Source organism: Oncorhynchus mykiss, chromosome 3, assembly GCF_057628025.1.
Source record: "Oncorhynchus mykiss isolate SJ-2025 chromosome 3, ASM5762802v1, whole genome shotgun sequence".
Taxonomy (NCBI): domain Eukaryota; kingdom Metazoa; phylum Chordata; class Actinopteri; order Salmoniformes; family Salmonidae; genus Oncorhynchus; species Oncorhynchus mykiss.
Genome location: NC_143024.1, coordinates 38,119,708 through 38,398,340, shown reverse-complemented (window position 1 = coordinate 38,398,340; position 278,633 = coordinate 38,119,708). Strand labels below are relative to the sequence as shown.

Here is a 278,633-nt window from a genome sequence, read left to right as displayed (position 1 = left end):
AATGAGAGAAGGGTCTTTATCGGGAATCAATGAAATAAGGCCCTGTTTCATAGTGGAGACCATTTCCCCATTTTTTATGCAATCTTGAAACATATTGAAAATGGGGTCTTCTCGTAACTCCCAAAACTGTCTATAGAATTCAACTGACAGGCCATCAGGGCCAGGTGATTTCCCATTTTTCATTGAATTCAGAGCCTCTCTAATTTCTTCAATTGACACAGGTGAATCGCAAACTGAGTGGAAATCATCCTCAATTACAGGGACATAATTATGAATGTGGCAAATGTAGCTTTCACAACCATCTTCCTGAAATTGAGAGCTGTTGAGGTTTTCATAAAAGGAATTGACAAATTATGATATTGTAATGGGATCTTTGCATAAAACATCATTAGTTTTGAGTGCAGTTATACATTTTCTTTTGTAGTTTCTCTTTTCAAGTGCAAAAAAGTAACTAGTGTTTTCCCCCCCCTCTTCAATCCATTTTACTCTTGACCTTACAAAGGCGCCCTTTGCCAGATCCATGTAAAGCTGTTCTAATTCTAGTTGTCAAGAATTGAACATAGACTCCTCTTCTTCAGATAGATGATCTTTCTTTAGAAAACTGTCAAGCTTGCTCATCTCCTTTTCTCTAAGGTTCTTTAATTGCATCAGCTCTTTGGAGCGTTTAATGGCTACCACTCTGACTTTATATTTGTCACGTAAATCTAGAACAGATTTATTCCTAACTTCCCCTTTTTTGTTACAATTTGTTATAGATGTAGATCATCAGTTGGCTCCCATTTCTGATCATCACTTGATTTACCTGAATTTACAAGATACAAAAAAATCAAAAGGTACTCAAGGATATTGGAAATTAAACAACACATGTCTTCAAGATACTACTCTCATTGAAAACATCAAATCATTAGCTAAAGATATATTTTTTGCAAGAAAACTGTGACTTGGGTCATGGAAGTAGATGGGAACTTTACCAGTATCATAGCATATGAAATATGAGTTATAGTGTAATCAATGTGTAATAAATACATACAAAATGATTTAATGCGTCCAATTATTATGTGACGTGCATCATTTTCAGGTCCTGATTGGTCAACAAGCTTATTTAGTGTTATTTAGTGTTATTTGTTATTTGACGTGTATCTTTTTTGACACGCCAAGACCGAAACGGTGTTCCATACCACAGTTGCAAATATTATCAAGTGAAATGGTTTTAAAAATGCTTTGAGTGATGTCGCTTCTGCAAACAATGAGGGGTGGTGTGGGAGGAATAACTGTTACATACTGTATTAATTTAGTCATACTAATACATGGAGATATAGAATGTATTTGGGGTGTATTTTCCTTACTGTTTTGGGTATGAGAGAACAGATAACACACTATATAGATAAACTGAGCGGGTCACATTCTCTGTTGTTTACTTTATTTATTTGTTGTTTGGAACCAAAGAAAGATGGCTTTGCTTGAGGCGGGACAGACTTGTAAAATAAAGAGAGTGATCAAACATCATCTTAGAGCTCATATTGTCATTAAGTAATAACAGTGGTAAGTTGCAGAAAGATTGAAGAAAGATTGAAGAAAGATTGCAGGATTCTGACTGGCAGCTTCATTAAATAGTACCCGCAAAACACCAGTCTCAACATCAACGGTGAAGAGGCGACTCCGAGATGATGGCCTTCTAGGCAGAGTTCCTCTGTCCAGTGTCTGTGTTATTTTGCCCATCTTAATCTTTTCTTTTTATTGGCCAGTCTGAGATATGGCTTTTTCTTTGCAACTCTGCCTAAAAGGCCAGCATCCCGGAGTCGCCTCTTCACTGTTGATGTTGAGACTGTTTTTTTGCCGGTACTATTTAAGGAAGCTGCCAGTGAGGCCCTGGCCTTGGTGAGGATCCTCAAACCCATGATGGCCTCCACCATGCAGGCCACCAGGGGAACAGGGATGTCTGACACCTCGCCAGAGAGCAAGGTGGCCGCCCAGACCAGGGTCTTCAAGGCTTCCCTCTCCTGGGGTACCAGGGCTGGGGAGAGATTGGGTAAGGCCAGGAGGAGGGCATGGGCCTGGATCTCTGGGAGGTCCCTCCATCTCCTCCAGGAGGCCTGGGAAGTCAAGTTTCTTCAGACAGGAGGGCCTCACTGGGAACACCTTAAGCCGGATACGGCTAATCAGGAGGTTTTCCACAGCATCCTTGATGTCCGACAGCTTTTAACACTTAGAATAAAATAATTCTAAGTGTTAGGTAAACAAACACACAATCTTAGATCCAACTAACTGTCTGGTCTACAGTACTAATGCATACTTCCTCATATGCCTTACCTTTGACCTGGATGGAAAACCTGAGGACAGACCTTAGTAGGGAAATACATCTTCATTATTAATAGCAGATACTGTATATCCTCAATACAAGTGAAGTATGCTGACTATGTCTGTTAGATCTATATACAGGCTCTGTACTGTGAGTGGAACATTCTAACATTCTTAATACAGTATGAGTCCATGATGCTCACACTGACAAGTGGCAGGTGATGTAATATGTAAATTAACAGTTTTATTTTATTTTAGTGCACACAATATCGTGTGAATGTGTAATAACCGTTGATCTTAGCGCCACCCATTGAATTGTATTGACGACTATGATGGTATCAATTCAAACATATAAAAACATGACTAGAGCTTTCATTGTCTGTGAGTACGTAGTACAACTATTGAACATTAGGAAAACACATTATTACAAAAAAACAAATTCCCTCTCTGGACATTAATATTTGACTCCTGAGCAAGGAGGATGTAAACGAGTAGGCAACGTTATTGCCTCTAAACCAATCAGCAAAAGTTGTAATTCCTTTCCCAGTTTGGTGTATTTATGTATTCAAATTTCTGTTTGACTTCCATGATAATGCTTTCATTTACTCTATTGATACTTAGTCTGAAGTGAGTTTTCAAACAGGGCCTCATGCCCGATATCTGCAAAAGTATCACTTCTCTAAAACAGGGGTTCTCAACTGGTTTTGCCTGGGACGCAAATGGAGTCACGACCCAACATTATATACTGTTGATGACTCCATTTTGTAATGTTGTATTGCAGCTGCCTTCTCGGGCAGGCTTCACTTGCAAAATAGACTCCATCTCACGGTCTACTCTTATGGCATTAAATAAAGTCATTACACCGCCATATTAACTGAGAAAACATTAATTATAAATTCAAGACAATAAGCCATTTTAATTAGGCGACCAGTTCAGGAGTGGGGTGTAATAAATGACCACTCAGAACATGACATCATAACCAGTCCAATAATGTTAATGAACAGTAACACATACCCTCTTTTAAAATGCATTGAACTGGTTAAAAACTTTAAAAACTTTAAAGTTGTGAAACTATTCACATTGTAATGGATGATTAAGATTTCCTAATGATTGCTGTTTTTTCAAATGTAATGTGAATGTCAGTATTAATTAACAATAACAATTAACACAGTGAACAATAACTAATTAATCTGTTTATTTATTGTGTGTGTCTTTGCATGAGCAAATAGTTTGATAAGTTTATTGAAGTCTGGGGTGTTGATCAGATTATGAATCCCTAAATCAGCATTAGGAAACATGTCAATACTCCCGTTCGAAACATGATTTGCCCAACCGGTAAGCTTCATCTTGAAGGCATCCATTACATCCCTCTGTACAAATCGATTGTGCCCCCTCCATTGCATTGACACATTGAGAGAATTCAGATGATCAAAAATATACACCAGGTAGGCAACCTGTGCGAGCCATTCCTCACAATCGAAATGTTCGGCCAGAGGTGACTTCTTTTCCGAAAGACATGTCCTGGATTCTGCTCATGGTGTCATTGGATAGGGGTATGGTTTTACGTTTGTTGGCGGCTGACTCTCCCAAGATTTCAGTGCACATATCAATCGCAGCAGGGAGTATGAGATCCTCTGCGCTGGCGTGGGCTTTTTTGCATTTAGAAATGCGGTGGGCCACAAGGTATGATGCGCGAAGTGCCTTTTCTTGTACTGTGCATACGATCTTCAATTAAACTTGTGAGGCCTCTAGATATTGACACCTCAAGAACGTTATTGTATTGATCAGTGAGTGTGTGCAGCGCGAAAACCCACCAAGTCCGAACGCAGCTTGTCATTTCACCACTGCGACTCGCTTTCACTTATGGGACGTGCTCCAAGTCAGCAACAATAAGAGGCCGTATCCTTTCAAAATAAACGTTTTGGTGTGGAGGTTACCTTTCAAAATATTTTTTTATTTAAGTCCCACGACCCCTAAAATCCTGCCCCGGCGACCCCCCAGTTGAGAATCCCTGCTATAAAACACAACAACTTCAAAAGAAACAACCCCCACAAGAACACAACCAGACTTTCAGTGTGAAAGGGACTTGAACAGTGTTCGTTTCCTGCTCCTGTAACCCACACCACACACTTGGGTTTTATGTTCTGTGTCAAATCAAATCACATTTTATTGGTCACATACACATGGTTAGCAGATGTCATTGTGAGTGTAGTGAAATGCTTGTGCTTCTAGTTCCAACAGTGCAGCAGTATCTAACAAGTAATATCTATCAATTCCACAACAGATACACAAAAATCTAAGTAAAGGAATGAAATAAGAATATATACATATAAATATATGGATGAGCAATAAGAGAGTGGCATAGGTAAGATGCACCAGATAGTATAGAATACAGTATATACTGTAATGAAACAGGTCTTGAACCCTTGACCTGCCGGGGCGGCAGGGTGGCCTAGTGGTTAGAGTGTTGGACTAGTAACCGGAAGGTTGCAAGTTCAAACCCCCCAAGCTGACAAAGTACAAATCTGTCGTTCTGCCCCTGAACAGGCCGTCATTGAAAATAAGAATTTGTTCTTAACTGACTTGCCTGGTTAAATAAAGGTAAAATAACAAAAATTTAAAAAAACCTTCTAGCCTGAAGTTCAGCGCGCTATTGACTGTGCCCCAAAAGCATGCTCGAGGGGCCAGAGTCGATATCCGCGCTTATAAACCCAGGGTCGTTACAATACATATGAGATGAGTAGTGCAAGAAATGTAAACATTATTAAAGTGGCATTATTAAAGTGACTAGTGTTCCATTTGTGCTATGTTCCATAGCAGCTTCTCGGTGCTAGTGCTGGCTGTTTAACAGTCTGATGGCCTTGAGATAGAAACTGTTTTTCAGTCTCTCGGTCCTGACCTCACCTTCTTCACCCCGAATCATAGCGGGGTGAACAGGCAGTTGCTAGGTTGGTTGTTCTCCTTGATGATCTTTTTGACCTTCCTGTGTCCTGGGGGGCAGGTAGTTTGCCCCCGGTGATGCGTTGTCAAAACCGCACCACCCTGCGGTTGTGGGCAGTGCAGTTGCTGTACCAAGTGGTTATACAGCCCGACAGGATGCTCTCAATTGTAAAAGTTTGTGAGGGTTTTAGGTCAAAATGTTCAGCGGAAACAAAGGAAACCATGCGAGAAACCTCTGCGGACATCTGAGAGTTTCAGGGTTAATTGTAAACATCTGCGTTCCAATCAGAGCCTGTTGTTCTGTCTTCACTTACACCAGCAGATGGTTGAGATCACCTTAAATCAGTTTCCTTTTCTGATAAATGAGTATTATGATAAAAACTCAAACTGAGAAAGGGTTAAGAAGTATGTAGGATTGTAAGTAATGTGGCTTTGCAGTTGTCATGTTTAATGGATTGTCTCCATCTAGTGGGGTTGTTGGTAGGATATGATCTCGAACCATAGAGATAGATGGAGGACTCTAGCGCCCAAAATCCTTTTTTAGCATGGGCAGAGCCGTTGAGGACTTTCACCATTTTGAAGTTGTTAACTGGGAGGGACTTCCTATTGGTTAAAGAAGGATCACATGATTCCATCTGGGTCATCAAGAGGGATCAGCCAATGAATTATACCTGTGAGCAAACATTCCCTACCTGTTACGTCCGTCGTTAGAAGAATGAGACCAAAGCTCAGCGTGGAAAGAGTTCATGATTTTTAATAATGAACTCCGACAAATAACAAAATACAAAAACAAACATAAAGTTTGGCAGGCTCCACAGCAACTATGCAAAATCATGATCCCACAAACTAGGGTGGAAAACAGGCTGCCTAAGTATGATTCCCAATCAGAGACAACGATAGACAGCTGCCTCTGATTGTGAACCATACCCGGCCAACAAAGGCATAGAAAACTAGAATGCCCACCCAAATCACACCCTGACCTAACCAAATAGAGAAATAAAAAGGCTCTGTCTAAGGTCAGGGCATGACAGTACTCCCCCCCCCCCCCCCCCCCCCCCCCTGCCGACCGTCGCTGGAGGCTCTGGACTGCCGACCGTCGCTGGAGGCTCTGGACTGCAGACCGTTGCTGGAGGCTCTGGACGACAGACCATCCCTGGAGTCTCTGGACTGCGGACCGTCGCTGGAGACACTGGACTGCAGACCGTCTCTGGAGGCTCCAGGCCATGGATCATCACTAGAAGCTTCGTGCCATGGATGATCACTGGAGGCTTCGTGCCATGGATCCTCTCTGGAGGCTTCGAGCCATGGATCATCACTGGAGGCTTTGTGCCATGGATCATCACTGGAGGCTTCTGGCCATGGATCATCACTGCAGGCTTCGGGCCCTGGATCATCACTGGAGGCCTGGTGCGTGGAGCCGGCACAGGATATACTGGGCCGTGGAGACGTACCGGAGGTCTGGAGCACAGAGCTGGAACAACCCGTCCTGGCTGGATGCTCACTTTAGCCCGGCAAGTGCGGGGTGCTGGCACAGGACGCACTGGGCTGTGAAGGCACACTGGAGGCATAGTGCGTAGAGCCGGCGCAGGATATACTGGGCCGTGAAGGACTACTGGAGGTCTGGAGCGTAGACCTGGCACAACTCATCCTGGCTGGATGCTCACCCTAGCCCAGCAACTACGGGGCGTTGGCACAGGACGCACTGGGCTGTGAAGGCGCACTGGAGACACGGTGCAAAGAACCGGCACCAATTGTACCGGAACGGTGACACACACCCCAGGGCGAGTGCGAGGAGGAGACACAGGACGCACCGGACTGGGGAGGTGCACCGGAGGCCAGATGCGTGAAACCGGTGTCCATGACACCGGACTGGTGTCACGCTCCTCAGCACACCCGCTCTGCAGTGCTCTCAACGCCAGCACCTCTCTCCGGAATATTGCGTCGAGCTCCTCCCACGACACCCTGACTGGCTCTGGTTCACCCCTCGGCTCCGCCAACCACTCCGTGTGCCCCCCCACCAAAATATTTGGGGGCTGCCTCTCGTGCTTGCATCGTGTCCTTGATTCCTGGTCTCGTCGCCATTCCTCTCTCACTGCCTCCGCCTGCTTCCATGGCAGGGTCTTGTCCCCTGCCGTTACCTCCTCCCAGGTCCAGGATGTCCTCCACTCCTGGGCACGCTGCTTGGTCACTTGGTGGTGGGATCTTCTGTTACGTCCGTCGTTAGAAGAATGAGACCAAAGCGCAGCGTGGAAAGTGTTCATGATTTTTAATAATGAACTCCGACAAATAACAAAATACAAAAACGAACGTAAAGTTCTGCAGGCTCCACAGCAACTATGCAAAATCATGATCCCACAAACTAGGGTGGAAAACAGGCTGCCTAAGTTTGATTCCCAATCAGAGACAACGATAGACAGCTGCCTCTGATTGGGAACCATACCCGGCCAACAAAGAAATAGAAAACTAGAATGCTCACCCAAATCGCACCCTGACCTAACGAAATAAAAAGGCTCTCTAAGGTCAGGGCATGACACTAACTGCATGTGGGAGTATATCGCCAACCTTGGCTTTATACCTGTTCATATAACACACTCTTGGTGGCAGTATGCACCCTTTCATTTTGCTTGCCAACTCATAGAAGTTGGAAGAAGAAAATTGACTACTTCAAAATGGAGATGGCCTCAATGGCGCTGTTCTTGCTCTCACGGACGCCCTAATGGGACAGATATAATGATGCGAAATCTATCTGAGTCTGTGTCGAACAGATGCATGTTCAAAAGTAAACGTAGAATAAATGGTGAATGAACTGAAATAGATCTATAATAAGCATTTCTTCATTTTGAAGAAGAAAAAAAATCTTCTGATGAAAATGTGTTTTTTCCTTTATTTAACTAGGCAAGTCAGTTAAGAACTAATTCTTATTTTCAATGACGGCCTAGGAACAGTGGCTTAACTGCCTTGTTCAGGGGCAGAACAACAGATTTTGACCTTGTCATCTCGGGGATTCAATCTTGCAACCTTTTGGTTACCAGTCCAATGCTCTAAATACTAGGCTACCTGCCAGGGATGTCCAATTGGTGGTGCCCCCCCACCCCCCCTTTTGTAGGACCACAGATCAATTTCCAAATACCCAAAAATATACAATAATAATATTTGTGGGGAGGGGAACTCAGTCGATGTCTCAACTTACTGTTGAGGTGCATTTTCGAAATGTGGTTCTGTATCAGCAGTTTTTCTCTTGTTATGTCATTCAATGACAGTCACTAAACTAGACCATGTCAGCCAAAGATCTTTTCAATTGGTTAGTTAGTCTAGCGGCCAGCTAACTAAACTTGTCACAATCATGGTCGAATTACCAACCGAGGGGTCTCCATTGATTTTGTTAGTCACTCTCACTCAGATATCATATTAAAAACTGCAAACCTTTTTCTACACCCTATTGTAAAATGTGTAGATTTGCAGCAAACTTGTTTTAAAACTGCAACATTTTCTCTATGACCCATGGCAAAATGTGTAGTTGCAGGAAATTACCTCTAAAACCTACATTTTTTCTCTCCGCTGTCAAGAGGGGAGACCTAAAATGTTGTGCTCGCAAGGTTTAGGGAAACAACATTTTGCTTAGGGCTCCCAAAAGGATAGGTCCGGCTCTGACTACATGTGTGTGTATGGATGTGGGTATACAGACCCGTGAGCCACTGCGGCCCCCCGTGATGAGTTCAGATTTATTGCGGCCTCCACCCCCATCAAAGTTGCCCATCCCTTATTTATACCACTGACAGCCTAAAATTACTCTTGAACGAAATTTGTGGAGATGGTAAGTTGGAAATAGCAACAACAAAAAATACACCATTAAACATTATTTGAACAGATTTTGGAGAACAACAACTGAAAATACCCAAAACCATGAAATGAGGTAGTACCTCCATATAAAACAATTCTGCAATAATGCACACTTATAAATAGAAAAATATTCTCATAGATGGGATAGCTCTTTATACTACTTTTTTTGTGTGTTTTTCGCTAATTTGGCAAAATATTCAAGTTCAAATCCACGAGCTGATAAGGTACAAATCTATCGTTCTGCCCCTGAACAGACTGTTCCTAGGCCGTCATTGAAAATAAGAATTTGTTCTTAACTGACGTGCCTAGTTAAATAAAATAAGAAATAGAAATCCAAATATGAAAGGAAAGAGGGGAAAAACAAGAAATGGTTTGACCTCTACTTTACAAACCACATCTTTGTCAGTCCTTTCACCTGGTGACAAAACAGAATCATTACAAAAGTAAAATGACACTTCCTTGAAAAACATTGCAAAAACATTATCAACATTTGCTTCTACAGTATGTACAACTAGGAAGTATTCTTATTGAAAATGTACAACCACCTTGCACGTACAGTACCAGCTGACACAGGGCTGTAAAATAAAGAATTTACCAAAACTACGAACTACAGTAGTTTCAGTTATTATACAACGTCTCTGTATCATAAAACATTCAAACTGGATTCCGCACATGAGGAAACAACACCAACACTACTAACTACAGTAGTTTCAGTTGAACAAAAGTCTCAGTATCATCATAAAACTTTCAATCTGGATTCAGAAAATGATATAAGAACCCATAGCTGTATAATACTGTATGCCATCCCCCTCATTTCTAGTGAAAATTGCTGTGTCACTCAACACCCATAACAGCCTTGACGTTGGAGTAAAGCTCTGTATCCTCATATGTCTCTACTGCTGGCTTACTGTTCTCTTTCTCCTTATTCTTCCCCATCATCTCCTTCCCGTCTAACCCCTCCTCCATCACTCCACTGCCATCTCCTCCATCTTCTTCTCCCTCTTTCTTCTTCTCGCGTTTGATTTCAGTGTAGTTTGACTCTGTGGTAGTGGTCTTCTTCTCTGCCTCCTCAGGAGTCTTCTTCTTCAGCAGAGGGAGTAGTTGATACTGGCGTAGTCCACATTATTTGGTTCTTCCCTTGTGTCAGATTTTCCCGTGGCTCCACTGGTCTGCGGCCCTCTGATTTCTGCTCCCTCCCTCAGCACCACCTGCACAGCCTGTCCTTCATTTGTCTATGGAGTACATTATAAAAATAACTGTGTTAGGAGTCTTTTGTTAGCTTGGTGGTCCCAGATCTGTTTATGCTGTCCTATCAATTCCTATTGGCATGTCAATGCTAACTAAATGTTTGCAGAGCTGAATAAAGAAAGAAACTGGTACTGCACCTGTTGGTCTTCACATGCCACCATCTCCAGGTTCATGAAAGGGCTTTTGGAGTCTGAGTCCTTTGGGATCATCTCTTTTTCTCTTAGGAAAATATTATGAATTAAATTTCACAATAACTATATTTTGGAGGGGTTAGCTGGCACGTCCATTACAATATGGTGCAAGGCTTCGCGCTTTTGACAATATATCTGATTCTCATGATAATAAATATGAATTTCTAAAGACAATCTGAAATTGATTTTAAAACAACACCCAGTTAACACTACAGTTAACACTGTACGTCAGTAATAGAATGCATGTACCTGTAATGCCACAGGGTGTAGTGGAGGAAGGAGTCAGACGCAGGAGACAGATAGTTCAGAGTAGGCTACTTCTTTATACACCGACCAGGTGAAAACAGACGTCACTCAAAACAAATGCCCCAAAACACAGGGGAACTAAACAGTCCCAAAAAACAGCTCACGTACACGAACAATCGTGACATACATGCGTGTACAAAGAGTACACACAAAACAATCCCGCACCTCATAACTCACCACTACTGTAAATACAGAGAACTAACTGAAATGTATCTAAAAAAAACAACAACATATTACTGTAATAGCCATTATGCCTTCTTGGTCTTCAGCTCAGTTTCCCATGACGTGTTTAACCAGATCTAATAAACTCCTCAAAAAAAGAAACATCATCTCACTGTCAACTGCATTTATTTTCAGCAAACTATATTTGTATGAATATGACAAGATTCAACAACTGAGACATAAACTGAACAAGTTCCACAGACATGTGACTAACATAAATGGAATAATGTGTCCCTGAACAAAAAGGGGGTCAAAATCAAAAGTAACAGTCAGCATCTGGTGTGGCCACCAGCTGCATTAAGTACTGCAGTGCATCTCCTCCTCATGGACTGCAACAGATTAGCCAGATCTTGCTGTGAGATGTTACCCCACTCTTCCCCCAAGGCACCTGCAAGTTCCGAAACATTTCTGGGGGGAATGTCCCTATCCCTCACCCTCCGATCCAACAGGTCCCAGACGTGCTCAATGGGATAGAGATCTGGGCTCTTTGCTGGCCATGGCAGATCACTAACATTCCTGTCTTGCAGGAAATCACGCACAGAACGAGCAGTATGGCTGGTGGCATTGTCACGCTGGAGGGTCATGTCAGGATGAGCCTGCAGGAAGGGTACCACATGAGGGAGGAGGATGTCTTCCCTGTAACGCACAGGGTTGAGATTGCCTGCAATGACAACCAGCTCAGTCTGATGACGCTGTGACGCACCAACCCAGACCATGACGGACCCTCCACCTCCAAATCGATCCCACTCCAGAGAACAGGCCTCGGTGTAACGCTCATTCCTTCGACAATAAATGCGAATCCAACCATCACCCCTGGTGAGATAAAACCGCGACTCGTCAGTGAAGAGCACTTTTTGCCAGTCTTGTCTGGCCCAGCGACGGTGGGTTTGTGCCCATAGGCGACTTTGTTGCCGGTGATGTCTGGTGAGGACCTGCTTTACAACATGCCAACAAGCCCTCAGTCCAGCCTCTCTCAGCCTATTGCAGACACTGCTGAAGGGATTGTGCGTTCCTGGTGTAATTCGGGCAGTTGTTGTTGCCATCTTGTACTTGTCCCGCAGGTGTGATGTTCGGATGTACCGATCCTGTGCAGGTGTTGTTACACGTGGTCTGCCACCACGAGGACAATCAGCTGTCCATCCTGTCTCCCTGTAGTGCTGTCTTAGGCGTCTCACAGTACGGACATCGCAATTTATTGCCCTGTCCACATCTGCAGTCCTCATGCCTCCTTGCAGCATGCCTATGGCACGTTCACGCAGATGAGCAGGGACCCTGGGCATCTTTCTTTTGGTGTTTTTCAGAGTCAGTAGAAAGGCCTCTTTAGTGTCCTAAGTTTTCATAACTGTGACCTTAATTGTCTACTGTCTGTAAGCTGTTAGTGTCTTAACGATCGTTCCACAGGTGCATGTTCTTTAATTGTTTATGGTTCATTGAACAAGCATGGGAAACAGTGTTTAAACCCTTTGCAATGAAGATCTGTGAAGTTATTTGGATTTTTTCGAATTATCATTGAAAGACAGGGTCTTGAAAAAGGGACGTTTCTTTTTTGCCTAGTTTAGCCTCACTGAGGTGACCACAGCTTTTACAATACTGTGGGCCACAGTTAAATTCCTCTTCACACTTTAAGACTGTGTTTAAGTGGCCCCATCCTTACTATATTTATCCTAAATACTTACATTTGAACGATAATCCCTCAAATATGTGTTGCTGCTGTTAGAAAAAATAGTATGTTCTGATCAGAACAGGCCTCATACCTCAACGTGGACATTTATTGTGGTAAATATGGCGAAGTTAACTGGATATTCCTTGTCTTTGGATGTTCTAAATGTCTGATGGACTAGTGACTAAATCTTTAAATGTCTTCCAAACAGTGGCTGAAAACCCAAATTAAATCCAAATTAAACCCCAAAATACAGTGCCTTGCGAAAGTATTCGGACCCCTGGAACTTTGCGACCTTTTGCCACATTTCAGGCTTCAAACATAAAGATATAAAACTGTATTTTTTTGTGGAGAATCAACAACAAGTGGGACACAATCATGAAGTGGAACGACATTTATTGGATATTTCAAACTTTTTTAACAAATCAAAAACTGAAAAATTGGGCGTGCAAAATTATTCAGCCCCCTTAAGTTAATACTTTGTAGCGCCACCTTTTGCTGCGATTACAGCTGTAAGTTGCTTGGGGTATGTCTCTATCAGTTTTGCACATCGAGAGACTGACATTTTTTCCCATTCCTCCTTGCAAAACAGCTCGAGCTCAGTGAGGTTGGATGGAGAGCATTTGTGAACAGCAGTTTTCAGTTCTTTCCACAGATTCTCGATTGGATTCAGGTCTGGACTTTGACTTGGCCATTCTAACACCTGGATATGTTTATTTTTGAACCATTCCATTGTAGATTTTGCTTTATGTTTTGGATCATTGTCTTGTTGGAAGACAAATCTCCGTCCCAGTCTCAGGTCTTTTGCAGACTCCATCAGGTTTTCTTCCAGAATGGTCCTGTATTTGGCTCCATCCATCTTCCCATCAATTTTAACCATCTTCCCTGTCCCTGCTGAAGAAAAGCAGGCCCAAACCATGATGCTGCCACCACCATGTTTGACAGTGGGGATGGTGTGTTCAGCTGTGTTGCTTTTACGCAAACATAACGTGTTGCATTGTTGCCAAAAAGTTCAATTTTGGTTTCATCTGACCAGAGCACCTTCTTCCACATGTTTGGTGTGTCTCCCAGGTGGCTTGTGGCAAACTTTACATGACACTTTTTATGGATATCTTTAAGAAATGGCTTTCTTCTTGCCACTCTTCCATAAAGGCCAGATCTGTGCAATATACGACTGATTGTTGTCCTATGGACAGAGTCTCCCACCTCAGCTGTAGATCTCTGCAGTTCATCCAGAGTGATCATGGGCCTCTTGGCTGCATCTCTGATCAGTCTTCTCCTTGTATGAGCTGAAAGTTTAGAGGGACGGCCAGGTCTTGGTAGATTTGCAGTGGTCTGATACTCCTTCCATTTCAATATTATCGCTTGCACAGTGCTCCTTGGGATGTTTAAAGCTTGGGAAATCTTTTTGTATCCAAATCCGGCTTTAAACTTCTTCACAACAGTATCTCGGACCTGCCTGGTGTGTTCCTTGTTCTTCATGATGCTCTCTGCGCTTTTAACGGACCTCTGAGACTATCACAGTGCAGGTGCATTTATACGGGGACTTGATTACACACAGGTGGATTGTATTTATCATCATTGGTCATTTAGGTCAACATTGGATCATTCAGAGATCCTCACTGAACTTCTGGAGAGAGTTTGCTGCACTGAAAGTAAAGGGGCTGAATAATTTTGCACGCCCAATTTGTCAGTTTTTGATTTATTAAAAAAGTTTTAAATATCCAATAAATGTCATTCCACTTCATGATTGTGTCCCACTTGTTGTTGATTCTTCACAAAAAAATACAGTTTTTTTATCTTTATGTTTGAAGCCTGAAATGTGGCAAAAGGTCGCAAAGTTCAAGGGGGCCGAATACTTTCGCAAGGCACTGTAAATGAAGAGTACAACAGTAAATGTGGCAAGATTGTAATCTGTATTCTCAACACATCTCCAAAACAGTAATACTAATATTAGGGCAAAAAAGTATTTAGTCAGCCATCAATTGTGCAAGTTCTCCCACTTAAAAAGATGAGAGAGGCCTGTAATTTTCATCATAGGTACACTTCAACTATGACAGACAAAATGAGAAAAAAATGAATTTATTTGCAAATTATGGTGGAAAATAAGTATTTGGTAATCTACAAACAAGCAATATTTCTGGCTCTCACAGACCTGTAACTTATTCTTTAAGAGACTCCTCTGTCATCCACTCGTTACCTGTATTAATGGCACCTGTTTGAACTTGTTATCAGTATAAAAGACACCTGTCCACAACCTCAAACAGTCACACTCCAAACTCCACTATGGCCAAGACCAAAGAGCTGTCAAAGGACACCAGAAACAAAATTGTAGACCTGCACCAGGCTGGGAAGACTGAATCTGCAATAGGTAAGCAGCTTGGTTTGAAGAAATCAATTGTGGGAGCAATTATTAGAAAATGGAAGACATACAAGACCACTGATAATCTCCCTCGATCTGGGGCTCCACGCAAGATCTCACCCTGTGGGGTCAAAATGATCACAAGAACGGTGAGCAAAAATCCCAGAACCATATGGGGGGACCTAGTGAATGACCTGCAGAGAGCTGGGACCAAAGTAACAAAGCCTACCATCAGTAACACACTACGCCGCCAGGGACTCAAATCCTGCAGTGCCAGACGTGTCCCCCTGCTTAAGCCAGTACATGTCCAGGCCCATCTGAAGTTTGCTAGAGAGCATTTGGATGATCCAGAAGAAGATTGGGAGAATGTCATATGGTCAGATGAAACCAAAATATAACTTTTTGGTAAAAACTCAACTCGTCGTGTTTGGAGGACAAAGAATGCTGAGTTGCATCCAAAGAACACAATACCTACTGTGAAGCATGGGGGTGGAAACATCATGCTTTGAGGCTGTTTTTCTGCAAAGGGACCAGGACGACTGATCCGTGTAAAGGAAAGAATGAATGGGGCCATGTATCGTGAGATTTTGAGTGAAAACCTCCTTCCATCAGCAAGGGCATTGAAGATGAAATGTGGCTGGGTCTTTCAGCGTGACAATGATCCCAAACACACCGCCCGGGTAATGAAGGAGTGGCTTCGTAAGAAGCATTTCAAGGTCCTGGAGTGGCCTAGCCAGTCTCCAGATCTCAACCCCATAGAAAATCGTTGGAGGGAGTTGAAAGTCTGTGTTGCCCAGCAACAGCCCAAAACATCAATGCTCTAGAGGAGATCTGCATGGAGGAATGGGCCAAAATACCAGCAACAGTGTGTGAAAACCTTGTGAAGACTTACAGAAAACGTTTGACCTCTGTCATTGCCAACAAAGGGTATATAACAAAGTATTGAGATAAACTTTTGTTATTGACCAAATACTTATTTTGTGATTTTCTGGATTTTTTTCTCATTTTGTGTGTCATAGTTAAAGTGTAGCTATGATGAAAATTACAGGCCTCTCTCATCTTTTTAAGTGGGAGAACTTGCACAATTGGAGGCTGACTAAATACTTTTTTGCCCCACTGTATATATATATAGTCGTGGCCGAAAATATAGGCACCCTTGCACTTTTTTAAAATAATGCCCCATTTCTTCCAGAAAAATGTTGAAATCATATGTATGTCTTCAGTGTGCAGTTGAACAAAACAAAAAAATCTATATAATTTGCTATGTCTTAGCTCATTCCACAAAGAAATCCTTAAATGGCCCGGACAATATTATTGGCACCTTCTTGAAGTAGTTAGAAATAATTTGATTTCATGCAGGTGATTCTCATTTACTTTGGAATTGAACTCACCTGCGGTGAGTTGAAGGTGCCTGCAGTATAAAAATCACATATTCAACCAGTTTGAATAGTGTCACTGTGTGTACCGCAATGAGCATGGACAAAAGAAAGAAAACCAAAGAATTATCTGAGGAGGTCAGACTCAAGATTATAGCCAACCATGGACAATCTCAAAGCTACAAGTCCATCTCCAGAGACTTTGATGTTCCTGCTTCCACCGTACGTAATGTTATCAAGAAGTTTAAAACTTCTCTAGTCTAGGTGGGACGGTAGCTTAACTTCTTGTTAATCCAGTCGTGGTGTCAGATTTCAAAAAGGCTTTAAGGCGAAAGCAAACCATGCGATTATCTGAGGACAGCGCCCAGCATACAAATGCATAACAATCATTTTCAAATAGGCAGGTGGTGACACAAAAGTCAGAAATAATTACATAACTCATGCCTTACCTTTGAAGAGCTTCTTCTGTAGGCACTCCAATATGTCCCAGAAACATCACAAATGGTCCTTTTGTTCTATAAACTCCTTTTTTATATCCCCAAAATGTCAATTTATTTGGCGCGTTTGATTCAGAAAAACACCGGTTCCAACTCGCCCAACATGACTACAAATGATCTAATAATTTACCTGTAAACTTTGTCCAAACATTTCAAACAACTTTCCTAATCCATCCTTAGGTATCCTAATACGTAAATAATCGATACAATTTAAGTGGAGTGAGCTACAGGTCACTAGCGGATAAAATCAAAGTGGAGTGAGCTACAGGTGGCGCGCACCAAACAAAAAATAAAACTTGGCTTGACTCTCATTCTGAATAACCGTACTTCTTCATTTCTCAAAGGAAATACATCAACCAATTTCTAAAGACTGTTGACATCTAGTGGAAGCCATAGGAACTGCAACCAAGTGCCTCATAAATCTAGTTACCCATAGAAAACCAATTGATAACACAGTCTACTCAACAAATGAAAAAATCCTGGATGGTTTGTCCTCGGGGTTTCGCCTGCCAAACAAGGTGTGTCATACTCACAGACATAATTTTAACAGTTTTAGAAACTGTACAGTGTTTTCTATCCAAATCTATATTTGCGTCTATTATATGCATATCCTAGCTTCTGGGCCTGAGTAGCAGGAAGTTTACTTTGGGCACATTTTTCATCCGGATGTCAAAATACCGCCCCCTATCCCAAAGAAGGACCATGCCACTGCAGCCAACCTCACTGGACGTGGCCACCAAAGAAAAATGTATGTAAGTTTTCAGCGAAGGATTGTTCGATTGGTGGAGAAAGCACCTTGGTCAACTGCCACACACATTCAAGCTGACCTTCAGACACAAGGTACGACAGTTTCAACTCGCACCATCCGTAGCCAACTCAATGAAACAGGGTTATATGGCAGGAGACCCAGGAAGACCCCACTGCTGAGAGAAAGACATAAGAGAGCCCGACTGCAATTTGCCAAAACACACCTGAACATGCCAAAATCCTTCTGGGATAATGTCCTGTGAACAGATGAGACCAAATTAGAGCTTTTTGGTAAAGCACCCAGGAATGGTTCAAGACAAAACGCTGGACTGTTCTGAAGTGGCCAGCAATGAATCCAGATCTAAATCCCATTGAACACTTGTGGAGAGATCTGAAAACAACAGTGAGGAGAGGGCACCCTTCTAATCTGGGAGAACTGGAGCAGTTTGCACAAGAGGATTGGGCTAAACTGCCAGTACAGAGGTGCTCATTGATGGTTATAGGAAGCACTTGATTGCAGTTATTTTGACCAAAGGCTGTGCTACCAAATATCAAGTCGAGGGTGTCAATAATTTTGTTACTGCCATTTGTATATTTTCTGATTTAAATCAATATATTGTGTTCTGAATCAAAAACAAAGGTTCTGTAATATTAACAGTGAAATAAAGAACTGTGGAGACCAAATACTTTATTCAATTTCAACTTATTTTTAGGGAAAATTGTGAATTACTTGAAAAAAGTGCAAGGATGCCAATATTTTGGCCACGACAGTATATATTATTTCATACAGTTTCTCCATTACTTAACTAACAGTTAATCTCATGCCACCTCTTCATTGTTTACAGTAACTACATCACACATATTTTTTTTACCACAATATGGAATGGAAATATATATATATATTGAAGTCAGAGAATTGGCAGGTGAAGGAATCTACAGCAGTGCACAAAGTGCAATGAGCAAATGTACAATTTCAGGATGATAGTGCAGAGTGCAAAGAATCATTATATCTCCATGTTTGATTCACATAGTCTCTCTAAAGTAAACATTTTAAAAAGTATGTGATTTAAAAAAAACGTATAATACTTGTGCTTTTCCATGAAATACATAATCATTTTTATTATAAAAAATTGTGCTTAATAACTTGTTCATTTTATGCATACAAATCAGAAACTTTACTAATATGATAAGTGTGAATTATTTTACATGAAAATGATCTCAGTCTACTGAAAACTCTCAGCATAAGCTTAGGAGTGGGGGGGGGGGGGGGGGTGCTCAATCATCTTGGACGCCTGGCAATGACCTCATACTCTTCCTGAGACGTGTATTTTTTATCCAATGAGATGTAGGCACTCTCCTCTTCTTTTGGTTTCACATTCTTACCTTGCATCCTTTAAGAACCACAATAAAAAACCAAGTGGTAGGGTTAAGTTACTTCTAGCACTCAGAGAAAGTAAATCTAGGCCTATAGTAAGCATCTTATCAGACATTGTCTGGGCTTATAATAGGTACTTTGAGAAATAAAGTGTCCTGTACACGTTAAAAAAATACATCTATGAACCAGATGTGAAATACATTGGCAGAAAATAAGAAGTATAACTATCCTCATTTTGTCTCTATTGTGCTATAAGTGAAAAGGATCCTACCGTATGTAAGCATTTGTAGACAGGTAGATGAGAAGGGCTACAGTCACACTGAGAGACATACCAGCTATGGTCCAGGGGAGAACTGCAGTCCCACATCCTTCAGAAAGATCGACAATTTATGAAGAGAGAAAGAGTGTCATTAGAGCAGTCTAGACCTATTGCAATAACCACACCATAGGCGGAAATCCCAGGGGGGACGGGGAACACCCCCACCCTGGGAAATATTTTTCCCTCCCAATATATCACTGTAAACATAACTATGTAATTTCAATCATATTAATAATACGCAATGAAAGCACTTGTGCTGATTATAGACAATTAATAGTGCGTTTTTAAGTTTCAAAAGATTGCGACCACCCAGCAGTGGCACATGATGCAGGTCTGTCGTTGGTGGCTGACCTCCAGTAAGTAGGTCAAACAAAGGATATGTTAGACACTTCTTTACTACCACTCAATACAAGAAAACACGTGTATAACCGTCACCAGTCTTCTTTTTCGCTGCATTAAAGTACAGGTCACTCTTTATGTTGAGCTAGCACCTATTGCATTTATGCATTTAGTCAGTTTACTCCAAGGTTGGCACACAGGTGCTTCGTAGTCCCCAACGGCATTTTAGCTTTTACAACGAGACCATTAAAGATATTTAAGACAATGGTAGAAGAGAGTGTAGTTCTGTTCAGTTTGGAGTTCAGTTTATCGCTAACCTTATCACAGGGCCTTCGAAGCACTACAGCTGCATGCTGATCTTGGAATAAATGCATAAATGCAATAGGTGCTAGCTCAACATAAAGAGTGACCTGTACTTTAATGCAGCGAAAAAGAAGACTGGTGACGGTTATACACGTGTTTTCTTGTATTGAGTGGTAGTAAAGAAATGTCTAAATGTACAGAACATCCTCAATATTGCAAACATTGGGTGGGAATGGGAAGCTCTGACTCTCTAACCAAGTAACTTGACATACATATTTACCTCTTTGCTTTTCTTGGCTCTTATTTTGTGTGACCTGCAGCTTCTCTCTCACTACACCCACCACATTGCTGCTGACACACTCCACAGTGGTGTTGTTGTGGTTTCCAACAGGCAGACTGATGGTGCTGTTCACTGAGGAACCCAACACTGATGTAGTGGGGCTGCACCTCTCTGTGTTGAGCTCCAGCAGTGGCCACACTATGAGGGGTGAGGGAACCCCCTGACTGACACACAGACAGGTCATGACCTCTGCCTGGTCCACACACCCAGAGCCAGGAAGAATCACAGGAAGGTCTGGAAAAAGACAGTGAAGAGAGAGATATCAGTGATAGATTGATGCTAAAAACATGCCAGAGTAATTCAAGATCATAAAATATGACATGAGTTTGTATATTACAGTCAAGTTAGTACTTACACATCACAGTGACAACAGTGGAAGCTGTCATAGTCCTGTTGAGGTGTTGAACTGTACACACATACTCCCCAGCATGTTCTCTTGTCACATTGCAGATGGTGAGAGTGGCATTTTCAGTGTAATTCTGAAGTGGGGCACTTGCCCCGTTCTTACTCCAAGTGATATCAGATGGAGGGTAACTGTCAACTCTGCATGTCAGATCCAGGGTACCATCCTCCTTCACCATTTCATTTCCAGTTATTTGGGGGTCTTTCACATCTTTAAGTGCAAAGAGTTTCTAATTGTACAGATGTATTTTCAAACATACACTAAATTCAGACTATGTTGGTTGAGGGACTAATAACAATGGATCATGATTAAAAAGGGGAAAAGTCAAAGCCATGACATAACTGCAGGTGGAGTCTTCATACTGTATCATTTGCTTATTATCAAGGTTATTCTTAGGTTTCAAAGATTCTCTGGAACAAGGTGTTTAATGTCAAATGTAGGATAGGTGGTACTCACATGTCATATTCAAAGTTACTGTCTCTTCAATTTGATATTTTTTCTGGAAGGTTACTTGACACGTAACCATCATGTTGTGGTGTTCAGCTGAGGGGGTAAAGGTCAACGTTGAGAAGTGGGTTGTCGTCACAGTGGTCAGGTCCTCTCTCTCCTGTATGGTGATGTTGTCTCTGAGCTCAATGATGTTGTCTCCTGTTCCTCTCCCTGTCCATGTGATGTTAGGAGGAGTTCCAGAGCACATCCCCGGGGCGATGCAGGTCAGAGTAGCTGGTTCTCCCTCTGTCAGAGGAGGAGTCAACACTGAGGGCTTCTGGGTCAGAGCTGGAGGCAGGAAATACAAACACAGAAGTGAGTTTTACATCTGTGTACAAAACAGCAGTGACACATAATCAGCCGTAGGAGAGCAGCATGCATGTGATGACTCTGAATGGGAGTTTTCCCAGTAATGTCTTCTTATGATAGGACTTTATAATAAGGGAGACCTGAGGGGGAACTTGGCAAGTCTGTACTGTATACAATTAACTACAATAATAGGTTGTCACTGTAACTGGTAATAATAGTCATAGTACCGCTCACTGTGATGCTCACTTTCTTCGAGTATGTATATGAACTTGGAAGTCTGAATTGATACTCTCCAGCATCAGTCTCTCTGATGTCGTTGATGATCACACTACAGTTCTTCTTTGTCAGATCAGTCTCCAGTAGAGACACTCTCTGTTTAATACCCTCCTGAGCTTTAGAGGGAGTATTGGAGTGGAACATTGTGTTTTTATCCTTATCACATTTGCCCTTTGTAGGGCACTTGAACCACATTGCAGCGGTAGGCTTTATGTTATCAGGGTGAGTGAAAGTACATGAAATAACAGCACATAGTCCCTTCTCTGCTGTTATTTCTGCTGGACTGAAGGTGATGGTCCAGGGTGATGCTGTTGTTGGCCAGTTCACATGGAGGGAAATGAATACAGTCATGAGTAATACAGAAAGCACTTGGATACTACTTCACTTGTTCATAAACATTTTTTTAATGAGATAGTGTCTACTGAGATATTTGCCATATCACAACTACTACCACATCTACTAATGATTATCACATTAACATTAGTTGTGATAAAAGGGACCTTACTATCGCATGTGGCTCTCTCTGTCAGAGAGAGAAGTAGAGCTGCCGAGATGAGGACCCACATCCTGCTTACACTGCCTTGATGAATCAATCACAGTACCGGGGTCTCTTTCCTCTTTCTCTTCTTGTCACTGTCTCTGTCTGTGTCTTCTGGTCTGGAGCACAAGTGTGAAATAGAATATGAAATGGTGTTGTGATAATAACAACATATAGCAATACACATCCGATATTAACGTTTCATTACATCTTTATGAGTGCTACAGTGTCATTCATAACAACCGTCTTTGTATGTTTATTCAACTGAGAAGTATTTTGCTGTAATGCCTAGAGAGTATGTCAAAGAAAAATGTACGGTCACAGTTCCTATGAGGGCCTTCTTCATAATGCATTCCAAGCATATTTATAACTCCTTATGAGTGACTCCCTATAAAACATTATAATGCCCAACATAAGCTTATATGACTGCGCCAAAATACATTTAACAGCATTTATAAATCTTTATGAATAAGCTACAGTTGAAGTCGGAAGTTGACACACACTTAGGTTGGAGTCATTAAAACTCGTTTTTCAACCACTCCACAAATGTATTGTTAACCAACTATAGTTTTGGCTGTGGATGTATTTTCAGGGCTACCTTCAAACTCAGTGCCTCTTTGCTTGACATCATGGGAAAATCAAAAGAAATCAGCCAAGACCTCCAAAAGTCTGGTTCATCCTTGGGAGCAATTTCCAAACGCCTGAAGATACCACCTTCATCTGTACAAACAATAGTACGTAAGTATAAACACCATGGGACCACGCAGCCGTCACACCGCTCAGGAAGGATATACGTTTTGTCTCCAAGAGATGAATGTACTTTGGTGCAAAAAGTGCAAATCAATCCCAGAACCACAGCAAATGAGCTTGTGAAGATGCTGGAGGAAACAGGTACAAAAGTATCTATATCCACAGTAAAACGAGTCCTATATCGACATAACCTGAAAGGCTGCTGCTGCTCCAAGGAAGAAGCCACTGCTCCAAAACTGCCATAAAAGTTTGCAGTTTGCAACTGCACATGGGGACAAAGATCGTACTTTTGGATAAATGTCTTCTAGTCTGATGAAACAAAAATAGAACTGTTTGGCCATAATGACCATCGTTATCTTTGGAGGGAAAGGGGGAGGCTTGCAAGCTGAAGAACATCATCCCAAGCGTGAAGCACGGGGGTGGCAGCATCATGTTGTGGGGGTGCTTTGCTGCTGGAGGGACTGGTGCACTTCACAAAATAGATGGCATCATGAGGTAGGAAAATTATGTGGTTGAAGCAACATCTCAAGACATCAGTCAGGAAGTTAAAGCTTGGTCGCAAACAGGGCTTCTAAACGAACAATGACCCCAAGCATACTTCCAACGTTGTGGCAAAATGGCTTAAGGACAACAAAGTCAATGTATTGGAGTGGCCATCACAAAGCCCTGACCTCAATCCTATTGAAAATGTGTGGGCAGAACTGAAAAAGCGTGTGCGAGCATGGAGGCCTTCAAACCTGACTCAGTTACATCAGCTCAGTCAGGAGAAATGGGCCAAAATTCACCCAACTTATTGTGGGAAGCTTGTGGAAGGCTACCCAAAATGTTTGACCCAAGTTAAACCATTTAAAGGCCATGCTACCAAATACTAATTCAGTGTATGTAAACTTCTGACCCACTGGGAATGTGATGAAAGAAATAAAAGCCAAAATAAATCATTCTCTCTGCTATTATTCTGATATTTCACATTCTTAAAATAAAGTGGTGATCCTAACTGACTTAAGACAGGGAATATTTACTATGATTAAATGTCAGGAATTGTGAAAAACTGAGTTTAAATGTATTTGGCTAAGGTGTATGTAAACGTCCGACTTCAACTGTATATAAAGCCTTATGAAGCAATGTGATGTAATGCCCTAAATGATTCATAGAAAATTACCATTACATTAAGTAGTCATAATCAAGTTTTAACAGTCATTCAATGTAACAAAACAAAAATATATAATGGTTGAATAGCTTGTCTTTCGATCCATGCAGAAAGTTAGACTGAATCAGCACATTACCTCTCTGTGTGCTCTCTCCTCCTGTTGATCAGGAGCCCTGTGTCTCTCTGATGGGTGTGAACTGTCACTTCATGTCCCCATTCTGTTACTCTCTCTAACTTGGTGCTGCAATCCAGGAAGTCCCTCTATACTGTATACCGCCCAGCCATACTGTATATAGACCATAATCAACCAACCCATCAAACCAACTTGGTTGACATTTAAGTCATTAAGCAGACATTCTTAACCAGAGAAACTTACAGTAGTGAGTCAATGCATTTTTGTACTTTTTCCTGTATTGGTCCGCCGTGGGAATCAAACCCACAACCCAGGCTTTGCAAGCACCGTACTCAAACAACTGAGCCACAGACTGCGATCCCAACACACACTGCAATACCCATGCCTTTTATATTTACATGCAGTTTTATTTACCATAAGAAAGATTTATACAAGAAAATGTGTACATATTTAAAGATTGGCTGTTTGTAACAAGTACATGTGAATAATATTTCAAATGCCTTGCATTGGATAGAGATACACTTGCAATATCCTCTATCTTTTTTAACCCTCTGTGGTCTGATGGATGAAGTCATTTCCCCAATACGCAAGATCTGCTGAGAAAAGGGTACTTACCTTTATATGAGTTAAAAACACATTCGCTGACATATTCTTCATTAACTCACAAGCATGCTGAATGCATTTATCATGAGCGACAGGTAGCCTACAGTTTAAAAGCGTTGAGACAGTAACTGAAAAGTTGCTAGTTTGATTAACCAAGCATCCAAAGTGGAAAAATCTGCGAAATAGGGTTTAATGTAGAAGACAGATTTTGGTTGAATGCATTCAGTTCCGCAACTGACTATGTATTCCGTTCATTATTAACATTAGAGGCTACTGGTTTGTACTCAATATACACTGCATGACCGGTTTGGGCCGTCCCCAAACTGTTTCCACAAAGTTGGATGCACAGAATCATCTAGAATGTCATTGAATGCTGTATCGTTAAGCTTTCACTTCACTGGAGCTAAGGGGCATGGCCCGCACCATGAAAACAGCCCGAGGCCATTATTTGTCCTCCACCAAACTTTACAGTAGGCACAATGCATTGGGGAAGGTAGCATTCTACTGGCATCTGCCAAACCCAGATATGTCCGTCGGACTACCAGATGGTGAAGCATGATTCATCACTCCAAATAAAGCGTTTCCTCTGCTTCAGAATCCAATGGTGGCGTGCTTTACGCATTGCGCATGGGGATTTTAGGCTTGTGTGCGGCTGCTTGGCCATGGAAACCCATTTCATGAAGCTCCCGATGAACAGTTATTGTGCTGACGCTGCTTCCAGAGGCAGTTTGGAATTCGGTAGTGAGTGTTGCATCTGAGGACAGACAATTATTAGGCGCTACACGCCTACCAATTTGCGGCTGAGCCATTGTTGCTCCTAGACATTTCCGCTTCACAATAACAGTACGTATAGTTGACATGGCAGCTCTAGCAGGGCAGAAATTTGACGAACTGACTTGTTGTAAATATGACACCCTATGATGGTGTCACGTTGAAAGTCACTCAGCTCTTCAGTAAGGCCATTCTGCTGCCAATGTTTGTCTATGGAGACAAACATAGACAAACATGACTGTGTGTTCAATTTTTCCATTTGTCAGAAACAGGTGTGGCTGAAATAGCTGAATCCACTAATTTGAAGGGGTTTCGACATACTTTTGAAAAAATAGTGTATTTTGTGATGATTTTATAGCTTATTCAAAATCAGCAGCAAATTAGATTGTTTTTCTTCCACAATCATTCACTTATACATTTATATCAGAACCACATTTGAGGAGTGATGATTCCTCTTTCACAGTTGCATTATTTTTTAAACGTTAAAAAAAATATTTGACCATTACTGCAATTCCTCTAAAAACAATATTACCGTAAAAGCCATTATGCCTTCTTGGTCTTCAACTCGGTTTCCCATTACATTTTTATTGTATTTTAACCAGACATGTTAGTGCATCTTCACAGAGTTTGACCAACCCTTACAACACTCTGTGGGCCCTAGTTTAGTTCCTCTTCACACTTTGAGACTGAGTGCTAAAGTTTTGCTATATTTGTTAGGTGGGGTTTAACTTCTCCTAAATACTTCCGTTTAAACTCTACACCATGTTCCCTGAAATATATGTGTTTCTGCTGTTGAAAAAGGGCGTAAAGTACAGGTCTCCTGAGCAGGCCTCATGCTGCAGCAGGGACAGTATAGCAAACTGTCTTTACAATACCTGCTATCGTGACTTTTATAAGGGATTCTAGATATGGCTTCATTTGGGCTCAATTCTGGTGGCATGAGCCTCAACCTGTTGGCTACTCCTGCAAATGCCTTCCAAAGTCTCTCATCAGTATGCACCAAACTACAGATACTCACACAGTTGGTACCTAAACTAAAAGCCTTGTAGAGTTATTCTAGCCATTGTAAGTCATAGTCAAACTGAATGGAATTTAAATGAAATTTAGGGTAAACCTAAAGTGTGTTAACAACTAAGTAAAACATACTCAACTGATGCATTTGGCACAATCGTTGTGACCAAACGGGGGTTTTCTGCACAAATATAATTACATAAGCGTTGGAAGCCTGCAGTGGTTGTTTGAACTCTTTATTGTATCACCAAAATATCAGCTATCACAACCATGGTGTCAAATGCGTCGTACATCAGTTGTACAACCTAAGTGTGTATGGGGCCCAAAGATATCTGTTGAGTCAGATATTAGTGAACTATTAGTAAAGATCAACCAGCAGCATAAAGTATAGTTGTATATGGTCTACCAATGACTTTTGGTTTGAATTTGGTTGTTTTTGTAATACATTGAGATGCACTAAAAATGCATTCCCAGGATAAAACTGACCAATGTGAACCATATGCACAGTTATTTTCATCTGAAATATGAACTGCCCTCATGCATTAGTTCAAAGACTAAACAAACAAGTATACCAAGGCCCTGAATGTTAATGCAGTATTTTAGGTTACTATGCTGACTTTAGTATATTCTACAACTGTTTCGAATTGTACTGACATTAACACAGTGTTGTACTGTGCAACAGTTTATATTGTTTCAACACAAAATTAGGTTGTGAAAAGGGGGAACTAAAGATAGATACTGACTCGACTCTGGCCTCTACAGATATTTTTACATTTCCCGCAGCCAGAAATGACAGAAAATATTTAGATATCTCCACCGAACAAAGAGAGCTAAGTGAGACAGACAGAGGGCTGGTACACAGTAGGGAGTGGTAAGTTGATTTATAACAATATAAACAAGTCATTAAGCCAGCATATTATGAAGTGATGAATCATTTGTGCATTTGGTTAGCTGTTGAGGGAAATAAATTGTATACTCTCTATTACAGCATAGATTTGTATCTCATAAATCCTGATTTCTTATGTCTTGTGATAAAAGAAGATGCTGGTTGAGATCTGCACCGTGGCTATCTGCTGGGTCATAACAGCAAGTTGTAGTCAGTGCATAGGTACAGTATAATGCTCTATGACTTGACAAAAGAGTATAGTAACATGTTTTGGAATAAGATTACTCTCTTTGTCAGCTTTGGCGAGTCAATTGTTAAATGTATTACTATACTGGACATTTTTAGAGCCTCGTGAGACAGGTACAAACTTCTCCATCACAGTGACCCAAGACGTTACAGTAGAGGCTGGACGGTGCATTCCTATATCATGTAAATTCACGTACCCAGGCAACATTACTGAATACGTACGAAGAGTCTGGTTCAAAGGAGATGCACTTACGCCTGTATTTGAAAAAGATGCAGAGGTGTGCGGTGTTGTTTGGCAGTCCCTGAGAGGTCCTGAAAGGTCTTGCAGCTTTTTCCTCGAAGACCAACAAGAAGGAGAAAGCGAGTATAGATTCAAGTTAACATGGGGAGGTGATCAAATGTATGTCTTTCCTGAGAGGGTACGAGTCTCAGTGTCTGGTACGTCAGAATCTATGTCAACAATATACTACTTTCCTTCTCTTAAATCACACTACAGATTATAATGAGTATTACTGTATTGGTCTTTGCCTGATGAAAATATCACCTTATGTGTCCAAGTGAGAATAAATGTAGCCTACACACTCTGAATTCTAATCATGTTCAATTCCAGCGTATTTTGTCACTGATTCAGAACCTCCAAATGATAATAATCGTGTTCTTCACATCACAGCACAATCTGAATTAAAATGCTTGAAAAATGAATTGTCAAAGTGATCAAACTTTGCCAAATTCTGTTTAGCTCTAACCCAGAAGAAGCCCACTGTGGAGACACCCCCTCTCACAGAGGGAGAGAGGGCCACACTGACCTGCAAAGTATATTCACTCAAACTAAATGACCTCTGCCCGCAAAGACTGGAAGAAGATTTTGTTGGAATAGTCTGGAGAGGGACAGAGAACTTAGGCATATATTTTGGGATAATGAAGCCATCAACAGCAGAAAATACATTCAGTGTGAATAAGTTGTATTTCACTCCTAAATCCGAACATCACAACATCAACCTCACATGTATGGGCATCTACAAGAAGGCCAACATTACTGTGGAGAAAACGGTGACTTTAACAGTAAAATGTACATTCACCTTTCAGAGCATTCCCTCATTATCAAAATACATTACAGTACTTACTCTTCAAGTCTCTGTTAGGTAAACAAGTATTTATTTGTCTTCCCTAGACCGTCCCAAGTTCCTGAATGGCTCGGTGTGTGTGGTCCAGGCAGAGGTCCTGACCTGTGTGTGTGTCAGTCAGGGGGTTCCCTTACCAGTGATTGCTTGGCCAATGTTAGGGGTCTATATTAGTTACAGTGTCATCGTCTCCAGGAGTGCCCAAACCGTGAACAGCACCATCACCATGTCTGCCTCAGAATACAAGAACAGCAGCATGGAGTGTGTCAGCAGAAATGTAATTGGCCAGACCGAGATGGAATTCCCCGTACTACACCAAGCTGAAGGGAGCCTGACACGTAAGTTCTTCAGTTGAACATTCTATGTATGTATAGGACTAGTGTTACATTTTACAATTTGAGTGAAGATGAATCACTAATTCATTTCTGCTCAAATTCAGCTCAAATCACACCGACAAGGACGATGACATTTTCATCGTGCAAAAGTTGTGTCAAGTGCAAAATTCACCATTCATCTCATTATAATGTGGCAATGTGTTAATTTTGAACTTTTCTTCAACAATGTTTGTAATAAATAGGTGACTACTCATTATATGCTGTTTATACTCAGTTTATGCAGAGTTGAAAAAACTATAGTTTCATGATCACCTCTTTATAAAGCACATTGTTTCATGGTTCGGGCTAGGCCCTTTAGTTCCAGTGAAGGGAAATCTTAACGCTACAGCATACAATGACATTCTAGACGATTCTGTGCTTCCAACTTTGTTGCACGTTTGGGGAAGGCCCTTTCCTGTTTCAGCATGACAATGCCCCAGTGCACAAATCGAAGTCCATACAGAAATGATTTGTTGAGATCGGTGTGGAAGAACTTGACTGGCCTGCACTGAGCCCTGACCTCAACCCCATCGAACATCTTTGGGATGAATTGGAACACCGATTGCGAACCAAGCCTAATCACCCAACACCTCACTAATCGTCTTGTGGCTGAATGGAAGTATGTCCCTTCAGCAATGTTCCAACATGTAGTGGAAAGCCTTCCCAGAAGTGGAGGCTGTTGTGGAGGCTATCATAGCAGCAAATGGGGGACCAACTCCATTTTAAAGCCCATGATTTTGGAATGAGATGTTTGACGAGCAGGTGTCCACTTACTTCTGGTAATGTAGTGTATGTCAGATACTACATTTCCATCCACAGTTTTTATGATAGTAAAGTCATACCGGATTTTTTAAAAAGTATGACATCTGTGATGGAAACAGGAAGTTTCGATACAATTTTATAAATGCAGACAGATCATTTGTTCGTTCGACATGGTGGGATATCTATGCGAGAAATGGCAGTGGAAACGCCTTTATCCGCAAATATTGAAATAACCACCATAATATCGAAGTATAAAGTTGGACTCAAGCACTGATATGGTGTGTGGTCCTCCACTACGATTCAGGAAACCATGCAGTTTATTAGGCTACAAATGAAATCAATGATGAACTTCACAGGGTGGTGCACGGTTATCCTGATTCTACTTTGAAATAAATATCGAAGGTCTTATTCTAATGACATGATCGTTGCTTGACTGCCTTTTGACGAAGATAAATATTCTCGCTCCTGTCCATGATAATTTCATCATGTAGACTAGCCAACCAGCACAGCCTTCCCACACTGTATATGTGAGCTGTTAGTCTTTATGCATGTGCCAAAATCAGATTAGGCACATTTGCTATTTACCGCAACAGTTTTTTTGACAAAACTATCGCTAAAGTTATTAGGTAAATGACAACTTAAGTGAAAAACAACATTTTGTCTGGACTGCGTCATCACACACTGATTATATCTGAAACAAGTTCGTTTGCACATTTGATTCTGCATGAACATCTGTCGCCAATTGGATGGAAACCTAACTAGTGGGGTAAAGAGTAAAAAGTAGAATAGTGTTGGATCAATTAAACAAAGTGTTTTTGTACCAATGAATTTGTATCACTTCCCATAGATATCCCTGGGTCAGAGAAGAGGGATGTTGCAGTCTTTCCCTGGATAATCGTTGGCTTGTCCCTCAGCCTTAATGTGGCCCTCCTTGTCTATCTGACCAGCGCTTGTAAATGGTAAGAAAACATTACAATACCACAGTTTCATACATGAGGACATACGACATAAATTCAGGTGGCATAAAATGCTTATCATTGTTATACTGAGCTTTGGCGCGCTATGTTCAGAAATCCACAGGCTCGAGCGGTCACGACATCGCAGACAAAAATTCCAAATAGTATCCGTAATGTTCGTAGAAACATATCAAACGTTTTTTATAATCAATCTTCAGGTTGTTTTTACAATATATAATCGATAATATATCAACCGGGACTGTAGCTTCTTCAATAGGAGAGAGAGAGAAAATGGCTGCTCCAAGCTGTTGCGCATGCTGCTGGCACTCAGCCATCCCCTTACACGATGTGATCTTTCTCGCTCATTTTCCAAGCCTGAAACTATCTCTAAAAACTGTTCACACCATGGGGATGCCATGGGAAAAGGAATCTGGTTGATATCCCTTTAAATGGAGCGAAGGCAAGCTATGGAACAGAGAACTTTCAGGAAAAACGGGTTGGATTTTCCTCAGGTTTTCGCCTGAAATATCAGTTCTGTTATACTCACAGACATTATTTTGATGGTTTTGGAAACTTTAGAGTGTTTTCTTTCCTAATCTGACAATTATATGCACATTCTAGATTATTGGCCTGAGAAATAGGCAGTTTCATTTGGGTATGTTTTTCATCCAAACATCAAAATACTGCCCCCTACACTCAAGAGGTTTAAATGGACCGCCCTAGCCCGTAAATTCGTCACTCGTTCATTCCAAGATCACTGCCACCGGTAGCTTGTGGGTGCTTTATATGCACAACTGTCAATTATGATTGCATGTGTACTTACATTAACTATATAATCATTAATATACACCTACTGTACTAAGCTAGCAAATTAATTAGCTACCTTACATTAGCCTGCCTAGTTACTTCTGAAGAAGGAAACATTTTTATTTCTGCAATTTCCAAAAGCTAACCAAACAAAAACATGATTACTTTTATGAGACGTGTTTGTTCATTAGTAGCACAATTTCTAACTTATTTACATGAGTTTTACTTACACTTGTATGTTGACTCCATATTGATGTTGAGGTTCTAAGTTTTGGCTGACTTTTCTTATCGGATGTACAATCATTGCGATTTGAGTTATGGGGCGTTTCAGGCTCCGAAGTGAACATAATTGTACACTCGCAAACTCCATTAAAAACGAGGGCTGAGGGGCTTACGTTGCAAACTTCCCTTGGCTAATCATTTGGACCGATGACAAATATGGCCGCAGGGGCTGAGGGTTTAGGGGCCGAGGGCTATCTATCTCCCTTGAGTTTGAAACGCTACCCACCTCTCCAACAGGTTTATGTATGTGTGTCTTTCAGGGGTTGGGTTAAAAGAGGTTGGACCTTGTGTGCAACTGACCATTAAAGAGATCTTATTCTTAAATAACAGGTTGCAACATATCGTACAGTAGATGTTTCCTTTATGTTATTATTTTCAGTTCTGCACAAATTGACCCTAAAATCATCTCAGAGAACAATGTTTTTGTGACTTAAATAGCAAAAAGGGTGGACAGAAGAGAGCTAAAGAAGAAGATAGTACCTACATCTCATTGGACAAGGCAGACGTGTCTCCTGAATATGACATCATCTCCCCGAATCCCCATTGATCCTCTGCTTGTGATAAACTTCTACTTTATTTTAGCGTTTGGTTCTGAGACTTGATTTTGCTCTTTTATTTAAATTTCAATTATTTTCTATTGCTATACTTTTGTTGCTGTTGCTTGAGCCCTGAAAACATTTTGACGTGAATAATGTCTCAGGATTTATGCACAAAAAAATAACTAAATTGTAACAGTTTTTCTGTAAAAGCACATACGGAAGCTACAAGTTCGTGATATCTTCCTCATGTTCAACTATGTTAATCAAAATGGTATGCAGATAATCAAGGTACCACAGTATAGAACGCCGTTTGGGTCTTTCCGTGTCAAAAAAGATACACATCAAATAACACTATTTGACACATTGAATAAGCTTATAATTTGACATGTCAAATAAAACAGTTTAATTGTAGAATGTTGTGTTGGACCGCAACGTCTGGGCTAGCAGCTAGCTTTAGCTTAGTCCCTAGCAAGAGGTTGCCACATGTTGTTCGCCTGTTGAAATTGAACTTCAGTTCACGACAAGAAATAGCTAGCCAGCTCCTAAACCCTGGTGCCCAAAGTTAACGTTATATACTGCCAGCTAGCTTCATGATGCTCGACCAGACCGGGTTATGTGTTGTGAAGCTAGCCACAATAAGGAGTAGGCATAATAGTGGAATTTGCGATTTGACTTCAAAATAAAATTCCTCTTTGACAGTGATGCAGAAGGTAACAACTGGTGGAATCATGCCATATTTAGATTAGATCATGTTAAACAAGGTTGGAATGTGAAGCAATGAAATGGGGTATCAGCCTACTCGGTGACACCCACAGAACACGACTGTGAAGAGTTTACTCAAATATTAGCGCTGTAGCTCTTATTGCGGGACTGTGACTGTGAAATCGCCTCCCCAGTCAGCCTATTGTGTGTATTGACATTCATATTGTACTGTACAGCTTTACCTAAGGATTGGGGATCAATGAAATAGGGTATCAGTCTACTCAATACCCAATATATTTTTTCACAACGTCCTCCTCAGAGTTATCAGACTCCAAAACATCCACACAGTATTGTTTTTCCTCTGGAATAGTGTTCAATACACATAGCTTGACAATAAATGTGTCTCAGTTCAGTTGTTTCAGAGTCCAGCAATAAGAGCTACAGTACGACAATAATGTTCTCTGGGTGTCCTGAGTAGACTGAGACCCCATGTCATTGATCCACAATCTACAGGTAAAGCTGTACTGTGAAATAAGTATATATTTTAAAAGTTTTAATTCACTTTTATTTAACCGGGTAGGCCAGTTGAGAACAAGTTCTCGTTTACAACTGCGACCTGGCCAAGATAAAGCAAAGCAGTGCGACAAAAACAACAACAGAGAGTTACACATAAACAAACGCACAGTCAATAACACAAAATATATAAAAATAGAAAAAGTTATGTACAGTGTGTGCAAATGTAAAAAGAATTATACAAATATATATGAAATATATATGAAGAAAACTGATATATACAAGGGACGGGACAAGACAATCAAAACAGACATCCCCACTGCTACACCACATTGGTTTAGTATGCTCCCAATGCAATTCTAAAGCATAATCCATCCAGTGTGATTTCAACAGATTTTTGTCAAATTAACAAATTATTGTATTTGGTTGATTTTATATAACAGCATTCCAACCTCTTTTGGCATCATCTATTCAATTATGGCATAATTCTACTATTTGTATTAATTTGCATCACTGTCAATGACATACTTTTATTTTGAAGGTTAACCGCAAAATCCACTATTGTGGCTCATTCTTATTGTGGCTAGCTTCACATAGATGGGCCGACCACCATTAATCAAATAAGAACTGTCTTATAAATTAGGGTTATTTTAGATGATGACACCTAGCTATATAGTTAGCTAGCTACTATAGCTACAGAAAACAGATTATTTCGTTTTGCTATGTTTTTGGGGAAGAACATTGTTTGCATCCATAAGCTAGCTAACTTTTTTTATGACCAGCACTGTAGGTGCGCAGAGAAAACTTTACCAGCATCTTTTATATTATTTTGTATAAAATATATTTTTTATTCATAATACAAAAATCAACTTACATTGCTACATCAAACATACATCAAACAAGAAAATACTCAAACATACAAAAAATCTATAAAATAATACAAAAAATAAACAATTTTAGTGCAATTGTATTAACTCTGAAAATATCTTATTATAATGATTCAGGAATATGTTATTCTTGTTGTTATTCACTAGGGTTAATGTTTTAATAAGATAATTTAATTCAATCAGAAAAATGTGTAATTTTGGTATAGAATTTTGGAATTTTTGTTTGTGTATAAAGTATTTGGCAAAAATAATAAAAAAATTAACAATCATTTCAGTGGTTTTGTTATCATTGCAATAGTAACATATTATATCTTTCATGTTAAAAACATAGGCAGTGTTCATAATGGTAAATAAGTATTTTGCAAGGTTTTCCATAAATTCTAACACAAATTTACATTCAAAGAACAAGTGAGACAGATTCTCACCTTCTTTTTCACAGAAAACGCAGATATCATCAATAGCTAGCTATACATTTGGACATCATAGAATTACATGGATATATCTTATGTAAAATTTTGAAATGCACTTCCTTTACTTTGTTTGGTAAACAGTATTTGTAAGGCCTTAACCATGGATTTTTCCAAACAATGTCAGGAATAAGCATGTTCCAGAAAAACCTTCCTCTCGGTGTAAGTTGGTTTTGTGAATGAAGAATTTGTCTTATACATTTATTTGAACACGATCCCTCAAGAAAGCCCACGCCTTCCAATCTGAGTTCTGGATAAACTTTGTGATCATTCCTAAAATGAAGATGAGTTTTCATAAGTGTAATTAGACCACTGGGAACAGCTTTGATCACAGAAATGAACTCTCTGAAAGGTATTGGAAACTCTTTCAATGTTATAAATTGTTCATATGTGAGAATATTACCCTTGTTGTCTAAAACATCAAGAACAAAGTCAATATTCCTCTCATGCCAGCTGGGGTAGAACAATGACTTATTCCTTACAGTTATGTCTGAATTATTCCACAAAAGAGCTTTATGTGGGGAAAGATTGTACAGGAAACATATTTTCCAGGCCATTAAAGCTTGTTGGTGAAATTTAGCCAAATTTAGCAGGTAATCTTTCAGGAATAGAATTACATTGCAGTAAAAATTGAAGACCTCCAATTTATTAAACACATTATTTGGAATGAAATACCATATTGAATCAGTATTGATCAAACATGTTTTCAACCAGTTTATCTTGAAAGTGTTATTTACGTCAACAAAATCCAACACTTCTAGACCGCCTTCAGCTCTTTTGTTTGAAAGGACAGATTTTTTTAGTTCGTGAGACTTATTTTTCCAGATGAAGTCAAGAAAGGTCTTATTAATCTCTTTATAAGTAGCTGGATTTACACATAACAATAATGAGGGGTACACAAAACGAGACAGTCCCTCTGCCTTGGACAGAAGTACTCTCCCAAGTATAGAAACATCTCTTTGTAGCCAATTATTAAATATATTTTTAGTTCAAATTCAAATGTTGTCTGACTAAGTGGTTTTTTGACAGATGAATTCCTAAATATTTAACAGGAATATATCATTTACAGGAATATTTTCTCTTTCTTTATCACCCGAGTCAAATAAACATAAGATTTCACATTTAGAAACATTCAGCATTAATCCTGATGCAATAGAAAATGCAGTTATAGCATTAAGGGCATGGGCGACCTGGTCTTTGTCTCTTAAGAAAATAATAGTATCATCAGCCAGTTCGGAGATTTTGATTTCTTTGTTAAAAATGGTTAAGCCATACAAATTTGCATTATTCAGAATATCTAGAGATAGAAGTTCCACAACCAAAATGAATAAAAATGGCAAAATTGGGCATCCCTGTCGTGCACTTCTGTTGATACTGAATCTTTTGGAAGTATTAAGGTTTAGTAGCACAGAACTATTTATATATTTGTATAAATAGTTATGTGCTACTAAATCCAAAAAGTTTAAGAGACCAAAAGAGAAATTCATGTTCAATTGTGTCAAAGGCTTTACAGAAGTCCAGAAATAAGACAACCGCATCTGAGTCAATTGCATCTGAATAATCTATAAGGTCCAAGACTAAACGAATGTTAGAGTTTATCTGACGGCCCTTCATAAATCCTGTTTGGGTCTCATTTATAATGGTATCTATTCTATGTCAATGAGAGAAGGGTCTTTATCGGGAATCAATGAAATAAGGCCCTGTTTCATAGTGGATACCATTTCCCCATTTTTTATGCAATCTTGAAACATATTGAAAATTGGGTCTTCTCGTAAATCCCAAAACTGTCTATAGAATTCAACTGACAGGCCATCAGGGCCAGGTGATTTCCCATTTTTCATTGAATTCAGAGCCTCTCTAATTTCTTCAATTGACACAGGTGAATCGCAAACTGAGTGGAAATCATCCTCAATTACAGGGACATAATTATGAATGTGGCAAATGTAGCTTTCACAACCATCTTCCTGAAATTGAGAGCTGTTGAGGTTTTCATAAAAGGAATTGACAAATGATGATATTGTAATGGGATCTTTGCATAAAACATCATTAGTTTTGAGTGCAGTTATACATTTTCTTTTGTAGTTTCTCTTTTCAAGTGCAAAAAAGTAACTAGTGTTTTTCCCCCCCTCTTCAATCCATTTTACTCTTGACCTTACAAAGGCGCCCTTTGCCAGATCCATGTAAAGCTGTTCTAATTCTAGTTGTCAAGAATTGAACATAGACTCCTCTTCTTCAGATAGATGATCTTTCTTTAGAAAACTGTCAAGCTTGCTCATCTCCTTTTCTCTAAGGTTCTTTAATTGCATCAGCTCTTTGGAGCGTTTAATGGCTACCACTCTGACTTTATATTTGTCACGTAAATCTAGAACAGATTTATTCCTAACTTCCCCTTTTTTGTTACAATTTGTTATAGATGTAGATCATCAGTTGGCTCCCATTTCTGATCATCACTTGATTTACCTGAATTTACAAGATACAAAAAAATCAAAAGGTACTCGAGGATATTGGAAATGAAACAACACACTTCTTCAAGATACTACTCTCATTGAAAACATCAAATCATTAGCTAAAGATATATTTTTTGCAAGAAAACTGTGACTTGGGTCATGGAAGTAGATGGGAACTTTACCAGTATCATAGCATATGAAATATGAGTTATAGTGTAATCAATGTGTAATAAATACATACAAAATGATTTAATGCGTCCAATTATTATGTGACGTGCATCATTTTCAGGTCCTGATTGGTCAACAAGCTTATTTAGTGTTATTTAGTGTTATTTGTTATTTGACGTGTATCTTTTTTGACACGCCAAGACCCAAACGGTGTTCCATACCACAGTTGCAAATATTATCAAGTGAAATGGTTTTAAAAATGCTTTGAGTGATGTCGCTTCTGCAAACAATGAGGGGTGGTGTGGGAGGAATAACTGTTACATACTGTATTAATTTAGTCATACTAATACATGGAGATATAGAATGTATTTGGGGTGTATTTTCCTTACTGTTTTGGGTATGAGAGAACAGATAACACACTATATAGATAAACTGAGCGGGTCACATTCTCTGTTGTTTACTTTATTTATTTGTTGTTTGGAACCAAAGAAAGATGGCTTTGCTTGAGGCGGGACAGACTTGTAAAATAAAGAGAGTGATCAAACATCATCTTAGAGCTCATATTGTCATTAAGTAATAACAGTGGTAAGTTGCAGAAAGATTGAAGAAAGATTGAAGAAAGATTGCAGGATTCTGACTGGCAGCTTCATTAAATAGTACCCGCAAAACACCAGTCTCAACATCAACGGTGAAGAGGCGACTCCGAGATGATGGCCTTCTAGGCAGAGTTCCTCTGTCCAGTGTCTGTGTTATTTTGCCCATCTTAATCTTTTCTTTTTATTGGCCAGTCTGAGATATGACTTTTTCTTTGCAACTCTGCCTAAAAGGCCAGCATCCCGGAGTCGCCTCTTCACTGTTGATGTTGAGACTGTTTTTTTGCCGGTACTATTTAAGGAAGCTGCCAGTGAGGCCCTGGCCTTGGTGAGGATCCTCAAACCCATGATGGCCTCCACCATGCAGGCCACCAGGGGAACAGGGATGTCTGACACCTCGCCAGAGAGCAAGGTGGCCGCCCAGACCAGGGTCTTCAAGGCTTCCCTCTTCTGGGGTACCAGGGCTGGGGAGAGAGTGGGTAAGGCCAAGAGGAGTGCGTGGGCCTGGATCTCCGGGAGGTCCCTCCATCTCCTCCAGGAGGCCTGGGAAGTCAAGTTTCTTCAGACAGGAGGGCCTCACTGGGAACACCTTAAGCCGGATACGGCTAATCAGGAGGTTTTCCACAGCATCCTTGATGTCCGACAGCTTTTAACACTTAGAATAAAATAATTCTAAGTGTTAGGTAAACAAACACACAATCTTAGATCCAACTAACTGTCTGGTCTACAGTACTAATGCATACTTCCTCATATGCCTTACCTTTGACCTGGATGGAAAACCTGAGGACAGACCTTAGTAGGGAAATACATCTTCATTATTAATAGCAGATACTGTATATCCTCAATACAAGTGAAGTATGCTGACTATGTCTGTTAGATCTATATACAGGCTCTGTACTGTGAGTGGAACATTCTAACATTCTTAATACAGTATGAGTCCATGATGCTCACACTGACAAGTGGCAGGTGATGTAATATGTAAATTAACAGTTTTATTTTATTTTAGTGCACACAATATCGTGTGAATGTGTAATAACCGTTGATCTTAGCGCCACCCATTGAATTGTATTGACGACTATGATGGTATCAATTCAAACATATAAAAACATGACTAGAGCTTTCATTGTCTGTGAGTACGTAGTACAACTATTGAACATTAGGAAAACACATTATTACAAAAAAACAAATTCCCTCTCTGGACATTAATATTTGACTCCTGAGCAAGGAGGATGTAAACGAGTAGGCAACGTTATTGCCTCTAAACCAATCAGCAAAAGTTGTAATTCCTTTCCCAGTTTGGTGTATTTATGTATTCAAATTTCTGTTTGACTTCCATGATAATGCTTTCATTTACTCTATTGATACTTAGTCTGAAGTGAGTTTTCAAACAGGGCCTCATGCCCGATATCTGCAAAAGTATCACTTCTCTAAAACAGGGGTTCTCAACTGGTTTTGCCTGGGACGCAAATGGAGTCACGACCCAACATTATATACTGTTGATGACTCCATTTTGTAATGTTGTATTGCAGCTGCCTTCTCGGGCAGGCTTCACTTGCAAAATAGACTCCATCTCACGGTCTACTCTTATGGCATTAAATAAAGTCATTACACCGCCATATTAACTGAGAAAACATTAATTATAAATTCAAGACAATAAGCCATTTTAATTAGGCGACCAGTTCAGGAGTGGGGTGTAATAAATGACCACTCAGAACATGACATCATAACCAGTCCAATAATGTTAATGAACAGTAACACATACCCTCTTTTAAAATGTATTGAACTGGTTAAAAACTTTAAAAACTTTAAAGTTGTGAAACTATTCACATTGTAATGGATGATTAAGATTTCCTAATGATTGCTGTTTTTTCAAATGTAATGTGAATGTCAGTATTAATTAACAATAACAATTAACACAGTGAACAATAACTAATTAATCTGTTTATTTATTGTGTGTGTCTTTGCATGAGCAAATAGTTTGATAAGTTTATTGAAGTCTGGGGTGTTGATCAGATTATGAATCCCTAAATCAGCATTAGGAAACATGTCAATACTCCCGTTCGAAACATGATTTGCCCAACCGGTAAGCTTCATCTTGAAGGCATCCATTACATCCCTCTGTACAAATCGATTGTGCCCCCTCCATTGCATTGACACATTGAGAGAATTCAGATGATCAAAAATATACACCAGGTAGGCAACCTGTGCGAGCCATTCCTCACAATCGAAATGTTCGGCCAGAGGTGACTTCTTTTCCGAAAGACATGTCCTGGATTCTGCTCATGGTGTCATTGGATAGGGGTATGGTTTTACGTTTGTTGGCGGCTGACTCTCCCAAGATTTCAGTGCACATATCAATCGCAGCAGGGAGTATGAGATCCTCTGCGCTGGCGTGGGCTTTTTTGCATTTAGAAATGCGGTGGGCCACAAGGTATGATGCGCGAAGTGCCTTTTCTTGTACTGTGCATACGATCTTCAATTAAACTTGTGAGGCCTCTAGATATTGACACCTCAAGAACGTTATTGTATTGATCAGTGAGTGTGTGCAGCGCGAAAACCCACCAAGTCCGAACGCAGCTTGTCATTTCACCACTGCGACTCGCTTTCACTTATGGGACGTGCTCCAAGTCAGCAACAATAAGAGGCCGTATCCTTTCAAAATAAACGTTTTGGTGTGGAGGTTACCTTTCAAAATATTTTTTTATTTAAGTCCCACGACCCCTAAAATCCTGCCCCGGCGACCCCCCAGTTGAGAATCCCTGCTATAAAACACAACAACTTCAAAAGAAACAACCCCCACAAGAACACAACCAGACTTTCAGTGTGAAAGGGACTTGAACAGTGTTCGTTTCCTGCTCCTGTAACCCACACCACACACTTGGGTTTTATGTTCTGTGTCAAATCAAATCACATTTTATTGGTCACATACACATGGTTAGCAGATGTCATTGTGAGTGTAGTGAAATGCTTGTGCTTCTAGTTCCAACAGTGCAGCAGTATCTAACAAGTAATATCTATCAATTCCACAACAGATACACAAAAATCTAAGTAAAGGAATGAAATAAGAATATATACATATAAATATATGGATGAGCAATAAGAGAGTGGCATAGGTAAGATGCACCAGATAGTATAGAATACAGTATATACTGTAATGAAACAGGTCTTGAACCCTTGACCTGCCGGGGCGGCAGGGTGGCCTAGTGGTTAGAGCGTTGGACTAGTAACCGGAAGGTTGCAAGTTCAAACCCCCCAAGCTGACAAAGTACAAATCTGTCGTTCTGCCCCTGAACAGGCAGTTCCTAGGCCGTCATTGAAAATAAGAATTTGTTCTTAACTGACTTGCCTGGTTAAATAAAGGTAAAATAACAAAAATAAAAAAAAACCTTCTAGCCCGAAGTTCAGCGCGCTATTGACTGTGCCCCAAAAGCATGCTCGAGGGGCCAGAGTCGATATCCGCGCTTATAAACCCAGGGTCGTTACAATACATATGAGATGGGTAGTGCAAGAAATGTAAACATTATTAAAGTGGCATTATTAAAGTGACTAGTGTTCCATTTGTGCTATGTTCCATAGCAGCTTCTCGGTGCTAGTGCTGGCTGTTTAACAGTCTGATGGCCTTGAGATAGAAACTGTTTTTCAGTCTCTCGGTCCCAGCTTTGATACACCTGCCCTGACCTCACCTTCTTCACCCCGAATCATAGCGGGGTAAACAGGCAGTTGCTAGGTTGGTTGTTGTCCTTGATGATCTTTTTGACCTTCCTGTGTCCTGGGGGGCAGGTAGTTTGCCCCCGGTGATGCGTTGTCAAAACCGCACCACCCTGCGGTTGTGGGCAGTGCAGTTGCTGTACCAAGTGGTTATACAGCCCGACAGGACGCTCTCAATTGTAAAAGTTTGTGAGGGTTTTAGGTCAAAATGTTCAGCGGAAACAAAGGAAACCATGCGAGAAACCCCTGCGGACATCTGAGAGTTTCAGGGTTAATTGTAAACATCTGCGTTCCAATCAGAGCCTGTTGTTCTGTCTTCACTTACACCAGCAGATGGTTGAGATCACCTTAAATCAGTTTCCTTTTCTGATAAATGAGTATTATGATAAAAACTCAAACTGAGAAAGGGTTAAGAAGTATGTAGGATTGTAAGTAATGTGGCTTTGCAGTTGTCATGTTTAATGGATTGTCTCCATCTAGTGGGGTTGTTGGTAGGATATGATCTCGAACCATAGAGATAGATGGAGGACTCTAGCGCCCAAAATCCGGTTTTAGCATGGGCAGAGCCGTTGAGGACTTTCACCATTTTGAAGTTGTTAACTGGGAGGGACTTCCTATTGGTTAAAGAAGGATCACATGATTCCATCTGGGTCATCAAGAGGGATCAGCCAATGAATTATACCTGTGAGCAAACATTCCCTACCTGTTACGTCCGTCGTTAGAAGAATGAGACCAAAGCTCAGCGTGGAAAGAGTTCATGATTTTTAATAATGAACTCCGACAAATAACAAAATACAAAAACGAACGTAAAGTTCTGCAGGCTCCACAGCAACTATGCAAAATCATGATCCCACAAACTAGGGTGGAAAACAGGCTGCCTAAGTTTGATTCAATCAGAGACAACGATAGACAGCTGCCTCTGATTGTGAACCATACCCGGCCAACAAAGGCATAGAAAACTAGAATGCCCACCCAAATCACACCCTGACCTAACCCTGACCTAACCAAATAGAGAAATAAAAAGGCTCTGTCTAAGGTCAGGGCATGACAGTACTCCCCCCCCCCCCCCCCCCCCCCCCCTGCCGACCGTCGCTGGAGGCTCTGGACTGCCGACCGTCGCTGGAGGCTCTGGACTGCAGACCGTTGCTGGAGGCTCTGGACGACAGACCATCCCTGGAGTCTCTGGACTGCGGACCGTCGCTGGAGACACTGGACTGCAGACCGTCTCTGGAGGCTCCAGGCCATGGATCATCACTAGAGGCTTCGTGCCATGGATGATCACTGGAGGCTTCGTGCCATGGATCCTCTCTGGAGGCTTCGAGCCATGGATCATCACTGGAGGCTTTGTGCCATGGATCATCACTGGAGGCTTCGGGCCATGGATCATCACTGCAGGCTTCGGGCCCTGGATCATCACTGGAGGCCTGGTGCGTGGAGCCGGCACAGGATATACTGGGCCGTGGAGACGTACCGGAGGTCTGGAGCACAGAGCTGGAACAACCCGTCCTGGCTGGATGCTCACTTTAGCCCGGCAAGTGCGGGGTGCTGGCACAGGACGCACTGGGCTGTGAAGGCACACTGGAGGCATAGTGCGTAGAGCCGGCGCAGGATATACTGGGCCGTGAAGGACTACTGGAGGTCTGGAGCGTAGAGCTGGCACAACTCATCCTGGCTGGATGCTCACCCTAGCCCAGCAACTACGGGGCGTTGGCACAGGACGCACTGGGCTGTGAAGGCGCACTGGAGACACGGTGCAAAGAACCGGCACCAATTGTACCGGAACGGTGACACACACCCCAGGGCGAGTGCGAGGAGGGGACACAGGACGCAACGGACTGGGGAGGTGCACCGGAGGCCAGATGCGTGAAACCGGTGTCCATGACACCGGACTGGTGTCACGCTCCTCAGCACACCCGCTCTGCAGTGCTCTCAACGCCAGCACCTCTCTCCGGAATATTGCGTTGAGCTCCTCCCACGACACCCTGACTGGCTCTGGTTCACCCCTCGGCTCCGCCAACCACTCCGTGTGCCCCCCCACCAAAATATTTGGGGGCTGCCTCTCGTGCTTGCATCGTGTCCTTGATTCCTGGTCTCGTCGCCATTCCTCTCTCGCTGCCTCCGCCTGCTTCCATGGCAGGGTCTTGTCCCCTGCCGTTACCTCCTCCCAGGTCCAGGATGTCCTCCACTCCTGGGCACGCTGCTTGGTCACTTGGTGGTGGGATCTTCTGTTACGTCCGTCGTTAGAAGAATGAGACCAAAGCGCAGCGTGGAAAGTGTTCATGATTTTTAATAATGAACTCCGACAAATAACAAAATACAAAAACGAACGTAAAGTTCTGCAGGCTCCACAGCAACTATGCAAAATCATGATCCCACAAACTAGAGTGGAAAACAGGCTGCCTAAGTATGATTCAATCAGAGACAACGATAGACAGCTGCCTCTGATTGGGAACCATACCCGGCCAACAAAGAAATAGAAAACTAGAATGCTCACCCAAATCGCACCCTGACCTAACGAAATAAAAAGGCTCTCTAAGGTCAGGGCATGACACTAACTGCATGTGGGAGTATATCGCCAACCTTGGCTTTATACCTGTTCATATAACACACTCTTGGTGGCAGTATGCACCCTTTCATTTTGCTTGCCAACTCATAGAAGTTGGAAGAAGAAAATTGACTACTTCAAAATGGAGATGGCCTCAATGGCGCTGTTCTTGCTCTCACGGACGCCCTAATGGGACAGATATAATGATGCGAAATCTATCTGAGTCTGTGTCGAACAGATGCATGTTCAAAAGTAAACGTAGAATAAATGGTGAATGAACTGAAATAGATCTATAATAAGCATTTCTTCATTTTGAAGAAGAAAAAAAATCTTCTGATGAAAATGTGTTTTTTCCTTTATTTAACTAGGCAAGTCAGTTAAGAACTAATTGTTATTTTCAATGACGGCCTAGGAACAGTGGCTTAACTGCCTTGTTCAGGGGCAGAACAACAGATTTTGACCTTGTCATCTCGGGGATTCAATCTTGCAACCTTTTGGTTACCAGTCCAATGCTCTAAATACTAGGCTACCTGCCAGGGATGTCCAATTGGTGGTGCCCCCCCCCCCCCCCTTTTGTAGGACCACAGATCAATTTCCAAATACCAAAAAATATACAATAATAATATTTGTGGGGAGGGGAACTCAGTCGAGGTCTCAACTTACTGTTGAGGTGCATTTTCGAAATGTGGTTCTCTATCAGCAGTTTTTCTCTTGTTATGTCATTCAATGACAGTCACTAAACTAGACCATGTCAGCCAAAGATCTTTTCAATTGGTTAGTTAGTCTAGCGGCCAGCTAACTAAACTTGTCACAATCATGGTCGAATTACCAACCGAGGGGTCTCCATTGATTTTGTTAGTCACTCTCACTCAGATATCATATTAAAAACTGCAAACCTTTTTCTACACCCTATTGTAAAATGTGTAGATTTGCAGCAAACTTGTTTTAAAACTGCAACATTTTCTCTATGACCCATGGCAAAATGTGTAGTTGCAGGAAATTACCTCTAAAACCTACATTTTTTCTCTCCGCTGTCAAGAGGGGAGACCTAAAATGTTGTGCTCGCAAGGTTTAGGGAAACAACATTTTGCTTAGGGCTCCCAAAAGGATAGGTCCGGCTCTGACTACATGTGTGTGTATGGATGTGGGTATACAGACCCGTGAGCCACTGCGGCCCCCCGTGATGAGTTCAGATTTATTGTGGCCTCCACCCCCATCAAAGTTGCCCATCCCTTATTTATACCACTGACAGCCTAAAATTACTCTTGAACGAAATTTGTGGAGATGGTAAGTTGGAAATAGCAACAACAAAAAATACACCATTAAACATTATTTGAACAGATTTTGGAGAACAACAACTGAAAATACCCAAAACCATGAAATGAGGTAGTGCCTCCATATAAAACAATTCTGCAATAATGCACACTTATAAATAGAAAAATATTCTCATAGATGGGATAGCTCTTTATACTACTTTTTTTGTGTGTTTTTCGCTAATTTGGCAAAATATTCAAGTTCAAATCCACGAGCTGATAAGGTACAAATCTATCGTTCTGCCCCTGAACAGACTGTTCCTAGGCCGTCATTGAAAATAAGAATTTGTTCTTAACTGACGTGCCTAGTTAAATAAAATAAGAAATAGAAATCCAAATATGAAAGGAAAGAGGGGAAAAACAAGAAATGGTTTGACCTCTACTTTACAAACCACATCTTTGTCAGTCCTTTCACCTGGTGACAAAACAGAATCATTACAAAAGTAAAATGACACTTCCTTGAAAAACATTGCAAAAACATTATCAACATTTGCTTCTACAGTATGTACAACTAGGAAGTATTCTTATTGAAAATGTACAACCACCTTGCACGTACAGTACCAGCTGACACAGGGCTGTAAAATAAAGAATTTACCAAAACTACGAACTACAGTAGTTTCAGTTATTATACAACGTCTCTGTATCATAAAACATTCAAACTGGATTCCGCACATGAGGAAACAACACCAACACTACTAACTACAGTAGTTTCAGTTGAACAAAAGTCTCAGTATCATCATAAAACTTTCAATCTGGATTCAGAAAATGATATAAGAACCCATAGCTGTATAATACTGTATGCCATCCCCCTCATTTCTAGTGAAAATTGCTGTGTCACTCAACACCCATAACAGCCTTGACGTTGGAGTAAAGCTCTGTATCCTCATATGTCTCTACTGCTGGCTTACTGTTCTCTTTCTCCTTATTCTTCCCCATCATCTCCTTCCCGTCTAACCCCTCCTCCATCACTCCACTGCCATCTCCTCCATCTTCTTCTCCCTCTTTCTTCTTCTCGCGTTTGATTTCAGTGTAGTTTGACTCTGTGGTAGTGGTCTTCTTCTCTGCCTCCTCAGGAGTCTTCTTCTTCAGCAGAGGGAGTAGTTGATACTGGCGTAGTCCACATTATTTGGTTCTTCCCTTGTGTCAGATTTTCCCGTGGCTCCACTGGTCTGCGGCCCTCTGATTTCTGCTCCCTCCCTCAGCACCACCTGCACAGCCTGTCCTTCATTTGTCTATGGAGTACATTATAAAAATAACTGTGTTAGGAGTCTTTTGTTAGCTTGGTGGTCCCAGATCTGTTTATGCTGTCCTATCAATTCCTATTGGCATGTCAATGCTAACTAAATGTTTGCAGAGCTGAATAAAGAAAGAAACTGGTACTGCACCTGTTGGTCTTCACATGCCACCATCTCCAGGTTCATGAAAGGGCTTTTGGAGTCTGAGTCCTTTGGGATCATCTCTTTTTCTCTTAGGAAAATATTATGAATTAAATTTCACAATAACTATATTTTGGAGGGGTTAGCTGGCACGTCCATTACAATATGGTGCAAGGCTTCGCGCTTTTGACAATATATCTGATTCTCATGATAATAAATATGAATTTCTAAAGACAATCTGAAATTGATTTTAAAACAACACCCAGTTAACACTACAGTTAACACTGTACGTCAGTAATAGAATGCATGTACCTGTAATGCCACAGGGTGTAGTGGAGGAAGGAGTTAGACGCAGGAGACAGATAGTTCAGAGTAGGCTACTTCTTTATACACCGACCAGGTGAAAACAGACGTCACTCAAAACAAATGCCCCAAAACACAGGGGAACTAAACAGTCCCAAAAAACAGCTCACGTACACGAACAATCGTGACATACATGCGTGTACAAAGAGTACACACAAAACAATCCCGCACACCCAGCAGGCGGACCGGCTGGCTAATAAAGCCCAACTAATAAACCTAATTAACAACAGGTGTAACTAATAAACAGACAAGGAGGGGGAGGAAAAGGTCAGTGGCAGCTAGTAGGCCGGTGACGACGACCGCCGAGCACCACCCAAACGGGAAGAAGAGGTGTAACTGGGAGGCGATGGAAATCCCTCAACATTGACGGATCCAAAATGTCCCCCACCGGTACCCAGCACCTCTCCTCCGGACCGTACCCCTCCCAGTCCACGAGGTACTGCAGGTCCCTCACCCGGCGTCTCGAGTCCAGAATGGCCCATATCGTGTCTGCCGGGGACCCCTCGATGTCCAGAGGGGGAGGAGGGACCTCCGGCACCTCACCGTCTTGCAGGGGACCAGCTACCACCGGCCTGAGGAGAGACACATGAAACGAGGGGTTAATACGATAATAGGAAGGGAGTTGTAATCGATAACACACCTCGTTTATTCTCTTCAGGACTTTGAAGGGCCCTACACACTGCGGCGCCAGTTTCTGGCAGGGCAAGCGGAGGGATAGGTTTCGGTTCGAGAGCCAGACCCTGTCCCCTGGTACAAACACGGGGGCCTCACTGCGGTGGCGGTCAGCACTCCTCTTCTGCCGTCCACTGGCTTGATGGAGGGATTCCTGGACGGCACTCCAGGTCTCCTTGGAGCGTTGCACCTACTCATCGCAGGAGCCTCGGTCTAACTCGGATGCCACGGTGCCAGGACCGGCTGGTACCCCAACACGCACTGAAATGGTGACATGTTGGTAGAGGAGTGGCGTAGTGAGTTCTTGGCCATTTCAGCCCAGGGGATGTATCTGGCAATACAACCGCAGAAACCTACCCACCTCCTGGTTCACTTTCTCCACCTGCCCAATACTCTCGGGGTGATAACCGGAGGTCAGGCTGACCGAGACCCCCAGATGCTCCATGAACGCCCTCCATGCCCGGGACATGAACTGGGGACCCCGATCAGAGACGATGTCCTCCGGCACTCCGTAGTGCCGGGAGACGTGGGTGAATAATGCCTCCGTAGTCTGTAGGGCTGTAGGGAGACCGGGCAACGGGAGGAGACGGCAGGACTTAGAGAACCGATCCACAATCACCAAAACCATAGTGTTCCCCTGAGACGGGGGGAGATCGGTCAGACAATCTACGGATAGGTGAGACCATGGCCGTTGTGGAACGGGGAGGGGTTGTAACTTCCCTCTAGGAAGATGCCTAGGAGCCTTACTCTGGGAGCACACCAAACAGGAAGAGACATAAACCCTAACGTCCCAAGCCAAGGTGAGCCACCAATACTTCTCCCGGAGGCCCCCCCACTGTCCTCTCCACCCCAGGGTGACCCGAGGAGGGTAGGGTGTGAGCCCACCGAATCAGTTGGTCCCGGACACCAAGCGGCACGTACTTCCACCCAGCCGGACACTGAGGAGGGGCGGGCTCCGCCCGTAACGCCCACTCGATGTACGAGTCCACCTCCCATACCACTGGTGCCATCAGCCTCGAGGCGGAAAGGATGGGAGTAGGCTTGGTGGACCGATCCTCCGTGTCGTAAAGGCGGGACAGTGCGTCAGCCTTTACTTTCTCTGAGCCCGGTCTATATGACAGAGTAAACCAGAATCGGGTGAAGAACATGGCCTACCTTGCCTGATGTGGGTTCATTCTCCTAGATCCCCGAATATACTCCAGATTCTGGTGGTCGGTCCAGATGAGAAAGGGGTGCTTAGCCCCCTCAAGCCAGTGTCTCCACACTTTCAGAGCCCTGACCACCGCTAACAACTCCCGGTCCCCCACATCATAGTTACGCTCCGCTGGACTGAGCTTCCTCGAAAAGAAAGTGCAGGGGCGGAGTGATAGCACGGCACCCACCCCAGCCTCGGACGCGTCCACCTCCAATCTGAATGCTAGAGAGGAGTCCGGGTGCGCCAACACGGGTGCATCCGTGAACATCGTCTTCAACCTATTGAAGGCTCTGTCCGCCTCTGCTGATCACCGCAAACGCACCGGGCACCCCTTCAGCAGTGAGGTAATAGGAGCCGCTACCTGACCAACCGGTAGTAATTGGCAAAACACCAAAAACGTTGCACCTCCTTTACCATGGTCGGAGTCGGCCAATTACGCACGGCCATAATGCGGTCACACTCCATCCCCACCCCCGAGGTGGAAATAACCCAGGAAGGAGACGGCTCGTTTGGAGAACACACACTTCTCAGCCTTGACGTATAGGTCATGCTCCAGCAGTCTACCAAGCACCTTGCGCAACAGAGACACATGCGCGGCGCGGGTGGCAGAATAGATCAGAATGTCATATAAACAACCACGCCCTGCCCGTGCAGGTCCCTGAGAATCTCGTCTACAAAGGATTGAAAGACGGCTGGAGCATTCTTTAACCCATACGGCATGACGAGGTACTCATAGTGGCCCGATGTGGTACTAAACATGGTTGTCCACTCATCTCCATCCCGAATACGCACCAGACTATCCGCGCTCCTGAGATCCAGTTTTGTGAAGAACTGTGCTCCGTGAAATGATTCCACCGCTGTAGCGATGAGAGGTAGTGGATAACTAAACCCCACTGTGATGGCGTTTAGACCTCTATAATCAATACACGGACGCAAACCTCCCTCCTTTTTCTTCACAAAAAAGAAACTCGAGGAGACGTGTGAGAAGGAGGGCCGAATGTACCCCTGTCTCAGAGACTCCGTGACATATGTCTCCATAGCCAACATCTCCTCCTGGGACAATGGGTACACGTGACTCTTGGGAAGCGCAGCGTTTACCTGGAGGTCTATCACACAATCCCCTCCCGGTCGATGAGGTGGTAATTTATTTGCTTTCTTTTTACTGAAAGCGATTGCCAAATCAGCATATTCGGGGGGGATGCGCACCGTGGAACCCTGGTCTGGACTCTCCACCGACGTGGCACCGATGGAACAGACACCTTCCAGAACACTCCTCTGATCAACACATCTATACAACTATTAAATAATGATAATAATGATAATATCTACACATCCCAATGCCAGCTGTGTAAGGAGAATACATAGTCATTCATAACATCTGACGTGAACGTTTCATGACATGTTTCTGATTGTTTCAACCTTCTTAGCACATTTCTTTCACTTTAATTTAATGCATGGAGATAAGATGTCAAAGTCCTAGTAATGCTTTTTTTTTACCCTAGTTGTCTGGAATTGATTTAGAAACCACATAATAACAGAGTAGTTACATACTTTTTAGTTAAGTCATGGAGATACATTGTAACAAACAAGAAACTACCAATTGTTTATACCAAGGATCAAGGAGTTACTGGTTTTGTTATATAATTTCAAGTAATGTCCAGAGAGTTGCCAATTTTTCCATAGTATTTTAACAGTTTTTTGAGCCATGCAGAGAATTAGACTGAATCAGTACATTACCTCTCTTTCAGTGTTTTCTTTCTTGCTGTTGACTGTGAGCCCTGTGTGAGTCTCTGATGTGTGTGAACTGTCACTTCCTGTCCCCAGTCTGTTACTCCCCCCTCGAATTTGGTATTGATGAATTTCAGTGTCATTTTGTGTAGTTAGTTGTAATGGAAATGCATACAGTCATAGATCAACATAACTTACCACTACTGTAAATACAGAGAACTAACTGAAATGTATCTAAAAAAAAACAACATATTACTGTAATATCCATTATGCCTTCTTGGTCTTCAGCTCAGTTTCCCATGACGTGTTTAACCAGATCTAATAAACTCCTCAAAAAAAGAAACATCATCTCACTGTCAACTGCATTTATTTTCAGCAAACTATATTTGTATGAATATGACAAGATTCAACAACTGAGACATAAACTGAACAAGTTCCACAGACATGTGACTAACATAAATGGAATAATGTGTCCCTGAACAAAAAGGGGGTCAAAATCAAAAGTAACAGTCAGCATCTGGTGTGGCCACCAGCTGCATTAAGTACTGCAGTGCATCTCCTCCTCATGGACTGCAACAGATTAGCCAGATCTTGCTGTGAGATGTTACCCCACTCTTCCCCCAAGGCACCTGCAAGTTCCGAAACATTTCTGGGGGGAATGTCCCTATCCCTCACCCTCCGATCCAACAGGTCCCAGACGTGCTCAATGGGATAGAGATCTGGGCTCTTTGCTGGCCATGGCAGATCACTGACATTCCTGTCTTGCAGGAAATCACGCACAGAACGAGCAGTATGGCTGGTGGCATTGTCACGCTGGAGGGTCATGTCAGGATGAGCCTGCAGGAAGGGTACCACATGAGGGAGGAGGATGTCTTCCCTGTAACGCACAGGGTTGAGATTGCCTGCAATGACAACCAGCTCAGTCTGATGACGCTGTGACGCACCACCCCAGACCATGACGGACCCTCCACCTCCAAATCGATCCCACTCCAGAGAACAGGCCTCGGTGTAACGCTCATTCCTTCGACAATAAATGCGAATCCAACCATCACCCCTGGTGAGATAAAACCGCGACTCGTCAGTGAAGAGCACTTTTTGCCAGTCTTGTCTGGCCCAGCGACGGTGGGTTTGTGCCCATAGGCAACTTTGTTGCCGGTGATGTCTGGTGAGGACCTGCTTTACAACATGCCAACAAGCCCTCAGTCCAGCCTCTCTCAGCCTATTGCAGACACTGCTGAAGGGATTGTGCGTTCCTGGTGTAATTCGGGCAGTTGTTGTTGCCATCTTGTACTTGTCCCGCAGGTGTGATGTTCGGATGTACCGATCCTGTGCAGGTGTTGTTACACGTGGTCTGCCACCACGAGGACAATCAGCTGTCCATCCTGTCTCCCTGTAGCGCTGTCTTAGGCGTCTCACAGTACGGACATCGCAATTTATTGCCCTGTCCACATCTGCAGTCCTCATGCCTCCTTGCAGCATGCCTATGGCACGTTCACGCAGATGAGCAGGGACCCTGGGCATCTTTCTTTTGGTGTTTTTCAGAGTCAGTAGAAAGGCCTCTTTAGTGTCCTAAGTTTTCATAACTGTGACCTTAATTGTCTACTGTCTGTAAGCTGTTAGTGTCTTAACGATCGTTCCACAGGTGCATGTTCTTTAATTGTTTATGGTTCATTGAACAAGCATGGGAAACAGTGTTTAAACCCTTTGCAATGAAGATCTGTGAAGTTATTTGGATTTTTTCGAATTATCATTGAAAGACAGGGTCCTGAAAAAGGGACGTTTCTTTTTTTGCTGAGTTTAGCCTCACTGAGGTGACCACAGCTTTTACAATACTGTGGGCCACAGTTAAATTCCTCTTCACACTTTAAGACTGTGTTTAAGTGGCCCCATCCTTACTATATTTATCCTAAATACTTACATTTGAACGATAATCCCTCAAATATGTGTTGCTGCTGTTAGAAAAAATAGTATGTTCTGATCAGAACAGGCCTCATACCTCAACGTGGACATTTATTGTGGTAAATATGACAAAGTTAACTGGATATTCCTTGTCTTTGGATGTTCTAAATGTCTGATGGACTGGTGACTAAATCTTTAAATGTCTTCCAAACAGTGGCTGAAAACCCAAATTAAATCCAAATTAAACCCCAAAGTAAATGAAGAGTACAACAGTAAATGTGGCAAGATTGTAATCTGTATTCTCAACACATCTCCAAAACAGTAATACTAATTTTAGGGCAAAAAAGTATTTAGTCAGCCATCAATTGTGCAAGTTCTCCCACTTAAAAAGATGAGAGAGGCCTGTAATTTTCATCATAGGTACACTTCAACTATGACAGACAAAATGAGAAAAAAATGAATTTATTTGCAAATTATGGTGGAAAATAAGTATTTGGTAATCTACAAACAAGCAATATTTCTGGCTCTCACAGACCTGTAACTTCTTCTTTAAGAGACTCCTCTGTCATCCACTCGTTACCTGTATTAATGGCACCTGTTTGAACTTGTTATCAGTATAAAAGACACCTGTCCACAACCTCAAACAATCACACTCCAAACTCCACTATGGCCAAGACCAAAGAGCTGTCAAAGGACACCAGAAACAAAATTGTAGACCTGCACCAGGCTGGGAAGACTGAATCTGCAATAGGTAAGCAGCTTGGTTTGAAGAAATCAATTGTGGGAGCAATTATTAGAAAATGGAAGACATACAAGACCACTGATAATCTCCCTCGATCTGGGGCTCCACGCAAGATCTCACCCCGTGGGGTCAAAATGATCACAAGAACGGTGAGCAAAAATCCCAGAACCATATGGGGGGACCTAGTGAATGACCTGCAGAGAGCTGGGACCAAAGTAACAAAGCCTACCATCAGTAACACACTACGCCGCCAGGGACTCAAATCCTGCAGTGCCAGACGTGTCCCCCTGCTTAAGCCAGTACATGTCCAGGCCCATCTGAAGTTTGCTAGAGAGCATTTGGATGATCCAGAAGAAGATTGGGAGAATGTCATATGGTCAGATGAAACCAAAATATAACTTTTTGGTAAAAACTCAACTCGTCGTGTTTGGAGGACAAAGAATGCTGAGTTGCATCCAAAGAACACAATACCTACTGTGAAGCATGGGGGTGGAAACATCATGCTTTGAGGCTGTTTTTCTGCAAAGGGACCAGGACGACTGATCCGTGTAAAGGAAAGAATGAATGGGGCCATGTATCGTGAGATTTTGCGTGACAACCTCCTTCCATCAGAAGGGCATTGAAGATGAAACGTGGCTGGGTCTTTCAGCGTGACAATGATCCCAAACACACCGCCCGGGTAATGAAGGAGTGGCTTCGTAAGAAGCATTTCAAGGTCCTGGAGTGGCCTAGCCAGTCTCCAGATCTCAACCCCATAGAAAATCGTTGGAGGGAGTTGAAAGTCTGTGTTGCCCAGCAACAGCCCAAAACATCAATGCTCTAGAGGAGATCTGCATGGAGGAATGGGCCAAAATACCAGCAACAGTGTGTGAAAACCTTGTGAAGACTTACAGAAAACGTTTGACCTCTGTCATTGCCAACAAAGGGTATATAACAAAGTATTGAGATAAACTTTTGTTATTGACCAAATACTTATTTTGTGATTTTCTGGATTTTTTTTCTCATTTTGTGTGTCATAGTTAAAGTGTAGCTATGATGAAAATTACAGGCCTCTCTCATCTTTTTAAGTGGGAGAACTTGCACAATTGGAGGCTGACTAAATACTTTTTTGCCCCACTGTATATATATATATAGTCGTGGCCAAAAATATAGGCACCCTTGCACTTTTTTAAAATAATGCCCCATTTCTTCCAGAAAAATGTTGAAATCATATGTATGTCTTCAGTGTGCAGTTGAACAAAACAAAAAAATCTATATAATTTGCTATGTCTTAGCTCATTCCACAAAGAAATCCTTAAATGGCCCGGACAATATTATTGGCACCTTCTTGAAGTAGTTAGAAATAATTAGATTTCAAGCAGGTGATTCTCATTTACTTTGGAATTGAACTCACCTGCGGTGAGTTGAAGGTGCCTGCAGTATAAAAATCACGTATTCAACCAGTTTGAATAGTGTCACTGTGTGTACCGCAATGAGCATGGACAAAAGAAAGAAAACCAAAGAATTATCTGAGGAGGTCAGACTCAAGATTATAGCCAACCATGGACAATCTCAAGGCTACAAGTCCATCTCCAGAGACTTTGATGTTCCTGCTTCCACCATACGTAATGTTATCAAGAAGTTTAAAACTTCTCTAGTCTAGGTGGGACGGTAGCTTAACTTCTTGTTAATCCAGTCGTGGTGTCAGATTTCAAAAAGGCTTTAAGGCGAAAGCAAACCATGCGATTATCTGAGGACAGCGCCCAGCATACAAATGCATAACAATCATTTTAAAATAGGCAGGTGGTGACACAAAAGTCAGAAATAATTACATAACTCATGCCTTACCTTTGAAGAGCTTCTTCTGTAGGCACTCCAATATGTCCCAGAAACATCACAAATGGTCCTTTTGTTCTATAAACTCCTTTTTTATATCCCCAAAATGTCAATTTATTTGGCGCGTTTGATTCAGAAAAACACCGGTTCCAACTCGCCCAACATGACTACAAATGATCTAATAAGTTACCTGTAAACTTTGTCCAAACATTTCAAACAACTTTCCTAATCCATCCTTAGGTATCCTAATACGTAAATAATCGATACAATTTAAGTGGAGTGAGCTACAGGTCACTAGCGGATAAAATCAAAGTGGAGTGAGCTACAGGTGGCGCGCATCAAACAAAAAATAAAACTTGGCTTGACTCTCATTCTGAATAACCGTACTTCTTCATTTCTCAAAGGAAATACATCAACCAATTTCTAAAGACTGTTGACATCTAGTGGAAGCCATAGGAACTGCAACCAAGTGCCTCATAAATCTAGTTACCCATAGAAAACCAATTGATAACACAGTCTACTCAACAAATTAAAAAATCCTGGATGGTTTGTCCTCGGGGTTTCGCCTGCCAAACAAGGTCTGTTATACTCACAGACATAATTTTAACCGTTTTAGAAACTGTACAGTGTTTTCTATCCAAATCTATATTTGCGTCTATTATATGCATATCCTAGCTTCTGGGCCTGAGTAGCAGGGAGTTTACTTTGGGCACATTTTTCATCCGGATGTCAAAATACCACCCCCTATCCCAAAGAAGGACCATGCCAATGCAGGCAACCTTACTGGACGTGGCCACCAAAGAAAAATGTATGTAAGTTTTCAGCGAAGGATTGTTCGATTGGTGGAGAAAGCACCTTGGTCAACTGCCACACACATTCAAGCTGACCTTCAGACACAAGGTACGACAGTTTCAACTCGCACCATCCGTAGCCAACTCAATGAAACAGGGTTATATGGCAGGAGACCCAGGAAGACCCCACTGCTGAGAGAAAGACATAAGAGAGCCCGACTGCAATTTGCCAAAACACACCTGAACATGCCAAAATCCTTCTGGGATAATGTCCTGTGAACAGATGAGACCAAATTAGAGCTTTTTGGTAAAGCACCCAGGAATGGTTCAAGACAAAACGCTGGACTGTTCTGAAGTGGCCAGCAATGAATCCAGATCTAAATCCCATTGAATACTTGTGGAGAGATCTGAAAACAACAGTGAGGAGAGGGCACCCTTCTAATCTGGGAGAACTGGAGCAGTTTGCACAAGAGGATTGGGCTAAACTGCCAGTACAGAGGTGCTCATTGATGGTTATAGGAAGCACTTGATTGCAGTTATTTTGACCAAAGGCTGTGCTACCAAATATCAAGTCGAGGGTGTCAATAATTTTGTTACTGCCATTTGAATATTTTCTGATTTAAATCAATATATTGTGTTCTGAATCAAAAACAAAGGTTCTGTAATATTAACAGTGAAATAAAGAACTGTGGAGACCAAATACTTTATTCAATTTCAACTTATTTTTAGGGAAAATTGTGAGTTACTTGGAAAAAAGTGCAAGGATGCCAATATTTTGGCCACGACAGTATATATTATTTCATACAGTTTCTCCATTACTTAACTAACAGTTAATCTCATGCCACCTCTTCATTGTTTACAGTAACTACATCACACATATTTTTTTTACCACAATATGGAATGGAAATATATATATATATATATATATATATATATATATATATATATTGAAGTCAGAGAATTGGCAGGTGAAGGAATCTACAGCAATGCACAAAGTGCAATGAGCAAATGTACAATTTCAGGATGAAAGTGCAGAGTGCAAAGAATCACTATATCTCCATGTTTGATTCACATAGTCTCTCTAAAGTAAAACATTTAAAAAGTATGTGATTTAAAAAAAACGTATAATACTTGTGCTTTTCCATGAAATACATAATCATTTTTATTATAAAAAATTGTGCTTAATAACTTGTTCATTTTATGCATACAAATCAGAAACTTTACTAAGATGATAAGTGTGAATTATTTTACATGAAAATGATCTCAGTCTACTGAAAACTCTCAGCATAATCTTAGGAGTGGGGGGGGGGGGGGGGGGGGGGGTGCTCAATCATCTTGGACGCCTGGCAATGACCTCATACTCTTCCTGAGACGTGTATTTTTTTTTATCCAATGAGATGTAGGCACTCTCTTCTTCTTTTGGTTTCACATTCTTACCTTGCATCCTTTAAGAACCACAATAAAAACCAAGTGGTAGGGTTAAGTTACTTCTAGCACTCAGAGAAAGTAAATCTAGGCCTATAGTAAGCATCTTATCAGACAGTGTCTGGGCTTATAATAGGTACTTTGAGAAATAAAGTGTCCTGTACACGTTAAAAAAATACATCTATGAACCAGATGTGAAATACATTGGCAGAAAATAAGAAGTATAACTATCCTCATTTTGTCTCTATTGTGCTATAAGTGAAAAGGATCCTACCGTATGTAAGCATTTGTAGACAGGTAGATGAGAAGGGCTACAGTCACACTGAGAGACATACCAGCTATGGTCCAGGGGAGAACTGCATTCCCACATCCTTCAGAAAGATCAACAATTTATGAAGAGAGAAAGAGTGTCATTAGAGCAGTCTAGACCTATTGCAATAACCACACCATAGGTGGAAATCCCAGGGGGGACGGGGAACACCCCCACCCTGGGAAATATTTTTCCCTCCCAATATATCACTGTAAACATAACTATGTAATTTCAATCATATTAATAATACGCAATGAAAGCACTTGTGCTGATTATAGACAATTAATAGTGCGTTTTTAAGTTTCAAAAGATTGCGACCACCCAGCAGTGGCACATGATGCAGGTCTGTTGTTGGTGGCTGACCTCCAGTAAGTAGGTCAAACAAAGGATATGTTAGACACTTCTTTACTACCACTCAATACAAGAAAACACGTGTATAACCGTCACCAGTTATCTTTTTCGCTGCATTAAAGTACAGGTCACTCTTTATGTTGAGCTAGCACCTATTGCATTTATGCATTTATTCCAAGATCAGCATGCAGCTGTAGTGCTTCGAAGGCCCTGTGATAAGGTTAGCGATAAACTGAACTCCAAACTGAACAGAACTACACTCTCTTCTACCATTGTCTTAAATATCTTTAATGGTCTCGTTGTAAAAGCTAAAATGTCGTTGGGGACTACGAAGCACCTGTGTTCCAACCTTGGAGTAAACTGACATGAGCAAAGATTATAGCAAACACCACATAAATGTAATTGGTGCTCGCTAGCTCTGCAAATTCAGCTATTGTGAGAAGCCAGCCAATATAAAACTAAAACATATACTATATTAAAATTACAAAAAGTTGTTGTGTAAATGGTGAACTCATACAGCTGTCAACCCTTGTCACTGCAATCCGTTTTACATTTGCTAGCTGACTAGCAAGCTACCTGGTAGATTAAAGCTCCTTATAGAATGATAGAAGATAGATGATAGAAGCCCATCTCCTACTGTAAATAACCTGCACACTGTATGTGTGTGTGTGTGTGTGGCCAGCCAGCTATATAGTGACATCAGCAGGAGTCAGTAATAGATCATCAGTAATAGAATGTACCTTTCACATTTCCCATTCAAACACAGGAAGATACAACAGATGGTGGCTGAGAGGGCTGCACCAACCACAAATGCAGTAATCAGTTTTAGGTCCGACAGCAAAGCTATAATGCCTTCCAATTCCTTCTCTAAAAAGAGAACAACAACTCTGAATGAGAAGTGGCTCACATTCCTTCATATCCTCTGGAAGAAAATATTAATTTCCCTAAGCCTAAATGTACAGAACATCCTCAATGCTATAATCTTTGCTCACGTCAGTTTACTCCAAGGTTGGCACACAGGTGCTTCGTAGTCCCCAACGGCATTTTAGCTTTTACAACGAGACCATTAAAGATATTTAAGACAATGGTAGAAGAGAGTGTAGTTCTGTTCAGTTTGGAGTTCAGTTTATCGCTAACCTTATCACAGGGCCTTCGAAGCACTACAGCTGCATGCTGATCTTGGAATAAATGCATAAATGCAATAGGTGCTAGCTCAACATAAAGAGTGACCTGTACTTTAATGCAGCGAAAAAGAAGACTGGTGACGGTTATACACGTGTTTTCTTGTATTGAGTGGTAGTAAAGAAATGTCTAAATGTACAGAACATCCTCAATATTGCAAACATTGGGTGGGAATGGGAAGCTGTGACTCTCTAACCAAGTAACTTGACATACATATTTACCTCTTTGCTTTTCTTGGCTCTTATTTTGTGTGACCTGCAGCTTCTCTCTCACTACACCCACCACATTGCTGCTGACACACTCCACAGTGGTGTTGTTGTGGTTTCCAACAGGCAGACTGATGGTGCTGTTCACTGAGGAACCCAAAACTGATGTAGTGGGGCTGCACCTCTCTGTGTTGAGCTCCAGCAGTGGCCACACTATGAGGGGTGAGGGAACCCCCTGACTGACACACACACAGGTCATGACCTCTGCCTGGTCCACACACCCAGAGCCAGGAAGAATCACAGGAAGGTCTGGAAAAAGACAGTGAAGAGAGAGATATCAGTGATAGATTGATGCTAAAAACATGCCAGAGTAATTCCAGATCATAAAATATGACATGAGTTTGTATATTACAGTCAAGTTAGTACTTACACATCACAGTGACAACAGTGGAAGCTGTCATAGTCCTGTTGAGGTGTTGAACTGTACACACATACTCCCCAGCATGTTCTCTTGTCACATTGGAGATGGTGAGAGTGGCATTTTCAGTGTAATTCTGAAGTGGGGCACTTGTCCCGTTCTTACTCCAAGTGATGTCAGATGGAGGGTAACTGTCAACTCTGCAGGTCAGATCCAGGGTACCATCCTCCTTCACCATTTCATTTCCAGTTATTTGGGGGTCTTTCACATCTTTAAGTGCAAAGAGTTTCTAATTGTACAGATGTATTTTTAAACATACACTAAATTCAGACTATGTTGGTTGAGGGACTAATAACAATGGATCATGATTAAAAAGGGGAAAAGTCAAAGCCATGACATACAGTGCCTTGCGAAAGTATTCGGCCCCCTTGAACTTTGCGACCTTTTGCCACATTTCAGGCTTCAAACATAAAGATATAAAACTGTATTTTTTTGTGAAGAATCAACAACAAGTGGGACACAATCATGAAGTGGAACGACATTTATTGGATATTTCAAACTTTTTTAACAAATCAAAAACTGAAAAATTGGGCGTGCAAAATTATTCAGCCCCTTTACTTTCAGTGCAGCAAACTCTCTCCAGAAGTTCAGTGAGGATCTCTGAATGATCCAATGTTGACCTAAATGACTAATGATGATAAATACAATCCACCTGTGTGTAATCAAGTCTCCGTATAAATGCACCTGCACTGTGATAGTCTCAGAGGTCCGTTAAAAGCGCAGAGGGCATCATGAAGAACAAGGAACACACCAGGCAGGTCCGAGATACTGTTGTGAAGAAGTTTAAAGCCGGATTTGGATACAAAAAGATTTCCCAAGCTTTAAACATCCCAAGGAGCACTGTGCAAGCGATAATATTGAAATGGAAGGAGTATCAGACCACTGCAAATCTACCAAGACCTGGCCGTCCCTCTAAACTTTCAGCTCATACAAGGAGAAGACTGATCAGAGATGCAGCCAAGAGGCCCGTGATCACTCTGGATGAACTGCAGAGATCTACAGCTGAGGTGGGAGACTCTGTCCATAGGACAACAATAAGTCGTATATTGCACAAATCTGGCCTTTATGGAAGAGTGGCAAGAAGAAAGCCATTTCTTAAAGATATCCATAAAAACTGTCGTTTAAAGTTTGCCACAAGCCACCTGGGAGACACACCAAACATGTGGAAGAAGGTGCTCTGGTCAGATGAAACCAAAATTGAACTTTTTGGCAACAATGCAAAACGTTATGTTTGGCGTAAAAGCAACACAGCTGAACACACCATCCCCACTGTCAAACATGGTGGTGGCAGCATCATGGTTTGGGCCTGCTTTTCTTCAGCAGGGACAGGGAAGATGGTTAAAATTGATGGGAAGATGGATGGAGCCAAATACAGGACCATTCTGGAAGAAAACCTGATGGAGTCTGCAAAAGACCTGAGACTGGGACAGAGATTTGTCTTCCAACAAGACAATGATCCAAAACATAAAGCAAAATCTACAATGGAATGGTTCAAAAATAAACATATCCAGGTGTTAGAATGGCCAAGTCAAAGTCCAGACCTGAATCCAATCGAGAATCTGTGGAAAGAACTGAAAACTGCTGTTCAAATGCTCTCCATCCAACCTCACTTGGCTCGAGCTGTTTTGCAAGGAGGAATGGGAAAAAATGTCACTCTCGATGTGCAAAACTGATAGAGACATACCCCAAGCGACTTACAGCTGTAATCGCAGCAAAAGGTGGCGCTACAAAGTATTAACTTAAGGGGGCTGAATAATTTTGCACGCCCAATTTTTCAGTTTGTGATTTGTTAAAAAAGTTTGAAATATCCAATAAATGTCATTCCACTTCATGATTGTGTCCCACTTGTTGTTGATTCTTCACAAAAAAATACAGTTTTATATCTTTATGTTTGAAGCCTGAAATGTGGCAAAAGTTCAAGGGGGCCGAATACTTTCGCAAGGCACTGTAACTGCAGGTGGAGCCTTCATACTGTATCATTTGCTTATTATCAAGGTTATTCTTAGGTTTCAAAGATTCTCTGGAACAAGGTGTTTAATGTCAAATGTAGGATAGGTGGTACTCACATGTCACATTCAAAGTTACTGTCTCTTCAATTTGATATTTTTTCTGGAAGGTTACTTGACACGTAACCATCATGTTGTGGTGTTCAGCTGAGGGGGTAAAGGTCAACGTTGAGAAGTGGGTTGTCGTCACAGTGGTCAGGTCCTCTCTCTCCTGTATGGTGGTGTTGTCTCTGAGCTCAGTGATGTTGTCTCCTGTTCCTCTCCATGTCCATGTGATGTTAGGAGGAGTTCCAGAGCACATCCCCGGGGCGATGCAGGTCAGAGTAGCTGGTTCTCCCTCTGTCAGAGGAGGAGTCAACACTGAGGGCTTCTGGGTCAGAGCTGGAGGCAGGAAATACAAACACAGAAGTGAGTTTTACATCTGTGTACAGCAGTGACACAATCAGCCGTAGGAGAGCAGCATGCATGTGATGACTCTGAATGGGAGTTTTCCCAGTAATGTCTTCTTATGATAGGACTTTATAATAAGGGAGACCTGAGGGGGAACTTGGCAAGTCTGTACTGTATACAATTAACTACAATAATAGGTTGTCACTGTAACTGGTAATAATAGTCATAGTACCGCTCACTGTGATGCTCACTTTCTTCGAGTATGTATATGAACTTGGAAGTCTGAATTGATACTCTCCAGCATCATTCTTTCTGATGTCGTTGATGATCACACTACAGTTCTTCTTTGTCAGATCAGTCTCCAGTAGAGATACTCTCTGTTTATAACCCTTCTGAGCTTTAGAGTGAGTTTCAGAGTGGAAAATTATGTTTTTATCCTCATCACATCTGTCACTTTCAGGGCACTTGAACCATACTGCAGCGGTAGGCTTGATGTTATCAGAGTGAGTGAAAGTACATGAAATAACAGCACATAGTCCCTTCTCTGCTGTTATTTCTGCTGGACTGAAGGTGATGGTCCAGGGTGATGCTGTTGGCGGTGCTGCCAGTTCTGATGGAGGGAAATGAATACAGTCATGAGTAATACAGAAAGCACTTGGATACTACTTCACTTGTTCGTAAACATGTTTTATGAGATAGTGTCTACTGAGATATTTGCCATACCACTACTCCTACCACATCTACTAATGATTATCACATTAACATTAGTTGTGATAAAAGGGACCTTACTACCGCATGTGGCTCTCTCTGTCAGAGAGAGAAGTAGAGCTGCCGAGATGAGGACCCACATCCTGCTTCCACTGCCTTGATGAATCAATCACAGTACCGGGGTCTCTTTCCTCTTTCTCTTCTTGTCACTGTCTCTGTCTGTGTCTTCTGGTCTGGAGCACAAGTGTGAAATAGAATATGAAATGGTGTTGTGATAATAACAACATATAGCAATACACATCCGATATTAACGTTTCATTACATCTTTATGAGTGCTACAGTGTCATTCATAACAACCGTCTTAGCATGTTTATTCAACTAAGAGGTATTTTGCTGTAATGCCTAGAGAGTATGTCAAAGAAAAATGTATGGTCACAGTTCCTATGAGCACCTTCTTCATAATGCATTCCAAGCACATTTATAACTCCTTATGAGTGACTCCCTATAAAACATTATAATGCCCAACATAAGCTTATATGACTGCTCCAAAATATATTTAACTGCATTTATAAATCTTTATGAATAAGCTACAGTTGAAGCCGGAAGTTTACACACACTTAGGTTGGAGTCATTAAAACTCGTTTTTCAACCACTCCACAAATGTATTGTTAACAAACTATAGTTTTGGCAAGTCGGTTAGGAGATCTACTTTGTGCATGACACAAGTAGTCTTTCCAACAACTGTTTACAGACAGATTATTTCACTTGCTTTACCGTATCACAATTCCACCGGGGCAGCGCTTACATACACTAAGTTGACTGGGCCTTTAAACAGCTTGGAAAAGTCCAGAAAATGATGTCATGGCTTTAGAAGCTTCTGATAGGCTGATTGATATCATTTGAGTCAATTGGAGGTGTACCTGTAGATGTATTTTCAGGGCTACCTTCAAACTCAGTGCCTCTTTGCTTGACATCATGGGAAAATCAAAAGAAATCAGCCAAGACCTCCAAAAGTCTGGTTCATCCTTGTGAGCAATTTCCAAACGCCTGAAGATACCACCTTCATCTGTACAAACAATAGTATAAACACCATGGGACCACGCAGCCGTCACACCGCTCAGGAAGGATATACGTTTTGTCTCCAAGAGATGAATGTACTTTGGTGCAAAAAGTGCAAATCAATCCCAGGACCACAGCAAATGAGCTTGTGAAGATGCTGGAGGAAACAGGTACAAAAGTATCTATATCCACAGTAAAACGAGTCCTATATCGACATAACCTGAAAGGCTGCCGCTGCTCCAAGGAAGAAGCCACTGCTCCAAAACTGCCATAAAAATTTGCAGTTTGCAACTGCACATGGGGACAAAGATTGTACTTTTGGATAAATGTCTTCTAGTCTGATGAAACAAAAATAGAACTGTTTGGCCATAATGACCATCGTTATCTTTGGAGGGAAAGGGGGAGGCTTGCAAGCTGAAGAACATCATCCCAAGCGTGAAGCACGGGGGTGGCAGCATCATGTTGTGGGGGTGCTTTGCTGCAGGAGGGACTGGTGCACTTCACAAAATAGATGGCATCATGAGGTAGGAAAATTATGTGGTTATGTTGAAGCAACATCTCAAGACATCAGTCAGGAAGTTAAAGCTTGGTCGCAAACAGGGCTTCTAAACGAACAATGACCCCAAGCATACTTCCAACGTTGTGGCAAAATGGCTTAAGGACAACAAAGTCAATGTATTGGAGTGACCATCACAAACCCCTGACCTCAATCCTATTGAAAATGTGTGGGCAGAACTGAAAAAGCATGTGCGAGCATGGAGGCCTTCAAACCTGACTCAGTTACATCAGCTCAGTCAGGAGAAATGGGCCAAAATTCACCCAACTTATTGTGGGAAGCTTGTGGAAGGCTACCCAAAATGTTTGACCCAAGTTAAACCATTTAAAGGCCATGCTACCAAATACTAATTCAGTGTATGTAAACTTCTGACCCACTGGGAATGTGATGAAAGAAATAAAAGCCAAAATAAATCATTCTCTCTGCTATTATTCTGATATTTCACATTCTTAAAATAAAGTGGTGATCCTAACTGACTTAAGACAGGGAATATTTACTATGATTAAATGTCAGGAATTGTGAAAAACTGAGTTTAAATGTATTTGGCTAAGGTGTATGTAAACTTCCGACTTCAACTCTATATAAAGCCTTATGAAGCAATGTGATGTAATGCCCTAAATGATTCATAGAAAATTACCATTACATTAAGTAGTCATAATCAAGTTTTAACAGTCATTCAATGTAACAAAACAAAAATATATAATGGTTGAATAGCTTGTCTTTCGATCCATGCAGAAAGTTAGACTGAATCAGCACATTACCTCTCTGTGTGCTCTCTCCTCCTGTTGATCAGGAGCCCTGTGTCTCTCTGATGGGTGTGAACTGTCACTTCATGTCCCCATTCTGTTACTCTCTCTAACTTGGTGCTGCAATCCAGGAAGTCCCTCTATACTGTATACCGCCCAGCCATACTGTATATAGACCATAATCAACCAACCCATCAAACCAACTTGGTTGACATTTAAGTCATTAAGCAGACATTCTTAACCAGAGAAACTTACAGTAGTGAGTCAATGCATTTTTGTACTTTTTCCTGTATTGGTCCGCCGTAGGAATCAAACCCACAACCCAGGCTTTGCAAGCACCGTACTCAAACAACTGAGCCACAGACTGCAATCCCAACACACACTGCAATACCCATGCCTTTTGTATTTACATGCAGTTTTATTTACCATAAGAAAGATTTATACAAGAAAATGTGTACATATTTAAAGATTGGCTGTTTGTAACAAGTACATGTGAATAATATTTCAAATGCCTTGCATTGGATAGAGATACACTTGCAATATCCTCTATCTTTTTTTAAACCCCTCTGTGGTCTGATGGATGAAGTCATTTCCCCAATACGCAAGATCTGCTGAGAAAAGGGTACTTACCTTTATATGAGTTAAAAACACATTCGCTGACATATTCTTCATTAACTCACAAGCATGCTGAATGCATTTATCATGAGCGACAGGTAGCCTACAGTTTAAAAGCGTTGAGACAGTAACTGAAAAGTTGCTAGTTTGATTAACCAAGCATCCAAAGTGGAAAAATCTGCGAAATAGGGTTTAATGTAGAAGACAGATTTTGGTTGAATGCATTCAGTTCCGCAACTGACTATGTATTCCGTTCATTATTAACATTAGAGGCTACTGGTTTGTACTCAATATACACTGCATGACCGGTTTGGGCCGTCCCCAAACTGTTTCCACAAAGTTGGATGCACAGAATCATCTAGAATGTCATTGAATGCTGTAGCGTTAAGCTTTCACTTCACTGGAGCTAAGGGGCATGGCCCGCACCATGAAAACAGCCCGAGGCCATTATTTGTCCTCCACCAAACTTTACAGTAGGCACAATGCATTGGGGAAGGTAGCATTCTACTGGCATCTGCCAAACCCAGATATGTCCATCGGACTACCAGATGGTGAAGCATGATTCATCACTCCAAATAAAGCGTTTCCTCTGCTTCAGAGTCCAATGGAGGCGAGCTTTACGCCACTCCAGCCGACTCTTGGCATTGCGCATGGGGATTTTAGGCTTGTGTGCGGCTGCTTGGCCATGGAAACCCATTTCATGAAGCTCCCGATGAACAGTTCTTGTGCTGACGCTGCTTCCAGAGGCAGTTTGGAACTCGGTAGTGAGTGTTGCATCTGAGGACAGACAATTATTAGGCGCTACACGCCTACCAATTTGCGGCTGAGCCATTGTTGCTCCTAGACATTTCCGCTTCACAATAACAGTACGTATAGTTGACATGGCAGCTCTAGCAGGGCAGAAATTTGACGAACTGACTTGTTGGAAATATGACACCCGATGATGGTGTCACGTTGAAAGTCACTCAGCTCTTCAGTAAGGCCATTCTGCTGCCAATGTTTGTCTATGGAGACAAACATAGACAAACATGACTGTGTGTTCAATTTTTCCATTTGTCAGAAACAGGTGTGGCTGAAATAGCTGAATCCACTAATTTGAAGGGGTTTCGACATACTTTTGAAAAAATAGTGTATTTTGTGATGATTTTATAGCTTATTCAAAATCAGCAGCAAATTAGATAGTTTTTCTTCCACAATCATTCACTTATACATTTATATCAGAACCACATTTGAAGAGTGATGATTCCTCTTTCACAGTTGCATTATTTTTTAAACGTTAAAAAAAATATTTGACCATTACTGCAATTCCTCTAAAAACAATATTACCGTAAAAGCCATTATGCCTTCTTGGTCTTCAACTCGGTTTCCCATTACATTTTTATTGTATTTTAACCAGACATGTTAGTGCATCTTCACAGAGTTTGACCAACCCTTACAACACTCTGTGGGCCCTAGTTTAGTTCCTCTTCACACTTTGAGACTGAGTTAAAGTGCTAAAGTTTTGCTATATTTGTTAGGTGGGGTTTAACTTCTCCTAAATACTTCCGTTTAAACTCTACACCATGTTCCCTGAAATATATGTGTTTCTGCTGTTGAAAAAGGGCGTAAAGTACAGGTCTCCTGAGCAGGCCTCATGCTGCAGCAGGGACAGTATAGCAAACTGTCTTTACAATACCTGCTATCGTGACTTTTATAAGGGATTCTAGATATGGCTTCATTTGGGCTCAATTCTGGTGGCATGAGCCTCAACCTGTTGGCTACTCCTGCAAATGCCTTCCAAAGTCTCTCATCAGTATGCACCAAACTACAGATACTCACACAGTTGGTACCTAAACTAAAAGCCTTGTAGAGTTATTCTAGCCATTGTAAGTCATAGTCAAACTGAATGGAATTTAAATGAAATTTAGGGTAAACCTAAAGTGTGTTAACAACTAAGTAAAACATACTCAACTGATGCATTTGGCACAATCGTTGTGATAAAACGGGGGTTTTCTGCACAAATATAATTACATAAGCGTTGGAAGCCTGCAGTGGTTGTTTGAACTCTTTATTGTATCACCAAAATATCAGCTATCACAACCATGGTGTCAAATGCGTCGTACATCATTTGTACAACCTAAGTGTGTATGGGGCCCAAAGATATCTGTTGAGTCAGATATTAGTGAACTATTAGTAAAGATCAACCAGCAGCATAAAGTATAGTTGTATATGGTCTACCAATGACTTTTGGTTTGAATTTGGTTGTTTTTGTAATACATTGAGATGCACTAAAAATGCATTCCCAGGATAAAACTGACCAATGTGAACCATATGCAGTTATTTTCATCTGAAATATGAACTGCCCTCATGCATTAGTTCAAAGACTAAACAAACAAGTATACCAAGGCCCTGAATGTTAATGCAATATTTTAGGTTACTATGCTGACTTTAGTATATTCTACAACTGTTTCGAATTGTACTGACATTAACACAGTGTTGTACTGTGCAACAGTTTATATTGTTTCAACACAAAATTAGGTTGTGAAAAGGGGGAACTAAAGATAGATACTGACTCGACTCTGGCCTCTACAGATATTTTTACATTTCCCGCAGCCAGAAATGACAGAAAATATTTAGATATCTCCACCGAACAAAGAGAGCTAAGTGAGACAGACAGAGGGCTGGTACACAGTAGGGAGTGGTAAGTTGATTTATAACAATATAAACAAGTCATTAAGTCAGCATATTATGAAGTGATGAATCATTTGTGCATTTGGTTAGCTGTTGAGGGAAATAAATTGTATACTCTCTATTACAGCATAGATTTGTATCTCATAAATCCTGATTTCTTATGTCTTGTGATAAAAGAAGATGCTGGTTGAGATCTGCACCGTGGCTATCTGCTGGGTCATAACAGCAAGTTGTAGTCAGTGCATAGGTACAGTATAATGCTCTATACTTGACAAAAGAGTATAGTAACATGTTTTGGATTAAGATTACTCTCTTTGTAAGCTTTGGCGAGTCAATTGTTAAATGTATTACTATACTGGACATTTTTAGAGCCTCGTGAGACAGGTACAAACTTCTCCATCACAGTGACCCAAGACGTTACAGTAGAGGCTGGACGGTGCATTCCTATATCATGTAAATTCACGTACCCAGGCAACATTACTGAATACGTACGAAGAGTCTGGTTCAAAGGAGATGCACTTACGCCTGTATTTGAAAAAGATGCAGAGGTGTGCGGTGTTGTTTGGCAGTCCCTGAGAGGTCCTGAAAGGTCTTGCAGCTTTTTCCTCGAAGACCAACAAGAAGGAGAAAGCGAGTATAGATTCAAGTTAACATGGGGAGGTGATCAAATGTATGTCTTTCCTGAGAGGGTACGAGTCTCAGTGTCTGGTACGTAAGAAACTATGTCAACAATATACTACTTTCCTTCTCTTAAATCACACTACAGATTATAATGAGTATTACTGTATTGGTCTTTGCCTGATGAAAATATCACCTTATGTGTCCAAGTGAGAATAAATGTAGCCTACACACTCTGAATTCTAATCATGTTCAATTCCAACATATTTTGTCACTGATTCAGAACCTCCAAATGATAATAATCGTGTTCTTCACATCACAGCATAATCGGAATTAAAATGCTTGAAAAATGAATGGTCAAAGTGATCAAACTTTGCCAAATTCTGTTTAGCTCTAACCCAGAAGAAGCCCACTGTGGAGACACCCCCTCTCACAGAGGGAGAGAGGGCCACACTGACCTGCAAAAGTATATTCACTCAAACTAAATGACCTCTGCCCGCAAAGACTAGAATAAGATTTTGTTGGAATAGACTGGAGAGGGACAGAGAACTTAGGCATGTATTTTGGGATAATGGAGCCATCAACAGCAGAAAATACATTCAGTGTGAATAAGTTGTATTTCACTCCTAAATCCGAACATCACAACATCAACCTCACATGTATGGGCATCTACAAGAAGGCCAACATTACTCTGGAGAAAACGGTGACTTTAACAGTAAAATGTACATTCACCTTTCAGAGCATTACCTCATTATCAAAATACATTGCAGTACTTACTCTTCAAGTCTCTGTTAGGTAAACAAGTATTTATTTGTCTTCCCTAGACCGTCCCAAGTTCCTGAATGGCTCGGTGTGTGTGGTCCAGGCAGAGGTCCTGACCTGTGTGTGTGTCAGTCAGGGGGTTCCCTTACCAGTGATTGCTTGGCCAATGTTAGGGGTCTATATTAATTACAGTGTCATCGTCTCCAGGAGTGCCCAAACCGTGAACAGCACCATCACCATGTCTGCCTCAGAATACAAGAACAGCAGCATGGAGTGTGTCAGCAGAAATGTAATTGGCCAGACCGAGATGGAATTCCCCGTACTACACCAAGCTGAAGGGAGCCTGACACATAAGTTCTTCAGTTGAACATTCTATGTATGTATAGGACTAGTGTTACATTTTACAATTTGAGTGAAGATGAATCACCAATTCATTTCTGCTCAAATTCAGCTCAAATCACACCGACAAAGACGTTGTGTCAAGTGCAAAATTCACCATTCATCTCATTATAATGTGGCAATGTGTTAATTTTGAACTTTTCTTCAACAATGTTTGTAATAAATAGGTGACTACTCAGTATATGCTGTTTATACTCAGTTTATGCAGAGTTGAAAAAACTATAGTTTCATGATCACCTCTTTATAAAGCACATTGTTTCATGGTTCGGGCTAGGCCCTTTAGTTCCAGTGAAGGGAAATCTTAACGCTACAGCATACAATGACATTCTAGACGATTCTGTGCTTCCAACTTTGTTGCAAGTTTGGAGAAAGGCCCTTTCCTGTTTCAGCATGCCCCAGTGCACAAAGTGAAGTCCATACAGAAATGATTTGTTGAGATCGGTGTGGAAGATGTTCCAACATGTAGTGGAAAGCCTTCCCATAAGTGCAGGCTGTTGTGGAGGCTATCATAGCAGCAAATGGGGGACCAACTCCATATTAAAGCCCATGATTTTGGAATGAGATGTTTGACGAGCAGGTGTCCACTTACTTCTGGTAATGTAGTGTATGTCAGATACCACATTTCCATCCACAATTTTTATGATAGTAAAGTCATACCGGATTAAAAAAAAGTATGACATCTGTGATGGAAACAGGAAGATTCGATACAATTTTATAAATGCAGACAGATCATTTGTTCGTTCGACATGGTGGGATATCTATGCGAGAAATGGCAGTGGAAACGCCTTTATGCGCAAATATTAAAATAACCACCATAATATCGAAGTATAAACTTGGACTGAAGCAATGATATGGTGTGTGGTCCTCCACTACGATTCAGGAAACCATGCAGTTTATTAGGCTACAAATGAAATCAATGATGAACTTCACAGGGTGGTGCACGGTTATCCTGATTCTACTTTGAAATAAATATCGAGGGTCTTATTCTAATGACATGATCGTTGCTTGACTGCCTTTTGACGAAGAGAAATATTCTCGCTCCTATCCATGATAATTTCATCATGTAGACTAGCCAACCAGCACAGCCTTCCCGCACTGTATATGTGAGCTGTTAGTCTTTATGCCTGTGCCAAAATCAGATTAGGCACATTTGCTATTTACCGCAACAGTTTGTGACAAAACTATCGCTAAAGTTATTAGGTAAATGACAACTTAAGTGAAAAACAACATTTTGTCTGGACTGCGTCATCACACACTGATTATATCCGAAACAAGTTTGTTTGCACATTTGATTCTGCATGAACATCTGTCGCCAATTGGATGGAAACCTAACTAGTGGGGTAAAGAGTAAAAAGTAGAATAGTGTTGGATCAATTAAACAAAGTGTTTTTGTACCAATGAATTTGTATCACTTCCCATAGATATCCCTGGGTCAGAGAAGAGGGATGTTGCAGTCTTTCCCTGGATAATCGTTGGCTTGTCCCTCAGCCTTAATGTGGCACTCCTTGTCTATCTGACCAGCGCTTGTAAATGGTAAGAAAACATTACAATCCCACTGTTTCGTACATGAGGACATACGGCATAAATTCAGGTGGCATAAAATGCTTATCATTGTTATACTGAGCTTTTTTTTAATCAAAAAGTTAAGCAAGGTACGACTGTCTGAGCGAGGTAAATTCAGCGTTGGAAAATGTACCCAAATCTCATACTTAAGTAAAAGTAAAGATACCTTCATAGAAAATGACTCAAGTAAAGTACTACTTGAGTAAAAGTCTAAAAGTATTTGGTTTTAAATATACTTAAGTGTCAAAAGTAAAAGCCCTCTCGAGTGGCGCAGTGGTCTAAGGCACTGCATCGCAGTATTAGTTGTGCCACTAGAGATTCTGCGTTCAAGCGCAGGCTCTGGCACAGCTGGCTGTGACCGGGAGACCCATGGGGCGGCGCACAACTGGGCCAGCGTCGTAGGGGTTAGGGGTTTGGCCGGCAGGGATGTCCTTGTCCCAACATGCACTAGTGATTCCTTTGGTGGACCAGGTGCAGTGCACGCTGACACAGTAGCCAGGTGTACAGTGTTTCCTCTGACACATTGGTGCGGCTGGCTTCCGGGTTAAGTTGGCATTGTGTCAAGAAGCAGTGCAGCTTGTTTGGGTTATGTTTTGGAGGATGCATGGTTCTCGACCTTCACCTGAGTCTGTACTTGGAGTTGCAGCGATGAGACAAGACTGTAACTACCAATTGGATAGCTCAAAAAAGGGTTCAAAAATATATATTTAAAGTACAAACACATCTAAATTCATTATATTAAGCAAACCAGGCCGCACAATTGTATTGTTTTCTTTATTTACGGATAGCCAGGGTCACACTCCAACATTCAGACATAATTTACAAACAAAGCATTTGTGTTTTAGTGAGTCCGCCAGATCAGTGACAGTAGGGATGACCAGAGATGTTCTCTTGATAAGTGTGCGAATTTGACAATTTTCTGTCCTGCTAAGCATTCAAAATGTAACTAGTCCTTTTGGGGGTCAGGGAAAATGTATGGAGTAAAAGTACATAATTTCCTTTAGGAATGTAGTGAAGTAAAAGTAAAAGTCGTCAAAAATATGAACACTAAAGTAAAGTACAGTTACCCCCAAAAAGTACTTAAGTAGTACTTTAAAGTATTTTTTTACTTAAGTGCTCTAGACCACTGGGTAAATTATAATCAAGGAAAACGTTTTAGCTCTGTTTGGCTAACTGAAAGTTGCAACTAGAGAACGCCTAACCTCTCTAACCGCCTAGCGGAGAGTTGCCAGTTCTAATGCCTGGTCCGATGGGAAACGTCTGGTGGAAAGTCAACTAGCAACCGGAGGGTTGCTGGTATCAAATCCTTGATTCTATTGCCTGCGGTTGTGCCCTTGAAAATCGCCACAAAACAACAGCTCCCCAAAACAACAGCCCCCGTACAGTTCCAGCTAAGCAGACTAACGTTATATAGCTAATTAATTTGCTAGCTATCATACAGTAGGCGTATATTAATAATGATATATTTAATATAAGTAGACATGCACTCGTAATTGACTGTAGTGCATATACATTAAAGCACCCACAAGCTACCGGTGGCTGAAAACACAATCATCGAGGGACGAACGAGTGACAAATTTCCGGCCAAGGGTGGTCCATTTAAAAATCATCCCTTCATCCCTCGCCCCTTTCCCTGCAAGTGTATACTCGTCAGACGTCATAATACGTCATTAGAAGTGTCCACTTAATTTGAAGGCTGAGAGGATAGGATTTGTCTTTTAAGTGTTCGGACTACAGGCCTTATCCCCTCAGCCCTCCAATTACACTTACAGGGAAAGGGGCGAGGAAGGAAGGAATGATTCTTAAAAACTTCATGATGCACCCATCCCATTAGCGGAATCATTTTTGTCAACATCCGCTGAATTTCAGAGCTCCAAATTCAAATGAAATTACTAAAAATATAAAATGTTCATGAAATGACAAGTGCAATATAGCAAAACACAGCTTAGCTTGTTGTTAATCCACCTGGCATGTCAGTTTTCAATAAAGCTTTTCGGCGAAAGCATACCAAGCTTTTATGTAAGGACATCTCTCTCAGTAGACAAAATATTGCAAACAGCTAGCAGCCAAGGTCGCAAAAGTCAGAAAAGCAATAAATGAAATCATTTACCTTTGATGATCTTCGGATGTTTGCACTCACGAGACTCCCAGTTACACAATAAATGTTCCTTTTGTTCCATAAAGATTATCTTTATATCCAAAATACCTCCATTTGGTGGCGCGCTATGTTCAGAAATCCACAGGCTCGAGCGGTCACGACATCGCAGACAAAAATTCCAAATAGTATCCGTAATGTTCGTAGAAACATATCAAACGTTTTTTATAATCAATCTTCAGGTTGTTTTTACAATATATAATCGATAATATATCAACCGGGACTGTAGCTTCTTCAATAGGAGAGAGAGAGAAAATGGCTGCTCCAAGCTGTTGCGCATGCTGCTGGCACTCAGCCATCCCCTTACGCGATGTGATCTTTCTCGCTCATTTTCCAAGCCTAAAACTATCTCTAAAAACTGTTCACACCATGGGGATGCCATGGGAAAGGGAATCTGGTTGATATCCCTTTAAATGGAGCGAAGGCAAGCTATGGAACAGAGAACTTTCAGGAAAAACAACACTTCCGGGTTGGATTTTCCTCAGGTTTTCGCCTGAAATATCAGTTCTGTTATACTCACAGACATTATTTTGATGGTTTTGGAAACTTTAGAGTGTTTTCTATCCTAATCTGACAATTATATACACATTCTAGATTCTTGGCCTGAGAAATAGGCAGTTTCATTTGGGTATGTTTTTCATCCAAACATCAAAATACTGCCCCCTACACTCAAGAGGTTTAAATGGACCGCCCTAGCCCGTAAATTCGTCACTCGTTCATTCCAAGATCACTGCCACCGGTAGCTTGTGGGTGCTTTATATGCACAACTGTCAATTATGATTGCATGTGTACTTACATTAACTATATAATCATTAATATACACCTACTGTACTAAGCTAGCAAATTAATTAGCTACCTTACATTAGCCTGCCTAGTTACTGAAGAAGGAAAAAAATGTATTTCTGCAATTTCCAAAAGCTAACCAAACAAAAACATGATTACTTTTATGAGACGTGTTTGTTCATTAGTAGCACAATTTCTAACTTATTTACATGAGTTTTACTTACACTTGTATGTTGACTCCATATTGATGTTGAGGTTCTAAGTTTTGGCTGACTTTTCTTATCGGATGTACAATCATTGCGATTTGAGTTATGGGGCGTTTCAGGCTCCGAAGTGAACATAATTGTACACTCGCAAACTTCCCTTGGCTAATCATTTGGACCGATGACAAATATGGCCGCAGGGGCTGAGGGTTTAGGGGCCGAGGGCTATCTATCTCCCTTGAGTTTGAAACGCTACCCACCTCTCCAACAGGTTTATGTATGTGTGTCTTTCAGGGGTTGGGTTAAAAGAGGTTGGACCTTGTGTGCAACTGCCCATTAAAGAGATCTTAATCTTAAATAACAGGTTGCAACATATTGTACAGTAGATGTTTCCTTTATGTTATTATTTTCAGTTCTGCACAAATTGACCCTAAAATCATCTCAGAGAACAATGTTTTTGTGACTTAAATAGCAAAAAGGGTGGACAGAAGAGAGCTAAAGAAGAAGATAGTACCTACATCTCATTGGACAAGGCAGACGTGTCTCCTGAATATGACATCATCTCCCCGAATCCCCATTGATCCTCTGCTTGTGATAAACTTCTACTTTATTTTAGCGTTTGGTTTTGGCTTGATTTTGCTCTTTTATTTCAATTTCAATTATTTTCTATTGCTATACTTTTTTTGTTGTTGCTTGAGCCCTGAAAACATTTTGACGTGAATGAATTCAACCTATTTTCTGAATAATGTCTCAAGATTTATGCACAAAAAAATAACTAAATTGTAAGAGTTTTTCTGTAAAAGCACATACGGAAGCTACAAGTTCGTGTTATCTTCCACATGTTCAACTATGTTAATCAAAATGGTATGTAGATAATCAAGGTACCACAGTATGGAACGCCGTTTGGGTATTTCCGTGTCAAAAAAGATACACATCAAATAACACTATTTGACACATTGAATAAGCTTTTAATTTGACATGTCAAATAAAACAGTTTAATTGTAGAATGTTGTGTTGGACCGCAACTTCTGGGCTAGCAGCTAGCTTTAGCTTAGTCCCTAGCAAGAGCCACATGTTGTTCGCCCGTTGAAATTGAACTTCAGTTCATGACAAGAAATAGCTAGCCAGCTCCTAAACCCTGGTGCCCAAAGTAAACGTTATATATTGCCAGCTAGCTTCATGAGGCTCGACCAGACCGGGTTATGTGTTGTGAAGCTAGCCACAATAAGGAGTAGGCATAATAGTGGAATTTGCGATTTGACTTCAAAATAAAAGTTCCTCTTTGAAAGTGATGCAGAAGGTAACAACTGGTGGAATCATGCCATATTACCATGTTATTAAACAAGGTTGGAATGTGAAGCAATGAAATGGGGTATCAGTCTACTCGGTGACACCCACAGAACACGACTGTGAAGAGTTTACTCAAATATTAGCGTCGTAGCTCTTATTGCGGGACTGTGACTGTGTGAAATCGCCACCCAAGTCAGCCTATTGTGTGTATTGACATTCATATTGTACTGTACAGCTTTACCTAAGGATTGGGGATCAATGAAATAGGGTATCAGTCTACTCAATACCCAATATATTTTTTCACAACGTCCTCCTCAGAGTTATCAGACTCCAAAACATCCACACAGTATTGTTTTTCCTCTGGAATAGTGTTCAATACACATAGGTTGACAATAAATGTGTCTCAGTTCAGTTGTTTCAGAGTCCAGCAATAAGAGCTACAGTACGACAATAATGTTCTCTGGGTGTCCTGAGTAGACTGAGACCCCATGTCATTGATCCACAATCTATAGGTAAAGCTGTACTGTGAAATAAGTATATATTTTAAGTTTTAATTCACTTTTATTTAACCGGGTATGCCAGTTGAGAACAAGTTCTCATTTACAACTGCGACCTGGCCAAGATGAAGCAAAGCAGTGCGACAAAAACAACAACAGAGAGTTACACATAAACAAACGCACAGTCAATAACACAAAAGAAAGAAAAATAGAAAAAGTTATTTACAGTGTGTGCAAATGTAAAAATAATTATACAAATATATATGAAATATATATGAAGAAAACTGATATATACAAGGGACGAGACAAGACAATCAAAACAGACATCCCCACTGCTAAGCCACCTTGGTTTAGTATGCCCCCAATGCAATTCTAAAGTATAATCCATCCAGTGTGATTTTAACAGATTTTTGTCAAATTAACAAATTATTGTCTTTTGTTGATTTTATATAATAGCATTCCAACCTCTTTTGGCATCATATATTCAATTATGGCATAATTCTACTATTTGTATTAATTTGCATCACTGTCAATGACATACATTTATTTTGAAGGCTAACCGCAAAATCCACTATTGTGGCTAATTCTTATTGTGGCTAGCTTCACATAGATGGGCCCGACCACCATTAATCAAATAAGGACTGTCTTATAAATTAGGGTTATTTTAGATGATGACACCTAGCTATATAGTTAGCTAGCTACTATAGCTACAGAAAACAGATTATTTCGTTTTGCTATGTTTTTGGGGAAGAACATTGTTTGCATCCATGAGCTAGCTAGCTTTTTTTATGACCAGCACTGTAGGCGCGCAGAGACAACTTTACCAGCATCTTTTATATTATTTTGTGTAAAATATATGTTTTATTCATAATACAAAAATCAACTTACATTGCTACATTAAACATACATCAAACAAGAAAATACTCAAACATACAAAACATCTATTAAAATAATAAAAAAAATAAACATTTTTAGTGCAATTGTATTAACTCTGAAAATATCTTATTATAATGATTCAGGAATATGTTATTCTTGTTGTTATTCACTAGGGTTAATGTTTTAATAAGATAATTTAATTCAATCAGAAAAATTTGTAATTTTGGTATAGAATTTTGGAATTTTTGTTTGTGTATAAAGTATTTGGCAAAAATAATTTAAAAAATAACAATCATTTCAGTGGTCTTGTTATCATTGCAATAGTAACATATTATATCTTTCATGTCAAAAACATAGGCAGTGATCATAATGGTAAATAAGTATTTTGCAAGGTTTTCCATAAATTCTAACACAAATTTACATTCAAAGAACAAGTGAGACAGATTCTAATCTTCTTTTTCACAGAAAATGCATATATCATCAATTGGACATCATAGAATTACATGGATATATCTTATGTAAAATTTTGAAGTGCACTTCCTTTACTTTGTTTGGTATACAGTATTTGTAAGGCCTTAACCATGGATTTTTCCAAACAATGTCAGGAATAAGCATGTTCCAGAAAAACCTTCCTCTCGGTGTAAGTTGGTTTTGTGAATTAAGAATTTGTCTTATATATTTATTAGAACACGATCCCTCAAGAAAGCCCACGCTTTCCAATCTGAGTTCTGGATAAACTTTGTGATCATTTCTACAATGAAGATGAGTTTTCATAAGTGTAGTTAGACCACTGGGAACAGCTTTGATCACAGAAATGAACTCTCTGAAAGGTATTGGAAACTCTTTGAATGTTATAAATTGTTCATATGTGAGAATATTACCCTTGTTGTCTAAAACATCAGGAACAAAGTCAATATTCCTCTCATGCCAGCTGTGGTAGAACAATGACTTATTCCTTACAGTTATGTCTGAATTATTCCACAAAAGAGCTTTATGTGGGGAAAAATTGTGCAGGAAACATATTTTCCAGGCCATTAAAGCATGTTAGTGAAACCTAGCCAATTTAGCAGGTAATCTTTCAGGAATAGAATTACATTGCAGTAAAAATTGAAGACCTCCCAAATTATTAAACACATTATTTGGAATGAAATACCATATTGAATCAGTATTGATCAAACATGTTTTCAACCAGTTTATCTTGAAAGTGTTATTTACGTCAACAAAATCCAACACTTCTAGACCGCCTTCAGCTCTTTTGTTTGAAAGGACAGATTTTTTTAGTCCGTGAGACTTATTTTTCCAGATGAAGTCAAGAAAGGTCTTATTAATCTCTTTATAAGTAGCTGGATTTACACATACAAATAATGAGGGGTACACAAAACGAGACAGTCCCTCTGCCTTGGACAGAAGTACTCTCCCAAGTATAGAAAGATCTCTTTGTAGCCAATAATTAAATATATTTTTAGTTCAAATTCAAATGTTGTCTGACTAAGTGGTTTTTTGACAGATGTATTCCTAAATATTTAACAGGAATATATCATTTACAGGAATATTTTCTCTTTCTTTATCACCCGAGTCAAATAAACATAAGATTTCACATTTAGAAACATTCAGCATTAATCCTGATGCAATAGAAAATGCAGTTATAGTATTAAGGGCATGGGCGACCTGGTCTTTGTCTCTTAAGAAAATAGTAGTATCATCAGCCAGTTCGGAGATTTTGATTTCTTTGTTAAAAATGGTTAAGCCATACAAATTTGCATTATTCAGAATATCTAGAGATAGAAGTTCCACAACCAAAATGAATAAAAATGGCAAAATTGGGCATCCCTGTCGTACACTTCTGTTGATACTGAATCTTTTGGAAGTATTAGGGTTTAGTAGCACAGAACTATTTATATCTTTGTAAAACATGCAAATTACTTTAATACAATTTTCACCAAATCCAAAAGGTTTAAGAGACCTAAAAAGAAATTCATGTTCAATTGTGTCAAAGGTTTTACAGAAGTCCAAAAATAGGACAACCGCATCTGAGTCAATTGCATCTGAATAATCTATAAGGTCCAAGACTAAACGAATGTTAGAGCTTATGTGACGGCCCTTCATAAATCCTGTTTGAGTCTCATTTATAATGGTATCTATTCTATGTCAATGAGAGAAGGGTCTTTATCGGGAATCAATGAAATAAGGCCCTGTTTCATAGTGGAGACCATTTCCCCATTTTTTTATGCAATCTTGAAACATATTGAAAATTGGGTCTTCTCGTAAATCCCAAAACTGTCTATAGAATTCAACTGACAGGCCATCAGGGCCAGGTGATTTCCCATTTTTCATTGAATTCAGAGCCTCTCTAATTTCTTCAATTGACACAGGTGAATCGCAAACTGAGTGGAAATCATCCTCAATTACAGGGACATAATTATGAATGTGGCAAATGTAGCTTTCACAACCATCTTCCTGAAATTGAGAGCTGTTAAGGTTTTCATAAAAGGAATTGACAAATGATGATATTGTAATGGGATCTTTGCATAAAACATCATTAGTTTTGAGTGCAGTTATACGTTTTCTTTTGTAGTTTCTCTTTTCAAGTGCAAAAAAGTAACTAGTGTTTTTCCCCCTCTTCAATCCATTTTACTCTTGACCAGATCCGTGTAAAGCTGTTCTAATTCTAGTTGTAAAGAATTGAACATACCCTCCTCTTCTTCAGATAGATGATCTTTCTTTAGAAAACTGTCAAGCTTGCTCATCTCCTTTTCTCTAAGGTTCTTTAATTGCATCAGCTCTTTGGAGCGTTTAATGGCTACCACTCTGACTTTATATTTGTCACGTAAATCTAGAACAGATTTATTCCTAACTTCCCCTTTTTTGTTACAATTTGTTATAGATGTAGATCATCAGTTGGCTCCCATTTCTGATCATCACTTGATTTACCTGAATTTACAAGATACAAAAAAATCAAAAGGTACTCGAGGATATTGGAAATGAAACAACACACTTCTTCAAGATACTACTCTCATTGAAAACATCAAATCATTAGCTAAAGATATATTTTTTGCAAGAAAACTGTGACTTGGGTCATGGAAGTAGATGGGAACTTTACCAGTATCATAGCATATGAAATATGAGTTATAGTGTAATCAATGTGTAATAAATACATACAAAATGATTTAATGCGTCCAATTATTATGTGACGTGCATCATTTTCAGGTCCTGATTGGTCAACAAGCTTATTTAGTGTTATTTAGTGTTATTTGTTATTTGACGTGTATCTTTTTTGACACGCCAAGACCCAAACGGTGTTCCATACCACAGTTGCAAATATTATCAAGTGAAATGGTTTTAAAAATGCTTTGAGTGATGTCGCTTCTGCAAACAATGAGGGGTGGTGTGGGAGGAATAACTGTTACATACTGTATTAATTTAGTCATACTAATACATGGAGATATAGAATGTATTTGGGGTGTATTTTCCTTACTGTTTTGGGTATGAGAGAACAGATAACACACTATATAGATAAACTGAGCGGGTCACATTCTCTGTTGTTTACTTTATTTATTTGTTGTTTGGAACCAAAGAAAGATGGCTTTGCTTGAGGCGGGACAGACTTGTAAAATAAAGAGAGTGATCAAACATCATCTTAGAGCTCATATTGTCATTAAGTAATAACAGTGGTAAGTTGCAGAAAGATTGAAGAAAGATTGAAGAAAGATTGCAGGATTCTGACTGGCAGCTTCATTAAATAGTACCCGCAAAACACCAGTCTCAACATCAACGGTGAAGAGGCGACTCCGAGATGATGGCCTTCTAGGCAGAGTTCCTCTGTCCAGTGTCTGTGTTATTTTGCCCATCTTAATCTTTTCTTTTTATTGGCCAGTCTGAGATATGACTTTTTCTTTGCAACTCTGCCTAAAAGGCCAGCATCCCGGAGTCGCCTCTTCACTGTTGATGTTGAGACTGTTTTTTTGCCGGTACTATTTAAGGAAGCTGCCAGTGAGGCCCTGGCCTTGGTGAGGATCCTCAAACCCATGATGGCCTCCACCATGCAGGCCACCAGGGGAACAGGGATGTCTGACACCTCGCCAGAGAGCAAGGTGGCCGCCCAGACCAGGGTCTTCAAGGCTTCCCTCTTCTGGGGTACCAGGGCTGGGGAGAGAGTGGGTAAGGCCAAGAGGAGTGCGTGGGCCTGGATCTCCGGGAGGTCCCTCCATCTCCTCCAGGAGGCCTGGGAAGTCAAGTTTCTTCAGACAGGAGGGCCTCACTGGGAACACCTTAAGCCGGATACGGCTAATCAGGAGGTTTTCCACAGCATCCTTGATGTCCGACAGCTTTTAACACTTAGAATAAAATAATTCTAAGTGTTAGGTAAACAAACACACAATCTTAGATCCAACTAACTGTCTGGTCTACAGTACTAATGCATACTTCCTCATATGCCTTACCTTTGACCTGGATGGAAAACCTGAGGACAGACCTTAGTAGGGAAATACATCTTCATTATTAATAGCAGATACTGTATATCCTCAATACAAGTGAAGTATGCTGACTATGTCTGTTAGATCTATATACAGGCTCTGTACTGTGAGTGGAACATTCTAACATTCTTAATACAGTATGAGTCCATGATGCTCACACTGACAAGTGGCAGGTGATGTAATATGTAAATTAACAGTTTTATTTTATTTTAGTGCACACAATATCGTGTGAATGTGTAATAACCGTTGATCTTAGCGCCACCCATTGAATTGTATTGACGACTATGATGGTATCAATTCAAACATATAAAAACATGACTAGAGCTTTCATTGTCTGTGAGTACGTAGTACAACCATTGAACATTAGGAAAACACATTATTACAAAAAAACAAATTCCCTCTCTGGACATTAATATTTCACTCCTGAGCAAGGAGGATGTAAACGAGTAGGCAACGTTATTGCCTCTAAACCAATCAGCAAAAGTTGTAATTCCTTTCCCAGTTTGGTGTATTTATGTATTCAAATTTCTGTTTGACTTCCATGATAATGCTTTCATTTACTCTATTGATACTTAGTCTGAAGTGAGTTTTCAAACAGGGCCTCATGCCCGATATCTGCAAAAGTATCACTTCTCTAAAACAGGGGTTCTCAACTGGTTTTGCCTGGGACGCAAATGGAGTCACGACCCAACATTATATACTGTTGATGACTCCATTTTGTAATGTTGTATTGCAGCTGCCTTCTCGGGCAGGCTTCACTTGCAAAATAGACTCCATCTCACGGTCTACTCTTATGGCATTAAATAAAGTCATTACACCGCCATATTAACTGAGAAAACATTAATTATAAATTCAAGACAATAAGCCATTTTAATTAGGCGACCAGTTCAGGAGTGGGGTGTAATAAATGACCACTCAGAACATGACATCATAACCAGTCCAATAATGTTAATGAACAGTAACACATACCCTCTTTTAAAATGTATTGAACTGGTTAAAAACTTTAAAAACTTTAAAGTTGTGAAACTATTCACATTGTAATGGATGATTAAGATTTCCTAATGATTGCTGTTTTTTCAAATGTAATGTGAATGTCAGTATTAATTAACAATAACAATTAACACAGTGAACAATAACTAATTAATCTGTTTATTTATTGTGTGTGTCTTTGCATGCGCAAATAGTTTGATAAGTTTATTGAAGTCTGGGGTGTTGATCAGATTATGAATCCCTAAATCAGCATTAGGAAACATGTCAATACTCCCGTTCGAAACATGATTTGCCCAACCGGTAAGCTTCATCTTGAAGGCATCCATTACATCCCTCTGTACAAATCGATTGTGCCCCCTCCATTGCATTGACACATTGAGAGAATTCAGATGATCAAAAATATACACCAGGTAGGCAACCTGTGCGAGCCATTCCTCACAATCGAAATGTTCGGCCAGAGGTGACTTCTTTTCCGAAAGACATGTCCTGGATTCTGCTCATGGTGTCATTGGATAGGGGTATGGTTTTACGTTTGTTGGCGGCTGACTCTCCCAAGATTTCAGTGCACATATCAATCGCAGCAGGGAGTATGAGATCCTCTGCGCTGGCGTGGGCTTTTTTGCATTTAGAAATGCGGTGGGCCACAAGGTATGATGCGCGAAGTGCCTTTTCTTGTACTGTGCATACGATCTTCAATTAAACTTGTGAGGCCTCTAGATATTGACACCTCAAGAACGTTATTGTATTGATCAGTGAGTGTGGGCAGCGCGAAAACCCACCAAGTCCGAACGCAGCTTGTCATTTCACCACTGCGACTCGCTTTCACTTATGGGACGTGCTCCAAGTCAGCAACAACAATAAGAGGCCGTATCCTTTCAAAATAAACGTTTTGGTGTGGAGGTTACCTTTCAAAATATTTTTTTATTTAAGTCCCACGACCCCTAAAATCCTGCCCCGGCGACCCCCCAGTTGAGAATCCCTGCTATAAAACACAACAACTTCAAAAGAAACAACCCCCACAAGAACACAACCAGACTTTCAGTGTGAAAGGGACTTGAACAGTGTTCGTTTCCTGCTCCTGTAACCCACACCACACACTTGGGTTTTATGTTCTGTGTCAAATCAAATCACATTTTATTGGTCACATACACATGGTTAGCAGATGTCATTGTGAGTGTAGTGAAATGCTTGTGCTTCTAGTTCCAACAGTGCAGCAGTATCTAACAAGTAATATCTATCAATTCCACAACAGATACACAAAAATCTAAGTAAAGGAATGAAATAAGAATATATACATATAAATATATGGATGAGCAATAAGAGAGTGGCATAGGTAAGATGCACCAGATAGTATAGAATACAGTATATACTGTAATGAAACAGGTCTTGAACCCTTGACCTGCCGGGGCGGCAGGGTGGCCTAATGGTTAGAGCGTTGGACTAGTAACCGGAAGGTTGCAAGTTCAAACCCCCCAAGCTGACAAAGTACAAATCTGTCGTTCTGCCCCTGAACAGGCAGTTCCTAGGCCGTCATTGAAAATAAGAATTTGTTCTTAACTGACTTGCCTGGTTAAATAAAGGTAAAATAACAAAAATAAAAAAAAACCTTCTAGCCCGAAGTTCAGTGCGCTATTGACTGTGCCCCAAAAGCATGCTCGAGGGGCCAGAGTCGATATCCGCGCTTATAAACCCAGGGTCGTTACAATACATATGAGATGGGTAGTGCAAGAAATGTAAACATTATTAAAGTGGCATTATTAAAGTGACTAGTGTTCCATTTGTGCTATGTTCCATAGCAGCTTCTCGGTGCTAGTGCTGGCTGTTTAACAGTCTGATGGCCTTGAGATAGAAACTGTTTTTCAGTCTCTCGGTCCCTGCCCTGACCTCACCTTCTTCACCCCGAATCATAGCGGGGTGAACAGGCAGTTGCTAGGTGTTGTCCTTGATGATCTTTTTGACCTTCCTGTGTCCTGGGGGGCAGGTAGTTTGCCCCCGGTGATGCGTTGTCAAAACCGCACCACCCTGCGGTTGTGGGCAGTGCAGTTGCTGTACCAAGTGGTTATACAGCCCGACAGGATGCTCTCAATTGTAAAAGTTTGTGAGGGTTTTAGGTCAAAATGTTCAGCGGAAACAAAGGAAACCATGCGAGAAACCTCTGCGGACATCTGAGAGTTTCAGGGTTAATTGTAAACATCTGCGTTCCAATCAGAGCCTGTTGTTCTGTCTTCACTTACACCAGCAGATGGTTGAGATCACCTTAAATCAGTTTCCTTTTCTGATAAATGAGTATTATGATAAAAACTCAAACTGAGAAAGGGTTAAGAAGTATGTAGGATTGTAAGTAATGTGGCTTTGCAGTTGTCATGTTTAATGGATTGTCTCCATCTAGTGGGGTTGTTGGTAGGATATGATCTCGAACCATAGAGATAGATGGAGGACTCTAGCGCCCAAAATCCGGTTTTAGCATGGGCAGAGCCGTTGAGGACTTTCACCATTTTGAAGTTGTTAACTGGGAGGGACTTCCTATTGGTTAAAGAAGGATCACATGATTCCATCTGGGTCATCAAGAGGGATCAGCCAATGAATTATACCTGTGAGCAAACATTCCCTACCTGTTACGTCCGTCGTTAGAAGAATGAGACCAAAGCTCAGCGTGGAAAGAGTTCATGATTTTTAATAATGAACTCCGACAAATAACAAAATACAAAAACAAACATAAAGTTTGGCAGGCTCCACAGCAACTATGCAAAATCATGATCCCACAAACTAGGGTGGAAAACAGGCTGCCTAAGTTTTGATTCAATCAGAGACAACGATAGACAGCTGCCTCTGATTGTGAACCATACCCGGCCAACAAAGGCATAGAAAACTAGAATGCCCACCCAAATCACACCCTGACCTAACCCTGACCTAACCAAATAGAGAAATAAAAAGGCTCTGTCTAAGGTCAGGGCATGACAGTACTCCCCCCCCCCCCCCCCCCCCCCCCCCCCCCCCCCCCGCCGACCGTCGCTGGAGGCTCTGGACTGCCGACCGTCGCTGGAGGCTCTGGACTGCAGACCGTTGCTGGAGGCTCTGGACGACAGACCATCCCTGGAGTCTCTGGACTGCGGACCGTCGCTGGAGACACTGGACTGCAGACCGTCTCTGGAGGCTCCAGGCCATGGATCATCACTAGAGGCTTCGTGCCATGGATGATCACTGGAGGCTTCGTGCCATGGATCCTCTCTGGAGGCTTCGAGCCATGGATCATCACTGGAGGCTTTGTGCCATGGATCATCACTGGAGGCTTCGGGCCATGGATCATCACTGCAGGCTTCGGGCCCTGGATCATCACTGGAGGCCTGGTGCGTGGAGCCGGCACAGGATATACTGGGCCGTGGAGACGTACCGGAGGTCTGGAGCACAGAGCTGGAACAACCCGTCCTGGCTGGATGCTCACTTTAGCCCGGCAAGTGCGGGGTGCTGGCACAGGACGCACTGGGCTGTGAAGGCACACTGGAGGCATAGTGCGTAGAGCCGGCGCAGGATATACTGGGCCGTGAAGGACTACTGGAGGTCTGGAGCGTAGAGCTGGCACAACTCATCCTGGCTGGATGCTCACCCTAGCCCAGCAACTACGGGGCGTTGGCACAGGACGCACTGGGCTGTGAAGGCGCACTGGAGACACGGTGCAAAGAACCGGCACCAATTGTACCGGAACGGTGACACACACCCCAGGGCGAGTGCGAGGAGGAGACACAGGACGCACCGGACTGGGGAGGTGCACCGGAGGCCAGATGCGTGAAACCGGTGTCCATGACACCGGACTGGTGTCACGCTCCTCAGCACACCCGCTCTGCAGTGCTCTCAACGCCAGCACCTCTCTCCGGAATATTGCGTCGAGCTCCTCCCACGACACCCTGACTGGCTCTGGTTCACCCCTCGGCTCCGCCAACCACTCCGTGTGCCCCCCCACCAAAATATTTGGGGGCTGCCTCTCGTGCTTGCATCGTGTCCTTGATTCCTGGTCTCGTCGCCATTCCTCTCTCGCTGCCTCCGCCTGCTTCCATGGCAGGGTCTTGTCCCCTGCCGTTACCTCCTCCCAGGTCCAGGATGTCCTCCACTCCTGGGCACGCTGCTTGGTCACTTGGTGGTGGGATCTTCTGTTACGTCCGTCGTTAGAAGAATGAGACCAAAGCGCAGCGTGGAAAGTGTTCATGATTTTTAATAATGAACTCCGACAAACTACAAAATACAAAAACGAACGTAAAGTTCTGCAGGCTCCACAGCAACTATGCAAAATCATGATCCCACAAACTAGAGTGGAAAACAGGCTGCCTAAGTATGATTCCCAATCAGAGACAACGATAGACAGCTGCCTCTGATTGGGAACCATACCCGGCCAACAAAGAAATAGAAAACTAGAATGCTCACCAAAATCGCACCCTGACCTAACCAAATAACGAAATAAAAAGGCTCTCTAAGGTCAGGGCATGACACTAACTGCATGTGGGAGTATATCGCCAACCTTGGCTTTATACCTGTTCATATAACACACTCTTGGTGGCAGTATGCACCCTTTCATTTTGCTTGCCAACTCATAGAAGTTGGAAGAAGAAAATTTACTACTTCAAAATGGAGATGGCATCAATGGCGCTGTTCTTGCTCTCACGGACGCCCTAATGGGACAGATATAATGATGCGAAATCTATCTGAGTCTGTGTCGAACAGATGCATGTTCAAAAGTAAACGTAGAATAAATGGTGAATGAACTGAAATAGATCTATAATAAGCATTTCTTCATTTTGAAGAAGAAAAAAAATCTTCTGATGAAAATGTGTTTTTTCCTTTATTTAACTAGGCAAGTCAGTTAAGAACTAATTCTTATTTTCAATGACGGCCTAGGAACAGTGGCTTAACTGCCTTGTTCAGGGGCAGAACAACAGATTTTGACCTTGTCATCTCGGGGATTCAATCTTGCAACCTTTTGGTTACCAGTCCAATGCTCTAAATACTAGGCTACCTGTCAGGGACGTCCAATTGGTGGTGCCCCCCCCCCCCCCCCCCCTTTTGTAGGACCACAGATCAATTTCCAAATACCAAAAAATATACAATAATAATATTTGTGGGGAGGGGAACTCAGTCGAGGTCTCAACTTGCTGTTGAGGTGCATTTTCGAAATGTGGTTCTGTATCAGCAGTTTTTCTCTTGTTATGTCATTCAATGACAGTCACTAAACTAGACCATGTCAGCCAAAGATCTTTTCAATTGGTTAGTTAGTCTAGCAGCCAGCTAACTAAACTTGTCACAATCATGGTCGAATTACCAACCGAGGGGTCTCCATTGATTTTGTTAGTCACTCTCACTCAGATATCATATTAAAAACTGCAAACCTTTTTCTCCACCCTATTGTAAAATCTGTAGATTTGCAGCAAACTTGCTTTAAAACTGCAACATTTTCTCTATGACCCATGGCAAAATGTGTAGTTGCAGGAAATTACCTCTAAAACCTACATTTTTTCTCTCCGCTGTCAAGAGGGGAGACCTAAAATGTTGTGCTCGCAAGATGGGGGAAACAACATTTTACTTAGGGCTCCCAAAAGGATAGGTCCGGCTCTGACTACATGTGTGTGTATGGGTGTGAGTATGCAGACCCGTGAGCCACTGCGGCCCCCCGTGATGCGTTCATATTTATTGCGGCCTCCACCCCCATCAAAGTTGCCCGTCCCTGATTTATACCACTGATAGCCTAAAATTACTCTTGAACTAAATTTGTGGAGATGGTAGGTTGGAAATAGCAACAACAAAAAATACACCATTAAACATTATTTGAACAGATTTTGGAGAACAACAACTGAAAATACACAAAACCATGAAATGAGGTAGTGCCTCCATATAAAACAATTCTGCAATAATGCACACTTATAAATAGAAAAATATTCTCATAGATGGGATAGCTGACAATGTCATAAAAACGATATGCATGAGGATGATTCCGGATGGCCAGATATCTAGCATCGTAGGTGGCACGTTCCAGCATGTTTTATGTTGTTCTTGATACTATTTTTTTTGCTAATTTGTCAAGAAATTGAAAGCCAGCTACCAACAACTGCAACAATGTATTTGAGAGACAAAAACTACTCATTGTGCAAATGTCACGTCCTGACCTTAGTTCCTATTGTATGTTTCTATTTTAGGTTGGTCAGGGCGTGAGTTGGGGTGGGCATTCGATGTTTTTGTTCTATGTTTGGTATTTCTATGTGTTTGGCCTGGTATGGTTCCCAATCAGAGGCAGCTGTCAATCAATGTCTCTAATTGAGAACCATACTTAGGTAGCCTGTTTTCCCACTCTTGTTTGTGAGTGGTTATTTTATGGATAGTGTTTGTTGCACCTGTCAGAACTGTTTAGTTTCTTCCATTCACTTCGTTATTTTGTTTTTGTGTGTTCATTTAAGAAATTAACATGGACACTTACCACGCCGAGCATTGGTCTGAAATGTCATACTCGTCATCAGACGACGAAGAGATCCGTTACAGAACTACCCACCACCAACGGACCAAGCAGCGTGGGGAGGAGCAGCAGCGCTATCTGGAGAAATGGACATGGGAGGAGATACTGGAAGGCAAGGGACCCTGGGCACAGGCTGGGGAGTATCGCCATCCACAGGAGGAACTGGAGGCTGCTAAGGCTGAGCGGAAACACTACGAGGAGTTGGTACGGCTGGCAAGAAAGCCCGAGAGGCAGCCCGAGGGAGGAGGAACACGGGGAGTGTGGCAGAGTCAGGAGTCAGACCTAAGCCAACTGTAAGGAGCCAAAGATGGAACCAGAGCCGGTCAGGGTGGAATTGGAGGTGAGCGAAGGGAGCGAAGCAGAGAGTGAAGGAGTTAATGGGGAGATTGGAGGAGAGAGTAATGAGGAAGTTGTTGTGTTGGTGCATGAGGCACGACATCCGCCCGACGGAGCGTGTCCAGGATTTGATGTCACCTGAGTCAGCTCTCCATACTCGTCCTGAGGTGCGTGCTAGCCGTCTGGTGAAGACTGTGCCAGACCCACACACCAGGCCTCCTGTGCGCCTCCCTAGCCCTGCACATCCTGTGCCAGCTTGGCGCTACAGCTCTCCAAGCCGTGCTTACCGTGGCGGGCGTCGTACTGGTCAGGCACCGTGTTATGCGGTGGAGCGCACGGTGTCCCCAGTACACGTTCTTAGCCCGGTGCGCTACATCCCAGCTCCCCGCATCTGCCGGGCTACCTCCAGCTCTGACCCAGAAGTCCTCAGTGTTGACTCCTCCTCTGACAGAGGGAGAACCAGCTACTCTGACCTGCATCGCCCCGGGGATGTGCTCTGGAACTCCTCCTAACATCACATGGACATGGAGAGGAACAGGAGACAACATCACTGAGCTCAGAGACAACACCACCATACAGATAAGAGAGGACCTGGCCATGGGACAACAACCCACTTCTCAACGTTGACCTTTACCCCTCAGCTGAACACCACAACATGATGGTTACGTGTCAAGTAACCTTCCAGAAAAAATATCAAATTGAAGAGACAGTAACTTTGAATGTGACATGTGAGTACCGCTTATCCTACTACTTCACTAGAGATGAGTGAACAGGCACACTTTATTCAGGCAGACGAAAAACACCCGGACGCAACTGCGTCACAACACTCTGGAACAAGGAACAAAGTGATAGCGCAAAAATACACAAAATGGCACAAATAACCAACCCACGGGTTATAACAATACCCGGCGCAAAACCAGCCTGAAGAGACACACACGTAACAAAAAAACAATACCACACACAGACATGGGAGGAACAGAGGATAATAGACACGTAGAGTAATGAGGGGATGTAAACCAGGTGTGCGGGAAAACAAGACAAAACAAATGGAAAGGTGGAGCGGCGATGGCTAGAAGACCGGTGACGTCGACCGCCGAACGCCTCCCGAACAAGGAGAGGGACCGACTTCGGCGGGAGTCTTGACACTTCATAATAAGGGAGACTTGAGGGGGAACTTGGCAATTGTGAACTGTATACAATTAATTACAATAATAGGTTGTCACTGTAACTGGTAATAATAGTCATAGTACAGCTCCCTGTGATTTTCACTTTCTTCAAGTATGTATATGAACTTGGAAGTCTGAATTGATACTCTCCAGCATCATTCTCTCTGATGTCGTTGATGATCACACTACAGTTCTTCTTTGTCAGATCAGTCTCCAGTAGAGACACTCTGTTTAATACCCTCCTGAGCTTGAGAGGGTTCTTTGGAGTGGAACATTATATTTTCATCCTTATCACATCTGTCACTTGTAGTGCACTTGAACCATACTGCAGCGGTAGGCTTGATGTTATCAGGGTGAGTGATAGTACATGAAATAACAGCACATAGTCCCTTCTCTGCTGTTATTTCTGCTGGACTGAAGGTGATGGTCCAGGATGATGCTGTTGGTGGTGCTGCCAGTTCTGATGGAGTGAAATGAATACAGTCATGAGTAATACAGAAAGCACATCACTTGTTCCTAACATTTTTCAATTGCGACTTCCGGCGAGCGTTTACAGTGAACACTGAGGCTGTACCCTTACAGTTTTAGACAGTAGCCAATAGGCTTTTGTGACTATTTGAGCATATTGTTGGCACACCAATAAAATCAATGGAGCAAGTCCAAAAACATTTTTACATGGAAATAGCTTTTGATTTCTATTATATAGCCTACAGTAGCCTATATGTGGTGTCCAGGCCTACATTGCATGATACCTTTAAAGAAGTTTCTACATTATGAAGGGCTTGACATTAATTCATGATTTTTTACTTGGTCTGAAACTCCATGGACCAAATAGGTGACTGTAAATTGCATTGTATTGTGTTGTATGATGCAAGAAACCACTTTACAAAATAAAAATAATAATTATTACCATAAGAAAATTAGACAATGTAGGCTACCCCTCTGCCTATTTGCATATTCAAGATTGTCTCAAAATACAACACTGCCCCTTTAATTAAGACTTAAGCTTTTAACCTGACTGGCTTTTCAAAGACAGCTTGAAATGTAGCCGACAGATTTTGTGCTCTTGTAGGAAGCAGTAACTCCCCATTGCTGACCTATACTTCTCTATAACTGGGCTAATAAATTGCTAACTAGCGAAACATATCATCAAATGTGCACACACGTGGCTCTGATCTTTTCTGAAAAGCGCATTCATTCGCTGCTGATTGAAAGACCGCTCGTGGGCTACCCAGACAATATAACTCTACTCCGTTGCGCTCTGGCTCTGCCTACAACAAAATCACAGTCTCAATCTTGCAGTTAGATTTGTTTTCGTTTGTTGCATTGAAAAGGGGTTGATATAATGTTGATTCGATCACAGAAAAAAACGTTGATTTATATAGTACAAACTAATGGAGCGAACTCGGTGAAGTTCAACCTCTTGCCTCTCTGCGTGCAACTTTGTGCCCAGCCTTACTGTACTGTAAATATACCATAATCAACCCAAATCCATCAGTGTATTTGAAGAATCATCAGATGACCTGAACGTAATATCTGGCTATATTGAATCCTATGTTTATTTGGTGATCCCCCAAAAACATGTAAGACATTTCCTAACAACAAAGCATGGGTGACCAAAGAATTGAAAGTGGTGTTTAACAAGAAGAAACGGGTTTGCCTCTGGGAATCCACTCGAAAGAAAAGACCAACAGAGAGCTGAACAAATAAATAAAAAATGTGAGATGCCAGTACAAGGATAAGGTGCAACAGATAATGTCACAGGGAGGCTCTCGGTCTGCCTGGATGGTCATTCAGAATATGGCAAACACCCCTTCAAAGGGAGGTGCCCTGTCTTGAAACAGCAGTGTCTTCTGCTCTCTTCCAGCGGTACCTGGATACATTGGTCCAGGCAGAGGTCCTGACCTGTTTGTGTGTCAGTCAGGCAGGGGGTTCCCTTACCAGTGATTGCTTGGCCAATGTTAGGGGTCTATTTTAGTTACAGTGTCATCGTCTCCAGGAGTGCCCAAACCGTGAACAGCACCATCACCATGTCTGCCTCAGAATACAAGAACAGCAGTGTGGAGTGTGTCAGCAGAAATGTAATTGGCCAGACCGAGATGGAATTCCCCACACTACACCAAGCTGAAGGGAGCCTGACACGTAAGTTCTTCAGTTGAACATTCTATGTATGTATAGGACTAGTGTTACATTTTACAATTTGAGTGAAGAAGAATCACCAATTCAAGTCTGCTCAAATTCAGCTCAAATCACAGACATCGAGAACAACATTGTCATAGAACAAAAGTGCAAAATTCACCATTAATCTCATTATAATCTGGCAATGTCTCAGCTCCTGCTTTTCCTAAGTTTCTATTTTTCTCACCCTCCTGGTATTGACCCTTACCTGTCCTGACTGAGCCCGCCTGCCTGACCACTCTGCCTGCCCCCCTATACCTTTGTCTCTACTCTGGATTACCGACCTCTGCCTGCCTTGACCTGTCGTTTGCCTGCCCCTGTTGCTGTAATAAACATTGTTACTTCCACAGTCTGCATGTGGGTCTTATCTGAAGCATGACAGTACAAACTGGCCATGACTGACCCAGCAGACTTGGACCAGCTCCGCAACGCCATCTCCTCCCAAGGAGCCACCATTGGTAGGCACGAGGAGTTGCTTCGCGGTCTGATGGAAGTGTTCCAGGCCGTGGTCGAACGTCATGATCTAGCATTGGACGCATTGCAGGAGCAATTCCGTAGGTTGCCTACTAGGCAGCCTACCATGATGATAACCTCCCAGCCCCAGCTGGTAGCAGCGCCGTCACCCCGGTTCCCTGGGAACCCTGCTTACCTCCCTCGGAGCACTACGATGGAGATTCCAGAACCTGCCGGGCTTTTCTCTTCCAGTTCTCCCTCGTTTTCGAGCTGCAGCCTTCTTCGTGCTCCTCGGACCAGCTGATTTCCGGGAGTGTATTCGCCTGGGCCACGGTGGTGTGGGAGCAACAATCTGTCATCTGCCTCAGTCGGAAGGGATTCGTGATAGAGGTGAAACAAATTTTTGAGCCCCTCACCCAGACTGCTGTCCTGTACATTTGCCTCTTCTCTGGATTACCAACCTCTGCCTGACCTGACCCTGAGCCTGCCTGCAGTCCTGTACATTCATCCCGCTACTCTGGATTATCGACCCCTGCCTGACCTGAACTTGAGCCTGCCTGCCGTCCTGTACCTTCGTCACGCTACTCTGGATTATCGACCCCTGCCTGCCTTGACCTGTCATTTGCCTGCCCCTGTTGTAATAAACATTGTTACTTCAACACAGTCTGCATTTGGGTCTTACCTGAAGTGTGACAATTATGAAGTTCATCGTATTTTTTGTACTTATTTTCCACTTTGAAAATGTCACCTGAAGTGCGAAAAGACAATTGATCAAGAAAAAGTATATCAGTAAACACATTTCCATCCAACGTTTTTTACTAGTAAAGCCATAACGTATAAAAGAAAATCATGACATCTGTGATGAAAACAGGAAGTTTCGGTATAATTTTATAAAAGGTAAAACTACAATCCCACAGTTTCACACATGGCATAAGGTTGGGGCGGCAGCGTAGCCTAGTGGTTAGAGCTTTGGACTAGTAACCGAAAGGTTGCAAAATCGAATCCCTGAGCTGACAAGGTCTGTCGTTCTGCTCCTGAACAAGGCAGTTAACCCACTGTTCCTAGGCCGTCATTGAAAGTAAGAATTTGTTTTTAACTGACTTGCCTAGTTTAAATAAAGGTAAAATAAAATTATTATCATTGTTATATTAATCTTTTTTTATCAATAAATTATGCAAAGTAGGACTGTCTGAGCAAGATAAATGATACTCAAGGAAATCCTTTTAGCTCTGTTATGGTATCTGAAATTTGCAACTAGAGACCGTAGCCTACCAGTTAGAGAGACGAGCCAGCAACCGGAGGGTTACCAGTTCCAATTCCGCGTCCGATGGGAAAACAGGAGGGTTTCTGGTATAAAATTCTAGATGCCATTGCCTGCCATTGTGCCCTTGAACAACCCTCCACAACAACAGCTCCCCGGGCACCAAGTCACAGGTTACTGTTTTTTGGCATGAATCTCATTCTGGAGGCAGCTCTGCAGAGTGGTCAATAGCTGACACAGCCCCAAAGTCATAACATCTGATGTTAAACCTAATTAACCCTTGCCTTAACCACACAGCTAAACCTAATGCCTAACCTTAAATGACATTTTCCATTGCTTTACGTTTTTTGGTGTGTGTGGAAGCGCAGAAACCATTTTTATGTGAATGAATTAAAACCTTTTTCTGAGTTAATGTCTCTGGTTTTATGCAACAACAAAAAAAAGCAACATTTTAACCAAATTATGTTGTATTTTAAGTAAAAGCACATAAGGAAGCTACAAGTTTTTGTTATCTTCCTCATGTTCAACTATGTTAATAAAGATGTTATGTCGATAATCAAGGTAACACATTTGCACATATTATCAAGTGAAATGGTTGAAAGAAAAGCTTTGTGTGATGTCGCTTCTGCAAACAATGAGGGCTGGTGTGGGAGGAATAACTGGTACATACTGTATTAATAAAGTCATACTAATACATGGAGATATAGAATGTATTTGGGGTGTATTTTCCTTACTGTTTTGGGTATGAGAGAACAGATAACACACTATATAGATAAACTGAGTGGGTCACATTCTCTGTTGTTTACTTTATTTATTTGTTGTTTGGACCCAAAGAAAGATGGCTTTGCTTGAGGCGGGACAGACTTGTAAAATAAAGAGAGTGATCAAACATCATCATAGAGCTCATATTGTCATTAAGTGAAAACTGTGGTAATTTGCAGAAGGATTGCAGAATTCTGATCGGAATTATTGTGTCAAAAATATAAAAAAAAAAAATCATCACAATAACAATAATGAATACCACAAAGTAAAGAAAGTACAAATCTGCTTTCCAACACACTATGTGACAAACAAATTAGATAAGACATGAACAGCGCTTCTCCATTTTGTTTCCAGGTTTAGAAAGAAATTAACCCCCCCATGTGGCGTTCAAGAGAACTGACGACAGTAAGTGTTACTAAACTGATGTCCATATTGGCATGTCTCAACGTTGGGTAACACATCTTGAGCACTCTGACATTACTTCTAGTGACTAAACCATGTCAGAACAATTACATAAAATATGTTATTAACAGTCATGACAGCTGACATAAGCTTGACAGCTGACTTGACACCTTCATGGCACAAATCTTTGCTTCAGTCAGCTTATTGGCTTAGGATACCGCTAGCCAACTAATTTACATAAATATCCATTTGTGTCATGACAGTGTAAAGGGTTGTCAGTATTTTGACATCAGTTTTCACGACCGAAAATGACATGTGTTATGTTATGACAGCGTTATGTCACCCTTATGACAGCGTTATGTCACCCTTATGACAGAGAAGTCAGTTAAAGTGTTACCAAACCTGTATCCGACTTGCCTGTGTAAATCATTGTTGTAATACTGAGCATGTACTGTACATACCGTAGTATTTTTACACATATGGCTGACAGCATAATAGTCATGCAGGGTATTTATTTACATAATGTATACTGGTATCTTTTTACCCATCCATATGCAGCTTATTAATATTGTATTAACAGTCATTGTTATCAAGTGATGCCATTAGTGAGCTTGGGGATTACATTACATGAGTTGATCACGTATATTTGAACAGCACAACCAACTGGTATATCAGCTTTAATGTTGTGCCACTCAAACGCCTCATCTGATACAACCGTATAGGATTAGGCTTCGATTTCACAATTCACAACCATTGAAGAAGACATTTTGGGAGAAGCGGTCTCCGGTAAAGTGATACTTTGAAACACTGTGATCAGTGTTCGCTGATCTTTCAGCACTGTTTGCACACACACACACACACATTGTCTCAACGAGATACATTTTGGCCTGCTGTGCAAGTGCTACCGTGGAGTCATGTATGCCAGATTGATCCAAAAAATGTATTCTGACCCATTGGTTCCCATTTAAGGATAAGTTAACACTTATCCTTAGCAAAACAGAGAAATCGTCCAAAAATGCTATAATTAAATCATGGGCAACAGCATAAACAGAACATTCTGTGTTAGCCCGGCACAGTTCCCGAAGAGCAAACCACAATTCAACCAGTGCTTATAATGCATAAGAACTAAAAAATCAGCCCACTTTCTTGGACGAACAGAACCTTGTGTTCAAGGCTGGACAAACCTCTAAGAGTATCCATCTTCTCTCTTTATATAAAATCAAATAAATATTCATTTCTCATCATCATCAAAAAGCCACTGAGTCACAGCACACATCACTATTGAACTATATGTGGGAGCAGAATATGTGAGATGAAGATGACTGGCTTCAGTTGGATATGTATCAGGCCTGACGTTTGTTGAACACTGGTCAGTGTTGACAACCACTGGATCAGGAAGAGAGAAGAGATCCTTCATTTCCTCCAGGTCCAGGGTCAGAAATAGAGATAAGAAAGTAAAAAGCACAAAATACACCCCTTTCCCAGACACTTCGACTGGCAGCGGACACAGTGGAGAAGGACTATAATGGACAGATCTAGATAGTTAGCCTGGTATCCAAGCTGATTGCGTTGCCTTTCACAGGAAAACTGGTGAGCGCAGCGTTCAATCTGGTTTAACCAGGCTAGCTATAAGTATGATATAGGGTGACATACAGAAGGGGAGCCCCAGAAAATGTGTTACTGTGTCCCAAGCTTGATAGCAATGCCAACAATTAATGGTATAGAGATGGGAATAGCAACATTGAATCTAGATGATACAGTACAGTAACTAAAACATTGTACCTGTTATGAGGAAATGTTGTGACTATGACCAGTAGGGTAAGAGCTGGGAGACCGAGAGCTGCTGATAATACAAAGATCTTTTTACATTGTCCACTGGGCCGTGTTCCGACCTTGCAAGTAGCTACCAGCAGTCCTGGGTGGCGAGATGTCACTGGGGCTCCCCCTGGAGGCTTGGGGGTCAACTAACGGGGGCATCATTTGAAATGAGTCAGGGACGGGGGGAGACGATGGGGGATCTCGGTGTGATGGTGAAGGGTGGTGATGGTGTCCACGGGGGAGGGGGGAAGACGTTTGAAGAGGGGGTGAATGACGTGAGGAAGGGGGCGACAACATGGCTGCCACTGTGTCCCGCGGTGACGATGGGTCAGGGAAGGATCGCGATTCATTTGGCCTTGATCTCGGTGTAGTCGCTGCCGTCATCCCCCCTCCCTGAGGTCCCCCCATCCCTGGAGCGCCCCCCCAGAAACTCCAGGGCGGCATAGTTCAGCTCTTGCCTCTCCAGGTCTGCCATAGAGCCCACAGGTTGATAATCCCCGTCTTCTCCCTGTTGAAGGTATGGAAAGAGAGAAGGCCCATTCAGACTCACAGGTTATACCTGCGCAGTGCCACCAAAGCCATTGACACCTCAGAACATAGAGTGTATAAAGGAATAACATGACAGACATTGAAAGAGGAGAAAGGAGGGTTAGTGGTTATTGGTGAGCAGAGGCGTAAGACAAGGAGATTGAGGCGGTTTAGCATTTCCTGTTAGTATCGAGGCAGCCATGCAACAACAGTCGTGGAAATGAAAGGAGATACAGCGCATGGAAGCGGATCTCAGACAGCAGACGAATATGGGCCAGATCTGGTTGTTTGGTGACACATACAGTATAGCTCAGTTTTGGCACCACAATGCGTCATATGGCCCAAATATGGTCCGAATGTAGGAGCTGCGAACTGGGGGAGGGTTGGCACTTTGCTTATGGGCCATCTCTGGCTTGATTTAAGTGGCCCTAACAACATCCCATAGTTATTGGGCTACTTTTGGTCAGAATGTGGGCCACATCCACCTTGCCGGGCAAGGTCTGGACATTTCATGCTACAGATCCACTTCAGGACCGTAACACCAAGTGGTGAACTCGGCCAAACGGTAAATCATAATATTTTAGATTATGGCCGAATTTGGGCCATCGTATAATTTTGCTGTCTGGGGTGTGTGAGGGATGCTGTCTACCACTGAGACTTGGAGTTGGGGTTGGGGCGGGGTTGTTCAGGAACCTTACCGTGCTCTCCTCTAGAATGGAGTTAAACTTTGAGCCCAGAAGCTCTGTCTTAAGCTGTGCAAGAGTTAGGAAAGAGAAAAAGAGACAGAAGAACGCAGAGAAGCGATGAAGCAGAAAACAGTGGTTTGGAAAGGTTTTGGTCGCAGCTACCCCAGTGGTACTGGGACTGATAGCTACAGTGGTACTGGGATTCTCAGGCTAGGCCAGTAGTTGGCTGGGGAAGTTTACATTTTCTCTTTAACATGAGAAGTTTGAGTATCTCCACGGAATTAACCTTACTGTACATCAAAAATGGGACATGATTTGAACGAGTATAGTATCAGTATCAGCAACGGGTAAGCTATCATGTTCCCGTCTAAGACAGATCTGAGAATGGTCATTATCTCCATTATTGTCATCATCATCAACATGTCTCACCACTTTCTTCCTCAAACATTGTTTGTCCTTCTTGACTGTGCTGTAGTACAATGCTGGGTTCTCCAGTTTAGAGACCAGGTCCTGCCCAGGGTTGCCATTCTCTCTGGGGGGTGGAGTCACAAGATCAGACTCGGTCTCATGGCCACTAACTAACTCAGGGTGACACTCCAAGCCTGGGCATCCATTTTAAAACAAGGGCCTGTTTCCCAACATAGTTAATGATCTACAGGCCTATGGTTCATGGTTGTGGTCGACGTTCATGGTTGTGGTTAATGTTTCATGGGTTTAGTAGCGGTTGAGCCGACACCCTCTCTTAGAGCGACTTCCTGTAAAAGCTTTTGTCTGAATGTGATGTATAGCTAGCTATAATGCTGAAGCACCTTAGTTAAGTAGGCTACCATGGCTGTATTTTTAGCATAGCAGGTCAAGGGTACAAAGCAGTATCAAAGCAGGGAATTGAGCCTGCAAACTTTAGGCTACAGTTAGTCTGGCTTGCTAACCCGCTAACTCGCTCTGGCGTTAGCATAACTAATGACCATGATTCTCACGTGCGTCCATCGATCAATCATTCACTCATGAATACACACAGAGGTGTTTTAGAATGGATGGCTAGGCTGAAGTGTTTCCTTATCGTCAATTCAAACAGGAAATGACCACCTGTAACTCGCATCGACCCCTGTCACAGTTAGTGGAAGGGTGGATACTCACTTCTTGTTGTTATGGCCCACATATCTCACTGCTGCGATGATGAAGGCGATGACAGCCACTCCACCGATGGTGCCAACGATCACTGCCATCATGTACTTCTCTAACGTCGGACAAGAACATCATATTGAAGACAGTGTAGAAACAGAAAATACTGTTTAACTAGGTCATGGTACTGTAACTTATTTACTTCGAGATAATTCCATTTCAATATCAATCCAATGGGGTAGCCAGTTGGTGGTCTTACTTATACAGTCAATCTACATATCATATACATGTGCTACACATCGCATTTCAATTCAATCTCTCATGTATGCTTGGCTATACAATTGTTTGCCTTTTAATGGTATGCAGTTCTGTGTTTAACCATGAACCTGAACTTGTGTACTCACTCTCCTGCTGTAGCTCCAGATGAAAGCTCTCCGACCCGTACGTGTTGCTAATGCTGCAGTGCACATTGACAGCACCGTTGCCCAGGCGCTCGCCCTTCTCCCGTAGTTTGATCATGCCCGTGGACGTGTGGCCGTCCGTGTGCGTGTAGTAGTTGTAGCGGCCGTCCGTGTCGTTGACGGTGATGTTCTTGTCGGGGAGGTAGAACTCGATGATGGGAGCAGGGTTACCCGTAGCCATGCAAACACACTGGACTCCCTCCCTCACCACTGTGCACTTGGACTCGTCCAGAAGGACTGGGGCGTCTGAAGAGAGGGTGGAGGTAGGGCTATGACTGACATGTAGAGTGGGATGGGATGGTGTAGCGTAGTGTAATGTAGTGTGGTACAATACGGTGTGATATGATACCACATGTTATGATACATCATGACATGATGACCCACTCACATTCCACAGTGATGTTGAGGGAGCTGCTGGCTCGTCCGTGTTCGTTCTCTGCCAGGCAGCGGTACTGTCCGTCTCCCTGAGGGGTGAGCTTCAGAAGCTCCAGCACAGACACCTCTGCGGCCGTGATGGTGCCCACCAGCTCCCCGTCCTTCAGCCAGGTGAGGGTGGGCGTGGGATTGCCTTGTGTGCTACATTGCAGGGAGATGGAGGAACCTTCCAAAATGGTCAGGGAGCCATTTACCACTGGCTCACTGGGAGGGTCTGCAAGGAGTATAGAGAGGTGATGAAAGGTAGAGTTAAATGAGGAGAAAGAAAGGAGTTGAACAAAGGAGTCAGTTACAGAGGATGAAATGTTGTGCTGTGTATCAACAAGAACAGGAAGCTATGGGCCAGGTTTATCACATAACTAATACATTGTTATATATATTGCGCATTACTACTTCACAGGAGACACATTTGAATTTTTTTAAATATTTTTTTAATTCATAAAAATAAGTTTTGGGGCAGAAATGCCTTCTGAATTATGTGCACTTTCATGTGCCTTAATATCAAACTTGTATGCCATCTGTAAATATGAATATAATTGTTAAATTACGAGCCTAGTTGGTTTAGCCACAGAAAAAGAGGGAACTAGCCATGATTGGCTGAGATAATGGATGGGCTGGACAGGCTGAGATAATGGATGGGCTGGACATGCCGAGAGATGAGTTCGGACTGGTCTGCCATGTATGCTTCTGTCTATAATGAGTTGCTCAGTATGTCTAGGTCATCCTTTCTAACACAGATTTTTCTGAAAGATAGTTCTCCACTTTCTGGAGGACCGAGTTTTGAAATCAGTGGAATTCCCTGTGGAAGCAGAGCATGATAGCTAAGGAGATGGAGAAAATGTAAGCGTTTTATAGCAAATGTGGAGGCAGTCAAAAAGAAAACACGGAAGTCTGCTGTATAAAACACATGTCTCCGGATTACATCTTCATAATTAAGGGCAACCATGTCATCCGTGACAGAGGGAGAAGCGTTCATCCATGTACTGTAAGAGAGTATAGCTAGCTATATTTTCAGATATTATACATTTCTAATTTTGTCAGAAAGTCGTTTTCATTACAAGTTAAAGCGTACCGTTAGCTAGCTAGTTAACGTTAGCTGGCTGGCTCGCTAGCAAATATTACGTGTATGATCTGTGTAGTAATATTATTCGTATCGCAGAGCCATTTGCTAGTAAAGCTACCTGTAGATTCATGTAGGGTACTAATGCTATGAGTTGGGATAATGGTTCATTGTTTAGCCAGATAGCTAGTTATCTACATGTCTAAACAAAAGACTCCACTATGCAATTAGCCATTTCACTGTACAGTTTACACTGTGCATGTGACAAATAAACTTTTTTATTGTATTTGTTATAGTGTGTGTTTACCATAGACTGTAATGTGAAGAACAGCATGACCTGCCCCAAAATCAAATTAGGATATAATGTTAGGCCAACGAGACAGTGTCCAAGTTAAAAAATTAAACCATAAGCTATTTTCTGTAATTAGCGAACCATTAACTTGTACATAATAATCTTGTTGTGAGTTTATTTTCCTGTAATGATTAACTGTATACAGGCATGTTGATAGAAGTAGTATAAACCAGCCTATAGTCTTAAAATCTTTGGTTGTTTAGTACATGACCATACTCACTGTTTAGCACATGGCCTCACATGTGAATCCTTACAGAGATGGGTGAGGCTATGTCTTAAGAGGGTGTGAACAATGCTGAATGGGTGTAGACAAAGAAGAGCTCTACAGTAGGTCTGCCAAAACATTCAAGTGCCATTTTCTTAAAAGTGGGGTTACAAGTTAATCAACTTTCAAAGCAGAATTAGTTTGGCATTGTTCCTCAACTTTAATGTTTGATATACCATTTTCTAGTCTCTACTTTTATCCAATGTAAAAAAAAACACTGTTTCAAATTTGACTAAATAAGACCGAATCGAGCCGGTCGGTCACATATGTCACCGCAAGTGACAGAAACTAAAATGTCAGCTTGGTTGACATACTGTATAACTACAATGATTAAATGTAACTATTTTTGATTATTCCACAAACACCATGTTGCACAATGACACTCACACAAGACGGCCAGGTACATGGACGTGTTCATGACGCCGTAGCCGTTATCCCCCACACAGGTGTAGATACCCTCCTGAGAGGGGGTTAAGTCCTCCAGGGAGAGCGAAGCATTGGAGGCTGTGTCCCACAGCTGCTCCTGGTCCCCAAATAGCCAGGAGATCCTGGGAGGAGGGTTACTGTCCACCTCGCAGTGCAGCGTTACCGAGCTGCCCTCCATCACCTCCGCGGACACGTTCACCCACACCGAGCGAGGGGCATCTGGGGTGAGAGGAAGGGGAAGGTGGGGTTAGACTTGTAAAAGTGACAAGTGTATTACCTGGTTAAACCAGACCCAACACTGCGCTCATCATGGTTTCAAAGAAAAACAAAGGTGAAACGTAAAAAAACAGGTTCTGGATGCCAGGCTAACATACCCAATGCGTACCATGTCGCAATCATGCAATACATTGCTAAATCAAGTTGTTATCCTTCTACTGTAGATGGAGAATAATGGGTGACTGTCGATACTGACAATGGTTCTGCAACGGTCAGTTGGTCACTTACACTTGACGTCCAGAGAGATGAGTCTCTCGTAGACCAGGGTGGTGTTGGGGTAGGAGACCCTGCAGCCCAGCAGCTGACCGTTGTGCATGGGCCTGGGGGTGAAGGTGAGCGTGCTGGACAGCACGGCTGTGTTGCTCTCTGCCACGTAGTCTGAGGTATACTCAGGTTCAGGCAGGTAGTCTGTGTACATCCATTGGATCTCTGGGCTATTCTCTGGACAGTTGTCTGGAGCATAGCAGGTCAACTCCAGATTCTCGTCAGCGACTATCTCCTCAGGGATGTCAATGTTCGGCTGGTCTGGGGGACAGAGAGGACATAAGTGAACAAGTGAAAATTCACCAATTCACAATATTTACCTATTCTCGTTAAAACTACAATAATTATAATCACAGCTAGTGCAATCCTAGCCTGGTCCCAGATCTATTTGTGCTTGCCATCTCCTACTGTCAGTGTCCACAGTAGTGGACAAGACAGCACAACATATATGGTACCAGGCTAGGGCAAACCAGCCCATAAATGTGACACATTCAATTATAAACATGGCCTCTCAGGGTCTCTCAGCAGGCTTACCCAGCACCTTGAGCTCAGAGAAGTCTGGGTAAGTGTAGATGTTGGCACCGCCCAGGTCGGCACGGAAGTAGTACCTCCCTGAGTGCTCTGTACCAATATTACTGATGAGCAGAGTGCAGTTCCTCTGGTGCAGGTCCCCGATGAGCTTGGTACGCCCTTGGTAACTTTCATGTACGATATCTGTGCGCGTCTTGAACACCACAGGTGGGAAGAGCTGGGGGTAGGGCTGGCCAAAGTACCAGATTCCGTGGATGCCGTAGTGCAGACGGATACCGGACGGGTACATGAATGTGCAGGGGATGACCACGCAGGAGTTGGTCATGGCCGAGATGTCCCTGGGTATCCATACGTTCCACTGGCCACTGACATCTGAGGGAGGGAAGGAGGGATATGGGACTAAGATTGGAAATGGGAATATTGAGAGCGAAACTGTATACTGTATTAATGAACAATAAATCTACAATACATCTAGAGTTTCAAATGGAATCACTGAGAAAAGATGAACAGAGAGACAAAGAGAGAGAGAGAGAGAGAGAGAGAGAGAGAGAGAGAGAGAGAGAGAACAGAGGATGATATCATGATGTTATCCCTGCTTGAGACGGTAAGAGCAGAGACCCTATGTGGAGGAAGCATATGTCTCACTCTCACCACTGGCACCACTGTTCAAGTGAGAGGGACTAGGTTGAGCCAAGATGGACACCAGCCAGCCATCACAAAGCAATGGAACAGTAGGCTGATTCGCTGCTGCCATGTGTGCCAGTTGGACCCTGTGACAACGCTGTACCCTTTTGTTTTAGTGTTGTTTGCTGTAAGTTTGACACACTCTAAAAAGTCAACTGTCAATCAGTTTCACATTGCAATTGCATATCTAGAATCCTGGATTATCTTAGCATTACATCTGTAGTCTTCAAGGGAATTTATCGTCTTAGTTATTGTGATGTAATCGAGTAGTTATTCACACTGACAAGAGGGAATGAGAAACACACAGGTTTTACCTTTGATGATTAGCAACAGCGGCAGAAGCAGCTCCAAACACCACATGGTGTCTATTTAACCCTGAACCGGAGGCCTCTGCAACAGACATCGGACCTCAATTACACATCCACAACTTCAACCTTTACCATTCTGTTCTGGACCAATGGAGCCCAATGCTATGTGATATATATTGAATATAATATTATAGTGACATATAAGTATGTGGTGACATGTAGCTGCAATGGTTAAATGTCATTTTTTGTTTGTTTACATATTCTTACAAGCCTATGTCGCTTTTATCTCGGGTAACAATGACATATGTCAACATGATTGTGTGTAAAAAGACAGTAGACATTACTGACTATTACCTTGAATTGCTCAATGGGCGAAAAGTAGCCAAGACAGAAAATATCTGATTCCTCAGCTTGGTGGTCGCAGTAGTAGTAGTAGTAATGTTCACTAGAGGGTGCCCAATCACACCCAGACACCTCAACAGCCCTCTCCCTTAACTTCTCTGTAAAAAAAAAAAAAAAGTGACATCAGCATCAGGCGATGACATCAGCCCTGCTGCCTTAGATGGACAGCAGGCTCTTCACTGGCACTGGCACATAGACATGGTGACGCACACTCTCTGAGTGCTAGTGGAGTCACTCATTAGGCTATTCATACGTAAGTCCCAGGTCTTCGACGGACAGTCACTGTTGGGCCCTGTTCAGAACCACGACTCACTACCCTAGTCCCTAGGCCCTTATCCGTTACATTACATCATGGCGTCAACCATCATCATTTGGTCCGTTGGTTGTTTGGACCCTTTACTCTGTATCTACCAGTCTGTGTCTCCCCCTGCATGTCATCCATGATGCTATGGAGGCAATGACTTGTCTTTGGCCCCCCTCCGAGCAGCCGGTGGCTGCAGATGGTGGGCCTAAGAGTGGATTGTGTTGGAGAGCTCCATGATTAACACATCACTACGTCCCCAGACAGTCTATAGGCTGGTAAGCTGTGTTGCTACGGAAAATAAGGGCAAATTCTGTTGGTTTTAGGCAGTTTGGCCACAACAGCGAGAGGTTATTCTGGGCTGAGGGACACGGACATCCCATTCTCAAACATGAGATTGTACGCACACAAACAGCCTGCTCGTGCGCATTTCCAAACTGTGTCGTAACACTTATACACACAGACATACACATTTCAAATCCAAAGTAAAAAATACGGTCCCACATACAGATCACTTCAAAAGTTGACTTGGACCCCTTTAAACCAAACCATGAGGCTCTAGGTCAGGGCAATCATAGCCAATGCCAGTAAAATATTTCTTAAACATTGCGCCAATCTGCATTAGACAAAAACCCAAGAGAAGGGACTGTGTCTGAGCTGAGAGTCAATGCATCAGCAATGGCGGGATGAACAGAATAGCCCGGAGAGCAGGGCACTAACACCACCAGCAACAACAACGAGAGCCATTGATTGACAGACAAACGGCCAGCACAGAGACCAGCCACAGACCACTTGCCTCATACCAGCTTCAGCACCAGGCTCCGGCTCCCTCTCGGTTCCTCCCCTCGGTTCTGTCGGTTCTACGTTCTCCCCGGGCGTGTGGTTCCCTTGTGTGTCTCCGCAGGTTGTAAAATCCTGTCTGCCGGGTTCTATGGATTCTAGGACAGGGGATGGGGAGAGAAAGAGGGACAGAGGCAGAGAGAGAGAGAAAGACAGGGAAAGAGGGAAAGAGAGTGACTGTGTGAGCTGCAGGCTGCGGTGAATGTGTGTGGTGGGTAGTTTTGAATATGAATTCAAACATTTCTCTGCCTTTTCCTAGACCCACTCCACGCATTCCTGTCCTCTACCGCCCTCTCTGCTGTGGCCAGTCTGTCTCAGACCATGGACCAGGCCTTTGACTCTCACAACCAGGTCAAAGTAACCCTGCTAGCATTAGATAACTTCCCCGCTAGAACCTACTGTATCCACAAAGAGCCAGTGACCTCAGGGTGAAGTTGAGTCATAATACCACTATGACTAGTGACTATGACAAGAGGAGCATGGCTGGGTGTATACCCATACAGATGAGAATATTCTCCATTTCCAAACAGTTCCATTGGAATCATACATCCCCTCAGCTAGGGGCTTTAGTTATTGTACGGTGCCCTCGTTGACTACCGTTTGCAGCCAAAATGAGTAAAAAAAATGTTTTGTTTTTTTAACTAAGCCAAAAGATGCTAACCTGGGATTTTGATCTAGAAATGAACAACGACGGTTCTTATTTTATTACTTAAAAATAAGTATATTGGTGTTGTAAAATGTTTTGGGCATTCCCTTGGAACACACCAAATATTTTCCCACATAAGGTATGTTTGTGAATGTGGGATGACAACAGGGTCCAGCAAGCAACTAGGAGGACCCCCTACTTTACATATCAACGCAACAAAGAATACTTCTATTTCATAGTGGAGCGGTTGTTACAGTTTAAGTGGCGTGAGTCACTGTCTCCAAGAGCCATTAAGCCATAGGCCAAATGATGACATCCACCAAGCCATGGATGTTTTCAAGGGAATCCCAACACAAACACAATTGAGGACGGGCTGAGTAGGCCTGGGTGGGGGAGGTTGGTAGAGTCAGAGTGAATACCTCATTCACAGACTGGAGCCTGTACAAACGAATGTGCAGCATGCCACAGACCCCTACACACACGTGCAGCACACGGCGTGCCAACACACTTCGCACAGTGGCCCTTACGGCGCCACGACAGCTATGTGACCTTCCTCCCTGCCCCCTCCTCTCTCCTCCCCCATCCTCCTCCACTCTCTGTCGTTCCGTTGGGACAAAGCAGTGTTTCCCTGCGCCATGGTCATTTTTTGTGTGTGCCTGTGCCTGTGCGTGCGCCTGTGTGTGTATGTACGTGTCCACATGGGGAGGGTTCCTCCTAAGAGCTGAGAGTGTATGCATGCTCATCTGCTAATCTGACCACTATCGCACTGTCATTGTTGGCACTGTTGGCACGGCAACATTTTCCAAACTGCTATACTTTAGTTAATGGTATTGAGACAAAAATAACACGTTGATGAAATCATTTTATAAAGTTGTTTCTTATTCATGATTGTCGGGTTCTGTGTGTTATACAGTTATAACAACATTACACTGCTACAGGTCACAGTTCTGTATTGTGATACACACTGTAGTTGAAATGTACAGCGTAAGCAATGACCTTAGTGTGGACCTTCACTCTAGAAACATTCACATTGTATAAATGACTGCAACACAAATTCCCCTTTAGGAGTCTATGGGAGAATCTCAATTGGCTTTGCTCGCCTCCTGCATCCTCTCCTCTGTCCAGGGAATCTGGAAACAAATGTCCTTGTATGAAATGAGACTCTCCTTCTCCACTCAAGCATCAGCAGGCAAATTACGTTTCTAGAGGTGGAATCCCAAAATAAATGTGTAAAGTGATTAAAAAAAAAAAAAATGTAGCTAGTTGTGCAAGACGTTTTAATGGTCAAATAATAAGTAGTGTATCATTTTTAAATGTGTGCATGCTTTTCTCATTCAAGAAAACAACAGCTGATTCAAAGGAGGTGTGGCCTAACGGCGCTAGCCGCCGCTAGGATGCTCTTGTGGACACTCCTTCGTTCGCCAACTAACGAATTGACGCTGTCCTCAACCTCTCGACCACTTATCGGTTTCCGGGTCACAGAGGAGAGGAGGACGGGGGAGTCGAGGAGAGGATGTACTTTTGCTCAATTGAGAATCTCCCTAGGCGTACACTCGATCACTCCTCCTGTTCTTTATAACGTTTCACATAGCCTGTGGGGGCTGGATTATCCCAGCGCCAACACAGGTAGTTAATAGACAGAATAATCACAGGCATCCTTATACCTATAATTTAATTCTATCAATTATTATTCAAAGATAATATCACAGTGTACACTGTGCATATGCCCTAGTGTAGACTATTTCCATGACGAATAGTGCAACAATGAGACTATCGACACAGAATCAGTAGGGCAGAAACAGGCCATGACACCTTGCCATATTACCATGACTCACATTCCAAATGATCAACCAACAACAAATGGCCCCACTGTCCTCAAGAGAATGAGCCAGCTTAGCCAAGATAATTTGTATTCTTAATATCATATACTTTATGTATGTGAGTGCTCGCTGGTGGCTCATAGGAATAAAGGAAACACTGTACGTGGAACACTGCCCATTGTGAGGCAGAAACTGGAGGAATTCTCCGGAACAGGTCAGCTCACAGCTTGCATTGCTGTTTGACTGTGACGAGCGCTGGTCCACAAACTCTGGCCCCCACTAAAATACTCCAAGGAGCAGATGGTCTTAAAGCCCTTTCCCCCCTCCCACACACACAGCACTCGGAGCTGCCTGTGAGAAGCCCACCCCTCCACAATCACTCCATATGACACATTCTGTGTGAGGTAGAGTGCTGCTTATAAGGCCACAATTACAAACTGTAAATTGATGACAAAATGCAGGTGTGACATGTACAGTGCCTGTACAGTTCCTACGTGTGCATGTACAGTAACAGTCAAAAGTTTGGACACACCTACTCATTCAAGGTTTTGCTATTTTCTACTTTGTAGAATAATAGTGAAAAAATCAAAACTATGAAATAATACATATGGAATCATGTAGTAACCAAAAAAGTGTTAAACAAATCTAAATATATTTTATATTTGAGATTCTTCAAATAGCCACCCTTTGCCTTGATGACAGCTTTGCACACTCTTGGCAATCGCTCAACCAGCTTCATGAATGCATGTCAATTAACATGTGTGCCTTCTTAAAAGTTCATTTGTGGAATTTCTTTCCTTCTTAACGTGTTTGAGACAATCAGTTGTGTTGTGACAAGGTAGAGGTGGTATACAGAAGATATCCCTATTTGGTAAAATACCAAGTCCATATTATGGCAAGAACAGCTCAATTAAGCAAAGAGGTCAGTCATTCTGGAAAATTTCAAGAACTTAAAAAGTTTCTTCAAGTGCAGTCGCAAAAACCATAAAGTGCTATGATGAAACTGGCTCTCATGAGGACCACCACTCAGAAATTGCAGCCCAAATAAATGCTTCACAGAGTTCAAGTACCAGACACATCTCAACATCAACTGTTCAGAGGAGACTGCGTGAATCAGGCCTTCATGGTCGTATTTCTACAAAGAAACCACTACTAAAGGACACCAACAAGAAGAAGAGACTTGCTTGGGACAAGAAACACGAGCAATGGACATTAGAAAATATGTCCTATGGTCTGAGTTCAAAATTGAGATTTTTGGTTCCAACTTCCGTGCCTTTGTGAGACGCAGAGTAGGTGGGGGTGCTTTGCTGGTGACACTTTCTGTGATTTCTTTAGAATTCAAGGCACACTTAACCAGCATGGCTACCACAGTATTCTGCAGTGATATGCCATCCCATCTGGTTTGCGCTTCGTGGGGCTATCATTTGTTTTTCAACAGGACAATGACCCAAAACACACCTCCAGGCTGTGTAAGGGCTATTTGACCAAGAAGGAGAGTAATGGAGTGCTGCATCAGATGACCTGGCCTCCACAATTACCCGACCTCAACCCACTGGAGATGGTTTGGGATGAGTTGGACCGCAGAGTGAAAGAAAAGCGGCCAAGCTGGTTGAGAGAATGCCAAGAGGCAAACGGTGGCTAAGAAGAATCTCACATTTGTTTGGTTACTACATGATTCCATATGTGTTATTTCATAGTGTTGATGTCTTCACTATTATTCTACAATTCTGAAAATAGTAAAAAATAGACAAAAACCCTTGAATGAGTAGGTGTGTCCAAACTTTGGACTGGTACTGTATGTGTGCATCCAGGCATTTATTTTCTGAGTGCATTTGTGTGTGTGTGTATGCACTTGCATGCATTCAAGAGTGTATTTGTGTGGGTCTATCCTAATGTGTGTATCCTCTACCTGGCAGCCGTGTGTCTCTGGACCAGTATCCAGTACAGTGCCTCCCAATGCAGTCCCAGCACAGTGGACAGATGGTGAACCACAGGCCTCCTCTCTCTCTCTCTTCCACCCTGCCCAGTAGGGGGCGGCACACAGAGCAGTCACCTGCATAGCCCTAAAGGCAGGAGGCCAAGACCTACAGCGGAAAGATTTGTATCGCCATTTTCAATCCTCCCACAAACCTCCTCAATGTCCGAATCCCTTGCCTTCGCATAACCTTCTATGCTGGCATTATTTCCTTTTGTACCACATATAGATTGAAGGTGTGTGTTGGTTTATTCCTCCCTATAAAGTACTTTCGCATCAGTGGTCACGCAGGAGAAGAGCCAGAGAAAGGAACCTATTTCTTAAGACTATTTAGCCACAATGGTGCACATGAAGAAATACATCTCTTAATATAGTTTCTGTAAAAAGCTTTTGTATGTGTTCAGCACACAAGGACATTATGGCACAATAAGCTCAAAACAGTCCGTCCGAATTTGGAATCTTCATTTACTGTAGTATCTGCTTTCAGATTTCTAAATAATTGTGGTGAGACACTGGCAAAAGCTCTGGTAAAAGCAGGAACTGTTCATTTCTCTGTGGTACTCGGAGGATAATCTGTCCTGTGATTATTGCATGGCTTTCACTAGCCCCCACTCACGCGCACACGCACGCACACACACACAATACTCAATCACAAGATCACTCACTTGCTCATTTGCCACTTCACTTACCCACTCACATTAGAATCACGTTGAAATATGTATTTTATATTTTTGTTTACTGCAAATGAAAATCAAGAAGAGAAGCATTCTCGTTTTACTCGATGTCTTACCAATTTCGCGTCATGCCGCTGATTGCCGCTGTCATGCCGCTATTGGATTTCAGTTGAAAAACAACTGAAATCCAATACATTTGCTATATCACTGTATTATTGAGGACACATTGAACCCTTATACAGACACTGCTCCTCATACCTTCAATATTACTGTAGAACAGCAAGAGTCGTTCAGGTGTAACAACTCATCCAAAGTCAACACCTAGACCAGTGGTTCCCAAGCGTTTATGAACAGCGGCACACCTTGATGGGATAAACATTTCGGCAGAACACCTAACATTAACCTATTAACTTATAATGTATTAATGCATAGTTCCTTACTCATTATGATTCATTTGAGTGTAGGCTACCCCTTTAAGAGCATCCAGGAATCCACGCCCCCCCCCCAAAAAATAACAAATGTGCTCAGGTAGTTTTGAACGGTTTGAGCTAGAGAGGAGCGGTTTTCTGCATTGTAAAGGTTCATCCACGGACACAAAGCCATGATCGGTTTGTTTCTATGGCAGTGGCTGTGGTACAGCTTAGCCTAATCAGACTTGCCTGTGCTAATGGTTCTTGTAGGCAAAGTAAAATTATACAAATGACTTTGCTCTTGATGCCAACCTGAGCATATTGGACTTGAAAAACAACGGTACAGATATAACCATGTGCCAATGTCAATATATTATTAATGTATTGTCAATGTTTTATCTGAGCGCACTGGTGCTCCCAAGTCAAAATTCCATGTGCATTCCACAGGTCAGGTCACCTTTATAAGTAAGGGATCAAAACAATTCAGCACACCGGTTGAAAACCACTGATCTAGACATCTCTAACAAAATGTACGACACACAGAGAGGCCAAAAACCACTGAGCAACCAAGTCAATAGCCTCCATCAATTGAAGTAAATAATCAATCTTGGCCATAAAACCAACTAACTCCGACTATCTCCATGGACCAACTGACTCCAACTATCTCCATGGACCAATTAACTCCAACTAATTCCATGAAAAGGATATTGTCCAGAGCTTTTACTCACCTGTGCAGTCAGGTGAGTGTCACAGGCGTTTCTCTCCCTCTCTTGGGCTTCTAGCCTCAGCGCCAACAAGCCTGTCCCCAACAACAAGCACACGTACTACTATAAGCTAACCGTCACGCCACCACTCGCGCTGCCATGAAGAGACCTCTCGCTCCTCTCTGTACCATGCCCCATCAAGAAGGGGGGGGGTAAACTGCCCACCCTCCTCCTCTCCCATATGGAAATCAGTCTCCTCAGTGTACCAGCATTGTTCAGTGCCTTTGCCTCGAGGCCCAGCCATTCATAAATGCACACCCCGCACCGCCCTGGCCACAATGACCTCCACTGTTCCCACTCATCCCAACAGACGTGGGTGAGGCTTTGAGCTCCAAGACCCTTTCCATCCAACACGGCCATTCGTTTAACATTGGATGGGTCCGAGCATATTCGTTTGTTTTGGATTGATGGAGTGCCACATCCTTGTTTGAGGTCACTACTATGCCAAAGGGGAATGGGAGAGGGGACGGGGAGAAAGGGGACAAACAGGGTAAAGAGATGGGAATTAAAATAACAATGTCATTGTATGGAAATGTTAGTTGTTGTGTGGTAGAAGACCTCTCAGAGGCTAATACAGTATATGCCACTCATGTCCAAATGTAATCTATAGACCGATTTCAACTATAGCTACAGTACTTGTAGCTGCCACCTAACCTGGCCAAAAGAGGGCTTGACCGATACATTTTCCACCACAATCTTCTAAACGGCTGGATATTGAGAATAATGAAAGTCACTAAACTTGACCATACTGAACTGGTGTTTGAGGGCACAATGAGGAGCATGTGACCTCAAATCGCATCACTTCCTGCGTGACCAGCTCATAAACCATGGACGCATGGTCAAAAACTACTTTACAGGTCTCAAGGGGCCCTATCCTTCCCTCCAGCCCAATTTTCTATGACCTTGTCCAAGATTGAAGGTTGACAACTCAAATGTACTATATAAGAAGGAAGGGCAATATATTTACCGAACAAAAATATAAACGCAACATGTAAAGTGTTGGTCCCATGTTCCATGAGCTGAAATAAAAGATTTGCCAAGACATTCCATCCACCTGACAGGTGTAGCATATCAAGAATCTGATGAAACAACATGATCATTACACAGGTGTACCTTGTGCTGGTGACAATAAAAGGCCACTCTAAAATGTGCGGTTTTGTCAGACAACACAATGCCACAGATGTCTCAAGTTTTGGGGGAGAGTGCAATTGGCATGTTGACTGCAGGAATGTCCATTAGAGCTGTTGCCAGAGAATTTAATGTTCATTTCTCTACCATAAGTCACCTCCAACATCGTTTTAGAGAATCTGGTAGTATGTCCAACCGGCCTCACAACCTCAGACCACGTGTAACCTCGCTGGATTGTCTGAGACCAGCCCCCCGGACAACTGATGAAACTCAGCATTTACAGTATGTCTGTAATAAAGCCTTTTTGTGGGGAAAAACACAGGTCCTGGCTCCCCAGTGGGTGTACCTATGCCCTCCCAGGCCCACCCATGGCTGCGCCCCTGCTAGACCTGTGAAATGTATTTATTTAAATTGACTGATTTCCTTATATGAACTGTAACTCAGTAAAAAAAATATGAAATTGTTGTATATTCATATTTTTGTTCAGTATATTTACAAAATGTATTTCATGACACAAACAATTATAACAATAACAATATTAAGGATGATATGACCACTTAAATTAAGATATTGAACAAATCTAATGGGGCAAGTTCAGGTGGCACAGTCTCGATCTGAAAATGTTTGCTTCCATTTGGAGCCTTCTGAACATGACCCATTGACTAGAGTGACTGTAATTGCAGTATGAGAACATTCACATGTGTTTTTAGGGCCAGAGGAAAGGTCTAAATATGGTTAAATGCTGAAAAACAATGATATGCACATGGCATATGTCCATATCCAGATAATAATACTGCAATATTATTATGATATTGCGATATACACTGAGTGTATACAACATTAGGCACACTTTCCTAATATTGAGTTGCACACAGTTTTGCCTTCAGAACAGCCTCAATTTGTCGGGGAATAGACTCTACAAGGTGTCGAAAGCGTTCCACAGGGATGCTGGCCCATGTTGACTCCAATACCTCACACAGTTGTGTCAACTTGGCTGATGTCCTTTGGGTGGTGGGACCATTTTTGATACACACAAACTGTTGAGTGTGAAAAACCCAGCAGCGTTTCAGTTCTTGACACAAACCGGTGCGCCCGGCACCCTACTACCATACTCCATTCAAAAGCACTTACGTTTTTGTCTTGGCCATTCACACTCTAAATTGCACGCATACACAACTCAGTTGTCTCAAGGTTTTAAAATCCTTCTTTAAGGTTAACCTGTCTCCTCCCCTTCATCTATACTGGTTAAAGTGGATCTAACAATTGACATCAATAAGGGATCATAGCTTTCTCCTTGATTCACCTGGTCAGTCTATGTCATGGAGAGAGCAGGTGTTCCTAATGTTTTTCAGACTCAGTACACACTCTGTATTGCTCAGGCCTTTATTAGAAAATAGAGCATGATAACACAATGTTGAGGCGAGCTGCTCCCTGTGCCTCTTGACTTAACCTCTCTCCACCCAAGACTCCTCCACCCCCCCCCCCCCCCCCCTGACACAGTAGCCATTGTCTCCCAGATCCTGCTGGGAGAAAAGAACAGCACAGCTCGAGCCTGACACCGCACAACACTGGGAAGTCGATGTGCACAGATAATTGTCTTTTAATCACAACAATCCCCTTTTCTCTCTGCTCTCACTCCTCTCTCTCTCTCTCTTGTTGTATTTTTCTCTCTTCTGGTGGCATTAGCTAATTCAACCCATTGCCCTTCTTGTTCTACGATTTCTCACATTAGTCTTCCATTGTTTGGTCATGGCAGCATTCAAGTGAATCATGTTTCTTCTTCTGCTTCTTCTAGTTCACTGTCATCACCACCACCATCATCACCCACTACCATCGCCAAATACACACTTACTCACTTACTCTCTCTCTCTCACACTCACACACACACGCACGCACACACTTACTCTCTCTCTCACGCGCACACACACACACTTACTCTTACATACATGCACACACCATCCCCTATTTTTAGTGTATGATGTAGGCGTGTTTAGGGGGTTTTGGGCTCTTGTTGGACAGAGATGGCCAGGCCAGAGTGAGAGGGTGAGAGAGCAGAGCACACACTGAGAAAGGATCCACACCTACCCATCCACCTTTGGTGGACAGGAGAGATGCATGGTTGTCATTTGTGACCTCCCAAGTGGAGCAGCAGTCTAGCGGTGCTCAAGGCGTCACTAAAGACCCCGGTTCGATCCTGGACTGTATCACAGACGGCCGTGATCGTAAGTCCCATAGGGTGGCACACAATTGGCCCAGCGTCGTCCGGGTTAGGGGAGGGCTATACAATTAGCCTGTCATTGTAAATAAGAATTGCCTAGTTAAAAAAAGGTTAAATAAAAGAAAATGTGACTTATTGGTACGCTTAGAAACAGGGTGTCAGTAGAGACATCAATCAATCAATCAAATGTATTTATAAAGCCCTTTTTACATCAGCAGATGTCACAAAGTGCTATACAGAAACCCAGCCTAAAACCCGAAACAGCAAGCAATGCAGACGTAGAAGCACGGTGGCTAGGAAAAACTTCTTAGAAAGGCAGGATCCTAGGAAGAAACGTAGAGAGGAACCAGGCTCTGAAGGGTGGCCAGTCCTCTTCTGGCTGTGCCCGGGTGGAGATTATAACAGTACAACAGTCAAATACCTAAGCTCTTAGGGTACTACTCTCACTGATATATATATATATATATTTTTAAAGAAACGTAAACTCATTATTTTCTCTCTCATTGATTAACATTCATCATCATCATCTGATGATACTAGCTTGCTATCTTGGTACATTCCAGACCTGGGTTCAAATACTATTTGAAATCAAGTACTTTATCTGGTGCTTTATTGAAGTTGCCTGGCTTAATGGATCAATAGAATAATCAAAACAATATATGCCATCTGGCACTTTATGCAGGCTTTATGCAGGCTAGAGCAAACTCTCAAAGTATTTGAAAGATTTCAAATAGTATTTGAACCCAGGTCTGGAAACTTCTGCTACATTCTACCATCATTGAAGTCTCATGACATTATGATGACATAGAATGATAATGTTGTCATTACGTCCATCTGTTCCAGCCATTGTTGGGTCCAAAGAAATCAGGTCACTAGATTATTGGATGTGTCTGTCACTACTGGCTTGTGTCCCTGTGGAACGGAGGATTTGCTCCCCAAACTGTGCCCCACTTGGCCTCATACCCAATTCTGGCTCTATCTTGGGAACTAAGTCAACTATACTGAGATATAATACCAAGATCATCTGAATTGGTTTAAACTGGTTGTCCCTATACTAAGATACAATGCCAAGATCAACTGAATTGAATTTGTTTAAACTGGTTGTCCCAATGGACCCTTCTCCCGAGGCACCTCATCTTATTTTCTAAAAGCTCAAATGGGATCACCCTCTCGAATAAGAAGAGAATAAGTGTACAACACTTTGACGGGATATGAAACAGCACTCTACCTGTCACGCCCTGACCATAGTTTACTTTGTATTTTCTATGTTTTGATTGGTCAGGGTGTGATCTGAGTGGGCATTCTATGTTACATGTCTAGTTTGTCTAGTTCTATGTTCGGCCTGATATGGTTCTCAATCAGAGGCAGGTGTTCGTCATTGTCTCTGATTGGGAACCATATTTAGGTAGCCTGGGTTTCACTGTGTGTTTGTGGGTGATTGTTCCTGTCTATGTGTTTTCACCAGATAGGCTGTTTAGGTTTTCGTTACGTTCATCACGTTCTTTATTTTGTAGTGTTTGTATTGATTCGTGTTTTACGTTTGTTCGTTAAAACATGGATCGTAAACCACACGCTGCATTTTGGTCCGACTCTCCTTCTCACGAAGAAAACCGTTACAGAATCACCCACCACAAAAGGACCAAGCAGCGTGTCAACAGGCAGGAGCAGCGCGAGGAGACGCGCAATAAGGATTTCTGGACATGGGAGGAAATCCTCGACGGGAGAGGACCCTGGGCTAAACCAGGGGAGTGTAGCCGCACTAAGGTGCAGCGGGAGAAGAAACAACAGGAACAGCCCAAGGAGGAGTACAGTATGGAGTATACTACTTGGGAGGAGATCGACAGGTGGGCGGCCGACCCAGGGAGAGTGCCGGAGCCCGCCTGGGATTCGCTGGAGCAGTGCGAGGAAGGTTACCGTAGAATGGAGGCGGTGAAAGCAGAGAGGCGCTGGTATGAGAAGGCAGCTCGGCGACGCGGATGGAAGCTTGAGAGGCAGGCCCAAAAATTTCTTGGGGGGGGGCTAACAGGGAGTATGGCTATGCCAGGTAGGAGACCTGGGCAGACTCCCTGTGCTTACCGGGGGGCTAGAGAGACCGGACAGGCACCGTGTTATGCAGTGGTGCGCACGGTGTCTCCAGTGCGGGTGCATAGCCCGGTGCGGTATATTCCAGCTCCGCGTGTCTGCCGGGCTAGATTGAGCGTCGAGCCTAATGCCATGAAGCCGGCTCTACGCAGCTGGTCCCCAGTGCGTCTCCTTGGGCCGGTTTACATGGCACCAGCCTTGCGCTCGGTGTCTCCGGTTCGCCTGCATAGTCCAGTGCGGGCTATTCCACCTCGCCGCACTGGCAGGGCGACCGTGAGCATTCAACCAGGTAAGGTTGGGCAGGCTCGGTGCTCAAGAGCTCCAGTGCGCCTGCACGGTCCGGTTTTTCCAGTACCACCTCCACACCCCAGCCCTCTGGTAGCAGCTCCCCGCACCAGGCTTCCTGTGCGTGTCCTCGGCCCAGTACCACCAGTGCCAGCACCACGCATCAGGCCTACAGTGCGCCTCGCCTGTCCAGCGCTGTCGGAGCCCTCCTCCTCTCCAGCGTTGTCGGAGTCTCCCGCCTGTTTAGCGCTGTTAGAGCCTTCCTTCTCTACAGCGCTGCCGGAGTCTCCCGCCTGTTCAGAACTGCCAGTTTGCATAGAGCTGCCAGTTAGCATAGAGCTGCCAGTTAGCATAGAGCTGCCAGTCTGCAAGGAGCTGCCAGTCTGCAAGGAGCTGCCAGTCTGCAAGGAGCTGCCAGTCTGCAAGGAGCTGCCAGTCTGCAAGGAGCTGCCAGTCTGCAAGGAGCTGCCAGTCTGCATAGAGCTGCCAGTCTGCATGGAGCTGCCAGTCTGCAAGGAGCCGCCAGAGCTGCCTGTCTGCAGGATGCCGCCAAAGCTGCCAGTCTGCAAGGAGCCGCCAGAGCTGCCAGTCTGCAAGGAGCCGCCAGAGCTGCCAGTTAGCATGGAGCAGCCAGGGCCGCCAGTCAGTATGGAGCAGCCAGGGCCGCCAGTCAGTATGGAGCAGCCAGGGCCGCCAGTCAGCATGGAGCAGCCAGGGCCGCCAGTCAGCATGGAGCAGCCAGGGCCGCCAGTCAGCATGGAGCAGCCAGGGCCGCCAGTCAGCATGGAGCAGCCAGTCAGCATGGAGCAGCCAGGGCCGCCAGTCAGCATGGAGCAGCCAGGGCCGCCAGTCAGCATGGAGCAGCCAGGGCCGCCAGTCAGCATGGAGCAGCCAGGGCCGCCAGTCAGCATGGAGCAGCCAGGGCCGCCAGTCAGCATGGAGCAGCCAGGGCCGCCAGTCAGCATGGAGCAGCCAGGGCCGCCAGTCAGCATGGAGCAGCCAGGGCCGCCAGTCAGCATGGAGCAGCCAGTCAGCATGGAGCAGCCAGTCAGCATGGAGCAGCCAGAGCAGCCAGTCAGCATGGAGCAGCCAGAGCTGCCAGTCAGCATGGAGCAGCCAGTCAGCATGGAGCAGCCAGAGCTGCCAGTCAGCATGGAGCAGCCAGTCAGCATGGAGCAGCCAGAGCTGCCAGTCATCATGGAGCAGCCAGTCAGCATGGAGCAGCCAGAGCTGCCAGTCGACCAGACTCTCCCAGATCTGCCAGTCGACCAGACTCTTCCAGATCTGCCAGTCGACCAGACTCTTCCAGATCTGCCAGTCGTCCAGACTCTTCCAGATCTGCCAGTCGTCCAGACTCTTCCAGATCTGCCAGTCGTCCAGACTCTTCCAGATCTGCCAGTCGTCCAGACTCTTCCAGATCTGCCAGTCGTCCAGACTCTTCCAGATCTGCCAGTCGTCCAGACTCTTCCAGATCTGCCAGTCGTCCAGACTCTTCCAGATCTGCCAGTCGTCCAGACTCTTCCAGATCTGCCAGTCGTCCAGACTCTTCCAGATCTGCCAGTCGACCAGACTCTTCCAGATCTGCCAGTCGACCAGACTCTTCCAGATCTGCCAGTCGACCAGACTCTTCCAGATCTGCCAGTCGACCAGACTCTTCCAGATCTGCCAGTCGACCAGACTCTTCCAGATCTGCCAGTCGACCAGACTCTTCCAGATCTGCCAGTCGACCAGACTCTTCCAGATCTGCCAGTCGACCAGACTCTTCCAGATCTGCCAGTCGACCAGACTCTTCCAGATCTGCCAGTCGACCAGACTCTTCCAGATCTGCCAGTCGACCAGACTCTTCCAGATCTGCCAGTCGACCAGACTCTTCCAGATCTGCCAGTCGACCAGACTCTTCCAGATCTGCCAGTCGACCAGACTCTTCCAGATCTGCCAGTCGACCAGACTCTTCCAGATCTGCCAGTCGACCAGACTCTTCCAGATCTGCCAGTCGACCAGACTCTTCCAGATCCGCCAGTCGACCAGACTCTTCCAGATCCGCCAGTCGACCAGACTCTTCCAGATCCGCCAGTCGACCAGACTCTTCCAGATCCGCCAGTCGACCAGATTCTCCCAGATCCGCCAGTCGACCAGATTCTCCCAGATCCGCCAGTCGACCAGATTCTCCCAGATCCGCCAGTCGACCAGATTCTCCCAGATCCGCCAGTCGACCAGATTCTCCCAGATCCGCCAGTCGACCAGATTCTCCCAGATCCGCCAGTCGACCAGATTCTCCCAGATCCGCCAGTCGACCAGATTCTCCCAGATCCGCCAGTCGACCAGATTCTCCCAGATCCGCCAGTCGACCAGATCCGCCAGTCGACCAGATCCGCCAGTCGACCAGATCCGCCAGTCGACCAGATTCTTCCAGATCCGCCAGTCGACCAGATTCTTCCAGATCTGCTAGTCGACCAGGATCTGCTGAAACCGCCAGCCGACCAGGATCTGCTGAAACCGCCAGCCAGCCAGGTTCTGGTAGTTTCTACTACCTGCCTGGGCTTCTTCTCAGTGCTGAGCTTCTTCTCAGTGCTGAGCTTCCTCTCAGTGCTGAGCTACCCATCTGTCCCGAGTTACCTCTGTCCCGAGCTGTCCCTCTGTCCCATGTTATCATTGTGGTGGGTAACCTATTTAGGGACGTTTAGGAGGGGGATTAAAACTGTCATGGAGTGGGGTCCACGTCCAGCGCCAGAGCCGCCACCGCGGACAGATGCCCACCCAGACCCTCCCCTATAGGTTCAGGTTTTGCGGCCGGAGTCCGCACCTTGGGGGGGGGGGGGTACTGTCACGCCCTGACCATAGTTTACTTTGTATTTTCTATGTTTTGATTGGTCAGGGTGTGATCTGAGTGGGCATTCTATGTTACATGTCTAGTTTGTCTAGTTCTATGTTCGGCCTGATATGGTTCTCAATCAGAGGCAGGTGTTCGTCATTGTCTCTGATTGGGAACCATATTTAGGTAGCCTGGGTTTCACTGTGTTTGTGGGTGATTGTTCCTGTCTATGTGTTTTCACCAGATAGGCTGTTTAGGTTTTCGTTACGTTCATCACGTTCTTTATTTTGTAGTGTTTGTATTGATTCGTGTTTTACGTTTGTTCATTAAAACATGGATCGCAATCTACATGCTGCATTTTGGTCCGACTCTCCTTCTCACGAAGAAAACCATTACACTACCCATCTAGCTATCCTAGTTGTTCTGTTACAATGTTGCGTATAGACCCAAGACAACATACTGTACATTACTGTGGCATTAATGAATTGGTGTGAGTCATGCTGTTGTTTTCGGCCTTAAAAAAAGACCACGGATGAGGAGAGAAACTCTGTTGCTATATCAAGGCTTCTAAAGCCGTACTGGTCCCAAACCTCCACAGCTTTCACACGAAAACAACTCTTATGTTATAAAAGGTCACCAACTCACTCTCACAATGCCACACTCCCCCTGTCACCAAAGCCTGAATGTGGCTGCCAACAACCAGGTGCTAACACGTTTGAAAGACACGAGGCTGAACTCACAAACCACACCTTGTGAACTGGTTTGTGATAACCAATGAATTGTAATGGTACCCTGATACAGAGCATGCAATACAGTGAGGTATTAAAGGCAAACAATGGAATACAATGGAAGCATTTCAGCAGACTATCAAATAAAGTAGTGTTACGCAACAAGACCAATATTGCTCTCAATAGGTATTACAGCCCTGAACAGACTGATGCAATTAAAAATAGTAATCAAAAGTCAAGTAACATAATTGCAATAAAATCAAGATGAGTAATCTAAAGCTAAAATGAAACATAAGAACACAAGTCCCATACATGTGGTATGACTCTTACCTCATCAGTTGATATGCACCCAGTGAAGAGCTCTAATGCCCAGCAGATAGGAACCAGCAAGTCCTCCTCTCCTATGGCATCTGCCTTCTCTCCTACTCCCTCCCGCTCTCATTTTCTCCTTCTCTCTCTCTCGCTCTCTCCATTGTTAAATCAATCAAAGAAAACAAAGGGAAAACACAATTCTGTATCAGTTGTATTACTTTTAATATGTATTCATACCCTTAGAATAAATATGTCAAACATAAATCACTGTCTTTATATAGGCAACAACATTTAATTGTAGTGCCAGGCAGGTTGTAGTGAGTGAATAACATTGATTTAAAGATAGTTGGGCCCTCTTTGTGGAACATTTCAATATAAAGCTCGGCTTTCAGCCAATCAGCATAAAGGGATCGAACCACACGGTTTGTAATTATCTATATAACTCTTAGTTTGCATATTTGCTTTCATATCATTAGATCTATCCAAAAACAGGGTGACACAGGAAAATCTGGTGTGCTGGCAGAGTTGATGTACCAAGCAGGTGGCAGCTGGGCTCTTACCTGGTACAGTACCAATCCTCATGACTTGCCATAGCAAAATTTGTCAACAATTAAATTCCTGAACACATTTCAATAACAGGTATAAACAAAGGCCACCATTCAGTCAGACCCAGTGTTACAGCACATCCATCACGTCTACATATTGGCAGACATTGAACATGGAGATTGAACAAGCAATGTGAAAGGCCTTTAGAGTAAAATCTATGGAAATAGGAAAGAAAGCATGGTTATGATGTTCATGTGGTGAAAATAGTAGATACCCATAAAGACAAAAACAAATACTGAAATACTAGTGTGCCTTCTGTATGTTATACAGCATTCCCTAAATGATACTCCCTCAGCGAACAGCTCTTCTTCATGCCACAGAAACAAGACAGTGACATCCGGTGGTACCTCCTAGAACAGCATGTCAGAGCCTATTATAGAATTTTCACCCGGTTTCCAATTGACGTCAACGCATGACTTAGTGACTATTTGACTTAAGTAGAAGTTTGCCCCATAGACTGTATTTTTATATAGAAAAAAACCCTGAGCATTTTGAAAAAGCTTTATTGTAAAATTACGCTTGTTGTAAATCACAGTCAACACAGTACGGACAGTGGGTATGACAAGTAGACTGTACAACAATGGAGTAAGTACATTTTTCATAGCAATAATAAAATAAAAAAATTAAATGAACAAATATAATCTGCCTATGGCTGACATTATTCATGACAAATATCATTGTTGGACAGACAGTTAAAACTAATCCAAAACTCCAAATACGATGATAAACAATGTAAAAATAACATGGCTATTATTTGATTTTAGTCATTTAGTAGAGGCTCTTATCCAGAGCAATTAGGGTTAAGTGCCTTGCTCAAGGGCACATCGGCAGATTTTTTACTTAGTTGGCTCGGCGATTTGAACCAGCGACCTTTTGGTTAGTGGCCCAACGCTCTTAACCGCTAGGCTACCTCCCGCCCTAATAAAATCTATTCCATTTTAAATGTACAGCATGATCTCATTTTCATTTAAAAAATCCATGACTTCTCACAGTAAATAATTAAAAGTTCAAATTAATACTTGCTTTATAATCTTAAAGCTCCGGATTACTCACATTAACTGTAAGATGAAAATGAATGGTTAAAAAGAGTGAATGAAAACCATTTTTGGTTTACTTTGGCTATTGCAATTCCAGTGTAGGCTACTTTAATTAAGCCTTGGTATGTTCAACCACACACTACACTTAGTGCTTCAGTTAGAGCTATTCTGTACATTAAAAATAATTGAGAGGACATAAGGCTGACAATGTTTTCAGTAAATATGAAGCACACAATTACTAAATTACCCCCAATATGGTCATTTGTACATAAATATCCAGCACCAAATTTTGATATCTGAGTTTAGGTATTGAAAATAAAATCACGGTACCAAGTTTGCAACATTAGTACTATTGACATAGACGACTAGTAATTGTGTTACGGGACAGATCAGTTACGCTGGGGGATACTAAACGTCTCACACCACCAGGCTCTCCCGACTCACGGCTCCATTCTGAAAAGAAAAGAAAGAGAGTTGAAACAAACAGAATGAGTTGGCCTAGTACTGTACTATAAGCATTACTGTCAGTCTAGAGACAACAAGCATACATATGAGAAAAACATGCTGAAACATACCACCACAATTCTGGCAAAACTAGGATCTGGATATATATTTTCTTCTGCTAAATATGATTATACCATTTTTTGTAACTAGCATTAAAAGGGATACTTCAGGATTTTGGAGCCCTTTCTACTTCCCAAGAGTCAGAGGAACTCGCTGTAGCCTCTACGAATCCGAGAGTGGAACTCTTCTCTCGTCTCTAACATATAGGCTCCCTTTTTGTGAAAAGTCCCTTCACAAGTCAGAATGCTGAATAAACTTAATTTGAACATACTTTACTTAATCTGACACAAAATATCCAGAGTATTGTTATTAACCTGACTTTCAGCATTGCTGGTCTGTATATCGGTTTGTAGTTTCAATAAAGATGCAATTTGCACGCTACTTGCACAATATGTCAACAATGGCCAATCTTAACCGAAGTACAGACCGAAAGTTGTCGCAGGCAATCAGCTGGCAAATTTCAGAAGCACTTCCAGCTGATTGTGATGGAATGCACTCCAGTCGACAGGGTTCGGGTTACATTCGGCTGTTCTTTACATATTGTGCATCACGTGAAATGCATCAAGACATGGAAAAATACATGCAACATAAAACTACCAGCGCCGCAAAAAGTTGGGTAAACAACACTTCACTGTGGACATTTGATCTCCACTACCTTGAGGTAAGAGGACCAATAGCACGACATTCATTTTAGTCAACATTCTGGCTTGTAGAGACTATTGTGTCTTTTTTTACAGCGTCTTCTTTGACTGATTATCTATGGAATAACCATGGTAACAGTGATGTTTAGGTGAAACTTGTGGATACCCTTTTAATGTCTCAGCATCCTGTATGAACAAAGTTAGTGGTATTTTCACTCGCAAATGCTAACTAGCATTAGCGCAATGACTGGAATGCTATGGGGAACAACATGCTAGCTTTTGCTTCAAGCAAGACACAGAGACATAAAAAGGGCATCCACAAGTTCATCGGACTCTGGGGAAGTAGATAAAGGGCTTCATTGCCAAAATCCTGAAGTATCCCTTTAACTATGTTGATGAAAGTAGTTCTATGAAAGAAACAATCAACGAGGCATTATGGCAATGCAGTAAATAACGCTGTGGCCTTGAGTGGCACCCTGAATGCTCAACGCCCATATGCAGAACCCTGTGATGACTGACTGACCTTGCGTAGGTTGCTCTTCTTGGAGGACGTCAAGCTCTCGTCATCGCTAATGTAGGGAGGCGGGTGAGGGGCTGGGTAGTTGTCGTCGTAGCGACGGTCGGGGTAGTTGGAAGGCGGGGACATGGGAAGTGGAGGGGGTCCGCGGGGGGCCCTGCCTCGGTCCGAGCGTTCGCTGTCGCTGTCCAGGCGCTCGCGGCTCCTCGCCCTCTGCTGCTCGCCTAGACGCTTCTTCTCCATGGCTTCCCGCAGAAAGCTATCATCGTAGGCGTCCCGCCCACCACCCCGGCCGCCACCGCGCTCCCGATCACGTTCGATGTCCATCAGGTCGTCACGGCTACGGCTGCGTCTCCCCTGGAGACCGCTGACCGGGCTGCCTCCGCGGCGACGGTCATCAGGGGAGGGCTCGCGCCGTCTGCGGTCGTCAAAGTCACGGCCGCGGTCGTGGCCGCCGCGGCTGCTAAAGTCATCATCCGAGCTGAGGGGAGAAAAAAAAACTGTGGGTAAACAACTGGGTCGAATCATTATCTTCCCCAGATTTGACCTTTGAGAAGTAAGACTCATGCACTAGAAGGAGAAAGAGTGAGAGAGGCGCCAAATAAGAACCTCACCCTCTCCTTTCTCTGGCTCCTCCTCCGTCGCGGCGGTGGGGAGGGTAGTCTTCGCGGGGATCCCGGGGGTCTCTGGGGTAGCGGTCTCGGCGGGCGATGTCATCTAGGTTGTCCATGGAGCGGGCCCGTCCGTGGGCCCCCATGTGGGGGGAGGGCCCACCTCCTCGCCGCGGGTAGTCGTCACGCCCCCGCTGGCCGTGCGTGGACACGCTGCTGATGGTGCTCATGGCCTCGTCCTGGTCGTACACGGTGGCGAGGGGCGGGGCCTGGGAGCGGCCACCGCCACGGCCCCGTGGGTCGTCGTGTAAGGAGCTCACCTCGCTCATCCCCCCATCCACTGAGAGAGAGAGAGAGAGAGAGAGAGAGATGGGGGGGGAGAAGGAAAAAGGAAGAGGATGGGGAAACGCACAAGATAAAGTGCAAGTCAGAGTTAAAAAAGCCCTATCACATTAACATTACAACACATTAAAGTCGATGAAGCCAGTTGAAGGCTCCGTGTGAAATGAACAAACACTTCCCCCTTTCACTTGAACAACACCCACAAAACACAATATTGAACTGATCCTAGAACAGCACTCCTACTCTGAGGCTCTTTGTGATTACAGGCCCCGATCTCTGCAGTACAGTACAGTTGACATGGCTGTGTTTATGTGTAGGTGTAAGACTCACAGCGGTTGTACTTCCCAGCGGCGTCACCAGACCGGGTGGGGTCCAGGTTGGCTAGCTGTCTCTCCATGTAGTAGATGGCCCGCGTTGCATTCCCATCTGGGTCCACCTGGATACGGTAGCCACTCCGAGCTGAGGAGGGAGTAAATCATGAGAGATTGTGACAAGCAGGGTTGGTCTCAATTCCATTTCAAGTAAACTAAAAAAATGTTGTTTGCTTCGTAAACTAAAATTCCTTTGAAAAGCAATGTGGAAAATTTGAATGGGAATATCAGTTTAATTTGTGAATTGACTGAACGGAAATGGTAATGAGCCCAACCCCGGTGACAAGATGAAATATGCTGACATTTTTCAGCCCCCGAGATGATTCGGGAGCGGAGCTGTAGCTCTGGTTAGACTTTTGTACTATCACAAATAATCAAACAGACTGAGAATTTGCACTAAGCATTTTAACCACTCACTTTGGTCTCCTGCACCACTGTCCTGGTCATGCAGCAAAGGCACCTGGGAGCCATGTCCAACTACAAGCAGAAAACAAAAACAGAGATTATCAAAAGGTTCCTCACACCAGCATTGAAAACCACATTGCTGCGAAAATGTGCAATACTGGTATTAGCCCACAGAGGGGAAAAAAAGTTGCGCATCAAGTCCTTGCTTTTATCAAGCTAATTGTCACGTTAAAACTGGAGAGGGGCTGTAGTTACCCGAGCTGGCTCCGTCGTAGTCCCGTCCGTAGCCGTTGGGGTGTAGTGGGGGGCCGCCCATTCCCTGGGGTAAGGGCAGCATGGGTATGCCGGGCTGTTGCATGACCCCTCCGTAGGGTGGCTGGGCGTACATGCTGGGAGCGTAGAGCGTGGGCGCGTAGTTGCTGGGGATGCCTGACTTCACCGCCTTGCCTGCTTCGTACACTGAATTGAGAGGAGTGAGTTCACAGTGTTACGACACATTGACGTTGTAGTTAGGTGGCATACTGTAAATACATATTCTGGAGGACTTACTTCATTTGCCGGTGTGTTGTGCGTGAGCAAAACCTTAAGTTTTTCTATGAATTGTATTTTATTTAACCTTTATTTAACTAGGCAAGTTAGTTAAGAACAAATTGTTATTTACAATGGCGGCCTACCTCGGCCAAACCCTAACCCGGACGACACTGGGTCAATTGTGCGCCAATCTAACGGGACTCCCAATCATGGCTGGTTGTGATACTGCCTGGAATCGAACCAGGGTCTGTAGTGACTCCTCTAGCACTGAGATGCAGTGCCTTAGACCACTGAGCCACTTGGGAGCCCAAGAAGATAAGAGCGCACAAAGCGTATAAATAATATGTAATAATAATATACATGAGAATGGCAAATGAAAGGTAAACAGTGCCAGGGTCACAAATTCACAACGTGAAACGAAATGAGAAAAAGGAGTTTGGTTGAATGGAATGGGCATACTAACGTGAAAGTGGCATCGAAACAGGATGCTCTGTGCCAAGTGGAAAAGGGACAAGTAGGGGTAGAGGGTGGTACTTACGTGCCCGAGGGCAGCAGCATTTCTCTGGGCAGCAGGGGCAGCGGATGTAGCAGCAGCAGGTGTGGGGGCAGCACTGGCACCAACAGATTGCTATGAGGAGCAACAGCAGCAGGAAGCCAAACACTACCAGCACTACCAACAACCAGTCTGTATACAGAGAAAGAGTAGGGGGGGGGGAGATTATAATTATGCATGTATAGACAAGCTAATGTGTTTGCCATTCAGTCAAGATGAAACATCTCCTCTGCGTTCTCTGGGTGACTATCAGCATGGTTGAATATTAACGTTTCTGTATTTACATAGCACTTGTTCATGAAGTTCTAGGTTTCCTGTGGCTCTGTTTAAACCAGAGAAGTAGAGGACTTCCATTGTTCAAAAAGACAACTTGACAAATCTAACTTCTTCAAAAATGTGGACAAGAATGTGACAATTTACTAGTCTATCAAGAACACTGGAGAACAGAGCCCTAGTATCGAAAAATAAACATTTGTATTAGAACCTGTAGCTTGGCTAGTCCAATGGTCGGTCTAGTATGCAAGGCTACAGTATGAGTAGTGTGAAAAGTCACAAGGACAAGCAGTAAACAATGGAGCATCTACACGAGAGGTTCATTTCAGACATCAGAGAAACCAGATAACACAGGTTTCGGTTTTCATTTTTTTCAAACAATGGGTTCAGTGAGTCATTCTGTCAGATGAGGGAGCTAGCTGTACGGGAAAGAAAAACAATACATGCCAATATACTGAAAGAGGACATATTCAACCACACATTTCCTATAAATGTCATAGGCTGCAGTCTGACTGAAGAGTTATTTTGCGGTTTGAGTCAACACAAAACAGACCAGAGCTATGTGCTGAGTGGCCCCATATTACAACAATGTCACAGCTTTTAGGGCTATCATGATGTTCTGCTGAGAGTTTTGTGGTCTCGACCATGAAGGAGAGAAAATAATGTTACAGTTGAATATAACTTTTTAACCAATGCAACCAACTAATTTTATATTTCAAGGGTTAATTATCCATTGTTTGAGTTGTTGTGAGGGGACTTCCCTAAAATTTTTTAAAGAGGTGTTTTTTGGTAGCTTTTTAGCTGTCTGTCAGTGCACATTTTGAGATGTTAAGCAATGTGGTTCCTCATTCTAAAGTTAGACCTTGAAGGTGCTGTAATGTTTAAAAATAGACAACAAAGGCTTGATTCAGTACAGACAAATTCGTTGCACGAACTACCTTGATAAAAACACCAACAAGCTTGTTAAAGTCAACCAGGCTTGATCAATCAAACCAGCAAAACCGTAGTTTTGTCGGCCTTTCTCAAGGGAGGCTGCTTCTTTGACTCTATATTTTCTAACTACATTGACCACATGTCGTTTCATTCAAAGCTATGAGGTATTTGCAAGAGGGTTCAGGCCAAACGTCATTCTCCTGAAACTGAACCTAAACCGTGACCTAGTTTACTAAAAAAACAGGGCTCTTAGGCTAGGGTTGAGCTCTACTGGTTTTAAGGGGCAAACTGGAAAGTACCTTCCATAACCAGTAAGTCAATCTCAGGCAGGAGATCAGTGGTATTTGACTTTCTCTCTGTGAAAGAAAGAAAGAAAGAAAGCCACAATTATTTTTAAAAGCCCCAACTATCTTTCTAATAAATGACTACACTTTTGCCCTCTTGAGTCTCCCTCACAACAACTTGTCCTTCTTGGAAGTCCCTGCTAAGTGGTTCATGATTCATGAATCACTTCAAAATAGAAGTCATGGATCCTTCCGGAGAAACTTCACTCAGCCTTGATGGGTGCCGTCTCATTTATACAGAATCCGGAGTCAAATAGCACATTTGGAAATTGTGGAACTGCCTGAAAATTGGATTTGGCTTTTCAAGATATTTTACATTTGATTGCTACTGCTATTAGATTTTGTGTTGCTCCACATGGTGTCCAGCTAACTCAACAAATAAACCCAAGAGAACTAAGGAGAAACTAGCACAGAGAAAACAAGTGATTGTTCCTCATAAGACAGCAGTTCTGTGAGGAGCAGTAGTATAGGACTTGGTGGAAATGGAGGGGGGGGGTGGTGGTGGACAGGTGGAAGATGACAGCAGGTCAGGGGAGCTCTAAAAAGGGTCTGTGAGGATAGGAGCCACTCACCCAGCACTATGAGCTCAGTGTAGTCCTCGCTGTTCCCTGTCAGGTCTTGAGAAGACACCACAGAGCACACGTACACGCCGCTGTCTCCCCACGCCGTCTGGGCAAGGTTCAGGTCTGCGTCTAAAGAGACAAGTACGGTGGGTCTGAGGAGGGGACACTGGCAACAGACAAGACTCACTCTGATATAGGAGCCTTGTAATGGAAGTAACACGCAGACAGAGAGAGACAGGCACACATACCGCTTGCCCCCCCCCCCCACACACACATCACATTTGAAATCACAAAAAGTCAAACTCACTGTTCAAGATGCTGACTTTTCGCCCCTGGTACTCCTCGCCCAGAGTGACAGCACTGCCCTGCTTGGAGGCCACGATGCGCACTGTCCGCATGTTGTCGGCACACTCAATGTTGGCGTTGTAGTTAGGGTTGTTCTGGGACAGGATGTTGTCAGCGCTGCTGGGGTTCAGGGCTGCCTGGATGGGGTCCCTGCAGTAGGACTTGTACCTCCAAGTGATGACAGGCGGCTGCGTGGAAGACGTCTGGAAGTTGCAGGTGAGCGTGACCGGCTGGAACAGGATGACCACGTACCTCTTGACAGGACACTGGACAGAGATGGCCATGGTGGAGCCTGGAGAGAGAATAGGAGTGTTTAAAGAGGATAGTTTGTCTCAATGCATGCAGGTAGAGATAGATATCTTCACCACCCATAACAGTGTGCAAGAAAGTGTTTGTTGTTAACTGAAGGCAGTGTACTTTTCTTGTGAGTACATTATTTGCTACATTTTCTAATTTGTAATTCAGCAGCTCTGTGAGAGTGAAGGTACTCTGGGTGTGGCAGGAAGCTGACCAGTCTGCAAGTGACAGTCACAACAACATGTCATAACTAAAGACTGGTATCATAGAGAATAGATGCAATGACTCACCAAGACCTTAAGCTGTGCATGTTCCATCAACAAAACTCTACATTTGAGTAAAAGCCCTAAATGCTGTAATAGTTCAGCTTTGACTGAATTATACATTTCATAGGGGGTAAAATGGTATCAAATGTATAAGGCAGACATTGGCATCCGGCATGAACATATTAGATGTCACTTGGCTCCATCAGAAACTTCAACTTGCTAAGATTGCTTCACCGCTCTTCAATTGTCAAAAAGGTAGCATCACTGTGGAATTCCTGCTAGATAGACTAATCTGTTGAACTACAGTTTCATATCATATTTGGAGTAGGGAGATAGTCTGACTAGTATCGTTGATGTGATATTATCAAAATCACACCCCTTCACCTTATTCCAGGCCATGTGTGTGCACAAAACAATGTCAGGAGTCAAACATATTATATGATATGATGAATACTTCATCTGAAAGTAAAAAAAGAAAAGAAAAGGCGTTGACTATGATTCAAGGCATTAAAATGAAAGTGTCTAGTAAACCTTAGTTTACTGTATTCTGACATGTAAATATAGATTGTTGTCCACCATTGGAGAACTGGATATCTGTGATTTAACTAATGAATCACAAATCCACTAATGGTTATCTGAAAAATACATAGGACTATTATTAACGTTATACATTTTCTTTCTATAGGAAAAACACTCAATATTACTTATACGGTGGTGATTTTACAAAGCCTACACACAACTGTAAAAAATACATAAACATAGTATTTCGGGCACGTGATGATGCCAACGGGTACATAGCATTTATACATGTTCAAATGAATACAGATGTAGCCATTTGGTGATCAACACCTGACAAAACAACGAACTCCAGAGATCCAGGTCACCTCTAACGATGAAAAATAAAAAATACAATTTAGCACTTTTCCCTACGAATTCGACATCAAAATAAGTTAATATAAACGGTTTAAAAGAAGACGTTTATTAAGAAATACACAAATCAGTAACTAACTTATTGATTAAATTGTGCCCTGACCCTCCCTTCTCGAAAAACATTGCATTTCCTCTCCCTACCTGTTGCCATAAGGACGGTCACGACAAAAATCAGGAACATCTTTCGATCCGAAGTGAGTATATTTTAGAGAAGTCTCAATTTAAAAACCTTAATGTAAAAACCATGTATAGTAATTAATTCAAGGCCTGCATAAATGCCATTAGAAACCTTGTAGAACCCCAAGCATGTATTGTTTTTTTCTTAACTAGGTAGGCCTTCCGACATTTTGTCTCACGGCGTAGGTATGCGAGTAGGAGGCGGACCAGACAGGTGAGATTGCCAAACCTCTGGCACAATGGGGGGGGGGGGGCTTTTGATGCGAATCATAGGGCTAGCCATTGGAAACTAATATTAGTTTCCAATAGCGAGCCCTAGGATTTGAATGTGAAATATGTTGGAATTAAAATATATATATATTATTAGTTTTAGTTTATCGCCCTCTGCATTGATAATCTACATTTGAACGTGACCTGGGATACACCCATTCCACCTCAAACTACCGGTAGCGATAGTTGGTATGGCCTAACTCGAAACTAGTTTTTTTTGTTTTGCCTGTATGCTAAACAGCAGCAATGTGGTGATCTCAATCTCATTGCCTAGTCAAACACTGTTTTATGAGGATGGTTTGTTTATAAGTATAACCCTATGCGGGAAATGCCAGTATTGCCAGGGCTTTCAATTGTGGGTTTCAATTTCTATTTGAGTTTGAGTTGTGGTCTTCAACTGTTTCATTTTCTTTGAAGAAAATTCGTTTTACACACAGTTTTCACTCTGAATATCCTTAGCGATGGTATCCTACACGTTTCACATTTGTTTTGATACCGAGGTAAAGCCAGTTTCAGGTTGGATATTCAATAATCGCACTTTCAAACCACTTGAGCCACACTCCAGATAAGTGTCATGATGTTGGAAAAATTGCACACACAACATTGCAGAGGTCTTATTTTCACAATTTGGACATTATTAATTTGCCTTGCAAAGCTAATAAACATGTGGAAATGTGAGCACCATTTTGTATTCCAAGTTGAATTGTGTTGGTCATGTGACTCAAACGAGGTTCAGAATGTACACTCAGTGGGCCTACACATTGCACACCCTTTAGTTGGTCTATTTTCATCTCACACGGTTTTACATTCATTTTTCAAACTTTTATTTCAACAGCTCCTTGGTCATGTGACCTACTGGACTCAAACAAGGTGCAGAATGTCTACTGGCTACCCTTCTATATTGCACACCCTTTAGTTTGTCCATTTTCATCTCAAGATTTTACATGAATTTAAACATTCACATTTCAATGGTCCTTGGTCATGTGACCTGACTTTAAACACAATTCAGAATGTACAGTCGTGGCCAAAAGTTGAGAATGACACAAATATAAATTTCTCAAGTTTGCTGCAGTCTTTAGATATTTTTGTCAGATGTTACTATGGAATGCTGAAGTATAATTACAAGCATTCCATAAGTGTCAAAGGCTTTTAATAACAATAACATGAAGTTGATGCCAAGAGTCAATATTTGCAGTGTTGACCCTTCTCCAATACCTCTGCAATCTGCCCTGGCATGCTGTCAATTAACTTCTGGGCCACATCCTGACTGATGGCAGCCCATTCTTGCAAAATCAGTGCTTGGAGTTTGTCAGAATTTGTAGGTTTTTGTTTGTCCACCTGCCTCTTGAGGATTGACCACAAGTTCTCAATGGGATTAAGATCTGTGGAGTTTCCTGGCCATGGACCCAAAATATGGATGTTTTGTTCCCCGAGCTACTTAGTTTTGCCTTATGGCAAGGTACTCCCTGATGGCTACAGTTATGTTCTGAACAAACATGAACATTTTAAGAAATGTTAAATATTCGATTGATATACAAAGTTCTGTCATACTTTCCAGGTCTATACCCAAACAGTTTGAACTTCTAATTTTAAAAATTAACCTCTCCAGAAATAAGTCTCTCACTGTTGTCGCCTGCTATCGACCCACCTCTGCTCCCAGCTGTGCCCTGGACACCATTTGTGAATTAATCATGCTGGAAAAGGCATTGTGCGTCACCAAACTGCGCCTGGATTGTTGGGAGAAGTTGCTCTCGGAGGATGTGTTGGTAGCATTCTTTATTCATGGCTGTTTTCTTAGGCAACATTGTGAGTGAGCCCACTCCCTTAGCTGAGAAGCAACCCCACACATAAATGATCTCCGGATGCTTTACCGTTGGCATGACACAGGACTGATGGTAGCGCTCACCTTGTCTTCTCCGGACAAGCTTTTTTCCGGATGCCCCAAACAATCGGAAAGGGGATTCGGAGAAAATGACTTTACCCCAGTCCTCAGCAGTCCAATCCCTGTACCTTTTGCATAATATCAGTCTGTCCCTGATGTTTTTCCTGGAGAGAAGTGGCTTCTTTGCTGCCCTTCTTGACACCACGCCATCCTCAAAGTCTTCACCTCACTGTGCGTGCAGATGCACTCACACCTGGCTGCTGCCATTCCTGAGCAAGCTCTGTACTGCTGGTGCACCAATCCTGCAGCTGAATCAACTTTAGGAGATGGTCCTGGCTCTTGCTGGACTTTCCTGAAGCCTTCTTCACAACAATTGAACCGCTCTCCTTGAAGTTCTTGATGATCCGATAAATGGTTGATTTAGGTGCTATCTTACTGGCAGCAATATCCTTGCCTGTGAAGCCCTTTTTGTGCAAAGCAATGATGACTGAAAGTGTTTCCTTGCAGGTAACCATGATTGACAGAGGAAGAACAATGATTCCAAGCACCATCCTCCTTTTGAAGCTTCCAGTCTGTTATTTGAACTCAATCAGCATGACAGAGTGATCTCCAGCCTTGTCTTCGTCAACACTCACACCTGTGTTAACGAGAGAATCACTGACAGCTGGTTCTTTTGTGGCAGGGCTGAAATGCAGTGAAAATGTTTTGGGGGGATTCCGTTCATTTGCATGGCAAAGAGGGACTTTGCAATTAATTGCAATTCATCTGATCACTCTTCATAACATTCTGGAGTATATGCAATTGCCATCATACAAACAGGCAGCAGACTTCGTGAAAATTAATATTTGTGTCATTCTCAACTTTTGGCCACGACTGTACACTCAGTGGGCCTGCACATGCTTTAGTTTGTCCATCTTCATTTCATGAAATTTTACATGAATTTTCAATGTTTTTCCATGATACTAATTTCAATAGCTCCTTGGTCATGTGACCTACTGACCTCAAACAAGATTCAGAATGTCCACTAACTATCCTTTTATATTGCACACCCTCTAGCTTGTCCAATTTCATCTCACACTTTTTTAAAACATTAATTAGCCTGCTCTGCCCTTCAGTGTCACTCAGTGTCACTCATACACCTATTCACTTGGGCCTTCTCCCTGGGGCCTTCCTGATCTCCAGGCAGGCCCCCATTGACCTGGTGACCTCTTGACTCCTGGCCTCTAGGCCTACACTCCCTGCCCGCCCACCTGCCTGCCCTCTCCCTGGACCTGAGTGTACAGCTTACTCCCTGGAACTACAGACCTCCAGGCCTCCACACCTACTCTCCCTACCCGGTCAACACCCCTCTCCCTTGGCCTTAGAGTATAGCTTACTCCCTGGAATTACTAAAATGTCTATAGTCCCGCTGTCAGGAACCACGTGCACCTGGTAACCTGAAACAAGCTCTGTGCACCTGGTGACCTGCCCGCTTTTATCCGCTCAGAGACAAAGTCCCCAACCCAACCTCCACAGCCTGAGTGCTGCCCCCAGCCCCTGAATCTGGCCGCCCCTGCTCGGACTCTGAGTGCCCCCTGCCTTGGGGGAGGCCTGCTCGTGCACCTGGTGACCATTTGACTTCCACAGCGAGTCCTAACCTGACTCACAGTCCCATCAGAGGATGGGCCTGGGCAGATGGGCGACCACAACCTAGCCCCCTACCTATCCAGAGCCAAATGTCTTATGCCTTCGACCCACCTGCCTGGGCTCTCTCACACTCTGAGTCTTTCTGCGTTCACCTGGTAACCCGTAAGTAAAGGAGGAGGATGGTGGAGGAAGACGCCCTCCGTCCCCGACAAAAGCTTGGATCGAGGGCTGACTTTCAATAGATTGCAGCGAGTGAGTGAGCTGCTCTGCTACGTATGAAACCCTGACCCGGAATCAGGTTGTCTACGAGTGATTTAGCAACAGGTTCCCCACAAACATGCAGTGTGCATCAGGAGAGGGGCGACAACTCATCCGTCCGCACCCCAACCCCGTCACAGACGGCTTTCCTCACCTGCCAAAAGAGGCAGGTTATACCGGGCCAACCGAAGATCCGCTGTGCTATGGTATTGTTACATTTAAGGGGATTCTGACTTAGAGGCATTCAGTCATAATCCCACAGATGGTAGCTTCGCACCATAGGCTTCTTAGCCAAGCAAATACACCAAATGTCATTAGAATCACACCCTGTGGTATCATCAGAGACATTTTCTGTCTTACAAACTGGACATCAGTTGCCGCTACTAACCTTCAGTGGACTTTAACTGTGTTTTTACACCCAATCGACATCAAGTGCCAGTGCAATACTTATAGGCTTGAGAACCAAATACCCATTGCAGTATCTAGCGGCACTACCCACATCAGATGTAGGCCTTCCTCCCCAGACAAGCTGGAGATGCCTCTCCCCACTTCGTAGGGCATGAGCCAGATCCATGAAATGCCCTATCACTGCGGGGCCAATGGGTTTAGTCTCCGCCTCAAGTCTAGTGAGCATAGAGGAGACCTCCCCACCTTCAATGTGTGGGGCCGGCAAGCACCGTAGCTGAGGAGTTCCACGAGAAGGGCCGCCACCTGCTGGACCCCCCCCCCCCCCCAGAAAAAGGTCCGCCTTCGGCCCTCTGACGGACACCACCCCGACGAACCCCCGCATGCAGCCCCTTGCGAGACCACGCACGAGAGAACGCGAGATGGGCCGCACAACAAACTTCTAATAGTGATGAGAGGGCGACAGAGCAACTGCTCCCCCAGCCCCGCTTCGCACCCCTGACTGACCCAGACCGTAGAGCCAATTCTTATCCCGGATCTTTTTTGCCAACTTCCCTTACCTACATTGTTATAACATGCCAGAGGCTGTTTACCTTGGAGACCTGCTGCGAATATGGGTACGGCCCAGTGTGAGATTTACACCATCTCCCCTGGATTTTCAAGGGCCAGGGAGAGCTCACCGGACGCAGCCAAAACCACAAGGCTTTCCAGGGCTTGGACCCCTTTCTCAGGGCGAACCAATTCCAGGGCGCGATGCCCTTCACAAAGAAAAGAGTACTCTCCCCGGGGCTCCCGCCAGCCTCTCCGGGATCGGTCGCGTTACTGCACTGGATGTCTCGCTATTTAAATAATTTAAAATAGTGCAAGATGTAAATCAACAACAACAAAAAGTGTGTGCAATGTGTGTCTATGCCATTTGGTTAGCAACAACCAGTTTTAGGAGTAATGGTTAAAGAGCTATTGAAATTTGATAAATAAGATTTGTCACTATGTTGACGGCCCCTAACTGCTGTTTGTGGACGTAAGGAAAACTACAGGCAAATATCCGTTGAATATCCAACCTGAATCTGGCTTTACCTCGGTTGTTCTTGATTGGGATTCCTCAATCCCCTTCATACAGATGCTTACCCATGAAGTACCTTCTTTATTTTAGCTGGTTCGGCTTTTTCACATCACTGTCAGTTATGAAAGATAAAAGAGGTCCCTTTCAATGCAATGAACATAATAATAATGTCATCCAGATGCATAACATAGGAGACAATTATTCTGGTTTCACACTATTAACTTTTCTCAGTAGGCCTGGCTACATAGATGGTGACAAAATATTGGCAGTCCAATAATTTTGTTTTACTTTTGTCAGATTTGATTCAATAGCAAATCAATTCACAACCTTCCACAGAAGGTGCATATGCCTACTGTAATATAGTACACATAGTTGGTTAGAAAGCAGACACCTCAACAAATGAATGTCAGCATACATGTATGTCTCAGGGTGTAAAGCAACAGGTTATTTTGGATCTGGGTTGAGCATGCAGTGTGAAGCAGAGACCGAGCACAAAGGACAGCTTTGATAGATTTATTGTGAAAGACGGAATTCACCTGGGTGAAAATGGCTCCCGGCTGTTGTCATCAAACATTGGGAACGTTGTTGGTCAACTAAATAGACATGAGGACAATATTAGCATTACATGTAAGTCAGTTTTTACCATCTCCTCATTGGTCACTGTGAGAGTTCCACATGTTGTCTGAAAGTGGTGACATGCCAAATGGTGCTAACTGGAGAAATGTCATTGCTATTCTTGCTTTGTTTTCCTAACAGGTATAATCCAATCTTTGAGTATCCTGTTCTGAAATCTCAAAGTATAGAATCCATATGATTTTAAATGCAGAAAAGGTTTGACATTTTTACATGTTAATATTTGTAGTTTATTACCTAAAATTGATCATGTCAAGATCTGGGCCTCACAGGCAGACCCTGATATTTATATTGTATCTGAGACCTGGTTAACTAATAAAACCCTGGACTCTGATGTTGCTACGGATGGTTACAATGTGTTCAGGGCTGGTAGGAAAGGCAAAGGTGGTGGTGTTGCTATTTACACAAAGAATCTTTCTGTGTCTCTGTTAAAGGCTACTTCCAGTCCTAAACTATTTGAATTGTTGGCTTTAAGTCTTCAGTTGTACAAACTCAAGAATAACAGGTATCGGAATCTATCGTCCACCTTCTGCCAAGAAGTGTGTACTAAACGGACTCACTGATTGAATTGCCATTTTCATTACCCCAGAGGTGTCGATCGCTGGAGATTTTAATCTTGCATGGTGAACGCAGGATGCGGATTGTCTAAATTATTTTTGTACTAATCTAAATTTGACTCAGCTGATTACAAAGCCCCCACGTCCAAACTTAAAGGACCCTACAAAGTCGACTTTGACCTCATATTTACAAATATGCTGGGAGTGGGGTATTTGCTTTGACCACTGTCCCATTGCATGTGTCAGGGATATATGGATGCTTCGATCCAAACCTTGTTTTATCAACAATATACATTTCAATGAGCAGGCCTTTTATTTTTGACCTTTTATTTTGGTGACTTTATTGCATCTATACCTGACCCAGACTTGGCTCTGAACCACTTCTCAAATGTTTTCAATTGTATTGTAGATAAACATGCTCCCTTTAAAAAAATGTGAATACAAAATCGATCTTGCCCTTGGTTCAGTCCAGAGCTATCTTAAGTTTTATAAAACAGAGATGCTGCCTAGGCCAAAGCTAGATTCACAGACTCGGGCCCAGACTTGCAGTCTTTTAGGCGGTTGAGAAATCTGTGTAAAATTTGTTTAAAAAAAAAAAAATATATATATATATATATATATATATATATATATATATATATATATATATATATATATATATATATATATATATATATATATATATATATATAAATAAGAAGCAAAAGTGTATTAACATAATAATCAGATATCTGAATGTACAGGGAACCAAGCTCCATTTTGGAAAGCAGTTAATTCACTGAAGGGTTGTAATCTCCTATTCTCTCCCCAATAAATTAATTTAGATTGTCCCTATTACTGACAACATTGATATCATTAATGCATTTAATCACAGTTTTATCTCTGCAGGCTTTATATTTGAATGTATTTTCAAGCCAGCTCTTGAAAAGAGTAGTTTGGATGTAGATGGTGAAAGTTTATTGAATGATACTGAAAATGCTAGTCCGGAGTTCTCGTTTCAGAAATTCACTGATAAAGAAGTCCTGGATGCTTTGTTAACATTAGACCCCAAAAAACTACAGGGGCTGATCATTTGGAGCCTTGTCTGCTTAAGTGTGCAGCACCCCTTATCGCTGGCTCAGTAGACCACATTTTAATTTAACATTGTTATCAGAAAGTATTCCAAAAGCTTGGAAATCTGCATATGTGCTGGCACTCCATAACGGTGGGGACACAAAAGATCTTGACAACTATTGCCCCACTTCAAGACTCATTGTTTAGCTACAATTCTTGAATCCTTGGTTCATGTACAACTTTGTTCCTTTTTATCTGATAATTGTATTAATATAAACCAATCTGGGTTTAGGCCTGGGCATAGTACTACCACAGCAACCACGCTAGTTGTTAATGATCTTGTCAATGTCTTCGATGCTAAAAAGAGCTGTGCTGCCTTGTTTATTGATCTGTCAAAGGCAGTCGACACTGTTGATCATTCTGTTTTGCTGAAGAAATTATCAAGAGTAGGCCTGGGATATAGAGACTGTTTACAGTTTTAGAATTATCTTCAGGCCATCTTGATCGATGGGGTTAAATCAGAATTTCTTGATTCAAAAACGTGTTCCTCAGGGTTTGATTTTGGGTCCATTATTGTTAACTTTGTATATTAATGAATAGGAAACACTTAATTCTTTTAGCATTCATCTCTATGCAGATGACACAGTTTTGTATTCCTGTGCCACCTCAGTGCAGCAGGCCATTCGTGAACTTCAACATGACTTTGATTCAATTCAGAAATCACTTACAGATCTTAAATTAGTGTTAAATACAAGTAAAACCAAGCTCATGCAGTTCTCTAGGTCACCAAATGTTGACCCTAAGGACCTGCAAATGTGCGCTATAAATGGAGCACAAATTGAGCTTGTTTCTCAATATAAGTACCTGGGTGTCTGGATTGATGACAAGTTATCCTTTGTAATGCATATAAAAAAAATCTGACTAAGAAGCTAAGATCCAAGATTGTTCTTTTTATATCGAAATAAATCATGCCTTAGTATTAAAAATAGGAGAACGATTGTTCAAACAACTCCCTGTATTGGATTTTGGTGAAATTGTTTACATGCATGCGGCAACCTCTATTTTAAAACCCTTCCGCAATACGTTTTATCACAGGGGACAATTTTAGGACTCATCATTGTAGTCTGTATAAAATGTGTGATGGACCTCTGTCTGTAAGAAGAGCTCTGCATTCTCTTTTAGTTATTTACCAAGTAATCTTAAAGAAACTCCCTCCGTATAGAACTTCATTAATTAAGATAAGAATCATAAGTTACCAAACCCGTTCACAGGAATGGACAGCACTACAGATCCCTTCAGTCCCCACAGATCTGGGAAAATCGTGTTTGGTTTTTGCCCCTAATTTGTGGACCAATAGAAAGAGTTCACTGCAGCTAGATGTGATGGTGCCACTCAGGCAGTTTAAATTATTGATTGAGGACCTCCATGTAGTTAAATGTGATTGTTTTTATTAAATGTTAATTGTGTTCTGAAATATATTGTTTTAATATTCTGTTTTTATTGTAATGTGTACAGGGCTCTCTTGTAAAAGAGATTTTAATCTCAATGTGACTCCCTGTTTAAAATAAAGGTTAAATTAAAAAAAGACAAGCATGGTTTTATCCACAAAAACTGTTTGCAATCACAAGTTCCAGAATATTCTCTTATTCTTTTGTGATTTCTTTACTATTCTTCTTATCAATCACTTTACTTTTTAAAAACATAGTTCAAATTGGAAAAACAAAGAAACGGGAAGCAGTGCAGCACAAAAGGCAGGCGTCCGTCTTTAGAATTATTACCATTACAGCTCTCAAACGTTATTAGCCATGTGCTCCCATCAAACAGCAAACAGGATCCACCATGCCTCTAGACTGCATCTCTCCCTGTGGGCAGCTGTCTAGAACTACAAATGACAGGGTTTAAAATGCACCGAGCTCAATTTACAGGATCACTTTATTCTTCATTCAGCATCATTCTTAAAATAGTGGTGATCCTAACTGACCTAAGACAGGGAATTTTTACTAGGATTAAATGTCAGGAATTGTGAAAAACTGAGTTTAAATGTATTTGGATAAGGTGTATGTCAACTTCTGACTTCAACTGTAGGCAAGTATATGGAAAACATATATAGGAAAGAAAATGTTTCTAAAGGCATGCACTGTCATTGTAACTTTTTTCCCCTTATAGAAGTGTCCAGCACAAACGATACAATTGTAGTTTCTACTAGTGTTAACAACTCATAAGACATGTTTGTTTGAAAATGTAGAACGCTTCACTGTTCCTCTCCAAAATGCTCCACTGCATGTTCCTCATACTTTTGTCATCTACAGAGCTTCAGGCCTATAGAGAGAAATTAAAATGGATCAAAAGCCTTACTTAGGCCAATAAGAATAAACGTGTGTTGTTTAATAGCTGTCTTACCCATCACCTGAGGGGTGGGGGACAAATTTAACCAAACCTACCTCCTCTCTTGACGATCGCTGTAAAAACACAAAAGGGGAGAGAGAAAATAACATTGAGCCATAAGTTTAGCCATTTTATTGGTTGTTGCTGTTTTAATAAATACATTAGCATTTTATTGTATAGAATGTTGTGGTTGGATTATGATATAAAATAGAGAATAGCCTTCCTAATTATAACTTGATATCATTTCATCTGTTTTAAAGAGGTCATCAAATCTGGATAAGAGGTCCCTTAAATTTGTAATCTTAAATTGTGTACATACCGTTCAATCTTGCGATAATAGAAACAGATTGACACTGACACGAGGCCAATCCCAGCACAGCAGACCACTATGGATAAACAAACTCAGGTTGTTTCTTTTTTTGCTGTCTTTCAAAGATAATTTGTAAAAATCCAAATAACTTCACAGATCTTCATTGTAAGGGGTTTAAACACTGTTTCACATGCTTGTTCAATGAATCACACACAATTAATGAACCTGTGGAACGGTCATTAAAACAGCTTACAGACGGTAGGCAATTAGGACTCTGAAGAGGCCTTTCTGACTCTGAAAAACACCAAAAGAATGATGCCCAGGGTCCCTGCTCATCTGCGTGAATGTGCCTTAGGCATGCTGCAAGGAGGCATAAATTGCAATGTCTGTACTGTGAGATGGAAAAGACAGCACTCCAGGGAGACCGGACGGACAGCTGATCGTCCTCGCAGTGGCAGACCACGTGTAACAACATCTGCACAGGATCGGTACATCTGAACATCACACCTGCGGGACAGGTACAGGGTGGGGGCAACAACTGCCCGAGTTACACCAGGAACGCACAATCCCTCCATCAGTGCTCAGACTGTCCGCGATAGGCTGAGAGAAGCTGGACTGAGGGCTTGTAGGCCTGTTTGTAAGGCAGGTCCTCACCAGATATCACTGACAACGTCGCTCACCTATGGGCATAAACCCACCGTCGCTGGACCAGACAGGACTGGCAAAATGTGCTCTTCACTGACAAGTCGTGGTTTTGTAAAACCAGAGGTGATGGTCGGATTTGCGTTTATCATCAAAGGAATGAGCGTTACACTGAGGCCTGTACTCTGGAGCGGGATCGATTTGGAGGTGGACGGTCCGTCATGGTCTGGGGCGGAGTGTCACAGCATCATCGGACTGCGCTTGTTGTCATTGCAGGCAATCTCAACGCTGTGCGTTACAGGGAAGACATCCTCCTCCCTCATGTGGTACCCTTCCTGCAGGCTCATCCTGACATGACCTTCCAGCATGAAATGTCACCAGCCATACTGTGCGTGATTTCCTGAATTTCCATTCCCCCCAGAAATGTCTGGGAACTTACAGGTGCCTTGGTGGAAGAGTGGGGTAACATCTCACAGCAAGAACTGGCAAATCTGGTGCAGTCCATCAGAGGAGATGCACTGCAGTACTTTATGCAGTGGGTGGCCACACCAGATACTGACTTACTTTTGATTTTGACCCCCCCCCCCCCCCCTTTGTTCAGGGACACATTATTCAATTTCTGTTAGTCACATGTCTGTGGAACTTGATCAATTTGTCTCAGTTGTTGAATCTTATGTTCAAACAAATATTTAGACATAAATAAACGCAGTTGACAGTGAGAGGACATTTCTTTTTTTGCTGACTTTATTTTCATACTTTTAAACTACAAAATATATTTTGGTCTTGACATTCCCAACTCTAGTATCAAAAAAACAAACCGGTAATGGGTGTTTATTCAAGTTACACAAAACACCAAAAGTATATTTTAAAAAAACAGTACTGGTACATGGATACATACCAATAACGGCAATTCCACCAGGGTTGAGGGTACCAGAAATATCACCAGGGATAAGGTCTTAGGGGATACAAAATCATATTTGATTTAGAAATATGGTATTGATCTTTTATAGGTGAATATATCACTTTCTATTTTATAACATCAATGTTTTAACAGATGTTTACCTGTTACACGATCAACAGTCTTCATGGCTGGGCAGTCTGTCATTAAAACAGTTCATGATTATAAACATCAATCGAGCGAAGGGTATTTAAATTACTTATTTCTAGAATAACAAATCACATTTAAAAAAACAAAAGACAATATGCAACTGTGAAGATACATTTCCCATCCTGACAGTTGAATAGTAATGTTATATCAATCTGTTTTGTCACATTTGCTTTAATTCACTATTGAGTCCGATTTTAGCCATATGTTATACTTACCAACCATAAAGATGTTTTTCAATCGGATGCCATCAACCTCCCAGTCGAGCGGCCCAGCTGCTTCCCAGCTGTCTGAGCAAAAGAGGGTTATATCTCTGATATCAGCAAGACACAAAACACAACTCCGACTCTGAGGAGGTGGTGCAGAGGTGGTGGAACAACTTGTGAGGTTTTCGATGGGGTTACTTCTCTGATACACTATGGTGTCATTCGATCCATATATTGTCTGCACTTTTGCACATCCGTCGTCATTGCAGGCTGAACAGCTTCCTGAGGTAACACACAAAAAGGAGGCATGGATGAATACAAAGGCAGCAAGTAGGAACATTAAAATGAACACTTGGAATATTACGTTTTTCTCAGAAGTTTGACCATATAGATGGATTTAACTTTAAAATCTCCATTACATTTTTATTGATGGATTTGAAAATAATAGTAAAATGCCACACAACAAAAAATCTGTGGTTGTTTAAAGCAGTACATATCTCATACAGGGTGGGAAAGAGACATAGGGAGGGGGTGAAACAGAGGGAGTGAGAGAATGACACTACTAGTTTCAACTGATCACACAGCCTCACTTACAGGAGTGTTCCTGAGAGCGAGTGTTCCACTTCCTGCATGTGTGTCAGTCAAGTTGAGCTCATTACATGACTGGCTGCTCTATCAATCTAAACACACATCAGAATGTATAGAGCTTTTTTCATTGCAGAAAATCATCTCAAAATGTTTAAAGAGCAAACGGATAAAAAGCCAGAGCTCACCATTAGAGTCTTGAATTGGTGCAGTGATGATTAAGAACTGAAGAAACACTGGAAACACAGGACATTATGATTATTTTGTTTGTTTTCATTGTAACAATCACCAAAAAGCACCTATTTTGTTCAACGTTATTGATTCCAACACAAGCTGAAATAGAACATGTATGGATTGAAAAAGTATCATAAGTACTACAAACACAGTGTACTGTTTGACAGAGTGGTAGACTGTTTCATCAACGTGAAAGAGAGGATGTCATTGGTGTTTCTCTACAAGTAGGGTGAGTCAACATGTCTTTTTCTACTTGCACGAGCACACAGAAATCCGAACCATGGACAGCCACATGATATTTAGCTCACGTTAATTGGACTAAGTTGTTTTTTGATATATTTTAGTTGTCACTGTATTAGACATAGGTGCATAGGTGTTTTGATGAGGTTGAAGTTGAAATGGTGCTGGAATAGTGGATGCAGCTCCTGTTTTCTTTGCGAATTGTGGTAACTCTCCGTGGTTCTAAATCAATAGTTTAGTGGTTAGACAATTTCTGAAACATTAACTTGCTTGACCATGCTCTAGATCATGTAACTGTTTGTTATATGCAATATGCTTGCTTTGTGGACTTCCCTGGACAGAGGTTGCTCTCTGGTCTTGTGATGAAACAAAGGTGTTTGAATTTTTTCTGCCACTGTCTTCTTATTGTCTCAGCCTTAGGCCTATATATCACGGTCGCAAGGCATATGAACTAACAGGTTATAGAGTAAACAACGCAAGTATCACAACACATGGCTTGGCTTCCCCAGTGATTTTTACTCTCGCACCCGCTACTGCAAACACATAACAATGCAAGTGAAAGGAAAAATACATACCAGTATATGTCACATGCTCCATCCCAGCCCCCCTTCTTCTGTAAAAGGTCATTTTAATTTGTTGACGAGCTGCAAGTTCACTCACACACTGGGTAACAGGAAGTCGCTGGGTAACGGGAAGTGGGAGGCCTTTCAACTCCTGACTTTGAGCCACGGTTAATTTAAGATTTGGGGCCTCTTCATCTCTTCTGTAGGTAGCAATGTTCCATTTTGCACCTCTCTTATACCCCATTACACCATCCATTGTTGCTGGGCCTTTCTTTGGAACCAGAGCTCGATGCAGAGTATGATGGTCGGGGATGGACTGCCTCAGCATCTTTTCCAGAGTTGGTCTCTGGTTCAAAGGCAGATATGGATTTGCTGGGTGCTGCTATCACCCCCATTTCGGATTGGTGATCCCCTTGAGGACTCATACATTTTCTTCACCACTGTAGAGACACAACCTGGACGGGTAGATCTCTGGTCAGTCCCATGAGTGTAGAAATCATCCACTTGACCATTTTTCTTAACATGACTAGAGATAACTAGCTTTGTTTAAACTCAATGCCAATCCATGATCTAAGCAAACATGTGCATACACAGACGAGTTATTTGTAGACTTACCCACTTTCCTGAGCATGCTGCAATGATCCACCTGTGGGGTAAATAAAAACAGTAATTATGAATCATTATCGTGACGTTGGGAAAGCGTAAATAGGGGCCTGGGGAATATGATGTTGGCATAGTTAAATTAATCAGCCGTTAAATGCTTACACATTAATAATCTACTGCCAAATAACAACAAGAAAAATAAAACGCTACATTTTTGTAGAGTATGAGTTGCGTTATGGACCTTGTGATGTCTGAGGACAGGTCTTTTTTCTTTACTAGGCTACTAACTATTGGAATTGTAAATGGCATGGCACACGTTATTGGAGTTACACGCGCCTTATCTAAACATTTAAAAAAAAATAACAGGTCAAGAGAAATAGCACAGGCTAATAGAAATACAAAAGTCCTATAATAGCTTATTTGTCCAATTACACACACTAAATAGGATAACGATTAAGCTGAATGAACCATTAATCTTCAAAAATGTGATAATCATAAATTATGTCGATGGCAAAATTGAAGTTGTATTAAAACTACGAGTTTAAGGCAGGCAAACATTTTATATAGTACTACCCCACGAAATACAGGCTATTCTGCACGGGCTACATACATTTTTTTATGTTCCGTTTAGGCTATGCTTTATCAAACTATTCATCATTTATTCAAGATTTAGCTTAGCTACCAAAAGGTTTCGACATGGAATATCTCTCCAATATTGGATTCCGTAATTGATTTATCTAGCAGGCTATTTACTTTTTTCAGACTTTCTGGGAGCCCCAGGCTATACCATTTATTGATACAGCATAACGGCATTCATTGCAATTCTGACTGTCACCCAAGTTCATAGACATTGTTTTAAGAAATACACCCATAAACGTGTTATTTTATGACCTCGGCTTACACAAGCTGGAATAGAACATGAATTAATTGAAAAGGTATCATAAGTACTGCAAACAGTGTACTGTTTGACAGAGTGATAGACTGTTTCATCAACGTGAAAGAGAGGATGATGGCATTGGTGTTTATCTACAAGTAGGGTGAGTCAACATGTATTTTTCTACTTGCACGAGCACACAGAAATCTGAACCATTGACAGCCACATGATATTTAACACGCGTTAATTGGACTAAATAGTTTTGATATCTTTTAGTTGTCACTGTATTAGACTAAGCATAGGTGATTTGATGAAGCTGGAATAGTGGAGGCAACTCCTGTTTTCTTCGCGACTTGTGGTAACTCCGTGGTTCTAGCCAAAAAAACAAATAAATAGGCCTGTTTAGGCTATTCGATGCAGACTGAGACCCCCGCTGTGAAAATTGCTGAACTTCGATTCAATTTTAATATGCTAAAATGGGCTACTCTAGACAGCATTATCAAAGACTATGATAACTAACCCCATACAGTTTTCACCTTTCCTCCGTGACCGTATTATCGGAGAACAATTATCGGGCTTCTGCGCGCAACATGTCTACGAAGTTCAGAAATAGCTTAGCAGGCCTTACTCAGCCCAACCGGTACCGTTAAAAAAAACTCCGGCATCGTATAGGCTATTCCGAGCACAATAATGAACATTCAAATCATACAAGTTAAGTTAGATGATATATTTGAATGTAGACTTAGTCAGCTTTGTGATAATAATAAGCATTGTCGCGAAGTTTGAGTGAGCCCAGTACGTGTCGGGTGTAGCCTACAGTATGCTTTAACCGACTTCAAGAAAATACACATGCTGGACTGGACAGTACCGGTATGATCCTTATATAAAGAGTAATTGAAATTTGAGAAACATCTCCGCCTGGTGTTTCAAATGGGCATAATAGGCCTATTCATATTAGCCTAAAATTAAAGCTGTATTACATATAGAAAACCGGTTCTAAAGGGCTCTTCTACAGGGGCAAGGGTTCCTTCTCTTTGGAATAAAGGCTTCACCCAACTTTGTTGGGTGAAAAGGTTCTACTTGGAACCATAAAGGGTTCTTCACCTTGGACAAGCTGAAGGACCCTTTATTGTTCTAGGTCGGGTGTTCCCAAACTGGGGTACGCGCAGTACCGTCCGGGGATCGCCAAATACAAAATGTGATTCACATTTATACATGTGTATATATTTCACATCACATTTTCAAACAGTCCATTTCTATTTTCCAACGGGGCTATACATTTGGGTGTTTTTTTTCTTGCCTGAGTAGTCTCGTTTCATTACTCAAAAATAAAATTAAACCATCTAGTGTTCAGCGAAATAATAACAACACAATGTAAAATACAGGTAGCCTAGTCAAATAATTAACATTCAATCACATTAACCGTAACTCTCTTGCGGGAATTCCACTAAACGTCAGTATGTAGGCAAACGTAACTGCTGCTCATTCCGTTTGTTTGAAAATTAATAATAAAATAAAAAAGTAAGGCCCGCGTCCATAGATGCACATACCAGCTCTACTGGTAGTACTGCTACTAGCAGCAGTACTACATCTGCACCTGTCGATGACACAAGTTGTTCTGCTTCCACAAGCACATCCACTGCTAGCATCAGTAATTCTACATTTGTTGTTAGCCCAGCTAGCATGGACACTGACAGTTGTGAATCTGATGCAGCCGAGGAGCTACTGCCCCCTTACCTGGGAAAGCCCCGAACAACAGACCGGGACGTTGGACAATGGAAGAGGCACAAATATGATGAGAACTACATTTATTTGGGGTTCACTTATATTGGGAGTAGTGCCTTTCCTCAGCCACAGTGTGTTATATTTACAAAAGTATTATCTCATAACTCGATGAAACCTTCACTCTTGCGCAGACATTTAGAAACAAAGCATGCCAATTTGAAAAATAAGCCACATAAGTTATTTGAGTGAGAATTAAGATGACTTTTGAGTAGTAAGACATGTATAAAAGCAACAGATACCATTAATGAGAAGGGGCTAGAAGCGTCTTATATGGTGAGATACCAAGTGACTAGGACAGGCAACCCCTATACTATTATGGAGGACTTAATTGCTCCTGCTGCCACAGATATGGCTGGGACAATGCTGGGGGAAAAGGCCAAAAAAACTATACAGATAATATCTTCATCAAACAACACTCTTTCATGACGCATCAGTGACATGGCTGGAGATGTTTTGAAAAAAAAATCTGTTTTGCATACAAGCCAGTGAATTCTATGCATTAACAGCTGGATGAGTCAACAGACTTGGCGGGCCTGGCACAGCTCCTGGTATATATCCTTTACATTTATGGGGGGTCAATTAAGGTAGACATCCTTTTCTGCAAACCACTGGAAACTAGGACAACAGGAGAGGATATTTTTAAAGTACTGGACAGCTTTGTTACATCAAATGGACTTTGGTGGTCAAGATGTGTTGGCATCTGTACTGTTGGCACAAAAGCCATTGTAACGGATGTGAAATGGCTAGCTAGTTAGCGGTGCGCGCTAGTGGCGTTTCAATCGGTGACGTCACTTGCTCTGAGACCTTGAAGTAGTTGTTCCCCTTGCTCTGCAAGGGCCGCGGCTTTTGTGGAGCGATGGGTAACAATGCTTCGTGGGTGACTGTTGTTGATGTGTGCAGAGGGTCCCTGGTTCGCGCCCGGGTATGGGCGAGGGGACGGTCTAAAGCTATACTTTTACACCATGACAGGGAGACCTAGTGGAGTAGTAACTCACGTGCAAGCAGTTGCTCCCGACGTTACTTGGAAACACGGCAGCATCCAGAGGCTCTTGCTGCCAAGAGAATGCCTGACAGCTTGAAAGACGTTTTGGACACTACAGTGAAAATGGTTAACTTTGTTAAAGCAAGGCCCATGAACGCTTTTACAACAGAAGTGTGCTGGTTATCAACGGGAAAAGTATTGACACGTTTTTTTTTAATTGAGAGATGAGCTTTCCTTTACTGACCATAATTTTCACTTGTCTGACTGCTTGCATGATGACAAGTTTCTCACACAACTTGCCTATCTGGGTGTTTTCTCTCACCTGAATGATCTGAATCTAGGATTACAGGGACTCTCCGCAACTATATTCAATGTGCGGGACAAAATTGAGGCTATGATTAAGAAGTTGGAGCTCTTCTCTGTCTGCATTAACAAGGACAGACACAGGTCTTTCCATCATTGTATGTTTTTTTTGTGTGCAAATGAACTCAAGCTTACGGACAATGTCAAATGTAGTGAAGCACCTGAATGAGTTGGGTGCGCAATTACGCAGGTACTTTCCTGAAACGGATGACCCCAACAACTGAATTCGTTATCCCTTTCATGCCCTGCCTCCAGTCCACTTACCGATATCTGAACAAGAGAGCCTCATCGAAATTGCAACAAGTGCTTCTGTGAAAATTTAATTTAATCAGAAGCCACTGCCAGATTTCTGGATTGGTCTGCACTCAGTATCCTGCCTTGGCAAATCACGCTGTTAAGACACTGATGCCCTTTGCAACCACTTACCTACACTACCGTTCAAAAGTTTGGGGTCACTTAGAAATGTTCTTGTTCTTGAAAGAAAATCAACTTTTTTGTCCATTTTTAAAATAACATAAAATTGATCAGAAATACAGTGTAGACATTGTTAATGTTGTAAATTACTATTGTAGCTGGAAACAGCTGATTTTTTATTTTTATGGAATATCTACATAGGTGTACAGAGGTCCATTATCAGCGACCATCACTCCTGTGTTCCAATGGCACATTGTGTTAGCTAATCCAGGTTTATAATTTTAAAAGGCTAATAAATCATTAGAAAACATAATTGCAAAAGGGTTAGCACAGCTGAAAACTGTTGTGCTAATTTAAAGAAGGAATAAAACTGGCCTTTAGATTAGTTGAGTGTCTGGAGCATCAGTATTTGTGGGTTCGATTACAGGCTCAAAATGGCCAGAAACAAAGACCTTTCTTCCGAAACTCGTCAGTCTATTCTTGTTCTGAGAAATGAAGGCTATTCCATGCGAAAAATTGCCAAGAAACTGAAGATCTCGTACAACGCTGTGTACTTCTCCCTTCAAAGAACAGCACAAACTGGCACTAACCAGAATAGAAAGAGGAGTGGGAGGCCCCGGTGCACAACTGAACAAGAGGACAAGTACATAAGAGTGTCTAGTTTGAGAAACAGATGCCTCACAAGTCCTCAACTGGCAGCTTTATTAAATAGTAACCGCAAAACACCAGTCTCAATGTCAACAGTGAAGAGGCGACTCCGGGATTCTGGCCTTGTTGAGACCTGTGTTTTGCGGGTACTATTTAATGAAGCTGCCAGTTGAGGACTGCCAGTCAAAACTGTAACTCAGCCACTCAGGAGCATTCACTGACTTCTTGGTAAGCAACTCCAGTGTAGATTTGGTCTTGTGTTTTAGGTTATTCAAATAAAATGTTATTTGTCACGTGCCGAATACAATAGGTGAAATGCTTACAGTGAAAGGCTTACTTAAAAGCCCAACAATGCAGTTTTAAGAAAAATAACGTAAAATAAAGTAAAAAAGAGAAGTTAAAAATAACAAATCATTAAAAAGCAGCAGTAAAATAACAGAGCGGCTATATACAGGGGGTACCGGTACAGAGTCAATGTGCGGGGGCACAGGTTAGTCGAGTTAATTGAGGTAATATGTAGGTATAGTTAAAGTGACTATGCATAGATAATAAACAGAGTAGCAGCAGCGTAAAAGAGAGGGGGGGGGGGAAATGCAAATAGTATGGGAAGCCATTTGATTAGATGTTCATGTGTCTTATGGCCTAGTGGTAGAAGCTGTTAAGAAGCCTTTTGGACCTAGACTTGGCGCTCCGGTACCGCTTACCTTTCGGTAGCAGAGAGCACAGTCCATGACTAGGGTGGTTGAACTATTTGACAATTTTTTGGGGGGCCTTCCTTTGACACCACCTGATATAGAGGTCTTGGATGGCAGGAAGCTTGGCCCCAGTGATGTACTGGGCCGTCCACATTACCCTCTGTAGTCACAGCCGTGTACACACTACCCTCTAGTCACAGCCGTGTATATCACCCCAAGCAGATACCTCGACGGCTGTTACTGTAATTACGTTATTTCCAATATGTTTTCATTAATTGAATTCACTTAGTCTATTTTATGAAAATTTGTAAGATTCTTATTTGCATAAAATAGACAGAGACCAGTCTTGTCAAAAATGGATAATAGTATTTATTCTCGGAGCGCGCTGCCACGTAACCACGAACAACAGTTTATATACAAAACATGACACCATTTCATTGCTTCTAGAATGAATCTCCTCCTCCCGACCAAGAATAAAGCAAGTTCAAAGTTCATTCCAACGCACTAACACACACACAGGACACAACATAACTGAATTAACTCTTGACCCCTCACCATTATCGATCACCACTTAGCTGACAGTTCTAGTTAACAGAACCTAAAACACCCCAGAGCTAAGTTTCGTCGGTTCAACCATAGGTTAACGACCCTATCTGCTTACTTAACCCACAACCCATTCCTCCCCAGACTAGTTGGAATGGTGTTCATTATGTTTAATTACTCCTTGTCCATGCCACATAATCCTTTCTTATGAACTCATATTGTTAATCAGATATACTAAAACAGAGTATAAGTTTACTTAGTTACAGTTCTATTTAAAATTAGGATATTGTTTAGTCATTTATTCATAAAATTCCTAACAAAGTCCCTGAAAGAACTTCACTGGACTCTATGTAAACTTGAAACTTTATATCCTGAGTCTGCATGTATTGTAGCTGGGGATTTAAACAAAGCTAATTTGAGAACAATGTTACCTAAATTCTACCATTCTACCACATTGATTGTTGCACCCGCTCAAGCAAAACATTGGACCACTGCTACTCTAACTTCCGCGATGCATACAAGGCCCTCCCCCGCCCTCCCTTCGGCAAATCTGACCATGACTCCATCTTGTTGCTCCCCTCCTATAGGCAGAAACTAAAACAGGTCGTGCCCGTGCTTAGGTCTGTCCAACGCTGGTCTGACCAATCGGATTCCACGTTTCAAGATTGCTTCGATCATGTGGACTGGGATATGTTCCAGGTAGCCTCAGACAATGACATCGACGTATACGCTGACTCGGTGAGTGAGTTTATTAGGAAGTGCATTGGAGATGTTGTACCCACTGTGACTATTAAAACATTCCCTAACCAGAAACCGTGGATTGATGGCATTATTCTAGCAAAACTGAAAGCGCGAATCACTACATTTAATCATGGCAAGGCAACTGGAAACATGACCGAAAACGAACAGTGTAGCTATTCCCTCCGCAAGGCAATCAAACAAGCAAAGCGTCAGTATAGAGACAAAGTAGTCTCAATTCAACGGCTCAAACACAAAACGTATGTGGCAGGGTCTACAGACAATCAAATATTACAAAAGAAATCCGGCTCCGTTGCGGACATCGACGTCTTGCTCCCAGACAAATTAAACAGCTTCTTTGAGCGTTTTGAGGACAATGCAGTGCCACCGACACAGCCCGCTACCAAAGATTGTGGGCTCTCCTTCAATGTGGCCGACGAGAGTAAAACATTTTAAACGTGTTAACCCTCGCAATGCTGCCGTCCCAGATAGCATCCCTAGCCGCGTCCTCAGAGCATGCGCAGACCAGCTGGCTGATGTGTTTACGGACATATTCAATCAATCCCTATCCCAGTCTGCTGTCCCCACATGCTTCAAGATGGCCCCATTGTTCCTGTTCCCAAGAAAGCTAAGGTAACTGAACTAAATGACTATCGCCCCATAGCACTCACTTCTGTCATCATGAAGTGCTTAGAGAGACTAGTCAAGGATCATATCACCTCCACCCTACCCTACATCCACTCCAATTTGCTGTGCAACTGGGTCCTGGACTACATGACGAGCCGCCCCCAGGTGATGAAGGTAGGAAACATCTCCACCCCACTGATCCTCAACACTGGGGCCCCACAAGGGTGCGTTCTCAGCCCTCCTGTACTCCCTGTTCACCCATGACTGCGTGGCCATGCACACCTCCAACTCAATCATCAAGTTTGCAGATGACACTACAGTGGTAGGCTTGATTACCAACAACAACGAGACAGCCCTACAGGGAGGAGGTGAAGGCCCTCGGAGTGTGGTGTCAGGAACATAACCTCTCACTCAATGTCAACAAAACAAAGGAGATGATCGTGGACTTCACCCAATGTCACAGGAAGGCCAAAAAGATCATCAAGATCAAACAACCACCCGAGCCACTGCCTGTTCACCCCGCTATCATCCAGAAGGCGAGGTCAGAACAGGTGCATCAAAGCTGGGACCGAGAGACTGAAAAACAGCTTCCATCTCAAGCCCATCAGACTGTTTATACAGCCATCACTAACATAAGAGGCTGCTGCCAACATACAGACTCAAATCACTGGCCACTAATGAATGAATTTAATAATGGCATCACTAGTCACTTTAAATAATGCCACTTTAATAATGTTTACATATCCTACATTACTCATCTCATATGTGTATATACTGTATTTTATACTAGAGGTCGATTTAATTAGGGCCGATTTCAAGTTTTCATAACAATCGGAAATAGGTATTTTTGGGCGCCGATTTCCGATTATTTAACTAGGCAAGTCAATTAAGAACACATTCTTATTTTCAATGACTGCCTAGGAACTGTGGGTTAACTGCCTTGTTCAGGAGCATAACGACAGATCTTCACCTTGTCAGCTCAGGGGTTTCAATCTTGCAACCGCAGTTAACTAGTCCAACGCTCTAACCATTGCACTCCACGAGTAGCCTGCCTTTTACGTGAATGAAGTAGAAGCCAAGGTAAATTGCTAGCTAGCAGTAAACTTATTTTATAAAAAACAATCAATTATAATCACTAGTTATAACTACTAATCCAGTTTAGCAGGCAATATTAACCAGGTGAAATTGTGTCATTTCTCTTGCGTTCATTGCACGCAGAGTCAGGGTATATGCAACATTTTGGGCTGCCTGGCTCATTGGGAACTAATTTGCCAGAATTTTACGTAATAATGACATACATTGAAGGTTGTGCAATGTAACAACAATATTTAGACCACCCGTTAGATGAAATACCGAACGGTTCTGTATTTCACTGAAATAATAAAAGTTTTGTTTTCGAAATTATAGTTTCCGGATTCGATCATATTAATGACCAAAGGCTCGTATTTCTGTGTGTTATTATGTTATAATTAAGTCTGATTTGATAGAGCAGTCTGACTGAGCAGCAGCAGGCCCATAATCATTCATTCAAACAGCACTTTTGTGCGTTTTGCCAGCAACTCTTCGCAAGCACAGCGCTGTTTATGACTTTAGATTTGCTTGCAGCGCTAGGGGAATAACTACTCCAAATCTAAAAGCGAGTGACGTTTGAAACAGTATTAGCGCATACCCAGCTAATGGCTGGTGTAACCAATGTGAAATGGCTAGCTAGTTAGCTGGGTGTGCGCTAATACTTGTTTCAAACGTCACTCGCTTTTAGATTTGGAGTAGTTATTCCCCTTGCGCTGCAAGGGTCGTGGCTTTTGTGGAGTGATGGGTAACGATCCTTCGAGTGTGGCTGTTGTCGATGTGTTCCTGGTTCGAGCCCAGGTAGGGGCGAGGAGGGGGACGGAAGCTATACTGTTACACTGGCAATACTATAGTGCCTATAAGAACATCCAATAGTCAAAGGTATATGAAATACAAATGGTATAGAGAGAAATAGTCCTATAAATACTATATTAACTACAACTACTATATTAACTACAACCTAAAACCTCTTACCTTGGAATATTGAAGTCTCATGTTAAAAGGAACCACCAACTTTCATATGTTCTCATGTTCTGAGCAAGGAACTTAAACGTTAGCTCTTACATGGCACATATTTTACATGGCACACATTTTTACATGGCACATATTACTTTCTTCTACTTACTTTGTTTTTGCATTATTTAAACCAAATTGAACATGTTTCATAATTTATTTGAGTCTAAATTGATTTTATTGATGTTTTATATTAAGTTAAAATAAGTGTTAATTCAGTATTGTTGTAATTGTCATTATTACAAATAAAAAGTAGACCGATTTTTAATCGGTATCGGCTTTTTTGATCCTCCAATAATCGGTATCGGCGTTGAAAAATCATAATCGGTCGACCTCTACTTTATACCATCTATTACATCTTGCCTATGTCTCATGGCCATCGCGCATCCTCATATTTATATGTACATATTCTTATTCCATCCCCTTACGTTGTGTGTGTATAATGTAGTTGGTGTGAATTTGTTATATTACTGCACTGTCGGACTAGAAGCACAAGCATTTCGCTACACTCGCATCAACATCTGCTAACCAAGCAGTTGCCATACGGTCGGAGGCCAAGCAGTTGCCATAACAGGCAGTGATGTAACCAGTCAGGATGCTCTCGATGGTGCAGCTGTATAACTTTTTGAGGATCTGAGGTCCCATGCCAAAGGCTTTCTTGTGCCCTCTTAATGACTGTCTTGGTGTGTTTGGACCATGATAGTTTGTTGGTGATGTGGACACCAAGGAACTTGAAGCTCAAAACCTGCGCCATTACAGCCCTGTCGATGAGAATGGGGGCGTGCTCTGTCCTCCTTTTCCTGTAGCCCACAATCATCTCCTTTGTCTTGATCACGTTGAGGTTGTCATCCTTGCACCACCACACGGCTAGGGCTCTGACCTCCTCCCTATAGGCGGTCTCATCGTTGTTGGTGATCAGGCCACCAATGTTATGTCATCGGCAAACTTAATGATAGTATTGGAGTCGTGCCTGGTCTGCTGAAAGGTTAATTAATCTTCCAGTGTCTGGTGGAAAGCAAACTGAACCAGGTTTTCCTCTAAGGTTTTACATGTGCTTAGCTCTATTCCGTTTCTTTTTATCTTGAAAAACTCCTCATTCCTTAACGATTACAAGCATACCCAAAGCATGACTAAGCCACCAATATGCTTGAACGTATTGAGAGTTTCGATTTGCCCCAAACATAACATGTATTCAGGACAAAAAGTTAAATGCTTTGCAATTTGTTTTTGCAGTATTACTTTAGTGCCTTGTTGCAAACAGGATGCATGTTTTGGAATGTTTGTATTGTACAGGCTGCTTTCACTGTCAATTAGGATATTGTGGAGTAACTACAATGTTGTTGATCCAGCCTCAGTTTTCTCCTATCACAGCCATTAAACCCGGTAACTGTTTTAAAGTCACCATTTTCCTCATTGTGAAATCCCTGTGTGGTTTCCTTCCTATCTGGCAAATTAGGAAGGACACCAGTATCTTTGTAGTATCTTTGTAGTGACTGGGTGTATTGATACACCATCCAAAGTGTAATTAATACCTCATGCTTAAAGGTATATTCAATGTCTGCTTTTTTACATTTTTACCCATACATAGGTGCCCTTCTTTGCAAAGCATTGGAAACCGTCCCTGGTCTTTGTGGTTGAATCTGTGTTTGAAATTCACTGCCCGAATGAGAGACCATACAGATAATTGTATGTGTGGGGTATAGAGATGAGTTAGTCATTAAAAAAATCATGTAAAACACTGTTATTACGCACAGAGTGCAACTTATTATGTGACTTGTTAAGCACATTTTTAATCCTGAACTTATTTAGTTTTGCCATAACAAAGGGGTTGAATACTTATTGACTATTCAGCTTTTCTTTTTTATCGATCTGAAGAAAGAAAAATATAAAACATAGTTCCACTTTGACATTATGGGTTTTTGTGTATAGGCCAGTGACAAGCAAATCTAAATTTAGGTATTTTACAATTCAGCCTGTAACACAACAACATTTGGAAAAAGTCAAGGAGTCTGTATACTTTCTGAAGGCACTAAATATTATTTGCTACCAAAGTTAGGCTGCCTGTTAGGCTGCAAAAAAACAAAGGCTCATTGCAGTCATAAAGTGTTGTCATGTACATTGTTATGGAAGGATACCAAAAGATAGCCCTAATTTGGTGAAGAACAGAACCCAGCAGTGTGTGTATTATAGAGCAGCAGCATTAGATGGTCTCTAACTGAATCATGTGACATTATTGTCCCCTAAAAAAATTCAGCTTATGTTGCATTTGAATCCGTCCTTTCCATACCATGGCTCAACTCCTGGCACACTTTCTCTATTTGTTGTAAAAAATATTGCGGACCACTCGAGAGGTGGGACAAGTACTGGATTGAGCAGAGTAGCTCAGGTGTCCGAGGCTTGGACACTCAACACAGTTATAACAAACAATGATCTTTATTAGAAAATACCAATTCATAGGACAGCGTGGACCAAAGATGTATTTACAATGACAGCCTAGGAACAGTGGGGTAACTGCCTTGTTCAGGGGCAGAAAGACAGATTTCTACCTTGTCAGCTCAGGATTCAATCTAACCTTTTGGTTACTGGCCCAACGCTCTATAAACTTTCTAGGGAGTTTTTCCTAGCACCATTGCTTGCTCTTTTTCGATTTTAGTCTGGGTTTCTGTATGAGCACTTTGAGACAACTGCTGAAGTAAAAAGGCCTTTACAAATCAATTTGATTGATTTAAATGTAAATCTAGGACACTCCAATTAGTATATGTTACGTTTCATATGGTATTTATTAATTTGTGAATGTCCAGCATCCATTTCGTATGACATGTTACGAATTGGAATTTGTACAATATGTTACAAATTTGAAAAATATATGATGTTACAAATTTCTAATTTGTTGTGGCTAACATTAGTTAGGTGGCTAATGCTAACATTAGCTAGGTGGCTAATGCTAACATTAGCTAGGTGGCTAACATTAGCCAGGCTTGGGGTTAAGCTTAGGTAAAGGGCTAGGGTTAGGGGAATGGTTAGCTAACATAGTTGCAAAGTAGCTAAAAAGTAGTAAGTAGTTGCTAAAATGCTAACGGGCAACCTTTTAGGTTTCTAGACATTCGCATTATACGCCCACCCATCTTGCGTTAAAGGGATATATTATGGGTGTAAGATGGCACAGTGATGCCATCTGTTGGTAAATGTTTATTACTGCAACTCTTGTGTTTTACTGGGGTGCTTGAGATACCCAGATGTGTTGTGATGTACTGAACAAGACTGGTTACTCGCATCAATGCCTCTGTCTCGTCATTTAACATTCAAACAGGATACTAGTAGTAGTTTCACAAGCCAGTGCTAACTAGCATCAGCACAATGACTGGAAGTCTATGGTATCTACTAGCATGCTATAAAAATGTATCCACAGTTCATCTGACTCTGGGAATGTAGATAAAGGGCTTTATTGACAAAATCTTGAAGTAACCTTCTGTCTTATGCAGGGGTTGGAACCAAAAATGATTTCCCAATCATTTCATTATGAACAGAACCATTATAACCAGCAAAATACAGTTCTGAATCGGTTTTTAAACCTTTGAAATCTGATTTTAACATTAAATTACTACGTATAGAGCAGCTTGCTATGGAGTGGGCAAGCGCTGGGTATCTAGACATGCATTATCTGAATTAGGCTCAAAGAATTATCTGGGATCCTTGGGACATCCCTACCCCATTTTAAGTTTAACATTTAAAAAGATTAAGGTAAGGACTATGGTTAAGATTAGGGTAGTGGTTAAAGTTAGGTTAGGGTTTAGGGTTGGGACATTCCAAGGATTCTGGATAGCACTGACCTTTGGCATTTCAGATCGGCAAATCAGATTATGACTCGTGACTCGCTCCATTGAGAAATCAGAAACGGAGATTATGGACTGCTTTGCCAGCGCCGATTGGAATATGTTTTGAGACTCCGCCGATAACATCGACAAGCTAACCACCTCTGTCACCGGCTTCATAAGTGAATGCATCGGCGAAGGTTCGCTGCTCCTCCAATCAAAAGCCCTGGATAAACTAAAGGACAGGGCTACCGCACACAGGGCTATCACAGACAACCCTGAGGCTACGGCTGAGGATAGGAACAAGTACAAGAAGTCCCGCTACGACCTCCGCAGAGTCATTAAACAAGCAAAAGGTCAATATAGGAATAAGGTGGAACCATACTACACAGGCACCGACGCCTGCCGAATGTTGCAGGGGCTATAGTCCATTACGGATTAAAAAGGAAGACACAGCTATGGTCTACCCAACAATGCCTCTCTTCCAGAAAAACTCTATGCATTTTATGCATGCTTAGACATTAACACTGGACTGTGCATGAGGGCCCCCACCAACCCAGAGGACTGATCTCGCGCTTCGAGGCCGGCGTGATTTAAGTTCTTTAATGAGATCAACACTGGCAAGGCCGTGGGCCGGAGAGTATTACAGGGCGAGTTCTCAGCACATTCACAGATCAGCTGGAAGGCATATTCATGGTCATTTTCAACCTCTCCATGTTCCAGTCTGTAATCCCAACATCTTAAAATGACTGCCATCATTCCTGTTCCCAAGAACCCTAAGGCTTCTTGCCACAATGATTACCACTCTGTGGCCCTCGCATCTAATCCTGAAGTGCTTTGAAAGGCTCGTTATGGAACACACCAGCAGACACCCTAAAAAACTTGAACTGCGGATACTTGCAAGGGTTACAAAATACAATATACATCAAAGCACCAGCTCCCCCGCCAAGACCTGCCTGTGCTCTCGGCCCTGCCTTATATCAGTTTCTCTGCCTTATATCAGAGTCCCGGGCAGAGTTTAGCAAGCAGGAGCAGGTATGAGCAATTAGTTAATTATTTGGACATGTCTTTTCTTACAAGCTGTCCCACAGTTTCATCACAGTATGACACCAGATAAAGGGGTGTTAATACTTTAGGGGTGGGGCAGAGGAGAGGTAAAAAACACAGACAACTGTGTTCTCTCATGTTTAAACCTGACACAGCAAGACAGCAGCCATTCCTGAACTAAACTGACTGAGGTAGAGGTAAGATTATTTTCTTTTTTAAGATATAAACTGTATTTGATTCACTTCCCATTTTATAACAAGCATTAAGTTAATCAACTTTCCTTTTTAAAGTAGAACAAAGGAAATTGCGATTTTATATGAATATGTTGTATCAATATCCAATTAAATGTAAGTAGCTACTCGAGAGGATTGCAAAATGTTATTGCCTATCATGAGGCATTACAAAAACATGTATATCTGGTTTCTAGAGGTGTCAGCGTAATTTGCCCAATGTGGCCAATAGTGTAAAGGCTATGTCAGGAGAACTGCACATTGCTGGGGGGAAAAATTAATTTTCATTCCTGTATATTTACAGTCCCTTCAGAAAGTATTCACCCCGCTTGACTTTTTCTAAATTTTGTTGTGTTACACTTTACACGATTTTTATTCACTGGCCTACACACAATACCTCATAATATCAATGTTTTTTGCAATTAAAAAAAAATGAAAATCTGAAATATCTTGTCAACTATTCAACCCCTTTGTTATGGCATGCCTAAATTAAGTTCAGGAGTAAATATATGTTTAACAAGTCACATAATAGGTTGCATGTACTGACTTTAAAACAATTACAGAGTTGAATGGCTAGGATGGGAGAAAACAACTAAGGATGGATCAACAACATTGTAATTACTCCTCAATACTAACCTAATTGACAGAGTTAAAAGAAGGAAGTCTGTACAGAGTAAAACATATTCCAAAATGTGAATCCTGTTTGCAAGAAGGCACTAAAGTAATACTGCAAAAGATGTGGCAAAGCAATTAACTTTTTGTTTGGGGCAAATCCAATACAACACATTACTGAGTACCACTCTCCATATTTTCAAGCATAGTGGTGGCTGCATCATGTTATGGGTATGCTTGTAATTGCAGCAGGACAATAACCTAAAACACAAGACCAGATCTACACTGGAGTTGCTTACCAAGAAGACAGTGAGTGGCCAAGTTACAGTTTTGACTTAATTAAATCTACTTGCAAATCTATGGCAAGACCTGAAAATGGTTGTCTAGCAATGATCAACAACCAATTTGGCAGAGCTTGAAGAATTTTGAAAAGAATAATGGGCAAATGTTGCACAATCCATGTGTGGAAAGCTCTTAGACTTACCCAGAAAGACTCACACTAGTGACGCCTCAAGGCACGGCATCTCAGTGCTTGAGGCGTCACTACAGACACCCTGGTTCGTATCTAGGCTGTATCACATCCGGCTGTGATGGGGAGTCCCATAGTGCATAGCCCGCAATTGGCCCAGCGCCCTCCAGGTTTGGCCAGGGTAGGCCGTCATTGTAAATAAGAATTTGTTCTCAACTGACTTGCCTAGTTAAATAAGGTTAAATGTTTTTGTTTTTTTACAAAAAATGATAAATCGCTGCCAAATGCTTTCTACAAAGTATTGACTAAGGGGTGTGAGTACTCTTGCTAATGAGATATGTATTTCTGTATTTCATTTTCAATACATTTGCAAAATTAAAAATGTTTTAACTTTGTAATTATGGGCTATTGTGTGTGTAGATGGGTAAGAATTTTGTACAATTTTATTCATTTTGATTTCAGGCTGTAACAACAAAATGTGGAATAAGTCAAAGGGTATGAATATTTTTTGAAGACACTATACATGCTCATAGTTTAGCAATTCGCTCTTTTGCTTAAATAGCATGAGCTATGAATTTATTATTGTAATGCGTTGTCACTCCCAACATCAAATCTTTTCAAATAATTGTAGTGTTGGGAACAGAAGTAGGGGTCACATTATATTTGATGGCAGGCCACAAATGGTCGCTGAAAGGTATTTACCTATCTTGATGGCTGTCCCTCAGACAGCTTTCCTCCTATACATCATTTATGTCTTGCTATGTCTCTGTCTAATCTCCACTGAGTGTACAAAACATTAGGAACACCTTCCTACTATTAAGTTGCACCCCCTTTTGCCCTCAGAACAGCTTCAATTCGTTGGGGCGTGGACTCTACAATGTGTAGGGATGCTGGCCCACGTTAACTCCAATACTTTCCACAGTTGTGTCAAATTGGCTGGATGTATTTGGGGTGGTGGACCATTCTTAATTCACATGGGAAACTGTTGAGTGTTAAAAACCCAAGTAGTGTTGCCGTTCTTGACACACTCAAACCAGTGCGCCTGGCACCTACTAACATACCCCTTTCAAAGGCACTTTAATATTTTGTCTTGCCCATCCACCCTCCATTTATTCATGTCTCATAAAAATCATTCTTTAACCTGTCTCCTGCCCTTCATCTACACTGATTTGAAGTGGATTAACAGGTGACCTCAAGGGATCATAGATTTCACCTGGTCAGTTTTGTACACTCAGTGTATATTGTTACTATGCAAATGGATGACACAACACAGGATGTGACTTTTTGTTTCTGTGCAGAGTATGAAATAACCTGTTTGACATCATTTTACCCCGCTGGCATAAATAGGGTACTGCGCTATCAGGAATATGGGAGTGCCTCAATTGTTGTTGGTTGGTATTGAATGGATTAGAATACCAGTTTAGAATTAATAGAATTTCCACATTAATATATGAGAAATTGGTAGTGTCCGAATACCCATACTACATACTTAAACTGCATACTATGTACTCATCGTTGCATAATATTTAGCACGTACCATTTAGTAAAAAGTGTGTCACGGATGCAACGCAGTAGCAGCTCCTGACTGGCTGAGTAGGTGGGGCGGGACCGAGTGCAGGTAGATTTTTTCCAAATTCAGCAGACATGCACTATTAACCAGCCTCATAGTAGCTAGTTTCCAATTTGATTCATTTCTGTAAACTCGGAATAGGAATGGAGTTATAGGCCTACTCAGTCTGCCTAATCACATTCGACCCCATAGCCCATACAGCATCTCTTCTATTTAAAAAGGACTGAAGACAGAAAAATATAATTTGGTTCCATTTCAACATATTTATTAGTGAAACCAAATGGCCTAGTACACATAGCAAAACACTTCAAATGTTCAAAACGAAAGGCTATTGCACAGGAAAAACGTGGACAGTCGGGTGCATCGCAAATTCAGAACTGCGTGACAGCAACATAATAAACTAAAGCACAGATCATTGAGAACGAGATCAGAATGACTGCTAAGGCTTGATCCATAAAGTAAATAAATAGGTAGTCTAGCCTAAACTTAAACAAGCCATATGTTCAAATCAAAAGGCCTGATTCAAAAATGCACATATTAAAACATTCTATTTTCTCATACTGACAATGCGTCATGCGCGTTGTTTCCCGCTATTCGTTGATTCCGCTAGGGCATCCCCACCCATATCCTGTAGTGTAAAGTAACCTACTTTAAAAAAAATACTTTCAAGAACTACTTAAGTAGTTATGCTGTATTTTTACTTTACTTTTCTATTTCTGACAACTTTTACTTCACTATATTCCTAAAGAAAATGATTTACTTTTTACTCCATGCATTTTCATTACATTTTGAATGCTTGGCAGGATAGGAACAGAACATCCTGGTCATCCTTACTGGCGGACTCGCCAAACACAAATGCTTTGTTTGTAAATTACGTTGGAGTGTGCCCCTGGCTATCCGTAAATGTAAAAAAATAAATGTACAGTCTGGTTTGCTTAATATAAAGAATTTGAAATTATTTATAATTTTATTTTTGATATTTATATTTGGTATATTTTAGCAGTTTTAAATTTGATACTTTCAAATAAAATAAAAATGCATTTGTCACATGCGCCAAATACAAGTGTAGACCTTACCATGAAATGCTTGCTTACTTAAGCCCTTAACCAACAACGCAGCTCAAGAAAGTTCAAATATTTACTAAATAAACTAAAGTAAAATATTTAAATAAAAAGTAACACAATAACGAGGCTATATACATACCGATATCGTGTCAGTGTGCAGGGGTAGAGGTTAGTCAAGGTTATTTGTACATGTAGGTAGGGCTAAAGTGACTATGCATAGATAACAAACAGCGAGTGGCAGCAGTGTAAAACAAAGAGGGGGGTGTCAATGTAAATAGTCCGCTTTGCCATTTGATTAATTGTTCAGCAGTCTTGTGGTTTGGGGGTAGAAGCTGTTAAGGAGCCTTTTGGACCCAGACTTGGAGCTCCGGTACCACTTGCTGTGCGGTAGCAGAGAGAACAGGCTATCAAATCAAATCAAATGTATTTATATATACATTTATTTAGCCCTTCGTACATCAGCTGATATCTCAAAGTGCTGTACAGAAACCCAGCCTAAAACCCCAAACAGCAAGCAATGCAGGTGTAGAAGCACGGTGGCTAGGAAAAACTCCCTAGAAAGGCCAAAACCTAGGAAGAAACCTAGAGAGGAACCAGGCTATGTGGGGTGGCCAGTCCTCTTCTGGCTGTGCCGGGTGGAGATTATAACAAAACATGGTCAAGATGTTCAAATGTTCATAAATGACCAGCATGGTCGAATAATAATAAGGCAGAATAGTTGAAACTGGAGCAGCAGCACAGTCAGGTGGACTGGGGGCAGCAAGGAGTCATCATGTCAGGTATTCCTGGGGCATGGTCCTAGGGCTCAGGTCCTCCGAGAGAGAGAAAGAAAGAGAGAATTAGAGAGAGCATATGTGGGATGGCCAGTCCTCTTCTGGCTGTGCCGGTTGGAGATTATAACAGAACATGGCCAAGATGTTCAAATGTTCATAAATGACCAGCATGGTCGAATAATAATAAGGCAGAACAGTTGAAACTGGAGCAGCAGCACAGCCAGGTGGACTGGGGACAGCAAGGAGTCATCATGTCAGGTAGTCCTGGGGCATGGTCCTAGGGCTCAGGTCCTCCGAGAGAGAGAAAGAGAGAAGGAGAGAATTAGAGAACGCACACTTAGATTAACACAGGACACCGAATAGGACAGGAGAAGTACTCCAGATATAACAAACTGACCCTAGCCCCCCGACACATAAACTACTGCAGCATAAATACTGGAGGCTGAGACTTGGATGAATGGAGTCTTTGACAATTTTTTGTGCCTTCCTCTGACACTGCCTAGTATATAACTCCTGGATGGCAGGAAGCTTGGTCCCAGTGATATACTGGGCCGCACGCACTACCTTCTGTAGCACCTTACAGTCGGATCCTGAGCAGTTGTCATACCAAGCAGTGATGCAACCGATGGTGCAGTTGTACAACTTTTTAAGGATCTGGGGACGCATGCCAAATCTCCCGAGGGGGAAAGGTGTTGTCGTGCCCTCTTCACGACTGGCTTGGTGTGCTTGGACCATGATAGTTTGTTGGTGATGTGGACACCAAGGAACTTGAAACTCTCGACCCGCTCCACTACAGCCCGTCAATGTTAATGGGGGCCTGTTCGGCCCTCCTTTGCCAGTAGTCCACGATCAGCTCCTTTTGTCTTGCCCACATTGAGGGAGAGGTTGTCCTGGCACCAGACTGCCAGGTCTCTGACCTCCTCCCTATAGGCTTTCTCGTTGTTGTTGATCAGGCAGTGGTGTCGTCAGCAAACTTAATGGTGTTGGAGTCGTGCTTGGCCACGCAGTCGTGGGTGAACAGGGAGTAGAGAAGGGGACTAAGCATGCACCCCAGTGTTGAAGATCAGCGTGGCGGATGTGTTGTTGCTTACCCTTACCACCTGGGGGCGGCCCTTCAGGAAGTCCAGGATCCAGTTGCAGAGGTAGTGTTTAGTCCCAGGGTCCTTAGCTTAGTGATGAGCTTTGTGGACACTATGGTGTTGAACGCTATGGTGTTGAACGCTGAGAACACTGAGAACACTGAATGCTGGGGCGGTATGCGAATTGGAGTGGGTCTAGAGTTTGAGGTTTTGATGGTGTTTATGTGAGTCATGACCAGCCTTTCAAAGCACTTCATGGCTACCGATGTGAGTGCTACGGGTGGTAGTCATTTCGGCACGTTCCCTTCGCTTTCTTGGGCACAGGGACTATGGTGGTCTGCTTGAAACATGTAGGTATTACAGACTGGGTCAGGGAGAGTTTTAAAATGTCAGTGAAGACACTTGCCAGTTGGTCTGCGCATTCTCTGAGTACACGTCCTGGTAATCCGCCTGGCCCCGCGGCCTTGTGAATGTTGACCTTTTTAAAGGTCTTGCTCACATCGGCTACGGAGAGCGTGATCACACAGTTGTCCGGAACAGCTGGTGCTCTCATGCATGCTTCAGTGTTGCTTGCCTCGAAGCGAACATAAAAGGCATTTAGCTTGTCTGGTATGATCGAGTCACTGGGCAGCTCGCGTCTGGGTTTCCCTTTGTAATCGTTTGCAAGCCCTGCCACATCCGACGAGCGTCAGAGCCGGAGTATTAGGATTCAATCTTAGTCCTGTACTGACACTTTGCCTGTTTAATGTTTCGTCTGAGGGCATAGCGGGATTTCTTATAAGCGTCCGGATTAGTGTCCCACTCCTTGAAAGCGGGCAGATCTAGCCTTTAGCTCGGTGCAGATGTTGCCTGTAATCCATGGCTTCTGGTTGGGATATGTACACACGGTCACTGTGGGGACAATGTCGTCTATGCACTTATTGATGAAGCCGGTGACTAAGGTGGTATACTCCTCAATGTCATTGGATAAACAACGGAACATATTCCAGTCTGTACTAGCAAAACAGTCCTGTAGCGTAGCATCGACTTCATCTGACCACTTCCGTATTGAGCTAGTTACTGGTACTTCCTACTTTAGTTTTTGCTTGTAAGCAGGAATCAAGAGGATAGAATTATATTCATGTTAACCAAATGGACGGCAAGGGAGAGCTTTGTATGCGTCTCTGTGTTTGGAGTAAAGGTGGCTAAGAGTATTCTTTCCTCAGGTTGCACATGTGACATGCTGGTAGAAATGGGGGTAAAACGGATTTAAGTTTGCCTGCATTAAAGTCCCTGGCCACTAGGAGTGCTGCTTCTGGATGAGCAGTTTCTTGTTTGCTTATGGCCTTTTACAGCTCGTTGAGAGCGGTCTTAGTGCCAGCATCAGTTTGTGGTGGTAAATAGACGGCTACGAATAATATAGATGAAAACACTCTTTGTAGATAGTGTGGTCTACAGCTGATCATGAGGTACTCTACCTCAGGTGAGCAATAACTCAAGATTTCTTTAATATTAGACATTGACACACCCCCACCCCTCGCAAGTTCATTTAAAACCAGGTACATTCATACTTTTACTCAAGTAGTATTTTGCTGGACTTTTACTTGAGTCATTTTCTATTAAGGTATCTTTACTTTTACTCAATTATGACAATTGGGTACTTTTTCCACCATGCGTATATCTAATTGTTCAGCAGTTGTCAAAGCCAAACTGAGAATGACATCCGGGCATTTAAAACATACTTGATTTTTTAAATGTTGCATACTATTAAACTTTCTTTTTTCACATACTCAAACAACCTACTATTTAGGACGCAAGTATGGGTAGGCTATTCGGACACGGCCACTGTCTGTAGAATTTCTCTGTTCTACAGTTGCAACATTGTTTGCTTTAGTTTGTAGTCAACAGACACACCCTTCTCATCCACTCCATGATTTTCTTCGGAATTCTCTCTTTGTCTTTGTAACTTTGAGAGAATTGACTTTGTAGGTTGTACTTTAACCTTACAATAGTACTATAACAATTGTTATGCAGAGGTCAATGCTTTTGTAGTTTTTGGTCACATTTCTATCGGCTCTTGACCCCACTGCCCACCAAACCCCCTAGATGGAGTATTCCACCAAAACTCTTGCTGCTGGCTGCTTTGGGAAGATCTACAGGGAGAAGTACAATGACACCTGGGCTGCAATCAAGAAGGTGCCACAACACTTAATCAATAGGAGAGACCTGGAGAGAGAGTGTCAAGTATACAAGTGAGTATGACAGACAATGTGCTATCATGGTAGGTTGCTAAATGGTGATATCAGCCCAGAGTGAAAGTATTTTGCTCAGTGGTCTTTTTTTCATCTCTGTAGAAATATGGGAGATCTCAATTTTGTATCATTTATCTGAACTGTTTCTCCTAAGAGAATGAATTCTTGAGACAAATGAGCTCGGATTGAGACTTCCATTTGAGAAGCATGAGAAATAGATGAGATCTTATCATTGTATCCTCATCAGCTAATTTATTGCACCAGAAATGCCTTTTTGAGCATTTAAGAGATGCATTATAAAAATGTGCACGCATTAAACACATTCAAGTATCACAACAACAGATTCCTTAAATGTTAACAACTTTTAATGTTTAATGGGGTTGTTTCATACAACATTGTCAAACATACAAAGAAAATGACTGGGAAGAGGTTAGATTGCTTTTAATACAAAATAGTATTGCTTGCAAAATATCAAAATAGTTCAAATATGGCCTTCTCTAAAATAGGTGTGAAATTGAAAGTGCTGTCATTAACCCCATATAAAAACATGAGGTGGCGCACACAATAAAAAAAGTTGGTAGAGGTGCTGACTGACGGCAAGTAAAACTGTATGCTATTTAAAAATAGAGTCAAACACTATATACGGCTCCCAGTAATTTATTGGGTAAACCACAAACGCTTCGCCACCCTATTTAGACAGAGCCAAAGTGGAAAACTCCCTGCAAAATGCCTGGGGGAGCTGTCTAAAAAGTTGTCAGTCAGCACCTACCAGCTCATAACTGGTACAAACTGTACCAACTTCACACTTAGCGAAACTCTGTATAAATACTGAAGTCTGAAATTGAAGGTGTCATCACTAACCCGTGAACACTTGAACAGATGATTGTAAACATCTTACATGTGTCAAAATGGACCTGGGGTTCACCTGAAATGCAGATTAACCCAAATTAAATTACATAATTTATAGGGATTAGGGCTGGGAATTGCCAGGGACCTCATGATACAATATTATCGTGATACGATATGTTTTTGCGATTCTCACTATTCTATATGTATTGTAATTCCATACTGAGATTTTATTTCGATTCGATATTCCAAACATATTGCTCACCAACCATATGTCTGCTGCAGAGAGATGAGAGCCATGCGAAAACAAGTTTTGATCAGTCACGGAAATAAGTGTTGAGAAAAAATTGGCTCCCTTTTTTAAAAAGAAGAGGGAGAACACGCAATGAAGGAAAAATACTGGAGTTTTGGTGCAGGTACAGCCAACTAGCGCACAGAATTATATTGCGACATTGTCAAAACGATACAATATAGCGTCAAAGATTATATCCCGATATTTAACTGTATTGATGCTTAGCTTTATTACTATTAGGGTTGCCCTGATGCCAAAATATTACCCACAAAACAATGCATGTGTAATGAGTATGATGGGAGACAGAGTGCTGGTTTCAAGCACAGGGTAGGTGTTTTATTTGGTAAAGGAAAACACAGGAGGTGGCAGGGTCCAGGGACAGGCAGAAGGTCAACAGGCCAAAAACCTTGTCAGTGAGGATGGCCAAAAACTACGACACACAGGAGGACTAATATGGAATTAAACAGCGCTCTGACTAGAATGTGTACAAAAACAATACCTCACAATGATGGGGTGTTATGAACTGAACTAAATAATGTGTGTAAATGACATACAGGTGTGTGAACAGGTGATCAGAATTTAGGTGATTGGGATCTGGAGAGTGAGCTGCGTTCAGGGATCTGTGTGTTTGAGAGTGTGAGTTGGGAAGCAGACGTTACAGCATGTGAAAGTATCACGATACTACTGCAGAACTTTTTTATCACTGATATCCACATCTTGTATCACTATAACACTGAATTTTACCTCACGCTATTCACAAACTGTATATGACTGTGGTAGCTGCTGTTGTTGTGTGAGTGGTGGTTACGGTGTCTGCCGTGGTCTCTGGAGCCCAGGCTGTCTCATCTGTAGACCTTCTCCCCTCTCTCTCACTCTGAGTGGTGCGAGTGGTGGGAATACAAATGCTCTGTCACGTGCTCCCTCTCCAGCCTCTAGGTCACCAGGCTGCTCGTTATGGCGCACATGTGTCACCATCATTACGCTCACCTGTTTATCATCAGACTCCCTTGGACTCCATCCCTTCCCTGATTACCTTCCCTTTATATGTCACTCCCTTTGGTTCCTTCCCCAGGCGTTATTGTTTATGTGTCATGTCTGCATTTATGGTTCTTATTTTGTATTATGGTGTGCTTATTTATTAAAAAACACACTCCCTGAACTTGCTTCCCGACTCTCAGCACACATCGTCACAGAATAACGCCACACCTAAGGGAAGCATCAGGGAGTGTGTTTTTTGTGTCAGGTGGAATGACGTCGAGTCTGGGAGCCACTACAATCTTTCATCCCTCCGCCGGCTCGCCAGGCTCCACCATGCTCCCCTGCCTCCGCCAGGCTCCCCTGCCTCCCCTGCCTCCGCCAGGCTTGCCCTGCCTCCCCTGCCTCCGCCAGGCTCCCCTGCCTCCGCCGGCTCTTGTGCCTCAGTCGGTTTGTCAGGTTACCGTGCATCAGCAGGGGTGACGGTCCGCTCCTGATCCCCGGGGTCGTCCCTTTGGTTGGCCACCTGCGGCTGGAGCCGAACGCGCCGGGGAGGGGGTACCGTCACGTATGCTTACTCTCCGGCACTCTAGGTCGACATGCTCCCTGCTCAGCCAGATTGATAGGTTTCCAGCACCTCAGCAGAGGTGACCGGTCCGCTCCGGATCCCCGGGATCGTCATTTTGGTCGGCGTTCTGCGGCTAGAGCAGCGCGTCGGGGAGGGTGTATTTTCACATGTACTCCCTCTCCGGCCTCTAGGTCACCAGGCTGCTCGTTATGGCGCACACCTGTCACCATCGTTACGCGCACCTGTGCATCAGACTCACCTGGAATCCATCACTTCCCTGATTACCTTCCTTTATATGTCACTCCCTTTAGTTCCTTCCCCAGGCGTTATTGTTCCTGTGTCATGTCTGTGCGTTGTTCGTGTTTATTATTTTGTCTTACGTTGTGTTTATTTATTAAAACACTCACTCCCTGAACTTGCTTCCCGACTCTCAGCGCACATCGTTCCATGCTCTAACTTAACAGCGTCTGTATGTAATAGAACATACGTTTGGCATAGAGGAACTAGGTCACTATATCTGCTTGGATAAAATAGTAGCTAGCAAGATGGAGATCAGAGGTTCTTTTTAATGAATGCATTTCACAAGTGGCTAGTTTTCATCAACTATCTTCAGTAAAACCACAGCAAAGGTTTTGCCTGCAAACTTTTTTTTATTCTATTATTTTTATTTCACCTTTATTTAACCAGGTAGGCTAGTTGAGAACAAGTTCTCATTTACAACTGTGACCTGGCCAAGATAAAGCAAATCAGTGCGACACAAACGACAACAGTGTTAAACATGGAATAAACAAACATACAGTCAATAACACAATATAAATGGTGTGTGTATATACAGTGTGTGCAAATGACGTAGGGCAATAAATAGGTCATAGTTGTGAAATAATTACAGTTTAGCAAATAAACACTGGAGTGATAGATGTGCAAGTAGAGATACTGGGGTGCAAAGGAGCAAAAATAAATAACAGTATGGGGATGAGGTAGTTGGATGGGCTATTTACAGATGGGCTATGTGCAGTGATATGTGAGCTGCTCTGACAGCTGGTGCTTAAAGTTAGTGAGGGAGAGTCTCTAGCTTCAGTGATTTTTGCAATTCGATCCAGTCATTGGCAGCAGAGAACTGGAAGGAAAGGCAGCCAAAGGAGGAATTGGCTTTGGGGGTGACCAGTGAAATATACCTGCTGGAGCACATGCTGCTATGGTGACCAGTGAGCTGAGATTAGGCAGGGCTTTACCTAGCAAAGACTTATAGATGACCTGGAGCCAGGGGGTTTGGTGACAAATATTAAGCGAGGGCCAGCCATCAAGAGCATACGAGAGCATACAGGTCACAGTGGTGGGTAGTATAGTCACTTTGGTGACTAAACGGATGGCACTGTGATAGACTGCATCGAATTTGCTGAGTAGAGTGTTGGAGACTATTTTGTAAATGCCATCGCCGAAGTCAAGGATCGGCAGGATAGTCAGTTTGACGAGGGTATGTTTGGCAGCATGAGTGAAGGATGCTTTGTTGCCAAATAGGAAGCCGATTCTAGATTTAATTTTTGATTGGAGATGCTTCATGTGAGTCTGGAAGGAGAGACTTTGGTTTGCCTGGTGATTTGTTGGGAGAGTTGTCTGTCTGAAGAGGACCCACCCGGAAAAAATATCCCTTATCAAAGATGCCAAAATAGTCCGACATTGAAATCAGACCCTAGTCACTTGCCCAGGATCGGATTTTCTAGACTACTGTTATGCATGTTTATAGCCTAATGTTATATTTGTATTATTATCTTCCATAGACTCAATGTCACCCCAACAGGGTGTAGGGTGTTTCAATTCAAATAACCTTTATTTCCTGAGGGAACTTCATGTGTGGTGACATGACGGACTGACCTGGCAACAGAGTAGCCCGAGTCCTGTGACAACGGAGTCCAGGAGTGAGGTGTGTAGTAGTGCGTTCCTTTTCCCAGGGAGGAAGCAGAGGAGCCTGGGGTGTAGGGTTCCCCCATGGAGGAGGGGGGTGTGTCTAGATGCTGTTAACTGAAGCTCGTGTCCACAGAGCAGGGGCTGGTGCATCTGGGGTTAAGTGCTAGCATCCCTGCTGCCAAGCCAGCTATCTCAGAGGACAGCTTCCGCCTGATATCTGAAGACTGCACAGAAACAATGAGAAGAGCGGATTAGGTAGATACATTACACAAAAGCAGGCAATGAGTCTCAAGCATGAGGCACCATAAAGGTAAATCATAAATATTACATGAAAATGATGGTTGTGATAAGCCTCAGGTCAGGGCCTCCTGTAGGCACAGTCATCAGGTCATAATACTTCTTCCTCTACTGGCCTGCAGATACACACACTCTCACACAGACAAACATGTCTATAAAAATACATATAACTTTATTTGTCACATACACATGGTTGGCAGATGTTAATGAGAGTGTAGTGAAATGCTTGTGCTTCTAGTTCCGACCATGCAGTAATATCTAACAAGTAATCTAACTTAACAATTTCACAACAACTACCTTATACACACAAGTGTAAAGGAATGAAAAAAAATATGTACATAAAAATATATGAATGAGCGATGGCCAAACGGCATAGGCAAGATGCAGTAGATGGTATAAAGTACAGTATATACATATGAGATGAGTATGTAAACATTATTAAAGTTGCATTGTTTTAAAGTGGCTAGTGATACATTTATTACATCAATTTTTCATTATTAAAAGTGGCTAGAAATGAGTCAGTATGTTGGCAGCAGCCACTGCAGCCACTGTTTTTTAGTCTCGGTCCCAGCTTTGATGCACCTGTACTGACCTCGCCTTATGGATGATAGCGGGGTGAACAGAAAGTGACTCGGGTCGTTGTCGTCCTTGATTATCTTTTTGGACTTCCTGTGACATCGGGTGGTGTAGGTGTCCTGGAGGGCAGGTAGTTTGCCCCCGGTGATGCGTTGTGCAGACCTCAATACCCCCTGGAGAGTCTTACGGTTGTGGGCAGAGCAGTTGCCGTACCAGGCGGTGATACAGCCCGACAGGATGCTCTCGATTGTGCATCTGTAATAGTTTGAGTGCTTTTGGTGACGACAAATTTCTTCAGCCTCCTGAAGCGCTGCTGCACCTCCTTCACCACGCTGTCTGTGTGGGTGGACCATTTCAGTTTGTCCGTGATGTGTACGCCGAGGAACTTTCCACCTTCTCCACTACTGTCCCGTCGATGTGGATAGGGGGCTGCTCCCTCTGCTGTTTCCTGAAGTCCACAATCATCTCCGTTGTTTTGTTGACATTGAGTGTGAGGTTATTTTCCTGACAACACACCTCCCCCTTGTAGGCCGTCTCGTCATTGTTGGTAATCAAGCCTACCACTGTAGTGTCGTCTGTGGACCTATTGGAGTGGGTCTAGGGTGTCAGGTAGGGTGGAGGTGATATGGTCCTTGACTAGTCTCTCAGAGCACTTCATGATTACGGAAGTGAGTGCTACGGGGCGATAGTCATTTAGGTCAGTTACCTTCGCTTCGCTATACACGACTGTGATTATGAGCAAAGAGAATTCTCTTGGTAGATAATGCGGTCGGCATTTGATTGTAAGGAATTATAGGTCAGGTGAACAAAAGGACTTGAGTTCCTGTATGTTGTGATGATCACACCACGTCTCGTTAATCATAAGGCATACATCCCCGCTCTTCTTACCAGAGAGATGTTTGTTTCTGTCGGCACAATGCGTGAAGAAGCCAGGTGGCTGTACCGACTCTGATGGCGTATCCCGAGTGAGCCATGTTTCCGTGAAACAAAGAACGTTACAGTCTCTGATGTCTCTCTGGAAGGCAACCCTTGCTCGGATTTCGTCTACCTTGTTGTCAAGAGACTGGTCATTGGCGAGTAGTATGCTCTGGAGCGGTGCACCCGTCTACGGAGCCTGACCAGAAGACCGCTTCGTCTGCCCCTTCTGCTGCGCCGTTGTTTTGGGTCGCCGGCTGGGATCTGATCCATTGTCCAAACAGAGGATCCGCTTCGGGAAAGTCGTATTCCTGGTCGTAATGTTGGTGAGTTGACGTTGCTCTTATGTCCAATAGTTCCTCCCGACTGTATGTAATTAAACCTAATATTTCCTGGGGTAACAATGTAAGAAATAACACATAAAAAAAACAAAATACTGCATAGTTTCCTAGGAACGCGAAGTGAGGCGGCCATCACTGTCTCTATATGACAAGGTTGTCATATAAAGAAATGTAAAAACTTTCCAGTACAAAGATATTGAGTACAATCATTTCTCATGTCTCTATGACACAACTCTATGCATCGTGTAAAAAAGGCCATTCTCTTCCTCCTCTCTAGTCTCTAGCTACCCAGCTTTCCCGCAGTCCCCTTAGTCCTGTTAGTTTGGCAGCTGATGCATTGTAAATGTTTATCATAAGAACTAGCCTAAACACATATTGGCACTGACAGTTAAAATTATCAACACTAAATAGACACTTGTTAACTAGCTAGCTATACATTTCACGATTCCAGAGGTAAGAATACACAGTCTATCAGCCTGGTCTCATAGACTAGACGCAACATAGTAAATGTAAATCCAGGACACTCAAATTAGAATATGTTACGTTTGGTATGGTTACATAAGACAGAAGGTTACTTCTGGCAAAAACAAAATGAGGGTGGTTAGTTGGGGTTGATGGGTAGGAGTATAACGCAAACCTCTAACAACCTGAAGGTTGCATGTTTGAATCTCATCACGGAAGACATTAGCATTTTAGCAAATTGTCAACTTTGCAACTACTTAGCATTTTAGCTAACCCTTCCCCTAACCCCTAGCCTAGCTAACATTAGTCACCTAGCTAGCTATATCTAAAAAAATAAAAAAGGTTAGCTGCTAGCCTAATAGCTACTCAGTTTGATATAGCAAGTTAGCTTGCTTGCTAGCTAGATAGTTGGCAAATAACCTAGCTAGCTAACGTTAGTTTGAGAAAATATGTTAATCTCTGGTAGCAAGCTAAGTTAAGTAGGTGACTTTAGCTAATAAATAGTTAAATTTACAGCATTTGCTGTTCGGACACTAACGTTAGTTAGCTAGTCAAGGTGAGCCAAAGAATCTACCTAGCTAACGTTACATTTTGTTAATGTAGCTAGCTAGTTATCTAAATCATAACTAGTGGGTTGAAAATATTGTTATACTAACATTAGCCAGCTAGCTAAACACAGCTAACGTTAGCAATTTGCAATTCATACAATATGTTACAAATTTGAAAATACATATGTTACGAATTTGTATGATATGAATAACATTAGCTAGTGTTAGCCACCTAACATTAGATATACTGTGTACATTGTTCCCTTACCCCAGTTTTTTAAAAGTCTTTTAATAGTCTACTTTGTTGAAAGTTTTGAAGTCTTCTCGTTGAAATCACAGCTAATATTGTGTAGAGGCTTGACAATTGAAAAGACTACAGTGAGTGAATCTCTAGTGAGCTAGATAACTCGCACTGAAATTTAAAAAATCCCGCCGGAACGTGATGTGGTTGTGGGCCAGTTGCAGCAGTTGGTCACAAAAAAATGCAGCAATGAGAATATTATGTGAAAACAGACATGTTTGAGAAGGAGCATCCAAATCATTGCAGTCATAATATAGTCAAATCAAGTTTTATTTCAGATCTAGCTGTAATCTCATTGTCTCATGCATGGAAACCTGTACAGGTGAATTCAATTATTTAAGATAATTTAGATATATTATTTTGATTTGAATGAAACGAATATGAGCTACACGACATAACCAAAGGTATGTGGACACCTGCTCGTCGAAAATCTAATTCTAAAATCATGGGCATTAATATGGAGTTAGTCCCCTCTTTGCTGCTATAACAGCCTCCACTCTTCTGAAAAGGCTTTCCACTAGATGTTGAACCATTTCTGTATGGACCTCACTTTGTGCATGGGGGCATTGTCATGCTGAAACAAGAAAGGGCCTTCCCCAAACTGTTTCCACAAGGTGGAAAGCACAGAATCATCTAGAATGTCATTGTATGCTGTAACGTTAAGATTTCCCTTCAATGGAACTAAGGGACCTAGCCCAAACCATGAAAAACAGCCCTAGACCATTATTCCTCTTCCACCAAATTTTACAGATGACACTATGCATTGGGGCAGGTACTGTAGTGTTCTCTTGGCATCTGCCAAACCCACATTCGTCCTGGTGAAGCGTGAATCATCACTCCAGAGAACACGTTTACACTGCTCCAGAGTCCAATGGCGGCAAGTCCAACCACTCCAGTCAATGCTTGGCACTGCGCATGGTGAACTTAGGCTTTTATGCGGCTGCTCGGCCATGGAAACCCATTTCATGAAGCTCCTGACAAACAGTTATTCTATTGCTTCCAGATGCAGTTTGGAACTCGGTAGTGAGTGTTGCAACCGAGGACAGACGATTTTTACACACTACGCGCTTCAGCACTCGGAAGTCCCGTTCTGTGAGTTTGTTAGGCCTACCACTTCTCGTCCGAGCCGTTGTTATTTCCACTTCACAATAACAGCCAAATCCACTCATTTGATGGAGTGTCCACATACTTTTGTATATATAGTGTATGTGGTTGTTTCTAGACATTTTTAAAAATAAGAAAATTATCTGTGTCTCATTTTGGTGTTAAAGTGAGCTCATTTGTGTCTATGATAAAAATATATATATATATATATCAAGCACTGAGATGCAGTGGCTTAGACCGCTGCGCCACTTGGGAGCCCAGTGGGAAACAAAGGGGGAAAGATGATCTCTTCTTGGATTTTGCTTTACTTTGGGATACATGTGAAGATGAGGGTGCTGATGAAGGTCACTACAGAAGTGATTAGTTGTGCTGTCTGTAGACTCCAATGCCCTCATAACCCTTTCTCACCATTTTCTTTCACACTTTCTCTGTGACCTGGGACTACAGTAAGGCAATTCATCCTAACATAGTGAAGCTTCTGGGTAATCCAACACTCAAGGATTCTAAGTGGATCATCCCCATGGAGTTCATCTTTGGAGAAGAACTGGAGACAACCATCTTCAAATCACAAAAATCTCAAATACAGGTAGGCCTATGGATCCCACTGCTGCCACCAAACATGCATGTGACAGTGTTGATGAAAGTTCACATAGAAAAACTCTAAATATATTTGATAAATAAGTATCTAAGCATACAGGATTTTCAGGGTGCCTTCCATACCTATTACAAAAAAGTGCAAGTTAACTCATCAGTTGATTATGTAAGCCTTTGATCTCCCACAGTTAACTCCATCTGTAAAGGCCACCATCATCACAGGCATGTGTGAAGGACTACTTCACCTACACAGCAAAGATATCGTCCATCAGGACCTCAAGCCTGAGAACATCATGGTGAGACAGGCATTAAAATGTTTTTTGTTGTTTTAATGTTCTTCATTAATGATGCAAGACTTTAGAAGCAGTTGTTCACCTGTTGTTGGGAATAAAGGACATTGTCACACTAAATGCTTAGATTAGATATAAAACAATATTTTTCCACCCCTCTCAAATGATCTCTTCCAGGTAGAGCATGACACTCACAGAGCTGTGATCATTGATATGGGGCTGGCCAAATTCTTCCGCAATGGCCTAAATTCTGCTGTGGATATGGGCAACGAGGCCTACTCTTCCCCTGAGGTCCTGCAGAGGCGGGGCCAACGAGACCAGCGTTCAGACGTGTGGGCTATGGGTAAAATCATTGCTGAACTCTGTGCCAGAGTCAGGCTGCACACCCCTAGTGTCTGTCCGGCTATGATCTATGAGATCCTCAGTCTCCAAGGACAGCAGTACTGTAATGCTGTCTGTAGGATGGTGCAGAGCGACCCCACAGTGCGAGCCACCATGGCCGGGATCATGCCAGAGATGCGAAGGGCAGGGGGAGGTGGCAACACCGGGGAGCAACAAAGAGGACATCTTCTGACACCCTTTCCTCACACTGAGGTAAAAGACACATCGCCACGTCCTCATGCTCCCCCGCTATCAAGAGCTGAGTGCACAGCCTTGCCAAAGATTGAGGTCAAGACGACACTGCAACCACAACCCATACAGCGGTCACCTTCCCCGGCAAGATGGGAGCATGCAGCCTTGCCAATGACTGAGGTCAAGACGACACTGCAACCACAACCCATACAGCGGTCACCTTCCCCGGCAAGATGGGAGCATGCAGCCTTGCCAATGACTGAGGTCAAGACGACACTGCAACCACAACCCATACAGCGGTCACCTTCCCCGGCAAGATGGGAGAATGCAGCCTTGCCAATGACTGAGGTCAAGACGACACTGCAACCACAACTCGTACAGCGGTCACCTTCCCCGGCAAGATGGGAGCATGCAGCCTTGCCAATGACTGAGGTCAAGACGACACTGCAACCACAACCCGTACAGCGGTCACCTTCCCCGGCAAGATGGGAGCATGCAGCCTCTCCAAAGCCTGAAGTCAAGAACTCACCATCTCCCCTTCCAAAGGTAGACCAGGGTAATGCACTGGTGGTTCCATCAGGCATGGTTCAACCCAGTCAAGATGTCATGAAACAACTTCTCTTCAAAGAGGCCCCAAAGGGTCTCCCATGCCCACTCCCCACGACGGGCAAGGTGCGAATCCGCCGCTATGAGCAAAGGAATGGGGAAGTGGAGACTTGGGAGCAAAATGAGGTAGAGACTGAAGGAGGGAGGATAGTCAAGTTTGAGAATGTGATGTTTAACAACAAGTCATAAGTAGGTTATTGAAAGGTTGTGAAATAGTTGGGAATTGATTTGACTCTGCTTCTGAAATAGTTGGGAGTTGATTTGAGTTGATTTGAGTTGATTTGGTCACTCTCCTTCCATCCTTCATTGTAAAAGTCTGACATGTTTATGGAGAGGGGGAAGAGTATATTTGGGAGGTGGGATAAACTAATGGAAGAATTCTAATGTCCAGTGAAACTATACCGGACGTACTTGTGCCTAAAAACAAAGCGACACAATATCCCACTACGTGAGACCAAAATATATATATATATTAACAACAAAAGTTGTCTTGCACTGGTAAGAAGGAAACCTTGGAGTGTGTTAAGGTTGAGTAAGGATTTAGGGATGATCTTGAAAGTACTATCACTTCTTCTAATGCTACATCATGTTACAATGTTGCTCATCTGGATAGGTGACAGTGTATAGAGGCACCTGGAATCAAGTAACTATCTTTGAATGGTTTTGAAACCTTTTTGTTTTGGGAAACTTATCCCTGTTTGCTAATCAGTTGTCTCTTTAGCTCTATATCATACATTTGACTGTGTACATACAGTACCAGTCAAAAGTTTTGGGCACACCTACTCATTCCAGGGTTTTCCTTCATTTGTCCTAATTTCGACATCGTAGAATAATAGTGAAGACATCAACACTATGAAATAACACATGGAATTATGTAGTAACCAAAAAAGTGTTAAACAAATCCAAATATATTTTAGATTTAAGATTCTTCAAAGTAGCCACCCTTAGCCTTTGACAGCTTTGCACACTCTTGGCATTCTCTCAACCAGCTTCACCTGGAATGAACAAATTAATGTTTTTCCAACAGTCTTGAACGAGTTCCCATATATGCTGAGCACTTGTTGTTTGATTTTCCTTCACTCTGCAGTCCAACTCAATCCAAACCTTCTTAATTGGGTTGAGCTTGGGTGCTTGTGGAGGCCAGGTCATCTGATGCAGCATTGCTCTCCTTCTTGGTCAAATAGCCCTTACACAGCCTGGAGGTGTGTTGTATCATTGTCCTGTTGGAAAAACAAATGATAGACCCATTAAGCGTAAACCAGATGGGATGGCGTATCGCTGCAGAATGCTGTGGTAGGCGTGCTGGTTAATTGTGCCTTGAATTCTATATAAATCCGTGTCACCAGCAAAGCACCCCCACAACATCACACATCCTCCTCCATGCTTCACGGTGGAAACTACACATCCAGAGATCATCCGTTCACCAACTCTCCGTCTCACAAAGACACGGCGGATAGAACCAAAAATGTCCAATTTGGACTCATCAGACCAAAGGACTGATTTCCACCAGTCTAATGTCTATTGCTCATGTTTCTTGGCTCAAGCAAGTCTCTTCTTATTATTGGTGTCCTTTAGTAGTGGTTTCTTTGTAGCAATTTGACCATAAAGGCCTGATTCAAGCAGTCTCCTCTGAACAGTTGATGTTGAGATGTCTCTGTTACTTGAACTCTGAAGAATTTATTTGGGCTGCAATCTAAAGGTGCAGTTAACTCTAATGAACGTATTCTCTGCAGCAGAGGTAACTGAGTCTTCCTTTCCTGTGACGGTGCTCATAAGAGCCAGTTTCATCATAGCGCTTGATGGTTTTTGCGACTGACTGCACTTGAAGAAACTTTCTTGAAGTTCTTGAAATGTTCCGTATTGACTGACCTTCATGTCTTAAAGGAATGATGGACTGTCATTTCTCTGCTTATTTGAGCTGTTCTTTCCATAATATGGACTTGGTATTGTACCAAATAGGGCTATCTTCTGTTTACCACCCCTATCTTGTCACAACACAACTGATTGGCTCAAATGCATTAAGAAGGAAAGAAATTCCACAAATTTACTTTTAAGGTACACTGGTTAATTTAAATGATTTCCAAGTGACTACCTCATGAAGCTTGTTGAGAGAATACCAAGTGTACAAAGCTGTCATCAAGGCAAACGGTGGCTACTTTGAAGAATCTCAAATATAAAAATAAAGAAAAACCCTTGACTGAGTAACTTGTCCAAACTTTTGACTGGTAGTGTAGAAATAAGCAATTGTTTTGTATCAAATGTTTCTTACTCTTAAGAATAAAAGTAATTTTTCATGACTATATGCTGTTATCCTCTTTACAACAACAGTGTACAAAATAACCTTTTGCAAGACTGCCAACCAGAGCTGTGTTCAGCTACAGAAAGGGTATCCCACACAGTTCATCCAGTCAGAAGGAACTTCACAGGTGTTTGACTAATCTTTTTGTTTATTAATCATTGTATAAGGCCACTCTGCACTGTGCAGACTTCATTGATAGAGGAGAAATTAAATCAGAAATATCACGTTGTCAGTGAGCTCCCATCTTCTGGCGCCGTCACCCTGGACAGCAGATCCACATCATAATGGAGTGAAAGTCAAGTTATACATCAACTGAAGCCAAAGACCACACATACAGACATTATAATACCATATCATAAACCACGGCAGGAAGTGTTAAAAGGTACATATAGCATACGTCTTATGAATCACTACACAAGCATACACTTCAGCATGCTTCTGGAAACTCAAATGTGAATTCCTGTCACAGTGGTCAGTGTGTGTTTTTCTGTACATTCCACTCATCTAATGCAGGGTCTGTGTATCATGCATAATCATGCTTCATATGGAGTAGAAAAGGTCAAGACATAGCCTACATAGTGAAGCAGGTCATCCAAGAGATTCCTAGATCAGATAGTAGTGCGCACACAAAAACACACAAACCTCAGCATTCCTGCAGTCAGTGGAATCCCATCTAATCCCATCTATCTATCTGACCCATGTCAGCATGCAACCACCAGCACAGCTATCAGACATCCAATGCCTTCTAAGATAAACGGTCAACCCTGTTACATTATTTGCTGCTATTTAGGCTTGCCATAACAAAGGGGTTGAATACTTATTGACCCAAGTCAGTTCAGCTTTTCATTTTTAATACATTTGTAAACATTTCGAAAAACATAATTCCACTTTGACATTATTGGGTATTGTGTGTAGGCCAGTAACAAAAAAAAAATCTACATTTAATCATTTTTAAATTCAGGCTGAAACACAAAATGTGGGGAAAAATCAAGGGGTATGAATACTTTCTGAAGGCACTATAATTGGTGGAACAACCCATATGCTATTGCATTTTCAGTGACTGAAAGAGGTTTTTCATTCTATCTCCTAATCTTGCTATCACTAGAAACCGGTTCCATTCATAACTCTTGACCTGAAGTTTTATTAAAAGTAAAGTATGAGTGAAAGGACAAATAGAACAAAACAGGTTTTCTAAGGCAACATGGTTTTCAGCAGCCACCCTGGTGCTGTACATACAGTATATTTAAGCAATAAGGTCCGAGGGGGTGTGTTAGATTACCAATATACCACGACTAAGGGTTGTTCTTCTGGATATAGCCTTAGCCGTGGTATATTGGCCATATACCACGAACCCGAGGTGCCTTATTGCTATTATAAACTGGTTACCAACTTAATTAGAGTAGCAGAAATATATTTTTTGTCACACCTGTCACCATCGTTATGCGCACCTGTGTGTCATCAGACTCACCTGTACTCCACCACCTCCCTGATTACCTTCCCTATATATGTCACTCCCTTAGGTTCCTTCCCCAGGCGTTATTGTTTCTGTTCCAGTGTTATGTCTGTGTGTTTGTGTTCCTTATTTTTGTATTTATGTTTATTTATAAAACTCAAATCAAAGTTTATTTGTCACATGCGCCGAATACAACAGGTGTAAACCTTACAGTGAAATGCTTACTTACAGGCTCTAACCAATGGTGCGGGGAAAAAAAGGTGTGTGTGTGTGTGTGTGTGTGTGTGTAAGTAAAGAAATAAAACAACAGTAAAAATACATTTGAAAAAAGAGTAGCAAGGCTATATACAGACACCTGTTAGTCAGGCTTATTGAGGAGGTAGGTATGCATATATGTAGGTATGGTTAAAGTGACTATGCATATATGATGAACAGAGAGTAGCAGAAGCGTAAAAAGAGGGGTTGGCGGGTGGTGGGACACAATGCAGATAGCCCGGTTAGCCAATGTGCGGGAGCACTGTTTGGTCGGGCCAATTTAGGTAGTATGTACATGAATGTATAGTTAAAGTGACTATGCATATAAGATAAACAGAGTAGCAGCAGCGTAAAAGGGGGGGGGGGGGGGGGGGGGTACACAATGTAAATAGTTCAGGTAACCATTTGGTTACCTGTTCAGGAGTCTTATGGCTTGGGGGTAAAAACTGTTGAGAATACTTTTTGTCCTAGACTTGGCACTTTGACAATTTCTAGGGCTTTTCTCTGACACCACCTGGTGTAGAGGTCCTGGATGGCAGGCAGCTTTGCCCCAGTGATGTACTGGGCCGCACGCACTGCTCTCTGAAGTGCCTTGCGGTCGGAGGCCGAGCAATTGCCATACCAGGCAGTGATGCAACCGGTCAGGATGCTCTCGATGGTGCAGCTGTGAACCTTTTGAGGATCTGAGGACCCATGCCAAATCTTTTTAGTTTCCTGAAGGCGAATAGGCTTTGTCGTGCTTTGTCGTGTTGTTGATGTGGACACCAAGGAATTTGAAGCTCTCAACCTGCTCCACTACAGCCCCGTCGATGAGAATGGGGACGTGCTCGGTGCTCCTTTTCCTGTAGTCCACAATCATCTCCTTAGTCTTGGTAACGTTGAGGGATAGGTTGTTATTCTGGCACCACCCGGCAGGTCTCTGACCTCTTCCCTATAGGCTGTCTCGTCGTTGTCGGTGATCAGGCCTACCACTGTTGTGTCGTCAGCAAACTTAATGATGGTGTTGGAGTCGTGCCTGGCCATGCAGTCGTGGGTGAACAGGGAGTACAGGAGGGGACTGAGCACGCACCCCTGGGGAGCTCCAGTGTTGACGATCAGCGTGGCAGATGTGTTGCTACCTACCCTCACCACCTGGGGGCGGCCTGTCAGGAAGTCCAGGATCCAGTTGCAGAGGGAGGTGTTTAGTCCCAGGATCCTTAGCTTGGTGATGAGCTTTGAGGGTACAATGGTGTTGAACTCTGAGCTGTAGTCAACGAACAGCATTCTCACATAGGTGTTCCTTTTGTCCAGGTGGGAAAGGGCAGTGTGGAGTGCAATAGAGATTGCATCATCTGTGGATCTGTTTGGGCGGTATGCAAATTGGAGTGGGTCTAGGGTTTCTTGGATAATGGTGTTGATGTGAGCTATTACCAGCCTTTCAAAGCACTTCATGGCTACGGACGTGAGTGCTACGGGTCTGTAGCCATTTAGGCAGGTAGCCTTTGTTCTTGGGCACAGGGACTATGGTGGTCAGCTTGAAGCATGTTGGTATTACAGACTCAATCAGGGACATGTTGAAAATGTCAGTGAAGACACCTGCCAGTTGGTCAGCACATGCCCGGAGCACACGTCCTGGTAATCTGTCTGGCCCAGCAGCCTTGTGTATGTTGACCTGTTTAAAGGTCTTACACACGTCGGCTACGGAGAGCGTGATCACACAGTCGTCCGGAACAGCTGATGCTCTCATGCATGCCTCAGTGTTGCTTGCCTTGAAAAAATATAGAAGTGATTTAGCTCGTCTGGTAGGCTCGTGTCACTGGGCACCTCACGGCTGTGCTTCCCTTTGTAGTCTGTAATAGTTTGCAAGCCTTGCCACATCCGACGAGCGTCGGAGCCGGTGTAGTATGATTCAATCTTAGCCCTGTATTGACGCTTTGCCTGTTTGATGGTTCGTCGCAGGGCATAGCGGGATTTCTTGTAAGCTTCCGGGTTAGAGTCCGCACCTTGAAAGCGGCAGCTCTACCCTTTAGCTCAGTGTGAATGTTGCCTGTAATCCATGGCTTCTGGTTGGGGTATGCACGTACAGTCACTGTGGTGGGGACGACCTCAATGCACTTATTGATAAACCAGTCACTGATGTGGTGTATTCCTCAATATCATCGGAAGAATCCCGAAACATGTTCCAGTCTGTGATAGCAAAGCAGTCCTGTAGTATAGCATCTGCTTCATCTGACCATTTTTTTATAGACCGAGTCACTGGTGCTTCCTGCTTTAATTTTTGCTTGTAAGCAGGAATCAGGAGGATAGAGTTGTGGTCAGATTTACCAACTGGAGGGCGAGGGAGAGCTTTGTACGCATCTCTGTGTGTGGAGTACTGGGGATCTCCAATTTTTTTCCCTCTGGTTGCACATTTAACATGTTGATAGAGATTTGGTAGAATTGATTTAAGTTTCCCTGCATTAAAGTCTCCGGCCACTAGGAGTGCCGCCTCTGGGTGAGTGGTTTCTTGTTTGCTTATTTCCTTATACAGCTGACTGAGTGCGGTCTTAGTGCCAGCATCTGTCTGTGGTGGTAAATAAACAGCCACGAAAAGTATAGCTGAGAACTCTCTAGGCAAGTAGTGTGGCCTGCAGTTTATCACAATATACTCAAAGCGAGTAAAATCTAGAGACTTCCTTCGATTTCGTGCACCAGCTGTTGTTTACAAATAATGGCAGCTTTCCTAGTTGTCTTCTGCAGGTCCGGACGAGGGATCCGGCTCTTCGTCCTCTGCATCGCTTCTTTTTGTGAATAATTGGGCTGTCTGCCCTGTGGGGTGTTTGGAGAATATCGTGTGAGTCCTGCTTGCTGCTGCTGTTGTTGTTGTTGAAGAAATCTTTGTCTAATCCGAGGTGAGTGATATCCTGATATCCAGAAGCTCTTTTCTTTCGTAAGATACGGTTGCAGAAACATTATGTACAAAATAATTTACAAATATTGCGGAAAGAAAATACATAATAGCACAATTGGTTAGGAGACCGTAAAACGGCGGCCATCTCCTCCGGCGCCAAACACTCACTCCTTGAACTTGCTTCCCGACTCTCAGCGCACATCATCGCAGAATAACAGCTCACCTAAGAGAAGCATCAGGGAGTGTTTTTATTTAATGTTTTTGTCGTCAGTGGGAATGACGTTGGGTCCGGGAGCAGCTACAGGCTCCCCTGCCTCAGCCGGCGACAGGTTCCCGCGCCTCAGCAGAGGTGACTGGTTCGCTCTTGATCCCTAGGATCGTCATTTTGGTTGGCGTTTCCTCTCTTCCTCTCCCCATACCATAAGCCCCTTTCATATGACTTGAAAGTCAGTGGAGTGGCGAGATATAGCTGGAGAAGCTAGTACCAGTACCGAGTCGATGTGCAGGGGTAGGCCCAAATGCTTCTACACCTGCATTGCTTGCTGTTTGGGGTTTTAGGCTAGGTTTCTGTACTGCACTTTGATATATCAGCTGACGTAAGAAGGGCTACAGTGCCTTGCGAAAGTATTCGGCCCCGTTGAACTTTGCGACCTTTTGCCACATTTCAGGCTTCAAACATAAAGATATAAAACTGTATTTTTTTGTGAAGAATCAACAACAAGTGGGACACAATCATGAAGTGGAACGACATTTATTGGATATTTCAAACTTTTTAACAAATCAAAAACTGAACAATTGGGCGTGCAAAATTATTCAGCCCCTTTACTTTCAGTGCAGCAAACTCTCTCCAGAAGTTCAGTGAGGATCTCTGAATGATCCAATGTTGACCTAAATGACTAATGATGATGAATACAATCCACCTGTGTGTAATCAAGTCTCCGTATAAATGCACCTGCACTGTGATAGTCTCAGAGGTCCGTTAAAAGCGCAGAGAGCATCATGAAGAACAAGGAAACACCAGGCAGGTCCGAGATACTGTTGTGAAGAAGTTTAAAGCCGGATTTGGATACAAAAAAAAATCCCAAGCTTTAAACATCCCAAGGAGCACTGTGCAAGCGATAATATTGAAATGGAAGGAGTATCAGACCACTGCAAATCTACCAAGACCTGGCCGTCCCTCTAAACTTTCAGCTCATACAAGGAGAAGACTGATCAGAGATGCAGACAAGAGGCCCATGATCACTCTGGATGAACTGCAGAGATCTACAGCTGAGGTGGGAGACTCTGTCCATAGGACAACAATCAGTCGTATATTGCACAAATCTGGCCTTTATGGAAGAGTGGCAAGAAGAAAGCCATTTCTTAAAGATATCCATAAAAAGTGTTGTTTAAAGTTTGCCACAAGCCACCTGGGAGACACACCAAACATGTGGAAGAAGGTGCTCTGGTCAGATGAAACCAAAATTGAACTTTTTGGCAACAATGCAAAACGTTATGTTTGGCGTAAAAGCAACACAGCTCATCACCCTGAACACACCATCCCCACTGTCAAACATGGTGGTGGCAGCATCATGGTTTGGGCCTGCTTTTCTTCAGCAGGGACAGGGAAGATGGTTAAAATTGATGGGAAGATGGATGGAGCCAAATACAGGACCATTCTGGAAGAAAACCTGATGGAGTCTGCAAAAGACCTGAGACTGGGACGGAGATTTGTCTTCCAACAAGACAATGATCCAAAACATAAAGCAAAATCTACAATGGAATGGTTCAAAAATAAACATATCCAGGTGTTAGAATGGCCAAGTCAAAGTCCAGACCTGAATCCAATCGAGAATCTGTGGAAAGAACTGAAAACTGCTGTTCACAAATGCTCTCCATCCAACCTCACTGAGCTCAAGCTGTTTTGCAAGGAGGAATGGGAAAAAATGTCAGTCTCTCGATGTGCAAAACTGATAGAGACATACCCCAAGTGACTTACAGCTGTAATCGCAGCAAAAGGTGGCGCTACAAAGAATTAACTTAAGGGGGCTGAATAATTTTGCACGCCCAATTGTTCAGTTTTTGATTTGTTAAAAAAGTTTGAAATATCCAATAAATGTCGTTCCACTTCATTATTGTGTCCCACTTGTTGTTGATTCTTCACAAAAAAATACAGTTTTATATCTTTATGTTTGAAGCCTGAAATGTGGCAAAAGGTTGCAAAGTTCAAGGGGGCCGAATACTTTCGCAAGGCACTGTATATAAATACAATTGATTTGAAATATGATTTGGGTACAAGGTAATTGATGTAGCTATGTACACAGGGGTAAAGTGACTAGGCAACAAGATAGATAATAGACAGTAGCAACAGCGTATGAAAGAGTGTGTGTGTGTGCCATCAGTATGCATGTGTGCACATGTTATGTGTTTGTGGGCATATGTATTGTGTGTGTTGGGGTGTCAGTGTAAGTGTGTGTGGGCATAGAATCAGTGCAAGAGTTAGTGCAAAAAGGGACAATGCAGGTAGTCTGGGTGGCCGATTTGATTAGCTATTAAGCAGGCTTGTTTAGCAGTCTTATGGCTTTGGGGTAGAAGCTGTTCAGGGTCCTGTCGGTTCCAGACTGGTACCAATTTCCATGAGGTAGTAGAGAGAACAGTCTATGGCTTGGGTGTTTGGAGTGTTTGCAATTTGTTGGGCCTTCCTCTGACACGGCCTGGTATAGAGGTCCTGGATGGCAGTGAGCTCGAACCCTGTGATGAACTGGGCAGTACTCAAGGGTTCCAGATCAAGCTAAAGTTTCCTAACCAATGACAACTCAAAACTCGCCTAAAAGGCCTGAACTAGCCCAAAGTTGTTTTTCACATCAAGAGGAGTTGCAATACTTTTACAATAAACCATTTTTCCAATATTGTAGTAACTTGAAATGACAGATGCAAAATTCGGTTTCCTCAAATAAATTTTTTTGTTGAGTGTGACATGATGTAATAAAATAATTATAGATATGCCACAAGAGAAAATATTATTCGCCCTTATAAAACTCGCCAGATCATTCTCTGTTGTTTCATCAATGTCCAATTAAATGTACAATGCTGTCGGAAAGTATTCAAAGCCCTTGACTTTTTCCACATTTTTGTTACGTGGCCTTATTCTAACTTATTCTAAATAATCCTCAGCAATCTACACACAATACCCCAGAATGTCAAAGCGAAAACAGGATTAGAAATTATTGCAAATTTATTTTTAAAAATCCAAACAGAAATACGCTATTTACATAAGTATACAGATCCTGTGCTGAGACTCGAAATTGAGCTCCGGTGCATCCTGTTTTCATTGATGATCCCTGAGCTGTTCCTACAACTTGATTGGAATCCAACTGTGGTTAATTTAAATTGGTAGGACATGATTTGGAAAGGCGCACACATCTGTCTATATAAGGTCCCACAGATGACAGTGCATGGCAGAGCAAAAAAACAAGCCAAGAGGTCAAAGGACTTGTCTATAGAGCTCCGAGACAGGATTGTGTCGGCACAGATCTGGAGAAGGGTACCAAAAAATGTATGCACCATTGAAGGTCCCCAAGAACACAGTGGCCTCCATCATTCTTAAATAGAAGCAGTTTGGAACCACCAAGACTCTTCTAGAGCTGGCTGCCCAGCCAAACTGACAATAAGGGGAAAAGGGCCTTGGTTAGGGAGGTGACCCAGAACCCGATAGTCACTGACAGAGCTCTAGAGTTCCTCAGTGGAGATGGGAAAACCTTCCAGAAGGACAACCATCTCTGCAGCACTCCACCAGTTAGGCCTTTATAGTAGAGTGTCCAGACAGAAGCCATTCCTCAGTAAAAGGCACACGACAGCCCACTTGTAGTTTGCCAAAAGTCATCTAAAGACTCTCACACCATGACAAACAAGATTCTCTGGTCTGATGAAACCAAGATTGAACTCCTTGGCCTGAATGCCAAGCGTCACGTCTGGAGGAAACCTGGCACCATCCCTACGGTGAAGCATGGTGGTGGCGGCAGCATGCTGTGGGAAAATTTGATTTGATTTGATTTGATGTTTTTCAGTTGCAGTGACTGGGAGACTAGTCAGGATCGAGGTAAAGAGGAACCAGGCAAAGTACAGAGAAATCCTTGATGAAAACCTGCTCCAGAGCGCTCAGGACTTCAGATTGGGGAGAAGGTTCACCTTCCAACAGGACAATGACCCTAAGCACACAGCCAAGACAATGCAGGACTGGCTTCGGGACAAGTCTGAATGTCCTTGAGTGGCCCAGGCAGAGCCCAGACATAAACCCGATCAAACATCTCTGGAGAGTCCTGAAAATAACTGTGCAGCGACATTCCCCATCCAACCTGGCAGAGCTTGAGAGGATCTGCAGAGAAGAATGGTAACAATTTCCCAAATGCAGGTGTGCCAAGCTTGCAGCGTCATATCCAAGAAGACTCGACGCTGTAATCGATGCCAACAGTGCCTCAAAAAAGTACTGAGTAAACGGTCTGAATAGTTATGGAAATGTGATTTCAGTTTTTTATTTTTAGTTTAAAAAATAATGTCAACTCGGTTTTTGTGTTGTCATTGTGGGGTATTGTGTGTAGATTGATTGAGGTGGGGGGCCGGGACAATTTAAAACACTTTTAGAATAAGGCTGTAACATAGCAAAATGTGGAAAATATCAAGGTGTCAGCATACTTTCCGAAGGCACTTGTATGTGTTGTAAAGAGGATTGCAAATGTTATTGCTCTATTCTAGAGGTGTCAATGTAATTGCCAAATGTGACCATTTCTGTAAAGCCAATGTCAAGAGAGCTGCACATTGCTTGGAAAAAACATTTTCATATTCTGCCTATTTACATGTTCATAGTTTAGCATTTCCCTCTTTGTTTGAATGTTTTGTCATTCCTGTTATCAAATATTTGTAGTGTTAGGAACAGAAGTAGGGGACACATTATATCTGATGGCGGCCACAAATGGTCACTGAAAGGTATCTACCACTCTTGATATATTCATGTCTGTCCCTCAGACAGCTTTGCTCCTATTCATCATCTCTGACTTTTACATTTCGAATTACTACTTATGCTTTTTCTTGCTGTGACTATGAAATCAAATCAAATGTTTTTGGTAACATACACATATTAGCAGATGTTATTGTGGATGTAGCAAAATGCTTGTGTTCCAACAGTGCAGTAGTATCTAACAATACACACAAATCTAAAAAATTGAATTAAGAAACATAAATATTAGGACGGGCAATGTCAGAGTGACATTGAGTAGAATACAGTATATCCATAAGAAAGTAATTAAGCAGTATGTAAACATTATTAAAGTGACAAGTATTACATTATTAAAGTGACCAGTGATTCCAGGTCTATATACATAGGGCAGCAGCCTCTAAGGTGCAGGGTTGAGTAACCGGGTGGTAGCCGGCTAGTCTGATGGCCTTGAGATAGAAGCTGTTTATCAGTCTCTCGGTCCCAGGTTTGATGCAAATGCACTGACCTCGCCTACTGGATCATAGCGGGGTGAACAGGCCATGGCTCTGGTGGTTGATGTCCCTGATGATCTTTTTGGCCATCCTGTGACATCGGTGCTGTAGGTGTCCTGGAGGGCAAGCTGTGTGCCCCCGGTGATGCGTTGGGAAGACCGCGTCATCTGTGGATCTTTTGGGGCGGTTTGCAAGTTGAAGTGGGTCTAGGTTGACAGGTAAGGTGGAGGTGATATGAACCTTAACTAGCATCCCAAAGCAATTCATGATGACAGAAGTAGTCATTTACTTCAGTTACCTTTGCTTTATTGGGTACAGTAACAATGGTGGACATCTTGAAGCAAGTGAGGATAGCAGACTGGGATAGGGAGAGATTGAATATATCCGTAAACACTCCAGCCAGCTGGTCTGTGCATGCTCTGAGGATGCTGCTAGTGATGTCGTCTGGGCCGGCAGCCTTGCGAGGGTTAACACGCTTAAATATTTTACTCACGACGGCCACGGAGAACTAGAGCCCACAGTACTTGGGAGCGGGCCACGTCGCTGGCACTGTGTTATCCTCAAAGCGAGAAGACGGTCTTTTAGCTTGTCCAGGAGCAAGATGTGGCTGGGTTTTGTAATCCGTGATTGTCTGTAGACCCTGCCAAATACATCATGTGTCTGACCATTGAATTGCGACTCCACTTTGTCTCTGTATTGACGTTTTGCCTGTTTGATTGCATAATGGAGGGAACAACTACACTATTTGTATTAAACCATATTCCCAGTCACCTTGCCGTGGTTAAATGTGGTGGTTCAGGCTTTCAGTTTTGCACGAATGCTGCCATCTATCCACGTTTTTTGGATTGGGTAGGTTTTAATACTCAAGGTGGGAACAATATCCCCTATACACTTCCTGATGAACTCAGTTACCGTGTCCGTGTATACGTCAATGTTATTCTCAGAGGCAACCAGAAACATATCCCAATCTCCGTAATCAAAACAAAATCTAATCAAAATCGTGAAGCATGGATTCCAATTGGTCAGACAAGCGTTTCTGCCTATAGGAAGGGAAGAGCAGGATGGAGTCGTGATCTGATTTGCTGAAGGGAGGGCGGGGGAGGGCCTTGTAGCCGTCTCGGAAGAGGGAGTAACAATGGTAGAGAGTTTTTGATGCGCGAATAGTACACGCAATGTGTTGTTAGAACTTCGGTAGCGTTTTCCTCAAATTTGCTTTGTTAAAGTCCCCAGCTACAATAAATGTGGCCTCAGGATATGTGGTTTCCAGTTTTCACAAAGTCCAATGTAGTTCCTTGAGGGCCGTCGTGGTATCGGCTTGAGGGGGAATATACACGGCTGTGACTATAACCGAAGAGAATTCTCTTGGGAGGTAATACGGTCTACATTTGATTGTGAGGTGTTCTAGGTAAGGACTTGAGTTACTGTACGTTATCACAATCACACCATGAGTAGTTAATTATGAAACATACACCACTGCCTTCTTTCCGGAGAATTCTTTATTCCTGTCTGCGCAATGTACTGAGAACCTAGCTGGCTGTATGGACCGGGACAGTATATCTGGAGAGAGCTATGATTCCATGAAACAGAGTATGTTACAAGTACTTGATGTCTCTCTGGAAGGAGATCCTCACCCTGAGCTCATATACTTTATTGTCCAGGGACTGAACATTAGCAAGTAATATATTCTGAAGCGATGGATGGTGTCCATGTCTCCTGAGTCTTTTATTTTTTATTTTTTTATTTCACCTTTATTTAACCAGATAGGCTAGTTGAGAACAAGTTCTCATTTGCAACTGCGACCTGGCCAAGATAAAGCATAGCAGTGTGAACAGACAACACAGAGTTACACATGGAGTAAACAATGAACAAGTCAATAACACAGTAGAAAAAAAGAGTCTGCCTCGAAGCCCACTCCAAATACCTCTTCTTGTCTTTTTGTGCCTGTGTAGAGTTTGACAACATTTGACTGTGCTGACATAAATAGTGTACTGTGCAATCTGGGAATGCTTCAGTTAGAGATGGTTGGTTGGTTGGTTTTGAATGGATTAGAATATCAGGCTACATTTTCTACAGAATTTCCACCTTACCAGGTGAGCAACTGTCTGTAGAATTCCTCTGTTCTACAGTTGCAACACTGTTTCCTTTAGTTTGTAGTCAACAGACACACCCTTCTCACCCACTTCATTGTCATATTTTCTTTGGAATTCTCTCTTTGTCTTTGTGACTTTGAGAGAATTGACTCTGTAGTGTATACTTACCACTACTTACCCTAACAAATGTTATGCAACAATAGTATGCACATGCGCCTCGCACACTTTCTGTGTATGACAGACCGACCACATTCTCTGTCATATCCAGAGAAAGGGGTGTGACTACTTTAGGGGTGGGACATGCAAGAGGTAAAAAGACACACAGCTGTGTTATTTTATGTTTACACCTGACACAGCAGGACAGCAGCCATACCTGAAGTAAACTGACAAGAGGTAAGGATAATTTAATTAGATTTGACCTTAATGTCCAGGTAGCAGATAATGGACCTTATCTGACATTTATGTAGTTGGTTCTGTATATTAATGTAACTAATATCAATGGGTTCTAACTTGACAAAATTATTTGTTAGTTTACAATTTTACAATTTATGCAACTCGCATATAAAAACCAGTGAGACTGCTGGAATGCCCTGAGCACAATATTGTCATTTTTATGACTCATACAGTAGAGGAACATATTGCCTGTAGCCTACTTTACATGGTAAGCTGTTGCGCACCAAGTGGCACTTAACTCCACATCACTTCACTTAGTTATGGAAAACGTCTGTGAGGATTTTTGTACACTATTCACAACATATTGAAACAATTACTATCTTCATATCATCACAATCCTATTTCAGCAATAACATGTGGAAAAACCAGTGGTGGAAAAAATACCCGATCATCGTACCTGTGTAAAAGTAAAGATACTTTAATAGAAAAGGACTCAAGTAAAAGTGAAAGTCACCCAGTGAAATACTACTTGAGTAAAAGTATAAATGTATTTGGTTTTAAATATACTTAAGTATCAAAAGTGAAAGTATACACCTTTTCACATTCCTTATATTAAACAAACCAGACGGCACAGTTTTCTTGTTTTAAAATACAACTGTATTGCACTTTTTATAAGTGTTTTATTCACCGTGTGACGTTGACCACAGGGTGTTGTGGGATTGTTTCCAAAGTTGGAGCTGATTTGGAGAAAACCTCAAACACAACTTTTAGAACAGCATTACAATATTAGAACAATTGATTTGACATTTGGGAATGTTGTTTTGGGGGTGCTCTAAATTACTCTTTATATTTGCGTTTCTGGCATTTAGAAATAGGTGCTACACTGCCTTTAAGATTATATTAACTGCATTTGATTAACTTCCCATGTATAACAATCATGAAGTTTGCTTTTGTAAAATATAACAAATGAGATTTTGCGTGTTATATCAGTATCCAATGAAATCCCAGGAGGTTGGTTGCACTTTAATTGGGGAGGACGGGCTTGTGGTGATGGCTGGAGCCGAATGGGAGAATGGTATCAAGTACATCAAACACATGATTTGATGCCATTACAATCACTTTGTTCAAGCCATTATTATGAGCCGTCTTCCCCTCAGTAGCCTCCACTGAATGAAATAGATGTAATGTAAAGAGGATTGCAAAAGTTGTTGCTCCATTCTAGAGGTGTCAACTTAATTTGCCAAATGTGGCCATTTCTGTAAAGCCAATGTCAAGAAATATTAATGGGAAGAAATGGCATTTTCATATTCTGCGTACTTACATGCTCAAAGTTTAACAATTCCATCTTTGTTTGAATAGCATACGCTCTGAATATATTACTGTAATGTGTTGTCATTCCCAACATCAAATCTTTTAAAATCATTGCAGTGTTGGAAACAGAAGTAAGGGCCACATTATATATGATGGCAGGCCACAAATGGTCTCTGAAAGGTACACAACATGATCAAAAGCATTTCTAAAAACATTATGTCAGGATTGTGTGTAGGCCCTGAAGGGACTGTGTATATATACACTACATGACCAAAAGTATGTGGACACCTGCTTGTCGAACATCTCATTCCAAAATCATAGGCATTATCATGGAGTTGGTCCCCCTTTTGCTGCTGTAACAGCCTCCTCTCTTCTGGAAAGGCTTTCCACTAGATGTTGGAACATTTCTGAGGGGACTTCCATTCAGCCACGAGCATTAGTTAGGCCTGGCTCGCTGTTGGCGTTCTAATTCATCCAAAGGTGTTTCATGGGGTTGAGATCAAGGCTCTGTGCAGGCCAGTTCACACCCTTCTTGACAAATCATTTATGTATGGACCTCGCTTTGTGCGCTTGGGCATTGTCTTGCTGAAACAAGAAAGGACCTTCCCCAAACGGTTGAAACAAAGTTGGAAGCACAGAATTGTCTAGAATGTCATTGTATGCGGAAGTGTTAAGATTTCCCTTCACTGGAACTAAGGGGACTAGAACCATGAAAAACAGCCCCAGAGTTTATTATTCAATGGTGGCGAGGCTTCTGTGTGGCTGCTTGGCCCATGGAAACCCATTTCATGAAGCTTCCGACGAACAGTTCTTGTGCTGACGTTGCTTCCAAAGGAAGTTTGGAACCAGGTAGTGAGTGTTGCAACCGAGGACAGACAATTTTTTACGTGCTACCCACTTCAGCACTCGGCGGGTCCCGTTCTGTGAGCTTGTGTGGCCTACCACTTTGTGGCGGAGCCATTGTTGCTCCTAGACGTTTCACTTCACAATATCAGCATTTACATTTGATCGAGGCAGCTCTAGCAAGGCAGGAAAGAGAATGCAAAGTTGTCATCGAGGCAATATATTTAGATTTTTTTAAACACTTTTTAAGGTTACTACATGATTCCATTAGTGTTATTTCATAGTTTTGATGTCTTCACTATTATTCTACAATGTAGAAAATATTAACAACAAAGAAACCCTTGAATAAGTAGGTGTGTTCAAACTTTTGACTGGTACTGTATATGACAATGAATGTCATAACACAGCATGTGACTTTTATGTTTCTGTGTAGAGTTTGACAACCTTTGACTGTGCTGGCATAAATAGGCTACATTGCTATCAGGGATTTGGGAATGCCTCAGTTAGAGATGGTTGGAATGGATTAGAATACCAGTTTAGATTTTCATCAGAATTTCCGCCTTACTATGTGAGAAACTGTCGGTAGAATTCCTTTGTTCTACAGTTGCAGCACTGTTTTCTTTAGTTTGTAGTCAACAGACACACCCTTCTCACCCACTTCATTATCGTCTTCTGTTTGGAATTCTCTCTTTGTAACTTTGAGAGAAGTAACTGTAGGGTGTACATGCTGGTACTTACCGTAACAATAGTACTATAACACATGTTATGCAGAGGTGAATGCTTTAGTCCACTGGTTCTCAATCCTGGTCCTGGGGACCCAAAGGAGTGCACATTTTTGTTTTTTCCCTATCCCTACACAGCTGAATCAAATTATTAACTCATCAAAAGGCTTTGATGATTTGAATCAGGTGTGTAGTGTTAGGGCAAAACCCAAAATGTGCACTCCTTTGGGTCCCCAGGACCAGGATTGAGAACCACTGCTTTAGTCATTTCTATTGGACCTTGACCCCACTGCCCACTCCCCACCAAACCCCCTAGATGGCGTATTCCACCAGCACTCTTGCTGCTGGCTGCTTTGGGAAGATCTACAGGGAGAAGTACAATGACACCTGGGCTGCAATCAAGAAGGTGCCACAACACTTAATCAATAGGAGAGACCTGGAGAGAGAGTGTCAAGTATACAAGTGAGTGTGACAGACAATGTGCTATCATGGTATGTTGCTAAATGGTGATGTTATCAGAGATGGTGTTGATGAGGGTGCTGATGATGGTCACTACAGAAGTGCTTAGTTGTGCCCTCATAACCATTTCTCCCCATTGTATTTCACACTCTCTCTGTGACCTGGGACTCCAGTAAGGCAATTCATCCTAACATAGTGAAGCTTCTGGGTAATCCAACACTCAAGGACTCTAAGTGGATCATCCCCATGGAGTTCATCTTTGGAGAAGAACTGGAGACAACCATCTTCAAATCACAAAAATCTCAAATCCAGGTAGGCCTATGGATCCCACCGCTCCCACCAAACATGCATACGACGGTGTTGATGAAAGTTCACATAGCAAATATCTGATAAAGAAGTATCTAGCCCTACAGGATTTTCAGGGGGGCCTTCCCAACATTATTAAAACATTTCTATGTGCAAGTTAGCTCATCAGTTGATAATCAAAGCCTTTCTTCCCCCACAGTTGACTCCATCTATAAAGGCCACCATCATCACAGGCATGTGTGAAGGACTACTTTATCTACACAGCAAAGATATTGTCCATCAGGACCTCAAGCCTGACAACATCATGGTGAGAAAGGCAATAAAGTTGTTTTTGTTATTCTGATGTTCTTCTTTAATGATGCAAGACTTTAGAAGCAGTTGTTCATCTGTTGTTTATCACTATCACATTATCACTGTAAATGAATAGACTAGAAATAAAACAATATTTCTCAACCCCTCTCAAATGATCTCTTCCAGGTAGAGCATGACACGCACAGAGCTGTGATCATTGATATGGGACTGGCCAAATTCTTCTGCAATGGCCTAAATTCTGCTATGGATACGGGCAACGAGGCCTACTCTCCCCCTGAGGTCCTGCAGAGGCGGGGCCAGCGAGATCAGCGCTCGGACGTGTGGGCTATGGGTAAAATCATTGCCGAACTCTGTGCCAGAGTCAGGCTGCACACCCCCAGCGTCTGTCCAACTAAGATCCAGGAGACCCTCAGTCTCCAAGGCCAGCAGTACTGTAACGCTGTCTGTAGGATGGTGCAGAGAGACCCCACAATGCGAGCCACCATGGCTGGAATCATGCCGGAGATACAAAGGGCAGGGGTAGATGGCGGTGGCGGCAACACTGGGAGGCAGAAAAGAGGACATCTTCTGACACCCTTTCCTCACACTCAGGTAAAAAATGCATTGCCACGTCCTCAAGCTCCTGTACAGCGTTCACCATCTCCATCGAGATTTGAGCGCAGTGCTTTACCAATGCCTGAGGTCAAGACAGTAGTGCCAGCTCCTGTGCAAGCGCCTTCTCCATCGAGATGGGAGCATACAGCCTTGCCAAAGACTGAGTTGAAGTTTGAGGTCAAGACAGCACTGAGACCACAACCCGCACAGCAGTCACTTTCCCTATCAAGATGGGAGCGGGCAGCCTTGCCAAAGACTGAGGTCAAGAACTCACCATCTCCCCTTTCAAAGGTAGACAAGGGTAATGCTCTGTTTCCATCAGGCACAACTCAACCCAGTCAAGATGTCATGAAACAGCTTCTCTACAAAGAGGCGTCGAGGGGTCTCCCATGCCCACTCCCCACGACAGGCAAGGTGCGAATCCGCCGTTATGAGCAAAGGAATGGGGAAGTGGAGACTTGGGAGCAAAAGGAGGTAGAGACTGAAGGAGGGAGGATAGTCAAGTTTGAGGATGTGATGTTTAACAACAAGACGTAAGAAGGTTATTGAAAGATTGTGAAGTAGTTGGGAGTTGATTTGACTGTGCTTCTTCAGAGTGCGGGCCACTCCCCTTCCGTCCTTCAATGTAAAAGTCTGACATGTTTCTGAAAAAGGTGAAAGACTGTATTTGGGACAGGGGATAAACTAATGGAATAATTCTAATGTCCAGTGAAACTATACTATGTAACAATACATTTACACATTTTCTTACTACGGTAGGCTAAATGTGTATATACTGTATGAATATAAATATATATCTCAACAACAATAAAAGTTGTATTGCACTGTTAAGAAGGAAACCTAAGGCTGAGTAAGGATTCATGAATGATGTTTGAAGGACTATATCACTTTACAGTATTGCTACAATAACTATCTGTGAATGTTTTTGAAATCTCATCCCACTTGCAAATCAGTTGTATCTTTAGCTTGATATACATTTGACTGTATCATCTAAGACAAGAATATCTTACATTTAGCTTACACTTAGGACTTAGTCATTTTTCACAAATAGATGCTGTGTTATATCCTCTTTACAACAACAAAGTGTACAAAATGGCCTCTCTTCAAGACTTTGTCAACCAGAGCTGTGTTCAGCTACAGACATGGTATCCCACTCACAGTTCATCCACTTCATCCCATCAGAAGGAACTTCAACACAGGTGTTTGAGTAATCATTTTTTTGTATTAATCATTAAGGCCAATCTGGACTGTGCAGACTTCATTGAGAGAGGAGAAACTAAATCAGAAATCCAGTATCACATTGTCCTTGACCTTGTTACATTTTCAGTGCACTGCGGGGAGCTGGAGCAGTCGACCTGGAAAGTATATCCACATCACAATGAAGTGAAAGTCTAGTTACACATCAACTGAAGCAAACTAAAGAGCACACATACAGACATGATAATACAGTATCATGATTTGATAAGCCGCTGCATGAACTTTTAAAAGGTACATGGTGCATATCATATCATTTTAGATCAGGGAAGACATTTTTATTTCTATTACAGCATATTGAATGACTGTCATTCATATTCCATTCACCCAGCTCAATGTAACATCGATAGGTTTAGGCTACTACATGATACTGAAAAATTCCCTATAGCCATCATGAGGTTGCTACAACCTAGCCTATGAAAAAAGTTTACAATGTAGGTGTAAGGGTTTTCATCCTCCTCTTCTGAGGAGTAGCGAGAAGGATCGGAGGACCAATGCGCAGCGTGGTAAGTGTCCATATTGTTTATTTGAAAGACAAACTGAACACTAAACTACAAAAACAGTAAACGTGAACAAAACCGAAACAATACCGTGTAGCTATAATGAGAACTGTGCTGACACCAGCAACTAACATAAACACGGAAACAATCACCCACAAAAACCAACACAAAACAACCAAAACATGGTTCTCAATCAGAGACAATGACTAACACCTGCCTCTGATTGAGAACCATATCAGACCAAACATAGAAATAGACAAACTAGACATACAACATAGAATGCCCACTCAGATCACGTCCTGACCAACACTAAAACAAAGAATGCGGACTCCGGCTGCAAAACCTGAACCTATAGGGGAGGGTCTGGGTGGGCATCTGTCCGCGGTGGCGGCTCTGGCGCAGGACGTGGACCCCACTCCACCATAGTCTTTGTCCGCTTTAGTCTCCTCCTAGGAACGGCGACCCTCGCCACCGACCTAGGATTGGCAACCCTACTAAAGGGCCCTACTGGACAAAAAAAAACTCCTCCGGACTGAGGGGCAGCTCCAGACTAAGGGGTAGCTCAAGACTGAGGGGCAGCTCAAGACTGAGGGGTAGCTCAGGACCGAGGGGTAGCTCAGGACCGAGAGGTAGCTCAGGACCGAGAGGTAGCTCAGGACCGAGAGGTAGCTCAGGACCGAGAGGTAGCTCAGGACCGAGAGGTAGCTCAGGACCGAGAGATAGCTCAGGCTGGTTGATGGCTCTGGCAGCTTCTGGCTGACTGACGGCTCTGGCGGATCCTGGCTGAATGGCGGCTCTGGTGGATCCTGGCTGACTGGCGGCTCTGGCGGATCCTGGCTGACTGGCGGCTCTGGCGGATCCTGGCTGGCTGGCGGCTCTGGCGGATCCTGGCTGGCTGGCGGCTCTGGCGGATCCTGGCTGGCTGGCGGCTCTGGCGGATCCTGGCTGACTGGCGGCTCTGGCAGATCCTGGCTGACTGGTGGCTCTGGCGGCTCCTGGCTGACTGGCGGCTCCTGGCTGACTGGCGGCTCTGGCGGCTTCTGGCTGACTGGCGGCTCCTGGCTGACTGGCGGCTCCCGGCTGACTGGCAGCTCTGGCGGCTCCTTGCAGACTGGCGGCTCTGGCGGCTCCTTGCAGACTGGTGGCTCTGGACAAGTGGGAGACTCTAGCGGCTCTGGACAGGTGGGAGACTCTAGTGGCTCTGGACAGGCGGGACACTCTAGCGGCTCTGGACAGGCGGGAGACTCTAGCACCTCTGGACAGGCGGCAGACTAGCAGCTCTGGACAGGCGGGAGACTCTAGCAGCTCTGGACAGGTGGGAGACTAGCAGCTCTGGACAGGCGGGAGACTCTAACAGCTCTGGACAGGCGGGAGGCTCTGGCGCCTCTGGACTGAGAGGCTCTGACGCCTCTGGACTGAGGGGCGGAGGCTCTGGCGCCTCTGGACTGAGGGGCGGAGGCTCTGGCGGCTCTGGACTGAGGGGCTCTGGCGCCTCTGGACTGAGAGGCTCTGACGCCTCTGGACTGAGGGGCGGAGGCTCTGGCGCCACTGGACTGAGGGGCGGAGGCTCTGGCGCCTCTGGACTGAGGGGCGGAGGCTCTGGCGCCTCTGGACTGAGGGGCGGAGGCTCTGGCGCCTCTGGACTGGCGGGAGACTCTGGCAGCGCCGTACAGGCGGGAGACTCCGGCAGCTCTGGAGAGTAGGAAGGCTCTAGCAGCGCTGGACAGGCGGGAGCACCTGTAGCCAAAGGACGAAGAGACAGCCTGGTGTGCGGTGCCGGCACTGGTGGTACCGGGCTGGGGACACGCACCTCAGGGTGGGTGTGAGGAGCAGGAACAGGACACACCGGGTTGTGAAGGTGTACTGGAGACCTGGTGTGTATAGCATCAAATCTTCCGGAACTCTAACACAAGTTTCAGGCTGAGTACGAGGAAATGAAACAGGTGGCATCGGACAGCTAACACGCTCCTCATGGCGAATGCCGTGCATACTATGCCAAACCAACAGCTCTCTCTCTTCACTCTCCTCCAATTCCATCAACAACTCCTCAAATGTCTCATCATCTCCCATCCGTTCACTCTCCTCCAATCTGTCCAATAACTCCTCGACCCTCTCAGACTCACCCCTCAGCTTCGCCGACAGCTCCAAGTGCCCCCCCCCAAGATATTTTTGGGGCTGCCTCTCGGGCTTCCTTGCCAGTCGCGTTCCCTCGTATCGTTGGCTCCTCTCTCCGGCTGCCTCTGCTCTCCTCAATGCCTCCACCTGTTCCCATGGTAGGCGATCCCTACCAGCCAGGATCTCCTCCCATGTGTAGCAACCATTGCCATCCAAAACATCATCCCATGTCCAGGAATCCTGACATTTCTGCTGCTGCTGCTGCTACCTCTTCTGCTGCCATTGCTTCTCCTCCTGCTGCTGCTGCCGCTGCTGCTGCTGTTGCTGCTGCTGCTTCTTCTGCTGCTGCTGCCGCTGCTGCTGCTTCTTCTGCTGCTGTTGCTGCTGCCTCTTCTGCTGCTGCTGCTGCTGCTTCTTCTGCTTCTGTTGCCTCACCTGCTGCTGCTGCCGCCGCTGCTGCTGTTGCTGCTGCTGCTCCTTCTCAAATCAAATCAAATCAAATGTATTTATATAGCCCTTCGTACATCAGCTGATATCTCAAAGTGCTGTACAGAAACCCAGCCTAAAACCCCAAACAGCAAGCAATGCAGGTGTAGAAGCACGGTGGCTAGGAAAAACTCCCTAGAAAGGCCAAAACCTAGGAAGAAACCTAGAGAGGAACCAGGCTATGTGGGGTGGCCAGTCCTCTTCTGGCTGTGCCGGGTGGAGATTATAACAGAACATGGCCAAGATGTTCAAATGTTCATAAATGACCAGCATGGTCGAATAATAATAAGGCAGAACAGTTGAAACTGGAGCAGCAGCACGGTCAGGTGGACTGGGGACAGCAAGGAGTCATCATGTCAAGTAGTCCTGGGGCATGGTCCTAGGGCTCAGGTCAGTTGAAACTGGAGCAGCAGCACGGCCAGGTGGACTGGGGACAGCAAGGAGTCATCATGTCAGGTAGTCCTGGGGCATGGTCCTAGGGCTCAGGTCCTCCAAGAGAGAGAAAGAAAGAGAGAAGGAGAGAATTAGAGAACGCACACTTAGATTCACACAGGACACCGAATAGGACAGGAGAAGTACTCCAGATATAACAAACTGACCCTAGCCCCCCCGACACATAAACTAGGGGCTATTCCTGCTGCACCTTGGGGCGGCGACACTCCCCTGGCTTTGCCCAGGGTCCTCTCCCGTCGAGGATTTCCTCCCACGCCCAGGAGTCTTGTGTCTTCGGCCGCTGTTGCTGCTGCTGTTTACTATGCCGCTTGGTCCTTGGTTGGTGGGTGATTCTGTAAGGGTTTTCGTCCTCCTCTTCTGAGGAGGAGTAGCGAGAAGGATCGGAGGACCAATGCGCAGCGTGGTAAGTGTCCATATTGTTTATTTGAAAGACATAAACTGAACACTAAAATACAAAAACAATAAACGTGAACAAAACCGAAACAGTACCATGTAGCTATAATGAGAACTGTGCTGACACCAGCAACTAACATAGACACGGAAACAATCACCCACAAAACCCAACACAAAACAGGCTACCTAAATATGGTTCCCAATCGGAGACAATGACTAACACCAGCCTCTGATTGAGAACCATATCAGGCCAAACATAGAAATAGACAAACTAGACATACAACATAGAATGCCCACTCAGATCACGTCCTGACCAACACTAAAACAAAGAAAACACAAAATAACTATGGTCAGAACATGACAGTAGGTGCACACAGTTTAGCCATAGCCAGCTAGCTAACATAGCATTCCTCTCAAACACTAGTGTTTGAGTAGGCTAAACTAGCTAGCTGTATTCACTAGCTAAGAGAGTGAAAGTGAGAAAAAAATATACTACGAAACATAGCTCTCTCTCTCTCGCTCTTGCTTTTCCTTCATTCAAATAATTTTGTTAACTTTTCACCTGTTGTCTCTGAGTCAACTACTCACCACATTTTATGCACTGCAGTGCTAGCTAGCTGTAGCTTATGTTTTCAGTACCATATTCATTCTCTGATCCTTTGTTTGGGTGGACATGTCAGTTTATGCTGCAAGAGCTCTGATAGGTTGGAGAACGTCCTCCGGAAGTTGTCATAATTACTGTGTAAATCTTTTGAAGGGGGTAAAAACCAGGAGCCTCCTAAGTTTTGTATTGAAGTCAGAGGACAACGGAAACTAGCTATCCTCCGGCTACACCATGGTGCTACCCCAGAGAGTGCTGTTGAGGCTACTAAGTACAGTACCAGTCAAAAGTTTGGACACACCTACTAATTCCAGGACTATGAAATAACACATATGGAATCATGTAGTATCCATAAAAGTGTTAAACAAATCAAAATATATTTTTATATTTGAGATTCTTCAAATAGTCACCCTTTGCCTTGATGACAGCTTTGCACACTCTTGGCATTCTCTCAACCAGCTTCATGAGGTAGTCACCTGGAATACATTTAAATTATGGCAAGAACAGCTCAAATAAACAAAGAGAACCAACAGTCCATCATTACTTTAAGACATAAAGGTCAGTGAATACTGAACATTTGAAAGTTTATTCAAGTGCAGTCGCAAAAACCATCAAGTGCTATGATAAAACTGGCTCTCATGAGGACTGCCACAGGAATGGAAGCCTCAGAGTTACCTCTGCTGCAGAGGATACGTTCATTAGCTGATCAGTGAAGACACTGGTCAGCTCTGGTCAGCTCATGCTCTGAGTACGCATCCTGGTATTCCCTGCGGCCTTGTAGATGTTAACCTGGGTAGAGGTCTTACTCACATTGGCTACGGAGAGCGTGATCACACAATCATCCAGAACAACTAGTGCACTCACGCATGGTTCAGTGTTGCTTGCCTCAAAGCGAGAATGGAAGGAATTTAGCTTGTCTGGTAGGCTTGTGTCACTGGGCAGCTCTTAGCTGGGTTTCCCTTTGTAATTTGTGATAGTTTGCAAGCCCTGCCACATCCTACAAGTGTCAGAGTCTGTCTAGTAGGATTCGATCTTAGTTCTGTACTGATGCTTTGATGATTTCTCATAAGCGTCCGGATTAGTGTTTCAGCTCTTTGAAAGCTGCTACTCTATCCTTTAGCTCAGTGCGGATGTTGCCTGTGTTGGATTTGAAATTTTGAACATTGAGATATTAGACATGATAGATCAGACGCATAGTATATTAAGGAGTGAAAGAGACTGGGACTCTGTAGAAAGACAGATAGCTGTGGAATATGTTGGTTGGACAAGAGGAGAGCAACGTGTTGATACAGGAGAGACAGATGGACATCTGTGGATTAGGTGAAGGAGGGGTTGAGGTCAGGAGGTGAGGACAGGTCCCCTGAAGGGAGTAATAAGGGTTTGGTAACTTGTTACTCTTTTCCTGTTAAACCATACGATGTAAGGATTGGAGAGAAGGAGGAGTGTCCTAAGTGGGATATATACAGTTGAAGTCGGAAGTTTACATACACCTTAGACAAATACATTTAAACTCCGTTTTTCACAATTCCTGAAATGTAATCCTAGTAAAAATTCCCTGTCTTAGGTCAGTTAGGATCCCCACTTTATTTTAAGAATGTGAAATGTCCGAATAATTTCGGTCAAATGTTTCAGGTAGCCTTCCACAAGCTTCCCACAATAATATTCCTTCTGACAGAGCTGGTGTAACTGAGTCAGGTTTGTAGGCCTCCTTGCTCGCACTCACTTTTTCAGTTCTGCCCACAAATGTTCTATACGATTGAGGTCAGGGCTTGGCCACTCCAATGGCCACTCCAATACCTTGACTTTGTTGTCCTTAAGCCATTTTGCTACATCTTTGGAAGTATGCTTGGGGTCATTGTCCATTTGGAAGACCCATTTGTGACCAAGCTTTAACTTCCTGACTGATGTCTTGAGATGTTGCTTCAATATATCTACATAATTGTCTTTCCTCATGATGCCATCTAATTTGTGAAGTGCACCAGTCCCTCCTGCAGCAAAGCACGCCCACCCCCGTGTTTCACGGTCAGGATGGTGTGGCAGTGGCTTCTTCCTTTCTGAGCGGCCTTTCAGGTTAGGTCGAGATAGGACTCATTTTACTGTGGATATAGATACTTTGTACCTGTTTCCTCCAGCATCTTCACAAGGTCCTTTGCTATTGTTCTGGGATTGATTTGCACTTTTCACACCAAAGTACGTTCATCTCTAGGAGACAGAACGCGTCTCCTTCCTGAACGGTGTGACGACTGTGTGGTCCCATGGTGTTTATACTTGCCTACTATTGTTTGTACAGGTGAACGTGGTACCTTCAGGCATTTGGAAATTGCTCCCAAGTGTGAACCAGACTTGTGGAGGTCTACATTTTTTTATGAGGTCTTGGCTGATTTCTTTTGATTTTCCCATGATGTCAAGCAAAGAGGCACTGAGTTTGAAGGTCGGCCTTGAAATACATCCACATCCACCTCCAATTGACACAAATGATGTCAATTAGACTATCAGAAGCTTCTAAAACCATGACATCATTTTCTGTAATTTTCCAAGCTGTATAAAGGCACAGTCAGTTTAGTGTATGTAAACGTCTGACCCACTGGAATTGTGATGTGAAATAATCTACTTGTAACAAATTGTTGGAAAAATGACTTGTGTCATGCACAAAGTAGATGTCCTAACCAACTTGCCAAAACTATAGTTTGTTAACAAGAAATTTGTGGAAATGGTCTGCGGTTGTGAGGCTGGTTGGATGTACTGCGAACAATTCATTCTTTCGATTTATGACATTATTTTGTTGCCAACGTTTTATTTAGTCTTCTAGGGCAAAACATAATGACAGAACAGAAGATGCATGTATCTAATTATAGAATTATAGACAAGTTGACAAACAAATAGCCTAACAAAATGTAAGAAATTATTAGCAGAAACATATCTAAATCAGGCAAAAATAATCCTACGCCCCCTGTCAAAAAAATCTTTGGCTGTCTCTGACTGTAGCCTACAGCGCATTTTCTATATTAGCAGGTCAGCCTCTTGTGCGGGCCTCAGATTTTCACTTTATCATATGTAGTTGCGAATGGGTTATTAGCAATTGGTGGCAAGTGCAGGTGAACAAACAGCTGACCCACGCACCACTAATGTGTGTGTATATGTGATGGCCTCTAGTCCAGCAGCAGGAGCCACCCCCACCACTCACTACTGTAGGCATTGATATGAGGTTATGTTGAAGAATGAAAACAATGAGAGAAGCACTGGTCCCAATATAACATGTTGTGTACGGTCACTGTAGGGATGATGTCATCGACACACTTATTAATGAACCTGGTGACTGATGTGGTGTACTACTCAATGTTGTCGTATGAATCCCTGAACATATTCCAGTCTGTGCTAGCGAAATCGTCCTATAGCTTAGCATCAGCTTTGGACAAATCTGGGTTTGATGGATGCCAGAAAATGTTACCTGCCCCAATGCATATTGACAAATGTACAGTTTGGTGGAGGAGGAATAATGGGACGATTCTGTGCTTCCAACTTTATGGCAACAGTTTGGTAAAGGCACATTCCTGTTTCAGCATGACAATGCCCACGTACACAAAGCGAGTTCCATACAGAAATGGTTTGTCGAGATCAGTTTGGAAGAACTTGACTGGCCCGCACAGAGCCCTGACCTCAACCCCATTGAACACCTTTGGGATGAATTGGAATGTAGACTGCCAGCCAGGCCGAATTGCCCAACATCAGTGCCCAACCTCACTAATGCTCTTGTGGCTGAATGGAAGCAAGTCCCCGCAGCAATGTTCCAACATCTAGTGGAAAGCCTTCCCAGATGAGTGGAGGATGCTAAAGCAGCAAAGGGGGGACCAGCTCCATATTAATGCCCATGATTATGGAATGAGAAACATGTTTTTAGAAATGTTAGCAAATTGATTAAAAATTAAATACAGAAATATCTCAATTACATAATGATTCACGCCCCTCTGTAGAAGCACCATTGGAGGCGATTACAGCTGTGTCATTAGGAGGAGGGCTTCACAAGGTTTGCACACCTGGATTGTACAGTATTTTACCATTATTATTATTTTTAAATCTTCAATACTATAATAAAAGCAAGCTGTAGTATATACATTGTAATATTTACTGTACTGTTTTTGTTTTATTATCTTTGACATGCAGTGCCTTCGGAAAGTATTCAGACCCCTTGACTTTTTCCACATTTTGTTACGTTACAGCCTTACACTAAAGTTGATTAAATAGTTGTTTTCCCTCATCAATCTACACAGAATACCCCATAATGAGAAAGCAAAAACAGGTTTTTAGAAATGTTTGCACATTTATGAGAAAGAAAACCTGAAATATCACATTTACATAAGTATTCAGATCGTTTACTCAGTACTCAGTACCTTTGGCAGCGATTACATCCTTCTTGGGCATGACGCTACAAACTTGGCACACCTGTATTTGGGGAGTTTCTCCCATTCTGTAGATCCTCTCAAGCTCTGTCAGGTTGGATGGAGAGCATTGCTGCACAGCTATTTTCAGGTCTCTCCAGAGACGTTCGGTCGTGTTCAAATCCAGGCTCTGGCTGGGCCACTCATGGACATTCAGAGACATGTCCCGAAGCCCCTCCTGCGATGTCTTGGCTGTGTGCTTAGGGGCGCTGTCCTGTTGGAAGGTGAACCTTTGCCCCAGTCTGAGGTTCTGAGTGCTCTGGAGAAGGTTTTCATCAAGAATCTCTCTGTACTTTGCTCCGTTCATTTTTTCCTCGACCCTGACTATTCTCCCAGTCCCTGCTGCTGAAAAACATCCCCACAGCATGATGCTGCCACCACCATGCTTCCCCGTAGGGATAGTGCCACGTTTTCTCCAGATGTGACGCTTGGCATTGTGAGTGCAAAATTGCAAGATTATGTTATAATACCTTTATTGCATCAAATGGTTGTTTTATGCAACAGAGTAGAGGGTTCTTATAACTCTATTGTGTCTGTGTGACCTGAAAGTGGGCCTCTGGGAGATAACACAGACAGGAGATACCGCATTCCAGAGCATGAGTTAATGTTTCTGTTTTATAAGGTACCAGGGAGAGATGACTCCAGGGCTAGACCTTGGTCTCTACACAATGAGATACTGTCTGCTGTGAATTATAAGTATCTTTCATACAAAATTTTACCTTGTGACCCATTCCATACATCTGTTGTTTGTCATGAACATCCAGGAGGACGGACTTTGCTGTAAAATGCTGTGGCTCAAATCCACTTGTTTAGTACTCAGTGATCACCTCCAGGGGTGATTACCGACCAGCTCCATTACTGCAGTAATTAAATAATAAAGTTAGATTGTTTTGAAGAAATCTAAAAGTCTCTCCTTATGATTATAATAATTCCACCACAGCATACAGGCCAAAGAGTTCAATCTTGGTTTCATAAGACTAGAGAATTGTGTTCTCATTGTCTGAGTGTCTTTGGGTGCCTTTTGGCAAACTCCAAGCGGGCTGTCATGTGCCTTTTACTGAGGAGTGGCTTCCGTCTGGCCACTCTACCATAAAGGCCTAATTGATGGAGTGACTGCAAAGATTGTTGTCCTTCTGAAAAGTTGTCTCATCTCCACAGAGGAACTTTAGAGCTCTGTCAGAGTGAATATCGGGTTCTTGGTCACTGACCTGACCAAGGCCCTTCTCCCCCGATTTCTCAGTTTGGCTGGGCGGCCAGCTCTAGGAAGAGTCTTTCTTGGTGGTTCCAAACTTCTTCCATTTAAGAATGATGGATACCACTGTGTTCTTGGGGACCATCAATGTTGCAGACGTTTTTTGGTACGCTTCCCCAGATCTGTGCCTCGACACAATCCTGTCTCTGAGCTCTATGGACAAATTCTTCAACCTCATGACCTGTTTTTTGCTCTGACATGCACTGTCAAATGTGGGACCTTACAGACAGGCGAGTGCCTTTCCTAATCATGTCCAATCAATTTAATTTACCACATGTGGACTCCAATCAAGTTGTGGAAACATCTCAAGGATGATCACTGGAAACAGGATGCACCTGAGCTCAATATCGAGTCGCATAGCAAAGGGTCTGAATTCTTCCGTAAATAATGTCTGTTTTAATATTTAATACCTTTGTAAAAATGTCAAAAAGTGTTTTTGTTTTTTCATTATGGGGTATTGTGTGTACATTGCTGAAGGAGAATTTAAAAAAAAAAAATTTAGAATAAGGCTGTGAGGTAACAAAATGTGGGAAAAGTCAAGGCAATAAACTCAGCGAAAAAAGAAAAGTCCTCTCAGTGTCAACTGCGTTTAGTTTAAGCAAACTTAACATGTGTAAATATTTGTAAGAACATACGATTCAACAACTGAGACATAAACTGAACAAGTTCCACAGACATGTGAATAACAGAAATGGAATAATGTGTCCCTGAACAAAGGGGGGGGGGGGGTCAAAATCAAAAGTTAGTCAGTACCTGGTGTGGCCACCAGCTGCATTAAGTACTGAAGTTAATCTCCTCCTCATGGACTTCACCAGATTTGCCAGTTCTTGCTGTGAGATGATACCCAACTCCTCCACCAAGGCACCTGCAAGGTCCCGGACATTTCTTGGGGGAATGGCCCTAGCCCTCACCCTCCGATCCAACAGGTCCCAGAAGTGCTCAATGGGATTGAGATCCGGGTTTTTCGCTGGCCATGGCAGAACACTGACATTCCTGTCTTGCAAGAAATCACGCACAGAACGAGCAGTATGGCTGGTGGCATTGTCATGCATTGTCATGCTGGAGGGTCAGGATGAGCCTGCAGGAAGGGTACCACATGAGGGAGGAGGATGTCTTCCCTGTGACGCACATCGCGTTGAGATTGCCTGCAATGACAACAAGCTCAGTCCGATGATGCTGTGACACACCGCCCCAGACCATGACAGACCCTCCACCTCCAAATTGATCCAGCTCCAGAGTACAGGCTTTGGTGTAACGCTCATTCCTTCGATGATAAACGCGAATCCGACCATCACCCCTTGTGAGACAAAACCGTGACACGTCAGTGAGAGCACTTTTTGCCATTCCTGTCTGGTCCAGCGACGGTAGGTTTGTGCCCATAAGCGACGTTGTTGCCAGTGATGTCTGGTGAGGACCTGCCTTACAACAGGCCTACAAGCCCTCAGTCCAGCCTCTCTCAGCCTATTGCGGACAGTCTGAGCACTGATGGAGGGATTGTGCGTTCCTGGTGTAACTCGGGCAGTTGTTTTTGCCAACCTGTACCTGTCCCGCAGGTGTTGTTCGGATGTACTGATCCTGTGCAGGTGTTGTTACACGTGGTCTGCCACTGAGATGACGATCAGCTGTCCGTCCTGTCTCCCTGTAGCGCTGTCTTAGGCGTCTCACAGTACGGACATTGCAATGTATTGCCCTGGCCAAATCTTCAGTCCTGATGCCTCCTTGCAGCATGCCTAAGGCACGTTCATGCAGATGAGCAGGGACCCTCGGCATATTTCTTTTGATTTCTGAGTCAGTAGAAAGGCCTCTTTAGTGCCCTAAGTTTTCATAACTGTGATCTTATTTGTCTACTGTCTGTAAGCTGTTAGTGTCTTAATGACTGTTCCACAGGTGCATGTTCATTAATTGTTACTGTTCATGGGAAACAGTGTTTAAACACTTTACAATGAAGATCTGTGGAGTTATTAGGATTTTTACGAATTATCTTTGAAAGACAGTGTCCCGAGAATGGGACGTAACTTTTTTTGCTTGTAAAATATAACTTTTTCTATAATCTAGATAGGTAGGACTTTGGTCTGATCTTTTCTATAAATGGTAGGAACACAATATATGATCTATACTTGGCATGTAGGTTTCTCACTTATGGGTGGAGCAAATTGTGATATGGGGCAGGAGAATTGGCAGTATATATGCAAATGAAATACTGTAGTTAAAAAAGTGAAAGCGTAGTGTTTTTGCAGACTGTAGTGTTTTTGCAGACATTGCTGTATAATTGACTACAGTGCTTTTGTAGTAAGTACTGTAGTATTTACTATAGTATTCTACAGTACACTACAGCATTCTATAGTAAGTACTTCACATGAATGAGGGATACTACAGTGTATAGTATAGTATTTTACAGTATACTACAGTTTTATAGAATTCGATAGTAAGTATTGTGGTCTTCTATAACAAAATGTAGTATTTTTTCATGTGGGTCTCTTGGTAAAAAGTATGGTCTGCAGCGTTTCATGAGGTATTCTAACTCAGGCGAGCAAAAACTTGAGACTTCCATAACAACAGCTGGTTCACAACCTCTTATGTTAACAGAGACACTACCCATCCTCCCGTCATCTTAACCGGGTCTGTTGTCCGGTCTTGACGATGAAAAACCAGCGATGTATATTGTCCATGTCCTCGTTCAGCCACGACTCTGAGAAATATAGGATATTACCGTTTTTCAGGTCCCGTTGATAAACTCAAAATGAGCTCATCCAGTTTGTTATCCAGTGACTGTACATTTGCCAACAGAAAAGGGAAGGGATGTTACTGTTAGTTTCAGTTTGTTTTACATGACTTATGGCCTGTTGCGCCTTTGTTTGGTCCTGCTCGTTTTACTAGATGCTCATTGATCTTGATTAATCATTGATCATTTTACTCTAGCGTCTCATTGATATCAAATCCTGAGGTCAAGACGATTGGTGAAAGGTCATTCATCATCTTGGAGAAGGATGAAGGAACATTACATATTCATGCCATACGATAATCAATTCATCTATTTAAATTTTTAGCAGTTTTTTGTTGATCGAGCCACATTGTGTGTGCGTGCTTGAGTGTGTGCATTCAATCCACTGTGCACCCATTCAGTCATTACAGATCCCTGACCAGAAGCAGACCTTTTCCCTATGAATGGATAGCTAACAAGATGGGAAACACCACCTTCCTGGAGCTATGACCATATCATTTTGGAAAGTGGCAGGACAGGGTATATAACCTGGATATATGCAACGCTGTTCAGTTAGAGCAGAACGAGGTGATGACTAAAGGAGGGAGGGTAGTGAAGTTTTAGGATGTGATGTTTAACAAGTAATAAGGTTATGGAGTGTTTGTGAAATAGTTGATTTGACTGCTTCTCCAGAGGGTGGGCCACTCCCCTTACATCCTTCATTGGAAAAGTCTGACATATTATATTTGGGAGACGGGATTAACGAATGGAATAAGTCTAAATGTCCAGTAAAACTATATCTATAACTATAACGTATCTAACAGTGACAATTTCCCACTACAGTAGATCCAATTTTTTAAAAACTAAATCAACAATAAATGTTTTCTTTCATTGGTAAGAAGGAAACCTTCGAGTGAGTTAAGGTTGAGTAAGGATTTAGGGATGATCTTGAAAGTATCATCACTTCTTCTAATGCTACATGTTACAGTATGGCTACAATGTTGCACATCTGGTTAGGTGCAAGTTCACAGAGGCAATTGGAGTCAAAAAAGTATCGGTTCTGGGAATCTTATTCCTCTTGTAAATCAGTTGCATCTTTAGGACTGTATCATACATTTGACTCTGTACATCAGGGCTCTCCAACCCTGTTCCTGGAGAGCTACCTTCCTGTAGATTTTCGCTCCAACCCTTTTCCCGATTCTACTAATTAGCTAGTTGATAAGCTGAAAATCAGGTTAGTTACAACTTGGGTTGGAGTGAAAACCTACAGAAGGGTAGCTCTCCAGGAACAGGGTTGGAGAGCCCTGGTGTACCTAGTAAAAAGCATTTGTTTTGTATCATTTATGACAAGAAGCTGTTCATTATTTCTTACGTCACTTTTCACAAATACTGTAGATTGTGTTCTATCCTCTTTACAACTAGCCTGGCTGACACAACTCACGTGACTACACAGCAAAAAGCTGTGACCAAGAGCTGTCAGCCAGACTACTTTACAATAGTGTAAAAAAATGGCCTCTTGCAAGACTGCCAACCAGAGCTGTGTTCAGCTACAGAAAGGGTATCCCACACAATTCATCCAGTCAGAAGGAACTTCACAGGTGTTTGACTAATCTTTTTGTTTATTAATCATTGTATAAGGCCACTCTGGACTGTGCAGACTTCATTGATAGAGGAATTAAAAATCAGAAATACAATATCACATTGTCCTTGTTACATTTTCAATGCCCTGCGGTGAGCTCCATCTTCTGGCGCCGTCACCCTGGACAGCGTATCCACATCATAATGGAGTGAAAGTCAAGCTATACATCAACTGAAACAAACTGCAGAGCACAAATAGACATGATAATGCAATAGCATGATATATAATAAACCACTACATGAAGTGTTAAAAGGTACATATAGCATACGTCTTACAAATCACTACACATGCATACACTTCAGCATGCTTCTAGAAACTCAAATGTGAATTCATGTCAGTGGTCTGGGTGTGGTTTTCTGTACATTCCACTCATCTAATACAGGGTCTGTGTGTCATGCATAATCAGGCTTCATATGGAGTAGAAAAGGTCAAGAGATTCCGAGATCAGATAGTAGAACACACACAAAAACCTCAGCATACCTGGAGTAAGTGGAATCCTATCTATACCCATGTGCTGGCGGTTGCATGCTGACAACTATCAGGCGTCCAATGCTTTCTCTCGAAGCCATCTTTGGTTTCAGCCAAGAGGCCTGAGTCCTCTATGTAATGTACACACAGAGGTTCAATTCCCAGTAGGGATCTAGTGTAAACAATCATATTGGTCAGGGGGTCCAGACAGCATGCAAAGAGGAAAGTCAGGGAACAAGCCATGCAGTGAGGAGTACATTGCACTGGGGAATTCTAGAGGTGACAGATTTTAGATAGCACAAAATAAAAAAAGTAATATGTTGAAAGAATGGCCAGTGGAGAAATGCTGTAAATGCTAACCCAGTATACCTATATCAATCTTTAAATCAGTGCTTCAGCAGAAACAGTACAACCAATGAGTCTACTACAACCAGTCAACCGGCACTAGTTTCCACGTCACTTACCAGTGCCTGATTACATTTATAGACCTAATTAATTATAGTGGTTTCTGGTCATCCATGGACAAAGTTCCTGGTTTTCAAACCATTCAGCCAATTTAGAGTATGGAGATGGATCCCAGGTCTCTGACTATGGAGAGCCTACTAGGACTTGAATCCCTCAGTTTTAAGCTACATTGACAATCATAGGAAACCAACATAAAAGCTCCATAAGGTAACAAACAATAAGATAAAAGACAATGACAAACCACCATTCTGATGTGAATATAGCCAGCCCACCTGAAGGCAGTGCATTGATCATCTCACCCACACCTATTCTATTTGACAAGGCAAAATGCAACCCCACGTCAATGCAATCTAGAGATTGAAGGAGATAACTGGAGAAAATACACATTCTGATTGTAGTGACAAGATGAAACCCAACCATACCAAAAAGATGTGCCAGAACTGTGAACATACTGTGAGAAAATCCTTCAATAATCAGCCTGATATTCAGGGCCTGTATTGTGCATGTGCCTCAGACTAGGTGTTCTGATATAGGATCATTGTTGCCTTTTTCATAATGAATTTGATATGAACATGGAAGACCTGATCCTAGATCAGCACTCCTACTCAGATGCTTTATGAAGACGGGCCCAGGGAGTGACTACCACGCTAATTGCAAACAGCACTTACCCCTGTCAATATTCAGGGTAGCAGCTTCACTTCGTATAATATTAAACTGTAAAACCAGTTACATATGGGTCGTTCTGAAATTAGTGCCTTTTGTGTCCCTTTGCTATATTAAGTAGAATTTAAATATTAAAACCCTGTTCTATTAAATGAAGTGTCCTTTAATACTGACCACAAGGAAAATGTAATAAATCTGATTTAATAAAGACTTTTTAAACTGCCAAAATTCAGCATTTTGACATATCCCTCTAAGCATCCTGTGACTTCTGGGAAGATTTTAACCCACTTAACCTCACCATTATTTGAAAGCCCTAGTTATTTTGTAATTTCTGAAGAGTTAATGACTTAAAGTGAACTGAACTCTCGTTTTAATATGGTGAAATTCCTCTTTAAATATTTATTTCAAAAGAAAGATTGAACATCTAATAATCAAATTTATAGTGTCCAAGCAGGTGAGCTGGTTCTACTCTTTCTGGCCATTGTCTGGTGTTTTTTGATGGAAAACAGAGCAGGTCGAACATTACACATCTACCATGTTACCCATAAATAAACAGGCTAGAAATGTTTGAACAATTGAATTTGCATTCAATTGCCCCTCCCTGTTGCACACAACAAGCTTCCATTCCCTCGGTCACAAGGGGATGTATGGCTGACTTAACCCGGTTACGGTCAACTCTGTTCATTTATTTGGCACCTACTATGGTCATTTCTTTATTTTGACCTCAAGATGGGAAACCGTGTTTTGAACATGTGCTCTTTATGGCAGAATGTTAAAATTGGGTGAAATCAAGTTCTACTCAAAAGCCACCTAATCAGCAGAAAGACCCATATGCTATTGCAATATCAGTAGCATAAAATGGTTTTTCATTTATTTATTCTATCCCCTAATCTTGCTATCACTAGAAACCGGTTCCATTCATAACTCTCGACCTGAAGTTCTACTAAAAGGACAAATAGAACAAGACAGGTTTTTCTAAGGCAACGGGGGTTTTCGGCAGCGATATAAACTCATAGAGTCAGTCTTTTTTCCTCTCCTCTACCATAAGTCCCTTTCATTGAGTCAGTCAGTGGAGTGGTGAGACATAGCTGGACAAGCTCGAGAATCACAACTAGAGTGGAGAATGCGACAGTAATTCATATAGGCAGACAAAGCCTCGGCCCACAGATTCTATCTAGGCAGTGGAGAGCATTGGTCTTCGGTTCAGTCTCTGCTATTGTTAAAGTCTCAGTTGATAATGCTGATCAGACCAGAGGAAGGAACAGAAGGAAAAGGCATGTGCGTATAATGGCCTCTAGTCCAATAGGGGGGCCACCCACCTCTCCCCACTGTAGGCGTTGATAGGAGGTGTGAAGGCAAAGAAAGGAGCGATTTAAGGGTCCAGGGCCCCCTCTCACATCCCTGCTCCCAGGCATAAGTTAGGAGGGGAGAGAAGGTGGTGGATGGGAGTGGAGTGGGTAAAGGTGGTCCAAGTCAGTGGTTCGTGGGTTGGTTCTGTTGTTGTTCCTGTTGGAGCTTGGCTGGAGGTTTGGTGGGGGCTTCGACTGGCGGCTTTGCTGGGGCTTTGGCAGGGATCTTGGGGGACGGCGCCATGGCATGCAGGCCGGCCTCGGTGCCGATGTGCACAGTGATGTTGGTGTAAAGGGGGAAGTGGTCACGTGACAGCACCTCGTACTCCACAGTGTTCATACCGTCCAGCTTCCACGTCTGACGTGTCTTGGCCAGCATGTTGAACCTAGGAGTAGGCAGGGAGAGGGGAGCTTAGTGATGGACTGTGGGTTTATTCAACAGACCTAGGTCTTATTCGATAGAGGGCAACATTCAGAGGTAGCAGATGGAAATAAAAAAAAATTACAGATACAATGTGCTGCCTATTTGAAAGAATCTGAACGTGTCACCCTACTGAATGGACCCCAGCCATACACAAACACGTGTCAGTCCTGTACCGTACCTCCTGGGGTTCACATCGTTTCCCTTGTCCAGCTTGTGTTTGATCATCTTGTATCGGCCCACCTTCACCGATGGACGAGAGATGAACATCCCTCCTAGGGATACTCTGAGAACGGGAGAGAGGGAAGGAAAGAGGGAGAAAGAATTTTAATTGGGTTATTATCTATTAAAAATAATAGGATTATTCAGTGTCTTTAAATTGTATCCTTTTGTTAGACAGAACAAACCACAATGGGTCCATAGCTCAATGAATTGGCTCAATGTTCCACCCCCAAAACTCCCAAGGACCCCTCTCACCTGACTCCAATGTCATCGTCCTCTCCTCCCCAGCCCCAGTAGTTGTTGGGGAAGCCGTTCATCTTCAGGTAGTGCAGTGGAGACAATGCTGACACCCCTCCGAAATACATCTTGTAAGGCAGCCTAGGAGAATGAGAGGATTAAAATAAAAATGAAGGATCAGATAGGAAACAAGTGAAATCAGAAATGAGTGAAGCCACGCATAATGAAAGAACTAAATGACAACTAAAATAATACATTTTGTGTTGAATAAACTTGTGAAAATCAATGAGACTCACAGTGAAAAGAGGAACTAATAACCATAAGAGGAAAAAGAGGGGAAAAAAATAAAAATGAGAAGTGACTGACTTGTATCCAAACTTGTCCATGGCGATGGCGGCGTGCTTCGGGTTGGCGTCGCACATGTAGGTGTTGCGGTCGTCCTCAGGGATGAGGTCCACATCATGGAAGAACAGGCAGTCCCAGTCCTCCTCCCGCATGGCCTCCCGGAACCCAACGTTCATCAGCTTGGCCCGGTTAAACGTGTAGTTACCAGCCTAAAGAGGGCCAAGACAGACATGTTTTAATGGCATTTAGAGACCCTTATGTCAGCAACAACCTGCAAATATTCTATATTGACATGGTCTCTATACAAATTATAACAATTATAATAGGTTATTCATTATGAACGTTCACTATTTCCTGTATGATTTTTTTTTGCAATGGTGGCAAGGGTAACAGGGTGCATTGCTGCAAGCAGTAGTGCAATGACATGCTAGCTGTTCCCATAGACTTCCAGTCATTGAGCTAATGACGATCCATTTAAAAGCGCGTCTCAGCAGAACGATAGATGGATAAAGATACACTACAGGGCAAAAAGTATGTGGACACCTGCTTGTCAAACATCATTCCAAAATCATGGGCATTAATATGGGGTTGGTCATCCCTTTGCTGCTATAACAGCCTCCACTCTTCTGGGAAGGCTTTCCACTAGATGTTGGAACATTGCTGCGGGGGCTTCAATTCAGCCACAAGAGCATTAGTGAGGTCGGGCACTGATGTTGGGCGATTAGGCCTGGTTCGCAGTCTACATTCCAATTCATCCCAAAGGTGTTTGATGGGTTTGAGGTCAGGGCTCTGTGCAGGCCAGTCAAGTTATTCCACACTGATCTCAACAAACCATCTCTGTATGGACCTCGCTTTGTGCAAGGGGCATTGTTATGCTGAAACAGGAAAGGGTATTCCCCAAACTGTTAAGATTTCCCTTCACTGGAACTAAGGGGCCTAGCCCGAAACATGAAAAATAGCCCCCAACCATTATTCCTCCTCCACCAAACTTTACAGTTGGCACTATGCATTAGGGCAGGTAGCATTCTCCTGGCATCCGCCAAACCCAGATTCGTCCGCCGGACTGCCAGATGGTGAAGAGTGATTCATCACTCCAGATAACGTGTGGAGCAGTGTTTCCACTGCTCCAGAGTCCAATGGCTACGAGCTTTACACCACCAGCCGACGCTTGGCATAGGGCATTGTGATCTTAGGCTTGTATGTAGCTGCTTGGCCATGGTAACCAATTTTATGAAGCTCCCGACGAACAGTTTTTGTGCGGACGTTGCTTCCAGAGGCAGTTTGGAACTCGGTAGTGAGTGTTGCAACTCGAGGACAGACTTTCACGCGCAGCGCGCTTCAGCACTTGGCGGTCGCGTTTTGTGAGCTTGTGTGGCCTACCACTTCGCGGCTGAGACGTTGTTGCTCTTAGACGTTTCCACTTCACAATAACAGCATTTACAGTTGAGCGGGGCAGTTCAAGCAGGGAAGAAATTTGACGGACTGACTTGTTGGAAAGGTGGCAACCTATGACGGTGCCGTGTTGAAAGTCACTGTGTTCTTCAGTACGGGCCATTCTACTGCCAATGTTTGACTATGGAGATTGCATGGCTGTGTGCTCGATTTTGCACACCTGTCAGCAAAAGGTGTGGTTGAAATAGCCTAAACCATTTGAAGGGGTGTCCACATACTTTTGACCATGTAGTGCATATATCATATTTGGGCCCCCGCTGATAAATGAATATAGGGTAAACATTGGTTCCATAAATGTATTAAATATAAGGAGTGTGCGACTTCATTTTTATACAGTTTAATCTCCATTAGTAGTCTCATAAAGCCGACCGTAGGCAACACAGGTCTGGTTTCAATGATGGACTGTTGGCATAGAGGAACTACGTCACTGCCTAGGTCACTGCTTTATCTGCTTGAATAAAATACTACAGAGTAGCTAGAAAGATGGAGATCCCAGAGGTTCTTTTTAATGAGTGCATTTCACAAGTGGCTAAGTTTGCATCAACTACCATTATTAAAACCACTGCAAAAGATTTTGCCTGTAAACTTTGGCTTTGAATAGCAACGTGGATCACATTAGTGGAAACCAAGACTGTTCTCAGGGCTGGTTGTAGCTACATATTTTCGAGTCGGGGACAATTTTTGCATTTTAGCTAACCCTAGCCCTTTTCCTAACTTTAAACTAATTCTCCAACCTGCTATGAAAAGTAACTTCCTCTAGTCAAAGCCGGCAGACCTGCCCCGAGAGCAGTGAAAGTATCCACTAATGACATACAGCGTTCTGGCATGTCTGCCTTGTGATTTGTTGGGCGAGTGTCCGGAAATATATATTTTTCCCTTATCGACATAGGTATTGAATTACTAGTTCCTCACTGAGGTCAATAGCATGAGTAGTATTTGTTCCTGTGGTTCAGTGTGTGTGTGTGTAACTATGACAACCAACCACAGCTGAAGACACACAAATGCTTGAACTGCTGCTAGCTTGCATTATCTTGTTTGAGTTGAGTGCAATCTGGCAGTGGGTACTGCACACATGCAGAGCCATGAATAAATGCTTTAGACATGATGCTGTAACATCTTTCTAATGGTAAATGCCTTAGCGTCTCAAAATTAACCTGGCTCTAACTTGGTAGAGGTTGGCTTGGCATTCATATGTTGCAGGTAAACAACAAGCAGGCAGTGACAACTTGACTAACAGTGTGAGGGTAAAACAAAGTGCTTGTTTAAAGTGTAAACAAAGGGATTGCTACAAGTTGTTAAGAAGATTCAACTCGGTTAAGCCTTCCGGTAAGCATCTTTCAACCATAAGGCTGTGTGTGATTCCATGGTTAGGACACCAGAGGGTGGTTTTGATCTAGCCTGAATGTATACTTGTCCTCACCACTACAAATAGAAGGTAGTCCAAATGAATATATATTTTGGTCAATTGCATTAAGTTCTCAGAGTGTGATAGTTGAACTAGGCTCATGAGGCATTTATAAGTTATATTCTTCAAGAATCAATGGGTACATATAATTAATTTATACATCCAAAAAGGTATGTAGCAACTGACGACTGCCCCTTTCAAAATTAACCTGTTGAAACAATGTGTGTGTGTGTGTGTGTGTGTGTGTGTGTGTGTGTGTGTATATATATATATATACGAATGCATTTCACCTGGTGGATGATGTAGATGCCGTAGTTGAGCTGCTGTCGCTGTAGAAATGGGTGAAGGTAGTAGAGGAGGAACTTCAGGTGGTGCTCCCGGTTTCTGTGGGGAATGATTATGGCGGTGCGGTGCCGCGCCTCACAGTCAGGCGGCCTGTAGCGCCCCCCGAGGACCACCAATGGATTCTTCCGCGCAACTTGGGCCAGCGTCAACCCGGAAGGAAAGCTGACGTGGATCGGTCCACCTGAAAAGAGAAACGGGATGAAAATAAGCTAGATGTCTTAACAGCATTTTATTGCTAGACCTATATCGTAACACACACCAATTAATTAAAAATCAGTAGGCTGTCCATGCTAGCATGCTCGTTCTAACAGGGTTTTGGGGATTTGAGATCAAATGTTTTACATGAGACGACAGTACAGAATGCAGTGTGCCCCCTTTAATCCATTCTGTTCTGTTGTCTCATAAAACGTATCTCCAATCCAAAATGCTGCAGTGTAGAGACAAATTGTAACATTTTAGCTTCACTGTCCAAATAAATACAGTGCCTTGCGAAAGTATTCGGCCCCCTTGAACTTTGCGACCTTTTGCCACATTTCAGGCTTCAAACATAAAGATATAAAACTGTATTTTTTTGTGAAGAATCAACAACAAGTGGGACACAATCATGAAGTGGAACGACATTTATTGGATATTTCAAACTTTTTTAACAAATCAAAAACTGAAAAATTGGGCGTGCAAAAATTATTCAGCCCCTTTACTTTCAGTGCAGCAAACTCTCTCCAGAAGTACAGTGAGGATCTCTGAATGATTCAATGTTGACCTAAATGACTAATGATGATAAATACAATCCACCTGTGTGTAATCAAGTCTCCGTATAAATGCACCTGCACTGTGATAGTCTCAGAGGTCCGTTAAAAGCGCAGAGAGCATCATGAAGAACAAGGAACACACCAGGCAGGTCCGAGATACTGTTGTGAAGAAGTTTAAAGCCGGATTTGGATACAAAAAGAGTTCCCAAGCTTTAAACATCCCAAGGAGCACTGTGCAAGCGATAATATTGAAATGGAAGGAGTATCAGACCACTGCAAATCTACCAAGACCTGGCCGTCCCTCTAAACTTTCAGCTCATACAAGGAGAAGACTGATCAGAGATGCAGCCAAGAGGCCCATGATCACTCTGGATGAACTGCAGAGATCTACAGCTGAGGTGGGAGACTCTGTCCATAGGACAACAATCAGTCGTATATTGCACAAATCTGGCCTTTATGGAAGAGTGGCAAGAAGAAAGCCATTTCTTAAAGATATCCATAAAAAGTGTTGTTTAAAGTTTGCCACAAGCCACCTGGGAGACACACCAAACATGTGGAAGAAGGTGCTCTGGTCAGATGAAACCAAAATTGAACTTTTTGGCAACAATGCAAAACGTTATGTTTGGCGTAAAAGCAACACAGCTGAACACACCATCCCCACTGTCAAACATGGTGGTGGCAGCATCATGGTTTGGGCCTGCTTTTCTTCAGCAGGGACAGGGAAGATGGTTAAAATTGATGGGAAGATGGATGGAGCCAAATACAGGACCATTCTGGAAGAAAACCTGATGGAGTCTGCAAAAGACCTGAGACTGGGACGGAGATTTGTCTTCCAACAAGACAATGATCCAAAACATAAAGCAAAATCTACAATGGAATGGTTCAAAAATAAACATATCCAGGTGTTAGAATGGCCAAGTCAAAGTCCAGACCTGAATCCAATCGAGAATCTGTGGAAAGAACTGAAAACTGCTGTTCACAAATGCTCTCCATCCAACCTCACTGAGCTCGAGCTGTTTTGCAAGGAGGAATGGGAAAATATTTCAGTCTCTCGATGTGCAAAACTGATAGAGACATACCCCAAGCGACTTACAGCTGTAATCGCAGCAAAAGGTGGCGCTACAAAGTATTAACTTAAGGGGGCTGAATAATTTTGCACGCCCAATTTTTCAGTTTTTGATTTGTTAAAAAAGTTTGAAATATCCAATAAATGTCATTCCACTTCATGATTGTGTCCCACTTGTTGTTGATTCTTCACAAAAAAATACAGTTTTATATCTTTATGTTTGAAGCCTGAAATGTGGCAAAAGGTCGCAAAGTTCAAGGGGGCCGAATACTTTCGCAAGGCACTGTACATGGGGGAGTGTAGGCCTAGGCTATGTAGCCTATGTGCTTTGAAGTTTGTCACTTCAAAGTCAGTAACCACTGCAAACAAATAATTGTGGAACATACTGTCGTCTCATGTCAAACATTTGATCTCAAATCCCCAAAACCCTGTTAGAACGAGCATGCTAGCATGGACAACCTACTGATTGGGGCGGCAGGTAGCCTAGTGGTTAGAGCGTTGGACTTGTCGAATCCCGAGCTAACAAGGTAATCTGTCGTTCTGCCCCTGAACAAGGCAGTTAACCCACTGTTCCTAGGCCGTCATTGAAAATAAACATTTGTTCTTAACTGACTTGCCTAGTTAAATAAAAAAGGTACAAAAAAATATACAAATAAATAAAAGCAAAACATTATAGGAGCCTTTGCTGTAGGCAAATCTCTTGGCTTCAGTGTGTATATCCAAATTTGAATGCAAAAAAGTAGGAAGTTGGACACAAGGTAAACTGACCATTTGAACAAGTATATTGAGTCCCTCTAGTCAAAGCGTACAACAAAACACTCCTGTTGGGTCAGCCGCCACCAAGTCTTGGCTCAGTTTGAATGATCTCAAAGTCAAAACACATCCTTCCTTCCCTTACTAGGGGCCATCAATGAACAATTCCTGACAATATAGGTGAAGCCAAGGTTCCACCATATCATGTCTACTCAAAATTCTGGTAACTTTCCCAGGAATCCAGGGTGCCTTGGGTACCCATCCAACCTGGTCAGATCAGTAGCCAACTAACAAGTAAGGACGGTTTTATGTGTGGAATTATTTGGAAATTCCCTTCCACAACAAACCAACCGAGGCTTTCTGACTGCCCACATTTTGTTTTCAGGCACACTAATCAAGTATCTGAGCCACTTTCTTTTTACGAGAAAGTATTGTTCTGGCGTACATTGTAAAAAACATTCCCTCTTCAGTTTCAGTCTGGAGAGGGATTGAAGTAAGAGGTACGGGGAGCGCTGGGTAACTGAAGACGACGGCTGGTGAATTCAGAGAAATATAAATGGGGCTGCCAGTTCTAGAACTTCTATTTCTGTGTGTGAACTCACCTATCAGGGGAGACGTCTTGGGGCAGTAGGGCATGTTCTCGCCCCGGCCGTGGGCCTTGGCCAGGAGGGACAAGTTGGCATAGACGTCACTGCCCGTGTGATTGCGTGCATGGGGCGAGCCGGCACCGGACGTCCCCGTCGCAGTGATCTCCAGCTTGCGGAAAATCCTGATGAAATACGACACTCGCTTGTGGTAGCCCTCACGGGACAGCAGTGCCATGACGACCAGCTGGACACCCAGGAACATGAACAGGTAGCGCCATTTTGACTGTAGCCATGTCGCCATTTTGCCGGCTCTGCGTCACAAGGAACTCGGAGAGCGGTTTGGTGATAGGTTTGGCTTTGTTAGTCCTAGCAACCTACACCAGAGGAACGCTGTGAGAGAATGCTTACTTTGTGGCTGGGTGAAATACGGGGTGGGATTGTCAACAGTCGGAATGGAGGTGTATGTTTTTACTGTAAACAAGTGTGCACTGTCAGTATTGTGCAACTGTATGATATGCAACAAGATGGAGGTGCATCAATGAAAAGTGCAAAATCCTTGAGATGTTGAAATGTTTCTTTTTTAATCTATTTTCAGATATTGGAGTGTGATATGAAGTTAGATCAAGTTTATAGTAAAAGCACAGTGAGAAACCAAGAAAGGCACTTTGGTTTAGCTGATCACTGGAGAGACAAAAAAATGGAGGTAAAAAAAAAATATCCTGAAAAAAGATAGACGTCTTTATTTCAATCTCTTGTCCCACCACAAGTTGAGATGTGTTGATCTCCAAAGTCTGCTGGTGGCCCTCTGGTTCATCAATGGCGTGTGGTGGCGATGCCAGCCCAACATCATGCTACTAGAACTCCATCAGTGTCCAAACCACCACCACAGCTCGTTTGTTTCCAGTAAAATGGCTGACTAGGTGCTGTTGTGCTGCCTTGTGTTCTCTAGCCGCTACTCTCGTGGGGCCCTCTAAACAAACAGCCGCCAACAACAAAAGAGAGCACAGGCAGCTGTATAGGCCCCTATCTTTTACAGAGGATTATGGTTTCGTTTGGCTTGACAAGGCTGGCTAGAGAGGTAGGAAGAGGGAGTGGACCGAAACCAGTACAGTGAGAGGAGGAGTGTCAGGGGCTGGCTGGCTGTGTGTGTGTGTGTGTGTGTGTGTGTGTGTGTGTGTGTGTGGGGGGGGGGCAGACAGAGAGCAAAGAGAGAAAGGGGAAGTTCCGATGGCGACTGAGGCTATTGTCCCATTCTGACAGACACTCTGGGCAGAGAGACACTTCCAAGGGGAGGGGTCCACCAGGCCTGGCGGACAGGGGCTCGGACCAATCACGAGAATGGTGCTCTGAAAGACAACGAGAGAGAGGTAGGTGGTTAAGAAGTTGTTACAATTGACATCCTATAATAATCTATTGTTGCTGCTGGCATCTTTCCCAATTAGACTAACTGTTTACCACATAAATAATGCACAGCCGGAACGGAACAAACAGCTTGTTTGTTTTCAGCTAAACAGCCCAGCTGGAAAGAGCCAGGAGGAATCAGGCATAACAGGAGCTTCAATACGGACGCCTTCGAAGAGAACAGACCGCTGGCAGCAACCGAGGAGCAGAAAGAAACACAAGCTCAGAGAAGCTGAAGCGATTCAGAGAATCAAGATAGAAAGCAGTGGAAAACGTTTTAGCTCTAGGAAAAAGTCCTACTACTACCACCACTACCCCTCAGATAGACCATAGAATGATCGTGGGTCGTTAAATGGTCCTGCTACTTGTGCTCACGTAATTCACCTTCCTTGCAATGGCTATCTGTTGGAGAATACCGGACACGTCGGCACTCACGAATCAATTAGTGCACATTAAAGACGCCAGCCTCAGACTAACTCTAATCCTAATCCCAAATTGAGAGCCCAGGGATTGGCAGAATGGAAGAGAGAGATACAGAGTTGCAGAAAACAGGACGAGAGTCAATGGGCGAGGGTGTGTGCATGTATAATAATGATATGTATCAAGGTTTCTGTTAGCCAGTAATAGGCTGCTTTTGGCCATAAAACAATTTAAACGCCGATAAATTAAATTGGCAACGGACAATTGTCCCCCCCACCTGAAAAAAAACATTGCGAAATAATGCTTTATAGCCTACTCATTGATGGAAATACATTTGACCAGTCATGCTTATTGGTCTATGGGTTAATTTGCATAATTTTGTAGAATTCAATTGGCACGTATATTCTTTATGCATCACACGCACAATACAGCCTTTTTGTGGAAAATCTGTCAGCTAGCCCTTTAAGGCCAAACCATTTCACAAAAACTATTCATGCAATCTGTTAACAATAGTTTTAGGGCCACGATTAAAAAGATAACATTTTAATTATAATGAACACGCAGCTCTTTTTAATCAACTGGTTATTGAAGTGCGCTTCCCATTCAAATGCATAGGCAACGTAAGGCAGGCTTCATCAACGCATCACACACCACGTTGCAATGAGCTGGAGGCAGTATGCATTTTGAAAACGTATGCTAAACATGTGTATTAGAGGCCGACCGATTAATTAGGGCCGATTTCAAGTTTTCAAATCAATCGGAAATCGGTAATTTTGGACGCCAATTATTATTATTTTTTTTACACCTTTATTTAATCTTTATTTTACCAGGCAAGTCAGTTAAGAACACATTCTTACTTTCAATGACGGCCTAGGAACGGTGGGTTAACTGCCTTGTTCAGGGGCAGAACGACAGATTTTTACCTTGTCAGCTCAGGGATTCAATCTTGCAACCTTTCGGTTAACTAGTCCAACGCTCTAACCACCTGCCTCACGAGGAGCCCGCCTGTTACGCGAATGCTGTGAGAAGCCAATGTAAGTTGCTCGCTAGCATTAAACTTAAATCAATCATAATCACTAGTTAACTACACATGGTTGATGATATTACTAGTTTATCTAGCGTGTCCTGCGTTTCATATAATCGATGCGGTGCGCATTTGTGAAAAAGGACTGTCGTTGCTCCAACGTGTACCTAACCATAAACACCAATGCCTTTCTTAAAATCAATACACAGAAGTATATATTTTTAAACCTGCATATTTAGCTAAAAGAAATCCAGGTTAGCAGGCAATATTAACCAGGTGAAATTGTGTCACTTCTCTTGCGTTCATTGCACGCAGAGTCAGGGTATATGCAACAGTTTGGGCAGCCTGGCTCGTTGCAAACTAATTTGCCAGAATTTCACGTAATTATGACAACATTGAAGGTTGTGCAATGTAACAAGAATATTTAGACTTAGGGATGCCACCCGTTAGATAAAATACGGAACGTTTCCGTATTTCAATGAAAGAATAAACGGCTTGTTTGAGATGATAGGTCATTAATATGGTAGAATCCAGAAACTAAGGCTCGCATTTTTGTGTGTTATTATGTTATAATTAAGTCTATGATTTGATAGAGCAGTCTGACTGAGCGATGGTAGGCACCAGCAGGCTCATAAGCATTCATTCAAACAGCACTTTCGTGCGTTTTGCCAGCAGCTCTGCTGTTTATGACTTCAAGCCTATCAACTCCCGAGATTAGGCTGGTGTAACGATGTGATGTGAAATGGCTAGCTAGTTAGCAGGGTGCGCGCTAATAGCGTTTCAAACATCACTCGCTCTGAGACTTGGAGTAGTTGTTCCCCTTGCCCTGCATGGGTAACGCTGCTTCGAGGGTGGCTGTTGTCGTTGTGTTCCTGGTTCGAGCACGAGGAGAGGTACGGAAGCTATACTGTTACACTGGCAATACTAAAGTGCCCATAAGAACATCCAATAGTCAAAGGTATATGAAATACAAATGGTATAGAGAGAAATAGTCCTATAATAACTACAACTTAAAACTTCTTACCTGGGAATTTTGAAGACTCATGTTAAAAGGAACCACCAGCTTTCATATGTTCTCATGTTCTGAGAGCAAGGAACTTAAACATTAGCTTTTTTACATGGCACATATTGCACTTTTACTTTCTTCTCCAACACTTTGTTTTTGCATTATTTAAACCAAATTGAACATGTTTCATTATTTATTTGAGGCTAAATTGATTTTATTGATGCATTAGTTAAAATAAGTGTTCATTCAGTATTGTTGTAATTGTCATTATTACAAATACATTAAACACATTTTTTTTAAATGGCCGATTAAATCGGTATCGGGCCAAAAGGCCTCCAATAATCGGTATCAGCGTTGAAATATCATAATCAGTTGACCTCTAATGTGTATGTGACCAATTTTTGTTTTTTGATTTAGCTACTTTATAGTGCATTCGGAAAGTATTCAGACCCCTTGACTTTGCACATTGTGTTATGTTACAGCATTATTTAATGGATACATATTTTTTTTTAATCCCTCAATCTACACAAAACACCTCATAAATGACAAAGTAAAAAAAAATGTACATCAGTATTCAGACCTTTTGCTATGAGACTCGAAATTGAGCTCCGGTGCAACCGGTTTCCATTGATCATCCTTGAGATGTTTCTACAACTTGATTGGACTCCATGTCCAATCAATTGAAATTTACCACAGGTGATTTGGAAAGGAACACACACACACACACTTGTTTATATAAAAAGGTCCCACAGTTGACAGTGTATGTCAGAGCAAAAAACAAGCCACGGTCAAAAGATTTGTCCGTAGAGCTCCGAGACAGGATTGTGTCAAGGCACAGATCTGGAGATGGGTACCAAAAATGCAGCATTGAAGGTCCCCAAGAACACAGTGGCCTCCATCTTTCTTAAATGGATGAAGTTCGGAACCACCAAGACTCTTCCTAGAGCTGACCGCCCGGCCAAACTCTGCAATCGAGGGAGAAGGGCCTTGGTCAGGGAGGTGACCAAGAACCCGATGGTCACTGACAGAGCTCCAGAGTTCCTCTGCAGCACTCCACCAATCAGGCCTTTATGGTAGAGTGGCCAGACGGAAGCCACTCCTCAGTAAAAAGGCACATGACAGCAAGTTTGGAGTTTGCCAAAAGTCACCTAAAGGACTCGCAGACCATGAGAAGCAAGATTCTCTGGTCTGATGAAACCAAGATTGGTCTGAATGCCAGGCATCACGTCTGGATGTAACCTGGCATCATCCCTACGGTGAAGCATGGTGGTGGCAACATCATGCTGTGGGGATGTTTTTCAGGTGCAGGAGGACTAGTCAGGATCGAGGGAAAGATGAACAGAGCAAAGTACAGAGAGATCATTGATGAAAACCTGCTCCAGAGCGCTCAGGACGGTTGACCTTCAAAACAGGACAACGACCCTAAGCACAGTCAAAACAACGCAGGTGTGGCTTCGGGACAAGATGTAACCTGGCATCATCCCTACGGTGAAGCATGGTGGTGGCAACATCATGCTGTGGGGATGTTTTTCAGGTGCAGGAGGACTAGTCAGGATCGAGGGAAAGATGAACAGAGCAAAGTACAGAGAGATCATTGATGAAAACCTGCTCCAGAGCGCTCAGGACGGTTGACCTTCAAAACAGGACAACGACCCTAAGCACAGTCAAAACAACGCAGGTGTGGCTTCGGGACAAGTCTCTGAATGTCCTTGAGTGGCCCAGCCAGAGCCCGATCGAACGTCTCTGGAGAAACCTGAAAATAATGTAGCTGTACAGCGACGCTCCCCATCCAACCTGACAGAGCTTGAAAGGATCTGCAGAGAAGAATGGGAGAAACTCACCAAATACAGGTGTGCCAAGCTTGTACTGTCATACCCAAGAAGACTCGAGACTAATCGCTGCCAAAAGGTACTTCAACAAGGACTGAGTAAAGGGTCTGATGTAGATGTACTCAAGTTAAAAAATAAAAAACTACAAATTTGCACAAAAATTCTAAAAACCTGTTTTTGCTTTGTCATTATGGAGCATTGTGTATAGATTGAGGGGGGAAAAAACATTAAGAGGCATGTTTTACCTTGCTTCAAAGTAGCCTAGACAAAAATCTGACCATATCAGGGAGGCAATTATTTTAAACAGACATCCATATGCCATTGACACTAGTAGCCTAATTCTCTCATATGCAATTGGTCGTCAACTTTGTTTCATTGTCCGGTAGCCAAATGCACATTCACACGTTGCCTTGTGTGCATTGCTGCACTAATAATGTTAAGAACAAAAATAGGTTCATCAACATTTTAAACTAAACGTTCTTATCCGTCGCATCAGTTTCATTGCTTTTTAACGTTCTTCTATGTAGCCTAGGAAAGAAACTTATGACAGACTATAGCCAAGGCCTCTACACTACACGCATTCAGCCATGCATTGAGCAGTCTGAGTATTATTATTAGCCTAAATGACTATCCAATCTACTCATCACATTACAAATAGTAGGCTCTTACATAAATCTGCAAATGCGATGATGCGTGGAATGCTATATTATAATGGTGCATTTTGATGGTGAAAATGTGCTTCCCCAAACTTGAAACTCATGCTCGGCCTATCCTAGTGATTGGGTTTGTTTCTCATCTTCAAAGTGCACAGTAAGGATACACGTCCTTGCATCCTCAACTTACATTTATTTATTTACATTTTCTAAATGTGATTGTCATTCTGAGCACCGTGGGTGGACGCCCTATTCAGGTTATGCACGGTACATTTCTCAAATGTCTGGTAAATTAAAGTGCCGCTGGTCAAATGTCTGGCGCCACATTTACATAACAGAAACCCTGATATGCATGTGTGAGATCTGCAAATGTGAGCACATCAGTTTCAACAGAAATCTCCCTTACCCCGCCTTTTCAGCTTCAATACTCCTTAATCTCCAGACAATGAGGAAACAAGTTCATTACACACACACAGAGACAGAGACAGAGACAGAGACAGAGACAGAGAGAGAGAGAGAGAGAGAGAGAGAGAGAGAGAGAGAGAGAAATGGAAAGACAAGAGGGTGAGAGCATGACATGAGTCAGCAAAATGTGGAGATACTGGAACAGGAAGGAGAGTTGGAAAGGGGGAGGGAGTGAGGAGAGGAAGAAGGAAAAAAAACATTTGCTTTTGATGAGTTCTTTTTTTCTTTCAACTTTAAATATGAGCAGGTGGAAGGTGAAACTTCAGGCAGTCCTCTCAAATTAGTGTGGCAAGCAGCATCATATAGACAGCAACCATATAGGCATAGTGGCTAAATCCTTAGAGCAAACATGATACCCTTCATTTACTATGGTTTAAATGCACACTATACTGCCGCATGTCCAATGTCCATTGCAGTTTCACAGGTGTTAACATGATCAGCAGACTGACTATTCAACAGGGTGTGTATAGTATCATCCCAGCCCGGTTAAGCTCTCAGGGGCCGTATTGACTTGAAATGGGATATAGGGTTGCTGCCTGGGATATAGTGTAGCAGGACAACTTGGCAGCTGGCAACTCCCTTGACAAAGCCAGGGCCTTGCCTTCTCAGCACGCATATAAAAAGAGCCAGTGACTTGATTTAGATGCCCCTGTTCCTCAGGCTATGTGATGCTATGTGAGGGAATCTGAGAATGACAAAAGGAGAGGGAGAGAGGACGCAGAGTAGGCCCAATGCAAGTGGCTAGTTTAGTTGCCTCACCAGCATTCAATCTAGGCTACATTCCCTCTCTCGAGTCCCGACATTTGAAAGTCAAAGAGGTAGAACTGGCATGACTAGCTCATGCAGGCCCGAGTCAGCCAAAACAAACATCTTCCCTCCAGTGTTCTTCCACCTCCTCACGTCGCCCCCTCCTCCTCAGACAGTACAGCAGCACACACTTTAAACTGAGTGATGGCAGCTATGGAAGATTACAGGCAAGATATGGGACAATCCTTTTCTGCCTGGAGCCATCACTATTACATGTATACTGTATGTACACATGCATACTCGCACACACTGGAATGGATGAGAGAGTAGTCATCGAGGGGGCCGAGGGTAGAGAGAGAAACGAGGTGGGGATGGATGGAAGGGGGGCAGAGAGCGAGAAGTATGCGAAATGTATATATAAATCATTATCTAAGGATCTCTGTTAGCGTGGCTGGTTATTCAGGATCCCGCGCATGACCAGTCTGTCGGCCAGGCACAGGGGACCCACTAAGAGACCCGCAGTCCCGGGGGAGGGGAGCAAGCAGTCAGCCAGCCAGCCAGCCAGCCCCCCCCCCACCCCCCTTTTGCAAAAAGCAAAGACAGGCAGCGCAACAGAAGAGAAGAAAAGAGTGGCGGAAAGTAGCCAAGTACTTGAAAACATCTGGTGTGTGTCTGTCCCAAAGGAGAGGTGTAGGAGTGGGAGGAAGAGGATGGGGTAGAAACAGTTGATAGGCCTTGCGTTAGTCTGCTGCCAAAGCTTTAACCTGCCGAAGCAGAGCGGGATGCCAGACACGAAAAGAAGGGACTGGAGCGATGCCATGTTAGTCTGATTAGAGGAACGCGTACTATATCCATCCATCCGTCAGCTGTGGAAGACGGTGCTTTCCAGCTTTAACCTTGTGATCTCTGTAGTCTGCAAATCTGCTCCAAAACAGCTTTGGAGCTTTGGCGGAAAAGGCCCTCAAATCCTTGCACTCTATTCAGAACCATTCAGTTCTACACACTGAAGATAGGCTCCACTTAGAGTCATGCAGACTTCTGCTACGTTTCACCTCAGGATTTTCAAAAGAACCTTACCAACATATCACCTGCCACCAGTGTTCCATTACGAAGCAAACTGCCACAAATACTATACCTGTCAAGATTGTCTGATGAAGTTACTGGTCATATCCACTGCATTATCTAGTGTCACTAGCTCATTCTTTATCTATTGCCATGAGTCACAAAACGTCTCTATGTGTCACCTCTTGCTCAACAAACCTGTTATCATCCTGTGTGAGCGTATAGGAAGAAAGAAGATACGGTATGAACAAAGCTTACAGAAACCATGTGAGGGGAAAGAGTAGACGAAACAGCTCACCCCCTCGGCTCACTACCACTCTCAGGTGTAAGGTGACAATACACAATAGGGAGACACTCCAGGCCCAAACTGCTACAGACCTATATCTATCCTACCCTGCCTTTCTAAGGTCTTCGAAAGCCAAGTTAACAAACAGATTAGACCACTTTGAATCCCACCGTACCTTCTCCGCTATGCAATTTGGTTTCAAAGCTGGTCATGGGTGCATCTCAGCCACGTTCAAAGGTCCTAAACGATATCATAACCGCCATCGACAAGAGACAATACTGTGCAGCCGTAGTCATCGACCTGGCCATGGCTTACTACTCTGTCAATCACCACATTCTTATAGGCAGACTCAACAGCCTTGGTTTCTCAAATGACTGCCTCGCCTGGATCACCAACTACTTCTCCGATAGTGTGTCAAATCAGGGGGGCCTGCTGTCCGGGCCTCTGGCAGTCTCTATGTGGGTGCCACAGGGTTCAATTCTCAGGCCGACTCTTCTCTGTACACCTCAATGATGTTGCTCTTGCTGCTGGTGATTCTCTGATCCACCTCTACGCAGACTACACCATTCTGTATACTTCTGGCCCTTCTTTGGACACTGTAACTAACCTCCAGGCGAGCTTCAATGCCATACAACTCTCCTTCCGTGGCCTTCAACTGCTCTTAACTGCAAGTAAAACTAAATGCATGCTCTTCAACCGCACCTGCCCGTCCATCACTACTCTGGACGGTTCTGACTTAGAATATGTGGACAACTACAAGTACCTAGGTGTCTGGTTAGACTGTAAACTCTCCTTCCAGACTCACATTAAGCATCTCCAATTCAGAATCGGCTTCGTATTTCGCAACAAAGCATCCTCATGCTGCCAAACATACCTTCGTAAAACTGACCATCCTTGACTTCGGCGATGTCATTTACAAAATACCCTCCAACACTACTCAACAAATTGGATGCAGTCTATCACAGTGCCATCTGTTTTGTCACCAAAGCCCCATATACTATCCACCACTGCAACCTGTATGCTCTCGTTGGCTGGCACTCGCTTCATACTTGTCGCCAAACCCACTGGCTCCAGGTCATCTACAAGTCTTTGCTAGGTAAAGCCCCGCCTTATCTCAGCTAACTGGTCACCATAGCAGCATGCACCCGTAGAACGCGCTCCAGCAGGTATTTTTCACTGGTCACCCCCAAAGACAATTCCTCCCAGTTCTCTGCTGCCTATGACTGGAACGAACTGCAAAAATCACTGAAACTGGAGACTCATATCTCCCTCACTAACTTTAAGCACCAGCTGTCAGAGCAGCTCACAGAACACTGCACCTGTACATAGCCCATCTGTAAATAGCCCATCCAACTGCCTCATCACCATACTGTATTTATTTCTCGCTCCTTTGCACCCCAGTATCTCTACTTGCACATTCATCTTCTACACATCACCAGTGTTTAATGGCTATATAGTAATTACTTCATGGCCTATTTATTGCCTTACCTCCCTTATCTTACCTCATTTGCACACACTGTATATAGACTTTTCTACTGTATGTTTGTTTATTCCACGTGTAACTCTGTGTTGTTGTATGTGTGGAACTGCTTTGCTCCATCTTGGCCAGGTCGCAGTTGTAAATGAGAACTTGTTCTCAACTAGCTGGTTAAATAAAGGTGAAAAAAACAACAAGTTATCCATATTAAATTACTACACAGATCAACTGAAATCCTTGAGGACGGTTCCTGACTCCCGAGGCTGTGATATAGGCTAGCCTAGGACGTGATAATACTTAGGCTCCTTCCCAGTCTGTGGTATCAGAGGAAGAGGCTTGAGCCAGAGACCAGCTTAGTTTGCACTGCCCTGAGCATCAATATGCACCAGAAAATGTGCTGTGACAAGAGCATTACCTTTACTTGACTGCCAAGACAAGGGAAAACTGTTCCTATTTGGCCAACCCTACATTCTAAAAAATAAAAGAAAAATCGCCTACAAAGATACAGTAGATAGCTCTTCCAACTAAACAAGTCCAGGCAATTAAAACATTAGCATACAGTGTGAAAAAAAGTGTCAGCATATTAATGAGGGCTAGCGACCTTGTCATAGCAACCCATGGCAACACACTGGCCATTCATTGTCATTGCAGCTGGTACATGTCTCTTTAGCTGCTCCCTCAGGTCTGAGTCCACTGGGACAGGCTCACTGCTGAAGAGAAAAAAAGAAAAAAAAAATTCTCTACAGCTTCTCCTTTACTGTCTGCTGCTGTTTGGGTAGTAACTAGTTTGAGGAGTTTCCATAGCGCAAAGTTTATTTGTGGCTCAAGCACCCACACACACCTCTGGGACAGCACTCATTGCAACCATGACGACAAGCTGTACTGCTCAGTAGCTAAGCAATGACAACCATAGGGACCAACCAAAAAAACTGAGGATAACCACATAAACATAACAAAAAAGGGCACTAAGAGTCACACAGACATGAACGGCAAATGTATTGCCTTTCCACCGCTACTATCATTCCAGAGTACTGGACAGAAAACATATAGATGGCAGCCTGGGACAGGTTCAACATCATTGTTAGATTGTGTTGGGGGAAAATGTAATGTCTTGCCCTGATTGGACAGAAAGGGAGCAGGGTCAGCAATGGATCTGACAAATAGGAAGGCTAACACTAATGAAACAGCCACAAGTATCAACAGGGATTGGCATAACAAGTTGCCTTGTCACCTAGGGCAAGTGAACTGAGCAGTCGTGCAAGTTGAGCCTACTCTGTGGTTGTTCCATTGGGCAGGTGACAGTTTACAATGAAAACAACCACACAACATAAACATTTGTGGTTCATTCACTACGTTCATATAAAAGACAGAATATTGCATTTCTGCATGTAAGTGATCATATCTGACAGGCAACCAAAAGCCTACTCCTTACTTGGCTAATGGGCAAGTGCACTTCAGACCATAAAAGGGATACTTCAGGATTTTGTCAACCAAGCCCTTTATCTACTTCCCCAGAGTCCAATGAACTTGTGGATACCATTTCTATGTCTCTGAGCGCAGTTGGAAAGAAATCGCTAACTAGCGTTAGCACAATTGCTAACTAGCGTTAGTGCAATGACTGGAAGTCTATGGTAACTGCTAGCATACTAGTAGATACCATAGACTTTGTCATTGTGCTAACACTAACAAAACGACCTGCAACTTCCTTCATACTGGATGCAGAGACATAAAATGGTATCCATGAGTTCATCTGACTCTAGGGAAGTAGTAAAAGGGCTTTGTTACAAAAATCCTGATGTCCCTTTAAAATGTCCAATACATGTTAAATGGTAGCAAATGAATGGTTACACAGCACTGGTTGGCTAACTGTTGTAAAATCCTGTTTTTGCATATTCAGCATCAAACTGTAGGCGAAGAACAAGCAATCAATGCAGTCTCTTCCACAAATGGAGAGCAACCATCCCCCCCCTGTGTTCCAATGGCACGTTGTGTTAGCTAATCCAAGTTTATCATTTTAAAAGGCTAATTGATCATTAGAAAACCCTTTTGCAATTATGTTAGCACCGCTGAAAACTGTTGTGCTCATTAAAGAAGCAAATAAACTGGCCTTCTTTAGACTAGTTGAGTATCTGGAGCATCAGCATTTGTGGGTTCGATTACAGGCTCAAAATGTCCAGAAACAAATACCTTTCTTCTGAAACTCGTCAGTCTATTCTTGTTCTGAGAAATTAAGGCTATTCCATGCGAGAAATTGCCAAGAAACTGAAGATCTCGTACAACGCTCTGTACTACTCCCTTCACAGAACAGCGCAAACTGGCTCTAACCAGAATAGAAAGAGGAGTGGGAGGCCCGGTGCACAACTGAGCAAGAGGACAGTACATTAGTGTCTAGTTTGAGAAACAGACGCCTTACAAGTCCTCAACTGGCAGCTTCATTAAATAGTACATGCAAAACACCAGTCTCAACATCAACAGTGAAGAGGCGACTCCGGGATGCTGGCTTAGTGTGTTCTTTTGCCCATCTTAATCTTTTATTTTTATTGGCCAGTGACATATGGCTTTTTCTTTGCAACTCTGGATTAGCTAACACAATGTGCCATTGGAACACAGGAGGTATGGTTGTTGACAATGGGCCTCTGTACACCTATGTAGATATTCCATAAAATAAAATAAAAATCTGCCGTTTCCAGCTACAATAGTCATTTACAACATTAACAATGTCTACACAGTATTTCTGATCAATTTTATGTTATTTGAATGAACAAAGAAAATGTGCTTTTCTTTCAAAAACAAGGACATTTCTAAGTGACCCCAAACTTTTGAACAGTAATGCATGTCTGTACAGACCAGAGCTGAGTTCAGTATGTTTTTACATTCTGGAACGTTCAATTGATCGCAAACAGTGCTGTACTGAACGACCAGTTGAAAAACAGGGAGGGGTTGGGTTGAGGTTTTCGGGAACGCTGTCAGCATGGCCACTGCCCTTTAAATACATCACTCATTGCTTCAAGCCACACCCACCAAATGGGAGGAAACGTACCTCAATGTCTGTTCAAGAACGTTTTGGGGATTAGTGTCATTCAGTACAAACAGTTACGCAACGTTGCAAACGTTCACGCGAACTAAACGCACCAGAACAGGATTTCAAACTCGGCCTTGGGGTCCCCCCTGGATTCACGTTTCGGGGTTTTCCCTAGCACTACACAGCGGATTCAAATTAATCAAAAGAGTGATTAGTTGGTTATTTGAATCAGCTGTGTAGTAGTGCTTGGGCAAATACGAACAAGTTTGGAAACTCTGTGATAGGATCTTGCTGTTCAGCAGACATCTGCATTGATAAAGTCAGGCTCTTATCCCATGAACACCGCGGAGTCCTATAATACAGTCCCCTCTGCAAGTCTAACGTTAGAGCCAGTATTCACTCAGTCAACCTGACAGCTCTTGTGACGGGGTCGTTGTGGCCATTTCTCACTCTGGAAACTATTTAAAACAGAGAGGAGAATAGGGAGTAAGGTTTGCCCAGCTCAAATGACACTGCCCAAAGCAAACAGATTACAGAGCAGGTTTTATTATTATTATTTTTTAACTAGGCAAGTCAGTTAAGAACAAATTCTTATTTACAAAGACAACCCACTGTTCCCCGGTAGGCTAACTGCCTTGTTCAGGGGCAGAATGACAGATTTTTACCTTGTCAGCTAGGGATTCGATCAAGCAACCTTTCGGTTACTGGACCATTGCTCTAACCACTAGGCTACCTGCTGCCCCTTTTGTCCACCTTCAAAAGATGGCAAACAGCCATGGCTGGGCAAATATAGAAAACAAAAGACAGACCACTTTCTGAGCTTGATTGCACAAACTGTTTTTAAATTACATTCACTCCCTCCTAATCCTGTTTACAGAGAGGCTGCTAGGTGGATTTAAAATGATCCTGGTTCAGGAACTGTACACAGGATACTCCTAAACCTTGAGTATACAAGTCTTCCATCATAGCTGGGTGATTTTGTAAATACAGGCACTTCTGGATGTTAAATGTTTTTTAAATTTAAACCTCTTGAAACTGCTTCTTATCTCTGAATATGTTCTTCACTCTGTCTGGAAACAAGATCTAAGAGTCTGAGACCATACCACTTAAAGAAATTAAACATTTTTATTGGTTTCCCCATATACCCGAGGGGAAATGTCATTGCCACCACTTCATAAAATGTGCTATTTTAGTTGAAAAGGAAATTACATAAAATTGTGCCTAAGGTAGTTTTGATTACATGTATTTACCATTGTCATGTCTAAAGGTCCATATAGGCCTTGAAGATACTCAGAAACATGTATTTACCACATTAAAATTGTAATATTTTACATTATTTTAGGAATTATCTTAAGAACAAGCATACAAGGTTCACATACGGCAAAAATAATCAATATCAACTGTAATTAATACACATTTGCTTCAAATATGTACGGTGATAGTAATGACTTAGCATTGTGGTAATGACACTGTGGTGGAAATGGCATTTCATATAAAACTGATGAGAAATACCATTAAACACTTTAATGTCACAGTAGTATGTTTAATTTTGTTGAAGATACAGAACAGACCATTAGTTCCGATTCATCCCAAAAATGTTTGATGGGGTTGAGGTCAGGGCTCTGTGCAGGCCAGTCAAGTTCTTCCACACCAATCTCAACAAACCATTTATGTATGGACCCCTCGCTTTGTGCGCGGGGGCATTGGCCCTTTACTGTTTCAGCATGACTTCTCCAAACTTTTGCCACAAAGTTGGAAGGGCAAAATCGTCTAGAATGTCGTTGTATGCTGAAGGGTTAAGATTTCCCTTCATCGGAACTAAGGGGCCTAGCCCGAACCATGAAATATAGCCTAAGACCATTATTCGTCCTCCACCAAACTTAAGGTTGGCACTATGCATGGGGCAGGTATCGTTTTCCTGGCATCTACCAAATCCAGAGTCATCCGTTGGACTGTCAGATAGTGAAGCATGATTCATCACTCTACAGAATGCGTTTCCACTGCTCCAGAGTCCAATGGCAGAGAGCTTTACACCACTCCAGCCGACGCTTGGCATTGTGCATGGTGATCTTATGCTTGGTTGGGGCTGCTCTGAAATGGAAACCCATTTCATGAAGCTCCCGACGAGTTATTTTGCTGACGTTGCTACCGGAGGCAGTGCGGAATTCGGTAGCAGGTGTTGCAACTGAGGACAGGCGATTTTTACGCGCGTCAGAACCCGGCAGTCCCATTCTGTGAGCTTGTGTGGCCTACCACTTGTGGTTGAGCCGTTGTTGCTCCTAGACGTTTCCACTTCACAATAACAGCACTTACAGTTGACCAGTGCTACTATAGCAGGGCTTATATTTTATGAACGGACTTGTTGGAAATGGTGGCATCCTATGACTGTGCCACATTGAAAGTCGCTGCTCTCTTCAGTAAGGGACATTCTACTATCAATGTTTGTCTGTGGAGATTGCATGGCTGTGTGCTGAATTTTATTCACCTTTCAGCAACGGGTGTGGCTGAAATAGCAGAATCCACTATTTTGAATGGGTGTCCACATACTTTTGTGTATATATATATATATATAGTGTATGTCCTTGTCCTCTCCTTGGTTGATTTAGGGGGCATCTCATAGAAAATAATTGAAGTCAGTAATAACCATAGTAAGTCACATAAATAGACATCAATCACTCCATCATCCTAACATAATACAAAATGTAATAGCAAATAAGTGTTCAATTTCAACTTAATCATATATGCAATTAGTCTTTTCAGGTCTTAAGGTTAGTAAAAGTGTATGAACTAAAACATTTCGTCATTACCATCACAGTTCATTATGTGGTGGTAATCAAGTGTGGTGGGAATGACATGCTAACTCCAGTTGAACAGCTAGCATACAATGTATCCTAAATAAATATTCAAAACTATTTTTTTTAATGTAATAATTTGTTTTAATTATAGCCTACTTGGTAATGACATTCAATACAAATATTATATTTTTCTAGAATTTCCCGGCATCAAAATGTGAATTTCCCACCATATGCTCAGCTGTCACTATTCATATACATGGTAACAAAGTACACACTTGAAAAAAACATTAGAATATACATTTGCTTGTCGTGGTGGTAACGACAAAATACTTAGACCATATTGTCTGTATAATTGTTTTTTAAAGTAACAAATGGCTTATGCACTTCTAATATGCAGGTAGCCTAGTGTTGGGCCAGTAACCGAAAGGTTGCTAGATCAAATCCCCGAGCTGACGACGTAAACAAACAAAAAAATAGTCGATCTGTCCCTGAACATGGCTGTTAACCCAAAAGTTTACGGTTATTTTAGTCTTAATAAAGGTTGAGAGAATTTTAAAAAAAATCTAAATTCACATTCTCTCTCTAAAATCTAACGTATTTGCTAAATCTGTCATTGTAAATAAGAATGAGTTCTTAACTGACGTGTCTGGTTAAATAAAGATGAAATAAAACAAAATCACCCAGCTATTCCTTCGGAATAAGATTTTTTTGCTTGGTCACAGACATGAACAGATGCAACAATACCATGTAGCCTGCCCACACACACACTCTATGGTGTTCAGTAAATTAATCCGTTTTGTGTTTTTACATTATTAGATCATTCAAGTTTTACTTTAGATTTTGTACGAGAGTCATGATGATGTAACCAAAGACTCCACCATTTCTGGCGTAGCTAATTTACCTGGGCTCGAGCCTTGCCTCAACAACTCTTGTTAAAGCGGCCACAATAAATAAATATGTAACATTTTAGATAGCCAACATTAGCTACGGACTAACTAGCAAATGTGACGGAGAAACAAGCTATAAAAGCCGGCAAACTAACGTCACTGACTCCACTTCCTTCTGCTTTGCTCGCTTGCTAACGACTAGCTAACTTATTTCATACACGGTCATGATTTGTTAAACGTAACGTTGCTGGCTATCCAGTTAGCATTATTAGCTAGTTAGCTAGATAAAAATAAATAAACTGTGGCCAGCTTACCAACTAAACGCACGAGACGGTGTTTACCATTCCACCCCTCTTGTTCGTGGATAGCTTAATGGTTCCTTTCCTAATTTATTCCATGCAACAGAATTACTAAACATCACTTTCACAATTCGAGTTGCTCCAGGGTTGCGTTTCGAAGTTGAAATGCGGCTTCTTCAGCCACACTTCACATGTAGAACCAGTACAGGAAGTGATGTACACAGCTGTTTGGTTTTGCTTGTAGTAATGAATGGTAACGTCGGCAGAGACTTTAAGAGTTAGTTTAGCGCACCTCCTCGAACCTTTTCGTGCTGTATGCATGTCCTGATTTTCACCACGACTTGCTGTTTTGGTTTCACAATAATTAAATGAATGCACCGACAATACAATTGAATGGGGTGACGTTGGGTAGTACACAGTGACATAACGACCCTTTTGTGTTAAGGGTTACTGAATATAGAACGAGGAAAACACGATATGCTTGACTCGATGAGACATGGTAAATATCAATTACAGAAATTGTGTAATACAAATTACATTTGTTTATTTATACCTACTACTGTATCTTTCGTACACGTTGTGCTTTTATGTAGAAATTGTACTTTCAAATCAAATATAGATTTTATACCAAATGGCAGATGGGAGAAAATAAAGTATTCTATTGTAATAGATGTGTTCTAGATTCTAGAATGGTGCATCACTCATCTCTTAGTTGAAAATCAAGTGTAAACCAATTGTGGTCATAGCCAAAGTACTGACTTTTTGGCGTATTTCAACACAAAACATCTTATTTAAAAGGTAAGGACTCCACTCAATAGTTCAGTATTCTACGTTATGGGACTGGGTAGTTGTTAAATGTAGGTTAAATTACTGGTCCACTGGCAGGAGTTAAATAAAGGCAATGAAGTGGTTACCAAAATGAATAGCCTTTTCATGATCACTAACATATCTAAACTAAATATATTTCTATAATCTGACAAAAAATTTCACCTTAAGGTGATGGATTGATCCTCTGAAACTGTAGTTATGAACAAATAGTTATGGCCGTTAGTGATCACACACACATTTGAATTTGGTTGTCCAAACCTTTCTTCAGAATGTCCAAGCTTCCACCTCTTCCTCAGTTCCACTCCTGGAAGCCCCAGTCCACCTTGGATGCTGTAGTGTCAGCAATGTGGTGCAGTCTCTGCCCTGGTCAAAGGATGCTACCCAGTGGCGGATTTAGGTATGGGCGACATGGGCTGCCGCCCTGGGCGCTCATCTTGCCAGGGGATGCAATTTTTGGGGGAATGGTGACATTTGCACGTCAAGTCAATGATTTCATGTCACTGTGGGTCAATTAACCTTGTTGGAGTGAGCGCCCTGATTCTAGTTTGTGAGCTAGGCAGGCTACTGCCTGGGAAGGTCTCCCACACAGAAGTACAAGATGGGGAGGGGGCGGGGGTAGGTTGACCTCAGGTCTACCAACTGGAAGCCCGAGGTAGGGGGAGCGGGGGAATCTATCAAACAGCACACCTCTTAACTTTGTACAGTACTAATGCAATTAGGGGGAGCACCCTCTGGCACTAGCCAGGATGAGGAGCCATCTACCTCCTCTGCCACACAGGCCTATTCAGAAATGATCTCAGAGCCTGAGGATGAGGAGCCATCTACCTCCTCAGCCACACAGGTGTCTTCACAAATGTTGTCTGAGCCCGAGGATGAAGACCCATTTGCTTCCACTTCTCCCCACCAGGATTCTTCAGGTATGTTTGTGAACATGCGCAGGTGTGTGTGGGTACATGCACATGTGTTTATGTGTGCATCCCTGCATAACATAAACAAAACACATAATTTCCCTTTTGCAAAGTTTTACGTTTCCATATTGTAGGTAACAATTATTTTATTATTACTGGGTAAGTACAGTGCCTTGCGAAAGTATTCGGCCCCCTTGAACTTTGCGACCTTTTGCCACATTTCAGGCTTCAAACATAAAGATATAAAACTGTATTTTTTTGTGAAGAATCAACAACAAGTGGGACACAATCATGAAGTGGAAAGACATTTATTGGATATTTAAAACTTTTTTAACAAATCAAAAACTGAAAAATTAGGCGTGCAAAATTATTCAGCCCCCTTAAGTTAATACTTTGTAGCGCCACCTTTTGCTGCGATTACAGCTGTAAGTCGCTTGGGGTATGTCTCTATCAGTTTTGCACATCGAGAGACTGAAATATTTTCCCATTCCTCTTTGCAAAACAGCTCGAGCTCAGTGAGGTTGGATGGAGAGCATTTGTGAACAGCAGTTTTCAGTTCTTTCCACAGATTCTCGATTGGATTCAGGTCTGGACTTTGACTTGGCCATTCTAACACCTGGATATGTTTATTTTTGAACCATTCCATTGTAGATTTTGCTTTATGTTTTGGATCATTGTCTTGTTGGAAGACAAATCTCCGTCCCAGTCTCAGGTCTTTTGCAGACTCCATCAGGTTTTCTTCCAGAATGGTCCTGTATTTGGCTCCATCCATCTTCCCATCAATTTTAACCATCTTCCCTGTCCCTGCTGAAGAAAAGCAGGCCCAAACCATGATGCTGCCACCACCATGTTTGACAGTGGGGATGGTGTGTTCAGCTGTGTTGCTTTTACGCCAAACATAACGTTTTGCATTGTTGCCAAAAAGTTCCATTTTGGTTTCATCTGACCAGAGCACCTTCTTCCACATGTTTGGTGTGTCTCCCAGGTGGCTTGTGGCAAACTTTAAACGACACTTTTTATGGATATCTTTAAGAAATGGCTTTCTTCTTGCCACTCTTCCATAAAGGCCAGATTTGTGCAATATACGACTGATTGTTGTCCTATGGACAGAGTCTCCCACCTCAGCTGTAGATCTCTGCAGTTCATCCAGAGTGAACATGGGCCTCTTGGCTGCATCTCTGATCAGTCTTCTCCTTGTATCAGCTGAAAGTTTAGAGGGACGGCCAGGTCTTGGTAGATTTGCAGTGGTCTGATACTCCTTCCATTTCAATATTATCGCTTGCACAGTGCTCCTTGGGATGTTTAAAGCTTGGGAAATCTTTTTGTATCCAAATCCGGCTTTAAACTTCTTCACAACAGTATCTCGGACCTGCCTGGTGTGTTCCTTGTTCTTCATGATGCTCTCTGCGCTTTTAACGGACCTCTGAGACTATCACAGTGCAGGTGCATTTATACGGAGACTTGATTACACACAGGTGGATTGTATTTATCATCATTAGTCATTTAGGTCAACATTGGATCATTCAGAGATCCTCACTGAACTTCTGGAGAGAGTTTGCTGCACTGAAAGTAAAGGGGCTGAATAATTTTGCACGCCCAATCTTTCAGTTTTTGATTTGTTAAAAAAGTTTGAAATATCCAATAAATGTCGTTCCACTTCATGATTGTGTCCCACTTGTTGTTGATTCTTCACAAAAAAATACAGTTTTATATATTTATGTTTGAAGCCTGAAATGTAGCAAAAGGTTGCAAAGTTCAAAGGGGCCGAATACTTTCGCAAGGCACTGTATGTGGGATGTTCCACCACTATAAATTCAGTGAATAATGTGTGTAAACTAATGCCCATGTGCTCTCCATTAGAAATGCCTATAGCAGCATTCCCACCAAACCCTGCGGGTGAGGATGAACCACTGTCTACAGACCCTGCTGACTGGCCTTCAGTTCTGACTGACAGAATTCAGACACAACTAGTTTGCAGAGGAGGACCACCTAACTTTGTTTTCCCAAGGAATGAGAATGATGGAAGAAGTTGCCACCACCAGTATTTCAGGAAGACCTTGGTGAGTGGTGAAAAAAATCCCTAGAAGTTGGTTGGTGTATTCTGAAAGAAACAACAGCCGCTTCTGCTGCAAACTCATCAAAGCTGGGACCGAGAGACTGAAAAACAGCTTCTATCTCAAGGCCATCAGACTGTTAAACAGCCACCACTAACATTGAGTGGCTGCTGCCAACATACTGACTCAACTCCAGCTCACTTTAATAATGGGAATTGATGTAAAAAATGAATCACTAGCCACTTTAAACAATGTCACTTAATATAATGTTACATACTCTACATTACTCATCTCATATGTATATACTGTACTCTATATCATCTACTGCATCTTGCCATCTTTATGTAATACATGTATCACTAGCCACTTTAAACAATGTCACTTAATATAATGTTACATACTCTACATTACTCATCTCATATGTATATACTGTAGTCGATACCATCTACTGCATCTTGCCTATGCCGTTCTGTACCATCACTCATTCATATATCTTTATGTACATATTCTATATCCCTTTACACTTGTGTGTATAAGGTAGTAGTTGTGGAATGGTTAGGCTAGATTACTCGTTGGTTATTACTGCATTGTCGGAACTAGAAGCACAAGCATTTCGCTACACTCGCATTAACATCTGCTAACCATGTGTATGTGACAAATAAAATTTGATTTGATACTCTTTTCTAAGAATAGAATTACTTTAGCAAACTCAGGACTGACAACATACAAGTTCTTTGCTGACTTCACACGACAGCAGTCCAGAACACCAAACTGCATGAAAACATGGAAAGAACTGGCGAGGCTAAAAAAAAGGGTAAACAAATTCTAAGCATGAGATGGCACTTATGGAGGCTGAGAGGATAAGATAGAGAGGTGTTGACACGTCTGACTGCTATTGTGCAGTCTCTGGTGGCACTTCTCATACAAATCATTTGATGAGCCTTTGAGTGATGATCTGAAGAAGCTGGAGGTGACATTTTTCAATGTCGTTGTTGATGCTGCAACCTCAGCCCTTCAGGAAAGATTTTCCACATTGGAAAATGTGGGAGATAAGTTGAGTGCTGTCAACCGTTCCAAAGTCTCTCAAATGAGGAGCTGACAGAACAACGAGGCCCTTAGTATGACACTGCACTATAAAGAACACTCAAACTTGGATGGCAGAGAGCTTGCACAGGAACTGAAGAACTTGACATCTTAGACAATGACCCTGCTTGAGCTGCTGATATTTATATACGAAAGAGATCTCTCAGAAATGTACCCAAATTTGTGGACTGCTCTCATAATTTTTGTCTTATTCTTTCAGTGACCGTAGCTGAAGTAGAGGAGCTTTTCAAAGCTGAAGCTCATCAAATCCTTTGGCGCTGAAGGGGGGGGGGGGGGGGGGGGGGGGGGGATTCGCCCAGTGAGCCATACCAGCCAGCACCGCAACTGATGCTACCAAACCATGACCTGGGACCAATCTTCGCCAAGATGTCACAGGACCTGGAGTGTGTAACCATTGACCTCTACACCAACTACCTTGACCCAGTCACTGACCACCTGCCCATGTTTCCCATTAGGACACAAGTGGGTACTATTCCAATTGATATACTATATGAGGGGCCTTTTACTTTCTAAACCACAATCTTGCCCTTAATAGTAAATGTGTATCTCCAGAGAGCTTGACTAACAGAGTCTTTCTCCCCTTGTGGTGTTAGGCTGAACTTCAACCTGAGGCTGAACTGCTTTGAATCATGGGCAGACACAGAGAGGGAAAGAAGCCGCCATGTCCCCTCTAACGGAGGACCCCGCATCAGTGGTGCCTAGACTATTCTTGGCGCTCTGTTCCTAGTCAGAGGCTATGACCAACAGTCACTTTATCTATCAAATGTATGGCTACCACTGCAGATGACCCTGGGCATGTTAGTGTGTTTGTCTTGTTACATCACTAGACTTTAAACCAGTATATTTCAGTCCACATGAACAATAAAGACCAACTATGCATACTTTTCTTACATTTTTATGGAAAACTTCTTTAATATTTTTTAGAGTACTGTTTAATCAGTGAGTACATTACAGGTACAAACTCTCGGCCATTATACAAGCTACAGTCAAGTAAAACATAAAGACACAGTCCATTCACTATGTGTGTGTTAGTCAGTCTGAAACCACAAATGGACACAGTAGTAGACAAACACACATAAAATCACAAAATTGTGTGAATGCCTTTTTATTTATTTTTTTAGAGAGGGGAGGGGGGGGGGTTACTTTCTACTTGTAGAACTCATGCTCCTGCTCATCCTTCTTGATAACTGTCTTGTAGGCCTTCTCAAAGTCCTTGGCCAGGACAATGTACCTATTTTCACGGACAGCCAGCATGCCAGCCTGAATGAGAGGAATGAAAGAATTATAACACATTTAAAAGAGTGTTTCCAGTTCTCACACCGACAACAGGTGATATTTAGTTCTCTTTGGAACTAGAGTTAGCAAACGCAATAACTTGTGACTCTTTGACAGAGTCTTTTGGAGTAGTTTGACCCCCCATGGAAGAATTCCTCCCAACAGCACGGGGTCCCACTCACCTCCTGGCAGATAGAGTTGATGTCTGCTCCGGAGATCTTGTCTGGTCTGGCCACATCTACACACTGGTTAAGGACAACCGCAAACACAAATGACACTGAACAATGTAGAGTTCTTTCGGTTACTTAGCAACCAAAGAAAGGTATGGGGAAGTGCATTACTTTACAAAGGCGGGAATCAGTTAGAGTACTTAAGTCATGGTTCATTTGACCTTTCATGAGACTATTGTTCCAGATCAGAGGGGTAATCAAGGAGGTAAATATTTAATGAAAACTTACAAGCACACTCAATGAACTGGACACAGAATTTGTTCTGAGCAGGAAAAGATTGCATGATGTTGCTAGTACAATACACACCTGCACCCATTAACACACACGTTATGAGAGACTGCTGTAAGTTGGGCATAATAAGGATACAGTCCTCCAGGTCCACCTCCTCAGAGAGGTTCATCTTGCTGGTGATGGTGGAGAAGACCAGGCGTTTCTGTCGGCGGTCAGGTAGGGGGAACTCAATCTTTCTGTCCAGACGTCCCGGACGCAGGAGGGCGGGGTCCAGGGTGTCGGCCCTGTTGGTGGCCATGATCACCTGACAAGAGAACAAAAAGGTGTGTCAGACATATATTTTTTTTAAACATATTCTCAATGTGACACACAAAGTTACAGGTTAGCTGCATTAATGGGACTACAACATACAATAAGCACTGGAGACAATATGTCACAGAGGCAAAGACCATAGCGCTCTCACACTTTGCTCACCTTGACGTTGACGGTCTGGTCAAAGCCGTCCATTTGGTTGAGAAGCTCCAGCAGAATCCTCTGCACCTCCCTGTCAGCTGTTTGGGAAGGAGAGAATACAATGAGGGATTACCAATGTCAGGGTTCAACCACACCAATAACTGCTTGGTCTTATTTTCAGTCCTAATAATCAATCCCATTCAAAATTATAAAGTCCACAACCAAGTTTGTCTCTATTGTGGATGTGTGTGAATCTGTTCACCTGGATGCTTTAAACAATGACATTTACTGAAATCTTTACAGGTAGTTCTGTTTTGTGGGCAACTTCCGATTCCCAACTCTAACCTGATGTTAACTGCAACTACCCTGTCCTTAACCTTATCCTTCTCTATGGTGGTGGCAGTCAAAACAAATCACTTGGCCACACAAAAAATGTGAATGTTATTTATTTCCCCAATGCTCTAGATAAGCTGACAGACCATGGGTCTGTTGTCTCCATCTGGGCCAAGGAGAAACCATAGCCTAGCCAAGACTCACAGCAACTAGGGGGCCTTTACAGAAACATGTTCCAACTGCTTAGTTGAGGCTGATTTGAACATTGTTTGATTGAAAAACTACAATGTAAACAGCTAAAATGTGAGATCCAGAGTTCGTACAGACAGTAGCAAGTCAAATTCAAGGACTTTCAAGTACTTTTTCCAAGCACTAATATTTATTGTTAAGGACCAATAATTTGTAATAGTTCATATTACGCAATTGTTCGTAGTCGCCACCGGATGGCAATATATCACCACAAACTAAAAAAAAACTACTTGGCTAGCTCTACTCAAAAACATTGTTTCACTACATACATAAGTCAGTACTGATGATTTTGTAATATGAGTAGTGATGAGCAGTGTTGGGAGATGTCTACTGGTGACATTCGCAATTTCATTAAACTTCCAGCTTAAGGAAAAATTATTATAATTTTTGTTTTTTACCCCTTTTTCCTCCCCAACTTCATGGTTTCCAATTGGTAGTAATTACAGTCTTGTCTCATCACTGAAACTCCCGTACGGACTCGGGAGATACGAAGGTCGAGAGCCATGCGTCCTCCGAAACAACCCAACTTGCTTCTTGACACAACGCACATCCAACCCGGAAGCCAGCCAATGTGTCGGAGGAAACACCTGGTCAGCGTGCACCCGTGACGGGCCGGGCGCAGTGCTCTGTTGCAGCCGGCCGCGACTGGGAGGTCCTTGGGGCGACGCACAATTGGCCCAGCGTCATCCGGGTTAGGAAGGGATATCCTTGTCTCATTGCGCACTAGCGCATTATCTGTTCTCCTCTCCTATCAATATATATTTTTTAACCCCCCTTTTCTCCCAAATTTTGATCCCCAACGGGCTCGGGAGACGAAGGTCGAGTCATGCGTCCTCAGAAACATAACCCGCTAAACTGCGCTTCTTAACACCTGCCCGCTTAACCCAGCTGCACCAATGTGTCAGACGATATACCGTTCAACTGACTCCCGAGGTCAGCCTGCAGTAACCCAGCCGGCCACAAGGAGTCACTAGAGCGCGATGAGACAAGTAAAGCCCCCCCTGTCAAACCCTCCCCTAACCCAGACAACGCTGGGACAATTGTTTGCAGCCCTATTGGGACTCCCGATCACTCAGGAGGCCCTCTCCTCTCATTTTCATTTAATTACCAACTTGAGAAAACGTCAGATTTTCAAGGTATTCCAGTACTTGAATGTCAGTACTTTAAGCACCTTGAGAACCCTGAAGAACACAGGTAGAAACATTTGATATCAGAAATGCCAATCTGTAAATCTGCTCTATTTTGCTTGTCTTATTGGATTTGGTTGCTATGTGCAATGCTAGTGATTAGCCAATGACCAGTCCATTCCATAGCCTATTCTGTGCAGCTGATTCTAAAAACCTACACAATGGCTCATACCTCCAGTCTGTGCGTCAAAACGCTTGGTAGCGATGGCATCGATCTCATCAATGAAGATGATGGCGGGGGCGTTTTCCTTGGCCAGCCGGAAGACGTCACGCACCATGCGGGGGCCCTCACCCAGGTACTTCTGCACAAACTCAGAGCCTACCACACGGATGAACGCCGCTGAGAGAGAGAAAGCGACAGAGAAAGAGACCAAGATATCAAATTAAATGCATTGGTCAATAACCAAATACTGATATGGTAACATGACAATTATTTGCTACAAAAAAATGACAACATAGCCTAATCATGTTAGCACCAGCGCATCCTATAGATAATGGTGAACATGGTGAATGGCCTACCTGTAGTGTGGTGAGCCACAGCCTTGGCCAGCATGGTCTTCCCACAGCCAGGAGGCCCATACATCAGAACCCCCCTGGGCGGGTCAATGCCAATCTGTTTGTAGAGTTCAAAGTGTGTGAGTGGAAGCTCCACTGCTTCCCTCACTTCCTGCTTCTGGATATCCATCCCTCCGATGTCAGCATACATCACATCCGGCTTTTGGTCTGCAAGGAGAGATACAGGAAAATAACACATATATCATAAGAGGAGAGGAGCTGCACTACAAGTGATAAGGTATCAATGAATGGAATATGCATGCAATGCATGTAAGCACGCATGTTTTTTCCACTCACAACTGTGCAATATATGGGTTAAAACGTGTAAATTTGGTGTCCGAAAGCCATTAATTTAACATAAAAATATATTGATCAATATAATATTAAATCACTCTTACCCTTCTTTTCATCCAGAAATATTTGTGTTGCAAACTATTACAATAAGGGAGTTATTGAGCTCTAAAGTGTCCTTCAGTGTAACTATCCAGGTTAAAATTTGAAAAATATGTTTTTAAAATGTAGAAATTCATCCTAAAAAAATATAAATGAACACCCATGGCATAACTGTGTTAGTGTTTGCAACAATATATAGAATAACGGGCGACAATACTGTATCTAAAAAATATTTTAAACCGAGAATAACTTTTGTCCGGGCACTTCATCAATGTCATAAACTAGAACAAAAGCAAAAAGCCATTTTAAAACATATAACATGATGGTAATTGTGTGGCATCACAAAGAATACCCTCTATCAATGTGATGAGGTGAGTAAATCGCTGAATTATTTTATGATTTCACCTTTTCACCCTCTAGTAACCTAACAAAAACGCATGCCCTTCAGTACAACACAGAAAACTTACTTTTAATGTTATTTTATAAAAAGCTATATTAAATATAAAAAGTAAGGATAATCTTTATAGGTTAAGGTCATTAATTTATATAGGTTGCCAAAGAACTGCCTGTTAAATATGTTTGTATGAAATCTGTCCTTCAGTATCACGCTTTTGTCCTTCAGCACAACAAGAGTTTCATGTTATATCACTTGTTATGCTGAATGACAGTAGCTTTGTTATCCCATGTTTTCACTAGTTAACAACATTTAATTATGCAATTCATATTTACTTGTATGAATACTGAATATAATTTTAAACAATTGTATGGCATTAAGGCATTTCAAGGCATAGATGCCATTATCTAATAAGGAGAGGGCTGCACGGCACAGACAAAAGATTAGCGCAGATCCAGAAAGACTAGCCAGAAAAAAAAGGTATTGTTTCCATGCTATCGTCAGCAACAGAATAGGATATAAAGCTGGGTGGATAACACTTAACATTAAGTTGCACTATTACACTGTAGTTAATGTTTAATTGCAATGTTAATAAGGTATAACTGATGGATTATATTAGTAATATAATATTACACAAAATTATGGATAAAAAATGAATTATGAATGATATTAGTTAATGGCTGCTTCACATTTGGGGAACTTTATGATAAATCGAGACTGTACAAGTTTGAATGAAGTAGTTTGATGGCCATTTTATGTAGCTATGTCTGTAGTCATCTCGAAATTGCATTTATGTACCTGCATTGAAGAGAAATGTACCAGTTATAGTGTAACAATGTATAATGAAAACATTAATGTAATAATCATGTAATAATGCAAATTAACACAATGTAAAGTTTTGCCACAGGCTCAAATTATAGTAAAGTGATTATTATTAACATTAGCAATGAAATAATAACAAAACATGTTTGAGAGAGAAAGGGAGGGGGAGTTGATTTAACTTTTAAACTTTGATTAAGTGTCATCATTGTATAGCCTACCATTAATAGACTACTAATAACATTTAATGGATGTTAATCTTATTCTGTGCCAGTGTCATAACTATTACATTTTCCAGCTATCAGAGAAGGATGTCAATCCTGATCATCCACCGATCCATACAATGACAAAATCTGATGCTCAAAAAAAGAGGGGAAAAATTAAGCAAAACTGTTTTTTGCACAATGTTTATGGAATGTTTTCTAATTAATGCTTTGTTTGAAATATTCAATGCTGATTTAATCCTAAATGAAACCAATTAAACTGTACCTTATGTGCCAATTAAACTATGCTGCATAGGAAAGCCCATGTTCTTTATGTGTGTGGCGTATGGGTCATTTCTCTCTCTCTAGTATGGAAGCGATCTAAGTTCAACTAGCCTGGACATTTTAAACATCTTATCCTGTCTTTTTATGCAGTATTATAACTTAAATTATTGCTGAAGGAATCACATTTAATCAATATTTGTGGGCCGTAGCGATGTGTTCAGGGTAACAAAATATTGTCATACAGTCTAACACCAGTATTTAATATTAAAATACAATAACTTTGTTTTGTTGACTCAGTTATAGTTATATTTCTGCCAGTCAAAGCAGAAATGTTGTGATTATGAAAAAAAAAAATTTTTTTTAAACACTTAGTGTTATTCTGAAAGACATTTTACATTCATCTTGAATATAACTTCTATAAGGGCATAGGTAACACGTCAATGAATGTACAAAAGCCTTTTAGGGAATTTTAATTGATGTTTTTTTTTTTACTTTGAAAACTTTATACATCTTTGACTCATATTACAAAAGGGATAGGCATACCAGGGGGTAGAATAGTGTGTATGTGTACCTGATGTGAGCATCATGATGCTGCTGTCAGCCTCTGGGGGGAGCACGTCCACCAGGGCATTGCTGTGCTTGTGCAGGGCCACCGACGCATTGGGCTTCAGCAGCTCTCTGTCGATGGTGCTTAGGATACGCACATAGTAGTTTGAGCCTGAGTCAAGGAGAAAGGGGGGTGGACAGAGAGGGAGAAGGGGGTGGACAGAGAGGGAGAAGGGGGTGGACAGAGAGAGAGAAGGGGGTGGACAAAGAGAGAGAAGGGGGTGGACAGAGAGAGAGAAGGGGGTGGACAGAGAGAGAGAAGGGGGTGGACAGAGAGAGAGAAGAGGGTGGACAGAGAAGGGGGTGGACAGAGACGGAGAAGGGGGTGGACAGAGACGGAGAAGGGGGTGGACAGAGACGGAGAAGGGGGTGGACAACGAGAGAAGCAGAGAAAGAGGGTGGCACAGGGAAAGAGAGGGGGAAATGTCATTAGTGAATATTAGAGGCAAATGTTCAGCAGGCATTGGTGTTACTGTGTAAAATATAGGTGCTTATGGGTGTGCGGCTATTAGAGAATGACCGATATGGATTTTTTAGGGGTCAAAGTTGTCTGATATTTTAGGCAGATATACAACATAACATTTCCCAAAGACAGCCATGTATGCAATAACGCATCAATATTAAACCGAACAATACATTTGACTTAGTTATTACCAAACTAAATAACAATGGTCACTTTATTTGAATGGTAAATATCTTGATAAACTGGGTAAATTAAGATGTCATAGGCATACTCACAATACAGGTGAATCCATATTCAATAGGAGTGTGTGCATGCATTGAGTTATTGAGCTTGTTTTGACTGATCAATGGAGTCTATGGCGCTACAGATGACAATCTGTTAGTCCTTCATTTTGGACTAACAGTATATTAGCCAACTAATCAACAACATTTACACAGGAGCATCACTCCAGTATGTCACACCTGTATGGAATGACATCATATAGGCACTGCTGTTTGTTTGAAAATATAAAATATCTATTTAACACAAATGAGTCCAACGTAACGTTATGATTTGTGAACAAGGATGTTTACGAAACTAGTATTTTATGTTATTTTCCGGTACCGGGAGAAAATGTTCTCAACAACTCAGTTGCAAGGACAAAATTTGAAACATCTCAATTGGCTATTCCAGCTATCTGTCAAGAAATGGGCGGGTTAGAACTTGATTCTACTTCTACATTTGGATAGAGCAAGGCTGCAACTTCGCTCCCTTTCACATCTCTCCATCGCTCATATCACTTGCTGTTTACTGCTACTACAATAAATACAATGAACAAAATATAAAACGCAACATGTAAAGAGTTGGTTCCATGTTTCATGAGATGAAATAAAAGATCCCAGAAATGTTCCATATGCACAAAGTTATTTCTCTCAAATGTATGCAAAAATGTGTTTATATCCCTGTTAGTGAGCATTTACCTTTTGCCAAGATAAATCCATCTACCTGACAGGTGTGGCATAACAAGAAGCGGATTAAACAGCATGATCATTACACAGGTTCACCTTGTGCTGGGGACAATAAAAGGCCACTAAAATGTGCAGTTTTGTCACAACACAATGTCACAGATTTCTCAAGTTGAGGGAGCGGCCAATTGGCATGCTGACTGCAGGAATGTCCACAAGAGCTGTTTCCAGATAATTTAATGTTAATTTCTCAACCATAAGCCACATTGAATGTCATTTTTGAGAATTTGGCTGTATGTCCAACCGGAGTCACAACCGCAGACCCCGTGTAACCATGCCAGCCTAGGACCTCCTTCACCTGCGGGATTGTCTGAGACCAGCCAACCGGATAGCTGATGAAACTGTGGGCTTACACAACCAAAGAATTTCTGCACAAACTGTCAACTAACCGTATAAGGGAAGTGCATCTGCAATTTTGTTCACTGTCAATTCATCCGTTTCTCAATACTGCACCTTTCTGTTGGAGAATGAGCTAGCTTGCTGCTGATTTTCCCAGCTAGACATTCATCGGCATTGTGCAGTGCTCGTGGCTCAGGTTGTGAGTGGCGGCTGGCATAGCAGCAGAATTGCTAGGCAGAGGGACAATAGGCAAAGCCGATAGAAAAGGGCCAATAATCGGACCGATATCGACTCGGATTCAAGTCTAAAGTCTCTGGATCCAACAACCAGAGGTTTACCTACACAATCTATGTGAGGACAGACAAAAGTGTAAAAATACTGTACCTGTGGTGGAGCCCACGATGGCTGTGTTTTGGTCCACAGCCTCCAGGAACTGGCCGATGACGAGGGGGATACTCTGTATCCTCTTCACCTCCTCCTGGGCGTGGAGGAACTCCTTCTTCAGGTTCTTCTGTTCATCTTTGATGTATTCCTCCTGCACCTCCAGAAACTCCAGCTCCTGCTGCAGCTTCTACAATAGTAAAGGGGAGATTGGGAATGGTGTCATGGAGAATGAATGTTTATTGATGAATCATAGTGATCATATTACTCTAGTGCTAGCCTCCACTACAATGGCTTACTGTTGTGGCTAGGGCTGATTTCAAGGTTTTACTGCAAACCTACAAAGCATTACATGGGCTTGCTCCTACCCATTTTCCAGATTTGGCCAATTTTTTTTATTCTTTAAACTCTGTCAAATCATTGCTAGACAACAGTTTAAGTCGTGCCATATATTTAAGTCAAAACTAACTCCGCCACTAAGGAACATTCACCGTCTTCTCGGTAAGCAACTCCAGTGTAGATTTGGCCTTGTGTTTTAGGTTATTGTCCTGCTGAAAGTTGAATTCATCTCCCAGTGTCTGGTGGAAAATATATTGAACCAGGAAGGACGCCTGTAACTTCGTAGTCGCTCGGTGTATTGATGCACCATCAAAAGTGTAATTAATAACTTCACCATGCTCAAAGGGGTATTCAATGTCCGCTTTTTAAAAAAAGTCAGTTTTCAATGTTTGTTTTAAAAAATACATTTTTAAAAAATCTGCCAATATGAGCCCTTCTGTGCAAGTCATTGTAAATTCTCCCTGGTCTTTGTGGTTGAATCTGTGTTTGAAATTCACTGTTCAACTGAGGGACCTTACAGATAATTGTGTGTGGCGTACAGAGAGGAGGTAGTCATTCAGAATTAATGTTAAACACTATTATTGCACAGAGAGTGAGTCCATGCAACTTATTAAGCACATTTTTACTTCAGAGCTTATTTAGGCTTGCCATACAAAGGGGTTGAATACTTGACTCAATACATTTCGGCATTTCATTTTTAATTAATTTGTTTAAAAAAATAGAAAAATATCATTCCACTTTGACATTCTGAGGTATTGGGTGAAGGCCAGAGACCAAAAAAAATCCATTAAAATTCAGGGTGTAACAACAAAATGTGGAAATAGTCCAGGGGTGTGAATACTTTCTCTAGGCACCGTAATAGTTAACATCTTTACAGTGATTAAGAAATCACAGAAAGGGCCTGTATGATTTAAATTGATTTTCTTGGTGCTGAAAGAAATAGATCTCAACAGTCAAGCACAGACAAACATAAGCTGTTCACAGTACAGACCTTGTATCTGCTGTAAAGGTCTTCAAGATCTTCTGGTTCTGGGGCCAGGAAAGAAAGCCCCGTCTGGGGTCGTGAGTTCAGCATGGCAGGCACTTCGTCCTGTGTAGACACAAGACAACACAAACATTTACACAAATTCTACGTTGAGAGCATACCCCCAAATCTGTGAAAACTCTATAGCTAATGTTAACTACTAACGTTAGCTAACTGTTTGTTGTGTTGCTAGCTAGCTAGCTTGTTACTTGTTTAATGCTGGGTGAGTGATGACCGACAGAAAATGTGAGAGACGCGGATTGGAAGACATTTCAATCCACGATTGTTTCAGTGCTGTTCCGTAACAGATAAGTACGTTACTGCGGTTGGTGTCTTGGCTAATAATTAATAAGTCATTCAACATTAGGCTCAGTCATATGCAATTTAATTTATCGCGCTAGCTACTTAGTTAGCTCGCTAACGTTACATTCGGTTGTTTTCTGACTTGTTACCTAACTTCGCTATCTAACCTTACCTGCCGGCCGTTTACTTATTTTGTTTACGTTGGTTGTAGCTTGAAGCGCACCAATACTACCCCCACAACATAAATAGCTACGTAGCCACACCAAAATACAAACGTTTAGCTAACTAGCTAAAGTTGCCTAGCTTGCCAGTTGCGATAGCATGTTAGCTTACATGACAGAGCATTTACAGTGCCGTGAATGAATTGGCACGTTTAGTTGGATGACGTACGATTTAAATATATTCAAAGAAGACTTTAGACTAAAGATAGTACGTTTTAAGTTGTCTATACTTTTTAAAGCTTTGTATAATCAAAAACAACGGTGAAACGGCGTGAAAATGTACACGGTCAAAATGAATCATACCTGAATTTTTTCAACAGTTACTCCAATGTCCTCCATGTTGAATTCCTTATCATGTGACGTTCTACGTAAGGATCCAAGCGACATTTGTGTGATTCATGGGTAATGAAGTTTCTGTGGACAAGTGTTATCAACAAACGTAAATGAATTGAGAGATTGCTCCACAAATAAAATGTTGTGTTCTTCTGAGTAATTTGTTTTCTAAACCTTGCCTCCATCTGATATAGTAAGCAAGCACCCTCAGATCACTATGAATAAGATGAATACTGATGATAGATATGATGGATAGCAGGTGAATGACTGCTCATGCTCTCTTTAGCAGAACAATAGCTTTATGTACAGAACAGTTTGGCAAAAGATGTTGACAGTGACGTGCAATAGGTGAGGTGAGGTTTGTGGATTTCCGGCCAGTTAGTTTGTGGCTATAATAGGCTGACTCTACTGCTGCATCTTTCACACCTAGTCTGTTGCATCTTTCACACCTAGTCTGTTGCATCTTTCCTCTGTTTTTTTTGTTTGTTTTTTTGTCTTGTATTTCAAGTCTGTCCACAGATGAAAAAAACATGCTTCATACCAAATCTATCACGATAACGTTCAGTTGTTTGAGGGATCACTGTCCCCCATAGGCTAAGCTTCCCCTAAAGTAAATTGAATTAAAATTGCCAAAATTATATAGCCTAATTAGCCTACTCCTGTCTATACAGAAACAAATAAAATAATAAAAAATAGGCTACTACACCAGAAAGCATGATTTGGCCACAGAGGATCATTAGCGTCTTTGAAATAAATAAGCTGTGGATTGTTTTTTAATCGCATTGCCGACAGTCGGAAAGGCCCTCAATTAGTATTTGAGTTATCAAAATGTATTGAGCAAACAGTATACTCTAAACAGCGGTACTCAACTCTTACCCTACAAGGTGTGAATCCTGCTTGTTTTCTGTTATACCTGATAATTAATTGCACTCATCTGGTGTCCCAGGTCTAAATCAGTCCCTGATTAGAGGGGAACAATGAAAACAATGCAGTGGAACTGTCTTCGAGGTCCAGAGTTGAGTTTGAGGGCTCTAAAATGAAAAGGTTCCTGGAGGCGCCTTTAGGGGTTCCTCAGGTTGCAACACCAGTGGAAACTTTTTAAAGAACCTGATAGGAATCTAGGGCTTTAAGGTTTGTTGTAGAAATTCAACACAGGGACACTCTGAGTCAATTTTAAATAATTATTTTTTATCAGCAATCTGGAGAGGTTCCAACAAACTTAATGCACCAAGTAGTACACGTCTGGTAGGAGCTCTGTCGGGGCAGTCCCGTGAGCTCTCTTATATACTTGTGTAACGGATGTGAAATGGCTAGCTAGTTAGCAGTGGTGCGCGCTAATAGTGTTTCAATCGGTGACGTCACTTGCTCTGAGACCTTGAAGTAGTGGTTCCCTTTGCTCTACAAGGGCCGTGGCTTTTGTGGAGCGATGGGTAACGATGCTTCATGGGTGTCAGTTGTTGATGTGTGCAGAGGGTCCCTGGTTTGAGCCCGGGTATGGGCGAGGGGACGGACTAAAGTTATACTGTTACATTAATGCTGTTGACCCGGATCACTGGTTGCTGCGGAAAAGGAGGAGGTCAATAGGGGGGTTAGTGTAACGGATGTGAAATGGCTAGCTAGTTAGCGGTGGTGCGTGCTAATAGCGTTTCAATTGGTGATGTCACTTGCTCTGAGACCTTGAAGTAGTGGTTCCCCTTGCTCTGCAAGGGCCGTGGCTTTTGTGGAGCGATGGGTAACGATGCTTCGTGGGTGACTGTTGTCTGTGTGCAGAGGGTCCCTGGTTCGCGACTGGTTCGGAGCGAGGGGACGGACTAAAGTTGTTACACTTGCTTAAACAGACAGGTAATATTTGTATGATTTACATTATTCATGATTAATTCATCATTATCGTTCGGTTCATGCATGTGACTGACCAATACCTCACAAGGCTTCTTCTCTCGAAGCTGAGACCTTGAAACTGAGACACCCCTTTTGGTTCTCAAAACAATATTCTGAGCCTACTGCAAAATTGCATTATACTGATAGTGAAGATTCCTCGCAGGCAAGCTCAATCATTCACTTAAATGAACCGAGTCAAATTGGTCAAAAAGCACAAGCATAAAATGTTCCTTCACAGGTTACTGTACAATGTATTCTATTATGAATTAGTAATATTAACAATAATAATACAAATAAGATTGGGTGGCAAACTTGTAAAGTCACAAATTTATTGTATTGACATTTAAAGTCACAGAAATCCAAACATGCAATCAATAAATAAAGTACAATGTCAACTGTTGACAAATATTCATATTTGATGTGTACCGACAACAATATTTAAAATTACAATAATAATTAATGTCATCAACTATATCAAAAGACCACATCTTACTGATAAAGATGATATGTTTAGATACAGTCAGGGCTGGAGAGTAACAGATGTCACGAACCGGCTCAAAGCCCGTAACAAAAGGGAGACAACGTGGAGATAAGGAGTAACAAAACATATATTTATTACATAAAGTAAACTAAGTACAATATACAATGGTGTGTGTAATCAGTAATCAGTAGTGTAAGTCAGTGTTTTGCATGCATGAATGTGATAATGCAGAGTGTTGAAAGGTGCCAAAGCAAACAACCAAAAGGCCACCAAGAAACACAACAAATTCTAGAAAGGTGTCTGCATGGAGAGAGTCTCTTCCATGAATGTGGAAGAGGTCCATTTATCCTGGGACACACCTGGCCCAGGTGTGAATTTGACGACCCTCCCAACGCCCACCGGCATCCTAATAAGGAAAACAAGAGCAAAAAGAGAATACGGCAGACAGAGTGGGAGGGTCCTCACACACAAAAAATGGTAACTGTAATCCGTTTAGTTACCAACAAAAATATTGAAATCAGATTACAGATACTTTTGAAATACTAGATGATTACTTTGAGGATTACTTTTAAATTCAGAAAGGATGTTTGCAAATTAATTAGTTTACACTCTGTTGTCATGACTGTCAGGGGCAGTTCCAAATAGGTCAAATCAGCTTTGCAATAAATAACTTCAACCAGACCCCCTCTCACCCGCAGAGGGGGAAGAATGGAACTGGTGGGTGGGTGACAGCTCATGCACTATTATATAAAGGACAGAACATCCAGCTATCTTCCTCTCCAAATTCACCCAAGGAATGTGCCAGACCTTTTCCTGCCGAAACTAACATGTTCTAAAGTGAATACTGGAACAATATTTCTAACATAGAACGTGGGGAATGGTCAGAGGCGATCTGGAGAACACTGGTGACGTTTCGGGTGTTATTTTGTGATGTCATTTAAAATGGAACACTATAACTTGGAAAGTATACCAACTATTTATGTGAAGTGTCCATTCAATTTTTATTAAGAGAGGGACATGATTTTAGGAGCCAAAAGAGATAATAGTTTCACATAACTTTGTACAAGTGACAAGCTACACCCCTGAGTGAGGTAAGGGAGCATGTCAGCCTGACGGAACCACCCATTTGAATTAACTGCATAAAATGATGGGTTACGAATGAACTTATCAGACAAAGACATCGAGCTGCAGCTCACATCCAAAGTGGTTTGAACTCTGAATTTCAACACGAGGAAGAGACGATAAAGTCACCTTCCGGACAATCACTGGTACAGCTGATTAGCTGCCCTAAGTAAAGTATCTTCAAAAGTGAATTTAAGTAGGAACATTCTACTACTCTTCTCAAATCACCATTGTAAACTACTCTCATCACCCCACCGGGAACCATAGACATTGCTGGCTAGCCTATCTTCAAGGAAGCATCTTCCAGAGCGAATGAAAGTAAAATAAACTCTTTAGTTCTGTTCAGGACTACACGACAAGTCACTGTATACCGGACGACAGCAGTGGAGAACAACAGTAGAAGACGGGTGGGAACTCCTTTTGGAAAATCAGAGCCTTACAAGCGTGCCACAAAATGGCCCATCTCCCTTTCCTAGGCGGCCTGGTTCCCACAGAAATACACGAAGAAGCAAGGCATTTACGGTTTGTGTGCAAAGTATATGATTACTGTGAGAGTAGTTTAGAAAATGTACCAAAGTATTATGTCTCGGTCCCTCTCTCTCTCTCTCGCCCTCTCCTTTGTAGCAAGCAGCCATTTTGTGTCAGTCCGCTAGGGACCTGTTTCTAACGTAGTAAGTGTGTATGTTTATCCTGTGTTACCATTTAGTTAGCTAGTAAATAAATAATTAAACCAATTTGTGTAGTACTGAATCATAAGTAAGGCTCGGGTTTTGCAGATGCAAGGAGGTTACGACTGTTCAGAATGATGGTATAATACGAGTTAATGATTTATAAATTGATTGTTTATAGATGTGATAGGTTAAGACCTTTAGAGTTTAATTCAGGAGATGGTAACTCTTTAAAAAACTGCTCTCGTGGTGCCCCAAATCCTAATGAGTTCATTATTAATTTAATTGGGTAACAATTAAACATAGTTAGCTGATTAGATAAATAACAGTCATCAGATTATTTTCATTAAAGTCACAGCACTCTTTTCTCAATGACATTCAAATCAGCATTGAAAAAAGGCACAAGTTTAAGTTTGTTCCACCTGAGCGAGTCTGACCATAAGCCAGAGGACCACTATGATGACACACCAAATGGGTTTGATGGATCGCGGGAAAAGAGCAGGAATAGGCTTTTGTAGTCTACAATCCTAGCAATGTCTTCCAATGGTGCATCTGCTGTCGGCATCCAAAGATTATCCAACTTAAATAAACACTTGGAGGTAAGCATGATTACACATCATTTTCAAATAGGAACACTTAATTCACGCATCGACAATTTACTGATTTCACACTCTCTCATAGATAAAGTGGATGCTTGCAGTGTGGGCATGATAGCTATGACAAATCTTTGAAATGGGGCTGAAGAGTACGTATGACATTTTACATGCCTGTAATCAATTGTGCTATTTTGTTTGTAATGGCAATGTGGTGCCAGTACAACAATCAATCAAATATATTTATAAAGCCCTTCTTACATCAGCTGATGTCAAAGTGCTGTACAGAAACCCAGCCTAAAACCCCAAACATCTCCCTCAATGTGAGCAAGACAAAGGAGCTGAACGTGGACTACAGAACAAGGCGGGCCGAACAGACCCTTGTTAACATCAGCAGGGCTGTAGTGGAGCGGGTCGAGAGTTTCAAATTCCTTGGTGTCCACATCACCAATGATCTATCATGGTCCAAACACACCAAGACAGTCGTGAAGAGGGCACGACAAAACCTTTTCCCACTCAAGAGACTGAAAAGATTTGGCATGTGTCCCCAGATCCTCAAAAAGTTTGAGAGCATCCTGACCGGTTGCATCACTGCCTGGTAGGGCAACTGCTCGGCATCTGACCATAAGGCACTACAGAGGGTAGTGTGTACAGCCCAGTACATCACTGGGGCCAAGCTTCCTGTAATCCAGGACATATATAATAGTCGGTGTCTCCAGTCACCCAAGTCAAAGACTGTTTTCTCTGCTACCACATGGCAAGCAGTACTGGAGCGCTAAGTCTTGGACCAAAAAGCTCCTTAACAGCTTCTACCCCCAAGCCAGAAGACTTTTGAACAATTAGCCACTGGACTATTACATTGACCCCCTCCCTCATTTGTTTTGTACACTGCTGCTACTCGCTATTTATTATCTACGCATAGTCACTTCACAAAATGATTACTGAAAAGACTAAATGATTACTGAAATGATCTCTAACCTGTACCCCCGCACACTGACTCAGTACCAGTACCCCTGTATATAACCTCGATATTGTGTTACTTTTTATCATTTTTTACTTTAGGTTATTTGGTAAACTTTTTCTTAACTCTTCTTGAACTGCACTGTTGGTTAAGGGCTTGTAAGTAAGCATTTCATGGTAAGGTCTACACTTGTATTCGGTGCATGTGACAAATAAAGTTTGATGTGATTTGATCATGCACCCATTGATCTGACTGTTGGAATAGGAGAAGAAATAGAAAAATGTAAATGTTGGCAAAAGAACACCAGCCTCTTACAGGACAAGGTGTTTTGTGAATTCCCTAAAACACACATTACGATATTCTTTGAAACAAAAAACAACAGTGCGAAACAGGTACATGTCTGGGAAAAGCATTCTGGGAAAAGCATACTGTACATACATACGTGAAGTAAGCTGATTACCAATCATAAAGAAATAAACAATATATTTTGAGACTTCTATCAGACGGTCCTTTAGATATGCAGAGAGCAGAGGCATTCTTTCCAAATTTGAACCTTCGTAAACTAACAGAGGAAGACAGGAACTGGCTCGATCACCCCATTACCTTTGAGGAATTGACCAAAACTGTAAGACAAGCACCCAGTGGTAAAACTCCGGGGTTGGATGGGATACCCAGTGATTTCTATAAAAGGTTTGCAAAGCAGCTTAGCCCAGAAATATTTAAAACATTTAACACATCGATTGACACAGGTGAGCTCCCACCTTCTATGAGTGATGCAGTAATCACCCTAATCCTCAAAAAGGGAAAGGATCCCTATGAGTGTGGGAGCTACCGTCCAATTTCTTTGATACATTTAGATGGAAAATTGTTTACAAAACATCTGGCTAATCATATCATAAAGAAAATCATAAATCCAGACCAGGTGTGATTTGTGAAAGGCAGAACATCATCTGACAGCCTTAGACGGCTACTGTCATGTATTGTCATGTTGTGTCCTGTTCCTGTTCTTTCTCTTCACCCTGTCTCCCTCTGCTGGTCGTATTAGGTTACCTTTTCTCCCCCGCTTTCCCCCAGCTGTTCCTTGTCTCCTCCTAACTACCTCGTCACCCCTTTTCCCACCTGTTCCCTTTTTCCCTCTGATTAGTCCTCTATATCTCTCTCTGTTTTTGTTCCTGTCCTTGTCGGATTCTTGTTTGTGTGTCTCATGCCTGAACCAGACTATCATCGTGTTTGCTGCAACCTTGTCCTGTCCTGTCGGAATCTACCTGTCCATCTGAGCCCACGTGTGTTCATCATTAAAGAAACTCTGTTTGTTAATTCGCTTTTGGGTCCTCATTCACGCACCTGACAGAAGAATCCGACCAAGAATGGACCCAGCGACTTCGGATCCTCTCCACTCAGCCGTCGAGATCCAGGGAGCGATGCTAGGCAGACACGAGCAGGAATTGTCTGCTGCTCGACATGCCGTTGAGACCCTGGCCACCCAAGTCTCCAACCTCACAGAACAGGTTCACCATCTCCGCCTCGATCCACCGGCCACTTCCAGGGCTTTCGAATCTCCGGAGCCCAGAATCAATAACCCGCCGTGTTACTCTGGGGAGCCCACTGAATGCCGCTCGTTCCTCACCCAGTGTGATATTGTGTTTTCCCTCCAGCCCAACACTTACTCCAGGAGCACTGCTCGTGTCGCCTACGTCATATCTCTCCTTACTGGACGGGCTCGTGAGTGGGGCACGGCAATCTGGGAGGCAAGGGCTGAGTGTACTAACCAGCATCAGGACTTTAAGGAGGAGATGATACAGGTTTTTGATCGATCTGTTTTGGGGAGGAGGCTTCCAGGGCCCTGTCTTCCCTATGTCAAGGTAATCGATCCATAACAGACTACTCTATTGAGTTTCGCACTCTTGCTGCCTCCAGTGGCTGGAACGAGCCGGCTTTGCTCGCTCGTTTTCTGGAGGGTCTCCGCGCAGAGGTAAAGGATGAGATTCTCTCCCGGGAGGTTCCTTCCAGCGTGGATTCCTTGATTGAACTCGCTATTCGCATTGAGCGACGGGTTGATCTTCGTCACCGAGCTCGTGGAAAGGAGCTCACGTTCTCCGTTGCCCCCCTCTCCGCATCACTACCATCTTCCTCTGCCGGCTCGGGTGCTGAGCCTATGCAGCTGGGAGGTATCCGCATCTCGACTAAGGAGAGGGAACGGAGAATCACCAACCGCCTCTGTCTCTATTGCGGTTCTGCTGGTCATTTTGTCACTTCATGTCCAGTAAAAGCCAGAGCTCATCAGTAAGCGGAGGGCTACTGGTGAGCGCTACTACTCCTGTCTCTCCTTCAAGATCCTGCACTACCTTGTCGGTCCATCTACGCTGGACCGGTTCGTCAGCTTCCTGCAGTGCCTTAATAGACTCTGGGGCGGAGGGCTGTTTTATGGACGAGACCTGGGCTCGGGAACATGACATTCCTCTCAGACAGTTAAGGGAGTCCACGGCCTTGTTCGCCCTGGATGGTAGTCCTCTCCCCAGGATTCAGCGTGAGACGCTACCTTTAACCCTCACTGTTTCTGGTAATCATAGCGAAACCATTTCTTTTTTAATTTTTCGTTCACCTTTTACACCTGTTGTTTTGGGCCATCCCTGGCTAGTTTGTCATAATCCTTCCATTAATTGGTCTAGTAATTCTATCCTCTCCTGGAACGTCTCTTGTCATGTGAAATGTTTAATGTCTGCTATCCCTCCTGTTTCCTCTGTCTCTTCTTCACAGGAGGAGCCTGGTGATTTGACAGGGGTGCCGGAGGAATATCACGATCTGCGCACGGTGTTCAGTCGGTCCAGGGCCACCTCTCTTCCTCCACACCGGTCGTATGATTGTAGTATTGATCTCCTTCCGGGAACCACTCCCCCCCGGGGTAGACTATACTCTCTGTCGGCTCCCGAACGTAAGGCTCTCGAAGATTATTTGTCTGTAGCTCTTGCCGCCGGTACCATAGTCCCCTCCTCCTCTCCCGCCGGAGCGGGGTTTTTTTTTGTTAAGAAGAAGGACGGGTCCCTGCGCCCCTGCATAGATTATCGAGGGCTGAATGACATAACAGTGAAGAATCGTTATCCGCTTCCTCTTATGTCTTCAGCCTTCGAGATCCTGCAGGGAGCCAGGTTTTTCACTAAGTTGGACCTTCGTAACGCTTACCATCTCGTGCGCATCAGGGAGGGGGACGAGTGGAAGACGGCGTTTAACACTCCGTTAGGGCACTTTGAATACCGGGTTCTTCCTTTCGGCCTCGCTAACGCTCCACCTGTCTTTCAGGCATTAGTCAATGATGTCCTGAGAGACATGCTGAACATCTTTGTTTTCGTTTACCTTGACGATATCCTGATTTTTTCACCGTCACTCCAGATTCATGTTCAGCACGTTCGACGTGTCCTCCAGCGCCTTTTAGAGAATTGTCTTTTTGTGAAGGCTGAGAAGTGCACTTTTCATGCCTCCTCCGTCACATTTCTCGGTTCTGTTATTTCCGCTGAAGGCATTAAGATGGATCCCGCTAAGGTCCAAGCTGTCATTGATTGGCCCGTCCCTAAGTCACGCGTCGAGCTGCAGCGCTTTCTCGGCTTCGCGAACTTCTATCGTCGTTTCATCCGTAATTTCGGTCAGGTGGCAGCTCCTCTCACAGCCCTTACTTCTGTCAAGACGTGCTTTAAGTGGTCCGTTTCCGCCCAGGGAGCTTTTGATCTCCTCAAGAATCGTTTTACATCCGCTCCTATCCTTGTTACACCTGACGTCTCTAGACAGTTCGTTGTCGAGGTTGACGCGTCAGAGGTGGGCGTGGGAGCCATTCTTTCTCAGCGCTCCCTCTCTGACGACAAGGTCCACCCATGCGCGTATTTTTCTCATCGCCTGTCGCCGTCGGAACGTAACTATGATGTGGGAAACCGCGAACTGCTCGCCATCCGGTTAGCCCTAGGCGAATGGCGACAGTGGTTGGAGGGGGCGACCGTTCCTTTTGTCGTTTGGACTGACCATAGGAACCTTGAGTACATCCGTTCTGCCAAACGACTTAATGCGCGTCAGGCGCGTTGGGCGCTGTTTTTCGCTCGTTTCGAGTTTGTGATTTCTTATCGTCCGGGCTCTAAGAACACCAAGCCTGATGCTTTATCTCGTCTCTTCAGTTCTTCAGTAGCCTCCACTGACCCCGAGGGGATTCTCCCTGAGGGGCGTGTTGTCGGGTTGACTGTCTGGGGAATTGAGAGGCAGGTAAAGCAAGCGCTCACTCACACTCCGTCGCCGCGCGCTTGTCCTAGGAACCTTCTTTTCGTTCCCGTTCCTACTCGTCTGGCCGTTCTTCAGTGGGCTCACTCTGCCAAGTTAGCCGGCCACCCTGGCGTTCGGGGTACGCTTGCTTCCATTCGCCAGCGTTTTTGGTGGCCCACCCGGGAGCATGACACGCGTCGTTTCGTGGCTGCTTGTTCGGTCTGCGCGCAGACTAAGTCCGGTAACTCCCCTCCTGCCGGCCGTCTCAGGCCGCTTCCCATTCCCTCTCGACCGTGGTCTCACATCGCCTTAGATTTTGTCACCGGACTGCCTTCGTCAGCGGGGAAGACTGTTATTCTTACGGTTGTCGATAGGTTCTCTAAGGCGGCTCATTTCATTCCCCTTGCTAAGCTTCCTTCTGCTAAAGAGACGGCACAAATCATCATCGAGAATGTTTTCAGAATTCATGGCCTTCCGTCAGACGTCGTTTCGGACAGAGGTCCGCAATTCACGTCTCAATTTTGGAGGGAGTTTTGCCGTTTGATTGGGGCTTCCGTCAGTCTCTCTTCCGGCTTTCACCCCCAGTCTAACGGTCAAGCAGAACGGGCCAATCAGACTATTGGTCGCATCTTACGCAGTCTTTCTTTTCGAAACCCTGCGTCTTGGTCAGAACAGCTCCCCTGGGCAGAATACGCCCACAACTCGCTTCCTTCGTCTGCGACCGGGCTATCTCCTTTTCAGAGTAGCCTCGGGTACCAGCCTCCGCTGTTCTCATCTCAGTTCGCCGAGTCCAGCGTCCCCTCCGCTCAGGTTTTTGTCCAACGTTGCGAGCGCACCTGGAAGAGGGTCAGGTCTGCACTTTGCCGTTATAGGACGCAGACTGTGAGGGCTGCTAATAAGCGTAGAACTAAGAGTCCTAGATATTGTCGCGGTCAGAGAGTTTGGCTCTCCACTCAGAACCTTCCCCTTAAGACGGCTTCTCGCAAGTTGACCCCGCGGTTCATTGGTCCGTTCCGTATTTCTCGGGTCATTAATCCTGTCGCAGTTCGACTTCTTCTTCCGCGTTACCTTCGTCGCGTCCACCCGGTCTTCCATGTCTCCTGTATCAAGCCCGTTCTTCGCGCCCCCGCTCGTCTTCCCCCCCCCCCCCCCCATCCTTGTCGAGGGCGCACCCATCTACAGGGTCCGTAGGATTTTGGACATGCGTCCTCGGGGCCGTGGTCACCAGTACCTCGTAGATTGGGAGGGGTACGGTCCTGAGGAGAGGAGTTGGGTTCCCTCTCGGGACGTGCTGGACCGTGCGCTGATCGAGGATTTCCTCCGTTGCCGCCAGGTTTCCTCCTCGAGTGCGCCAGGAGGCGCTCGGTGAGTGGGGGGGTACTGTCATGTATTGTCATGTTGTGTCCTGTTCCTGTTCTTTCTCTTCACCCTGTCTCCCTCTGCTGGTCGTATTAGGTTACCTTTTCTCCCCCGCTTTCCCCCAGCTGTTCCTTGTCTCCTCCTAACTACCTCGTCACCCCTTTTCCCACCTGTTCCCTTTTTCCCTCTGATTAGTCCTCTATATCTCTCTCTGTTTTTGTTCCTGTCCTTGTCGGATTCTTGTTTGTGTGTCTCATGCCTGAACCAGACTATCATCGTGTTTGCTGCAACCTTGTCCTGTCCTGTCGGAATCTACCTGTCCATCTGAGCCCACGTGTGTTCATCATTAAAGAAACTCTGTTTGTTAATTCGCTTTTGGGTCCTCATTCACGCACCTGACAGCTACAGCATGTCATCTGGAAGGTAAAAGATTTGGATATTTCAGTGACAGCCTTATCCCTAGATGCAGAGAAAGCCTTTGATAGGGTGGGCTGGGACTACCTGCATTATACTATAAATACATTTGGATTTGGACAGGGCTTTCAGAATATTACTAAACTTACTTACAATGACCCCAAATCCATAGTAGTCACTAACGGACTACGCTAATCTCAATTTTCAGTAGAAACAAAGTGGCGGTCTCTCGCCTCTCTTAATTATTATAGCAATAGAACCATTAGCCGAAGCTATTAGGCTGCATAAGTCAATCAAAGGGGAGGTAATATGGGAGGTTGGGAGAATAAACTACTGCTTTATGCAGACAACATATTACTAATACTGTCAGACCCCGAACTCTCCACATTGCCTTCACTGGACATCAGGCTATAAAGTAAACTGGACCAAATCTGAAGAAATTACTTCCTCAGCTAGAGGTTTCAATGGGTCCCTAAAAACTTGAGGTACCTGGGGATCGCTTTAAATCCTGGTCTGGAGAACATGATTTCTGAAAATCTTGACCCACTACTGAACAAAAATTAAACTTCAGTTTAAGAGCTGGGATAAACTACACATCTCGTTATTGGGTAGGATACGGGTTAGAAAGATGGTCATAGCTCCTAAATTGAATAATGTAATTTGCATGTTACCACTGACCATACCTGTCTATACCTTTAAATCCATAGACAAAATGATTACTGAGTTTGTTTGAGACTGTAAAAAGGCCTGGATGAAACTAGCGAGATTTCAGGCAACGACTGAGAAGTGAAGATTAAAGCTCCCTAACATGCAATTATATCAAGAAGACTTTGCAGCTGCCCAAATAGGCTAATTTGGGTGGACATGTAGAAAGAACTTAATGCCCCATTTCGGAGCATCAGGTTATTTGAGTCAACAAAATGCAGAATCCAATAATGTACCATACAAAAAATATATGGAGTCATATTCATAAGCGAGAGAAATCTTCACCTTTCCTGACAAGCTCTGCTTCGTTTTGGAACAACCCTAAATTGAAAATAGGGGTGCACATGGTTTTCTGGAAAGATTGATATAGAAAGGGGATAAAGAACATTGTTTGTCTATATCAAGAAAACTTGTTTACCTCTTTTGAAGAACTAAGGTCCAAGTATAATGGACAGAAACAAGACTTTTGGAGAGACGCCCAGCTTATGTTAAAGGTAGGACAGAGTAACAACAAATTCTCTGTACATTCCGATATGTGTTAAGATAGAAATTCTTTGCAAATTACCACATACCGCAGGGCTTGCCTTATACTGTAGGTGGATTTAATGGAATTTGTAAAACCCTAAAGGCCGTATGGGGAAAAAGACCCGGAGGCAACTTTTGGAGAGGAGGAATGGAATATAACAGTAAAACAGATGCTACTCCCTATGAGAGATACCTGGTTAAAACTGATTAAATTTAAAGTGTTCAATAGGATTTATTGGACTCCTCTGAGGTTGAACAGAATAGGTTTGATAGAATCCAGTCTACGCTGGAGATGTCAGTCAAGTACAGGTCACATAAACCATATGTTCTGTGACTGTCAGAGCTTGCATACCTTTTGGCAGAAGGTGATGGAAAAGATTGGGGATATTCTGGGTACCACAACACCTGCAAATCCTGCTTGCTATTACTGAATATCAGTAACGATATTGATAGACTTAGAATCTCATGTTTAAACTGGCTAAAAGTTGCTCTAACGACAGCCAAAAGATTCACATTGAGACACTGGAGGGAGATGGACCCTCCCTCATATAAGGAATGGTACATAGTCTTGGCAGAAAAAGCTTCATATGAAAGATTGATTTATAAAATGAATGGTAAACTCAATAACTTTTCTGATATCTGAGGACATTTTCTCTCAGAGATAGAAAGAGAAAACAATCTGTAATGGCCTGATAGACTACAGACATACATAGACGACTGGTACGAGTGGGCCTTTTGTTTTGTTTGTTTAGTTGTTATTGAGGTGGGGGGGGGGGGGTTGTTGATGAAAAATTGGTTGAGACTGTTTCCCTTTCTATCTTCTCTATTGTATGTGCGGTGCGGGTCGGGGTTTTGGACACACCTACCCATTCAAATGAGTGGATGGGTGTAACCAGGCTTTTGACTGGTACTGTATATTAATGGATGCCAAGTTATTGTTTAGTGCAAAATGTTATTGCATTGCATTGGTATATCATAAAAGGAAACAATAAAAACAAAAGAAATGACAAAAAAATATATATACAGTTGAAGTCGTAAGATACACCTTAGCCAAATACACTGTAAACTCAGTTTTTCACATTTCCTGACATTTAATCCTAGTAGTAAATTCCCTGTTTTAGGTCAGTTAGGAATAACCACTTTATTTTAAGAATGTGAAATGTCAGAATAATAGTAGAGAGAATGATTTATTTCAGCTTTTATTTCTTTCATGACATTCCCAGTGGGTCAGAAGTATACATACACTCATATTCTATCTGGTAGCATTCCTTTAAAATGTTTAACTTGGGTCAAACGTTTCGGGTAGCTTTCCACAACCTTCCCACAATAAGATGGGTGAATTTTGCCCCATTCCTCCTGACAGAGCTGATGTAGCTGAGTCAGGTTTGTAGGCCTCCTTACACGTTCTGCCCACAAATTTTCAATAGGGTTGAGGTCAGTGCTTTGTGATGGCCACTCCAATACCTTGACTTCGTTGTCCTTAAGCCATTTTGCCACAACTTTGGAAGTATGATTGGGGTCATTGTCCATTTGGAAGACCCAAGCTTTCACTTCCTGACTGATGTCTTGAGATGTTGCTTTAATATATCCACACAATTTTCCTACCTCATGATGCCATCTATTTTGTGAAGTGCACCAGTCCCTCCTGCAGCAAAGCACCCCCACAACATGATGCTGCCACCCCCGTGCTTCACAGTTGGGATGTTGTTCTTCGGCTTGCAAGTCTCCCCCTTTTTCCTCCAAACAGAACGATGGTAATTATGGTCAAACAGTTCTATTTTTGTTTCATCAGGCCAGAGGACAAGTCGAGGTCTAAAAGGCTTTTTAACAGCTTCTATCCCCAAGTCATAAGACTCCTGAATAGCTCATCAAAGGACTACCAAGACCTCTCTTTTACGCTGCTGCTACTCTTTGTTTATAATCTATGCGTAGTCACTTTAAATTACCTCGACTAACCGGTGCCCCCACACATTGACTCTGTACCGGTACCCCCTGTAAATAGCCTCACTTGTTATTTTACTGCTGCTGTTTATATATTTGTTAATTTTATTTTATTTTTATTAACACTTATGTTAATGTTTTGTCTTAAATCATTGTTGGTTAAGAGCTTGTAAGTAAGCATTTCACTAAGGTCTACTACACCTGTTGTATTTGGCGCATGTGACAAATAAAATTAGATTTTCGATTTCATTAGCTCAAACACATTAATAAATCCTCTTAAGGTTCTCTACAGATCAGTGTCCCACCCTCGGGACGGTTGTGCTAACATGCGCTAATGTGATTAGCATGACATTGTAAGTAACAAGAGAAATTTGCTAGAACAGACATATTTTATATGGGCAGAAAGCTTAAATTCTTGTTAATCTAACTGCACAGTCCAATTTACAGTAGCTATTACAGTGAAAACATACCATGCTATTGTTTGAGGAGAGTTCACAATTATATACTTAAAGTATATATTGACCAAATAGGTACATTTGGACAGACTTGATGCAACATTTTGAACAGAAATACAATAGTTCATTGGATCAGTGTAAAATGTTGCACGTGCACTGCTGCCATCTAGTGGCCAAAATCTAAATTGTGCCTAGAGTCCTAAATCAGACAATGGCCTTTCTCTTGCATTTCAAAGATGGAGAGAAAAAAGACAACGCATGTTTTTTTAATTTGTATTATCTTTTACCAGCTTTAATGTATTATCTTATCCTATATTAACTTTCACATTTCCAGTGTTTCCTTTCAAATTGTATCAAGAATATGCATATCCTTGCTTCAGGTCCTGAGCTAGAGGTTTGTCATTTTAGGCAACAATTGAAAAAAAAAAGGGTCTGAGCCTTAAGAAGGAAAGAAATTCCACAATTTAACTTTGAGCAAGGCACACCTGTTAATTGAAATGCATTCCAGGTGACTACTTCATGAAGCTGGTTGAGAGAATGCCAAGAGTGTGCAAAGCTGTTATGAAGGCAAAGGGTGGCTACTTTGAAGAATCTCAAATATAAACTATATTTGGATTTGTTTAACACTTTTTTTGGTTACTACGTGATTCCATATGCGTTTTTTCATAGTTTGATATCTTCACTATTATACTACAATGTGTAAAAAAACAAAACAGGAATGAATAGGTGTGTCCAAGCTTTTGACTGGTACTATATATATATATATATATATATATATATATATATATATATATATATATATATATATATATATATATATATATATATATATATATATATATATATATATATATATATATATATATATATATATACACACACATATATACATACACACAAACTCCGGACTCCGACTTTGTTCGTCCTAATATTTATATTTCGTAATTCCATTGTTTTACTTTTAGATTTGTGTGTATTATTGTGAATTGTTAGATATTACTGCACTGTTGGAGCCAGGAACACAAACATTTAGCTACATCCGCGTTTGCTAAATATGTGTATATAACCAATAACATTTGATTTGACTTTGATGGATGCCGTTGATTATCGTCAAGTAAAAATTGAGTATGTGCTACGCTATCAGCTGCAGTGATTATGACAAAGTATGGCAAAACGTAGAAATGTTAGACAGCACTAGTCATTACCGGTCATTTTGATTAACTCACATACACGCTTTTTTGGGAAGATGGGAAAATGG

General features: G+C 42.6%; 10 protein-coding genes and 1 long non-coding RNA gene across 46 annotated transcripts; 4 read left to right on the top strand and 7 right to left on the bottom strand.

Moving 5' to 3' along the window:
* Nucleotides 1-18,358: 18,358 nt before the first annotated feature.
* Nucleotides 18,359-24,685, bottom strand: LOC118936488 (sialic acid-binding Ig-like lectin 14). Of its 2 annotated transcripts, XM_036973679.2 has the most exons (8): nucleotides 24,412-24,685; nucleotides 22,346-22,497; nucleotides 21,792-22,148; nucleotides 21,223-21,543; nucleotides 20,719-20,976; nucleotides 20,304-20,597; nucleotides 19,334-19,430; nucleotides 18,359-19,078 (listed from the first exon to the last, which is right to left on the bottom strand). In XM_036973679.2, exons 2-8 carry the CDS (start codon nucleotides 22,404-22,406, stop codon nucleotides 18,967-18,969), a joined length of 1,500 nt encoding a protein of 499 aa, XP_036829574.1. In that variant the 5' UTR covers nucleotides 22,407-22,497; nucleotides 24,412-24,685; the 3' UTR covers nucleotides 18,359-18,966. The 2 variants fall into 2 exon arrangements, with proteins under 2 accessions (XP_036829574.1, XP_036829576.1); XM_036973681.2 differs by lacking the exon at nucleotides 21,792-22,148 and having other exon boundaries at nucleotides 24,412-24,541.
* Nucleotides 24,686-27,473: 2,788 nt separating this feature from the next.
* Nucleotides 27,474-35,135, top strand: LOC110516494 (sialic acid-binding Ig-like lectin 14). 2 transcript variants are annotated; one of them, XM_021594930.3, is made up of 7 exons: nucleotides 27,474-27,664; nucleotides 27,835-27,901; nucleotides 28,025-28,363; nucleotides 28,665-28,994; nucleotides 29,097-29,384; nucleotides 31,030-31,141; nucleotides 32,666-35,135. In XM_021594930.3, the coding sequence occupies exons 2-7, from the start codon at nucleotides 27,835-27,837 to the stop codon at nucleotides 32,772-32,774; spliced, it is 1,245 nt and encodes a 414-aa protein (XP_021450605.2). In that variant the 5' UTR covers nucleotides 27,474-27,664; the 3' UTR covers nucleotides 32,775-35,135. The 2 variants fall into 2 exon arrangements, with proteins under 2 accessions (XP_021450605.2, XP_021450601.2); XM_021594926.3 differs by having other exon boundaries at nucleotides 27,505-27,664; nucleotides 27,832-27,901.
* A 22,692-nt stretch (nucleotides 35,136-57,827) lies between these two features.
* Nucleotides 57,828-71,005, bottom strand: LOC110516512 (sialic acid-binding Ig-like lectin 14). 7 transcript variants are annotated; one of them, XM_090229227.1, is made up of 9 exons: nucleotides 70,788-70,925; nucleotides 69,916-69,997; nucleotides 63,828-63,979; nucleotides 63,271-63,648; nucleotides 62,709-63,029; nucleotides 60,595-60,852; nucleotides 60,180-60,473; nucleotides 58,390-58,486; nucleotides 57,828-58,135 (listed from the first exon to the last, which is right to left on the bottom strand). In XM_090229227.1, the coding sequence occupies exons 3-9, from the start codon at nucleotides 63,886-63,888 to the stop codon at nucleotides 58,021-58,023; spliced, it is 1,524 nt and encodes a 507-aa protein (XP_090085353.1). In that variant the 5' UTR covers nucleotides 63,889-63,979; nucleotides 69,916-69,997; nucleotides 70,788-70,925; the 3' UTR covers nucleotides 57,828-58,020. The 7 variants fall into 7 exon arrangements, with proteins under 7 accessions (XP_090085353.1, XP_090085352.1, XP_090085351.1 ...); XM_090229226.1 differs by having other exon boundaries at nucleotides 69,916-71,005; XM_090229225.1 differs by lacking the exons at nucleotides 69,916-69,997; nucleotides 70,788-70,925 and adding an exon at nucleotides 66,123-67,726.
* On the top strand, nucleotides 69,261-77,871 carry LOC149984533 (uncharacterized). 5 transcript variants are annotated; one of them, XR_016494611.1, is made up of 6 exons: nucleotides 69,285-69,402; nucleotides 69,570-69,639; nucleotides 69,762-70,100; nucleotides 70,980-71,148; nucleotides 72,593-72,704; nucleotides 76,348-77,871. It is a non-coding gene; the product is annotated as an uncharacterized LOC149984533 (long non-coding RNA). The 5 variants fall into 5 exon arrangements; XR_016494612.1 differs by having other exon boundaries at nucleotides 69,314-69,402; nucleotides 69,573-69,639; XR_016494615.1 differs by lacking the exon at nucleotides 69,762-70,100 and having other exon boundaries at nucleotides 69,261-69,402; nucleotides 69,573-69,639.
* Nucleotides 77,872-96,678: 18,807 nt separating this feature from the next.
* On the bottom strand, nucleotides 96,679-123,973 carry LOC110516373 (myelin-associated glycoprotein). Of its 15 annotated transcripts, none has more exons than XM_090229199.1 (13): nucleotides 123,683-123,790; nucleotides 107,767-107,908; nucleotides 106,622-106,767; nucleotides 106,274-106,349; nucleotides 105,279-105,647; nucleotides 104,709-105,005; nucleotides 104,166-104,423; nucleotides 102,055-102,315; nucleotides 101,610-101,912; nucleotides 101,221-101,320; nucleotides 100,513-100,615; nucleotides 100,096-100,149; nucleotides 96,679-99,377 (listed from the first exon to the last, which is right to left on the bottom strand). In XM_090229199.1, the coding sequence occupies exons 4-13, from the start codon at nucleotides 106,317-106,319 to the stop codon at nucleotides 99,216-99,218; spliced, it is 1,953 nt and encodes a 650-aa protein (XP_090085325.1). In that variant the 5' UTR covers nucleotides 106,320-106,349; nucleotides 106,622-106,767; nucleotides 107,767-107,908; nucleotides 123,683-123,790; the 3' UTR covers nucleotides 96,679-99,215. The 15 variants fall into 15 exon arrangements, with proteins under 15 accessions (XP_090085325.1, XP_090085326.1, XP_021450523.2 ...); XM_090229200.1 differs by having other exon boundaries at nucleotides 107,774-107,908; nucleotides 123,683-123,781; XM_021594848.3 differs by lacking the exon at nucleotides 123,683-123,790 and adding an exon at nucleotides 114,064-114,229.
* Nucleotides 123,974-124,753: 780 nt separating this feature from the next.
* LOC110516464 (lipolysis-stimulated lipoprotein receptor) lies at nucleotides 124,754-144,036 on the bottom strand. Of its 7 annotated transcripts, none has more exons than XM_090229216.1 (12): nucleotides 143,496-144,036; nucleotides 140,011-140,067; nucleotides 139,540-139,586; nucleotides 132,263-132,592; nucleotides 131,965-132,084; nucleotides 129,828-129,974; nucleotides 129,014-129,217; nucleotides 128,771-128,830; nucleotides 128,313-128,441; nucleotides 127,644-127,980; nucleotides 127,036-127,510; nucleotides 124,754-125,760 (listed from the first exon to the last, which is right to left on the bottom strand). In XM_090229216.1, the coding sequence occupies exons 3-12, from the start codon at nucleotides 139,541-139,543 to the stop codon at nucleotides 125,725-125,727; spliced, it is 1,842 nt and encodes a 613-aa protein (XP_090085342.1). In that variant the 5' UTR covers nucleotides 139,544-139,586; nucleotides 140,011-140,067; nucleotides 143,496-144,036; the 3' UTR covers nucleotides 124,754-125,724. The 7 variants fall into 7 exon arrangements, with proteins under 7 accessions (XP_090085342.1, XP_090085336.1, XP_090085339.1 ...); XM_090229210.1 differs by lacking the exon at nucleotides 139,540-139,586 and adding an exon at nucleotides 131,348-131,404 and having other exon boundaries at nucleotides 143,496-143,641; XM_090229213.1 differs by lacking the exon at nucleotides 143,496-144,036 and adding an exon at nucleotides 131,348-131,404 and having other exon boundaries at nucleotides 140,011-140,041.
* Nucleotides 133,686-184,721, top strand: LOC110516351 (uncharacterized). 3 transcript variants are annotated; one of them, XM_036973675.2, is made up of 6 exons: nucleotides 133,686-133,987; nucleotides 134,124-134,184; nucleotides 171,083-171,228; nucleotides 180,806-180,944; nucleotides 181,141-181,248; nucleotides 181,420-184,721. In XM_036973675.2, exons 3-6 carry the CDS (start codon nucleotides 171,083-171,085, stop codon nucleotides 182,608-182,610), a joined length of 1,584 nt encoding a protein of 527 aa, XP_036829570.2. In that variant the 5' UTR covers nucleotides 133,686-133,987; nucleotides 134,124-134,184; the 3' UTR covers nucleotides 182,611-184,721. The 3 variants fall into 3 exon arrangements, with proteins under 3 accessions (XP_036829570.2, XP_021450507.3, XP_021450511.3); XM_021594832.3 differs by lacking the exons at nucleotides 133,686-133,987; nucleotides 134,124-134,184 and adding an exon at nucleotides 162,224-163,397; XM_021594836.3 differs by lacking the exons at nucleotides 133,686-133,987; nucleotides 134,124-134,184 and adding an exon at nucleotides 163,317-163,391.
* LOC149984532 (uncharacterized) lies at nucleotides 143,632-148,633 on the bottom strand. Its single transcript, XM_090229234.1, has 9 exons — nucleotides 148,603-148,633; nucleotides 148,000-148,442; nucleotides 147,139-147,186; nucleotides 146,378-146,647; nucleotides 146,117-146,152; nucleotides 145,953-146,009; nucleotides 144,422-144,488; nucleotides 144,159-144,176; nucleotides 143,632-144,036 (listed from the first exon to the last, which is right to left on the bottom strand). The coding sequence occupies exons 2-9, from the start codon at nucleotides 148,313-148,315 to the stop codon at nucleotides 144,021-144,023; spliced, it is 828 nt and encodes a 275-aa protein (XP_090085360.1). The 5' UTR covers nucleotides 148,316-148,442; nucleotides 148,603-148,633; the 3' UTR covers nucleotides 143,632-144,020.
* Nucleotides 184,722-197,145: 12,424 nt separating the features above from the next.
* LOC110516341 (serine/threonine-protein kinase Nek8) lies at nucleotides 197,146-202,631 on the top strand. The gene is made up of 5 exons (XM_021594818.3): nucleotides 197,146-197,243; nucleotides 200,436-200,581; nucleotides 200,752-200,890; nucleotides 201,084-201,191; nucleotides 201,362-202,631. Exons 2-5 carry the CDS (start codon nucleotides 200,436-200,438, stop codon nucleotides 202,325-202,327), a joined length of 1,359 nt encoding a protein of 452 aa, XP_021450493.3. The 5' UTR covers nucleotides 197,146-197,243; the 3' UTR covers nucleotides 202,328-202,631.
* A 14,951-nt stretch (nucleotides 202,632-217,582) lies between these two features.
* Nucleotides 217,583-245,907, bottom strand: LOC110516329 (beta-1,4-galactosyltransferase 3). The gene is made up of 7 exons (XM_021594810.3): nucleotides 245,536-245,907; nucleotides 228,163-229,493; nucleotides 224,938-225,173; nucleotides 221,812-221,999; nucleotides 221,464-221,586; nucleotides 221,168-221,272; nucleotides 217,583-220,951 (listed from the first exon to the last, which is right to left on the bottom strand). Exons 2-7 carry the CDS (start codon nucleotides 228,446-228,448, stop codon nucleotides 220,690-220,692), a joined length of 1,200 nt encoding a protein of 399 aa, XP_021450485.2. The 5' UTR covers nucleotides 228,449-229,493; nucleotides 245,536-245,907; the 3' UTR covers nucleotides 217,583-220,689.
* A 5,389-nt stretch (nucleotides 245,908-251,296) lies between these two features.
* On the bottom strand, nucleotides 251,297-262,209 carry LOC110516307 (26S proteasome regulatory subunit 6B). 2 transcript variants are annotated; one of them, XM_021594804.3, is made up of 10 exons: nucleotides 262,005-262,209; nucleotides 261,145-261,243; nucleotides 259,818-260,004; nucleotides 257,593-257,739; nucleotides 254,892-255,095; nucleotides 254,545-254,712; nucleotides 252,625-252,701; nucleotides 252,286-252,454; nucleotides 251,872-251,927; nucleotides 251,297-251,674 (listed from the first exon to the last, which is right to left on the bottom strand). In XM_021594804.3, the coding sequence occupies exons 1-10, from the start codon at nucleotides 262,086-262,088 to the stop codon at nucleotides 251,561-251,563; spliced, it is 1,305 nt and encodes a 434-aa protein (XP_021450479.3). In that variant the 5' UTR covers nucleotides 262,089-262,209; the 3' UTR covers nucleotides 251,297-251,560. The 2 variants fall into 2 exon arrangements, with proteins under 2 accessions (XP_021450479.3, XP_090085323.1); XM_090229197.1 differs by having other exon boundaries at nucleotides 261,653-262,006.
* Nucleotides 262,210-278,633: the final 16,424 nt, after the last annotated feature.

Bases quoted from the DNA above. Each gene is read 5' to 3' on its own strand.
- LOC110516464 (XM_090229209.1), bottom strand. From the start codon at position 133,974: ATGTTCCTGATTTTTGTCGTGACCGTCCTTATGGCAACAG. The intron at 131,405-131,964 runs GTGAGTGGCTCC...TTTCTTTCACAG, and splicing joins CACTGAGCTCATAGTGCTGG to AGAGAAAGTCAAATACCACT. The intron at 128,831-129,013 runs GTAACTACAGCC...TTCTGCTTGTAG, and splicing joins CTACGACGGAGCCAGCTCGG to TTGGACATGGCTCCCAGGTG.
- LOC110516307 (XM_021594804.3), bottom strand. From the start codon at position 262,088: ATGTCGCTTGGATCCTTACGTAGAACGTCACATGATAAGGAATTCAAC. The intron at 254,713-254,891 runs GTAGGCCATTCA...TCTCTCTCTCAG, and splicing joins TGTGGCTCACCACACTACAG to CGGCGTTCATCCGTGTGGTA. The intron at 252,455-252,624 runs GTGAGCAAAGTG...TTCTCTTGTCAG, and splicing joins ACCAGACCGTCAACGTCAAG to GTGATCATGGCCACCAACAG.
- LOC110516512 (XM_090229226.1), bottom strand. From the start codon at position 63,888: ATGTGGGTCCTCATCTCGGCAGCTCTACTTCTCTCTCTGACAGAGAGA. The intron at 60,853-62,708 runs GTGAGTACCACC...TTGCACTTAAAG, and splicing joins AGTAACTTTGAATGTGACAT to ATGTGAAAGACCCCCAAATA. The intron at 58,487-60,179 runs GTAAATATGTAT...ATCTTTCTGAAG, and splicing joins GAGCCAAGAAAAGCAAAGAG to GATGTGGGAATGCAGTTCTC.
- LOC110516329 (XM_021594810.3), bottom strand. From the start codon at position 228,448: ATGGCGACATGGCTACAGTCAAAATGGCGCTACCTGTTCATGTTCCTG. The intron at 221,587-221,811 runs GTCAGTCACTTC...TCATTCTCCTAG, and splicing joins ATGGACAAGTTTGGATACAA to GCTGCCTTACAAGATGTATT. The intron at 221,273-221,463 runs GTGAGAGGGGTC...TCCCGTTCTCAG, and splicing joins GACGATGACATTGGAGTCAG to AGTATCCCTAGGAGGGATGT.
- LOC110516341 (XM_021594818.3), top strand. From the start codon at position 200,436: ATGGCGTATTCCACCAGCACTCTTGCTGCTGGCTGCTTTGGGAAGATC. The intron at 200,582-200,751 runs GTGAGTGTGACA...CTGGGACTCCAG, and splicing joins AGAGAGTGTCAAGTATACAA to TAAGGCAATTCATCCTAACA. The intron at 200,891-201,083 runs GTAGGCCTATGG...CTTCCCCCACAG, and splicing joins CACAAAAATCTCAAATCCAG to TTGACTCCATCTATAAAGGC.
- LOC118936488 (XM_036973679.2), bottom strand. From the start codon at position 22,406: ATGTGGGTCCTCATCTCGGCAGCTCTACTTCTCTCTCTGACAGAGAGA. The intron at 21,544-21,791 runs GTACTATGACTA...TCCTGCCTCCAG, and splicing joins AGTGAGCATCACAGTGAGCG to CTCTGACCCAGAAGCCCTCA. The intron at 19,431-20,303 runs GTAAATATGTAT...ATCTTTCTGAAG, and splicing joins GAGCCAAGAAAAGCAAAGAG to GATGTGGGACTGCAGTTCTC.
- LOC149984532 (XM_090229234.1), bottom strand. From the start codon at position 148,315: ATGCTGAGGCAGTCCATCCCCGACCATCATACTCTGCATCGAGCTCTG. The intron at 146,648-147,138 runs GTGAGCTCTGGC...GTGTTACCTCAG, and splicing joins ACCAATTCAAGACTCTAATG to GAAGCTGTTCAGCCTGCAAT. The intron at 146,010-146,116 runs GTAAACATCTGT...GTATCCCCTAAG, and splicing joins GACTGTTGATCGTGTAACAG to ACCTTATCCCTGGTGATATT.
- LOC110516351 (XM_036973675.2), top strand. From the start codon at position 171,083: ATGGAGTATTCCACCAAAACTCTTGCTGCTGGCTGCTTTGGGAAGATC. The intron at 171,229-180,805 runs GTGAGTATGACA...CTGGGACTACAG, and splicing joins AGAGAGTGTCAAGTATACAA to TAAGGCAATTCATCCTAACA. The intron at 181,249-181,419 runs GTGAGACAGGCA...GATCTCTTCCAG, and splicing joins TCAAGCCTGAGAACATCATG to GTAGAGCATGACACTCACAG.
- LOC110516494 (XM_021594930.3), top strand. From the start codon at position 27,835: ATGCTGGTTGAGATCTGCACCGTGGCTATCTGCTGGGTCATAACAGCA. The intron at 28,364-28,664 runs GTACGTCAGAAT...AATTCTGTTTAG, and splicing joins GGTACGAGTCTCAGTGTCTG to CTCTAACCCAGAAGAAGCCC. The intron at 31,142-32,665 runs GTAAGAAAACAT...TGACTTAAATAG, and splicing joins CTGACCAGCGCTTGTAAATG to CAAAAAGGGTGGACAGAAGA.
- LOC110516373 (XM_090229199.1), bottom strand. From the start codon at position 106,319: ATGTGGTGTTTGGAGCTGCTTCTGCCGCTGTTGCTAATCATCAAAG. The intron at 105,648-106,273 runs GTAAAACCTGTG...TCCCTCCCTCAG, and splicing joins GCTGTTGCTAATCATCAAAG to ATGTCAGTGGCCAGTGGAAC. The intron at 104,424-104,708 runs GTAAGTGACCAA...CTCTCACCCCAG, and splicing joins CATCTCTCTGGACGTCAAGT to ATGCCCCTCGCTCGGTGTGG.